Source organism: Cetorhinus maximus, chromosome 2 (genome assembly GCF_964194155.1).
Source record: "Cetorhinus maximus chromosome 2, sCetMax3.hap1.1, whole genome shotgun sequence".
NCBI lineage: Eukaryota > Metazoa > Chordata > Chondrichthyes > Lamniformes > Cetorhinidae > Cetorhinus > Cetorhinus maximus.
This window is the reverse complement of record NC_135880.1, coordinates 35449737-35700657: the sequence shown is the minus strand read 5'-3', so window position 1 is coordinate 35700657 and position 250921 is coordinate 35449737. Positions and strand designations below refer to the sequence as shown.

Genomic DNA, 250921 nt, shown 5'->3' with positions numbered 1-250921 from the left:
TTCAAAACAAAAAGCCCATTGGCAGTAAAGCTTTCTTAAATCTTTCATGAATGTGGTAAACTGTCCCCTTTTCTTTGTTTAAAAATAGGCTAGCATTTATGTGTTCCAAAGTGCCTTACAGACAATGAGGTACTTTTGAAGTGTAGTTACTGTTGTGATGTAGGAAGTGCAGTAACCAATATATACACAGCAAGCTCCCACAAACAGCAATGTGATAATGATCAGATAATCTGTTTCTGTAGTGCTGATTGAGGGAAAACTATCAGCCAGAACCCCAGGACTAACCCCTCTGGGCCCCGTATCTCAGGAAGTATGTGCTGGCCCTGGGGAGGGTCCAGAGGAGGTTCACAAGAATGATCCCAGAAATGAAAGGCTTAACATATGAGGAACGTTTGAGGACCCTGGGTCTATACTCGATGGAGTTTAGAAGGATGAGGGGGGGATCTGATTGAAACTTACAGAATACTGAAAGGCCTGGATAGAGTGGACGTGGGGAAGATGTTTCCATTAGTAGGAGAGATTAGGACCCGAGGGCACAGCCTCAGAGTAAAGGGAAGACTTTTTAGAACAGAGATGAGGAGAAACTTCTTTAGCCAGAGAGTGGTGAATCTATGGAATTCATTGCCATAGAAGGCTGTGGAGGCCAGGTCATTGAGTGTATTTAAGACCGAGATACATAGGTTCTTGATTGGTAAGGGGATCAAAGGTTACAGGGAGAAGGCGGGAGAATGGGGTTGAGAAACTTATCAGCCATGATTGAATGGCGGAGCAGACTCGATGGGCTGAATGGCCTAATTTCTGCTCCTATGTCTTATGGGCTCTGTATGTGTTCAAAATAATGCCACCAAAGAGGGCAGTTGTGGCTTCAGTTTACTATCTCATCCAAAAGACAGCAACGCCAACAGTGCGGCACTGCCATGTCAGCCTAGATTTTCATTTTCAAGTCCTGGAGTGGGACTTAAACCCACAGCCTTGTGGCTCAGAGGCTAAACCTGAATTAACATTGTAAACAGTCCCAGAGTGTGATTGAACATAGACTGCTAGAAACGAGGCCTCAAGGGACTTTCAAACTTTTATTACCTAAATACAATTATGTACAGGGATAAATAAGCATGAGGCTCTTTCCAGAACCATCTCTCTCTGAGTCCAGGTCACACATGATCTGACTTCACTGAAGATATATGTTAGCTACTATTAACCCTTTATACTACATCTCCTCCCAAGTCTTTCATTCTACACATTAAATATTGACACATCCCACTTATCCCCACCCAAGTGACTGTCAGCATCACTGAGTCATAGAGAAAGGCATTGCAGTGGCCTGACCAGTCTGCCGGATCATGTTCTTGTTTCCTTCGGAGGAAGCCTAAGATCACAGTCTTCCTGTGGAGGTTCATGTGAACCGTTTAGTAGATTGTTCGGGTTGTCTTCTCGATTGTCTGGTCAACCCAGTCCTCTAAAGGCAGTCTGCTGATGGTCACTGGTCATCTGTTTTGTCTGAGGACCGCCATGGTCAGTGCACATAAGATAGAGGCATGGGTAAATGGACTGACTCAACACCTGGCCAGGCAGGTTCTGGTCTCGGACCCAGACAGACTCCCCTGGCCGGAGTGCTAGTAGATCCTGTGCTTTGTGGCAATGGTTGGATGTAACAGTCTGGTTCAGGTAGTAGTGGTCCTCTTTATATACCGCATCACTTCACCTTTACCTTTCTCATAATATAAATCTTTTTAGTTGCCACTATATATTGTCAGTAACCCTTGAGAAAAATAATCACATTCCTTAGCTTGCTTGTCTGACTACTTGTAAACAGACTGAGATCCCTTTGAAAACCAAAGCCCCCTTCATCTATCTAAAAGTGAAAATTCCCATTACGGCTTACAAGCTAAGGCCCCAACCATGTTTACTCATTAGCATATTAAAGGCACTGCTTCGCCTTACTTCTTTTGATAACTTTAACTTGCAGTCTGCTTGGCTACAAAATATAACTAAATCACACACAAAGACAGAAAATCACAAACCCCCATAAACCTACTTTACAATAAACAAAAAATTATTATACTCTCCTGACATGCTCCAAAGTGGTGGATCCATGAATGAGAGTATCATCCATATGACAGATGACTCCTTCCTATTCTCCCAAGTCATGGTACATTGAAAATTCTCAGGCACTGAGGCAATTCCAAATGGTAAGCGATTGAAACAATACCGACTGAAGGGCGTAATGAATGTTGTCAGCAGTTTGGTGGTAGGGAAACTATTGGAGAAATTTCTGAAGGAGAGAATCTATCTCTACTTGGAGAGGCAAGATTTGATCAGGGATAGTCAGCATGGCTTTATCAGAGGGAGGTCATGCCTAACAAATTTGATTGCATTTTTTGAGGAGGTGACCAGGTGTGTAGATGAGGGTAGTGCAGTTGATGTAATTTATATGAATTTCAGCAAAGCCTTTGACAAGGTCCCACATGGGAGACTTATAAAGAAGGCAAAGGCACATGGGATACAGGGATTCAAAATTGGCTTAGTTGTAGGAGGCAGAGGGTGATAACAGAAGGATGCTTTAGTGACTGGAAGCCAGTGTCCAGTGGCGTACCACAGGGACCTGTGCTGGGTCCCCTATTATTTGTCATTTATATAAACCACATAAATGACTATGTGGGGGGTAGGATTAGTAAGTTTGCGGATGACACAAAGATTGGCTGGGTGGTTAACTGTGAGGTTGAGTGTCTTGGGCTACAGGAAGATATAGACGGGACGGTCAAATGGGCAGATAAGTGGCAGATGGAATTTAACCCTGAAAAGTCTGAGGTGATACACTTTGGAAGGAGTAATTTGACAAGGAAGTATTCAATGAACGGCATGGCACCAGGAAGTTCTGAGGAACAAATGGACATTGGCGTGTGTGTCCATAGATCTCTGAAGGCGGAGGGGCATGCGAGTGGGGTGGTGAAAAAGGCATATGAGACACTTGTCTTTATCAATCGAGGCATAGATTACAAAAGTAGGGAGGTCATGTTGGAGTTGTATAGAACCTTGGTGAGGCCACAGCTGGAGTACTGTGTGCAGTTCTGGTCGCCACATTATAGGAAGGATGTGATTGCACTGGAGGGGGTGCAGAGGAGATTCACCAGGATGTTGCCTGGGATGAAACATTTAAGTTATGAAGAGAGGTTGGATAGACTTGGGTTGTTTTTGTTGGAGCAGAGAAGACTGAGGGGTGACCTGATCGAGGTGTACAAGATTATGAGGGGCATGGACATGGTGGATAGGGAGCAGCTGTTCCCCTTAGTTGAAGGGTCAGTCACAAGGGGGCATAAGTTCAAGGTGAGGGGCAGGAGGTTTAGGGGGGATGTGGGGAAAAACTTTTTTACCCAGAGGGTGGTGACAGTCTGGAATGCACTGCCTGGGAGGGTGGTGGAGGTGGGTTGCCTCACATCCTTTAAAAAGTACCTGGATGAGCACTTGGCATGTCATAATATTCAAGGTTATGGGCCAAGTGCTGGTAAATGCGATTAGGTCGGTAGGTCAGGTGTTTCTCACATGTCGGTGCAGACTCAATGGGCCAAAGGGCCTCTTCTGCACTGTGATTCTGTGATTCCTTGTCTAACCTGAGCTGCCAGAAGCCACTATTTGCATCCAGTTTCGTGAAAACCGAGTTCCTCGCGAGCTTCGCCAAGCTTCCGTTGACAGATGCCAGATGGTGGACCTCCCCCTCAACTGCCTTGTTCAACTATGTGAGGTCCACACAAATGCACGGTGAGCCATTAGGCTTGGGTACAGGCGCTAACAAGTGGGTCGTATCACTAGAGATATCATCCCCTGAAGTAGCGTGGATTCAATCTCCCATCTCACCTTTTCCAAGAGTGGCTTTGAACCTTTCTTGGGGTAAACAAACACACCAGCTTGGCATTTGGCTTGAAGGTAATATGGTGAGTCATTTGGAGCTTCCCCAGACCTGTGAATAGCTTTAGAAATTCACTCTTGAATTTATCCAGTTTTCACCATTTGTTCAGCTCCTTCACACTGTAAATAAGTTGTAAATCTGAATAGGCTCTCCGGTCCAATAATGAGCACTCCTGGCTTTCTGTAATTTCTTTTCTCTTATAACAGAGTGCGGCAGTCATCTGCCCCTGCTCCTTCAGTGAGATGCCCCCCGGACTGTGGAGCCAAATGGTGGATGGCTGGAGAAACTCAGAGTTCAGCCTCAAATGTTCTGTTGAATCTGTGATGCCAGTTTCACCAGCATGCTGCTTGGTTGGGCCCTTCCACATGGTCAAAGGATTCGGGTAGAGGTAGGATTTTCTTCATGATTGTCTGTTACTTTTGGTCGACTATCTTGGGACTCTGGTGACAGTTTTCCCTCTGATTCTCAGCCATAGTCATTCCCTGAGTGTCTTGTATTTGATGGCTTTCACTCGCCGTGAGTTTTGTCGAGGATTCGTACTATTCGGTAGGTTTGATGCTGCCACCATGAAGTGGTCCCACATAGTTGAACATAGACTGCTGGAAATGAGGCCTCTAGGAACTTGCAAACATTTATTAACTATATACAACAGTGTTCAGGGGTAGATGAGCATGAGGCTTCTTTCAGAATCATCTCTCTCTCAGCTCTGGTCACATGTGTTCACTGATGATGTATGTTCGCTATTAGCATTATAGCTATTAACCCTTTATACAACAAAAGCTACAAACATAGAAGGAAAGACTTCCATTTATATAGTACCTGTTATGGTCTCAGGAAACCCTAAAGTGCTTTATAGCCAATGAAGTACTTTTAAAGTTCAGTGCCTGTTGTAACATAGGAAACGCAGCAGCTAATTTGTGCACAGCCATGTGCCACAAACAACAATATGATGACGGCCAGATCATTTGTCTTTGGGTGTTGGCTGAGGGATAGGCCAGGATGACAGGGAGGACTCCTCGCTCTTCTTCATAAGAGTGCCACGGGATTTTTCCACATGCACCTAAGAGGGCAGATGGTGTCTTGGTTTAACGCCTCATCTGAAAACATAGTTGTGATTATACTACTTCAATGTACCATTTTATAACAAAAATCAAATGTTCTGTTTGGGTGCTCCATCATCCCCCAAAAATAGATGCTTTGTCATTTTACTTGTGCAATCGCTGCCTCATTAAGTAGACTTGTAGTCATTGTTTAATTCCCCTCATAAAATCTAATGCTCTTGGCAACCACTTTAGATATTGTCTGAAAACATGTTTTACTGATCTTCCCAAATCAGTGCAAGCAGGCAGTAATCATTAGCTGGCAACCTTAGGTTGCCAACCTAGGTATGTTCCAGGAGTGGAATTTTATGAGTACAAAGTTTAGGAACAAAAAATAATTTCTAAGAACAGGAATAATCCATTAGGGTTCATACCTTTTTTTAATTCATCACAATCCCACCTTCCAGTTGTCCTTTGAACCTATTTATACCAGATGTCTTACCACTTAAACATGTTTCTTTTTCACATCTAGTGACTTGTTATTATCAACAATTCCATAATTCTTTCCTTTATATAATAATTAACAAAGAGGAACCTTGATATAAATTTTCTGATAATCCAAGTAGATAATATCAAACTGGAGGAACAGCACCTCATCTTCCGACTAGGCACTTTACAGCTTTCAGGACTGAATATTGAGTTCAACAATTTTAGATCATGAACTCTCTCCTCCATCCCCACCCACTTTCCAATCCCGCCCTTTTTTTCCCCCAATATCCCACCTATTTCCATTATTTTTAAAAGTATTTCCATCCATTGTTTTATCTCTGCCTTTTAACCTATTTCGATTCCTTCACCCCACCCCACCCCCACTAGGGCTATCTGTACCTTGCTTGTCCTGCTTGCTACCCTTAATTAGCACATTCCTTAGATAATATCATCACCTTCAACGCCTCTTTGTCCTTTTGCCTGTGACATCTTTTGGTTATCTCCGCCTATCACTGGCCCTCTATCCAGCTATACCTGTCCCCCCCCCCCCACCTTTTAAACTAGCTTATATTTCACCTCTCTTCTATTTTTACTTAGTTCTGTTGAAGAGTCATACGGACTCGAAACGTTAACTGTGTTCCTCTCCGCAGATGCTGCCAGACCTGCTGAGTGTTTCCAGGTATTTTTATTTTTGTTTTAGATAATATCAACTGTTATTACTTTTTCCCATCACATTAGTAATATGTTCAATGACACTAACAACGTTCAGAGTTTAATTCTCCCATTTACTTTTGGTTGCTCCTTTTTCCAATTTGAAAAGAATCTCTGACTCCTTCTGTCTTTCCAATCTCTGTAACTTGCTGCAGCACAAGTGTTGCTGAACACACTGCCTGGAACTTAAATAACTTTTACACTGACAAAGCTCTCTCCTTATTAATGTGCTGTGTAGGGCTATGCTTTGAGAAACCTTATGCAAGCCTGCCTTTCAGTTTGTGTCCCCTCGGTCAATAGCTGAACACTAGATGCTGGAGCCTAACATTGGGATCCAACTTCCTTACAGTGAGTGCGGCTTTGCACCTGGAACCAGCCCCTGGCGGAAAGTTGGGAATACAGCAGAGCATATTCCTGAGTTGTTTCTGTCTCTGTCCACTCCAGATCCTCCACCTTCACAGATGGGATATAAATGGTATTCCACAGTTACCAATTTAGTTATTTCTCTTATTCCAATTATCTCTGCTCTCCATTTTTGGCCTCATGTGTTTCTTCAATTTACTTTACCCCACCATTGGTGGCAGAGATTGGTAATGGTGAGACCCAGGCAACAATGAATTAATTTGTTTATGGGCTGAATATTTTTATTTTATTATCTTAGAGCACATTTTGTAGTAGTTAAAATTTTAGTGTATGTCCAAAGGCAGTGCAGAACTGTGCTTTTTTCTGCAAAAAATGGTGTATCTGCTGAAATAGACTATCTGTGAGGTTCTTTCTCTCTCTCTTAATAACAGTAACCACATGAACTTATGTAATCTTTGTTTTGGGTATAACGTCACAATGAGAGAATTGGACTACATGCAGAAATGGGGAGATGAATTAATTAACGATCAAAAAATTAAGTCATGAGGAAACTTTCAACAGGAGGGAGATACAGCAAGGCATTTAGTGCAATTGATCGCAACTGCCTGTTCATCCCAGGCCACCTGCTAACATCATCTATTCTGTGACCCTTGGCTGACCCTTTTTCAGATGCCTATAGTTGTTTGCGCTCTTTTAATAACCACAGCGTCAAGCATCTATAAGCATAGAAAAAAGGTGTACTTAACTATTTTTCCTTCTCCTTGGTGTTAATTTTATTTGCCTTTCAAACTTCTCAGCCACTCCAGAGTCATTGTTAGAGGCGCACCTTTGTAAATTATCTGCGTAGTTTTTGTTAATCTGTTTGAAATTTATCCCTTTCTCCTGAATATTTCGTTTTCCCTTATAGTTTGATGTTACTGCATCATAGACATTACATTTTTACCTTAATTGTGATTTCTTATTCAAACTCTAAATTCATCCACAGGTCCCAGGTTTATCTCTGGGACACATTGCTGATCATAGCCATGGTATGAGAACTACGACTATTGGTGAGTACCCTTCGGTTCCCCATCTACCCTAAAAGCATTCACTATAGGCACAAGCCCCTCAATTTCTTTACTAACATTTGGAATTGACTTCCAGCATATTGATGGAGGTGAAAATCATGAAATAATTTAAGAAGCAATGTTTTTGATTGGGATGAATATAGGGTTGTTCCGGGATGGATGAATTAAAACAAGGAAATGGCCTCACCTGTAAAATATCTTTGTGATTTTCCTTATTCTCAAGATAACCTCTGATTTACTATCTTTTTTCACTAATCCTTCTATATTCTTACTGAATTTTAATGAATTTCTCAGACATAACTTGTCAGTCAGAAACCCATACTGACTTTGAATTTTTTTAAAATTCATTCACGGGATGTGGGCTTCGCTGGCTGGGCCAGCATTTATTGCTCATCCCTAGTTGCCCTTGAGAAAGTGGTGATGAGTTGCCTTCTTGAACCACTGCAGGCTATGTGGTGTAGGTACACCCACAGTGCTGTTAGGAAGGGAGTTCCAGAATTTTGACCCAGCAGCAGTGAAGGAATGGCGATATATTTCCAAGTCAGGATGGTGAGTGACTTGGAAGGGAGCTTCCAGGTGGTGGTGTTCCTATCCATCTGCTGCCCTTATCCTTCTAGATGGCAGTGGTCATAGGTTTGGAAGGTGCTGTCGAAGAAGCCTTGGTGAATTCCTGCAGTGCATCTTGTAGATGGTACACATTGCTGCTGCTGTGCGTCAGTGGTGGAGGGAGTGAATGTTTGTGGATGGGATGCCAATCAAGTGGGCTGCTTTGTCCTGGATGGTGTCAAGCTTCTTGAGTGTTGTGGGAGCTGCACTCATCCAGGCAAGTGGGGAGTATTCCATCACACTCCTGACTTGTGCCTTTTAGATGGTGGACAGGCTTTGGGGAGTCAGAACAATGTCAAATTTGTCAAACAGCTACCCGTAGCTACCTCTGTTGCTCTGCTGTGAAAGTCTGGTTTTAGAACATTTTGACCTGCAAAAATGAGTGAAAAGCACAGAGCTGTATTCCAGATTTCTCCAACAAATGAAGTTAAGGGAGCACCAACAGGTCATTTGTGTATTCAGAGTAATTTAGCAGCATGCAAGATATTTCACTCTTTTATGAATAGACAGACAACCATCTTCCCATTAGGTATTATTACAAAGTCACCGGTATTTTTTTGATGTGGAGCCAATTGTTTCTGTATGGAATGTAAATGCCCTGGTGAGCATTTGCCGAATGTCATAAACAGACATACTTAGTTCAGACCTTTTTGGCATGATATAAGGATTGATTTTCTGAGATTGGAGTTGATTAATAGGTTATCGTCACACATACAATAGCAAAGTAAGATAGGTGTGTGGCATGCATGATGCAGGCCTCCTGGATTCACAAGATATTAAGAGAACACATATATAAAGTGTTGGAAGCTTGTGTTGATCAAGCAGTAAAAATGCTGAACTTGAGCACTATAGTTGACCATAGAGGTTGACCATTCTCCATACTGTATAGAAGGAAAGTTTGTGTGACATAAGTCACCCTGCAGGCAGAGGGGAGACAGGAGCAAGAGTGTCTGTCCACTGGTAGGACAAGGTGGAAAAGTGGGGGGGACCAGGAAAACCCTATGCATCTGAAACGGCCCACACTTTACTCAATGCTGTGATGAGGAGATGGCCGTTATGGGAGAGGGGAATCCATAATCTCATGGTACTCTGGAGCATGTGGTTACATTAAAAGGGCAGACTTCACCTGTATTTGGAGGGATACCAATGAGCTTGCAGAAAGGGTATATAAGGCAACAAACCTGGAATGAACCAAATATAGCAGGGGGGAGGAGAAAGCAGAACAGCCTCTAGGTCACAAATAATTAAGAAAAGTGAAATAAGGACACCAATAACTTTTTAAAAGATACAAATTTCCTAGTGCCCAACCCAAAGGATTGCAAGAGTTAACATTTTAAGATTTTTACTAAAATTAACATTGACTAAACATTACTTAGTAGGCAATTAACAGACTAAACTTCAGAACAGATATCCACCCTTTAACTTCAATGGAAAACCCCACACCATGTTTATACATTATGCCACACTCTCCATAGACATGTAGTCTTAAGTTTAAAGTCCAACTCCTCCCAGCATTAACAGGAGCCTTTGCCCCTCTTCACCAAGATGAATCTTCCAGAGTCCTTTTAAACAAAGTCCTCTTCACTCAACTTTGTGGATAATTGAATGGATTCCCCATCACAAGGTTCCTCCCTGGTGTCTAACTTTTCACAATCCTTGTTTCCTCAAACATGAGATCTGCCCGCAACAGCCCCTGGCTTGCTGATCAACCCAAAAGCAGTCCATTTCTTCTGCTTGACATAGCAGCACCTATGGTGGGTCTACTTACCCCAAATCCTTCAGTCTGACTCACTCAGAGATTCTGTCAGTCTGTAGCAGTAAGGCCAGCTGCCTTTTTTCTTTGTGTCCAGGTGATAAAACTCGCACCTGGCATTGGACAAATTTTGACCTGAGCCCCCTGTTCCCATGGAAACCAAGTCATGGGTTCATCACCAGACTGAGTTTGGCACAATTTCATACCATCCCCCATTCCAAGCCATTGGGCAGAATCATCCCAGATTTGCACTAAGTGCTGTAGGAGGTGGGAAAAAAGATGTTTTACCCGCCGGCCACAATGGCGGATTTTCGCGCCATATCGTCCCGTTCCCTCCTCATTAATTATGCAGCTACAGGAAACATGTTGCCTCCGACTTGCCCGCCATGCTGTTACCTCACCCTTCCTCACCCTGGGCACCATATTTAAACTGCAGCCGTGCACATACTTCTCAATGCTTGCAGCCCAGGACAGCTCCGGTGAAGACGTGGCCCCAAAAGCCAAGAAGAGCGCAGCCCCCCGATTCAGTGACGCATCCCTGGGACACTTTCTGAAAGCCATTGAGGCCCACTACGATGTCCTCTACCCTCGCTCTGGCCGCAGGAGGCCCATCAATCTTACCACTCCAGCTTGGGGGGTGGTGGCAGAGGTGGCCGGTACCAATGCTGCATACAAGAGATCTGCCATCCAGTGCAGAAAGAGGATGAATGATCTCATCTGTGCTGCCAGGGTAAGGCAACCATCTCATCACTCTAAACTCACACACTCACAAGCCCATCACACATTCACTGGCATCTCACTCACTGCCAGCTCAAGGGACATCACCACTCACTCTCTCACACACACCCTCACACCTCCATCTGGCCTCATCTCCTCTGGAGGCTGCTTCCTCAGCTCTCACCACCTTAAGGCCATTTGCACAGATCAACATGTGTCCCCACACTCAACCTGGGATACACCCCTTCCCCAGTATAGCCCTTGCCCTGCATCCTCTTCCCTTGCCTGAGGCCACTTCTCCCCCTTCCCCAAGCAAGCCCTAGCCCTGCAGCTGCTGAAAAGCCCCCACTCCCACATTACGGCTGGTCTCGTAAGTAGAGACCTGCCCATGAGCCCCCCCTAAAAATGATGTGGTGCTGCCTGCGAAGCCTGGCATCAATGACTGTGAGTGCTACCTGAAGCAAGATAGACAAAGAGGCCTCAAAGTCCCGAGCAAAGTGCAGCTCGCCAGGTGCATGTCGCTTATGTACAGTTGTGAAACACGCTGACGTGCCCGGACAATCCAGTGTTGGGGGGGATGATTCTAGCGAGTGGGGCTTATAATTATATGCAGATGTATTAAAATTACATTTCCAACGTCCAGGGGCAGGAAATGCTGCCTGCCATTGATGGGTGGAGTGGATGATGACAACCTGGCTTCACGATGGCGTGAAACTGATATTTAGCCTTCCCGCCATTTTTGTCCGCTCGCACTCGCCATGACGACCGCCTTCAACGGGAACGGAAAATTCCGGCCACTCTTTTTTACCTTAACTTAAAGAAGACAGTTTAAAATAAAATAAAAAGGTACATCGATCATAACAATACAGGATTTTGAAATCTTTAGGAAAGGAACAGGATAGGGAGACTTATAAAGTTGAGGAATGCCAAAAACTGATCAGAGCAAATTCCCAGAGGATTGTAAAATAGCAACTGTGATTGTCATCTTTAAAAATAGGATTTAGGGCTAAACCATAAAGTTATAGGCCTGTGAGACTTACTTCCATAGTGGGAAAAAGTTTGGAAGTATTATGAGGGATGATATAAAGGAACATTTTGAGGAGCATTAGCTAATCAAAGACTACCAGTATGTTTTTAGGAGTGGGCGGTTACGCTTGACAAATTGGATCTTGACAGATGCTGCCTGACCTTACATATTTCCATGATTTTCTGTTTGTATTTCAGATTTCTATCGCCTGCAATATTTTGCAAATGAAAATAGGAAATAGGCATCTGAAAAACAGGTGCAATGCACGTCAATTTCTACCTCATGAACTTAATAAGAACATTAAACCATAAGAACCATTAAACCATAAGAACATAAGAAATAGAAGCAGGAGTTGATCACACAGCCCCAAGCCTGCTCTGCCATTCAATACGATCATGGGTGACCTTGGGCTGCAACTCCACTTTCCCGCTTGCTCCCCAAATCCCTTGATCCACTGTGAGACTAAAAATCTGTCTATCCCAGCCTTAAATGTATTCAATGATGGAACATCTGCCCTTTGGGGTGGAGAACTCTAAAGATTCAGAGCCCTGTGAGTGAAAAGATTTCTCTTCATCGCAGCCCCTAAGTGATCGTCCTCTTATCCTGAGACTATGCCCCTACGTTCTAGATTCCCCAGCCAGGGGAAACAACCTCATAGCATCTACAGAAAATGCTGGAAAAACTCAGCAGGTCTAATAGCAGGTCTAACAGCATCTGTGGAGAGAAAAGCAGAGTTAACATTTCAAGTCCGTATGATTCTTCTTCAGAGCTCTGAAGAAGAGTCATACGGACTCGAAACGTTAACCCTGTTTTTCTCTCCACAGATGCTGTTAGACCTGCTGAGTTTTTCCAGCATTTTCTGTTCTTGTTTCAGATTTCCAGCATCCGCAGTATTTTGCTTTTTTCTCATAGTATCTACCCTGTCAACCCAACCTGAATCTTGTATGTTTCAATGAGAACACCTCCCATTCTTCTAAGCTCCAGAGAATATACACCTAATTTACTCAGCTTCTCATCATAGGACAACCCTCTCATCCCAAGGACCATTTAGTGAACCTTCACTGTACTGCCTCCAATGAAAGTATATTCTTCCCTAAATATGGGGGCCAAAAGTGCACAGAGTATTCTAGGTCTGGTCTCACCAAAGCCCCGTACAATTGTAGCAAGGCTTCTTTATTCAACGCAAACGCAAACTGGAGGAACAACACCTCATCTTCCGACTAGGCACTTTACAGCCTTCTGGACTTAACATTGAGTTCAACAACTTCAGACCATGAACCCTCTCCTCCATCCTTTTTGATCCCCTGTTTTCTAATAATTATTATATATTTTTTATATATATATTTTTCTTTTCCCACCTATTCCTATTACTATTTTAAAAATTTATTTCCATCCATTGTTTTATCTCCACCTTTTAGCCTACTTTGATCCCTTGCCCCCCACCCCAACCCCACAAGGGCTATCTGTCACTTGCTCGTCCTGCTTTCTACCCTTAATGTCACCATTAGCACATTCTTTAGCTAATATCACCACCGTCAACACCTCTTTGTCCTTTTGTTTACGACATCTTTGGCAATCTCTCCTTTGCCTCCACCTATCACTGGCCCTCTATCCAGTTCCACCTGTCCCACCCCCCCTTAAACCAGCTTATATTTCATCATATTTCTTATTCCTCTTTTGTTCTGATGAAGAGTCATATGGACTCAAAACGTTAACTCTGTCTTCCTTTCCACAGATGCTGTCAGACCTGCTGAGTTTTTCCAGCAATTTTTGTTTTTGTTTTAGATTTCCAGCATCCGCAGTATTTTGCTTTTTTCTTTATTCCTGTGCTCAAATCCCCTTGCAATAAAGACAAAATGTCAATTGATTTCTTAATTGCTTTCTCTGCCTTTTTTTAATTCATTCATGAGACGTGGGCACCGCTGGCTAGGCCAGCATTTATTGCCCATCCCTAATTGCCCTTGAGAAACTAAGTGTTTTCCTAAACCATTTAAGAGCCAACCACATTGCTGTGGATCTAGAATCACATGTAGGCCTGACCAGGTGAGGACAGCAGAGTTCCTTCCCTAAAGGACATTAGTGAACAAGATGGGTTTTTATGATAATCGACAATGGTTCCATGGTCATTATTAGACTGCTCATTTATGTTCCTTCTATGACTACACCCAAGTCTCTCTGAACATCAACATCTGCAAGTTTCACACGTTTTAAAAGATATTCTGCCTTTCTATTCTTATGGCTGTCATGAAGCTATTAATGTATATGATATTACTGGAAAATATTTTTCTTTTAAAATAGAGGTTTAGTCTGTGGGTGTGTCTTAATTGGATTAAAGCCAGCTAGTCTGGGTGCTTCGATGTGTACTAGTTTTGATATGTAAAAGGATAGAATGTATTTGCATTTTTTGAATACAGCATTCATAAAGTGAGGTAAAAACTGACACCTATCTAGCAGATACCAAGCAATATGCTTATATTGCTAATAAAATTGGTAATATGAAAGGGGTTTTATTGTTAGAAGAAGCTGGTGATACAATGAGAATTTACATTCAATGGTCAGTGGCAGGTATAACTTCAGCAGTGTTGTGTGTGCAGGGCAGAGGCAATGTGAGATCAAAAGGCAGCTGTAAACCTCCAACTGTCTCCACAGGAACCAAAGTGATAAGAACCTCATTTTGAATTCGTACGGTGAGAATGCTTTGCCTGGTGTTTGGTTAAGTCTATGGGTTTCTGTTGCCTTAATGGAGATTAGTTTGGGAATTTGTTAAAAGTTATGATAGTAGTAATTTGGAGCCATGTGTATATATATTTTAACCTGTCTAAATTAATAAAATGTTTCATTTAGTTTAATGTAAAACCTCAAGAACTGGTGGTCTGATTCAAACATGACACTTAAAATTATAGGTTATGACAGTTGTTTAAAATTTCTTTTTTTTTGGCAAAAATATACTTTATTCATAAAATATCTTCAACCACATTCCAAACCATTTCAAAATCACCATCACAAAGGTACAATCAGGTTCAACTTTTACAATATGTATCACAAGGTGCATCAGTACAAACAATGAATATTACAATCATTTTCAGACATTTATTTAGAACCCGAGGGGTTCTACACAGTTCCCAGCCCCTCGGTGCACTGTGGCAGAAAGGTCTGAGACAGCGACCCTTCCCCATTGCGCCTTTGCGGCAGCTGCCCCAAGCTTTAGTGCGTCCCTCAGCATGTAGTCCTGGACTTTGGAATGTGCCAGTCTGCAACACCCGGTCGGGGACAACTCTTTGCGCTGGAAGACCAACAAGTTTCGGGCAGACCAAAGAGCGTCTTTCACCGAGTTGATGATCCTCCAGCTGCAGATGATGTTTGTCTTGGTGTGTGTCCCTGGGAACAGCTCGTAGAGCACAGAGTCCTGTGTCACAGAACTGCTCGGGATGAACCTCGACAGAAACCACTGCATCTTTCTCCAGACCTTCTTTGCAAAGGCACAATCTACAAGGAGGTGAACAACGGTCTCATCCCCACCACAGCCACCTCGAGGGCAACGTGCCGAGGGGGTGAGACTCCTGGCGTGTAGGAAGGATCTGACAGGGAGGGCCTTTCTCACCACCAGCCAACCTACGTCTTGGTGCTTGTTGGAAAGTTCTGGCGATGAGGCATTCTGCCAAATGACTTTGACAGTCTGCTCGGGGAACCATCCCACAGGATCCACCCTCTCCTTTTTCCGCAGGGCCTCTAAGACGTTACGTGCCGACCACTGCCTGATGGACTCGTGGTCAAAGGTGTTTCTCTGCATAAATTTTTCCACGAGGGACAGGTGGTACGGCACGGTCCAACTACTTGGAGCATTCGGTGGCAGCGTGTTCAGGCCCATCCTTCGCAACACCGGGGACAGGTAGAACCTCAGCACAATTTCCCTCTGGGATTTTTAAATAACTCAGCTTTACCAATTGCACCTGTCATAACAACGGCCAAAGTGAATAACCTCATACCTAGCCACATTATACCCCATCTGCCATCTTGGTGCCCCCTCACTTAAACAGTCTATATCTCTTTGCAGACTCTTTATGTCCTCTTCACAGCTTGCATTCCAGCTAGTTTTGTATCACTAGCAAATTTAGATACATTACTCTCTGTCTCTTGTCTAAGTCAATAATTTGCATTGTTTCTGCTGTTATCATTGGACATCAAGCAGGAATATGAAAATCAATTGATCTTTCCTGTTCTTCAATAAGGTGCTGGGTTAACTTGCAAAGATTTGCTTGCTGTCCTAATGGACAATAGTTAGCTCTGCACCAGCGAATGGGATGATCCTGATCTGTAAGGTTCAATACTGCATCAAGTGGCATAGTTACCCATTGTGACAGAAAAGACTCCTCTCCGCATTATTTTCTATGTGAGTAATTACATTCTCAATAAGTATTGCCACAAAAGCTTTTTCATGCAGCAAGTAGTTAGGATCTGGAATTCACTGCTAGAGAAGTGTGGTGGAGGCAGGTTCAATTGAAGCATTCAAACATAAATTAGATAGTTATCTCAAAAGGAAGAATGTGCAGGGTTAAGGGGAGATTAAGGTGGGAGAATGGAAGAGATGAATTGCTCATTCCGAGAGATGGTGCAGACACAGGAGCTGAATGGCTTCCTTCTATTCTGTAACAATTCTGTGATTCTGTGATTAACGTAGGAACATAGGACTTAGGAGCAGGAGTAGGCCATTCAGCCCTTCGAGCCTGCTGTGCTGGCTGATCTGGTTGTGGTCTCAACTCCACTTTGCCATCTGCCCCCACAACCCTTGACTTCCTTGTCTATCAAAAATCTGTCTAAGTCTCCCTCGAATAAATTCAATGATCCAGCCTCCACTACTTTCTGGGGAAGAGAATTTCACATACTAATGACTCTTTTGAGAGAAAAATTTCTCCGCTTCTCTGTATTAAATGGAAGACCTTTGATTCTTAAACTGTGCCCCCTGGTTCCAGCCTCTCCCACAAATTGAAATATCCTCCCGGTATCTGCTCTATCTAATCTCCTCAGGATCTTATACTTTTTGGTAAGAATAGTAGCTTCTATGCCTGGAACAAAGATATTTGACCAGCAATCAAACCACATATATGTCTTTCATCTGACAGCATATTAATTAACCAATGCTTTATTGCTAGGGAGACCTGCAACCACTTGTCATTTAATATCAGGATTGCATCTATGTATTTTACTGAGAAAAATCTCGTTTGATTTCAGTAATAGTTGATGGCAGATCTTTCAGAAATAATTAAAAATCAAAAATCATGGAGCAAAGATGGAGTGGTAGAAAATCCCTTTAATCCTTGATTACATTCACAGTTTGTTGATAAAATAGGAATAAGAAGACATCTGGAAGCTATTGTGTAACTTGTCATTTTGAAATGAAATTGAGATTTTCTCAGCCATCTGCAGAATGAATCTTCACGCTCATTGTAAATGAAGATCAAACACTGTGTAGGGCTTAGGTCAAGAGCTGGTATTTTTATTTTACAGATGAAAGGAAGTCAGGTCTAAAGATTGATAGCGACTAAATCCAGCAGCAAACAACTTTTTTCACGGCCAGGGTTTTCAGGATAGCCCCCGCCATCTGAAGAATCGGAGGGAAACACATGCATGCCCACAGACTCCAGCAGCCTCAGTGCCATTGCACGCTCTAAATCGGATTGACTGGCAGCTCTCCAGTCATTCCAGGAACAGCGTTGCAGTGGTCGGAAGAGGCACTGCAGCTAGCTTCCTGGAACTAAGTGTCGGGAACCGGAGGAGAGGAAAGTGGCAGGGGTCAAGTGGGGGAGGGGAAGACCTGGGAAATGCCGTTGTGAATGGGCCGATCGGCGTCTTGGAGGATAAGTTGGAGGGGACGGAGGTCCAGATGCCACTGGGCCCTAAGACGAGGGCACCCCCAGTCAGAAGGGGGGTCCTGAAAGAGGCATTCCACCACCGCCCCGCACCCCCCTTCCTGCCTGAGATGGCACTTTGTTCAATTTCGTGTTTCCCCCCACGATCTATCATCTGCCTGCCAGCCTAAAAATTAAGGCTGGACAGGAAAAAGCCCTTAAATGGCCATTAAGTGGCCACCTAAGGGCCTTGGTTGGGGCAAGGGCGGGCTTCCTGTCAGAGGCCCTGCCCGCCCCAGTGTAAAATTGTGACTAGGTCGGGACAGGCGGGATCCCGGAATGAATCCTGTCCATGCAATTTCACGCTCCCTCCCGCCTCAGAACCCGCCGGGGGTGGTGAGCGTAAAATTCTGGCCTATATCTTGATCCTAGAATCAGTAATTTATTTGTTCAATTTTACGACCTGTTACATATATGAAATATAAACTGATCTGAGTTAGTCATTCATGAAAAATAAAACTTGGGGTGATATCATGACTGCATATATAGTCCAAAAGTCATGGGAAAAAATTTTCAATAGGCTTCCCCTCCATACACACACAAGCACACACACACCTCAAAATCAATTTTTCTTTTTCAACCTTCAGGTTAATCCCGACTAAAAAAATTCTGATACTTACAGCCTCAGAAAATTGTGGTTAACAGTAAATTATGGCAAGCACATAAAGTTGTAACACTTAAATAAAGGACACTGGAGTTTTATTATTCTCACTCCATACAGACATACCATTGATAAATAAGTGGTCGTTAAAAAAAGGTTATTTTTTTCCCCAGGTGTAATTCCTTCCTTTAAGCTAGTTTTCCCTTGTGATATTTATCACTGACCGAGACGCCTCCACTAATATAGCTCTAAAAGCAGTTGCTAGAATTCATGAGGATGTTACTGGGGATTTTTTATTACCTGCTATCCTGATATGGGTAACATTAGTGGGCATTTTAAAAGGCAAAACTTCTTTTTTATTCATTCATGTGGGCATCGCTGGAGAGGCCAGAATTTAGTGCCCATTCCTAATTGCCCTTGAGAAGGTGGTGGTGAACTGCCTTCTTAAACATTGCAGTCCATGTGGTGTAGGTATGCCTGCAGTGCTGCTAGGGAGGGAGCTCCAGGATTATGACCCAGCGACATTGAAGGAACGGCGATATATTTCCAAGTCAGGATGGTGAGTGACTTGGAGGGGAACTTCCAGGTGGTGGTGTTCCCATGTATCTGTTGCCCTTGTCCTTCTAGATGGTAGTGATTGTGGGTTTGGAAGGCGTTGTCTAAGGAGCCTTGTTCAGTTCCTGCAGTGCATCTTGTAGATGGTGCACACTGCTGTCACTGTGCGTCAGTGTTGGAGGGAGTGAATATTTGTGAATGGGGTGCCAATCAAGTGGGCTGCTTTGTCCTGGATGGTGTCAAGCTTCTTGAGTGTTGTTGGAGGTGCACTCCACCAGGCAAGTGGAGAGTATTCCATCACACTCACCACAGGATTCCCAGCCTCTGACCTGATCTTATAGCCACAATATTTATATGGTTAGTCCAGTTCAGTTTCTGGTCAATAGGAGAAACATAGGAACATAGAAAATAGAAGCAGGAGTAGGTCATTTGGCCCTTTGAGCCTGCTCCGCCATTCAATATGATCATGGCTGATCCTCTATCTCAATGCTATATTCCCACTCTTTCCCCATACCCCATGACACCTTTAGAGTTTAAAAATCTATCTATTTCCTTCTTAAATATATTCAGTGACTTGGCCTCCACAGCCTTCTGTGGTAGAGAATTCCATGGGTTCACCACCCTCTGAATGAAGAAGTTTCTCCTCATCTTATTCCTAAATGGTCTACCCTGTATCCTGAGATTGTGTGCCCTTGTTCTAGACCCCTCAGCCAGAGGAAACATCATCCCTGCATCCAGTCTGTCCAGCTCTGTCAGAATTTTATACGTTTCAATGAGATCCCCTCTCATTCTCCTAAACTCCAGTGAATACAGGGCTAGTCGAACCAATCTTTCCTCATACGACAATCTTGCCATCACAGGAATCAGTCTGGTAAACCTTCGCATCACTCCCTCTATGGCAAGAATATCCTTTCCAAGATAAGGACACCAAAACTGCACACAATACTCTAGTGTAGACTGATGGGGCAGCAATTGGCTGGGTTGGATCCATCCTGCTTTTTGTGTACAGGACATACCTGGGAAAGTTTCTTGATATCACATGGAGTGAATCGAATTGGCCAAAGATGGGCACCTGTGATATTGGGGACCTCTGGAGAGCCCGAGATGGATCACCCACTCAACACTTCTGGCTGAAGATTGTTGCAAATGCTCAGCCTTATGTTTTGCATTATCTTTTTATTGTGTTAACTGTTTTAACGTGGGACTGGAGTTGCATGGAGAGTGAACGTGGTAGGTTTTATGACAATCTGCTGGGCACATTACCAAAATCTTACCAAGATTTCAAAGTGTGAATCAATATTTTTGACAGTATGTGGTGGTGCAGGGGAGGTGCAGTGCTTGAGATTTAATTGCACAGCCCTTGTACTTTGGGTGAAATTTGGGTGTTGCAGGGCCAACTCTGATTTGTGAGCACTGAGCTGGAACTAGAAGTATGCTGCACGGCATATTGGTTAGGGCAGCCTATAGTGCAGGATGTCCATCTTAACCTGACATTAGGTTCATTGCTTATGCAAATCACGGGCCTAACGTCTCTTTCTGATTCATTTGCGAAATCTGTTCACTGCAGACGGCAGCATGCTTTTGAGGCAATGGCCGTGGCTGCATTAACTCAGGGTTACAGACAAATGAGTCCAGTGGGCTAATTTTCCCTTTGTCTTGCTGCTGGCCTCTATAGGTGAATGCAGTACACGCTGCAGCAGATCATAACCCACTTCAGGCATGATCCAATTTCTAGGCCAGGTAGTTGAGGCTCACTCATGAGGATGATTTATCAAACAGAAACAGAAATAATCTGGGGTGGGAAGGTTGGAAAATAATTAAGAACTTAATAATGGGTTTAGAGAAATTAAGATGTGTTTCATTTATTTGACTAATTACTGGTTTACTTATATGTCATAGCTTTATTCAACTTAACTTTACTGCTCTTTAGTCTCTCTAAGCAAGATCAAAAATATGCTATAGCCAAGGGGTGGAATTTTCCGTGCCCGTTGGTGTCGGGTGTCTTGGCGGGCGTGAACGGGCAATATGGCAGGAAGGCCAAAAATCGGCTTCACTCTCGCAACAACATTTCTAAGTGTGCACCTGGTGAGCTGCACTTTAAAGGGAATTCGGAGGTGAGCTCACAGTAATTTTGCGCAGCGCTCGCAAGGGATAGAAGCTGGCTGAGGAGGAGATGGAGGATCTTCACGTCTCCTCCGATGAGGAGGGTGTCGATGGTGGCCACACCTCAAAGGTGCTGGGAGCACACAGAGACAATGACGGAAATGACATTCTGGCAGCAATGCTAAGCCCCGTCAAGGTGCAGACATGACTGACGTGTCCAGTGACTGTGAAGACACACCATCAGTGTGCTGGGAAGGTTGCACAAAGTACAGGGAAGAGGCCCTGGACTGAGGGACCTGCCTTTATCTTGTGCAGGGACCAAGGTTTCAATCTGAATGTCACGAACACAGCTCACCAGAACAAGGAGCCATAGGCAGGGAGACATTCTTGGGAGTCTCTTAACAGAGTGAACATTATGTAGATGTGATTAACACTCATGTCCAGGCTGTGCAACTACATCTTCTTAACCTTCCTAACCCTGCCGCTACACCTTGGTGCTCCACAGCAGACATGCACAGTGGAGGTGGAGGCAGCCTGCTGACTGCTACATCATTTCTGTGAAGACCTTGACGGGCGTCCTGTGGAGGGCCGAGACCTCAAAGGCCCCGCCTGGTTTTGGGGTCCTGCTGTGTGGCAGGGGCACCCTACTCGACCTGTGGAGCTGGAGCTGCTGAGGTCACAGGAAGAGGGAATTTGGATGGGCCGGACGCTCCTGGAGTCACCTGGGTGGATGGCTCCGGAGTGTGCACCTGCTGATCCTCCTACCTATTGGTGCCTGACTCTTTGAGGAGAAGGGGAAGCTGGAGTGAGGTTGAGCTGCCCCGCACCCATCTCGTGTACATACTGTTGGAGGCCAACTATGGTATCAGTGATGGAGTTCAGTTCATGAAGCAGTGCAGGACCAATGTCCTGGACCAAGGTCCCCATGGCGGCCGCCATCCTACCAGTGTTGACCTCAGTGTGTTGGCATGTTTGGAGCTATCACCTCAGACTGAAGGCAACAGACTCCTCCATTGTGCTTTGCAATCTGAGGAGTGCAGCGGATATCCCTTCCTGATGTTCCTGAGCTTGCCTTTGCAGCTCCAGCGACTGACGTATGAAGGAGCCAGAGGCTCGTCATTTGACTTGGACACAGAAGATTTCTGATCTCCAGCAGTCCTCTGAGTGCCGGACACCTGGGAAGTCCCTGCTGCCGCCTGCTGTGCATCAGACAGTGCGATTTGCTCACCAGATTGTGATTGCGAGGTTACTTTAAAGCTTGGTCCCACCGAGGTGGTGTCTCTGCGCTGGTGGAGGGTGTGGCTAGTGCTGTGATGGGTCTTCAATGAGGGCTCCAGCAGATTCCTCTTTTGAGGTGTCTTTGGGGCTTGAGTCGAAGACTCCCTTGGCTGTTTTCCAGACATGCCTGCGAAAGCAGGGAGAAATAATCAGTGCATGGCAGTGGCCTGTGAAACAGGACACATCACTGTCCGATGGATGTTGCACTGCTGGACCCTCACTTGGTAGAGCACCGCCGGCCTCACCGTCAGCACAGGAGTGGTCCAGATCCTCGCCGGCCAGCTGGATGACTCGATTTTCAAAATCCATGAGGACTTTGATTTCAGGCCTTCTTCCACCAGTTTGCAAATTCTCCCTTTTAGCATGTGCCAGTTTGACCTGCATGAAGACGGATGGAGAAAGTGTAAGCAGGACACCTCCCAGGCCAGATGATTAGATGCCCGGCATGTGTGGGTGGTGACTAGTCTCATGGGTGGGATGAGGACAATGAAGGTGTGTGTGAGAGATTGAATGGTGATGTTACTTGAACTGGCAGTGAGTGAGGGCCCTATGGAGGTGTGATGGGTTTGTGAGTTGAGAGTGATGAATAGAGTGACTTACTCTGGCGGAACGGAGGAGATCATTCATCCTCTTGCAGCACTGGGTGGCTGTCCTCTTTTGCAGGGCATTGGCACTGACCACCTCTGCCACTGTCTCCCAAGCCAGATTGGTGATGTTGCTGCCCATCCTGCAGCCAGAGCAGGGGTAGAGGACAACATGATGGGCCTCCACTGCATCCAAAAGGCATTCCGGGGACATGTCAGTGAATCAGGGGGCTGTAGTATTCTTGCCTTTTGGGGCCATGTCTTCTGTACAGCAGTCCTGAGCTGGAAGCACTGAGGTGTGCGCACGGCTGCACTTAAAACATGGCCCCCAGTGTGAGGAAGCTGCAAGGTGACGGTGTGGCGGACGAATCGGAGGCCACCTGCCAGAGAAACGGTGTTCCCCGGGAATGCATAATTAATGAGGCAGGATTGGGACGATATGGCTTGAAAAGCCGCCATTGCGGCCAACGGCTAATAAGTTCCTTTTCCTGCCCGCTACCACACTTAGTACAAATCTGGAGTGATTCCGCCCAAGGTGTGATATGAGTTCAGTGAAGAGTCTGAATGATGAGCGGTTTTCTGAAAATTGAGGTAGGGGTGGCACAGAATGTTTAAGATATTTCAGTTATGTGACTGTGACCTAGAATATATTTGAATAAATCTTTACGTGAAAAACTTGCAGCTGTATAAGGTGTGACATCAGTGGTGGCTACTTCCACAGATGATGCAATGTTCATTGTACGTTGAACACTAAAAATAAAATTCAAATACAGAATATGAAAAATAAAGCTGTCACATCTGTATTACCCAGTATAATCATTATGTGTAGGTAGCACAAAATGCACACTATATCCTATGCACTGTCATGATAAACATACTTCTACTTCAGAAGTATGAGTCATCATGCTGGTTAGTAGAGTGTACTGCCATACCTATAACTATTAAGCCGAAGGTTAACTCTTAGTTCTTACTTCTACAAACAGTTATGAGAATGCCATTATCGTGACAAGGCTTAACTTAGATCTAGTCAGGGAGAGAAATGAAGACAAAGGGACATCCCCAAAAAAAACATCAGTTACTCAAACTAAAAAGAATACTTTGGTATTTCACAGTGAAAAAGATTCACTTTAATCAACTGTTAATGTTAAATTTGTCACTCTATGAAGATTTGGATTTAGAGGGATGTTTATCATCTTAATCGTGGTGCTTTACTCTGAACCAAGAGCTTTGGTGAGAAAAAAAGAATAGATTCACATTTAGTAATTTATGCTATAGAATGTTATGAAGCAGTTGTAGTCAGCTCACTAGAAGTACCTTGATCAAGTTACCCTCTTCATTAAACCTAAAGCTTGAAATGTGTTTTTTTTTAATTCATTGGATGTGGGTGTCATTAATTGCCCATCTCTAATTACCCTTACCAGAGGGCATCTGAGAGTCAACCACATTTCTGTGGGTCTGGAGTTGCATGTAGGCCAGACAGGTAAGGATGGCAGATTTCCTTCCCTAAAAGGCATTAGTGAACCAGATGGGTTTTTATGGCAATCAGCAATGGTTTCATGGTCATCATTAGACTTTTAATTCCTGATTTTTATTGAATTCAAATCCCACCATCTGCCATGGTGGGATTAGAACCCAGGTCCCCAGCATTACTCTGGGTTACCAGTCCAGTGGCAATACCACTGTGCCACTACCTCCCATTACCAGCAGTGGAGCTGATTTCTACATTAAGATGAATGTCTTTCATTTATTACAGGCGGATCTTCTGTAGACTTAATCATAGATAAACCCTGTACACTGATCACTCTACCTTTCACCAGCTCCCTCAACTACATGGCCATTTCCATACTGTCAGGCTGTCTGTCCGACATTAATTCATAATCAAGTAGCCGCTTGATTGTATAGAAATGAGTACTACTGAGAAAAGAGACATGCTGTCGAAGCTTTTCATTTTACACTCATCAGGACAGAATTGCGAGAATACCAAATTTCAAAGGGAACAACAATTTATACTGCATGATATAAGAGTGCTGACTGGTTGGAAAGGGGACTCTGATTGGTGGAGGCATTGCCATGGAAAATGTACCAGTGAACAGTTATTCCCCAAGCTTTTGATTAAATTCAAACCAGACAAGTTCACTTCTGATTGGTCAAGACGGTACCAGTGAGAATGCACAAGAGACCAGTTGTTCCATGATTTTTAGTTTAGTTGAAAAAGGTGCAATGCCTGGGCATGTTTTTTCTGTTTGCAAAGAACAGTGCCCTACATATGAATATATGTAGCTTCTAGAAAGCGTAAGTGAGCCACATTGAGAACCCGACTGCTAATCTTAAATTAGATGTTAGTGTAATTCATATCACACTTGGGTTTGTTTAGGTAGTGTTGTCCAATCTTCTGAGTTTCCTGTGCATGGCCTGGTTGAGTACAGTCAGTATTCTACCTGTTGCAAAAAGCCTGATGCATGCAAGATGAAAAGCTTTGACAGCATGTCTCTTATCTCAGCAATACTCAACTTCATGGATCATTGATGACTTCCTCCAATTTAATATACAGAACATCAAAATTTAACTCAGTCATAATCTCTGCTCTCGTGCCACAAACTCTGTTCCCCAGCTACTGACTCCATCCCTCTCTCTGGCATCTGTCTGAGGTTGAACCAGACAATTCACAACATTGATGTTGTATTTTGCTGAAAAAAGAAACATTTTTTGTTGAAGCTTTTCAGTAAGATTGTCCGTCGGGCTGGCAGTGTGATGCATTTGCATGTACAGGAAGCTACATATATCAATACACAGATATATACACTTTGTAGACAGAAAAAACATATGCACACATTAGGCAGGATTTTCCCGTCAGCGAACGGGGGGCAGGGGGGGGGGCGCTGGGGGTGGGTGGAGGGGCCCACTCACCAACGTGTAAAATGACGTGCGGTGACATCGGGGGGAACTCCCAATGTCATCCCGCCCCATTTAAATTTTCAGGTAGGCAGGGGGTGCAGCAAAATCAGCTGCGCACCTGCCGACCTGTCAATGGCCAATTGAGGCCATTGACAGAGTCATTGAAGCAATTAATGGACCTGCCCGTCCAACCTTAAGGCTGGCGGGCAGGCCAGGAGCCCTGGCAGGCTTTAGAAAAAGAATGAAACCTCATCCCACGGGCGGGATGAGGTTTCATTTAGGTTTTAAAAAATTTAATTAAAGCTTTTGAAAAAGTTATGGACATGTCCCAACTCATGTGACAGTGTCACATGAGGGGACATGTCAGGGAATTTTTTTTTCTATTTTTAATATTTTTTACTGTAGAGATGATCTCCCTGAGGCAGCACTTAGCCTCAGGGAGATGAGTACGCTCTTGTGTGCATGCGTGAAAGAGTGCACTCTCAGGTTTAGGGAATCCCCCCTGCCCACACAGTGAACACATAGCGCTTCCGTGTGGACGTCACGCTTGGTGGACCTTAATTGGCCTGCCCACGTAAAATGGCGGCGTGCCCCCAATCAGGGGTGCCAAACGGAGGCTCACCTCCGCACGCCTGCACTTCAACTTCGCCCCCAATTTGGGGAAAATCCTGCCCACTCTGTCTGTTTCAGCTAAACAAAAAAAGTGACAGCCATTCGCTGGTTCATTCCTCAGGGCAATGCCTTGACCAATCAGAGTTAAGCTGTTTGGTTTAAATTTTCAAACAATGCTGGCAGTTAACTGTTAGTCACCATCAGGGTGAATTCTCCATGGCAACGCCTCTACCAATCAGAGCCCACTTGCCAACCAATCAGCACTCTCTTTTCATATAGTATAAATTGTTGTTCCCTTTACATTTGGAATTCTTGTGAATTGTCCTGATGATTGCAAGACAAAAAGCTTCGACAAAAAATGTCTCTTTTTTCAGCAACACTGAAGTCCTGTACTACCAAATAACTATGTTGTACTTTACATAGAGATGAGTTTCCAACCCACATATCTGGTCCGTTATCAAGACCACCTATTTCCGCCTTCATAACATCACCTACTCTGCTGAAGGCCAACGTGCCTCGAGTGTTCTTGGACACTAGGGTTACTACTGAGATGCATTGGAGAAAAGTAGACTGCACAGGTTGGATTGGTTCAGTCGAAATCTAATTTATTGTTCTTTATTATACAGTACAATTACACCAACTTCCCCAATATCTGTACAGTCAGTGTCCCGGCAATGGAGTAGGTCCATGACAGTGGGTGACCCGCATACTATCACTTTCTGCTGGTCTACAGATCTGATGTCATCTTCTATACATGCTATCAGCCACTCAGTTGGTCTTCCAGCAAGGGAGTAGGCCTGTGAAATTGGTGACCAGCCTGCTGTCACTTCCTAGTGTCTTCTTCGCCTCCTTGGTTTCTTCTCCAAGGGCTGAATTTTATGGCCCCCCTCATTGGCCACAAAATGCAGTGAGCTGTTCAAATGTCCATTGACTTCGGCGGGACCATAAAACCCCGCAGGCATAAAATTCCACCCCAAGTGTTCTTCTTGTGGGGAGGTCATCTTATATGGGGTCTTTATTGCATTATCACATTAAGCTCTTTAACCTTGCCTTTTTGCCATCTCAGCAGTTTCTACACATGGGCAGGGGCTTCTCAAGACCGTAGTGACACAATCAACTGTCGCAGACCCAATAACACAAGTAACCATCTCAGTACTCAGTAACACAATCAATTGTCCAGCCCATCTCCCGTGCATCCACCCTCACACCTTCTCCTCCCTCCCAGAAACATGATAGGGTCCCCCTTGTCCTCACTTATCACCCCACCAGCCTCCGCATTTAAAGGATCATCCTCCGCCATTTCCGCCAACTCCAGCATGATGCTACCACCAAACACATCTTCCCTTCCCCCCCTTGCAGCATTCCGTAGGGATCGTTCCCTCCGTGACACCCTGATCCACTCCTCCATCACCCCCTACTCCTCAACCCCCTCCCACGGCACCTCCCCATGCGAACGCAAGATATGCAACACCTGCCCCTTCACTTCCTCTCTCCTCACCATCCAAGGGCCCAAACACTCCTTTCAAGTGAAGCAGCATTTCACTCGCATTTCCTTCAACTTAGTCTACTGCATTCGTTGCTCCCAATGCAGTTTCCTCTACATTGGAAAGGCCAAACGCAGACTGGGTGACCGCTTTGCAAAACACCTTCGGTCTGTCCGCAAGCATCACCCAGACCTCCCTGTCGCTTGCCATTTTAACACTCCACCCTGCTCTCTTGCCCACATGTCTGTCCTTGGCTTGCTGCATTGTTCCAGTGAAGCTCAACGCAAACTGGAGGAACAGCACCTCATCTTCCGACTAGGCACTTTACAGCCTTCCAGACTGAATATTGAGTTCAACAAGTTTAGATCTTAAACTCCCTCCTCCATCCCCACCCCCTTTCCGTTTCTTCCCCCTCCTCCTTGTTTTTTCCAATAATTTATATAGATTTTTCTTTTCCCACCTATTTCCATTATTTTTAATGTATTCCACCGATCATTTATCTATACCTTTTATGCCCTTTTAGTCTTATTTCACCCCACCCCCACTAGAGCTACCTTGCTTGTCCTGCTCTCTACTCTTAATTAGCACATTCTTTTAGATAATATCACCACCTTCAACACCTCTTTGTTCTTTTGTCTGTGACATCTTTTGGTTATCTCCTTCTATCACTGCTTGCTTGTCCCAACAACACCCCCCCCCCCCACCCCCGCCCTTCTGTCTCCCCCCCACCCCTTAAACCAGCTTATATTTCACCCCTCTCCTATGTTTACTTAGTTCTGTTGAAGGGTCATGAGGACTCGAAACATCAACTGTACTCTTCTCCGCCGATGCTGACAGAGCTGCTGAGTTTTTCCAGGTATTTTTTATTTTTTATTTTTTGTTTTGGATTTCCAGCATCCGCAGTTTTTTTGTTTTTATATATATATAATTGTCTGCCATTGTTTGGCCAAGCCCAGCAATTTAGTAATGTCCTTCTGTTGTATATCAGAGCCCCACCTACAATCTGCTGAGGGCGGTTGACTTATGATCAGTTTTGAATCCATAATTTTTCTGAATTCAATGGCCTCCTACACTGCCCCACCTCATTTCATTTGCTATTGAAACACTCATCCATGCTCTTGTTACACCTAAATTCGACTGTTCCAGTGCCCTGTTAACTGACCTCCCATCTTGCATGCTACATAAATTTGACTTCACCCAAAACACTGCTGCTTGCATCCTAATTCACACCAGGTCTCGCTCATGTATCACCTCTGTGCTCACTAACCTACATTGGCTCCCAGTCCAGCAATGCCTTAATCTTAAAATTCCCATCCTTGTTTTCAAAACACTCTCTGGCCTCCCCCACCCAGGGCTGAATTTTCATTCCATGTCCTAAGTCCACACACTCATGCCGGCACTGAGATCCAGAGGACTATTTTCAAGGATGTGGCCAATTAAATGCCCACCTCCAGGACCCTAGTCCAATTAAGGAACGGAGGGTTGGAGCTCCTGAGGCTGGAGGGCAAACAACAAGCCCTCCAACACTGAAAGATCAGGAGCCCCTCTGTCAGAGGTAGGAGCTGCAGATGTAGGTAGGAGAGTGAGAGGACCTCTCAAGATGGAGGCCATAGCTGTGGTCCTGTGGAAATCTCAGTGGGGGTAAAATTCACTGTGGCATTTATTGCAACCCTTAGGCCACTTCAAATCATCAGCTGGTCTTCAGCCTCAGCAGCGTCCCACCTGTCATCTGGGAAATTTTAGATGTCTTCTTTGTCACGAACACTTTAATCACAGAAATTGGCTCATCTTCAAGGACTAAGGACATTCTGGAAGAACTTGTGTTTCAAAAGATACTGTCCCTTAAAGGGTTAATGCAGGACTCTGATTGCTATTCATGGAAAAAGCATCCTTTTACAAGAAAGGGTAATTAAGCAGTTGTAAAAAAAATCTGTAAGCTTCTTGACCCTGGTGCATTGTATACAAAGGAGGTCACGTGAGTTTTAGGGCTCTGAAAAAAAAACATGCCTGGAACTGTGTTTTAAAAAGTGGGTTTTGGTTTTGGTTTGAAAAGAGAAGGACCAACTGCTTGAGAAGGAAGACAGCAGCCTTTTTGTAGTCCAGAGCCAGTCCACAGCCGGAAGTGAATATAAGCTGCTCCTGAGTTGCTCTACATGCTGGAAGAGTACTCACGAGTATTCCTTGAGTCCGCTTGAAAAGCAGTGCCAGAGTCATTGATTGTTTAGCAAATCAATGCTGAGAGACCAACCATATAATCTGGAGGCCATTTCAAGGACTCCACCATCTATCCTTTGCCTTTGAATCACTGACTTTTAACCTTTGGCAGAATTTCTCCATTTCTATTTTTATTTCCTCTGTGTGTGTGTGTGTGTGTGTGTGTGGTGTGTGTGTGTGTGTGTGTGTATAAGTCTATCTTGAAAATATAATCCATATAATTTCATATTTCATACTACATGTTGATAAGCTTTGCCTCTCTATTCGGCAAGACTGGTTTCATAATAAAGTAATAAGTTTGTTGCTTATTGAAAGAAGCCTGCTTAAAGTCTCTTTTATTCTGAATAACAGGAGTGAAGGTAAATAATTGGCCATTTTAGTGAGTGAATTGAACATTTAAACTAATGTTGTGGCCTGTGGAGTAGTGGGGCTAGATCAACTGTGCATTCCTCCCATCCCGGTCATAACACCTTACAACTGCCCTCAATGGACAAATTAATTGGCCTACAAAAGCAAAATACTGTTGATGCTGGAAATCTGAATTAAAAACAGAAAATGCTGGAAGTGCTCAGTAGGTCAGGCAGACAAGACAGGGAGCCTTCACTACCCCACCCCTCCCATCTGCAGAAATCTATGAAAATTGCCTGGAGGTGGGACCATGGTAGCAGACTGGCATGCCAGCCAGTTATGGGAAATTGCAGGCTTACCTGCCTTTGGTCACACCTCTACTACCCTTCAGGAATTTCGGTCCCATCTCTATCTACCCTATCTCTGCAACCGCCTCCAGTTGTCGAATCCTTTGGGATCTCTGCACTTCTCTATTCTGGCCTCTTGCGCCTCCCCAATTTTAACAGTTCCACCCTTGGTGGCCATGCCTTCAGCTACCTAGGCCGTAACCTCTGGAATTCCCTCCTAAACCATGCCGCTTCTTTACTTCTGCCCTCCTTTAAGACACTCTTAAAACCTATCTCTTTGATGCTCTGCCAAATATCTCTTTATGTGGCTCAATGTCACATTTTGTTTGATAACACTCCTGTGAACATGCATATGAACATACAATTTAGGATCAGGAGTGGACCATCTGCCCCCTCGAGCCTGCTCTGCCATTCAATAAGATCATGGCTGATCTGATTGTGGCCCCAACTTGACTTTCCTTCCTATCCCTATACCCTTTGACTCCCTTGTCAATCAAGAATCAATCTAGTTCAGCCTTAAAAATATCCAATGACCCTGTCTCCACTATTCTCTGTGGAAGAGAATTCCTAAGACTCCTGGTCCTCTGAGAGAAAAAAATTCTCCTCATCTTCATCGTAAATAGTTGACCCCTTATTTTTAAACTGTGTCCCCTAGATTTAGTCTCTCCCACAAAGGGAAACATCCTTTCAGCATCCACCCTGTCAAGTCCCCTCAGGATCTTATATCATTCAATAAGATCGTCTCTCATTCTTCTCAACTCCAATGGATACAGGCCCAACCTGTCCAACCTTTCCTCATAGGATAACCCCAATATCCCAGGAATCAACCTAGTGCACCTCCTCTGAACCGCTTCAGATACAATTATGTCCTTTCTTAAATAAGGAGACCAAAACTATATATGTGGTCTCACCAATGCTATATACAACTCTAGCAAAACATCCCTACTTTTATATTCCTTTCCCCTTGTAATAAACGACAACATTTGATTTACCTTCCTAATCACTTCTGTATCTGCATACTAACCTTTTGTGATTCATGCACCAGAACACCCAGATCCCTCTTTACCTCAGAGTTCTGCAATGTCTCTCTACTTAAATAATAAGCTGATTTTTTATTCTTCCTGCCAAAGTGGACAAGTTCACATTTTCCCACATTATACTGCATCTGCCAAATTTTTGCCCACTCACTTAACCTATCTATATCCCTTTGCAGACTCCTTATGTCCTCTTTACTGCTTATTTTCCTACCTATCTTTGTGTCATCAGCAAATTTAGCAGCCATACATATGACCCCATCATCCAAGTCATCAATGTAGATTGTAAATAATTGAGGCTCCAGCACTGATCCCTGTGGCACTCCATTAGTTACAATCTGTCAACCCATAAATGACCCATTTATGCCTACTCTGTTTCCTGTTGGCAAACAAATCCTCCATCCATGCTAATATGTTAGCCCCTACATCAAGAGCTCTTATTTCGTGTAATAACCTTTGATGTGGCACCTTATCAAATGCCTTCTGGAAATCTAAGTACACCACATCCACAGGTTCCCCTTTATCTATGTTGCTTGTTACTTCCTCAAAGCACTCTAATAAATTAGTCAAACATGATTTCCCTTTCAGAAAACCATTGCATTGAGATTTTCTAAGTGCCTTGCCATGATCTCCTTAAAAATAGATTCTAGCATTTTCCCTACAACTGATGTTAAGCTAATTGGCCTGCAGTTTCCTGCTTTCTGTCTCCTTTAAGGGTGCCTTTAATATGATGTCATCAATTAATCACATCGCATTGCATATTACCAGATCCAGAATAGCCTTCTCTCTGGTTGGCTCTAGCACGTGCTCTAAGAAATTGTCTCGAAAACACTCTATGAACTCATCTTCCAGGCTACCTTTGTCAATTGATTCACCCAATACATATGTAGATTAAAATCACCCATGATTATCATCATATCTTTCCCACAAGCCCCCATTATTTATTCCTGCACACTTAATCTACATCTTGATCTTTAGAACCAAGGTCATATCTCTCTATCGTACTAATGTCATCCTTAATTAACAGAGCTATGCCTCCACCTTTTCCTAGCTTCCTGTCCTTCTGAAATGTCATGTACCCTTGAATATTCAGGTCCCAACCTTTGTCATCCTGCAGCCATGTCTCTGTAATGCCTATCAGACCATATATATTTATTTTTATTTGAGCTGTCAACTCCTCTGTTTTGTTGCAAGTGCTACATGCATTCAGATACAGAGCCTTTAACGCTGTCCTTTTATCAGTTTGGCAGTCTCTCGTCTTATCTGCTGGCACACTCTTAAGCTTATATGCTCTGTCCCTTCCCGCCACGCTCTGATTATCACTTCTATTATTGCCACCTTGCTCTCTTGCCTTGCCTCCTCTCTTTAATTAATCACATCTTCCCACACTTGATCTCTTGCCCCCACTATTTAGTTTGAAGCCCTCTCTACTGCCCTAGCTATATGACTCACCAGAACACTGGTCCAAGCAAGGTTCAGGTGAAGGCTGTCCTAATGGTACAGCTCCCACTTTACCCAGTACTGATGCCAGTGCCCCATCAATCGAAACCCACTTCTCCCACACCAATCTTTGAGCCACGCATTCAACTCTCTAATCTTATTTATCCTATGCCAATTTGCTCATGGCTGTAGTAATAATCCAGAGTGAAGTACCTTGGGATGCTTTGCTACACTAACGGATATATAAATGCAAGTTGTTGTTGCTTCTCCTCCCTGGTCTCTCACTCAGGCTGACCCAGTCTTGATGCCTTCAAACCTTGCAACAAATCCATCGTTAATTATTGTTTCCATTTATTTCCACTTCTGTCCATACCACCCTTCTTTACCACTGAAACCGTTCAAGAAAGAAAAGAGAGGTATTTGCATTTATATTGCATTTAGCAATTAGCTATTGCTCAGTACGTAGCAGCACTCTCATCCCTGGGTTAAAAATTTGTATGTTCAAGTCCCACTCCAGTGACTTGGCCACAAAAATCTAATCTGATATTTCAGTGCAGCAATGAGGGAGTGCTACACTTCTGGAAGAGATGCTAAACCAAGGTCTGGCCTACCTTCTCAGGCGAATGTAAAAGATCCCACTGTGCTGAGGAAGAGCAGAACAAATTCTCCCAAGGAGACTGGCCAATATTTATCTCTTAACTAACCTCACTAAAATGGATGATCTTATTAAGGTTTATAGGAACTTGCTGTGGGCAAATTGTTTCCTACAATAGTGACTACACTTTTAAAGTATTTCATTTTATAAACCACTTTGAGCACCTTCTCAAGGGCAACTAGGGATGGGCAATAAATGCTGCCCATACCCCAAGAAGAATAAAAAAATAAGCACTCTGAGATGTCTCGAGGTTGTGAAAGGTGCTATATAAATGCAAGTTTTTCCTTTTTTTAACTTTCAGTTTTTCATGCAAACAGAGGGGTGAAATTGGCCTTCAGCAGGGCAAAACGGATGATGTGGCTGTTTTTTTGTCTATGCCACTTTACCAACTTGCGACACAGCTTCAAGTCTAGTCAGAGCAGTGCATCTGATCTCTTTTTAAACTAACTTTTCATCGCTGGTCTTGTGCAATCGGTCCTGTGAGATAAACATCAGCCTTCTTGTAATTCACTGAGTATTTCTTTTTGCACTTTCCTCCACTGCAGGATGGTCAGCATCGTGCCTAATCGGTTTTCCGCTGCGTTTTTCAAACTCACGTCAATCTGTAAGATTGAGGTAAGCTTCTGTTCATTATCCCAAGGGTGGGAGAAGCCAGGCAAATCCTCACACATATGGAGCAACTTTTTTTTTGTCGTCACACTCTCCTAGTGTGAGGCGAGCGTGTGAGGGGGGACTTAAAAAGGAAAGTCATTCAGAAGCTCTCCATCACAGCACAGCTGGACAGGGGGCAGTAGCAAAGTGTCAGCAATGCCCCGGTGTTGGTGCTAATCATTTCTCCAGCCAGACTCCCAGCGAAACCCTCCTGTTCTGATATTACTTTAGCAGCAATAGTTCCGCAGCTTCTTGAAATACTGGCTTCCCAGACCCTGAAGAGATGAAGTGGACCAGTCTGATGCTGATTTTCCGACTTCTCCTCCAGGCGGCTCCAGGTTTTTCAGCCGATTCGGAACCAGAAAGTGAGTATCTGAGGCAAACTGAGGCAGAAGGCTTTTTGATTTTGATTTCGGTGGCGAATGATCCCGCATCGTTGAATTAGGGAATCCTTTCACTAATGGCCATAAAATGTAAAACAACACATTTCGATGCACCTCGTTAACGATCCACGTTTTGAAAGGAGGGGAAAATCCGGACTGAATGAATGACCCAGGAAAAGAAGAAAAAAATAGTTTCCAGCGTGACTTGGGTACCGTGCAGACCCACTTAACGTTACCTCCAAGGCGTTAAATGTTGCACTGGGATGATGAATCCAGCACCTGAAGGGGGAGATGGGGGAAACTTTAATGTTAAACAAAATGTTGCAAAGCTTCGAAATTGACTCGTTGTTTTAGAAGTTACAGCCCCCGGTAGAAGGTTGAAATCTAAGCTGTTACCAGACGGAATCTCTGCGGTGAGGGGCTTACAATGGTCAGACATGGACCTGCGCCCATTAAAATGCGTTCCAGTCTATAGGGCAGTTTAAATTAGATGCTTTGCCCCACTGATGGTAAAAGTGCAAAATTAGTATGTTGTGAGACACAATGACAACCATCTGCTAGTTTCCTCATTAGATCGTCATCTGTTTAATGTTAAACTGTTATATTCATTAGTTTTGATTACTCGGGCGATGCTTTGAGGTACAGCAATCCTGAATCCATGGTCCATATATATATATATATATACACCCAGACTACAGGAAAGCGAGAGCGAGTTAAGTGTCAAGTTAGGAACACAATAAGAGCACCTCTGTTTGCCACCGTGTTCCCCCCTTTTCTTCCCAAATTCGAAAAAGTAATTATTGCAACTCCGGGAAATTTTAAATATTTTAGAATGAGATTAGGCTCAATTCGCTTTGGAATTCCGCCCACGGTGCAAGATAGCAGACCCAGCCATCGACTGGCAAACTAGTGCCCAAGCAAAATTACTTCTACCATTTAAATATAACCAAACATGTTATAATTAAATAAGAAAACGTTAAACAGCTACTAAAATCTGAAACGAAAACAAAAATTGCTGAAAAAACTCAGCAGGTTCCGACATCTGTGGAGAGAAAGACAGAGTTAACGTTTGGAGCCCAGATTACTCTCCTCCAGAACTGAAGGAGAGTCATACGGATTTGAAACGTTAACTCAGTCTCTCTCTCCACAGATGCTGTCAGAACCTGCTGAGCTTTTCCAGCAATTTTTGTTTTTGTTTCAGATTTCCAGCATCCGCAGTATTTTGCTTTTATACTAAAATCTGATCACGGAGAAGTAGTTTTAAGTATTTATGAAAATACCGAATTGTAAATCATACTAGTTTGAATATAATACTGTTCCGGCACTATTTTCTCTGCAACTATGTAACCTCTCTTTAATAACGTGGGTTATTTATGCAGATTAATGGCGGCATGGGTTATGGATCGTATATTAACAAATGTGCAGTCTTTAATTTGAAAAAGGGTTGAAAGTCCTTTTGGAAGGATCAGGAGGTCTGTGTTATTTAACATCCGATGTCGGACATTCTGAATCCTCTGCCTTGTCCTTTACCATTAACTTCTTGGTGCTTTTATCAGTAAGATTCAAGAGTTCTATCACATATTACTGTGACCATCTGTTCCTCAGTAATTGTTTCTGTAGGGGTCACGTTGTCTGCCAACATCAAAACAATTGTGGCCACATCTGGGGTCATTGGGGATTTGGAAAGACAAAAATATAGCAGAAGATGAAAGTAATGGTTGGATCTCCAAGAGGGTAAGAATTCAACTCAAAGGAGTAAGGAATGGCCAGGGTTCTTAAATACTGATCATATAAAAGCCGTACTCTTGTAAACAAGCAAGTTTTACATTGGATTGTTTTATTTGTTCTTGGGATGTCCATGTCGCTGGTAAGGCTAAAATTTATTGCTCATCCCTAATTGCCCTTGAGAAGGTGGTGGTGAGCCGCCTTCTTGAACTGCTGCTGTCCATGTGGTATAGGTACATCCACAGTGTTGTTAGCGTGGGAGTTCCAGGATTTTGATCCAGTGGCAGTGAAGGAACGGTGATATAATTCCAAGACAGGATAGTGTGTGGCTTGGAGGGGAACTTCCAGTTGGTGGTATTCGAATACACCTGCTGCCCTTGTCCTTCTAGGTGGTAGAGGTCACGGGTTTGGAAGGTGCTGTTGAAGGAGCCTTGGTGAGTTGCTACAGTGCATCTTGTAGATGGTACACACTGCTGCCACAGTGGGTCAGTGGTGGAGGGATTATATGTTGAAGGTGGTGGAAGGGATGCCAATCAAGTGGGCTCTTTTGTCCTCGATGGTGTCAAGCTTCTTGAGTGCTGTTGGAGCTGCATTCATCCAGGCAAGTGGAGAGTATTCCATCACACTCCTGACTTGTGCCTTGTAGATGATGGACAGGCTTTGGGGAGTCAGAAGGTGAGTTACTCCCTGCAGAATTCCCAGCCTCTGACCTGCTCTTGTAGCCACAGTATTTAGATGGCTAGTTTATTTGTGTTTCTGGTCAATGGTAACCCCTAGCGTATTGATGGTGGGGATACAACAATGGTAATGCCATTGAATGTCAAGGGGAAATGGTTGTATTCTCTCCTGATGGAAATGGTCATTGCCTGGTACTTGTGTGGTATGAATGTTACTTGCCACCTATCAGCCCAAGCCCAAATGTTGTCCAGGCCTTTCTGTGTTTAAATCATTTGTTTAATATGTCATAAATCATATGTTTAAATCATTCTTAATACTGGAGGCAACAAAATAAGTGAGGATCACTTGAGCTCTGAATGAATGCAAAATCCGCCTGCTCTCCTGTACTGAAGGAAACTAAAGTAGAAGCAGAGTGTTGATGTGAAACAGAAAGATAGCTGTTAGGTGTTCCACCAGGAAGCAAGTCATCTAGACAATAACATTTCAAACTAAGTGCCATTATATTTAGCTTAATTTGGCACTTAATTGTATTATCTTTGTAACCTTTATTGTGTTAGAAACTGGGGAAGTTAATCCTGTGTGTGATGGAGAAGAGCTTTGAAAGCATTTCATGGAAATCAACCAAAGATGAATAATGTAAAACATAAGAGTAAACCTAATTAGCTTGGGGTGGAGAAATGGGAAGACATTTTGCTGAACTTTCAGGAGATGAAATAAGTGAAATAAAATCCGTATTAGGGCAGCTTATTGAACAAAATTACATGATTCTACCCCTCCATTACCTCCACTGTCACTAAAGCATTCGTCACCTCTAGATTTGACTTTTCTCATACTTGCTGGCATCCTATCCTCCACCTTCTAGAAACTTAAAATAAATCTTAGCTTTACTGTCCATATAAACTGTCCTTCATCAGTTTCTGCTTGCTCATCACCCTTGTCATCTTTAACCTACAATGGCTTCCCTTTCTACAAGAGATTGATTTTGAGACTCTCATTCCTAGCTATAAACCCTTTTCAGGCCTTACTCCACCATCTCTCTGCAACCATCTTCATCCCATACCCACTCATTCAATCTTCAGTTCTCTAAATTCAACCTCCTCAATGCTCCACTCACCATGCCAATATGTAACACAAAAACAGAATTACCTGGAAAAACTCAGCAGGTCTGGCAGCATCGGCGGAGAAGAAATCAGTTAACGTTTCGAGTCTTCATGGCCCTTCGGCAGAACTGAAGCATAGTTATAAGAAGGGAGATATATAAATTGGTTTAAGGTGTGGGGGGGGGGTGGGAGAGAGAGAGACATTGAGGGTGTGGTGATTGTGGAGATGAGCAGATAATCAAAAGATGTCACAGACAAAAGGGTCAAAGAGGTGTAGTTGGTTGCACATTACTCAGCTACATCAGCTACTTCAACCCTAGCCTTTGCAGAATGCCCCGACTCTTCTGTCTCTTTAGTGCCTTTTCCCAATTATTGGGAGAGGAGTGGACATATAGCTAAATGGGCTTTTATTATTGTAGCTTTCTTATGTTCCTATTAGTTGTACAATCGTAATAATTATTATTACATTGCGTTGAAACTAGGAAACTCAATCCTCTGAGTTATGGAAGAGAGCTTTGAAAGCTACCTCTACCCTTTATAATGCATTTTCCTGTTGGTACTTTGCATGCCACTGTTTTAGCAAAATTTTGTAACATTCTGTGCCTAAAAAGCTTTTTCTCTTCAATTCCTTTGCAGTTCTTGACCTTCTTTCTTTGTCAGAGTACAGAGGTCATGTGAACCTGCTACAACAAGCTCTCACTGATACTCCTGCTGTGAATGAATTCTATATTGTGTCAACGTTTAAACTGCAACCAAAGTCCCTTGCTGCCATTTTTGGACTTTATTCCACCAGAAGCAATATTAAGTACTTTGAATTTTCAGTGCTGGGCCGATTAAATAAAGGTAAGGAGGCATGTTTTAGTCATTTTCTAAAAATTTATTCTTAGGACGTGGGCATCACAAGCAATGTTGGCATTTATTTCCCATTTCTATTTGCTCTTAAAAAGGTATTGGTGGGCCTTGCCTGAACCATTCAGTATCAGCCATGATGCAGCTCTTTCACCTCTGAGTCAAAAGGTTGTGGGTTCAAGTCCCACTTCAGGATTTGAGCACAAAAATCTAGGCTGGCACTCCAGTTTTTGGATTAGACTTTAAGCTGAGGCCCTGTCCACTCTCTCAAGGCAGACGCAAAAGATCCCATGGCACAATTTCAAAGAAGAGCAAGGGAATTATCCCTGGGGCCTTGGTCAATATTTATCCCTCAATCAACATCACAAAATCAGATTATCAAGTCATTATCACATTGCTGTTTTGGGACCTTGCTGTATGCAAATTGGTGGATGCATTTCTTAGATTATAACTGACTACCCTACACTTCAAAAGTACTTCCTTTTGGGATGTCCTGAGGTTGTGAAGGATGCTATATGCATGCAAGTCTTTCAAGATTTTTTTACATGATGCAAGTTCTCCTACTATGCTATTAGGAGAGAGTGTTAGGATTTTGATCCAGCGACAATAAAAGAACAGCGATATATGTCCAAGTCAGAATGGTGTGTGACCTAGAGGGGAACTTGCAGGTGATGTTTCCATGCACCTGTTGACCATGTCTTCCTGGGTGATAGAGGCTGTGGGTTTTGGAGGCGCTGCTGAGGAAGCCTTGGTGAGTGGTTGCAATGCACCTTGTAGATAGTATACACTGCAGCCATGATATGCTGGTGTTGCAGGTTTGGCCGTTTAGGCTACTGAATGAAGCACCTATCCAGTGGATTGCCCTGTCTTGAATAATATTGAGTTACTTGGCTGTTTTTGCAGCTGCACTCATTTGGGTAACTGGAGAGCATTCTATCACACTCCTGACATGTGCCTTGTAGGTTTGTGGGAGTCAGGGATTGGGTCACTTGCTGACTCCTGAATCCAAAGTGTCTCTCGTACTCATAAGCTTAAGGTTCACCAATTCCTAACTAATCGAGGAATTAGAAATATAATTTATCCTGGACGAGCCCCCAATTGTTATGACCGATGCAGGTGGTAAAGCGAAGTTATTTTATAAATCCCAGATGGAAACTTTAAACAACTGTCATAACCTATAATTTTAAGTCTTGTGCTTGAGATGCGACTCTAAATTCAGGAATCAGACCATCAGTTCTTGAGGTTTTACATTAAACTAATTGAAATATTTAATTAATTTACACAGGTTGAAAATATATATACACATGGCTACAAATTACTACTATCATAACTTTTAACTAATCTCCATTAAGGCAACAGCAACCCATAGACTTAACCAAACACCAGGCAAAGCATTTTCACCTTATGAATGCAAAATGAGGTTCTTTTCACTGTGGAGCCAGTTGGAGGCTTGGAGCTGCCTTTTGATCTCACATTGCCTCTGCTCTGCACACCCGAAAACTATTGAAGTTATACCTACCACCACTGATTGAATTCAAATTGTCATTGTCTCACCAGTCTCTTTGAACTTCACCTTTTAACAATGAAACCCCATTCATTGTACCAAATTTTATTAGTAATATAAACATATTGTTTGGTAGCTGCTAGAAAGGCATCAAGTTTTCACCCCACTTCTTGAATGCTCTATTGAAAAAATGCAAATGCACACTATCTCTCTTACATATCAAAACTAGTACATATCAAAACACCAGACTAGCTGTCTTTAATCCAATTAAGACATACCCACAGACTAAACCTCTATTTTAAAAGAAAATATTTTCCAAAATATTATATACATTAATAGCTTCATGACAGTGGGAATTGCTGATGGTAAAGCCATTGAATGTCAAGGGGATGCTGTTGATTCTCTCTTGTTATAAATGGTCATTGTCTGTGTGATATGAATATTTCTTGACACTAACCAGCCCAAGTCTGGATGTTGTTTAGATCCTACTGCTCTATAATCTGAGAAATTGTAAATGGAGCTGAACACCACAATCATCAGTGAGCAACTCTATTTCTGATCTTATGGTGAAAGATGAAGCAGCTGAAGATAGTCAGAACAGGATTCTGCAGTTATTAATTCTTAAATGATGTACTGGGGCTGAGACAATTGGTTGTTTTACTAGGTAGTCTTGATATCACACTTGTTGAATGTTGCCTCAATGTCAAGGGCAGTCACTCTCACCTCACTACTGGAATTCTCCCTGGTACTCATGTTTGATACAAAGCTGTAATGAGGTCTGGAGTGGAATCAAGTGATTTTAAGGAGGTGGAAGTAGGTGACCTTGGTGATGGAGTAGATGTGTGGCCAGAAGCTCACCTTGGGGTCAAATGGGATGATAAAGCTGTAAAGAGTATCTACTTCACACAAACACTGTAGCTGCACTTTAAATACACCTTTAGAAATGCCTCTATACTGCATCACTTGCAATATAACTGAGGCACAAAAGTCTGTTGATGCTTTGGTGTTAAGGAGAATTTTCTAGATCAGTATGTTCCTGGGCCATTGAGAAAGGAGGCACTGCTGGTTCTGGTTCTGGGGAATGAGATGGCTCAAGTGGATCAGGTGTCAGTAGGGGACAATAGGACCTAGGAGACAATAATCACAGTATCATAAGGCTTAGGTTAGCCACAGAAAAGGACAAGGAGTAATCAAAAGTAAAAATAATTAAACGTGAGGACAGATAAATTGGAATCAAAGTTTGGCTGGTATAATGGTAGGGGAACAATTAGCTGCCTTCAAAGGGGGGAATCAGTCAAGGTACATTCCCACGATGGGGAGAAGTAGGGCAAATAAATTCACTTGAGGGCTAACGATGTACCCCTAATGATGACAGTGATAGACAGTACAATAAAATGGAAAACGTGTGCATATGATAACAGATGGCAGGTGGATAATACAATTGAAAACCCGGCTGAATATAGAAGAATCAGAGGGCAAGTGATACAAAAATAAGAAAAGCAAAGAGGGTGTATGGACAGGATTTTTTGGTTGGTGGTGTTTCCAACACTCCATCGAGTGTTAATTGGCTGGAGATGGACTTTCTGTCCCTCAATCTGTTTGGCTGGCAGCTTTGTAGTCCCAACAGCACCAGTAGCAACAGTACCAGGAGTAGAATTACAAGCAGTCCCTTTCAAAGTCCCGGATTCAGGGCCAGGTAAGTACGGGTGGAGACCTGGCAGGGAGGGGAGGTGAGCTTTGAGTGGGGGGAATGGGCAAAGAGGAGTGGGAGGCTGAGGGGGTGGAGGGAGAACCCATGGGGGGCAGACCTTGGCGGGGGGGGTACCTGATGTGGAAAGGGGGCCGTTGAGGGCGACGCCCTCTCTTTGCACCTGAGGCCAGAGCAGGTTGACTTGCCTGGCTTCCCCCAACCCACCCCTGCACTCCACCCGCCAGCCTCAAACTTGATGTTGGGCAGGAAACAGCCCTCAAGTGGCCATTAAAAGCCCACCTAAGGGTCTCATTTGGGACAAGGGCAGGTGGGCCGGCCTAGGCCTCAGCCATCCCACCTTAAAATTACAGATAGGTTGGAGCAGGTGGGAGGGCCGTGGAAAGGCCATCCGGGGAATTTTAGGGCCTGCCTGCCAATCCACCATGGAGGACCACAAAATTCTGCCCTGTGGGAAGATATTGGCAGCTAACATTAAAGGGAATTGAATAGTCTTCTAAAGGCATATAAATATTAAAGGGTGGTAAAAGGAGAAGTGGGGCTGATTAAGGTCCAAAATGGCAATTTATGCATGGAGGCAAGGGGCATAGCAGAGACACTAAATTAGTACTTTACATTTGTCTTTACCAAGGAAAAAGATGCTACCCAAGTCATAGTGAATGAGGAGGTAGTTGAGACACTGGGGTTGGGCTCTAAGTTGATAAAGAGGAGGTATTGGGTAGGTTGGCTGTGCTTAAAGTTGATTTATTCTCTGCAGTTTAGAAAAATGAGAGGTGATCTCATTGAAACATTCAAGATTATTGAGGGGCTTGATGGTCGATACTGAGATGTTGTTCCTCCTGTCTGAGGAATCTAGAATAAAGGGGCACAGTTTCAGGGTAAGGGGCTGATCATTTAGGACTGAGATGAGGAGAAATCTCTTCAGTCAAGGGGCAGAATTTTCCTCCCGTTGGCGGGGGGGGAAGTTTAGGAGCGGGCATGTGGAGGTGCGCTTCCGATCGGCGCCCCCAATTGGGGGCGTGCCGTCATTTTACCTGGGCGGGCCAACTATGGCCCGCCCAGCGTGCCGTTCTACATAAACTTGAGCTCATTCAAAATTCTGCTGCCCCCTTCCCTAACTTGCACCAAAGTTCACTCAGCCACCAAGGCTGTGTATACTAATCTACTTTGGCTCCCGTGTCCAGCAGTGCCTCTGATTTAAAATTCTCATCCTTCCTTTCAAATCCCTCCATGGTCTTCCCCCATATCTCTTTAACCTCCTTCAGTCCTACAACTCTTCAAAATCCCTGTGCTCCTTCAATTTTGGTCACTTGCAAATCCCCAATTTTAATTGCTTCAGTATTGGCGACCTTGCCTTCAGCTCCCTAGGCCCTGAGCTCTGAAATTCCCTCTCTAAACTCCTCTGCTATGTCTCTACCTCTCTTTGTTCCTTTAAGATGCCGCTTAAAACTTACCTCTTTCACAAGCTTTTGATCATCTATCCTGATATTGCCTTAAATGGCTTGTGTTAGGTAACTGTTACGGACAGGAGAGAGAAAGGCAAACTGCACTTATTTTCTCTCACCAACTGCCGGTAAGCAGAAGGTGTTTTGAATTATTTTTAAAATATGTGGTGGCAACTCAATTTGGGTGATCCAATTTATTAATAACCAGCAGAAAACTCGTGTTATGATTAATTTAGAAGGTTGGTTCATTCCACATTCGATACTCGGGGGAGGAGTGTTTGCAACTTCCAACTCCACTATACACTACACACAGTAAAGTGGGGGGAATAGAAAAAAGAGTTTTACAACTATGGGTAGTAACAGTGCAAGAACCACAGAAATAGATATTAGTTCATGTGAGTCAGAGTCCAATGAGGAATTCTTTCACTTGGGAGCTCGGGTTCAACTGGCTGAAGACCAGAGTTGTAGAGTTCACTTTACAGTTGGTGCTGATACTGCAAGATGAAGACGGTACACAGAGACTGGGACAGTTCTGCATGTGATGGTAGGAAATCTTCTACAGAAACAGGCTTCAAGGACCAGGCTGTTGTTCTGCCTGGAGTTCTGCTTCTTGGTGGTTCCCTGGTTGGTTGTTAAGCAGAAGATTGCCTGTGAGGTCAAAGATATGATGTTAAAGCGGTCCAAAAGTCCAGAGTTTTGGGTCATGTGACATGCCCATTAATAGTTAATTGCAGCTTAACAGTCAGTTTCTGTGCTTCTGGCCAGAACTCCATTGAACCTCCTTGGGAGAGAGAGAGAGAGATGAGGTGGTTATTAGCATCTCTTCTGGTATAATGAGTTTTTTGTAATGGTTCAGATTGGGGAGTCAGTTCGTTTGCACATTCTCTGCTTTCTTTGATTACAAAGGGTTTGTACATGAGGGGTGAGATTCCACAGGCTGAATGAAGAATTCTTTTGCCCCTGAAACTCCTGGGGATAGCTCCCAGAACAAGCCTATGGTCATGTGACTTGTAGAGGCCATCTTTTTTAGTTCAGCAGAAAGTCCATTTTTTAAACATGGCAAAAGAAATAAAGTTTTGGATTTCTTTTTATATCATATGGACCCAACATAACATTCATGTGAAGCACATAAGGATCTTTTACTACATTAAAGATGCATTAAAGAATGCATAAATGCAATTTGTTGTAGTTGTAGTGGTACACCAATGCTGTATGTCATAATGCAAATGCAGCTTGAATCCCGAGTCAGAGTCTGATTGCAGACTACAATGGAATGATACTCCCTGGAGGCAGAATTCTCACTCTGCTTCAACTCCGAGTCATTTTGGGCCTTAACAAAATTATCCAAGATTAGCATTGGTGTGAAATGGATACTACTTCACACTGATGCTAATCCTCTGCTACAAATGCACCCTATCCATAATTTGAGCATGTAGCCATGGTTAATGTCACTATTTACATCAATCTCAGAGTTCCAAGCACATGGACTTAAGCATATGCATAAAGCTCTGATAACGTTGGAAAGCAGTTGCTATGATTAGTCTTGGTTAGCATTAGAAGCTTAAAACATAACAGGCTACTTGAGTCCTTTTAAATTTTAAGATGGTCTTAGTACTGACTCCTTAGATAAGCTAGACAAAGAAAAGTTTGTTGATGGTACAAGGACTAGGGTCCACAGGTTAAACATTTTGGGCAAGAGATGGAGGGGAGATGTAAGGAAGAACTTTCTTACCAGCGAGGATGACCTGGAAGTCACTGCCTATGAGTGGTGAAAGCAGAAATGTTGAATGGCTTCAAAAGGAAATTGGATGGGCACTTGAGGGAAATAAAGTTGCAGGGTTACGGGCATAGAGTGGGGGAATGGGACTGAATGCATTGCTCTACAGAGGGCTGGCATGGACTCTATGGGCTGAATGACCTCCTTCTGTGATGTAATGACTCTGTGACTCCTACAGTTAGTGTTATATCACACATTCAGAGTTGGTATAGTGCAAAAGATCACAATGGGTCATTAGTCTGTAATACTAACCCAAACAGCAGAATGAATCATGGTTTGTTGCATTAAAAAGATGAAAAATAATCCTGAAATATGTGCTAACTGAGCTGAATGGAGTCAGTAACCTTTTTTCATTTTAACATTCTGTGCCCTTCTGACATGGAATCCACCTTGAGATCAGTACCAGAAGGGGGTTTGGACAAAAACGTAGTTAATCTATTCACTATATTCTTTCTATTTAATAATCTTCCAATGTTTTCAGTTAGTTGTTGATGCTTTATATTGGTTGGAATTGATTTATCCTCTGCAACCACTCCAATGTGTTGCTATTCAGTCTTTGGACTTTCCACCATAATTCAGAAAGATCCCACAAACAACAAAGAGGTGAGCGATCACTTAATCTGTTTGGTGATGTTGGTTCGTTGGTCAAGCCAGCTGTGAGAATTTTCTAGTTTTCTTTAAATATTGCCTTGGGATCTTTCATACCCACCTGTACCACATAGATAGGTAGATGGGACCTTGGTTTATTGCCTCCTCTGAGAGATTACATCTGCAACAATGTAGCACTTTCTCCATATGACTTTTAAGTGTTAACCTAGCTCATATGCTCAAATCTGAAATGGAATCTGTGACAATTTGTGTGTACATTTTGGCTGCATATTTGGTCCTGAATTCTCTTTTTGTTCTCTTGATGTCTCTCAAGCCCTTCACTCCCTAACTTGTCATCCAGTTGTCACTTTTCATTTCTTCTCTCTAGGGTATTTTGCTCTCCTAACCTCTACTCCAATTCATCATTACTCATCTGCCTTCCAACTCGCCTCCCATTGTTCCAAGTTCAATCCCTTTGATAAGCCTACGGATACCCAATGTGCATCTCTTGACATTCTCCAAAAGGTCCATCAGAGCAGCTAGCACATTATACTTTAGAGCAGCAAATCCATTGTCTCTGTTCTCTTCTCTTCTCTGGCTGATCTTCCAACCTAGTTTGCCAATAGTGGGGACTAAATTTGCCAATCCATTTCCCTTCTCACTCACCGCATCCATATCATTGGCCTCTACAAACCCTGCCAATGAATCAACAATCACTGACCCTCTCCTCATCTCCCACCACAATATTTATTCACTTGTGAATAAAACTGTTGCCATCCTTGCCCCTATTGGGAGCCATTACATTGACTTTATCTTTGACAAAAATTCAGCTCATGGGTAGCAATAATTTGTGCATAACTGAAGCCTCTTACCTGAATATATTTTCTATCACACCATCTCCCAAATTCATATGCTTGCACTATGGTTCTTCTTCACCAATTACACTTTAATCTCTTTCCCTACTCTTCTGCTTAAAGCACCTCACCTTGTTCCACCCCTCTAACATCTCCTTTATTATGCTTCTTTTCTGTCACCCCAAGCTCCATCCTGGGTTTTTCTACAAGATATCCTCCTCCCCATCCTTTCCTCACCTTTGAATTGAGGAAATCCTCATCCATGGTGATTTCAATCTTCATCTGAATTAACCTTGCTGGTACTCCTCCAATTTCACTGCCCTCCCTTAACCACCCCCCACCTTCAAACAAACGCTCATCCTCATATTCCCGGCCACCCATTCGGCTATGCCATGTGACATGGCTTCTCTATTTTCTAGATCTCATCTCCGATTACTTTCTTGTATCCCTCACCACCCATGTCCTTCTAACCCTTTCCAACTCCACCTGTATCTGGCATTGGAAAGAACTTATTTACAAATCCCAGTGGCTTAGTCTTTGGCCTGCCATTCACCATGGCACTGATGATTTTCTCAATGGCTCCTTCACCACCAGCTTTGATGCCCTCTCCTCCAGTAAAACCTTTACTTTCTTCCATCATGTTCACTGATCCTAGTATTGCCCCTGTCTTTTGTTCCTTAAAATAAGTGGGTGCAGGTTTTAGTCTAAATGGTGCACAACTGGTTTAGCCACCCATCACTATGTCTGCCTGGACCCCATCAAGACCTCACCTACTACAACTGCCCGCTACTGCAAGGTGGTTCTGGAGAGCAATGCTAACCCTGTCAATGAATACTCTCCTTACCTCCGCTGAACTACTCTTAAACCCCCTGGCTTCTATCTTCTGGCACCTAACATCTCCTCTAACCTCTTTCCCATGCCTCCTCTTCCACCTTCACCTCCAACAACAACTGCTATAATTGGTTTAAATGGAGTTTCCAAATGGGTTCCCTGTATCTTACATCCTACACCTGTAATAAAATGTAACACAGCCTTTATTGAATTACTGTTATCATTTGTTATCCCAAGGTGTATTATGAATTGTGAAGCTGGGTATATTTTGTATTGTCGAGTCCAACCAGGGATCTGAGGAATTAGTCCCTCTAGTCCCTGTCAGGGTAAAGGGATGGCCTCATGTGTGTGGGTCTTCAAATATTCTGTGTTTCTGTTCACAGCCAGCCTTCGTTATTTGAAAAGTGATGGGAAGCCGCATGTGACCACATTTCACAATGTCCAGCTAGCAGATGGGAAGCGCCATGCTGTTATACTGCAGATAAAGGGGCTGCAACATGGGCCTAGTACAGCTGAGCTCTATGTAGACTGTACACAAGTAGGTGCAGCTCACAACTTACCAGCCTTGTTCACAAGCATGCCACAGACTGCAGATTCCGTCGAAATTCGAACTGTCCAGAGAAGAGCACAGGTGTGTATAGAAAAATCTTTTCAATTATAAATGATACATGTTACAGTCACATGAGGAGAAGTGAGATGACTCCCCTGTTCTCCCACTCCAGCTCGGACCTTAACAAGGTTTTATGTGAACTTAGAGAGGATGTGCTTTGCCAATTCTGTAAGAGTCCCTCTATTTACACTTTTGGGTTGTAAAGAATTAGTCAGATAGGTTTCCTTAGGTTAAACAAAGCACAAGCTAAGTTTATTGAAACTATTTCCTGAACTAAAAAAATAACTAGGTAAATTGCAACCACTATTCATCAGTCACGCGCTTTCGTCTGGGCCCATACACGTACCAGTACGGACGGCAGTGTAAGAGGTTAGGCTTATAGGATTTTTATAGTTCATGATACAATAAAACAGAAGAGTATACAGTTAGCTGTTCCTTGGCTGGTCTTGATGCAGTGACCTCACGTTGCGGCCGTTTTGTTCAGTTGTCTTCCTGGGTGTAGTTGAATGGAGCAGATTTCCACGTTTCTTTCCTGAAAGGTCTCGGTTCGCAAGAGATTTCTCTTCTCAGGGTGGTTACTTTGCAAAACCGGGAAAAATACTTCCAAGGGAGAAAGATACAGAGAGGCACATAGCTTCCAACAGCCTGTGTTCAGTACAGATTTGTCTTTTGTTCTATCTTTCCTGCTTGGTAAGCAGTCCTTAAAGCACCTCGCTGGTTGTCTGCTGCAGTTCTTGTTTCAGGACAGGTAATTGTATTTTGATGTCTCATCTGAGAAACATTTGAAAAGTCTCAGGATGCTGTGAAGCTAACAGGGGATGGGGTCTTTCACACTCCCCTGGGGGTTAAGTGTCTGGTTTTTCATCCCATTTGGTAGAATGGGAAATTGTGTGTATTGCCTGAGCAACTTTCCATTGTCTGTAGAGAGTGTCCCAGTGTTTTTTTAAAAATCCAGCCAGAAAAGGAAAAAAATAGAAATTGTATCTTTAAAAGGCACATCCTTGTAATTACAAACTATTTCCATAGATGGGGGGAGGGAACGGAAGTGATGATATTTATTAAACCCAGTAAAGTGTTCCATTCAAATGGATTTTTTTTTTATCATAAGGCAATGGGTTGGTGACAGCAATTATCAAAAACATTCTCAACAATGGTTAAATTATTTTCAGGATATCTTTCAATTGTCCCTAACGTTTACGATACCCATGCAAAACCATAATAGTTTAAAAGATAACCACTTTTAGAATCTGTTACATTGGACAGGATGACTGAGAAATTTGATTACAGATATCAGCCTCGATTCTATACAAAGGGAGGCACCTCTGCACACTCTGCACCACCCACCATATTGGGTTGGGCTCCTCTGTAGGCATCCAGGGCACTGCCAAAGGTATTAAAAACCATCACTTTAATATTTAAATAAGAGTGCTGCACTTTTTGTAGGACACTTTTGTGAAATTAGTCTGCCCCAACACCTGACTCACTACATGATAAAATCATCTCACAATTCATGGTGCTAACAGGCAGAGGGGGCCCTGTAGCAGAGTTTATTAAAGGGCTCATCCACTCCTTACCGGTTAATTGCTGGTTTGTCCTTTTAGACTGCTGGTTAAATCTGGATGTGTTTTTGCCTATTTTCTGCATTCAACAACTGCATATTGAATTCTGCTAACCACCTTTTACTGGTGTTGGATTGCTTTTTCCTGCCATCAAAACAGTTTTATTCCAGTCGGGTGACCTGGTAGGGCTGAAGGATGAGGGATAGTAGTCATGAAGACATGAGGGAGGAGGAGTGGCTGGGAGAAAGAGGCAGATGACACAAAGCAGGAGGCCACACCCACAACAGGTTTTCGGAGAGTACATCTCCAATTACAATGAGAAGCAATGCTTTAAGCCAGTGCTTCCCAAAATTCCTTCCCGATGTGATCTCATTTTAATCGCTAAGACTGTGTGATTGATCCCAGAGTGAAAATTTGGGGGGGAGAAGGTGGTTATTTAGGGTTGTTGAGTGGGATGAGAGAGTGGAATGGCTGACTGATTTGGGATGAGAGTTTTTTTTGAGGGGGTGTGGGGGGCTGCATGAGGTCTTGGCCAGGATTAGAGAAAAGGGGAAGGGCTGGTTGACCGGAGTGGTGGGGGGTGGGGGATGGTTGAGAATTGTTCAGTGGGGGGGAGGGTGATTATTTGTTGACAGGAGGGGTTTATAACTGATGAAAAAAAGAATGCCCACCTTTTTACAGGCTGGGCCTTAGGGAAGTTATTTTAGATTGGGCTTGTCTCACCTTTTTGCACGAGGGGCCACATTTCAATGTTTTTCCCACTCAAGGAGCCAATGAGCAAATTTCAGACAGATAGGGTTTGGCACAACGTTAAGCATGAATTTCAAACAAAAAGGTTGAGGTATGAAGATGTGAAACAACATGCTGACCAAAAAAGCAAAGCAATGTCACAGCAATAAATTGATAATTTTTTTTTTTAAGTGAGTAATTAATAAAAAATGAGTGTGAGAGGGTGAGATTGTGTGTGTCTGGCTCACTCCCAGTCTCACAGTGCTCAGTCACTCACCCTCACCCACACCCACTGTGTGAATGGGTGTGAGTATGTGTTGGGGCTGAGGGTGAACTAGAACCCTGAGACTGGGAGTGAGCCAGCCATACACTCATATTCACGCAATATCTCTTTCAAACACACACACATTCTCTTTCTCTGTCTCTCTCTCTCCTTCACAAACTCATTCGTGACCCACAGTTGGGAACACCTGCTTAAAGCAATCGCATTTCACTAAGGAGGAGGCCGTCACTGAGGGCTGTCACCTGCTGTGGTTATAAATGGAGCGTTCAGCCAGGGAATGGAGAGCATTGCCTGTGGTTGTCAAGGTCACCTTGGCCCCTAACTTTCATGCAACAAATTCCTTCCAGGCAGCAGCAGGTGACAGCAGTGACAATTCTCAATTTACTGTACTGCACTGTATCTGGGAAGTGACAGTGGTTTTCCAGGCCAGCACTTGCATCATTTTCTCAAGTGGACAGAGCAAAGCAAGAGATCGGAGCACTAAGACTCATCCACATTGCTGGCAGGCTTCCCCAGTTTCCAAGGTGCCTGGGAATCAGCAGCCTGGCATCTTTCTGAATAGAAACGGATTCCACTCCCTTAATGTTCACTTTGTTTGCAATCACTGGCAGTGCAGCTTGCAAACCTGTGCCCAGTTTCTTGGCAGCTGCCATTTATCCTGCGCCAGCCCTCTATGCCATCTTTATCCCAACCAAACCACTGGGCTGGCCACAGGGCAACAAAGGCTTTCCTCTTCACACAAGGCTCAGGACCCAAGACCTTGGCACAGTCGCAGAGATGGCCAACAAGGAGAGTCATGTTGGCACCAGAAACCTGTCAGTGTGCACGATCAAAGGTCCCGCTACCTGACCTGGTCAGGAGGAGCTTTGCAATACAGCCCTCACCTGTGTCTCTGGAGTTCTGACCGTGAGCTGCACTTTGCCTAACTTTATGATAATACCACCACCTGGGAAGCAGTGGTGAAAGAGGAGGAGGAGGAAGAGCAGCAGCAGCATTGACCACCAGTGCCTCTAGCTGCCAGAGCTCTTAGCAAGCAATTCATCCAGTCGTGTTCACATGGACTAGCCTCCCATCTCCAATACACCTAAAATCATTATCCTCACTCTCCTTGTTGTAGTATTAGGGTGAGCATGGTTGAAAGGGTTAACGTGTGGGGGCTGGAAAAACAATACCACCCACATGATGATGTAAGAGAGACACATGATTAAGCGTCAAGAAGGAGAAAGCTCATGGCTTGGACTGAGTAGCATCCCCTCTTGCAAATCTGTATATAGTTATGTTCATCCAATAAGCCAGTTATTGTTCACACCTATCTATGCCTCTGCAATCGTTCCTTAGCCAGTCACATACAACACTTATTACTGCCAGCCAGCTGGCCTGGCTGGCTCTGTGCCACTGTCAAAGGCACTGGCAGAGTTGTTGATGAGTGAGCGGGCATCCTGTCATCCTGATAAAAGGCAGTAGGCGCTTTGCCCGTGGAACCAAGGCCACTCTCCTGTGCCCCAGTACTCCACATCTGTGCGAGTATAGAATCATTACCTGAACCACTTAATTTTACCCACCAACTAATAGCTTTTACATGAAGGGATAAGATTGCTATGGAAACAGGAATTTATTAAGATGTTGAAGGTTAGGCACCCTGTGATTTTTGCACACATTACGGAGTGAGTTTGTGCATATGGGCTGCTGGCAGAGAGCCTTGCACGCATTTTTAAAAATTAGCCTTATTCATTTGTGTGTATGTGAATTTATCTTATTATAAATCTTATATAGGGCGAGCATTTCATGTATGTTTTGAGCTCCAGTTTCCACAGCGAAGCTTAAATTAGCAACCTGGAAATATCTTTTCCCGACAAGGAGCAGACACCCCTGAGACTTTTGTACTAATGGTATAATCCCAGGATTACAGGAGCACTCTGATGCCTGGCAATGGTGATTCTCGGGCTCTGATCTTAAAGCATCCACTGTTAGCAAGTGCAGGTGCTGAGGGTTGGAGTGCGGTGGTCTGTGCTCATCTTATCTCTGAGTGAGTGAGACAAAGCTTCGTGACCTGGATCACGTTTGCCAGAGGGCCGGATGGGATCAGAAGGGCTGGGATCAAAGCACCACTACACAATGCCTGAGGACAACATAAGAGGTGCTCAGTTCAGCTCAGTTCTATGCAGTTCCTTTGAACAGCACAGAAGCTGAGTACCTTATCCGGCAATGTGCAATTTCATACCTGCAGCTGAGAAACAGCCACTCTCCCAACCCTCATGTGCACTGTTTAAATAAGATCAGAAAAAGCCGATGTCCAAGTATAAAGTGGATAGTTGACTGTTATGTGTGAAGTAGTGGTCTTGGCTATTCGTTCCTGGCTGTTTTTCAGTTGTGCTTTCTTTCTTTAAATTGTATGTAAATGTAAGTTGTTGCTTTTGTGGGGGCCCTGTCAGCTTTTCTGAAGTTGTTTGTTCGCTCTTTAGGTGTCTGGCTTGACTCAGTAGTAGTCCTCTCACCTCTGATTCAGGCAGCGGTAAGTTCTTGCCCCACTCCAGGATTTCAGCACATAACCCAGTCCAGTGCCGAGAGAGGTTTCATTGTCGGAGGTGCTGCCTTTCAAATGTGATGATAAATCAAGACCCGTTAGCTGAATGTAAAGGACCCCATAGCAGTATTCATAGTCGAGTAGGGGAGTTTGTATGCAGGAGTTCTCCCAATACCCTGATCAATCTTTAATCTTCATCCAACGGAACTAAAATGAAAGGCTGTCTAGTCAGGATAAGAACTGTAATTTTGAAGCATTGGTGAACTGGTAGTCAAGGTAGGTCAGTGAGGGCACAAGTGATGGATGAGTCAGACTTGGTCTGGGAAAGATACTGTAGCAGGATTTTAGACATGTTGGAGTGTATGGATAGTGGAGGGTAGGAAGCTAGCTTGGAGAACGTTGGGGAAATCAGGTCTGGAAGTGACAATGGCATGAATTAGGGTTTCATCAGCAGAAGGACTGAGGTAGGACGTGGAAACAGCAATGTTACGGAGGTGGAAATCAACAAACTTTATGATGGGGAGGGGATGGGATCAGAAGCTCAGCTCAGAGTTAAACAAGATATTGAAGTCACAAACAGTCTTGTTCCATGTGAGATTGTGGACAGAGAAGGGGATGGAGTCAGAGGTGCCTATGGAGTTTGTGGCAGGAGCTAAATCAATGGCTTTGATTTTCATAATGTTTAACTGGAACAAGCTCATTCTTATTCAAGCCTGAATGTTAGACGTCTGACAGAATGCAATGGAGGAGTCGAGACGAGTGACAGAAAGGTGGAGCTGGGTGTCATTAGAGTGTGAAATTTGACCCCATGTCTATGGATGATATCACCAAGGGGTAACTTGTAAATGAAGAAGAGACGGACCAAGGATGGATCCATAGGCGACTCTGGGAGTAATGGTGTGGAGATGAGAGGAAAAACCATTGTTAGAGATGCATCAGCAATGATCAGATTTATGGAACTGGAAACAAATGAGAAAAGTCCCACTGCGTGTAGGAAGAGGATGATGTGGGCAACCATGTAAAGTGCTGCAGAGAGATTGAGGAGGAATAATATAACGTGGTCTCAGTCACAGTGACTAGACTGATATCACTCTTGTAGAACGTGTCAGCATTCACCATGAAATTGTTTGGAGATTAGTCCCCTGCTGGACACAACCACTGTCAATTGCATGGGTACAGCTGTCCCTCTGTGCCTAACTGAAGATAGTTGATGAGAAGAAACCAGCTCCCAGGAAGGGAGCCCAGGAAGCCTCAAAGAAGCCGAAGTTCCTGATATAATGACAGTTCAATGGAAGCTACCAAGACAAATGTGTTTTTGCTCAAAAAGAACTAACATAGTCAAATTGAAGAAGTCGCTCATCAGTCATGTTACACAGTTTACTAACAACATTCTGCACATCCTGATGATGTCTTAGTATTTCTTGAGGATTGGGCTATTGTCTGTGATACCCAGCTATATCTCTGTTAGTGCCTCTGCCTTACAGCACCTTTGACCGTGCATTGACTTCTTCAGTTTGGCATCCGCCAGTGATAATGTTTCCATATGTGGGGAGGGTGCATCCTAGGAGCCTGAATCTCTGTGTATTGGTGTATATCCGTAATAGTGCAATGCAGGAGTCCAGTGGTCCCTGATTGATCTATAAAAAGGAGAGGAACTATATTAATATTGAGCACTTTTGTGAAAATATCATTAGTAATTGTATCATGCCTGATATCAGCATTGCTATGACTGCACAATTAGCCACCTCTTCAATCATTTCCAGAGAATAGGGATTGATAAGTTTTGTGTCAGAATCTCTTAAAGGTCTTAACTGTTGCAATTTCCTGATAAGCCATTCTTTCTAGCCTGCCCATCAAACACCTTGTTTTGTCTTTTGTAGCTTTTTGACATCATTAAGTCATTTGCAGATTGCTTGCTAAGGGCTCCTGGTGGTTCAGGTGTTGATAGTTTTATCTCCTAGCTTTCCTGCTCTTTGTAGGTGGATTCCAGAGACCACTCCCGGTTGGAAAAGCTGATTCCTTTTGCACTCACTCATCCACTAATTTGTATTGGCTCAGACTCCATAAAGTGTGCTTTTCACAATTGGGGCCTTGGAGTTTCTGATCAGTAAGACTGGATGAATTACCCTGTTATCTTATACAGGCTAAGTGCCTCATTTCCTGCTTGTTAAATTAGACTGCTTACTATGTATGTAATATGATTGGGTGCCTTAATTTACAGTTGGCAGTAAATTCAGCTGCTATTCATTTTAACATGGTGACATTCTACGTGGGCAGTAATCAGGAGTAATTACTGCTGGAAACATGTGTACAGGGTCTGAATGCCTGGAAGTTAGAAACAGATTCCTAGTGTTGTTCTTTATTTTTAATGGGTCGTAAATAATGATATGAGACATGAATAGTAATTCAGCGACTACCATTTCCAGATGATAGATCGAAATTGGAAACACATGAAATGACAATGCAAAATGCTACAAGGCTGTAGCACAGGCAGGCTGTTCAGATGGATTAAAGCATGTTAGCAAAGCTTAAGTGATTTATTAACATCATCCGACACCTGAGATCAGGCACAATGTTCATACTTCAGCTCAGCTATTGACAGTGTCAGGGCGGTGTTACACTTTCAGTGGATTTTCATTTCTGTTTTGTGTTGCTGGAGTGGTGCCAAAATGTATTTGCTTTATTATATTGAATTGCAATTTCAGTAAACACAAATGGCACCATATATTGTTGTAAATACAAAGGGGTGAATTTTACAGCTTCTGAAGACGGGGGAACACGTAAAATAAAGGATGTGGCCAGCCCACCACCTTCCCACCCACTCCCAACGTGTTCCCCCATGGGTAAGGCAGGCAGCCTGCCCATAGGCCTATTGAGGCCCTTTAGTGGACAATTAACTGCCACTTAAGGGCTTCATTACATCTTTGCTGCAATTTTTTGGTCTGCAGAGAAAGGCAGGCATGGAAAACAGCTCGGCAGCTTTCACTGCATGGGCTGCTGGTGGGCGGGAAGGGGGATACCTCCTTTAGGGGTCCCCTGTGCCTATTGGGGGCACCTCCCCTCCCCCCCCCAACCAAGATATTACCCCATCTTTGTCCTTCCCCCTCCCCCACCACCACCCCCGGTCCCTCTAACCCAACTCCCCACACCCCCTCCCCACACCACCCCTCACCGTGTCCACCCAAAATCCACGGACTTGCCTGAAGTCTGGTGTCCATCTTCAGTTCTTCCTCAGAACTGCTTGTAGCCCCAGGAGTGGCCACCACTCACTTCTGGTGCTGCTGAGACGACAGAGCTTCAGGGCCAATTGAATTGGCTGGCAGCTCTCTAGGTCGGGACCCCCTGTCCCTGAGGGAACAGAAGTCCCACTCTGATCCAATTAATGCTGCCCCCAGTGGTTTATGCCCCAGCAGAGCAGCAGACTTTACGTCGCCAAGTGCTGATTGACGTTTAGCTGGGGGGAGGGGGTAATACGTCCCCCCATAAAATCCACCCCAAAGAAAGTTCTGGATCTCAAATCTCTCCATTGTGAGAACCTAGGATCTCCTAAGGTTATGAAAGGCACTATATAAATTCTTTCCTGGCAATTATTGCAGAGAATTGTTGTGCTGGGCCCTCTTTGTTTCATCTCTCCTCACTTATCCCACAGGGTCAACCAGCCCAGCTCAGAAATGCTATTAATCCTACGGCTGTGGCTGGCATGCTGCATTGGGAAACCCAATTGACGCCTGTAGCTCACTGGTTTCATACAGATGAGGCCTAAGGCCCAATTTCAACCAGGCCAATATCTTCAGATGTTCATCAGGTTACGGTCGGTGATGCCCATTTTGTGCTGGAAACCAGTGCCGAGCTGAATTCCTCCTCCCCAGGGTGCATTTATGTGCCAGGGAACAAGAGAGAGGCTGGAGAGCGATGTGGTTGGGAACGGTTACAGCAACTAACCCTTAATTCTAATTGTTCTCTGGGTGCACCCTGACAGGATCTGTAACATGCATGAAGATCCAAAATGGCACTAACGTGCACTTCAGAAGGGCAAGCTTGAAAGAAAATACCGTTTCTCTTAAGTAACACATTTGAATTATTTTCTCACAAACTGGCCTTTTGCTATATGAGCTATATTAATCGTCACTTTATTGAGAATCTCCAACATAACTTTGCACTGTTATTAGTTACCACCAGGGGATGTCATTGCTTCACTTTCCTGTAGCACTTACTGGGAAGAATGACATCAATGTAAACAACTCATACCCTAATATACCCAGACCTCAGGCTCCTATCTGTTTTAGATCTAGTCCTTTGAAAGGGAGCAACATTCAGTGGACATCCATTGAGAAAAGTTAAATCAAAAGAAATGTAATAATGGGCTATTTGTAAAGAAGGGATAATTTGGACACGGTCAGGGTTTATTCCCATGAAGGGGAAAGGTAGAACAAACAAATCCAGGTCTCGTTATAACAAGAAGCAATAGAGATGAAGATGAAGAAGAAAAAGTGCGCTTATGACAGATGTCAAGTAGATAATACAACTTAGAACCAGGCTGGATATAGAAGGCCAGAAATTGCTGGAAAAACTCAGCAGGTCTGACAGCATCTGTGGAGAGAGAAACAGAGTTAATGTTTCAAGTCCGTATGACCCTTTTTCAGAGCTACAAAGAAGTAGAAATGTGATGAAATTTATACTGTTTAAGGAGGGTGGAGCAGGTGACGCTGGATAGAAGGCCAGCGATAGGTGGGGCTAAAGTAGACATTGACAAAGATGTCATGAACTAAAGGACAAAACGAGTGATAATGGCAGTGGTAAGGGCTAAAAAAGGTGCTAATAGTGACATTAAGGTAAGAAAGCAGAATGTGATAATAGCAGGACAAGGGTAAGTACTCTGAAAAGAACAACATGAACAAGTGACAGATGGCCCTTGTGGAGGTGGGATGGAGGGAGGGGGTGGTGGTGGGGGAGAAAAGGGATTGAAAATGGGATAAAAGGGGGGGATAAAAAAGGGGATAAAACAATGAATAAATGAATGAAAATGAATAAAAATAAAAATAAGTGGATAAAAAAATAAAAACGAGTTTTGAAAAAAGGGATAAAAAAGGGGTCAGGATGGAGGAGAGAGCTCAAGGTCTGAAGTTGTTGAACTCAACGTTAAGTCTGGAAGGCTGTAAAGTGCTTAATCGGGAAGATGAGGTGCTGTTCCTCCAGTTTGCGTTGGGTTTCATTGGAACTTTGCAGCAGGCCAAGGATGCAAGTGTGGGCATGAGAGCAGGATGGTGTGTTGAAATGGCAAGCGACAGGAAGGTCTGCATCATGCTTGCGGACAGACCGAAGGTGTTCCGCAAAGCGGTCACCCTGACTGCATTTGGTCTTCCCAATGTAGAGGAGATCGCATTGGGAGCAGCGAATACAGTAGACCAAATTGAAGGTTCAGAGGGGAGTTGAAAAAGTAAATAAGAGAAGCAAAGAGAGAGTATGAGAAGAGACCAGGAGCTAACATAAAAGGGGATCTAAAAGTCTTCTATAGGCATATAAATAGTAAAAGATTGGTAAAAGGAAGAATGGGGTCAATTAGGACTAAAAAGAGATTTACACATACAGCAGGGAGCATGGCTGAGGTACTAAATGAATACTTTGCATCTGTCTTTACCAAGACACTTGATGGGTTTAAAATTGATAAGGAGGAAGTATTGGATAGGATGTCTGTACTTAAAGTTAATAAAGTACCAGGACGGGATGAGATGCACCCAAGGATACTGAGGGAAATGAGAGTGGAAACTGTTGAAGGACTGGCCATAATTTTCAGTTTTCCTTAGGCTTAAAGGTGGTGCCAGAGGATGGAGAATTGCAAATGTCTCACCCTTGTTCAAAAAATGGTGTAAAGGTATGCTCAGCAATTACCGGCCGGTCAGTTTAACCTTAGTGGTGGGGAAGCTTCTGGAAATGGTAAATTTGGAAAAAGTAATAGGCACATGGGTAAATGCAGGTTAAGGAAAGAAAGCCAGCACAAATTTGTTAAGGGAAAACTGCGTTTAACTAACTTGCTTGAGTTTTTTTGATGAGGATGCAGATAGGGTTGATGAGGGTAGTGTGGTGTACAAGGTTTTTTTTATTCTTCGTGAGATGTGGGCATCACTGTCAAGGCCAGCATTTGATGCCCATCCCTAATTCCCCTTTAACTGAGTGGCTTGCTCAGCCATTTCAGAGAGTAGTTAAGAGTCACCCACTTCGCTGGAGTCACATGTAGGCCAGATCAGGTAAGGGTGGCAGATTTCCTTCCCTAAAGGACATTGACATTAAAGATATTTGATAACGTGCTGCACAAGAGACTTGTGAGCAAAGTTAGAGCTCATGGAATAAGAGGGACAGTAGTAACGCGGACACAGAATTTGCTGAGTGACAGGAAACAAAGCAGTGGTTGATGGATGTTTTTCGGACTGGAGGAAGGTTTATACTGGGGTTCCCCAGGAGGCAGTGTTAGGACCCTTCTCTTTCTGATATCTATTAATCACTTGATCTTGTTATACAGAGCACAATTTCAAAATTTGCAGATGATACAAACCATGGAAATATTGTGAACTGTGAGGAGGATAGTGTAGAACTTCAAAAGGACATAGACAAGTTGATGGTATGGGCAGGCAAATGGCTGGTGAAATTTAATGCAGAGAAGTGTCAATGACTCATTTTCATAGAAAGAATGCGGAGAGACAAAGTAAAATAAAGGGTACAATTCTAAATGTGGTGCAGGAGCAGAGGGACTTGGGTGTATAAATCATTAAGGGTGGCAACAAGATTGAGAGAGTGGTTAATAAACCATTCAGCATCCCGGGCTTTATAAATAGGGTCATAGGTACAAAAACAAGGTAGTTATGTTAAACCTATATAAAACACTGGTTTGGCCTCAACTGGAGTACTGCATCCATTTCTGGGCACCACACTTTAGGAAGGAGGTGAAGACATTAGAAAGAGTGCAGGAAAGATTCATGAGAATGATTCCAGGGATGAGGAACTTCAGTTACATAGAAATATTGGAGTAGATGGGGCTGTTCTCCTTGGGGAAGATAAAGTTGACAGGGTATTTGATAGAGGTATTCAAAATAATGAGGGGTCTGAACAGAGAGGACAAGGAAAACCATCTGCATTGGTGGAAGGATCGAAAGCCAGAGGACGCTGATTTAAGGTAATTGGCGAAAGAAACAATGGCGACATGAGGAAAAACTTCTTCATGCAGTGAGTGGTTAGGGGATCTGGAATACACTGCCTGACAGCATGCTGAAGGCAGGTTCAATCGAGGCATTCTGGAGGGAATTGGATTATTATCTGAAAAGGAAGAATTGCAGGGTTACAGGGAGAGGCAGAGAAATGGCACTAGGTGAGTTGCTCCTTCAGTGAAGCAGCAATGATACGATGGGCCAAATGGCCTTTTTATGTGCTGTAATCATTCTGTGATTCTGTGATTTTGCTCCACTTTTGTCAGTTCCCTCTTTCTCTAAGCTACATGGCTACCTTCATGTAGTGACAATTTTGGCAGGTTGTAAAATGGGATGATGCATCTTTTATAAATACACTGATACAAAATACCCTAATATTTCACAACAACTAGAAAATGGTGAATCTTATTTTAATTGTGCATATCACATTGGAATCAAGTACAGAACTGGACCTATTACATTCTCCTCTCTACAAGTTGAAACACGATGGCCCAGATCTTGCAGTAATATTGCCGATGAAATGTTAATGTTTGCCTCCATTGGTTGCCTTCTGCCCATCACTGTTCATTCAGTGACTTTGGTTCTGCTCTCTGGAAACTCCCTGCAGAGTTACCTATACTTCGTCACCTCCCTCCTTACTATCACACACCTACTGAAAACTATTTTTGTCCAAAGTGCCTTCATTGCGCATCTCCCCACCAATTCCACCTCCATCATACCCTCTCTTCATTTCTACCCTCTCTGACTTGGCATTCACTGTTTTGTCTTCAATATAAAGATACTTTGAGTTCTCACTCTGCAAGCACGAAATAGTACAGAGATGAAAGTTGTTATGGTTGTCATGACTCTTGGACCAACAAAGCGCTTCTTTTATCCACTGCGCTGATCACTAGGCCAACTTAATTCATAGTGTCATACAGCACAGAAGGAGGCCATTCAGCCCAGCTTGCCTATGCCACTACAATTAGTCCGACTGCAGCCCCTTGCTCTTTGTTTGTAGCCCTCCAAACCTTTCCCTTTACAATTCCTATTGCCTTGTGTCACACCATGAACATATTGAGGAGATGCAGCCATCACTTGAAAAGATAGAATTCTAGATTTTATTAAAAATACACTATTTTTGTTCTTTGTAGGATGCTGTTCAGGAGATGAAACTTGTTCTTGGAGGGCCTGTCTCTAAAGCGGCAGCGCTGCAGCATTGCATGTTGCAGCAAAGTGACTCTGCTGGAATTGCGGGTAAGTTAGCAAACAGCATGACATTCACAGGCAGCAGGAAGAACATGTCACCTAGGGAAACATTGAAACGTAGCCCATTGTGTGCCTGGTGGCTGAGAAAGAGCTAAACACCCTAATGCCACCTTCCAGCTCTTGGTCTGTAACCCTGTAGTTTACAGCCCCTCAAATGCACATCCGAGTGCTTTTTTAATGTGATGAGGGTTTCTGTCTCTACCACCCTTTCAAGCAGCGAGTCCCAGACCCCACCAACCTCTGGATGAAAAATTACTCAACTCCCCTCTAATCCTTACCCTACTAACTTTAAATCCACGACCCGCGGTTCTAGACCTCCACTGACAGAAATAAGTCCTTCCCATCCATTCTATCTAGGTCTCTCATAATTTTATACACACAATGAAATCCCTCTTCAGCCTCCTGTGTTCCAAATGAAACAACCCAGCCCATTCAATCTTTCTGCATAGCTAACCTTCTCTAGTCCTGGAACCAACTTCATAAATCTCCTCGGAACCCTCCCTAGTTTTGGTGGATTATAATCCTAGCACCTTTTTGGGACTCTCACAGGTCAGGAGTATCTCTCAAATGATACCTCAAGCATGCAAAGACTGTGGTGGTCAGTTTCCATTAGTCAGGAGTCTGCGTCTTAACATTGCAACATGGTTCTAGTTTGTAAAATTTCAGTTGACAGTGGTTTAGGATTATCAGTATGAACACATTTTATCAAATCCCTCATTGCATTCTCTTTCTTGACAATGTGCAGAAAAATGTGCTGATGTGCAGTTATTGGGAGCGTGTCTTTCTTATCAGGGATTCTCTTATTGCTGTAATAGACACAAGTCTGTGCATGTCAGGATGTGGAGTTAGGCACTATCCTTTAAAAAAGATGAAGCTTTTTAAATTCTTTAAATTCTTATTATTAGGAATTTAGCTCTTTTAACTCTTCAGTATGGCCATATTTCTTTACACGGATTCCTTCATAGCCCTATCACGCCCTTTCTGTAAAGCAGAGACTAGAATTATACTCAGTGCTCGAGCTGCGGTCTAACTAGGGTTTTATACAGTTCTAGCATAATTTTTTTTATTCATTCACAGGACGTGTGCTTCGCTGGCTGGGCCAGCATTTATTGCCCATCCCTAATTGCCCTTAAGAAGGTGGTGGTGAGCTGCCTTCTTGAACCGCTGCAGTCCATGTGGTGTAGGTACACCCACAGTGCTGTTAGGAAGTGAGTTCCAGGATTTTGACCCAGCGACAGTGAAGGAACGGCGATATATTTCCAAGGGCAGAATATTGCTGTTGGCGTGTAGGGGTGGGCCCGACAAGCCGATGCGTAAAATGACGCGAGATGACGTCGGGCGCGTGCTAGAGGCGGCTGCACGCCTGCCGAACTGTCAATGGCCCTTTAAGGCCATTAAGAAAGCAATTTACCTTATTAACAGCACTTGAAGAACCTAAGCGGCCTTCGTGTTTTCCAGGAAACCTCATCCACGGGCGGGATGAAGCTTCCTGAAGATTTTGTAAAATTAATAAATAAATTTTGTCAACTTCACGAACATGTCCCAGCTTACGTGACACTGTCACATGAGGGGACATGTTTAAATAATTTTTTACTTTATTTTTAAAAAACTTTCATGATCTGCTTAATCTCCCTGAGCAGCTCCGTGCCTCAGGAAGGTTGCTGTGCTGTTTCGTGTGTATGCGCAAAAGAGCGCAGGCCCTGACTCTCCCTCCTCCCCCCGCCCGCACAGGTAGTGCTGGGCGCTACCGGCCGCACGTTACGCTGAGCAGGCCTTAGTTGGCCCACCCGCGTAAAATGGCGGCGCACCGCCGATCACGAGCGGAGATCGACTCCGCCCCCGCCTGTGTCCAGCCCGTCCGCCGTAGATAAGATCCTACCCCAAATCAGGATGGTGAGTGACTTGGAAGGAAACTTCCAGGTGATGGTGTTCCCTTATCCTTCTAGATGGTAGTGGTCGTGGGTTTGGAAGGTGTTGAAGGAACCTTGGTGAATTCCTGCAGTGCGTCTTGTAGATGGTACACACTGCTGTTGCTGTGTGTCGGTGGTGAAGGGAGTGAATGTTTGTGTATGTGGGGCCAAGCAAGTGGGCTGCTTTCTCTAGGATGGTGTCAAGCTTCTTGAGTGTTGTGGGAGCTGCACTCATCCAGGCAAGTGGGGAGTATTCCATCACACTCCTGACTTGTGCCTTGTAAATAGTGGACAGGCTTTGGGGAGTCAGGAAATGGGTTACTTATCACAGGATTCTTAGTTTCTGATGTGCTCTTGTAGCCTCAGTATTTATATGGTTAGTCCAGTTCAGTTCAATAGTAACACAATGTTGATATTGGGGGATTCAGTGATGGTAATGCCATTGAACGTCAAGGGGCGATGGTTAGATTCTCTCTTGTTGGAGATGGTAATTGCCTGGCACTTGTGAGGTGTGAATGTTACTTGCCACTTGTCAGCCCAAGCCTGGATATTGTCCAGGTCTTGCTGTATTTGGACATGGACTGCTTCAGGTGTCTGAGGGGTCGCGAATGGTGCTGAACATTGTGCAATCATCAGTGAACATATTTGGACCAAGGCTGTAATGAGGTCAGGAGCTGAGTGGCTCTGGCGGAATCCAAATTAAGTGCCAGTGAGCAGATAGCCTATTAAGTTCTGAGTCAGTGACTGAAATTTTCCAGTCACTGGTGGTGACCAAATCCTGGTCATGTATGGAGGCAGCATCCCAGCAGCAGACCAGCATCATCTTAACCACCCCTGCCCCCACAGTCAACATACCAAGATGGCCACAACAGTTCCTACAGGCTGCCCTGTAGAAGGCATCCCCCACCATAATGTTGGTCACACAGCTGCGGCCACATTTTGCTTTGAAAAATGATGAAGTTGGGTCCGAGGGCACCTCCATCTTGAAGTGCACCCTCTCTCCCTCTGCCTACATCGGCAGTACCCACATTTAACAGCTGCTCTGTCGGTGCTGGAGGGCTCCCCATTATAGGGTCAGGAGCATGCCCGCTGATCTTAATTGCATGGTGAGCGTGCCCCGTGGCCATATTCTTCAAGATTGCGTTCCGTGTCAGATGCTGAAGCTGTGCGGTGTCAAGACTCAGAAATGGTTATGTGTTGGGGTCCCGAAATGAAAATTCAGCCCTTTGTTTCAACTAAAAATGACCATGTGGATAATGGTCAGCTTATTGGGAAAAGAAATGATGCTGGGAACGCTTTGATCTGCTTGGAGGAAATTGGATGCTATGATGGAGGTGGCTGCAGGTTTCTATCAAAGGCTGGTCTCCATCATATGAACTTGTCTTTGTGATCTCTAGCCACATCTACCCCAAATAGGAACCCGAGATAACCAACTCTCTTTACATTGCAGGTGATACGGGAAAACTTTTGGTTACCCAGATGACACAACTCAATTCGCTGCTTGCAGAAATGAAACAGCTTCTCAGACAGCAGGTAACATAAATTTCCTACTCTGCAACTTGTTTGTCTTTAAGACATGTCTTTAAGCACCTCGGGTCCAAAAACATGTAGACGGACCACATCCCGCTGTAAATGCCGGGTTGTGGCCACCGCCAACCTCCATCTCTGACCTTGGTAGATTGAACAGCGTTAGGACGAGTTAGGTTCCCTACTGTGACTGCCATGCCATGCATCTGTGCAACCAGAGATGCATGTTCACCTGCTGAAGAGGTTGTGAATCCGATGGACTGTACGAGGTCTGAGGTTGTACAAATTTACAATTTACAAATCTTTGAGGGTCTGGACACAAACTATAGCTGCTTGATATGCCGACCCTCACGGCTGAAGAAGCCAGCTAATGGGAGGCTGGTGACATGGAAACCCCTGGTGTTGGGAGTCCTCCAAATTGACCCCATCCAGTCCTCTGCCACTGGCCTTTTATGGGATGGGTGAAGATTCCGCCCCCTTACAAAACTCACGGAATCCCAGACTCAACCAGCTCCCGTTGCTTACGCTGGCAACGTTGCAGTATGATGACAGATGTTAATTTTAAGCTTCAACATCAAGTTTTGAGATCTTGGGCTGAATTTTCCTCACGGAGATAGGAAACAGGAGTCAGGACTCTTTCCGGGTTCCGAGCCTGCCTCTGGAGGAAAACCGATTAAAGTCAAGTTTGGATGGAGAAAGGTTCCCTGTCCAACAAAGGGTGGCTTTTGAGGTTCGAGGACTAACCAAAGGCCTCTCAGCCACGTTTAAAAACTTCAGCAAAAAAAATCCAAAAAAACAGCCAGGTCACAATGGGGAGTGGGCAGTGGGGAGCCCCTCTATTGGGTGGCCTTTGGCTGCACCTCCACCCAGGCCAGCAGCGAGGACCTGTAGGCCTGTAAGGAGTCTTGGCACCCCAGCCCGCTGCTGGGTGTCTGCTTCCAGACAGCTGAAGTGACATCTCAGTAAACTGGAGGCCAACTGGAAAATCCCAGTCGGCCTCCTCAATTTACTCTAACAATACTCTTAACAAGCTTAATTGACTACCTGACTGGTGGAGCAGGTCACCTCCCCGAGATCCAAATATGCATCAGCCAAAGTGTTGGGAATGGGGTCAGCAGCTGCCACAGCTGTCTGGCCTTCAATTTTCAGGCTCCGTCTGCCTCTGTTCTGACCCCGGCAGGGCTCGAAAATTCAACCCCTTGAATCAGGATGGCAGTGTGCTACTCTCTCAGTTCACACTGCAAGTTAGGAGCTGGTCTTTGTCACTGCGCCGGGCGCTACCTCATAATGCAGAGACCCAGAGTGCAAACACACGGGAACATGCTCTTTGCTTCCTTCTTAGAATCTAGTAGATGCTTTTTTTTGACCATCCAGGCCTTGGCTCTTTTACACAAAGGAGTGAAGCTGATGGAGGGCGAAGCAATAAGTTTTTAGGAGACAGGTTCAATCGTGGCTTTCAAAAGAGAATTGGAAAGTGCCTGAAGGGAAAAATAATTGCAGGGCTATGGGGAAACAGTGGGGGAATGGGAACATCTGAGTCGCTCTTGCAGAGAGCCAACATGGGCACGACAGGCTGAATGGCCTCCTTCTGTGCTATAACTGATATGAGGGGCATGGACAGGGTGGATAGGGAACAGCTGTTCCCCTTAGTTGAAGGGTCAGTCACAAGGGGACATAAGTTCAAGGTGAGCGGCAGGAGGTTTAGGGGAGATGTGGGGAAAAACTTTTTTACCCAGAGGCTGGTGACAGTCTGGAATGTGCTGCCTGGGAGGGTGGTGGAGGCAGGTTGCCTCACATCCTTTAAAAAGTACTTGGATGAGCACTTGGCACGTCATAACATTCAAGGCTATGGGCCAAGTGCTGGTAAATGGGATTAGGTAGGTAGGTCAGCTGTTTCTCACGTGTCGGTGCAGACTCGATGGGCCAAAGGGCCTCTTCTGCACTGTGTGATTCTGATTCTGTGATTAGTGCTCAATAACAGGAAGGGTGTAATCAAGATTACACACATTCTGCTGAAAATTATCCCATGTGTTACTTTTAACACTGATGAAGTGAGGCATCAAATCTGACATGATTTCATTTCCTGAGTGTATTCCCACAACGTCTTTCTTCAGGAAATCTAACCAGCACCTAAGTCTCTATTTTGGGAGGTGCTACTAACTGAAAGCTGAGCTGAATTATGCAATATACCAAGCTGTTACAAATATACAGATCAGAACCGCTTAAAGCCAAGCTACCTGCTGCCATACCAGGGCTAACCGAAAGGCTGAAACTCCTGCCTTGGTTAATTTCAGCGCAAAAAGGACAGGGGTAAAAAGTATATTTAAGGTGATCATTTCATTAAGCAGCATCATTCTGGGTAAATCTGATACAGGCTAAGAGGTCTGAGAGGGGACGAATATCATATTTATTCACAACTTTACCAACACTGGCAAAGATAAGAATTTTGACCTTTAGCTAGTGAGAAACCTTTCAGCAAATTATTTCTAATCTGCATTAGCCTAGGAATTGCATGCCATTTTCTGGGGTGAAGGTAGGGTAGTGCAGATTGCTGCCTTTTTCAGGTAGCATTGAATAATTCTCCATCCTCCATTTCCATCCCGACCTCCCCCATGGTAACGTGAGACACCCCCAAAATATGGATAGTTCCACCAGCCACACTGCTAGAGGTAAGTAAACCTGCAAGCACTGGTTGTACATGATCCATCATGGGCCTCCAACGCTCTATTCAAATGGCAATTGATCTCAAAGCACAGCCCTGATATTTGGGATTTTAATATGCACTGAACTGCGTAAGCTCCAACTCTCAACAGCAAGCTGCCTGAGGGGGCACATCTGATGGAATTTTAAAAGGCTTCACACAGCCATTTCCAGGGCTGCATTCTCACCTGCTGGGGATGGCACTTATAGCTTCCAAGTCTGTGCTCCACACGTGTTTCCTGCTGCCGCGCGGCCATGCGGCAACACAGCAGTCCCTGTGCAGGCCATACACAAGTGGGGACCTTTAAGCTACTGTGCCTGTGCAGCTGTGCAAAAAAAAAATTAAAGAGGCCGTGCACTTAAACAAATCACCCATGCAGTACAAAAAGAATGAGGAAGCACATTGCTCACTGGACCTGGCTACATTTGCAGAAGCAAGTGGTGGCCTCTTAGGAAAGCTCCCAACGCAAGTATTGTTAGATTGTCGATCCAGAGGTTCACTGTCATTCCTTTCTCTGGTTTGAGAGCTTCGATGTTTCAGTTTACACCCATTGGTCTGCTGAAGTCAGGCTTTATGTTGAAAGTGTAGCTCCCATTCCATAATTAATTTACAAAACATTTATTACATAAGAAATTCTACAAAACGTATTATTTGCTTCAAATAAAATTCACGAAATGAGACAGAAGCCCTTCATTCAACAATCTGGACAGGCTGATGGGGGGGCGGAATCTTAACAAGCACCTCATGATGGACGGGAGAGGGTTGGGGAGGAGGGGGTTAAATATATTTTTTAAAAATCACTAAACAAGACCCCAGTCCGCCACACACCTGCCTGCTACATTTAAACACTGGTGGGTTGCATGTTATGTCTGTGTCCTGCTAATGGAGAGGCGGGACACCTTAATATTTAAATCAGGCACACACAGTGCTCTTGGGAGACTGATTTAAATTCAAACCATGGCTGGTTGGGAAGTCCAGGGCTCCAACCCCTCCACCTTGATATTCCTGCCCTGTGATCTCTCCCAATTCCCCTCCATCCCCGTTGCTGGGTGGTTTCCAACTGTCTGCAGCTGCAGCCTGCCAGTTAGCTTTCCCACTCGGGGGTCAGGTAGTCTGTCAATCTGGCTGGCTACCGTGTGGGGAATAGATTAAAAAAACGATTATGAGCTCCTGCCATTAAATTGCACCGCACCTGAAATCCCCCTCCAACCAACCACCCCCCACCACCCTCCTCCCCACCCCCGCCACTACAATCATGCTCCCTTTCTTCCTCCCCTTAAAATTGGTGCCATCATTATCAAGTCTGGGAGGCACCAGAGGGTGTTCCACTTTGCCTGTAGTTGCCAGTTTTCTTGTCCCAAGTGCACACACTCAACTAGGATGTTGACTGTCCTTCAGCTTAAGGCCTGAAACTACAGCCTGTTTGGCTCTTGCCATATCGCTAAGCAAATCATGATACTAGTCAAAAGTTACAGAAGACAATCTCACAGAGTAAAACAAATGGGTTTCCAAAGGCCTTCTATCTAACTAAAGGAGTGTTTCCTTTCCAGTCTCCTTGGAGGCGTGGGTTCGGATCTCACCGCTGCCAACGTGCTATGTGTCCTTCTTGTCTTTTGGTCCCCAGGGGCAGAATTTTCTGCCTGTTGGGCAGGCGGAGCGGGAGCGGGTGGGCCAATTAAGGCCGGCCCGGTGTGAATCGTGGCTCCCGAGGACAGCGGGAGTGGGTGGGTGGCGGTGGGACTGCAATGAGCGCCGGGTCCAATGGCGACCCGGCCGGCCTGTTTTAAAAAGCTGCTGCAGCCTTTCAAAGGCTGTGAATCACGGGCCAGTGGAAGGGCTCCCCAGAGCGTTGCTGCTGGTGTGCAGGCCAGACAGGAGGGTAGGACAGGGGGACACTGTGCCGCTTGTTTTTCTGATGATTGCCTTGCTGCCCTCCTCGAGGAGTTGGCAGAAGGCGGGAGGTCCTGTCACCCCAGGATGGGAGGAGGAGGCCCCCCCCCCAACATGGCCAAATGTGCCTGGGAGGAGGTGGCGGAGGTGGTGAGCTCCCGGGACGTGGTGCGGCGCTCCTGGATCCAGTGAAAGTGCTTCAACGACCTGTTACGCTCAGGAAGGGTGAATGTCATGTTGGCATTGGTCACTTAACCTAGCAAGTCGGCTTTTCCCCCCGGAATCCCACCCCCCGCCCCCCACCCCCTAACCCCAGCCCAAGTCTGAATGCAGTGACTGCATTAAATCATTGACGGCATGTGTCCTTCGCTGGGTGGGCCAGCAGATATTGCCCATGCCGAGGTCACCCTGAGAGGGTGGTGACGAGATGGGTTCTGCTCTGAGACCCGCATGACTGTTTTGGGGGCAACCTGGAGGAGCTGCACCTTGGCGCTGTGTTTGAACTCCAGGACATGTCCAAGTCAGGGTGTTGAGATGCTGGGAGGGGAGCTTCAAGGTGACGTGGCAATGAACCATCTGCTGCCCTTTGCGCTTCATGTGCTTGCGCCTCCTTACTATGGAAGGTTAGACCGTGTGGTGCCTGATGTGATGTAGGCAGCATGTGTCCAAGGGGGTGGAGGCAGGAAAGGCCTGGCATCTTTGTGTGAGTGTTCGGCAGCAGTGGGGTGAGGAGGCTCTGGAGCCCTGATATGTCCCACTCTGGTTGGGATGGGCCGTCCACGAAGAGAGTCCAGGTACAAGTAGCACTAATCAATGCTGTTCTCTCCTTTTCAGGAGAAGAATGCACATAATGCCACCGAGCGGGTGAGGACTGGCGGCGGCCCGGCACAGTTGACAATTCTCAGCCACTTCGAGCACAAGGCCCTAGATTTGGAGAGGTGCCATGCATCCAGGTCCAGCGATGAGGCTGGGGTGCCACGGGCAGGCATATTTGCCCAACAGTGAGGTCACCATTGTTCTCCCAGCAGCCATGGGAGTGCTGAATGTTGAGTGATTGAAGTTTGCAATGTGGCTTGACCATTTCTTATGGAAGGATGAGCGCATAATGATCCGGGGGACAGGAATGCACATTGACATTGTCTCCACGATAACTGATCTAATGTCCTTGTTCTTCCTTTCAGCATCAGCGGAGCAGGGCCGGGAGGAGGAGCAGCAGAGGCCCCCCTCTCACACCTGAGGGGCCTGAAGTCTCACCAGTGTCTCACCATCTCTGCCAGGCAGGCACCAGCGCAGATACTAGAACCTCGGTGGGAATTAGAACATCGGCTAGTGTCCCAGGGCACAGCGGTGAGGGCACCTCACAGTCGCTGGAGTAGCTGGCAGAGACAGAGAATGCCCATGGTGCCAGCAGTCGGAGGACTGCAGGGGACCAGGCACACGCTCAGACAGTGCCTGATGATGTGCCTCAGGAGTCGTCCGTGAAGCAGCAGGGGCAGGAAATGCGGCCGGGTGTGCAGGACCATCTGGGGGAGATACATGAGGCTATGCTTGGCTTGGTGTCCGTGGTGGAGGAGTCTACGCGGACTATCGCCGAAGCAATGAGCCACATGTCCGAGCGCCATGCGTCCTTCATGGAGAGAGTGGTGACTCTCGTGGAGAGGCTCCTCCAGGAGACCAGTCAGGGCTTCCTGGGGATGCACTCGGACCAGCAAGCCCTCACATCGGCATTGACCTCAGCCGGTCATTGCCAATGTGGGAGATGGTCTGGGCACTAAGTTTTCCAGCTCGGTGCCCATCCATTCATGGTGAGCAGGGAGGTCCGAAGTGACCTCATGTTGGCACAGCAGCTGCCTGTCATCTCTGCGGGCTCCTCTCAGGGCGCTCTGGATGATGGCAGCAGCTCCTCCGCTCCTCTCCCAGTGACTGTAGCATCCAGTGAGGCTGGGATGACTGGGGAGATGCCAGCTGTGGAACTGGCAGCTCCCTCCCAGGCGGGGCCAGCACAGGCTCCACGGGCCAGAGGACGACCGCCAAGGTCATCGAGGCCAACAGGACAGCAGAGTCAGCAGGCTGTCTCAGATGCCACTCCCAGCGAGGGGTCAGCACCAAGATGCAGCACCCGAAAACGTAAACATAATGCACCTTAGGCACACCACGGGTTTATCTCTGGTGCTTTTGTGTTGGCCCGCAATGAGGTTTTTATGAGTTGGTATGATTTTCAGCACCTTTTTCATTTTGTTTCATTAAGATCCTTTGGTTGTAATATTAAATTCAGACATGTCACCATGGCTGAGGGTGCCTCTTTTCTTCTGAAGGTGGATGGTTTCCAAAAATGTAATGAGTGTTTTATGGGACATTCAGCTTTATTAATAAGGCCTTTAGTTAATGTTCCTAACCTGGCAGATTTGGCACTTAGGTATCGAGTATGGAGCCTGCAGCCCAGGCTTGTCCTGGAGGTCCATATGTGGTGTGCTAGATGAAGGATCATTGAGTTAAAGCCTCCTGGATGTCCCTGTCTCCCTGGAGTATGCCCAGGTCAGCGTCTACCCCCTCAACATTTCCCTGTGCGTGCTCATCCTCGGACTCACTGCTAGACTCATCGTGTGCAGCTGCAGCCACTGCGTCTACGTCTTCATCATCCACAGCGTCCCCCCTTTCCAGCGCAAGATTGTGGAGAGTGCAGCATGCAACCACTATCAGTGACACACGATCTGGGGGGTACTGGAGTGCGCCCCCTGAATGGTCCAGGCATCGGAAGCGCATCTTGAGAAGACCGATGGTTCTCTCCACCACAGCCCTTGTGGAGACGTGGCTCCTATTGTACCGCTGCTCAGCTTCTGTTCTTGGATGACGGAAAGGCGTCATGAGCCACCTTCTGAGGGGATAGCCCTTGTCACCCAGCAGCCAACCATCCAGCTGGGCTGGAGCACTGAAGAGCCCCGGCACCTGGGAGTGTCTGAGGATGTAGGTGTCGTGGGAGCTGCCTGGGTACCTTGCACAAATTTGCAGAATCAGCATCCTGTGATCACACACTATCTGCACATTCATGGAGTGGAAGCTCTTCATGTTGACGAAGGCACTGGGCTCAACTGCTGGCGCCTTGATAGCCACATGTGTGCAGTCTATTGCACCCTGGACGCGGGGGAAGTCAGGCCGCGAAACCTCTGGCTCGCTGTGTCTGGCTTGCCTGGTCCCAACGGAAGTGGATGAAGGTCAATGCACGCCTGAACAGAGCGTGTGTAACCTGCTTGACACAAGTGTGGACAGCTGATTGGGAGACACGGCAAAGATCACCACCGAGCCCTGGAAGAAGCCAGAGGCATAGAAGTTGGGGCAGCTGTGACCTTTAGAGCCACTGGCATGGGATGTCCACCCACACAGTTTGTGGAGATCTCAGGCCAAATCACTTGACAGATATAGTTGTCTGTTTCCCTTGAGAGACGAACCCTCCTTTGGCACATATTGAGGTAGCTGCTTCGCCACCTGTATACCCTGGCAGCAGGATAGTGGCGTCTTCTGCGGCCCCTTCGGCCTTGGACTACCTCTTGGCCCTGCGCCCCCTTGTGCAGATATTTACAGATAATACAACAATATATAACTGTCCTCTTATCTCTTACTGAATTCCTTTTGGCACTTGTGGCCTTGAGGATTTGTTTGGGAACTAACAGTTCTTCATTGTGCTTTTTTCCCACAATCACATGATGCGCTTTGAGAAACTAATTGAAACTACTGTATAAAATTTCTTAAACAGATAGCTGAACTTTCTGGCTTGCCAATTGATTAGGCAGTAAGGTAATGTTTACATCTAACCACAAACATTCCTTCCTGTACAGAGAATGTCAGCTTGTTACTCCACTGACTTGTGATGACACCTCGCTTTATAAAGATGTCACACATTTCTTACACCCTTGTGCGGCTGGAAAGATGGATGGGCTGGCAGGCAGTTATACTGTGTAGCACACACTCCTCAGGCCTTGGTGTGTTTGGCAGAACTGTTAACACCAAAAAAAAAGGAATTAAACTACTGGTGCTGTAAGATCAATTCACTTCACTTTATTATTAATATCTATCTGGAAATTTGTTTCGGGTACATTGCTCATTTATTAAAAAAATAGATAAATGAACAATAACAATAAAAGAAAGGAAGCTACCCTATCACAAAGATCAAACTTTAATGAAATATGTATTAAAAACTATTCCAATGCATTAACTGCAATTGAAAAGTTTTGGTAGTTTCTGTGATATTTTCACTAATAGTCGAATAGGGAGGCTAATACGTAATGCATGCAGATTGGTCCTGTTACTAAAATTTTACTTCCAAAACTAAGATTTCACTTCAAAATCTCACTACTAACAGACTATTGAACAGTTTCCTATATCAGGAAGCCGTCCTATGCATGTACCCTACAAAGTAAACTATTATTCTTTTACCGCTGCCCCATCCAAAACATGTTTTCAATCTCAAAGCCCTTTGAATCCTTACCATGCACCATGACCATATTGGAGATGGGGATAAATAAGAGGGACAATTTTCAATTATCACTCTTAATCTTAAAGAGGTTTCGCACAACAAACTTTTCTAAGACAGCGAGGCTACCTGCTAAGAACATAAGTAAACCCATGGCAAGAAAATGTCTTTTGATCTCAGTGGTGAACTTCCCTCTCACACCATCTCCTGATTCCCTACTTTAGGGAACAAAACTTTATTTTTTTAAATCATTTACAGGAAGTGAGTGTCTCTGGCTATTCCAGCATTTATTGCCCATCCCTAATTGCCCTTGAGAAGGTGGTGGTGAGCTGCCTTCTTGAACTGCTGTAGTCCATGTGGTGTAGGTACACCCACAGTTGCTGTTAGGTGAGGGGGGGGAGTTACAGGATTTTGACCCAGCGACAGTGAAGGAACAGCGATAAACTTCCAAGTCAGGATGGTGAGCGGCTTGGAGGGGAACTTCCAGGTGGTGACGTTCCTATCTATCCGCTGCCCTTATCCTTCTAAATGGTAATGGTCATGGGTTTGGAATGTACTGTCATAGGAGTCTTGGTGAATTCCTGCAGTGCATCTTGTAGATAGTACACACTGCTACTACTGTTCGTCGGTGGTGGGGCGAGTGAATGTTTGTGGATGTGTGCCAATCAAATAGGCTGTTTTACCCTGGATGGTGTCAAGCTTCTTGAGTGTTGTTGGAGCTCCACTCATACAGGCAAGTGGGGAGTGTTCCATCACATTCCTGACTTGTGTCTTGTAGATGGTGGACAGGCTTTGGGGAGTCAGGAGGTGAGTTACTCACCGCAGGATTCCCAGCCTCTGATCTGCTTTTGTAGGCACAATATTTATTTGGCTAGTCCAATTCAGTTTCTGGTCAACGGTAACACCAAGAATGTTGATAGTGGGGGATTCAGTGATGGTAATTCCATTGAATGTCAAGGGGCGATGGTTGGATTCTCTCTTCTTGGAGATGGTCATTGCTTGGCACTTGTGTGGTGCAAATGTTACTTGCCACTTGTCAGCCCAAGACTGGATATTGTCCAGGTCTCACTGCATTTGTACATGGATTCCTTCAGTTTCTGTGGAATTGCGAATGGTGCTGAACATTGTGCAATCATCAGTGAACACCCCCACTTCTGATCTTATGATGAAGGGAACATCATTGATGAAGCAGCTGAAGATGGTTTGGCCTAGGACACTACCCTGAGGAACTCCTGCAGTGATTTCCTGGAGCTAAGACAATTGACCTCCAACAACCACAACCATCTTCCTTTGTGCTAAGTATGGCTCCATTCAGCAGAGAGTTTTTTCTCTGATTCCTATTGACTTCAGTTTTGCCAGGGCTCCCTGATGCCACACTCAGTCAAATGCTGCCTTGATGTCAAGGGCAATCACTCTCACCTCACCTCTTGAGTTCAGCTCTTTTATCCATGTTTGAACCAAGGTTGTAATCAGGTCAGGAGCTGAGTGACCCTGGCAGAACCCAAAATGAGCATCAATGAGCAGGTTAATGCTAAGCAAGTGCCTCTTGACAGCACTGTTGATGACCCCTTCCATCACTTTACTGGTGATCGAGAGTAGACTGATGGGGCAGTAATTGGCCGGGTTGGATTTGTCCTGCTTTTTGTGTACAGGACATACCTGGGCAATTTTATGCATTGCTGGGTAGATGTCAGTGTTGGACCTGTGTTATGACGTGGCAGATGATGTGTGCCAGGCAGACCAAATCCACAAGGGAAACTTGGTCGCGCTATCACAACTATTTTGCAATTTGTGTTTATTATGAGATGTGTACACTGAATTCAGAAGTAATTAGTCCACCAAGACTTTTAGACATTTTTTTTTAAATAAATTAAAATATTTATTAACAAAATAAAAGATTTCAAGCACATACATAAGATTACAATTAATTACTACTATAACAAATCCTAACATTCCTAACAGACCTGATTCCCAGTTACACCCCCCCCCCCTTTAAGGCAACAGGCCAAAATAGATTTAAAATTTAAAACAGAACCAGCAAGTTAACACAGTACCCACTTGACAGTGGAATTCCAAATGGCTTTTCCCCAGCTTCAGTTTCGTTACATAGCAGACTTATGCACAAATGGCTGGAGGCTTCTTGAAGGCTGTTTCACACACTCCTGTTAGATCTTACATCGCCTTCTCCCACATAGCCTTTCATTCTCCTTTATATATGTTTCTCTGTTTTTAATATTTAAAGTCTATTGTTCCATATGTCTTTGAAATTATATCTTCCTCATAATATGAAAATTTCATGTTGCCAATATTGTCAGTAACCTTTAGCAAAAGTAAGCACACTCCTTAGCCTTGTTTATCTGGCTAGTTGTAAACAGACTAACATCCCCTCGAAATCTAACAATTCATTCATTTACTAAAAATGCAAATCCCCTTCACACCTTACATGATAAGCCAGCATCCATGTTTACTCATTAGCATGCCAAGCACATTTATATACCTAGCTTCTTTTGATGATTTCAAGCTTTCAGTCTACTTGACACCAAATGTAATTAAACCACACAGACAGAACCACCTATACTTACCCCTATAAACCTACTTCACAATAAACCAGAAAAATATTATGAAAATTATTATACTTTCATCACAAGCTGTACTGGATCAATTTGATGAGGGGCATGGCAAGTTCTGGAGCCCAAGTCTTCAGTACTATTGCCGGAATATTGTCAGGGCCCAATACCTTTGAAGTATCCAGTGCCTTCAGCCATTTCTTGATGTCACATGGAGTGAATCGAATTGTCTGAAGGCTGGCATCTGTGATGCTGGGGACCTCCGGAGCAGGCTGAGATGGATCATCCACTTGGCACTTCTGGCTCAAAATTGTTGCAAATGCTTCAGCCTTGTCTTTTGCACTGATATTGGGCTCCTCCATTATTGAGGATAGGGTTATTTGTGGAGCCTCCTCATCCAGTGAGTTGTTTAATTATCCACCACCATTCACAACTGGATGTGGCAGGACTGCAGAGCTTAGATTTGATCTGTTGGTTGTCGAATCGCTTAGTTCTATGACTTGCTGCTAATTCTGTTTGGCATGCAAGTAGTCCTGTGTTGTAGCTTCACCAGGTTGACAACTCATGTTTAGGTATGCCTGGTGCTGCTCCTGGCATGCCCTCCTGCACTCTTCATTGAACCAGGGCTGATCCCCTGGCTTGATGGTAATGGTAGAGTGGGGGATAGGCTGGGCCATGGGGTTACAGATTGTGGTTGAGTACAATTCGGCTGCTGCTGATGGCCCACAGTGCCTCATGGTTGCCCAGTCTTGAGTTGCTAGATCTGTTTGAAATCTATCCCATTTAGCATGGTGGTGGTGCCACACAACACGATGGAGGGTATCCTCACTGTGAAAACGGGATTTTGTCTCCAACAGGACTGTGCGGTGGTCAATCCTACCGATACTGTCATGGACAGATGCATCTGGGGCAGGCAGGTTGGTGAGGATGAGGTCAAATATGTGTTTCCTTCTGGTTGTTTCCCTCGCCACCTGCTGCAGACCCAGTCAAGTAGCTATGTCATTTAGGACTCAGCCAGCTCGGTCGGTAGTGGTACTACCGAGCTACTATTGGTGATGGACATTGAAATCCCCCACCCAGAATACATTCTGTGCCCTTGCCACCCTCAGTGCTTCCTCCAAGTGGTGTTCAACATGAAGTGATACTGATTCATCAACTGAGGGGGAACAGTATGTGGTAATCAGCAGGAAGTTTCCTTGCCATCACTTCATGGGGTCCGGAGTCAATGTTGGGGACTCCCAGGGCAACTCCCTCCCAACTGTATACCACTGTACTGCCATCTCTGCTGGGTCTGTCCTGCCGTTGGGAAGGACATACCCAGGGTTGGTGATGGTGGTGTTTAGGACATTGCCTATAACGTATGATTGCGTGAATATGACTATGTCAGGCTGTTGCTTGACTCGTCTGTGGCACAGCTCTTCCAATTTTGGCACAAGCCCCCAGATGTTAGTAAGGAGGACTTTGCAGGGCTGACAGGTCTGAGTTTGCGATTGTTGTTTCCGGTGCCAAGGTCGATGCCGAGGGGTCCATCCGGTTTCATTCTTCTTAGACTTCCTCAAATTCCTTTGGACAAAAAAGCCAAACAGTGTTGTGAATGATCTCTCCAACACTCCAGCATCTGAACAAATTTAATTGAAGTTTCTATTTAGCGGTGTTGATTGTCCATGAATCAATCTCCTTCCCTGAAATTTTCAGTTTTCTCTCCTTCCACCTGACTGCCCATGCCAACCGTATTATGGTGTGAGCAACATATTATCAGGGTCAATTGGCTTGTTAACAACTCAATTGATTGATTACTAATTTAAATATGGCAGGTGGGCTGCCGATTTTGGCACCCACCCACCTGCTGTTATGGGGGTGAGCTTGGGGGTGGGTGGGAAGGTGGTGGAGTTGGCACCCGCCCTACCTACCTCCCCCCACCAAAAATACACTCAGCTGAGGCCCGCAAAATCCAGCCCTAGACAGCTTAGTGGAATGGGCAAACAAGTGGCAGATGAAATTTCATGCAGGGAAATGTGAAATGGTTCATTTTGGTGGTAAGAACGCAGTGAGACAATATAAAATAAAGAGTACATTCTAAAGGAGATACAGGAGAAGAGGGACCTGGGTGTATATATGCATAAATCATTGAAGGTGGCAGGACAGGTTGAGAGCACAGTTAATAAAGCATACAGCATCTTAGGCTTTATTAAGAGTACAAAAGCGAGGAGGTTATGTTAAACTTGTATAGAACACTGGTTCAGCCTCAACTGAAATATTGTATCCAGTTCCAGGCACCACACTTTAGGAAAGATGTGAAGGCATTGAAGAGGATGCAGAAAAGGTTCATGAAAATAGTTCCAGGGATGAGGAACTTCAGTTATATAGATGGTTCGGAGAGGTTGGAACTGTTTACCCTGGAGAAGAGAAAGTTGAGAGGAGATTTGATAGAGGTATACAAAATCATGGGGGGTCTGGACAGATTTGATGGGGAAAAACTGTCCCATGGTGGAAGGATCGAGAACAAGACGGCACAGATTTAAGGTAATTGGCAAAAGAAGCAACGGCGACATGAGGAAAAACATTTTCACACAGTGAATGGTTGGAACCAGGGATACGTTGCCTATGAGTATGGTGGAGGCAGGTTCAATCAAGGCATTTAAGAGGGAATTGGATTATTATCTGAAAGGGAAGAATGTGCAGGGTTACAGGGAGGAGACTGGGGAGTGGCACCAGGTAAACTGCTCCTTTGGGGAGTCAGCACAGACATGATGAGCTGAATGGCCTCCTTCTGTGCTGTAACCATTCTGTGATTCTGTGGTTCTGTGATATGCATCGATTTCCTGTCTGTGCTATTTTTTAAAAAGCCTTTAAGTAAATGGGTTAATGACTTTGTTGAATACAATGACAGGAATTTGGTGCATTAGCAGGTGTACCAAGCTAGTACAGTTCCTGTAATTATTTCCCACACGTTATGGAATTCCCATATCTCCCATACATCTCTCACACCTTACGTGGTGAGAAGATAGTGAGCCTAGCCCAGTTTTAAGCCTATGGTGATCTTCAGTTGGCCTCCGACAGGCATGTTACAGATGCCCTATGATTTGCCTCTAAATTTCCTTCACCTATGACACGAAGCTCAGCAGAGCAGGAGATTGAAGCCTTGTTTCTTGCTCCTCGTTAACCTCCACTAACAAATTGTGCCACAGAACAACCTCCATCTTATTATTACTTGATCTCCAGGGCTGTTAAAACTCTATTTTGTTTCTACAGGTTGAAGAAACCACTTTGTTGCGTCATACCATTGCAGAGTGTCAAGCGTGTGGTGAGCATTTTAATGCTTTTTCTATTTTTAACTGTTATCTTGAAATGTAATGATAACATTTAATATGAAGATCAATGGATTTTCACCTCTTCAGGTACTTGTACACCAGCTTCTCTTACACTTCCTCTCCCACACACCTCTGATATAGGCCGGAATTTTCATCCTCGGGGTGTGTAGCAGGAATCAGGAAAATTCTTGGCTTGGCTAGCCTGCCTCAGGAGAAAGTGCCCACAAAGGCGGGATCTTCGTTGCTGGGGCAAAGACGGGCTTCAGTTGAATGACCCGACCCGGGAAGAAGCTCAGAGGCAGACCCAGGGGATGCCATGTGCTGAGGCGGACAGGTGCTATTGCATTTTGTCCCAGTTAAAACAAAAACACAAAGACCCTGCAGCCTTCAACCCCCACACACTCCCCATGCCGCATTCATGTCACCTCATGCCCCCATGCCAGGCTATGCCCTGCAACCCATCCGCCATGGTTCCTCATGCCCACAAGCCAAGGTATGCCCTTCCAACTTGTCGCCATGGCCTCATACCCTTTATGGCAAACTATGGCACTTCATCCACACCCCATGGCCCCTCATGCCCATTATGCCAATTCCTATTGACCCACTATATACTGAATAGAACCAATTAACCTTATCATGACAGTTGGATTTATTAACAAAAACTTTTGAAAATGTCATTCATTTATTCCACTATGTTAAAAAGAGTCATTTCACAGAATCACAGAATCTTAATGGCACAGAAGGAGGCCATTTGGCCCATCTTGTCTGCACCTGCTCTCCAAATGAGCACTATGACCTAATGCCATTGCCCTGCCTTTTCCCCGTACCCCTGCACATTGTTTCAATTCAAATAATCTTCTAATGCCCTCTTGAATACCTTGATTGAAACTGCCTTCACCGCACTTCCAGGCAGTGCATTCCAGACCCGAACCATTTGTTATGTGAAAAAGTTTTTTTCATGTCATAATTGCTTCTTTTGCAAATCACTTTAAATCTGTGCCCTCTCGTTCTTGATCTTTCTACGAGCAGGAAAGCTTCTCCCTATCTATTCTATCCAGCCCCCTCATGAGTTTGAACATCTCAATCAAATCTCCTCTCGGCCGCCTTCTCTCGAGGGAGAACAGTCCCGACCTCTTCAATCTATCCTCATAGTTGAAATTTCTCATCCCTGGAACCATTCTTGTAAACCTCTTCTGCACTCTCTCCAATGTGTTCACATTCTTCCTATGGTGTGCCACCCAGGACTGTACACAATACTCCAGCTGAGGTCTAACAGGTGTCTTATATAAATTCAGCATAACCTCCCTGCTCTTGTACTCTATGCCCCTATTAATAAAGCCCAGGGTACTATGTGCTTTATTAACTGCTCTCAACCTGTACTACCATCTTCAATGATCTATGCACATATACACCCAGGTCTTTCTGCTCCTGCACCCCCTTCAAAATTTTACCCCTTATTTTGTATTGTCTGTCCATGTTCTTCCTACCAAAATGCATCACCTCACACTTCTCCGCATTGCACTTCATCTACCACCTATCTGCCCACTCCACCAATTTGTCTATGTCCTCTCGAAGTTCCACACCATCCTCCTCGCAGTTTACAACACTCCCAAGTTTCGTATCATCTGCAAACTTTGAAATAGTCCCCTGTGCACCAAGATCTACATCATTAATATATATCAGGAAAAGCAAGGTTCCTAATACCGGCCCTTGGGGAACTCCACTACAAACCTTCCTCCAGCCAGAAAATTATCCATTGACCATTACTCTCTGCTTCCTATTTTTCAGCCAATTTTATGTCCACTTTGCTACTGTCATTTTTATTCCATGAGCAATAACTTTTCTCACAAGTCTGTTGTGTGGCACTATATTAAATGCCTTTTGAAAATTCAAGTACACCACATCAACAGCATTACCCTCATCGACTTTTTCTGTTACCTCTTCAAAAAACTCCAGCAAGCTAGTTAAACATAATTTCTCCTTTAGAAATCCATGCTGGCTCTTTCTTATCAACCCATATTTTTCCATGTGAAATTTCACTATAAGGCACTAAAAGTGTCAATCATACATACCATTTAAAGTATCAATAACAGTTTTGAACCTTGAAACCACTTAACCTTGTGTAAATAAAGCTTGATCTCTTTGGTCAATTTCACAGAGAGCCAGAGCTGTCAATCAAGTAATATTTTCTTTGGGGCACAGCTGTTTCAGCAAGAGTAATGATTGTCTGGGCTGTCAGCCAAGCCTCATTATGTATGCTCAAGGCCCACACCAAGTGCTCAGCCTGGCAGCTTTCCCTTCATCTGCTTCTGGCGGGAAGAGGGGGGGAATCCCTCCTTAAAGTGTCCCCTGGGCCCATCAGAGGGCTCTCCCAGGTGTAACTCCCCCCCAGGTTCCCCTCTCCCCTATCTACTCCAGCCCCAATCCCCCGTTCCCCCCTCCCCCGCATCTTACCATGGTGTGCCAGCTTGGTACCAGTGAAACCCCACACTTACCTCAAACTCCAGTTGCAGCACAGCATTTCTCCTGTCAGCCTCACTGCAGTACCAACCATGGCCACTGCTCCTGGGGACACAGCTGGTACTGAAACCTGCTGACCTTTGATTGGCCGGCAGCTCTCTGATGTTGGATTTCCTGTTTCTGAGGGATAGAAGTCCCACCTCAACAGATAACAGCCAATCAGCCCTTTGATGGCTACAGGGCAGCTATTTGAAGTGGGGAAGCAGGCTCCCCCTGACTTTCCAGCTGGTGCCCTGTTAAATCCAGCCCTATGTCAACACTCAGGGCGGAGTCGAGATGACAGGGGTCTCAGCTGTCACCTCTTTTCAAGAAGGCCCGCCGCTCAGGCACTGAACAGGCCAGCGGCGGGACTTTCCCCAGGATCAAGGACCCGTGGGGATGAAAGTCCCGCCCACTGAATGCTGCTAGCCAACCAGAGGCCAGCAGCTCTTCTCCACTCAGCAGAGCCATCTGGGGAGGCGGTGGCTGCTGCTGGTACTACACCCATTCAAGATCTCAGATTGAGGAGACACCCAGGCACAGGTGTGTCATGACGGGTGAGAGTCAAGGGGGCGCGGGATTGAGGGGGTCGGCAGCAAGGGCAGCGGGGTAGCTTTCAGCAGGTCTGCCCACCTCCCTTCTGCATAACTGATGCTGAATTCTTTAACCAGGCACTGAGTGCCTTTGAATGAAGGACCACCCCCAGCTGGGAGCCCGCAAGCAAACATGCCAGGGTTTGCTTGTTGTGCTGCTTGCATGGCGAGCACATCCCCCACCACTCCCCCCCCCACCAACCTGCCATTGGGCTAATACCAACGGTTCCGGGATGAGGTGGGAATTAATTGCCCACTTAAGGCCCTCAATTGGTGATGGGCTGTCCACCACCACCTTCTCAGGGGTGAGCAACAAATGCTGGTCTTGCCAGCAATGCCCACATCCCATGAAAGAATAAAAGAAAAGTTGCTGCCTAGAGGGGTTGGCATGAGACCAGCCTAATGGCTTTTTGCATTGGGCCCTCATTACAATACAGTTGTCGAGCTGCCAGCACGAAACATGCTCCCTAATAAGCAGGGCTCCGTTTGGAGGTGTGAAATTGGGTGAGGCAGCTCCTTGTGAACAGCCTTCTGCAGCAGCTTAAAGGGGAGGCATATTGTAGGTGGGGTTAAAAAAAAGCAGTACTGTGCAGTAGCTGGCGAAATGTGTGCAGTACCTACCGTAGCGTTACAAAAGTGTTAGGATGCAAAGTCCACGAGCTGCCAGGAAAACTCTCTCCTAAAGCACCGTCCTGCTTTACCTGACCACAGTTTAAATTTTTTTAAGTATTTTTAGAAATGGCCATCTACCAACTTGTCTGCCCATGACTAATGGACAGGAGCTGCAACTGGTGCTAGTCAGACGGACAGAGCCAAAAATGGAATTGGGGTTTTAAATCTGTCATTTGGCCTCTACTTGCATATTTGTGAGGTTCCCACCTATATCCAATGGGAGTTCCAGCCATCAGGGTACAACACAGCAGTAGGTCACCATGGCTGCCCACCGCTTGATTTTAATTCTGTTATTGGTAGATGCAGGGGGAACTAAAGAGGCAGTAATGGCCCCCGTAGTGCTTATGAATGTGACTGTGCTTTTGTAGCCTTAGCATTCCTTCTCAAATCTGTGGATTTCAATCCTCTTCTTTGTGTATAATCCTAGAAGTGTTGAAGAAGCTAGTGTTTGTGAAAGGTCCCTATCTGTTTAAGGAGAAGGCATGCGTTATCAGCCTTTGGCCACATGCAATCTTGATGCATTAACTTTGCTGAGGTGACAATGACGTATGCGCGCACATGGGATTGCAGGACTTTATTCCCAGAGAGATCTTGCAGTTCATAAACTTAGCTGGGCAAGCATCATCGGGCTGCGAGGTCTTCCTTTGGAATGCTCTTCTCCTGGTGCCACATCTGTAAATCAACAAGGCCTGAAAAAATGAATTTGAATAAATGCACCAAGTACTTTTACATTTTTTTAAATTCATTTACGGGATGTGGGCATCGCTGGCTAGGCCAGCATTTATTGTCTATCCCTAATTGCCCTTGAGAAGGTGGTGGTGAGCTGCCTTCTTGAACCGCTGCAGTCCCTGTAGTGTAGGTACACCCACAGTGCTGTTAGGGAGGGAGTTCCAGAATCTTGACTCAGCGACAGTAAAGGAGCGGACATATATTTCCAAGTCAGGATGGTGAGTAGCTTGGAGAGGAACTTCCAGGTTGTGGTGTTCCCATCTATCTGCTGCCCTTGTCCTGCGAGATGGTAGCAGTCGTGGGTTTGGAAGGTGCTGCCTAAGGATCCTTGGTAAGTTCCTGCAGTGCATCTTGTAGATGGTACAGACTGCTGCCACTATGCGTCGGTTGTGGAGAGAGTGAATGTTTGTGGATGTGGTGCCAATCAAGCGGGCTGCTTTGTCCTGGACAGTGTCAAGCTTCTTGAGTGTTGTTGGAGCTGCACTCATCCAGGCAAGTGGAGGGTATTCCATCACACTCCTGACTTGTGCCTTGTAGATGGTGGACAGGCTTTGGGGAGTCAGGAGATGAGTTACTTGCCATAGGATTCCTAGCCTCTGACCTGTTCTTGTAGCCACAGTATTTATATGGCTAGTCTAGTTCAGTTTCTGGTCAATGGTAACCCCCAAGATGTTGATAGTGGGGGATTCAGTGATGGTAATACCATTGAATGTCAAGGGGCAATGGTTAGATTCTCTCTTGTTGGAGATAGTCATTGCCTGACACTTGTGTGGCACAAATGTTACTTGTCGCTTTTCAGCCCAAGCCTGGATATTGTCTAAGTCTTGCTGCATTTGGACATGGACTGCTTCAGTATCTGAGCAGTCGCGAATGGTGCTGAACATTGTGCAATCATCAGTGAACATCCCCACTTCTGACCTTATGATGGAAGGAAGGTCATTGATGAAGCCGCTGAAGATGGTTTGGCCTAGGACACTACCCTGAGGAACTCCTGCAGTGATGTCCTGGAACTGAGATGATTAAAAATGAGAAACCTCACTGAGTTATAATAAGAAGTAATTTTAAGTTATAATTTTCTTTGTTACAGTTTTAGTTCTTCTGTATTATCATGCACAATGATGATTAGAGAGTCAGTGACTAAAACAGCAAATGGCTGCTACTGCAAATTGCCCACATCATCTTAGTTGACAGTAAGGTACCAGAGTTTAGCAGGCTTTGTTGCCCTTTCTTTGGAGTTATAATAAATTGACCTATCTGGATTACAATAGTCTGGTCTCGCTAGGGTTGCCAATTCTGGTTAGACATATTTCTGGAGGTTTGCTCAGATAATCTCAGACCTCCAATCGCTGTGCCCAGTCAAATTGGACTATAACAGTGACAACATGTGAAGAATATAGCACCTTTCACAATTTCAGGACATCCCGAAACATTGTACAGCCCATAAAATACTTTTGAAGCATATTCACTGTTGTGATGTAGGGAAGAAGGCAACTAATTTGCACACAAGGTCCCACAAGTAGCAATGAAATAAATGACCAGATCATCTGCATTTGGTGTCAGCAAAGGGATAAATATTGGCCATGCAACTGGGAGAACTCACCCTCAAAAAGTGGATCTTGCACATCCACCTGAGAGGTTAGAAGGGGCCTCAGTTTAATGCCTCCCCTGAAGGACGGGACCCCCGGCAGTACAATATTTCCTCACTACTGCACTGGAGCATCAGCCTATATTATATGCTTATGTCTGTCAACTGCAGGTTGAACTGATGACTGTCTGACTCCCACCTGATGCCAATGTTATCACTGAGCCAAGGTTGACACTTGTCAGGACGAAAGATGGTAGTCTTGCTCTTCTAAAGTCCACTCTTGTTGTCTCCCTTCTCCTTAGAATAACCTTTGCGCAGACGAATGAATTATTACTAAGGCACCATGACCACCATTTGGGTAGTGTGCAGCGACCTGTATGATCCTATATTGAAGCTCATTGGAGCTTTATGGAGTGGAATCCCTTCTGCTATTTGATGATCTGTGCAGGGGCCCAGGTTGTCAATGAGAGCCATCAATCATTCTGGGAACTTTGGGGAATTCTGTGATGCAGAAAAATTGCAAGTCCTTTCATCCTGCACTTGGGATTCCAGGAGCAGGAGATTGCTGTGCCTAGCAACTACAACACATCTCTGTGCTGTGAACTGGTGTTGCTGATGCCCCCAGTGGTAGCTTGGAACTGAGATATAAAATGTTAGTGCTGCAGTGACCCTGACTGCAGCTGGCAGTACTGTTCCTGTGGTGGAGGTTAGCCACAGGTCAAATTCCAGGAGTTTTCTCGCACATTCCCAGGTTTGCTTGGCCTCGTGTCTAAAGATTCCCTTCACCTTCTCATTCTTCACCTTCCAAATAAGAGAGGATTCTTCAGTAGACTATTCCCATATGCAGATTTAAATGGGTCACCTTGGTAAACTCTGCAGCTAAAAATCTCAGACAAAAATACCTCCTGGCAAACAGCTGCCCAGTGAAAGCAAACAGCGATGCATTCAGTTTGTAAAGTTAATCTCCGTGCCCTCCCCTCCAACGCCACCCCCCTCCCCCTCCCCCTCCCCCCTCCCCCACCCCCGGCTACTCTCAGTGTTTCACTGTAACTTCAAAGGAGAGACTGGCTATTTCAGCATTACCCTGAAAATTCCATCAGTCTGTCACCAAGGTACTGGGAGAATATCCTGTGCAATTTCAGGGCCAAAATCCTTTTTCATATCTAATTCCAATTACTGCTGATGCCACCCTCAGCTGCTGACTTCACATCTGTCCAAAACACTGAGCTCTCACTTGTCTTGGGATGTATGGGGGTGAGGCTGTATTTACTGTCCATCCCTGAATGCTCCGTGAAGGTGACAGTAGTCTTCTAGGTGGTCTTCTTCACCCACTACGCCCTTGTGCGAATTTATTTCCATAATGGTATTAGATTGGGAATTCGGAGATATTGATCTAGACACATTGAAAGAACAGAAATATATAACCAAAACAGGATAATCTGTAACTCTGAAGGCGACTTGGAGATATTCCCATGACATTTCTGCTTTGTCCTTCCCTGTGGTGAATATTGTGGGGCTAGTAGACAGTATGAACAAAAATGTGAAGAGTGCAATCCCAGCACGAGCACCCTGTTGAAAGGGATCAGACAACAGATCTAAAGCATTAAAAATTCAGTTTTAAGTGTTACATTTTCACACTCCAAATACATTAGATTAAATAATGCTTTTGGCAATTATAACAGCCAAATAGTTAACACATATGACACTCCTCCAGCCACCATTTTATCTGATAATTTGACAATTTGATTTAAATGGTTAAAGATCGCCACTTAAACAATAGGAAGGGGAATGCTATATGAGCATGCTACATATTCTTTCACTATTCTCAGCAAGTGTTCAGCACTGTTGTCCATAAGTGGTACCATCGCTATATAGAATTCCTTACATACACATGTGTATTGAATTTGCTATTTCATGCTCAAACTAATTTTCCTGTAAATTTGCAAGTAACAACATCAGGCCAACGTAGTCAATGGGTGTTAGTCCTACATGGCAATAGTCAGCGCCCTTTAAAAAATAATGCATTGCATGAATCATTTTGAGATACTTCAATATGAGGAGTGTAGCATAAATCCAAATATTCTCAGATAATGAAGCAGTCCTTGTCCAAATACAGCAAGACCTGGACAATATCCAGGCTTGGGCTGACAAGTGGCAAGTAACATTCGCACCACACAAATGACAGGCAATGACCATTCCAATGAGAGAGAATCCAACCATTGCCCCTTGATGTTCAATGGCATTACCGTCACTGAATCCCCCACTATCAACATCCTGGGGGTTACCATTGACCAGAAATTGAACTGAACTAGCCATATAAATACTGTGGCTACAAGAGCAGGTCAGAGGTTAGGAATCATGCGATGAGTAACCCACCTCCTGACTCCCCAAAGCCTGTCCACTATCTACAAGGCACAAGTCAGGAGTGTGATGGAATACCCCGCACTTGCCTGGATGAGTGCAGCTCCCACAACACTCAAGAAGCTTGACAACATCCAGGACAAAACAGCCCGCTTGATTGGCAGCACATACACAAACGGGAGGTGGTGGCATAGTGGTATTGTCACTGGACTGGTATTCCAGAGACCTAGGGTAATGCTCTTGGGACCAGGGTTTGAATTCAATAAAAAAAAAATCCGGAATTAAAAGTCTGATGATGACCATGAAACCATTGCCAATTGTTGTAAAAACCCAACTGGTTCACTAATGTCCTTTAGGGAAGGAAATCTGCTGTCCTTACCTGGTCTTGCCTACATGTGACTTCAGACCCACAGGAATGTGGTTGACAAGGTAATAAATTACTAGCCAATGACGCCCATATGCCATGAATAAAGAAAAAAAACATTCACTCCCTCCACTACCAACGCACAGTAGCAGCAGTGTGTACCATCTACAAGATGCACTGCAGGAATTCAACAAGGCTCCTTCGACAGCACCTCCCAAACCCACGACCACTACCATCTAGAGGGTCAAGGGCAGCAGATAGATGGGAACACCACCACCTGGAAGTTCCCTGTCCTGACTTGGAAATATATTGCCGTTCCTTCCTTCACTGTTACTGGGTCAAAATCCTGGAACTCCCTTCCTAACAGCACTGTGGTTGTATCTACGCCACATGGACTGCAGCGGTTCAAGAAGGCAGCTCACCAGCACCTTCTCAATGGCAACCAGGGATGGGCAATAAATGCTGGCCCAGCCAGCGAAGACCACATCCCGTGAATGTATTAAAAAAAACCATTCAGAATCACCGTGTTACACTTAAACTTTGACAAAAATGGGGGCAAGTCTAACTGCAATTATATACAAACTTGCTTTACAATATCAATGTAAATGACATGGCTTACTCAGGCAGACCTATTACTAACTTCCATGTATTAATTACTGTATTTCCAAATCTTCTATTTTAGGCATTGGATTGATTGTGTCAGAGGCAGAAATGGAACCCCCTGTGATCCCTACCATTTCTAAACCCAGATGTACTACTCATTCTTGTTTCCGAGGTGTGCAATGTATTGAGACTCAGGATGGTTTCCACTGTGGTCCCTGCCCCGCAGGATTTATAGGTGATGGAATTCGGTGTACAGATGTAGATGAGGTAGAGTACAAAGGCAAAAGCTGTGATGGACTCCTATTCATTTTATTTTGTAATCGTATCGTTTTTTATTACAGTTAAACAAGATAAAAGGTTTTTTTGTAAATCTTTGCATGTAGTTATCTTAGAACTGGCTAACCTTGATTTCCATGTGTTGATCCTAATGCCCAATTTTCCCATGTAGTGCCAGGTGAACCCATGTGCTTCTGGAGTTCGCTGTGTGAACACTTTCCCTGGCTTCATGTGTGAGAATTGCCCAGCAGGTTATACCGGACGGAGAGTCCAAGGGATAGGATTGGAATATGCAACACTAAATAAACAGGTAAGCACTGGGTGCAGCATGAAAGCCTTACTTAGAAATACAATAGTTAGGGAATGGGATTGAGCAGAAAGTGGGAGTGAGAGTCAAAAAAGGGTTTGGAATTGGAAGTCAAGAGAATGTCAATGAAAGTCAGAATGAGATTGGAATGAGAGTCAAGGACAGGTGGGAGTGAGAGTCACGAGACCATAGACAATGGATGACAGAAAAAGATGGAAGTCAGGAAATGATAGGGAATGGGATTCGAGGGAATGGGATTCAAGGGAAGGTAAGAACTTAGATCAAGAGAAGTGGGGAATGAGACTGAAAAGAGGGGAATGAGCCAGGAGAGGGTGTAGAATGGGCATGAAGAAAGGATGAAGAATTGGAGTGAGCTAAGCAATGAGAGAAGAGCACCAGGGTGGGTATAGCCTTGCAGATTGAGGTATGAATGAATAACATAGACTAAGTTCAGGAACAAACTAGAAATCAAAATTAAGTGAAGAGTGCTGTTCTGCTGTCATTCCAGTACTCCAATATTTTTAGTTATTTGCCTATAAGTTCTTACTTCAGGTTTTACTTATTTATTTGTTCACCAGGCATGGGCAAAGCTGAAAATATTGCACTTACTGCTGAGTGATTAGGTCACTTCAGAAGGCGATAAGAGTCAATCACATTGGCTAGTTAGCCTGGAGGCAAATTCTGTATGTAGTGTGTTAAATGGATCCAAGCCAGATGGTGAAGTACAATAAAGCAAGACAGATCATTTCCTTGATAGTAACTTTAGTTACAGTATTATGGCTCTCTGCCTCCTAACTACTAACCCAGTGACCCATGTATATTTGCTCTTAGCCCTTATTCAAACAATGCCCATCACCTGTATACCTTTAACAACCAACCATTAACAGTGGGGGTGGGAGGGGGCAGTGTGGGGTAACAGGGCGTGTATTGTAAGGTTAGAAAATGCAGAAGAATGGGTCTCCTGATTGCCATGCAGAATTTAACCGCAGGGCTGCTTTAAAATTTTTGCTGTGGAGTTCCCACCCACAAGTGGCCTGATTGACAGGGTAGGAGCCTTTGGGTAGGGTATGTAGACAAAGCCTATCAGAGCTGGTATATGCAACCGGGATATCCAAATTGCGGGGCTGGGGGAGGTTCAATAGTTGAGGAAGAGGTGTGGAGTGAGAAGACAGGAGCAGATCACTGGGTAACTTGTTGGGCCTAGAGGAAATTCCTGCTCCACCTGGCCCACAAGCAGTGCTGGAAAAGCACTCACCTTGATGAATTCAGCCCTCCTAATCTCTTTTTAAGCTGCTGGGTTTCCGGAGGCATGAGAAATCCAGCCGCCTGTGGTTAAAAATCAGAGGACTGTTAAAATGAAGGCAAATAGAATATTTAAAAGGCCAATCCTCTTCCCGCAAGTAGATTTTTTGCCCATCACTTGTCCCACCTCCATTAAAACTGCAAGTGGGTGGGTTTGGTTCCTGTTCCAGATTTGTTTTGCATTTAACCTCTGACACCACCCCAATCCACCCATTTTTGGGAGTTAAGTTTCAGTCTATAATGTGGGACTCGAGTCACATGTAGGTGAAACTGGGTAGGGGTGGAAGTCAACCTTCCTGGAGCATATAGGTGAACCAATTTTTTACAATTTTGTTAACCATTGGGGTTTAATTTCCACTTGGTGCGACATTTAGTGTTGGATATCTATTCTGTGCTATATTAATCTGCTAATCTATTTAAAATAACTTAAATGGCTGCATATTGCTGAAAAAAGACATGTTGTCAAAGCTTTTCATCTTGTATTTATCAGGACGTTCACAAGAATACCAAATTGTAAAAGGAACAGCAATTTATACTGCTTGAAAACATAAAAATATAAGAAATAGGAGCAGGAGTAGGCCATTCGACCCCTCAAGCCTGTCCTGCCATTCAATAATTTCATGGTTGATCTGCCCCAGGCTTTAACTCCTCTTTTGTGCCAGCTCCTCATAGCCCTCAACTCCTCAATATTTCAAAAATCCATCTAAATACCCTTTAAATACTTTCCGCGATCTAGTCTCCACAACTCTCTAGGGTAGAGAATTCCAGACATTTACTACAATCTGAGAGAAGAAATTCCCTCGCATCTCAGTTTTAAATGAGTGCCCCCTTATTCTGTAACTATGTCCCCTAGTTTAAGATTCCCCCAATAGTGGAAATATCTTCCCAACATCTATCTGTCAAGCCCCCTCAGAATCTTGCACATTTCAATATGATCACCCCTCATTCTTCTAAACTCTAATGAATAAAGGCCTAACCTGTTTAGCCGTTCTTGATAAGTCAACCCCTTCATCCCAAGAATCAGCCTAGTGAATCTCTTTTGAACTGCCTCCAATGCCAGTATATATTTTCTTAAATATGGGGACCAAAACTGTACACAGTACTCCAGGTGCAGCCTCACCAACACCCTGTTCAGCTGTAACAAGATTTCCCTATTTTTAAACACCAACCCCCTAGCAATACAAGCCAAAATTCCATTTGCATTCTTAATTCCTTGCTGCACCTGCATGTTAACTTATTGTGTTTCATGCACAAGAACACCCAGATCCCTCTGTGCTGCACTTTTTTGCAGTCTCTAGCCATTTAAATAATAATCTGCCTTTTGATTTTTCCTACCAAAGTGCAAGACCTCACACTTTCCTACATTAAACTCCATCTGCCGAGATTTTTGCCCACTCACTCAACCTGTCTATGTCCCTTTGCAGATTCTTTATGTCCTCCTGACAACATGCCCTCCCATCTATTTTTGTATCATCAGCAAATCTGGATACATTACACTCTGTCCCCTCCTCCAAGTCATTAATATAAATAGTAAATAATTGAGGCCCTAAGACTGATCCTTGTGGCACTCCACTTGTTACATCCTTCCAAGCTGAAAAAGATCCATTTATCCCGACTCTCTTCTGTGTGTTAACCAATCCTCAATCCATGCTAATACATTACTCCCAATATTATGAGCTCCTATCTTGTGCAATAACCTTTTATGTGGCACCTTATCAAATGCCTTCTGGAAATCCAACTACACTATATCTACCGGTTTCCCTTTATCAACTCTGCTTGTTATATCCTCAAAGAACTCTCGCAAATTTGTCAAACATTATTTCCCTTTCACAAAACCATGTTGACTCTGTTTGATTGCATTAAGCTTTTCTAAATGTCCTGCTAGTTCTTCCTTAATAACGGATTCTAGCAGTTTCCCAATGACAGATGTTAGGCTGACAGGCCTATAGTTTCCTGCTTTTTGTCTCCCTCTCTTCTTGAACAGGGACATCACATTAGCGGTTTTCCAGTCTGCTGGGACCCTCCTGGAATCCAGTGAGTTCTGGAATATTTCGACCAATGCTGCCACTATCCCTGCAGCCACTTCCTTTAAAACCCTTGGATGCAGGCCATCAAGTCCTGGCGACTTGTCTGCCTTTAGTCCCATTAGTTTGTCAAATACTTTGTTCCTCGTGATAGAGACTGTTACAAAATCTTTCCTCCCATTAGCTCCTTGCTTGTCTGATATCTTTGGAATATCTTCCACTGTGAAGACCGATGCAAAATATTGGTTTAAATTATCTGCCATTTCCCTGTTCCCCGTTAACAATTCTCCTCCAAGAGTCCCAAGCTCACTTTAGCTACTTTCTTTTTATATACCCATTGAAGCTCTTGCTGTTTGTTTTTATATTTCTTGCCAATTTACTTTCATATTCAATTCATCCGCTGCTAGTTCCTAAAAAAATTCCCAATCCGTTGACCTACCACTAGTTTTCACCGCTTTGTATGGCTTAGTTTTTGATTGGATTCTCTCCCTGACCAGCTTTGTTCGCCACAGGTGGTTCATTCTTCTCATCCAGTCCTTCTTTTTGACCCTGGATAAATTTTTGCTGAGTGTTATGAAATATCTGCTTAAATGTCTGCCACTGCTCATCCACTGACCTTCCCCTTAGTCTATTTTCCCAGCCCACTTTAGACATCTCTTTCTTCATATCTCTGAAATTTCCCTTATTTAAGTTGAGGACATTGGTTTGAGATCCGAGTTGCTCACCCTCAAACTGAATTTGAAATTCTACCATGTTGTGATCACTACCCCCTAGAGGATCCTAAACTACAAGATCTCTTATTAATCCTACTTCATTTTACATTACTAGATCTAAAATAACCTGTTCCTGGGTAGATTCTGCAATGTATTGCTCTAAGAAACAATCCCTGATGCACCCTACAAATTCGTGTTCCATATTACCCTGCCAATCTGGTTTGTCCAGCAAATATGCAGATTAAAATCACCCATGACAATTGTAGTGCCCTTCTTACATGCCTCCATTATTTCCCGATTTATATTTTGTCCTACAGTGAGGCAACTCTTCAGGGTCCTATAGACAACTCCTGCCCGTGACTTCTTTCCCTTGCTATTCCTTATTTCTACCTAAACTGATTCCATATCATGATCTATTGCACCTATATCACTACTCACCATCGCACTGATACCTTCCTTTATTAACAAAGCTACCCCGCCTTCTTTTCCTTTTTGTCTATTTTCCTGGAATGTCAAATACCCTTGAATATTGAGTTCCCAGTCTTGGTCAACCTGCAACCACATCTCTGTAATAGCTGTCAAGTCATATCCATTTATTTCTATTTGTGCCATCAACTCATCTATCTTGTTACAAATGCTGCGTACATTCAGATAAAGAGCCTTAAGCTTTGACTTTTTACCATTATTACTCATTCTGGTTCTAATTTCAGCTGCACTCTTCTGCTTATATTTTCTGCCCCTTCCTGTCGCACTTTGATTATCGTTCGCATCTTCACTACCCTGCACCTACGCTCTCTTGTTTCTTCTTCATTTTTTAAGCTTCCCTTCAATTGAACCCTCCCCCACAATAATTAGTTTATAGTCTTATCTACAACCTTAGTTAAACGATTCGCCAGGACACTGGTCCCAGCATGGTTCAAATGAAGCCCATCTCTCCTTCCTCAGCACTGGTGCTAGTGCCCCATGAATTGGAACCCATTTCTCCCACACCAATCTTTGAGCCACACATTTACCTCTTTAATCTTATTTATCCTACACCAATTTGCACATGACTCAGGTAGTAATCTGGAGATTATTACCTTTGCAGTTCTGCTTTCTAATTTAGCCCCGAGCTTTTCATAGTCCCTCAGCAGAACCTCTTTCCTAGTCCTACCTATGTCATTGGTACCTACATGGACCACGACAATTGGGTCCTTCCCTTCCCATTCCAACTTCCTCTCCAGCCCAGAAGAGGATGTCCTTAACCTTGTCACCAGGTAGGCAAAGCAGCCTTCAGGACTCTCTGTCTTTGCTGTAGAGAACAGTATCTATTCCCCTAACTATGCTATCCCCTATTACAACTACATTTCTCTTTTCTCCCCCCACTGAATGGCGCTCTGTACCATGGTGCTGTGGTCAGTTCGTTCACCCTCCCTGCAGTCTATGCCCTTGTCCACACCGGGAGAAAGAACCTTATATCTATTGTACAAGAGCACTGGCTGAGGCTCCTCCAAAGCTAAATTCTGGATCCCCCATACCTGCCTCACTCGCAGTCACACTATCCTGTCCCTGACCACGGACCAAATCTGATGTAATTAATCTAAGGGGTGTGAGTGCCTCCTGAAACACAGTGTCCAGGTAACTCTCCCCCTCCTTGATGTGTCGCAGTGTCTGCAGCTCAGACTCCAGCTCATCAACTCTGAGCCGAAGTTCCTCAAGCAGCAGATGCTGCAGATGTGACCACCATGGATTGCACCGGCGTCCACCAGTCCCCACATATTACAGCTGCAACACATCGTCTGCCCAGTCATCTCTATTCTATTCAATTAATTAATTTAGATGTTAAGTATTTTAAAAGTGAAATTCTTAACTGTACTCTTCAGCTGTAATAACGTCTCCTGATTTAAACCACTTGGCCAATCAAAAGAGACACGGAAGAAATACCCACCAATCACCTACCTGTTTTCCTGTGACTTCACATTTGGCCCTGACAGGTAGAAACAGGTTGAAGGGGCTCTCTTCCACCGGTTTTTATCTCCCACCGCCGCCGCACTTCTCACACAGGTCCGCTCTCCACATGCTGGGACTCCCTCTCTGCTGCCAGCTTTTATCTCCCACCGCCGCTGCATTTCTCACACAGGTCCGCTCTCCATATCCGAACTCCCAGCTCACCTCACTGTTTTAAACTGTAAAAATCCCGGTTCTCCTCTTGCTGTTTTAAACTTTATAAATCCCAGCTCTCCTCTCGCTGTTTTAAACTTTATAAATCCCAGCTCTCCTCTCGCTGTTTTTAACTGTAAAAAGTGAAGAGTGTGCTGATTGGTTGGCAAGTGGACTCTGATTGATAGGTGCATTGCCATGGAGAATGCACCAGTTAACTGCTAGCTGACAGTTAACTGCTATGCTTTGTTTAAATTCAAACCAGGCAGCTTGATTCTGATTGGTCAAGGCAGTGCCCTGGGGAATGAACCAGGGAATGGCTGTGTCCTATTTTGTTTAGTTGAAAAAGGTGCAATATTCTTTCTGTCTGCAAAGCACAAGGCCCTTTGTATTAATATATTTAGCTTCTAGCATGTGTAAGTGAGTCACATGTGAGCCTGACTGATAATCTTAAATTGGTTGTCAATGTAATTCTTAGCACACTCAGGATTGTTTAGCAAATGTTGTCCAGTAGTAGCTACATTTAATGTTGGACACTATGTTTTGAGTTTTGCAAGCATGGGCTTGTTGGAAGTGGTCAGTACTTTGCCTATTGTGAACATCCCCGAAGGGACATGCTGTTTGATACAATCTGCCAGTCTTTCAGTTGCAAAACTCAAAAAAATAGAGTGGGATTTTCCGGCCCCACCTGCCGCCGGGATTGTCCGGTCCTGCCATAAATCAGTGGAATTTTGGCAGGGCTGCTGAATCTCCCAAGGCACGTCCCACCATGATGACGCCAGAAAATCCTGGCCATAGTGTCCAACAATAAATGTGATTCCACAATTGGATGACATTTGCTAAATAACCATGAGCATGCTAAGAATTAAACTGATAACCGATTTAAAATTATTAGTTGGACTTGCAGTGTGGCTCACTTACACGTGCTAGAAGCTACATATATTAATAGACAGGGTCCTTGCTTTGCAGACAGAAAGAAAATGTACATACATTGCACATTTTTCAACTCAACAAAATTGGTGACAACCATTCCCCAGGGAAATGCCTTGACCAGAGTCAACACACCTGGTTTAAATTTGAACAAAGCCTAGCAGTTAACTGTCAGCTGCCAATTAACTGGTGCATTCTCCATGGCAACGTCTCTATTAATCAGAGTCCACATGTCAACCAATCAGCACTCTCTTCTGATGCAACGTACATTATTGTTCCCTTTACAGTTTGGTATTCTTGCGAATGTCCGATGAGTGCAAGATGAAAAGCTTCGACAACATGTCTTTTTTCAGCAACATTCAAATTCTGTACCACCAAATGATTATTAAATGGTTACCTGAAAATATCACCAATATTACAACAATCCAGCAGATTTTTAGTACCCTTTTCTTCTGTTTCTAGCCAACAACTAACTAGATTTGGAATCGGACTAGTCTCCATGGAAAGCAACTTGTGCCTGCTTTAAAACTTTGAGATATTTGTAAAAGTTTGCTCTCTTCCCCTAGCTCATTAGTTTCTAATTACACGATGAACATACTAAATCACATTGAAACACGTTATTGTATCCCCTTTTTATCATGTGAAAAATGAAAAAAATATTAATTTTTGTGAGCACAGTTTATAGTGGCAGAAAGTCTCAGAGTGGCAAGAAATATGTCTGCAAAGTTTGTTACTGGTTTGTACCAGTCTTCACCTGTTTACTCACATCTACTTTGTGTTAACATTAATACAATGAGGAAGTGGCTAATGCGTTTGTGTTAAATTCTTATTGGTGGTATTTCCAAGAAGCCATTTAAGTTATTTTAAATAGATTGGCAGATTGATATAGCACAGAATGGTTATCCAATGCTAAAAATTGCATTGAGTCAAAATTAAACCCCAAATCGGTAACAAAATTACTGAATGGTTGAATTTGTGCAAGAATTTCTCCACTTGTCCACCAGAACAGCAGCAGAAGAACTGCAGAAATTGTGACCAACAGCTCAGTCTAACTAGGTGAGGATTTACTGATTACATACAAGAATGCCAGAAGGCAAGGAAATAAAGTTTATGGAGGACTGTGAAGCATGATTAACCATAATGAAATGTACCTGCAACAGGTCTGCATTGATACAGATGAATGCAATGATGGAAGAAATGGAGGCTGTGCTGAAAATTCCCAGTGCATTAACACCATGGTAAGGATCCTGACAAACGGTCGATGGAATTTAATACAGAGAAATGTGATACATTTTGGCAGAAGGAGAGGCACATTTCTGAAGAGCAGGGACAGAGGCATCTCAAGGTTCCTGCGCAACAATCTTTGAAGGTGGCAGGACATTTTGAGAGTTATTAGCAAAGCATTTGGGATCTTGGTATTCCTAAATAGAGGTATTGAGTACAGAATCGGAGAACTTATGTTGAACTTTTAGAAAACTTGTGGTTAGAGTATTGCATTCAATCCTGGTCACCACGGTCTAGGAAGCATCCTTGAGATGGTCCAGAGAAGATTGATGTTGGTTCCAGGGATGGGGTATTTTAGCTACAAGGTTTGGTTGGAGAAGCTGGGGTTGTTCTTCTTGGAACAAAGGAAATTGAAGGGAGATTTATAGAGGTGTACAAGATGATGACAGATTTGGATAAGGTAAAGAAAAGCTGCTCCCATTAGCTGATGGTTGTTGATACAAGGACTCGGGGGACACAGGGTTAAAGTTTTGGACAAGTGATATAGGGGGCTGTGAGGAAGAACCTTTTTAGCGATTGGTAATGACCTAAAACACTCCGCTTATGAGATGGTGGAAACAGAGATGATCAATGATTTCAAAAGAAAATTGGATGGGCAGTTGAGGCAAAATAAACTTGCAGGGCTACGGGGGTAGAGTGGGACTGACTGGATTGCTCTATAGTGAGCCGGCATGGCCTTGATGGGCCAAATGGCCCCCTTCTGTATTGCTATGACTTTATCATCTTTACTAAAGGAAAAAATGTTTAATTTATTCATTGGATGTGGGCGTCACTGGCTAGGCCAGCATTTATTGCCCATCCCTAATTGCCCTTGTTCAGAGGGCATCTAAGAGTCAACCACATTGCTGTGGCTCTGGAGTCACATGTAGGCCAGACCAGATAGGGATGGCAAATTTCCTTCCCTAAAGGACATTAGTGAACCAGATGGGTTTTTACAACAATCGGCAGTGGTTTTGTGGTCATCATCAGACTTTTAATTCCAGATTTTTATTGAATTCAAATTTCACCATCTGCCGTGATGGGATTCGAACCTGAGACCCCACTGAATTACCCTGGGTCTCTGGAATACTAGTCCAGTGAGAATATCACTATGCCACCACTATGCCAGTAAGAATTGGACAATATGGCCCTGATAATAACTCAGATGCAGGAAGAAATAAGATTTGGAGGAGACAAACCAGGAAGTACAGGTTTCCCACAGATTCTGCCGTATCTAATGGCAGGAACCACTTCTTAAATTTTTTCAACAGGTGTCCCACATGAGATCTAGTCAGATTGACAGGCTGGCTGCCTATCAGGCAGAAAAGCAGCAGAGATGATCAAGACCTTCAGGGTTGAGATTGTTTGGTTCAAGCATTTGAGATCTTTGCTGTTCAGATTGGGGGATCGGGGAGAGATCGGGATTTTCGGGGTTTGGGACGGTGAGAGATCAGAATCTTTGGGGTTTGTGTTGGGGAGAGATCGGAATCTTTGGGATGAGTGTTAGGGAGAGATTGGGATCCTCCAGGTTTTTGCCACTTAGGACCAAGATGAGGAGGAATTTCTTTACTCAAAGGGTTGTGAATCTTTGGAATTCACTAGCCCAGAGTTCCATAGAAGCTCAGTCATTGAGTATGTTTAAGGTAGAGATTGATAGATTTCTGATTAACAATAGCGTAAAGGATTATGGGGTTAGTGTGGGTAAAAGGCATTGAAGTGTTCGATCAGCCATGATCGTATTGAATGACAGAGCAGGCTCGACAGGCTGAATGGCCTCCTCCTGTTCCTATGTTCCATTGGGTTGAGAGAGATTGGGATCTTTGGGGTCTGGTTCAGGGGGCAATGTCTGGTGACACCAGTAAAATATGTCTCTCCTGAATATGCACTGAATTCCGTACTGTGCTGTGTCTCTCACTATCTCTCCTGCCCTCCTGTGAGATATTGCGTCATCTCCCCTCTGTATTTTGTCAGTCTCTCTAGCTCCTGCATTTGATTTCTCACTCTCTCCATATGGTAATTCTCTCGTACAATTTGTCCTGCATGATACCTGTCACTGTTCCCTGTGCTGTAAACCTGATAATGTTTCTCTTGTGCTATACCCCCTTCCCATCCATACTGTGTTCCTTACTCTTCCCTTTCTGTAATCCTGTTTCTCTGTAGATTATATTGCTTCTAATCTTCCTTGCATATGGTATTTCTCTCACACTCTTTGTCCTGTTTTGTATCTCTCCATCTCTCCTGTGCTATACTTCCTATGCTGTTTCTCCTGCACTATAACATTCACTCTCTTCCTAGTGTACTTTAACTCTCTGCCTCTTTCGCCATCTGCTAACCAAAGTGGGGGAGAAAGATGAACCCTGATTGAATGCACAACTGATCCGTTCATAGTAAATGAGACATGTTAATGTTTTGTCTTTCAGTAAATTGCCATTCTGCTCATTGTCATAATTGGAAAATAAAATATCTAGCACAGTAGGCAGTGATTCAGTTTGTGTGCCTATTAGATTTCTAATTTATTTGCTGATTGCCTTATAGGGATCGTTCAGATGTGGAGCCTGTCAGACTGGATATGTTGGAGATCAACAGAGGGGTTGCAAGCAACAGAAGAGCTGCAGCAACAGCCTCCTGAACCCCTGCCACACAAACGCACAGTGCTTTATGGAAAGGGATGGCATCATTTTATGTACTGTGAGTTTACAGCACTATGTGAATGAGTGGCTGATAAAAGCAGTGCAGTGACAGAAAGCACTCTGTGACTCAGTCAGATCTAATGCCATCTGTTTCTTTTTCAATTGAAACTGGATGCTTCAGTGCACTGGGAAATTAGAGACGATGGAGAATGTTTCAAGGCCTTGGGAAATTAAATGGCTAGGGTAGAACCAACAAAAGGGCAGATTCTACCTGCTGTGTGAATGAAGCGGCCTTAATAAAGTGAATGTTGCATGGCCTCTAGTGAGTTCACCCAGTCTTTCTGACATTCTGAATTAATTTAAAGTGTGGGCAGCAATTAACAGTATCCAGTAGTGGCTTTTTACAAGCAACTCTTTGTGATTAAGAGTATTTGGGTCAGGGGAAATTTTCCACTGCCTAATTCCAGCATCTTCTGTGATAATTGTGGAATAGGCATTTTGTCCCAAGTTCAGTTTCAGTGACGGAATACAGTGTTTTGAAATTAACCTTCCCACAACTAGCGTAACCTGGTATACGGGGTACAGTGCATTTCGTTTTCTTCAGTTTAGTTGTGGGGGTGTGTGCAATACAAACGTACACTTACTGTAATTAATGTGTTAATTATCATTTAACAATATACAACTTGTTTAAGTGTACTTGGACAAGTACCACTCGCTGTGTTAATTTGTATGTATCTTTCCAGATTTGTTTCTTCTATCCCCCCTCCCCTCTCCTGAAATGTTGATTCCCTGATGAGGTTTGGTTTCATGAGCACCAGTTGTCCTCCAGCATCTTGTCAATGTTTGTCATGTGACCCACAATCATGCATGGCATGCTATTTGACTGAGGGGAGCATCAGAATTCAGTTCCATCCCGCCCTCAGCCACTGCCTATAAATGTTCTCTTCCAGCAGGGGTCACGGGTTGGTAATTCTGGACAGGAACTCTGGCTGATCTTCCCCGCCCTAGCCTAGGGGCTATGAAAATCAATGGTGGTCCCATTTCAGGATTTTAGTCTGAGATTGTCTGACAAATGGTTCAACAGTAGTTTAGCATTCGTAGGCATGGATTAGCACTAGAATTTCGACAGTAGCTGTGTGTACGTAAACATGCATGCTTTAATCTTTGAGACAGCATATACTGGCATATACTGCTTGTTCTAGTAGCCCTTTTGAAATGGAGTAAAATTGGAATCTTTAACGATAAAGAAGCAAAACTGTAGTTGCTGGAAATCTACAAATAAAACATGGTTGAAAATATGCAACAGGTGAGACAGTATCTGAAACAAAAGGAAAGCCTAAAGTTTCAGATTGTGGTCAGTTTTGATGAAGAGTTTTACCTTTTTGTTCATCATCCCTTTTGCAGATGTTGATCGATTGGCTGTGTATTTTTAACATTATTTCTGTTCATTTTCTACAGTTGAAAGTTAACTGTTTACTTTATCAATCATATTAAAATGTTTGTGTTTCTCGAGCTGAAAGATGTCAGTATAGAGGTTCCACTTTGGTGCCCCAAACTGCAGAATCTGCGGCTCTCACAGGACTTTGGGTATTACTTTGTGCAGCCTTCAGCACATGCATGACAGACTGTTCACGGCTACCTTGTTTCTTTCTGTAGTGTGGAATCGGCTGGGCTGGAAATGGTTACATATGTGGCAAAGATACCGACATCGATGGCTATCCTGACCAGGATCTCAGGTGCCCAGATAAGAGCTGCAGAAAGGTTAGCAAAATATACAAATTCACGTTGGCCGGGTTCAGTTGCAGTAAAAAGGTGGGATTCATTAACAGCAGGACACAAGTACAAATATGCACTGAGTATACACTACTGTATGCTTAAAGGATTCATGGCAATAAGGAAAGAAAGGAGTCAGTAGGTTGGCTTCAGAGCTTGGAAGGGTAAATTTCTGATTTATATTTAGCATCAGATTGCAGGTATGGAGGCCTGGATTTTCACTGAGCTGGGTTGACTCAGGAGCCCTTTAAAAATGGTGGCCAGGTCCCAAATCCGGAATTCTCAACCCAATTCCCAGTCTGTCTGGATGAGGCTTGGCTGAGAGCCCAGACAGCCAATGTAATAATAGAACATCTTCTCCCTGAAGGAAACATTGTTTGATTGACAGCCCAGGCTCTCTCATATTTACCGTCAATGTTTGTTTACCCAAGTTAAGTGTTTTCAACGGTTTGTTATTTGTGGTTTTTGAGACTTCAAAGGATGATTGAAAACTTTGCTAGATCCTAGTGCAGACTTGTTTTTCAAACATAGAAGAAAGTTATCGATGAATTATTTTTTTAAAAGCTTTTTTAAATACATACCACTGCACACTATGGAGTTCGTAGGTTCGAGAAGTGTACAATGGGCATGGAAGTGCCATAACTTGGCATGGGGTTAAGAGGGGTCATAGGGGGTGTGTAGATGGGCATACAGGTCATGAGGAGCCATGGGGGTGGGTAGGGGGCATGAAGTGGTAAGAATGGGGCATGGGGAGTGTTTGGATGGTAAAGGGGAGGTTGGAGGGCCTTTGTGTTTTTAATTTTAACCGGGACAAAGTCCCACAGCACCAAGGTGGGCCTTTCAAACAGCCCACCTCTGTATCCGGCAACCCCTGTGGCCGCCTCTGCACTTCTTCCTGGGTCAGCTGGCTTGACTGCAGCCCAGGCCCGCACTTGCCCCCCAGCATTGAAGATCCCGCCTTTGCGGGCACTTTCTTCCAAGTGGGAATTTTCCCGATTCCCCCTACCTGTCTGGAGGATGAAAATCCAGGCCATTGTAACTGTATAATGAAACTTTTCCTATTAACCCCATCTTGCATGTTGCCTGCATTTCTCTGGTATTTTTCCAGTATCTTTTCATGCGTACATCTGTGGCAGCATGCCAGAAATGGAAACAATTCAACTGCAATGTTATTTTCATCCAAGCTGTTTTTAAATAGAAATAAATGACCATGAGGTTCATAGGAAATGTGTTGTGAGTGAGTTACATACACAAGGGAAAAGACCTTGAGCTTGAAAATTGAAGAACCTCACTCTGCCAGCTGAATATGCCCTCCCATGCCCAAAGCTGGAACCCCCATCCTCAATCCTGGGTTAGGGTTATTAGCATAGTTAGGACAGCTCCTCAGAGAGCAATCTCCTACAGAGACTCAAATAGACTGAGGTTGAAAAAGAAAATGAACTGTCAACTGCTGCGACTGGAGCTATTCCAACCAGAGAAGGTAATCAATCCCAGCCAGATCGCAAACTGGCAGGAGTCCACTAAAGCCTGCTTAAAAATACGAGATCTGGGATTTAATGGTGTGTTCCAAATAGGATGGAATTCTGGCAGATCCAGGGTCTAGCCCAAGTTCTGGCTCCCAAGGCAAAAATGGAAGTTCTGTCTTCTCCAGGCCTGGGAGTTTTGGGCTTTTGCAGTTTAGTTCCCGGTGCTAAGGCAAAGATTGATTTGTTGATGCTAATTTATTCCATGCCCTACTTCATGCTCTCGACTTTTTCATTTTTGTGAATATGCTACCGAGTGTAACAGAAGACAAAAATAAACCCTTTGTGTTTCACCCTCTAGCCAATTCTGTTACTTTGATTTCCTCTCCTCCAATCTGACCCCATTCTCTTTCTGATTCACCATCTTGTTTGCATTCCTATTCATTTCCTTATTCCGCATTTCCTTCCTTCTTTCCGCCATTAGATTCTCCCATTTCTTTAATTATTTATTTTTCTGTCTCTTGATTCCTTCACTTTTTCTCTGTGATTTTTTTTGACCTGGCTGTTACTGTGGAGATGGTCAGGGTGCTGGGGAGCCTGGTAGAGGGTGAAGAACACAGCAAGGCTGGGCTCATGGAGGCCCCTTTGATCTTGACAGCAGGGCCTCAATTGGACAATTTTGGGTTGACTCCCACCTTATCGACTGCCTGGACAGAATGCAGGTAAACAATGCCAGGCCGCAGCCAGGGGCCAGTGGGATCGGTCCGCAGCACTCCAGAGGGAGGCAGAAGCACTGAGCTGCGCTCCTCCTGCCCCACACGGATTGCTGAAAGGAGCAGATCATGTACATACCTTAGTCAATCGGCACCTCCCGCCTTTGCCTTTGCTACCGAGCATCTGACAGCATGGGCCTCTTCCTGCTGATATGAGCTTTAAGTAGCAGCGCCAATTATGCATTGGGCTGTGAATGTTAAATGTTGATTAGGCCCCTGCCTGCATTTTGCAGGAGCCTCATCGATGGTCTGGTTTTATTTGTTTTTTAAGCGACTGGGAATGGAGTTGGGTTGCTTGATCCCAAAATTTGAACCCAGCCCCCTTCTGCAACCCTTTCCCGACCTTCCCGTGTAAGTTCTGGAGATGCAACGCCTGCTGCTTCACCTCCTCCCTTCCCACCACCCAGGGCCTGAAACCCTCCTTCCAGGTGAAACAGCAATTTACTTACACTTTGTCCAACTTAATATAATGAATTCACTGCAGCCTCCTCTACACTGGGGAGACAAAAGGCAGATTGGGTGATTGCTTTGCTCAACACCTTCGTTCATTTCACAAGCGATACCCTGAGCTTCTGCTCACTTGCCATTTTAATTCTCTGTCCCGCTCCCGCTTTGATTTCTCCGTCCTTGGCCTCAGACACTGGGCTGGATTTATCCGAGGAGCTTGAAACCCTGTCGCTGGGGCCGAAAGCAGGAGCCAACCCTGCTCTGGCAAGCAGTGGGACACTGGAACATCGTTTTGCCACCCCCCACCCACCCCCAGAGCTGCCAGCCCACTCAGAGGGACCAGCTGCTCAGCAGCCTTGGCAGTGCCTCCAGCCATTGCTGAGGCTGCAATAGCAGAGAGAGGGCGCCTCAATGCTGAGGCCCCCTCGGAGCCATGTAAGTTTTTTAGGGGAAGCCATGGCCTTGACCATCATGGGTGGGGGCAGTGAGGGCGGTGGTTGTTACTGCAGTGGCATCTTAGACGCGGGGCGGCCAATGCCAGCAGGAGGCTGCCCCTGGAAACCCATTAAGAGCAACCGGAGTTTATCTTGCAGCCTCCCCAATCAGCAGTGGGCCCTCCTGACACAGACCCATAGGTCGGGAAGTGGCCCTTAATTGGCCTCTTCAGAGGTACAATTGGCTGCCCGGTGGGTGGTCACACCACTAAGGTTCCTGCCAATGGCAATATTCCATGACGGGAGGAAGACATCGGGTTCCTCTCCTGTCACCACCCCCCCTGCCAGTCTCCAGTGGGCCAGTAAAATTCAGCACATTGTTCCAATAAAACTCAATGGAAACTCGAGGAACAGCACCTCATCTTTCAGTTAGGCATTTTACAGTCTTCCCGACATGGCACTGAGCTCAGCAACTTCAGATCATAACCACTGCTCCCATTTGTTCAGACAGTGGCTGCTGGTAATGATTCTTGTTATGTCCAGCTTCTCTAGACCCATCTTTCATTTCTTTAATGTGTCCCATTGCCGTTCCTTTTTTCCCTTGCACCACTATCCCTTTCATCATTTAGATCAACCTGAAATGTTGGCCAGGATTTTCAATCACCCGTGGAGGCCAGAGAACAAGAGTGTAGTGCTTTGAAAATAGCGTTCCTGTTTGGTGTTTCCGTGTCCTGACGCCTCCGGCTTGCACTGGAATTTTCAAAGCGTGAGTGAGGTAGAAGAGTCAGGAACTTGCTCGCCTCCAATTAATGGCCCATTAAGCTCCTTGAGGAGCTTGTTAACGAGCCAGAAGGCGACTTTCAAAATGCTAATCTCCAAACTGAACATCCTGGTGCACCTTAGCTGTCATCTTCAATGTGGGCAACATATATAATGATGAAGAACTTTTATCGTGAGGGTTTTTTGTTCTGGCACAGTAATGTCTGGTTGGCAGTTTGGCCATGTTTAGTGAGGTGAGGCTGCTGGCCCTCTGAGATTCCACCTCTCTTCTGCAAGGCAGTGGCAGGCCCCGTCATGGCTGCCGTCTGCCTTTGCCACTTGTGCTCTGCAGGCAGCTCCCGCCTCCTTGTAACACTCAATGTCACTAACTGAACATTGAACGCTCCTTTGCCCCAATTAGGGCATTTACATTTGAAGATTGCACCACGTGAGCGATGCAGATGCAGTACAGGGTCGGGACCCGGAAATAATCTGGGTTCCCGATCCTGGATTGTAAAGCAAACCCATTAACTTTGTTTCCCTCTTCACAGTAACTGTCTGACCTGCAAAGTATTTCCAGCATTTATACACCATATCAAATGTTTGCTTGGGGAGGGGGTGAAATAGCTGAGAGAAGGGAACACTAACCTATTTTCACCAGGCCTCTTTTTATTTGGAATTGGGAATGTCACAGCCTCATGACATGGAATTTGATATTACAAATTCAGTTTCACTTCATCATTTTAATTCATTTGCTTGTTACCCAATGCAGCCACTTATAACACTGCTAGATGGCAAGCAAGGATGATTTCAAATCAGATGTACTCTGTGTTCAAGTAAATGGGAAAAAGATTAAAGAAAATTAAGTAGGAGTTTGCAATCAAAAACAGTTGCTTTTCTCTTCAAAAATAACCCAGTGTTGTATTTGGCAATATAGTACTGAGTATTGCAAGGCTGACTTTCCCCCAACTGTGCACCTAGGTAGATCCCACCTAAATGTGCCATTTCTGACCTGATTGGACCCCCCTGTGTGTATTTACCCCGGGCACAAGCTGTAGCAGGACTCTGTGGCTGGAAATGGGTGCAGAAGCTCATCCATTGCTGCAGGTCTGCAGCGGGGCTATTGGCTATGAGCTGCAAAGCCTTCTAGCCACTGAGCAAAAGCAGCAGCCAGATGGCCTCCAGCCCTGAAGACCTACAGGGGAACCTGATAATAAAAGTTGCCTGTCCCTTTCAGCTCCTCCGATCTGAGTGAGGTACACAGAAAGCCTTCTCGGACACTCTTCCTAACAGTTCTCGCCTGACATTCAGGGAAGAAAAAATGGGACAGGGTTCAAATGTTATGGGTCAGTGGCCTTTCGTTCATCTGCTTTGCAACCAGATGCTTGACACACACAATTAATGGTATTCTCTTGAAACACCCAGTCATGCACGTGATTAGGAGTTTCTCTAACATCCAATTGTGGATTAGGTGCTTTTCTAGCATGTCTAATTGAGGATAGCAGTATTAGACAGCCTATCATACCAAATCAACTGTACTAGCACGCATTTGAGGGTATTTGTATGAAACACTCTGAGAAACACAATCGAGGAGAGCTATAACCCTGATTAAATCTCCTGACTGAGATATTCAAGGGTTGAAATTGTGAATCTTTGGTGCTGGCTGCATGTCTCACTGGATGCAAGTACGGATTAAAGAATTTGAGTTCCGTTATTCTCGCCATTTCTGAAACGCATGTTTGCATCAAGCGAAAGCTCCACACTAGCAGTGGGACTTTATAATTTCAATCTTTATAATGTTCTTGATTTTGGAATCTAATAGGAAACAATGTAGAATCAATAATCTAGTCCAGTGCGGCGCCAGCTGGGGAGATCCCGTGCTACTCTTTGAGCCCAAGCAGTGACTTTTTAGAGTCCGAAAAACAATGCAGCAGAAACAGGGTTTGGATGGTAATTTATAGACTCGGTACTGTACCGGGAACTGTGGACGAACTAGAAAACTTTTTAGTCTTCAGTCCTATTGTTTGGATCAATCTATTTGTCCTTTCTCCTCGATGCTGAAATTAATTTCAAGTGATTTATAAATGCATAATTACACTGAATTTAATTTCTTTAATCTTTTTGCTCTGCAGGATAACTGCATGTTTGTTCCCAATTCCGGACAAGAAGATGCTGATGGTGATGGGGCAGGTGATGCTTGTGATGATGATGCAGATGGAGATGGTATTTTCAATGGACAGGCATGTGTTTAAAATATAACACCAACATTTCTTTCTTTGGTTTGTAACAGTTTAGTTGAGGCACTGATAGCAATGTGCAGCTTTGGAGTCTTGTCAAAGGAGTTATAACAATAGAATATTTTAACCAATAGGGTTTTAGGTGAACAAATCAACCCGTTTTTTGTAAATCTGAACTGTTCCTTAATTCCTACTAAGTTAATTCCCGTTCCTGGCCTTTGCGTCCTCTCCAGCCATACTTTAAGCCTTTTGCACCACCACCAAGTGGAGGGCTTGTGGTACAGTGATAGTCTCCCTGCCTCTATGCAGGAAGCTCTGGGTTGAAGCCCCATTCCAGGGGTGGAAACGTCCCAGACTTGCACAAAGTGAGGTAGTGGGTGGGAAAAAAGTCATTTTACCCACTGCCCGCAATGGCGGGTTTTCATGCCATATCGTCCCACCTCATTGGTTATTGTAGTCACAGGAAACACGCTGTCTCACTGGCAGGCAGCCTTCTATTTGCCCGCCACATTGTTACCTCACTGCTTCCTCATGCAGGGCGCCATAATTAAACCACAGCCACGTACACTTCTCAATGTTTGCAGCCCAGGACGGCTCCGGTGAAGATATGGCTCCAAAAGCCAAGAGGAGTGCAGGCCCCCCAATTCAGTGGTGCATCCCAGGGATGCCTTCTGGATGCTGTGGAGGCCCACCGTGATGTCCTCTATCCCTGTTCTGGCTGCAGGAGGCCCATCAGTGTCACCACTCTGGCTTGGGAGCAGGTGACAGAAGTGGTCAGTGTCAATGCTTGGCAATCCAGTGCAGAAGACGGATGAATGATCTCATCCATGCCACCAGGGTAAGGCAACCATCTCATCACTCTAAACTTACACACTCACAATGCCATCACACATTCACTGGCATCCCACTCACTGTCAACTCAAGGGACATCACCATTCACACTCTCAGACACACCCTCACATCTCCATCTAGCCTCACCTCCTCTGGAGACTGCCTCCTCGGCTCTCACCATCTTGAGGCCACTTGCACAGATCAACATGTGCCCCCCACACACACACTGGGATACCCCCATTCCCCAGTACAGCCCTCGTCCTGCAGCCTCTCCCCTTGCCTGAGGCTGCTTCTCTGCCTTCCCCAAGCAAGCCCTAGCCCTGTTGAAAAGCCACCTCCGCCTTACAGCTGGTCTGGTAGGTAGAGACCTGCCCCCTAAAAGTGATGTGCTGCTGCCTGCGAAGTCATTCATCCAAGTCATTTATATAAATTGTAAAAAATTGAGGCCCCAGCACTGGTATCTGTGGCACACCACTTGTTATATCTTGCCAACCAGAAAAAGACCCATTTATGCCTACTCTCTATTTCCTGTTAGCTAGCCAATCTTCTAGCCATGCAATATGTTACCCCCTGCACCATGAGCTTTTATTTTCCACAATAACCTTTGATGTGAATATCCTTATTAAAAGCCTTCTGGAATTCTAAATACATTACATCCACAGGTTCCCTTTTATCCACAGCATATGTTACTTCTTCAAAGAACTCCAATAAATTGGTTAAACATGATTTCCTTTTCACAAAACCATGTTGACTCTGCCTGTTTACCCTGAGTTTTCCCGAGCGCCCAGCCATAACATCTTTAATAATAGTTTCTAACATTTCCCCCATGACAGATGTTGAGCTAACTGGCCTGCAGTTTCTTGGTTTCTGTCTCCCTCCCTTTTTGAATAAAGGAGTTACATTTGCTATTTTCCAATCTAATGGAACCTAACCCGGATCTAGGGAATTTTGAAAAATTAAAACCAAAGCATCAACTATCTCACTAGTCACTTCTTTTAAGACCCTAGGTTGAAATCCATCAGGACCCAGGGACTTGTCAGCCCACAGCTCCAACAACTTTCTCAGTACCACTCCCCTGGTGATCATAATTTTCCTGGGTTCTCCTTCTCATCCATTTCCTGATTTACAGCAATTTCTGGGATGTAACTTGTATCCTCTATAGTGAAGACCAATGCAAAAATACAGGTTCCTTTCACCTGCCATCTCCTTATATTCCATTATTGATTCCCTAGACTCACTTTCCATAGGACCAAAGTTCACTCTGTTAGCTCTTTTCTTTTTAAATATCTATAGAAATTCCTACTATCTGTCTTTATATTTCTAGTTAACTTTCTCGTGTACTCTCATTTTTCCTTCTTTATCAATCTTTTGGTCATTCTTTGCTGTTTTTTATATTCTGTCCAATCTTCTGACCTGACACCCGTTCTTGCACAATTATATGCTTTTTCTTTGGGCGGAATATTACACTTGGTGTGCGGGTGTGTGCCTGACACGCCCAAGCGTCAAATGACGTGCGATGATGTTGGGCATGAGCCAGAGTTTGCTGCGCGCCCGCTGATAATTAAAAGGCCTATTAAGGTCATTAACAATCTAATTAAATTAAAATTTACACTGCCTGTCCAACCTAATGTTGGCGGGCAGGTGAAAAGGCCAAGCGGCCTTTACATTTTTTAGAAAACCTCATCCACAAGCGGGATGAGGTTTCCTAAAGCAAATAAACATTAAATAAAAACTTTATTTTTGAATTAAAAACATGTCCCAGCTCAAGTGACAGAGTCACATGAGGGGACATGTTTTATTAACTTTTTATTCTCTTCATTATTTTTTTAAACAGCGCTTCAAAGTCCCTGAGGTAGCTCCGTGCCTCAGGGAGATTGAAGCGCTCTTTCTCGCGCATGTGCAAAGTGCACGCCAGGCCCAGCTCTCCCTCCTCCCCACACCCGCACAGGCAGTGCTCAGCGCTGCCGCTCGCGATCCACGGAGAGTGGGCCTTAATTGGCCTATCCGTGTGAAATCGTGGAGCCAATTGCGGCAGTGGGCGGCTTCCCAGCCGTCCCCACCCGCCCCCGCCGAGCGCCCCCAACAAGGGCAAAATCCTGCCCTTTAAGTTTGATACTATCTTTAATTTTATTTAATTAACCATACTTGGTCGGTCCTCCCCTTGGAATTTTACTTTCTCGTTGAATGTACCTGCTCTGTTTATTCTGAAACATCCCCTTAAATATCCATCACTATTGACCTATTCCCTTAACCTAATTTGTCAGTTCACTTTAGCTAGCTATGTTTTCATACCCTCATAAATGCCCTTATTTAAGTTCAAAATTCTAGTCTTAGACCCACTCTTTTCTCCCTCAAATTGAATATAAATTTCAGTCATATTATGATTGCTGCTACCTATGCCTTCACTATGAGGTAATTTTTAAAATTCATTTATGGGATGTCAGCTTCAATGGCTGGGCCAGCATCTATTGCCCATCCCTAATTGCTCTTGAGAAGATGGTGGTTAACTGCCTTCTTAAACCACTGCAGCTCCTGTGGTGTAGGTACACCCGCAGTACTTTTAGGGAGGGAGTTCCAGGATTCTGACCCAGCGACAGAGAAACAACAGTGATATATTTCCATGTCAGGATGGTGAGTGGCTTAGAGGGGAACTTCCAAATGGTGATGTTCCCATGTATCTGTTGCCCTGTCCTTCTAGATGATAATAGTCATGGATTTGGAAGGTGCTACCTAAGAAGCCTTGGGAGCTTCTCCTGTGCATCCTATAGATGGTGAACACTGCTGATACTGTGCGTCGGTGGTGGAGGGAGTGAATGTTTGTGGAAGGGGTGCCAATCAAGTGGGCTGCATTGCCCTGGATAGTGTCAAGCTTCTTGAGTTTGTTGGAGCTGCACTAATCCAGGCAAGCGGAGAGTATTCCATCACACTCCTGACTTGTGCCTTGTAGATGGTGGACAGGCTTTGGGGAGTCAGGAGGCGAGTTACTCGCCACAGGATTCCTAGCCTCTGACCTGCTCTTGTAGCCACAGTATTTACATGGCTAACCCAGTTCAGTTTCTGATCAATGATAATGGGGGATTCAGTGGTGGCAGTGCCATTGAATGTTAAGGGGCGATGGTTAGATTCTCCCTTGCTGGAGATGGCCATTGCTTGACACTTGTGTGGCGTGAATGCTATTTGCCACTTGTCAGCCTAAGCCTGGATATTGTCCAGGTCTTGCTGCATTTGGACATGGACTGCTACAATACTTGAGGGGTCGCGACTAGTACTGAACATTGTGCAATCATCAGCGAACAACACCACTTTTGACCTTATGATGGAAGGAAGGTCATTGGTGAAGCAGCTGAAGATGGCTGGGCCTAGGACAACTACCAATTAATTAATTAATGCTATCTTAATCAAATCTCGTTGCACAATACATATTTTTATATATATATTTTTTTTAATACCCCATTGCAGGATATATTAACTTCCACAGTCAAATTCCCAATATGCGTTTCAATCATGTGACGCTTTGCGCATGACCCCCCCCCAACCAAGTGAAAATTTGTGAAATTTTAGTGTTCCCTCTGCAGCCTGATGTTTCTAGAATGGTTAGGATGTTTACTTCACTTTCGAGTAAACGTTGCACATTTTTATCACAGTCTTCTCTGTCAGAGCCTGTGAAGTCCTATTTTAATAAATGGACGTGGATTATAAGCATCTGGATAGGAACAACAGAGGAAGTAAAAGCTTTATTTATGGCATTGGCTGATATAAAAGAATGGGTGTGAATTGGAGAATTGCAGAAAACAGAATGCATTCGTGCGATCGTGCTGCCTGAACGGAATCAATCTGTTGGGCATTCACATCATGCAATGATAGCTACTGGAACAAATTTCGTCAAGTTCAACCTTCGGTCATGTGAATCTCAGCCAGTAGTTTGCCAACCTGAAAGTGCTCCACGTAGCCTAGGCTGTGTAGTTTCTGGGTTTGCTGGTGGACAGGGTATATGGATAGTCAAGTCAGTCTGAAACATGTCGATGGGAAAACTAGCCTGAAGCTTATGAGCGAGAAGCTCAAATCAGATATATGACCCCAGGGTGAAATTGATAGAATTTGTCCAGTAGCTCTAAGGCTGTACAGTTGATTTAAAGAGGACTATTATAAAGAATAATCAGTAATTTACTCCCAATCTTTCCTATTAGATGGCGCATTAATCCAATAATTAATGCTTCTATTTTATTGGACATTTTATCTAAACTGGGTTTTTCTTTAAATAAATTAAATTAAATCATAAATTATGTGCAGACAGAGCTCGACTAAAAGCCTGTTACACTCTGCCTTTACCCATTGCCTATTTTCATACAGTTTCCCATTTACCAATGTGTTGCCATAGAAACGGCAATAGCTTAACCTTACTCTGGCTTTTTTACAGAAACCAGAGTGCGGGGGGACGGTGGGGAGGGGGTGAAGGGGGGTGCTCAGCTATTCACACCTGCTCGTAATTCAACAACTGCAACGTGCACTTATATAATGCAGTAAAACGTCCAAAAGGAGAGCTAGCAAACAAAATTTGACGCTGAGCCTGGTAAAGAGACATGAGGACAGGTGGCCAAATGACAATTCAAAGAGGCAGGTTTTTAAGATCAGGAAGAGAGAAAGGTGGAGAAATTTAAGGACGGAATTTCAGATCTTAAAGCCTAGGCAACTGTGGCAGAGAAATGAAACTTGGATTCGTACAATAGTCAAGAGTTGGAGGAGCACAAGAGATCTTGCGGGACTGTAGGGTTGGAAGCGATTGCAGAAATAGGGAGGAGCAAGGCCGTGGAGGGATTTGAAAACATGAATGTGGATTGAGGAGCAGTGCTGAGAACACCTGGAAGGTACTCTGGACACAATTCAACATCTTAATTTATATACTTTTTAGCAAATACACTGCCCATAAGGAATGAACTGGTCATTTTCAAATAATTGCAAGAGAGGTTTTTGTTTCTTGCAGCTCATGTTTTCCAACTGGGCTATTCATTCCTCCTTTGTCATTGTGCTGGCAAAATGTATATTTTCAGCCATTAAGCATCTCCAAATCACTGTCAATAGACTAAAGAATTTAAATGAAAACCTTACTCTCTTAACCAGACTATGCCCAGACATGTATTCAGATTTAATTCTGCAAGTACTACAGCCTATACCTATCTACATAAACATAGCTACCTATAATCTTAAACCTACCATCGTTAAAACGTGGGTTTTATTAGCTATTCCTATCCATGAACATACTAACGTACGAACTAGGAGCACTCAGCCCTACAAGCCTGTCCCGCCTTTCAATAAGATCATGGCTGATCTGATTGTAACCTCCCGCCTACCCCTGACAACCTTTCACCCCCTCTTAATCAAGAATCTATCTAGCTCTGCCCTAAAGATTTTCAAAGACCTTAGCCAGGATTTTCTGTGCCCGCTGACGTCAGGCGCGTTCGGTGGCGTGAGCAGACAATATGGCAAGAAGGCCAAAAATCGGTTTCACGACGTCGTGACACCAGCTTGCGATCATTTGCTCAGCCCATTGATGGTGGGCCCCGTTTCTCGCCATCAGGAACCTCACTGTAATATATCAGCATATCGTTATGAGGCCAGCCCGCTGGGCTCATTCCACCCGCTGGATTGTCCACCCATGTCAACAGAAAAACATGCCGATGTGTTTCACAACAGCACAAAGGCGACGTGCACCTGGTGGGCTGCATTTCGCTCGGGACTTGAAGGTTTGTTTGCGAACCTTGCTTTAGGCAGCACTCGCAGTCATCAGCACCAGGATTTTCACAGACAGCACCACATCACTTTTAGGGGAAATCACGGGTAGGTCTCTACCTACCACATCAGCCATATGTAGGTGGCTTTTCAATGACTGCAGGGTGAGGTCTTGCTTGGGGAAGCGGGAGAAGTGGCCTCAGGCAAGGGAAGAGGCTACAGGACCAGGGCCATACTGGGGAAGGAGGGTATCCCAGGGTGTGTGTGGGGGGGCACATGTTGATTTGTGCAAGTGGCCTCAAAATGGTGATGCCTGAGGAGGCAGTTTCCACAGGAGATGAAGCCAGATAGATATGTGAGGGTATGTGTGTGAGAATGGGTGGTGATGTCCCTTGAGCTGGCAGTGAGTGAGATGCCAGTGAATGTGTGATGGGCTTGTGAGTGTGAGTTTAGAGTGATGAGATTGTTGCCATATCCTGGCTGCATGGATGAGATCATTCATCCTCTATCTGCATTGGATGACCAATCTCTTCTTTGCAACATTGGCACTGCCCACTACTGCCACCGCCTACCAAGCCAGAGTGGTGATGTAGCTGCCCCTCCTGAAGCCAGAGTGGGGGTGTGGATATTACAGCAGGCCTCCATGGTGTCCAAAAGGTGCTTGAGGGCTGCAGCCTTCTTGTCTTTCGGGGCCATATCTTATTTGCTGCAGTCCTGGGCTGGAAACAGTGAGTGCGGCTATACTTTAAACGTGGTGCCTGGCATGATGAAGCGGCGAGGCGACAGTGTGGGAGGTGAATCAGAGCCTGCTCACCATGGAAATGGATTGTATCCCGGGAATGCATTGGGACAATACGGCGTGAAAAGCCGCCATTGCAGCTGGCGGGTAAAACATCGGTTTCCCACCCGCTACCGCACTTAATGCAAATCTGGGAAGATTCTGCCCCATGTTTCCACTGCCTTTTGACGAAAAGAGTTCCAAAGATTCACAACCCTCTGAGAGAAAAAAATTCTCCTCATCACTGTCTTAAAAGAGTGACCCCTTATTTTTAGAAAGGAACCCCTAGTTCTAGATTTTCCCACAAGAGGAAACATCCTCTCCACAACCACTCTGTCAAGACGCCTCAGGATCTTAAAGGTCAAGTCACCTCTTACTCTTCTAAACTTTAGTGAATACAAGACTAACCTGTCCAACCTTCCCTCATCAGGCAACCTGCCCATTCCTGGTATTAGTCTACTAAGCCTTCTTAGAATTGCTTCTAATGCATTTACACCCTTCCATAAATAAGGAGATCAATACCGTACGCAGTACCCAGATGTGGTCTCACCTGTGCCCTGTACAACTGAAGCATAATCTCCTTACTTTTGTAATCAATTCCCCTCACAATAAATGATAACATTCTATTAGCTTTCCTAATTACTTGCTGTACCTGCATACTAGCCTTTTCTGATTCACGCACTAGGACACCCAGATCCCTCTGAATCTCAGAGCTCTGCAATCCCTCACCATTTAGATAATAAGCTTCTTTTTTATTCTTCCTGCCAAAATGGACAATTTCACATTTGCCCACATTATACTCCATTTGCCAGAACTTTGCCCACTCACTTAACCTACCTATGTCACTTTGTAGTCTCCTTAAGTCCTCTTCACAATGTACTTTCCTTCCCACCTTTGTAGCAACCGTACTACCTGTCCCTTCATACAAGTCATTTATATAAATTATAAAAGCACCGATCCCTGTGGCACACCACTCATCACATCCTACCAGCCAAAAAAGACCCATTTATGGCTACTCTCTGTTTCCTGTTAGCTAGCCAATCCTCTATCCACACCAATATGTTAAGCCCTACACCCTCACTCACTTTTTCAGAACTACTTCATCCAAAGTAGGGTTGTGGGGAGTTGGAGCCTGTCTTATCAGGCAATGGGTGCTAGGTGGGGTAGACCCAGGATGGGATGCCAGTCCATCACAGGGCACACACTCAAAGGGACAATTTACTCTAGCCAATCCACCTAACCAGCACATCTTTGGATGGTGGGAGGAAACTGGAGCACCTGGCAGAAACCCACACAGACATGGGGAGAATGTGCAAACTCTAGTCAGACAGACACCTGAGGTCAGGATTGAACCTGGGTTGCTGGAGCTGTGAGGCAGCAGTGCTAACCACTGTGCTGCCCACCCCCAAGCCATGAGCTTTCATTTTCCCAATGACTAATTCACAATTAGATGTTATAATTGATGGAACTTTGAAAGGTAAATAAGATATACAATTATTTAAGGTTTGTTTTTTTTAAAATAATGTGCAATGTTAATCATAGAATCACAGAATAATACAACATAGGAGTAAGCCTTTTGGCCCATCCATTCAATTGCCCCTTATTCTTCTTTGGTCTAAGGAGAACAATCCCAGCTTCTTAGCCTCTTCACATAGCTGAAGCTCCTCATCCCGGGTATCATTCCAGCCACCTCCTCTGCTGTGTCTCCAAGGCTTTGGCATTCTTCTTAATGTTATATGGCCAGAATCGGGCACAATACTCCACCTGCATCCTAGCCAGTGATTTATAAAAGTTTGGCATGATAACCTTATTTTTGTACTCTAAGGCTCGGATCTTGAAGAAGTAGGTTACGCAGGCGGGACAGGAAACAGACAGGAAACTGTAATGTCTGAGCTTGCTTCTGGCCCACAAGAAGTGCTGTAAAGGCACTTACATTCTCCTAGAAACTGTCCTCGACTCCCCTGCGGTGCCAGCTATCCTGGGGCCTGGGAAACCGGCTGGCCTTGATTAAACGTGCAAAGCAGATTCAATCAGAGGCCACCAGTCTTATCAAAATGTTTAAATGCAAGCCTGCCCCCTGGGAGCAGATTGGCCCCTTGTCCTGCTTCTATTAAAACTGGATGTGGGAGGGTTGGACGCAGATTGGGGTCCTGTTGGAACCTTTTTCAAATTTTAATATCTGCCCCCAACCCCAACCCACCCATTTTTGGGAGTTTAAATTCATCCCATACCACAATTTATAAAGCCAGTGACCTCATAAGCTATTTAACAACATTTATCAACTTACCTGCCACCCAGTCAAAGATTTATGTACCTAACCCACCAGGTCACTATTTCTGCGCTCCCTTTAAAATTGTACCCTTTATTTTTTATTGCCTTTTCTCAATCTTCCTCCCAAAAGGCATAACCTCACACTTCAGTGCATTCAATTTCATCTTCCATGTGTCTTCCCATTTCACCGATCTGTCTGTGCTGTCCTGAAGTCTGTTAGTTTGCTGCATTTTGTGTCACCTGCAGCCTTTGGAATTTTGCCCTGGATACCCAAATCCAGGTCATATTAAAAAGAGCTGTGGTTCTAATACCAACCTCTTCCAGTATACTTCATGTACACTTCCCTTCACTCAAAAACAACCATGCACCACTATTGTCTGATTTCCGTCTCTAATTGGCCAATTTCAAATCTATGCTGCAACTGCCAATTATTTCCCATAGACTCCCTTTATTAAAAATAGGGGCATAATAATTGCAAGCCATCAGTCCTTTAGCATCACTCCCATTTCCAGGAAGCATTGGAATTTAGTGACCAAGGCCACTGCTTACTCTACCCATACTTCCCTCAACAACCTGGGATGCATCCCATCCAGTCTGGGTAACATTATTACTCTTAGCGCTGCCAAACTTTTACCTCCTCTTTATTTTTTTATTGTATCCAATTTCTCTACCCTCTAAGTACTCCTAAAATATTTTATTTTTTGAAATTCATGGAGTGAAGTGAGCTGAAAAAACTTATATACAGCCAGCTTTGAGACAGTTATATCTTGCTGTCCATTGCAAACAGATTCCAACCAGGCCGTTTTAATTGTCCAATTGTCTGTGGCTGGTTGATTTTCCTTGCATCTGCATTTACAAATATTTGAAGATGAGACATGAACTGAAGTCTGCACAAGTTCAGCCGCAGGTTATGAGGAAGGTTAAGAGAGGCGGACTGTAACATTTCTGTGTCATAACGTTTTGTGATTCCACAACAGCACAAACTTTCTCTTTTCAGGATAACTGTGTGCTGGTTCGAAATGTCAATCAGCTGAATACTGATGAAGATAACTATGGAGACGCCTGTGACAACTGTCGAATATCAATTAACAACGACCAGAGTGACACAGATAGTGATGGGAAAGGTGATGCCTGTGATGATGATATGGATGGAGATGGTAAGTATTAATCTCGAGCAGAAAGCTCTAACACATCACAGCTGTGCAACTTGTTCAAATGTCTGCTTGTTTATCCATTCTCCTGACATTGAAGCTCCTTAGGTTAAACCCTAATTGTTCAATTTCCTACCAAACAAAAACTTAGGTGCTCTCGGTTTCCCTATCACAAGACCATGGAGATCACTGTGTCTAATGAAAGAGCCAGTGAGGAATTAGGAGGAGGAATTAACTTCATCCCACCTGAGATCTCCTATTGACACACACGTTTCTTTCTTGAAGAACTTCAGGGAGGTGAATTTTAATCCTGTCTGTGTTTCAAGCAGCTTGGAGTAGAGTGAGTGCAAAACGCACTCACTGGCCCAGATTTTAGGCCCAGGGTCTTTTAACTCTCGGGCCTTATCTGCATGTCGACAGTCAGCTGCCTGACTGAAACAGGTGGAAAGCAACAGCTGGCTGGCTGCCAGGAGCAGATGTTTTGGACAGCTGGAGGCTTGCCGTGCGGTAACCAAGGATAACTTGCTGTCAGGCAGCAAGCTCGTGTGGAGAGCTTTTCAAGACGGGCTCGTTGAGGGAAATGGAGGGGGAATTGGGCCAGAGGATTGGCTGCAATCTTACTCCTCCTGGTCATAGAAAGGAACAATTTTAACTTAGCTTGGAGGGTCACTTCATCCTCACAACAGCTTCTGACTTGCTTCATTCTGGCAGAAAAGTCATGACAACATCTCTGCTCTGGCCCAAGTTAAAATCTGATAAGCGTCTCATTGATGTAACAGGCCCTTGACTGTTTTTTAACTTGGGACTGTGCAGTGACCAGGATTCCACAGAAAACAAGGCACTTAAAGACCCATGCCCCATTCCTGATGCTTGGTGCATGGAGTTAGAATTATCCCCACCCCCTCTCCTGCCCACATCACTCTCCCGGGAAGCCCATTTGCATTAAGAATTTCCTCATCTCAGCCCTAAATTTGTCTTTCACTAGTTTAAACCTGCATCCCCTTGTCCAATTCTTGAAACTTAGTTTGAAGTAATTTTCCTCATTGATCTGTTCTGTAAAATTGCTGTTTAATACACCTCAATAAGATCACCTCTCTGTCATCTCCATCACAAGACTGAAAAGCTTATGGTTTTCAGACTATCCTCCTAGCTCTGACATAGGGAACCGACTCATTGGCTCTTCTCTGAGCTGCATCTTGTGTTCGAATGCCTCTCTTTTGTCTGGACACAATAGCCAGGATTTTTAGGATGGCGAATTTCCCTTCCAGCCATCCGAGGAATTGGGGGCAAACATATCCCCGCCGATACTACCTGCCCCACTGTCATTTAATGTTCCAACCAGTGTTAATTGGCTGGAGGCGGGGCTTTCACCCCTCACTCGGAAGGAAGCCCCGCCTCAGAGAGCTGCCCATCAATCTGATTGGTGGCAGCTCTCTAGTGCCTGCAGCGCCAGAAGCTGCAGTGGACAGGACAGGGACTACAAGCAGTCTCCAGAGAATAAAGTCCCAGGAATACAGGACCAGATAACTATGGGAGTCTCAGGATGGGAAGGAGAGGGGAGGTGAGGTGAGGTGAGGCCCGGGGGGCAGGGTTGGGGTGTTGGTGGAAAAGCTAATGGGGGGAGGGAGCACCTGCAGGGCCAGACATTTTGTGAGGGGGTGTCTGATGTTAAAAGGAGGCTGCTGATGGAGGCCCCGCCGCACCCCCCCACCACCCCCGGTTCCCCCCCCACCCCCCACCGGCCCCCCCGCCCCCCCACCCCCCCACATCCCCCCATCCCTCCCAACCCCCCCACCCCTCCTAGGCCTCACCTGTCTGCACTGCAGAGAGGTTGAGCAGGTGGGAGCCTGGTGGGAGGGCCACCTGAAAAGTTTTACAGCCACCCCCTCCACCCACCCACCACCACCCAGATTTACAGCAGGCGAGGAATAATTTTTTTTTAGGACAAACTTGTCTGGGCGGGTTTTAAAACAGCTACAGTTTAAACTCAATTAACTGCCGGGACAACACATTTGAGTAGACAGAGGAACCTTTTGGATATTTTTCACGAGGAGAACTCTCCCCTGATTCAGAGGGTTCTTCTGATGATTTATTTTCCTGCCCATTGCCCAGGGGTGAGGGGTGAAACGTGTTTGAGACAGATGGGGATTGGTGTCTCAGTTTGAAACACAACCTCCAGCGAGGAGGAGAGAGGGATTAGAAGAAGGAGAAGGGTGAGAGGAAGAAGATAACACAGGGAGGCTCCGGATGCTGTGATTCCTCAGGAAGGGGACAGAGCAGCGCCAGACCTCGAGGGTCAGGAGGAACCCAGGAACCCTCAGCGGAGCGGCAGACAAACTTATGCCAGCCCAAGGGCCTACAGGCAGAGATCTAGCCTCCTGCAAGTGGCCTCATGAGGTCATTGAGTCTTTTGTGGCGCTGGGACTAAGCCCTCCCCCACCACCTCAACACTGTTAACCTCGTTGGCCACCTCCTCCCACACAGCATGAGTCAGCCTGGGCTTCCTCCGCTTCCCAGTGCGCGGCATGAGCTGGTGACGTCAACATGAATTGCATGCAGGAGGGCAGCAAGGGTGGCTTTACTGAATCTGGAGGCAGCTTTGCCCCTTCTACAACACTTCTCCCCTCCCTCTGATGATACAGACATCTAATCACGGCAATATATAATGAATGTACAATTCCTCAATGCCAAAATGTGGGAGACTTGCAGGATTTTAAAACTTTTGCCACCTATGAAGTTTGACACGGTTGGCAGAGATTAGCTAAAATTTAAAATAAAAACAGAAAATGCTGGGAAATACAAAGCAAGCCTGGCAGCATCTGTGGACAGAGAAACAGAGCTGTAGAGAGGCAGAAATATGATGGGTTTTATATTGTTGAGGAGAGGGAATGGAGCATGTGGAGCAGGATAGAAGGTCAGGGATAGGTGGGAGCTCAGGAGAGATTTGACAAAGGTGTCATGGACACAAGGCAAAGGGAGTGGTAATGATAGACTTCTATTCTGCTCCGCCTGCTCCACCCCCTCTTAAAAAGTATAAAACCCACCACATTTATGCAGCTCTGAAGAAGACTCATACGGATTCGAAACATTAACCCTGTTTTTCTCCCCACGGATGCCGCCAGACCTGCTGAGTTTTTCCAACATTTTCTGTTTCTATTTCAGATTTGCAGCGTCTGCAGTATTTTCATTTTATTTTAGCTAAAATGTAAATTGACTTAACTGTCCAGACTGGAAGATGCACAAATCTTCATGAGGGACAGGATTTTCTGACACAACCGAGCATGAAATAGCGCGCGAAATTTCGGTTGGCGGGCAAGCGTGAGAGTTGGCGGCGCGCCCACCGACAATTAAAAGGTCTGTTAAGGCCATTAATCAATTAATCAATTAATTAACCGCTATTTTTCGCTGCCTGTCCAATGTTACGGTTGGCGGGCAAGTGAATCAGCCAGGCGGCCTTTGGATTTTTGAGGAACCCTCATCCAAGGGTGGGATGAGGTTTCCGATATTAATTTTTAAAAATAAAAATGTTTGGGCAAAATTTTTATCAACAACATGTTTGGGTGAGTGATTCTTATGGGTGGAAATTTCTTCCGGGATTTTAAAGTCTTTATTTAAGGGTTTAAAATTCTTCAGCTCCCTGAGGCAGTTCCCAGTCTTCAGGGAGCTTTCATTGCGTGCTCCCCTGTGCCCGCGCTGACTTCAGCGCTCGCCCTCCTCCCACCCCCACCCCGGCAGCACTGAGACTTTCAGCACGCGTTTCATACTGGCTGGCTGTTAATTGGCCAACCAGCATGAAATTGCGGCCAGGGGCCAATTGCGGGCCATTGCCCAGCCGCTCCCGGGCCTGCCCACCACACCCACCCGACCACCTCAAAATCCTGCCCTATGTATGGCAGATGCACTCGATTGATTATCTGATGTGTCACCTGACACTGTCAAGTGCCAGGGAGCCCTTTAAAATGCTGGCCATTACCTTGTTCCAGGTGCCTGCAGCTTCCAAGACTGGACATCATGCCCTCCAGCACTCTTTGGGCGGGATGGCGGTCTGTAAGCCGCTTGCCGTTAGTTCTCGGCAATTAGCGTATTATTGGGCGTGCAGTGGCGGCGGGCCCAGAAGTCAGAATGCCGCCAACCTCTGGGTCCGGAACCCGCCATTGGTGAGCGACCATATTATTCAGCCCCATATCTCTGCTTCGAAACGACTCTACACTAACAAGATTTTCCACTGTGGTCTCACCAGGACACTAGACATCTTTGAGCATCACTTCCTCTGAGTTGCACTGTAGTAGTTTCTGGCTGCATAGTTTAACGCTGTATTTGTTTATTTGATTGTTGCAGTGACTGGTTGATGATTGACTCTAATAGGGCTCGTACGTCATTAGCTATTTCAATAGCTTTGCCAGAATATGTGTATAGACCATTTTTCTCCCTATATGCATTGCTGTCAATATTACATTTTTTCTCGATGCTTATTTCTGTTTCTTTAACAGTCTTTACATTTTATTTTCCATTTTTATCCAGTGCTGTCATCTTCCGAAATATGTAACCTATTCTGCACTAAGTTTTTGTTATCCAACCTAAACATTCAGGTTAAACAGTTTAGTTGACGTATGCTTTCTGCGTCTCTCTGCAGGGATCAAAAATTTCTTGGACAACTGTCAAAGAGTTCCCAATGTTGACCAGAAGGACAGAGATAGTGACGGTGTCGGTGATGCTTGTGATAGCTGTCCTGATGTCATCAACCCTAACCAGGTCTGAGCAAGCAGGCTTGTCATTATCCTGTGTGAAGGATAACATTTTTTTACATGCTGAATTACACCTTTAGCAGATTGTACCCTGTAGCAGTGTTCAGAGTAGGCGTGCTGCAACAGTTTCTATTTTTATTTTGCATGCTTCATTAATTAAATTGCCAGCACATTCTGCTGAAACAAATTGTACTCAACAAAAGTGAAGGGTGTTAGCACAGAGGAATGGAATGCTTCTCATTTCAGGTTCCAGGTTCAACATTAAGCACTGTCAACTCAGCTCAAGGCAAAACAAACTCCCTCTACTCTGCTGCTAAACATGTCACATCACTTCCAGCCTTGATTATTCCAATGGTCTTCTGGTCACCCCACCAAAACCTACCCCCTTCGTAAACTTCAGCTCATCCAAAACTCTGCTGCCTTTGTCGTATTCTACACCAAGCCTCACTCAACTGTGACCCCTGTGCCATACTGACCTACATTGGTACCCCAATTTTTCAAGTTGGAAATTCTCACCTTCACGTTCAAATCGCTTCATGGTCTTGTCCCTTCCTGACTCGGTAACCTTCTCCAGCCTTACAACCCTCTAAGACCGCTCTGTTGTTCCTTCGGCCCACTGGGGTGGCTGTACCTTCAGCCATCTAGGCCTTCTTAGAATTGTATTACGTAATTTATCTTGACAATGACATCTCCTCATCTATATGATTGAGCCATGACATCGATGAGTTCAAATTCCAGCTATCTTTTTCACCTGGAAGTAAAGGGGGCTGCTGGGTAGGGCCTGTTAAAATATTGTCATCTTATCATATTTGCTCTGCATTTCTCTGTCACGCAATGCTTCATCCTTTTTAGGGCAGTAGAAATCAGTGAAATACTACCAAAAAATACTTTTAATCATAAACTCCTGGTAGCACTGGTCTTAACTGCATCCTGACAATGGTGAATTCAGTAAAAGCAAGTCCTTCGTCATTTCTTTTCTGATGAAATCTCTTTTTGAAGACTATACAGCATCTTAACTCACCCATTAAGCAGGACAATTTGCTCCATCATATCAATTTGCCTCCAAAGGGCGCTTTTTTCATTCATTCACAGGATGTTGGCATCGCTGGCTAGGCCAGCAGTTATTGCCCACCCCTAATTGCCCTGAGAAGGTGGTGGTGAGCTGCCACCTTGAAACTGCTGGAGTCCATGTTGTGTAGACAGACCCATAATGCCATTAGGATGAGAGCTCTAGGATTTTGACCCAGCGACAGTGGAGGAACGGCGATATAGTTCCAAGTCAGGATGGTGTGTAGCTTGGAGGAGAACTTCCAGGTGGTGGTGTACCCATCTATCTGCTGCCCCTGTCCTTCTAGATGGTAGTGGTCATGGGTTTGTAAGGTGCAGTCCAAGGAGCCTTGGTGAATTCCTGCAGTGCATCTTGTAAATGGTACACACTGCTGCTACTGTGCATCAGTGGTGGAGGGAGTGAATGTTTGTGGATGTGGTGCCAATCAAGCAGGCTGCTTTGTCCTGGATGGTGTCAAGCTTCTTGAGTGTTGTTAGAGCTGCACCCATCCAGGCAAGTGGAGAGTATTCCATCAAACTCCTGACTTGTGTCTTGTAGATGGTGGACAGGCTTCAGGGAGTCAGGTGGTGAGTTACTCACCACAGAATTCCCAGCCTCTGACTTGTTCTTGTTGCCATGGTATTTATATGGCTAGTCCAGTTCAGTTTCTGGTCAATGGTAACCCCCAGGACGTTGATAGTGGGTGATTCAGCGATGGTAATGCCATTGAATGTCAAGGGGAGATGGTTAGATTCTCTTTTGTTGGAGATGGTCATTGCCTGACACTTGTGTGGCACGAATGTTAGTTGCCACTTATCAAACCAAGCCTGAATGTTGCCCAGACCTGGTTGATAATATATACAGAATAGAATGGTCTTTTGGTGTCCCTCTACTAGAACTCAATTTATGAAGTAAATGGTTTTTCCCTGTCCCGTACCTGAGGTAAAAATGCTTGATGCTGAGTGGGTGAAATAAGGAAGTACCAACAAGCTATTTGGCTTGATAATCCCAAAAAATTATCGAAAAATTGCTCTGAAAAAATTCTCTGTAAATACAATGTTCAAACATAATCTCTGTCAATGATTATTAAAATTATTTCTAAATAAATAACAGATTTAGGGATCTGAAACTCAAGTCACCCAGTTGTAAAGACTGCAATACAACATAATAAAATGTATAACTTGTCTAGCTATTGGTTCTCTTTCCGACAATAATATAAGCATGTTTTGACTAGTAGGGAATAATTCCCTCAGTGCAAGTGACATGTCTCAACATCTGTAGATCATTATCAGTAAATCTTATTTTGGTAAATGTGTTTCCTGTTGACTTACATTAAAGAGAGAAGTTTGTTTTTATTCATTTACGGGATGTGGGCTTCACTGGCTGGGCCAACATTTATTGCCCATGCCTAGTTGCCCTTGAGAAGGTGGTGGAAATATTTTGGTGAAAATCTGGTTACTTTTATTTTAAGATTCTTGTTCCCAATGACAGAGCAAAATGATCCTCTTGCTATGCTGGCAGAATCCTGAAATTTCTTGCTCAGTCCCTACAAAAAAAATGTCTTTATTCTTCTAAGTGTGATTTGCACCTGTGAATCACTTTTTCGAACTGCAATCTATATCGATTTGTGCAGGGTGCTACATGTATTTCTGTGCAGGCCAATCTTGTTTATTTGTGCAGTGTTTTGTGACCTGTTTCCTTTTCCCATAACACTCAATGTTTCTTTCTGTTTATAGTCAGACATCGATAATGATCTTGTTGGAGATTCCTGTGACACAAATCAAGACAGGTAACTTGTTACAATGGTCAGATATCTCTGAAGTGTACTGTCTCTCCTTGGTAAGAAAAGGGACAGTCTTCCCTGTGCTATTTAAAAGGAGGCATTAACTTATAGCTGAGGAGGGGTTAAGGAACCATTAAATGTTTGCTAAAACACTGTAACATACATGCAAGCTGCACTCGCAATTCTTTCAATGCAATAATCTCTAAAAGACACTTAGCAATTACAATAAAAAAGATGTCAATTACATCTAATTCCAAACTTCAATGTTTAAACTTTAATGTTGAATTTTTAAAGAAAAAGAGGTTAAGATCAGACGCATTGGAGGGTCCTAATGTCCTTTAGTGTAGGAAATCTGCCACCACTACCTGGTCTGGTGTAGAATCTTTCAATATTTTTAAGGCAGTGCTAGATAGATTCCTGAAAGCAAGGGGGTGAAAGGTTATTGGGGGCAGGCAGGAATGTGGAGTTGAGGTTAAAGTCAGATCAACCATGATCTTATTGAATGGCAGAGCAGGCTCGAGGGGCTGAGTGGCCTATTCCTGCTCCTAATTCATATGTTCATATGTAATGTGGTTGACTCTTAACTGCCCTCTAAAATGGCCTAGCAAGCTACTCATTTCAGGGGCAATTAGGGATGGGCAACAAATGCTGACCTTGCCAGCGATGTCCACACCTCATGAAAGAATTAACTTTAAAAAAAAGATCAATGCGGTAAGTTCCACGGGCCATGTTAACTGCCTGCCTGCCTAGCTTCTATCGGCCTTACCTCCCTTTGGTTAGTTAGCCCTTTTTTTTTCAATCTGCTGTGTCACACACTGTACTCTTTTTGAGTGAGAATAATGAGTCTATAAGCTTCTGGCAGCGAAGGTCTCTAACCATCCATTAGAATATGCTTCAGAGTCATCTAATTAGCGTATCATTAGCTATTTCCTGCTTTCTAACAAAGATAACGTAATAATTACTGGAGGTGCAGTATTTTTGATCAAAGTCTGAGCCAATCCCTAATGGCCCTTGCTGAAATCTGAATGCGTGAGCAGTAAGAGCTTACATCCTAACATTGTGTGCTGCACTATAGGTACCTCAGTAAACTGCATTAACAACCCACTTTGTTTGGGTTTAAACAGCCTGACAGCGTTTAAACCCGCTTCAGCGTAAGGCATTGCCTCACTTCCAAGTGGCATTTAATGAGGGGTGACTACTACAAGCACGCAAGTACTTTATCAAAATGCTAGAAGGCTGTGCTGACTCAGATAAACATCCGAAGAATGTCTCATTCTTTCTGGAGATTATTTTCACTATTTGAATGTCAAGATCACCAACAGGGAGCTATTTGCAGCCTTTACACGCTTTTGAGATGTTTTCTGACTAGGTGTTGGTTATTCACTACCTGTTCCATTTATGGAAATGTCGGAAATTTAAACCCAATTTTCTGCCACGACATCAACTGCTACTGAAGCACATTTGCCTGGGAAATGATTGCAAGAAAAGGCATGCAGTCCTGGAATACATTGGGATTGCCTCAACATCCTGCCGTCACTTCAGCAGGTGGAGCCTCTAAACAGTGCAGTTGGGTGGAAATGACAGTTTACATCATTTCCCTAGGAGTTCCGCTGCTCTTCCAAAGTTACGGAAGGAGGTTGGGAAATACCCATGGATAGTCACGGCCTAAGCAACTGCTAAGCTGCTGTCCAGTTGGTGATTTTTGTGAGCATCCTTTTTGTCAGGCTGTCTTTAGAAGTCGATGCAGAGGCTTGACCCCATTCGTACTGACTTCAGAATCTGGATATAGCCTCTTAAACCTTTCTTCCTTGGTTTGAAACAGGCACTTAGTCAGCTGTTAGAAGAATATCCTCTTGGGTCCATTTTGACCTAATTCCATTGACGTTTGAGGGCACCTTACTTCGCAGGAATCTTTTTTGGACTGAGCTCTTGGTTGGGGTGGTTCTGCTACCAAGGCTGCACATTGGAAATCTGGCTACAGGAAAATCACATACGGTGCACACCCAAATTTGAGATACGGACTTGTAGTGGGCAATTCTTCCCATCAGGAGGTGGAAAATTATTCCTGTGAAGTACACTCAAATATCAATGGGTTTGATTAACGATCAGCCCATGCAAATATTTTGTCTGACTTACCCATGGTCAAAGCACACATGGGTCAATGAGCATGAGATAACCTTTAAAACCACAGCGGCAGCAGTAATATATTGCATTCCTCATATAATTTCCTTAAAGGAAGTGGAAAGTTTGACATTTGTTGACAAATCTTGCTTAACATTTCAACACATGTAAACTTACAAATGGGGGAAAGTTGAATTTTCACATGTGTGGACACTTCCATTGATATCTGGTGATGTTCTGTACATAACCTAATAACCCAAGGCCTTCACTAGGTGTGCATGAATAAGTATGTGTGCACCTGTGTGTGTGTGAGTTTGAGAGCTGGACCTATAGTTTACATTCAGTAATATAAATGTAACTGCTAATAAAGTGTCCAAAAGTGACAATAGCTTGTGGAATATTTATAACAGCTACTTGAAGCACAGCTCTTGTCATGTACTAAAATGTGGAGGAAAGGAGATTAAAAGAGAGAAAAAAGTAGCTAAAATGCTATTGTGTTTCAATACACTGTTTTGCTTTGACAGTGATGGAGATGGGCACCAAGACAGCAATGACAACTGCCCCACCGTCATTAACAGCTCCCAATTGGACACAGATAAGGATGGACTTGGAGATGAATGCGACGATGATGATGACAATGATGGAATTCCGGATGTTTTTCCACCTGGTCCAGATAATTGCAGGCTGGTAGCAAATCCAGGACAGGAGGATGATAACTGTGAGTATGGGTGCTACTCATGTCCAAAAACGTAAGTTTGGAACAAGAAAGGCTAATTGGCACATCAAGTCTGTCATTTTCAAAAGGTCATGTAGAATTTACACTGTTGGGGATTCTGCCCAATCTAACCACAAGTAACAACTTCCAAATAGATTATACACTACAAACTTTCTTACTGAGCCTTGAAGCTAATTGAACAAAGCTCTAGAATATGAATTAAATGTTGCTTTCTATATTATTTAACCTTGAATTGATCTCATAGATAATGTTTGTCATGATCCTAACAGGGGGTTCCATTTTCATCCATATAGAACATTCGATTACCTACACTTAGCCTTACAATTTCCATCTTCCAACTTTATTCAACATAGCATTTATGAAAAGTTTATTCCACGTATTTGCTCATTTCCTCTAATTTTTCAGTGTTGCTAAGCATTGTTTTTTTTTTCACTTGCGGTCTTTGATCAAGTTGAAGTGAAATAACCTGTTTTCGATAGGCAGGGTGGAATTTAATGCCCTCCCCTGTGGTGAGTTTGGTGGAGGGGGGCATTTAATTGGACAGGAGGGTGTCAGGCAGGGTCCCTGCCACCTTCCTGCCTCTGCTCCGATTAAGTTGTGACAACTAATGCCCGCCTAAGGGCCTCATCTTGGCACCATTGGTACTCATCTCGGCACCATTGGTACTCATCTTGGCACCATTGGTACTCACTGAGTGTCAGATGGAAGACTTGCCTTGTGGAAAGCTTGAACAGCAAACCCTGTCGGGGTTGCTTGCGGGCTGCTGGAGTGGGGGGGTTGGTGGGGGGCTATTCCTCATTCTAAGGCATTCAGTGCCTGATTGCGGACTCAGCATCGGGAATTCGGGAAGCTGGGGGAGGAGGAGGTGTGGGGCCGCTGGGAGCCAAGTCCTGCACTTACTGCCAATTCCCCTTTCCCCTTTCCCGTGATCCCAACCCCGGGACCTCTAACTGGCAGGCAAGACCCCCGTCGCCTACATTAAATTCTGCCTGTTATCTGTGTTCTTACGTATCTTAAGACCTGTAGCATCACCCACAATCTTTTACTTTTGTGACAAGTTTAATACTGTGAACCATTAATTGCATTCTAAGCTGAAGTCACAGAATTGTCATTGTTGTTTTTCTCTGTACTCTCATGGGGCTAAGAATCCAAGAATCTGTTCACCCCTCTCTGATTTCCCAGAGGGGACTTGGCTGGAGGGTGTGAGCAGAAGGGGTTCCGAAGCTGGAAATGTCCCCATCCCCTGGGAGAACAGAAACAACCAGGTGCACCCAGTGAACAGAGTGCTGCAGGGGCCTAGTTGAACTCCATACCTGGCTGTGACTTAGATACCCAAAGACTTTGAAGGTTATTGATTTACATGGATTATGACCTTTTCCCTCACTTTGGTCGATTATAATGTGATGGTGACAACACTTGAAACTCAGAACTGCTCTTTGGTTACAGCTATTGTTTTATTGTTCGAAGCTGAGTTTGGAAATTTCGTGTAATATGAGCAAGGTCTATTCAACGTTAAAATGCAACATTAAAAACATTTCATTGAATGCAGGGAATGTGTAATACAATACATTGTAATAAAGAATTATGTTCAGTGCATGTAATTGGTTGTAAAGACCAACCTAATTCAATGTTACAAACAGCAATTCAACTTAAAAGTGTCTCCTAATCTTGGTTCTTCGTCCGTGGCCTGTTGCTATGACATTTTAATATTTATTGATTTAAAAAATACAGATTATTAACAGCAACTATCATCCCATCTGAAACATGATATAAGTGTATTTTATACTTACTGTGCTTTCATTGTTTTATTCAGTTGATGGAGTGGGAGATATTTGTGAAGGTGATTTCGATCATGATACAATCATTGACAGAATAGATGTTTGTCCTGAGAATGCAGAGGTGACTCTAACTGATTTCAGAGCTTACCAAACTGTTGTTCTCGACCCTGAAGGAGATGCACAAATTGATCCAAACTGGGTTGTACTTAACCAGGTGAGAATAGCTTTTATTATTTTACAGTAATAATTTTTAAACTGTACCTGGAAAACATCAGTGTTTTGAGATTATGTATTTGATTGGCAGCTGTCTATCCCTGAAGCTCTGTCTGTATTAGGCACTGCAATTTCCTCTCTACTCCTTTATGTGATTAAAATCTTGACCAAACTCTTTGACCAAATTTTCAGTCAAATTTTGTCTGATAATGCTCCTGTGAGGTGCCTTTGGACATCTTACTATGTTAAAGGTGTTATAAATGTAAGATGAAACTGTCATCAATTCCTTTGTTACCTCTACATTCAACCAATCCAATGCTCTCCTGGCTGGCCTCCTTCCTTGCACCTTCAATAATCTTTAATTTATCCAAAACTCTGCTGCCTGCATCCTAGCTCGCGTCCTAGCTCGCATCGAGTCCTGTTCATCCCTGTGCTCACTGATCAACATTGGCTCCTGGTCTGATACCGTATTGATTTTAAAAGTCTCATTCTTGTTTTCAAGTCCTTCCATGGCCTTGCCCCTCCCTATCTCTGTAACCTCCTACACTCCTAGAGCCTGCTGAAATCTTGCAATGCATATCCCCAATTTTCATTGCCCCGCCACTGGCAGCCATGCCTTTAATTACTGAGCCCTAAGCTCTAGAACTCCCTTCCTAAACCTCTAGGCCTCTCTATCTCTCTCTCTTGCTCTAAGGCACTGGGTAAAACCTACTTTGACCAAACATTTGGTCACTTAAGTGCCTCAGTGTCAAACTTTGTTTGCTAATCACTCCTGTGAAATGCATTAAATGTGCTATATAAATGCAAGTTGTCGTTACTGTTGTCGTTTTCCGTAACCAATTGATTCGTTACAGGGTATGGAAATTGTGCAGACGATGAACAGTGATCCTGGCCTGGCAGTTGGTATGTGAAATCACACAGCACGTTTCAGTTTATAGGTGTCCTTGTTTTAGCTTTAGAATATTGGTAGTCAATAACAGTCATAAAACCTGATAGAAAGCTCAAATCAATTAGATACAGAGGAGGTTTCATCTCTTTTGGAAGTGGTAAACTATATGGAATGAACACTAGTAAATTTATTCCTCTATTCTGCTATAGCTCTTCTCTGTAGATTTATCCTTGACCTTCGACAATCCCTGTTCTTCACTTTTCTTGGTTCCTGTGTTTCACTCCCACTCGTCACCTCTCTTCTGCTGCTTTAGCTGGTTCACGCTGCTAATGCTGGAGGCTTTTACACCACTCTGCTGAACTCCAAAATGAATGTCTCCTGGTTCACGGTTGACTCCTGCTTGGCCTGTGATTTCACTCTCGGCATTGCCCGCACCCCATAAAATTAGAGGGCAGGTGGGAAGGCGGCAGGAAGGCCAGTCAGGGAATTTTACAGGCCGCCCCCATCTGCAAGCCTGCCAGCTGGAGACCGTGAAATCCTGCCCCATGTCCCAAAACATAATAAATCACTATCAGCTATTAAGCTCCATGTATCCCTAGAGAAAGTTCAGTTCTTTGAAATGGAAGTTATAAATCAGTTCATAATAAACATAAGATAGTCACTGATAAATCCAACAAGGAATTCAGGAGCAACCTCGAGAATGGTTAGAATGTGGAATTTGCTACCACACGGAGTATTTGAGGCGAATTGCACAGATGATTTAATAGGAATTAATTTAATACACATTTAATAGGAAGCTAAATGAGCACACGGGGTGAAAGGAAGAAGGATATGCTGATAAAGTGAAATAAGGTGGGTGGAGGCTTGGATGCATTAAAGACACCAGCATAGATCTGTTGGGCTGAATGGCCTGTTTCTGTCCTTGCAATTACTGTGTAATTCTATGTAATTCCATATAGTTTAATGTCTGCTGCATTTTAGTTTTATCATTTTTAGAGCATTTACACTATTTGATGACTAGTCTTCATTATGAATGAACAATGGTCAGCAGGACTGACAGCTGATTTTTGTGACCTTACAGGTTATACTGCTTTTAATGGGGTTGATTTTGAAGGCACTTTCCATGTAAACACCATGACAGACGACGACTATGCTGGGTTTATATTTGGATATCAGGACAGTTCTAGCTTCTATGTGGTGATGTGGAAACAGACTGAGCAGACCTACTGGCAAGCTACCCCATTCCGTGCAGTGGCTGAGCCTGGTATTCAGCTAAAGGTACACTGAGCACCAGAGTCGATTGTTTAAATTCTCCCAGGGACAATCAAGTGGCTTTGAGGGAGTTTGAGTGGTGTTCCAAATTAAAAACTGGAATAGCCCATGCTGATGAGTATGCTAGCAAGTGCGGTATATGCCCACCGTGCTAATGACAAATCCTGAAATCAGGTCACCGTGCATTTCCCCCAGTGCCATAAGCCTGGATGTTGGGAATCTTTATATGGGCGCAAACTCTTTTATAGGTACAAATTAGCCACCATTTCACCTATTACTTATGCACAAGCACAGGCTGGAAACTTCCCTGGGGCCTCTCCCACTCCATCGCCACAACAGCTGTGGTGTTAATGGGATTCCTTCTGATCATTTGTTTAAGTTACAGCTGCCGAGTGCAAGAACCCACATGGAACTTCTCAGCTTTGTTACTCTGTGACTTCATAATATTTTCTTTCACGTTTTTGGCCTTAATGGCCGGGATGGAGAGAGAGGACAAGATATCGGGGCTTGGTGGGGGAGATCAGTGATCAAGGTGGAAGAAAAAGAAAGACTGTGATCGGCAGAGTGGAGGTCATGGCTTCCTTGAGCGGCCGTGTCGGGGGGGGTGCGTGGGGGTGAGCAATCCCACTCCTCCTGACCCACAAGGAGAACTGCAAAAGACACTTGCCTTCTTGAGATGGCTGCTGCCACCTCCCATCCGCTGCCCAGTTTCCTGAGCAATGGGAAACCCGCCCAGCAAGTGTTAAATTTAAATTGGGCTCCCAATTACACTGTGAGAGCCTGATTTACATTTGTTAATGAGCTGCCTCACCTTCTGATGGTGGGACATTCTCACAACACAAAATCCACTGCCATAAAAATGCCAACCAGAAAGGTTGCAGTAGATTGATGCCACACCCCCAGTTTTTAGTTCTAAACCTCTCTCATTCCTAATCCTTGTATGTTCAGTTGGTCTGCCAAAGAGGTTCTGAATTTTGTTTGGTTGAACATTAACTGTTTCTTGATAACACGTAACTATGTACATATATACAGGGTATAACCCAAGCTATAAACTAACTCCATGCTTGTTTCTACACAGGCCTCTGTACATGCCACCACTGACTCTGGTCTCAGGTCATGTGTCTCATTACATCACACTGTGGGCAGTACTGTTTCCCAGCCCCACATTAACCCTTGCTATGCCAGATACCCTAATACTACAACCCTCTCCCACTCATTGTGAGTGGATTGACATCAAGACCAGTATTTCTCATATATGTCACTACCTCTGCTTAAGATGTATTTTTTCACATTGTTTTAACTTTGAACTGTTTTCTTGCAACCCCCATTCGTCCAGCTGTTGTTTCGAGGTCAATGTTATTGAAATAAGTTGACCATGCAAAGTCACATGCAGTCAATATACTTCCAACTAGCTTTACACAAGCTCTTAAATATCCAACGTCACTGCCAAGTTGGGGCTATGATGATTTAATATTCATATAATTGGTTTTTCCTGATTAGCTGATTTTGGTTGATTTTTTTTTTGTGTTTCCCTCGCACCTTACCATCACACTTTTTCAATACTGAATACAAACTACCTTGTGGCTGTTCTCCCTGTGTGCTTCTGGGATAGTTTTCACCTCAACGTACTGAGTTTTCCAAGTCTTCTTGGGTATGTCCAATTCCCATGAGTTTTGCAGAAAGAGCAGCCTTCACATGCTCTCAAGAATTCTCAGTAAGAGGACTCTAGTGTGCACTTCTGGCACAGGATGAAAGCTGACAGCATTGTAACTTCCTCCCACAATGGTGTCCCAAAGAAGGCCATTGAATGTAAGTGTTAATTGAAGTTATTACTTGCTTTAATTTGGCTCCATTGCCCTCAATTGTTAGGTCTAATCCCTCATATTTGCAAAAATGAAACAGACAATTTGATAGGAAACGTATTTGCGTATGGCAACTAAAGGGATTTTCAAAGTTGACATTTTACCTTTTTAATTGCTTATTGAGATTGATGCTATACCTGTAATAGCTTTAATTTCCTGTCATACTTGGTCCTTTAGGCAGTCAAGTCAAACACCGGACCAGGTGAGCATCTACGAAATGCACTCTGGCACACAGGAGACACCACAGACCAGGTCCGACTACTATGGAAAGACCCCAGAGACGTGGGTTGGGAAGACAAGGTCTCTTACCGCTGGTTTTTGCAGCATAGACCCCAAGTTGGATATATCAGGTAGAGTGAAAATCTATTGCTATATATGAATCGGATCCAGCTAGTTCTTTTCTTTCTATTATGTAAAACATCTTGATAAAACTAGACCTATTAACCACATCCACGTTCATACCTAGAGTGAAACCATTTATAATGTACCCCAGATACCAAAAATAAATCAATTCAAAAGATAGCTATGGATAAGGAAAAAACCGTTCAGTTTATCCTATCTCACCATCCCAGAAGATGGTCTTTGCCTCCACTTCTGTAGCTGCAAATTAATTTCATATGTTGATCACTCTTCTATGAAGAAGAACTTCTTGATATCAGTCCCAAATTGTGGAACACATCTGAGGGGCTGAATGGCCTCTTTCTGTACCTATGTTCGAAATTTGTGATTTATTGGCTTGAGTTTCTCAGCCTGTGCTTTAATTTTACTATTTGTTTAGAAATAATAGTCCAGATTAACCTTTTCTATACCATTTGCCATTTTATATACCAGAATTAAATCACCCCGGGCATCTCTTTTCACGGCTGAAAACTCCCAGGGAGCTCAAATCTTTCCTCATACCTCTGACACTGGGGGTGGAACTTAATGCCCTCCCCCATAGTGAGTTTGGTGGTTGGGGGGGCATTTAGTCAGACAGGAGGGTGGAAGATCAGAACCCTGTCACCTTCCCCTCCACACCACAATTAAGTCCGTGATGGGAAGGCCCACGGATGGCCTTCCAGCCCCACCACCAATTGAGGCCCTTAAGTGGGCAATTAATGCCAACTTAAGGGCCTCGTCCTGCCCTTGCTGGCATTAACCCAATGGCAGGTGAAGGGGCTTGCCATGTGAGGAGCACGAGAAGCAAACCTGTGTGGCAATCTCTCGCTCAAAGGCACCCAGTGCCTGATCGAGGCATCCAGCATCGGGAAAGGGAGGGCCCGTAAAAGCCAACCCTACCCTTACTGTTGACCCCCCCGACTCAACTCACCTGTTGCCTGGGATCCAGTGACGCTCCTAAACCTCAAGCAGGTGTCATACTGGCAGCAACCACCAGCTTCCTGGCAGCACTGCCTCTGATTGGCTGACAGTTCTCAGTAGACAGGACATTCGTACAGTTATGTACTTGAGTGGCACTTAATTTTGTGAGTCTTTCCTAAAAGAGGCGATGAGGGCTCTCCAGTTGGTAGGCAAGACCTCCATTGCATCCATTAAATACCGCCCTAGGAATCCCCAATTCCTGATTCTTCCTTGAAACTCAGTGACTAGAATTGGACAAGGTGTTCAAAATGTAGTTTCAACATAAATTCTTTTGACATTGAACAGCATTTTTTGACATTAATGGTTTTTTGCTCTGCGTTGATTGGGTTCTTTGGTCATTGAGTCTATTAAGACCCTTTACTCTCTTTCAGGTTCATCCTTATCCATTTCAATATAACTTACTGAGGTTGTGGCTGAAATCCTCTGCCCTCCCCTGTGGCGGGTTTGTTGGTGGGTGGGGGGGATAATTTAATCAGGTGGAGGACCAGCGAGTTGGGACCCTACCACCTTCCCACCTTCACCCCGGTTAAGTCCTTGGCGGGAAGGCCTGTGTTCCCACACCGCCGCCAGTTGAGGCCTTTAATTTGCCAAATTTTGCCCAGTAAGAGCCATCCGTTGCCCCTGCTGCTGACCACCCGCCAACCTTCAACCCCACCCTCCTCTGCGATCTACGACCCCCTTCCTGACATCCGATTCCCACCATCACTTACCTGTGGCCTGGGTCCCTCTTCGACCTGAGGCCTCCCCGGTGGCACTGCAAACTACAGAAGAACCGATTGGCTTTCGGTGCGCAGGACCTCCACTCCCTGGATCCTTGTTCCAAGGGAAAGGCCCGCCATTGGCCTGTTAAGTACCTGAGTGGCAAAAGATTCAGTGGGCCTTCTTGAAAAGAGGCGACCCAGGATGCTTGCTCTGCAGCTGGTGGCCGAGACCCCCCGTTGCCTCTACAAGATTCTGCCCATGGAACCAAAGGACAGGAAAAGGTCAGTTGGTTCAAGCCTGCCCCACATGAATGATTGTTAGACCCCCCTCCACCACCGTAGTCATGTAATCTCCTGAGGGAGGCAACATAAAACTGAGAGGAAAACAGGACCAATAAGGAACATTTCTCTCCGCCACCCTCTAGCAACCAAAACCAGCCCAGGCGATCACGGACCAGAGTTATTTAGATCTGCGTGATGGATTCTCTATCCAGTCAGGAATTATCAGGCCCTATTTTAAAGGCACAGAGAGTCAGGACCCAGCATACCAGGCAGTATTTGTAAGAGGCTCGTTACTCTCACGGAAAAGAAGAACCATCCGACATCCACCCTACTCTCACATCTCTTAAACTCATATCCCTTGGATTTCCATGCTATCCCTTTCATTGGTGTCAAAACACAGCCCACTGTCATCAGTCACAAAGCTTTGGACCTTTGGCTCCTTGATGGATCATTAATCTGACCATTATGTTGTTAAAAGTTCCAAATACATGATGAACTCCTTTGTTGAGCTTTGGCATCCTAAATGGAAGGCATGTTATTGTTTACCACAAAGGGAAAGTAAATCGAACGAGGTGTCAAACAGGCTGCTGATTTGCTATCGCCCATGTTCGGTCCAGGAATGATGTTTATAATTAGCCCTCGTGAGCTTGCATTGATGGAGAACCGCAACAGTGGTTGCTGTCACATTAATAACTCAGGGTTAAAGATTCACAGGTTTCACCGCTGAATCCTGTTGGTAAAACAAAAAGGCCGTCAACCTCACCCCTCCAACTGCACTGTGCTCATTGCCCTGACCCGTGCTTATCCTATAATTTACATTGAATCACAGCACAAATGCAATACCCTATGCCTACAAGCAGAATGCTTCAAATGTATTGCATAATTAAAACTTAAACTGCTGAAGCTCCCTGATGGCCCAGAGGCCTGCTATATTAATAAGATGTTCTGACCATATGGGCACAAGTTCAGTGCCTAATTTGTGTTGGGCTACCTTGTCTCAGCTGGGAGAACAATAGATTATGTAATTGGCATCAGTCATGCTGAGCTATTAAAGATAATAATCAGCCAGGATAGTGGCTCCTGATTATTATCCAGAAACCTCCGCTGGGAATTGTGCTAGTGGGTAATATGCTACACAGCCAACTATCCCGCTCATACTCAGCAGCTAAAAATATTACTTTGATGACTGAATTTCCCCAGCTAGACCCTTTGGGAAAGAGCCAAGTTAAGTAAAGGGCAAAGAATATTTTATTGTGGTAGGAACAGGGGAAAGGAAAAAGGTTGGCCTAGCAATTTGTTTAACAGTTGGGTTTAGGGAGTAATCCCTGCTGCGCCTGAGGGGTAGGCCCCAGATGTACCCAGTATTGGGCCTAAGACATCACTTAAATAAGAAGCCCGATTGAAAGGCTTGGCTTCCAGTCTGCCAGGCAGCCACAGCCTCGGATAGGGAGCCTGCAGCTGCTGCTGTGCTATTGGAAGTGTGAAGTCCTTTCCACAAACTTTAGGGGGTGGGTTCAGATCATCTGAACCCTGGCGTGGGGGAGGGGGGAAGTGGTGGGTGATGGGGTGTGGGGTGGGGGTTGGGGGGCGGTGGAGGTGGGGGGGGGGTCTTCATTTCCAGGGGTGGGAAAGGAGTTTAATCCTGGGGAAGGGTCTTTGTATGCGGGTAGGGAATTCCGATTCAAGTCAAGAGGGTAAACTTGGGATGGGACTGGCCGGGGTGGGTTGCGAGGGGAAGAGGTTCTCCGGATGTACTTTCACCTTCCTCAAGCAACCGGGATTCCTGAGGCCTTGCAAATCTGGCTGACGAGGGTTAAACCTGCGAAACAGATGAAATCAGGGGCTGCGATCTCATTAAAATATTTCAATAGCAAACCCACCTGCTGGGAAAGGGTTGGCTGAGCGGCCCTTTTTCTGCCTCTGTTAAACCCGGAAGTAGGCGGGTTGGGGTCTGATTTGACCTTTTAAAAGCTGTAACAAATCACCCAACTCCAAAACATCTGCTTTCAGGGGAGTTGAGGGGGCGGCATGGGGTTAAAATTCAACCTGAGAAGTCTGAGGGTGGTTTGCAGTCAGGTGGGATGTTAACATTTTCAAAATCTCAAACCTGACCCCAAGGCGACTCCAAACCCTCCCATTTCGGGGTTTACCAGGAACAGGATGGGGGAGCAGGTTAACTCTTAGGAGTCTGGTTAACCATTTAAATATCTTATAGAGGCTGCGTGCTTCATATTTATCCTGTTTTGCCTAGTTAACCCTGTCAGCTGGGATTCCCAGTCCTCAGGATACCGGGCAGCTGAAGGGAAGGGCTGTTTCCTGAAAAAGCCTTTACAGCAGTGGTTGGGAGTCACGGGTGCTTCCCCCCCAGCCCACAGAGCTTATTTCCTTCCTTGGGATCCTCAACCTCCCGACCACTGGACATCCCCACAATTGGGGATCAGAACCCCACCCCAAGATGAGGGCCTGCACCCACCTCCCCCGCAACCAATCCCCAAAGGACCCCAACAGGACTACTCTCGAAACTCTAGCCTGTCAACTAGACTGGCTTTAGGGCAATGTTCCCTCAGATTTCTGTTTACTTTGTCTAGCTGGCTTGTTGTCCTATGCGGTCCCTTTAAGATTTTCACATAAGGTGCATCTTAAAGGGGACTTTGCTCATACATGGCATATTTTCTCCATGTGTGGCACATTCCTGCACACCCATGCTCCCAGGCCGGGAACCAGCTCACAAAACCTGCCTTAGCCAATATCTGGGCCTATGTTTCCACTTGTGGGGCACCCCAGAACTATGGGTAGTAAATATAATATTGTAATTAATAAATCCAATCAGGAATTCAGGGGAAGCTTCTTTTCCCAAAGAATAGGTTGAACATGGAACTTGCTACCATATTGAGAAGTTGAAGCAAATAGCATAGGTGCCTTTAAGGAGAAACTAGAAAGAAAGAAATGAAAGGATATGCTGACTGGGTCAGATGAAGTAAGGTGGGAGGAGGTCCATGTGGAACATAAGACCAGCACAAGACTGGTTTCTGTGCTTTAAAGTCTATGTGGTCTCATGTAGTGCCCCTACATCATACAGCTTTAAAGAGCCACCACTAGTGTCGCCAGAGTAAAGACCATATTATTGGCCCAGGATTTCTAATCAGTACTCAAAAAAGATTTTCAACTTTTTAGTAGACTAAGAGTGTTAATTCTCTTTACTTTTGGATCCTCCTGAAAAGCCCCCACCTCTTTGTTTAAGCTTTTGGTTGCCTCCCCATTCTCTCCTCCCTGAAGTGCCTTAGGACATTTATCAATGTTGACAGAACTGAAAGAACTGAAGTAAGGTAAATGTATGCAAAGGGTAAGATGTTGTTGTTCATGATAGCTGGTGTGCTTTTTACAGGGCGAGGTTTTATGAAGGTTCTGATCTGGTGGCTGATTCTGGAGTTACAATAGACACCACCATGCGAGGCGGACGACTGGGGGTCTTCTGTTTTTCCCAGGAAAACATTATCTGGTCCAATCTCAAATACCGTTGCAATGGTAAGGAGCTGTTGTCCCTCGCTGTTTGTGTGGAAATGGTATCAGCATTAGCAACTAACAACAAAGTGGAATCTGAAAATGCACAGCAGGTCCAGCGACATCTGAAAAGACAGACTGAGCAACCATCCATCAGAACTGGAAGCTCAGTAAAACCCTTTGTAGAATTGAGCAATGCAGAGGGAGGAGATCAACTGCTACAGGTCTGGGTCAGGAATGTTACCTCCTTTCAAGGAGGGGTTGTTAGAGGGGTTGATAATATAATGGAGAGATTATTTCACATTAGGATCACATTTGCGAATACGACATGTGAACGTACGAATTAAGAGCAGGAGTAGGCCACTTGGGCCCTCGAGCCTGCTCTGCCATTCAACAAGATCATGGCTGGTCTGATTATAACCTCAACCCCACATTCCCACCTACCCCCGATAACCTTTCACCCCCTTGCTTATCAAGAATCTGTCTAGCTCTGCTTTAAAAATATTCTAAGATTCTGCTTCCACCGCCTTTTGAGGAAGAGAGTTCCAAAGACTTACGACCCACTGAGAGAAAAAAATTCTCCTCATCTCTGTCTTAAATAGGCGATCCCTTATTTTTTAAACTGTGACCCCTCATTCTAATTCTCCCACAAGAGGAAACATCCTCTCCACATAGACCCATCTATCTTTAGTCTCTTCAGTATATATATGGTAACCTAGTAGCTGCAGTACTGGACTAACAATTAAATCTCACTATGGTAAACTGGGAAATTGAATTCAGTGAATCTGGTAATTTGTGCACTAGTATCAGGTAAAATAATGAAAGTTGCTGAGATTGTTGTAAAAACACAGCTCACTCACTAATGTCCTTCAGCGAGGGGAACCCAGCCACATCTTCACAGTCTGACTTACATGTGGCTCTTGTCACGCACTCTATGTGGTTCTTAATGGCTCTGGGCAACTGGCCAATAAATGTGGCCCCCTGCCAGTGGCGCCCACATTCTGAGAACAAATTAAAAGAAAAGAGGCCACAATGTGAGCGACAGCTTAGGGGATGCACCTGTGAATTATTGCCAACTCTCACAGAAAGTATGTTTGTGGCCCTGTGGAAAGAGATAAAACGAACAGGTCTTGCATGTGCTCCAGTTGCACGGGGAGGAGTTGCTATCAGCCTGGGTGATGGAAGAATGAAATAAAGACAGAAAATGTTGGAGCTACTCAGCAGGTCTGGCAGCCTCTGTGGGGAGAGAAACAGAGTTAACGTTTCAGGTCATGACCTTTCATCAGAAGCCATGATGATGGAAGAATGAGCAGGGTACCCCATAAATCAAAGAGGAAAACATGTGTTTGCTGATAGGATTGTGTTGTAGGTGGCAAAATGCTGGATGGTTGTCTGATAATTTTGGAGCCTAGTGGAGTGGAGCATGAGGACATAGAGACCCTGCTATTATTATGAGAACAGGAATACAAGATGATTGCAGTAAATCTGAAATACATTTACTAGGGCTGAGGGAAAACCTGTTTACTATCCATTAAGCCCATTAAACTGCTTCTCTGTGACATGTGTCATTATTCCTGACTCTTGCTCATACTCTGCCATTAATCCCTCTACCTCTTGTTCAGCCCAGTAAAGGGGATCCTCTATGATCGACCAGTTTCCAGTTTTGATAAAGGCAGTACTCCCAAAAAGTTAATCTCTCTTTCTCCAATTTAGATGCTGGTAGACTTCCAACTTTTTACATTTTTATTTCAAATTCCCAGCATTTGTTTAGAAGAGGAGTAATTTATTTAGGATGAAGGTATATATAATTTGAGAAATCAGCATGTTCAAACCTGATACAACTGATCTTTGGTTAGATCAGCATCAATATTTAGCTGGTCCTGTAGCAAATCTCAATTTTAATTAACACAGCCGACATTGGTTGGGATAATATGGGGGGTGGGGTGGACAACATGCCCCCCACCCCCTGGAAACAACGCCAACATCCTCTACACTAACCCCCCCCCCCACAGCAATAAAGCGCTACGGGGCGGTTTAATGAGGGCCGAGACACTTTAGAGCCATTCACAATTGCTATTTGGCGTAAGATTATTTTATTCTGGATGGTTTGACCTTTTTAGTACAGTGTTTGGGGCCCTGAATTTGATTTCTTTTTATTGTTATTCATTCATTCAGAAGGCCAGCATTTATTGCCCATCCTTTGTTGCCCTTGAGAAGGTGGTGCGGAGCCTTCTTCAATAATGATTTGAACTCATATTCACAACACCCCTTTCCAGATGCAGTTACCTTCGAAAGGAGAGAGGTATCTGGGAAGATCAGCACAAATAACCTGAGGGACATCAAACTGAAATAGTGTGTATTTAGATGAATCCAACTCCACCAAGCCAAGTCAATTAAACCATTTTCCTAATGTCCTGCCCAACATTTATCCCTCAGCTAATGCCACCGAAAAGCAGATTAATTGACCATTCATTGACCTTTTGGCTTTTGATGAGATTTTGCTATGTGTAAGACAGTTACTGCACTGCACTGAGTTTGTTTTCCCTTTCGCTGTTGCCTCACATTTTAATGGGAGCTAAAGCAGCTTACTCATCGTAACATAGAATTGTCTTGGAGAGATCCAGGCACAGAAACAAACCCAAAAAATCTGTGGGTCCCCTTCACCAAAGACAGAACTGGACTTCTGCTCATTGACTATTTGTATCCCAGGCCCTGCTCGAATTCCTGGAGTCATTGGGTGGGCGTCCCCATCATTGGTAGTATAGCTAGGGTGCCGACTTAGGGGATATTAGATGAGGGAAACTGCTTATGGAGCCAGTACACAGCACTAAACAACTGAGATGCATCCAACCAGAAACTTTGAACATTTTTTTTAAATGACTGGTTCCTGATTATGCAATCTGCTTCCTGCTCAGCTACCACAGCAAACCTCTTAGGTTACTTGTTGGCTTCACTTCTGCCAAGATGAGGTGCTGGCAAAAATGCCCCATGTAGCCATATACTATGTCGGAGGCAGGAATTCGGGCAGAAGACATCATCCTACCAATCCTGTCTGCTCGGGTGGAGTGCATGAAGTACCTGCCCCTACTTTTGGCAGGAACTTCCACACCGTATTAAGCTGGGGCACAGACTCAATGTAACTGGATCCCAGCCAACATTCTGACCCCAGCCACAGAAAGTTCCTCAGGAGCACCAGAAAATGCGTGGCTATTCGAAACCTTTGCATTTTTACATCACCGGTGGAAGCCTGGTTGCTTTCTGCTTCTTGCAATGGTTCTTAAAGGTTTGTACTGTGATATTCCCTCTCCACTCCTGACATCACTGCTATGTCTCACAGTGAATTATATGGGACACCGTGCCTGATTTATAGCTATTATTAACCATACAACATTTTGGTTTATTAAAAAAGGAATCTGTTGCCATTTCAAAGCCAACAATGTGGAGTTTGTAGTGTGACTGGGGAGCTCCAGCCAGACGCAGAGATTACTCTCAATAATGTGTTGCGGGGAAATAAATTAATCATGTCACAGGCAATGGGCTGTGTTTCCCCGCCACACAACTTTGTGTGAATCAGAACATGATAAAAAGATTGACATTTAGAATTTCAGTTTCCACTTATTAAACAGATAATCTCTAGATTAAATGATAGTTCGACATCCATGTCATAAAAATCTATGAGGATATTCAGGGGCTTTTATGAAAGAGTTTCTTCCCTCATTGTTAACGAACTAGGAAATTTAATGGGGCTGAATTTTATGTGCCCCCAGCTGGGTGCCCACCCCACCACCTTCCCACCCAACCTCGAGCTCAGCCTCATAATACGAAGGTTGGGCGGGCGCCAAAACCGGCAGCCCGCCCGCCATATTTAAATAAGTACTTAAAGGTCAATTAGGCTTGTTATCAAGCCAACTGACCCTGATAATACGCTGACCGCACCATTAAACGGTTGGCGTGGGCAGCCAGGCAGGAGTGGGCAGCCCGATTTTTTTCTCCCTGAGATGGTTATAGGGCGGGTAGGAGGGGGGGTGGGGTGGGGGTGGGGGTGGGGGGTGTCGCCCTTCAGGGGCTGCCCTTGCCGATCGTGGAGCGGCCTCCCTAATGTCGAGCACCCACTTCCTTCCTACCCATTCCCGCTATTAAACACACCCCTCACCCCAACCGCCACCCCCCAACCCCCCCTACCCCTCTCCCTAACCTACCCAAACCATCCCAACCCAAGACCCCAAACTTAGGGGTCCAAGCTCTAGGTATCCTTTGGCTGCTGTCTGCAGTCCCGGCAGCGACCACTGACACGAGTCTTGGAGGGTGTCAACATGGCCACCACGATATATACTGCTCAGATTTTGCCTATGAGAAAACTGATGACATTTATGTTTTTATGAAAGAATGTAGGGTTGCCCCTTATGATTATTATTACAGATCATTTGAGTTAAAGAATTTATATTATTATTTACATCTATTTGCTGTTCATATTCATTGCCTAAAGCACATAACTGGTGTCGGAATAATCAGGGCACACCACATGTGCCAAGTCTCTGGCACCTCTGCCAACAGAATCACAGCATCACAACATCAATTTCCAAAACCACTGGGGGAATATCAAATACCCAGCCCCTGCTTCTGAAGAGACCCTCAGTGTCCAGAGTATAGCTTCTTTTGTGAAGATTTGAGTTAACAATCAGCAACTTTCTTTTCAGATACAGTTCCTGAAGATTTCCAGGAGTTTCGGGCACAGCAGTTGTAGCCACTTCTTGAAGAGGCTGTAGCAGAGAGGTCCACGAGGAGCTAGTCCTGACTATCTGGTGGATAAAACAGCTGGGAAAGGAAGAAATGTGCTTAACAAGTAATGTAAACAAAGTTTGTGTTGCAGAGCTGTCTCTGTAACTTATACGAGACATTCCAATAAAATATTTTAAGAAGCCATGTTTAACCACATTGCTCTGATTGTGTCTTTTAGTTTAACCCTATAGCGGAAATTGTATGACTTTCAAAATGTTAATTAAATCAACTATTAATGGCATACTTATTTAATCTAAAGCAGATTTTGCTCCATAATATATCACACTGTATAAAATGTCCATTTTCTTTTTTTAATTTGATCTTGGATGTGGGTGACGCTGACGAGTTTGGTTATACCGCCCATCCCTATCCTATCTGCAGTTTAGGAAATGGCGTTGGTTTGCTGGTGGCTGAAGCAAAATAAAGCACTGCTACCATAAATCTGAAGAAAATTGCACAGAACTGCAATTGTCCAGTTCAAGCCCATGTCCTACTAATTTATTTTTTATTCAATCATGGGATGTGGGCTTCGCTGGCTGGGCCAACATTTATTGTCTATCCCTAGTTGCCTTTGAGAAGGTGGTGGTGAGCTGCCTTCTTGAACCGCTGCAGTCTATGTGGTGTAGGTACACCCACAATGCTGTTAGGAAGGGAGTTCCAGGATTTTGACCCAGCGACAGTGAAGGAATAGCGATATATTTCCAAGCCAGGATGGTGAGTGACTTGGAGAGGAACTTCCAGGTGGTGGTGCTCCCATCTATCTGCTGTCCTTGTCCTTCTAGATGGTAGTGATCGTGGGTTTGGAAGGTGCTGTCCTAAGATGCTGTTCAATAATGTCCTTTAGGATAGGAAAACTGCTGACCTTACCAGGTCCAGCCCATATGTGGCCTCAGTTCAACACTAATGTGGATAACTCTTTAACTGCCCTCTAATTGGCCTAGCAAGCCTTTCAATTATATCAAACTGCTCAAGAAGAAAACCTGACACCATAGCATAATACGGTTAGCATGGGCAGATGGGTGGGATTGGACAAGCCCTTTTTTTGTGACCTAGATCAGAAAAAGGCAGGAAGGAGGGGGAGCACCTCATTGAGGAGATGCTCTGTATGCATTAGGGGCACCTCCCCCAAGGTGACACCCCTCCCCCTACCTTCCACGCAATCACCGCTCCAATGGCGAGCAGTCTGCCTCCCCATAAAATGCAGCCCAAAGTACAACACTATGCCCTCAAAGGGCAGAACATCTCCGAGCATTGTACAGGATTGTTATGTTTAAGCAACCCAAAACACAACACTTTAAGTACCATGGCAAGTGGATGGTTTTAAAGTGATTTTATGTCATTATTATAAATGTGCAGCAAACCTTGATAGTCAGCCTTCAATAAAAAAACTAAAATGAAATAGTCATTTGACAGTGATTTTGCCTTGATTGGCCAATTAGTGGTCAGAGGGTTGGCTCAACATCCAATTAAGGTTGGTGGACGGGCTGTTGAAGCTGGAGGGCCAATAGGAGGTCAACCAGAGCTCAGACGAGCTGCAGCCTGCCTTTTCAGGTAAGAGAGAGTGCATCCATCATAAGGCACCCTCTAAGTACCCTCCACAGGACGGCCTCCGGCCACAGATTTGACCGGGTAGGTGGGGTGGGCCTCAAAGCCTTCCTGAAGTACTGGTCCCACCCCTCCCCCACTCTCCGATCTCTCACTGGAAGGCTACCTCCAGGCAACTGGCCCAGTTCGCAAACTCTTGCGAGAAGCTAGTCCTTCCGCCTTGATCCGGCCTCCAGGAAAAGGATGGTGATGGCAAAATGACACACTGGCAAGCAGCACGAGTTTTCATGTCCATCTGCCTCTGCACTCACCCCCAAATGGGAGTGAAAATTCTGCCCTTGAAAATTCTGCTGTGTGTTTGGTTTGTGGGTAATTATGAGGTATAGGGGGTATACTAAAGAGCTCAATAATGAAAACAAACTCTCCTTACCTAAGAAAGATATACTTGCCTTGGCAGAGGTGCAACAAATGTTCTCTGGACTGATTTCTGGGATGAGGCGGATATCTTATGAGGTGAGATCGAGTAGAATGGGCCTGAGCTCTCTGGAGTTTTGATCAATGAGAGGTGATCTCAATGAAACGTACAAAATTCTTACAGACCTTTGCAGGGATGGCACAGAGAGGTTGTTTCCCCTCGCTGGAGTCTAGAAGTTGGAGTCATAGTCTCAGGTAAGGGGGTCAATCATTTAGAACTGAGGTGAGGAGGAATTTCTTTACTCAAAGGGTTGTGCATATTTGGAATTACAGGTTGAAATTGTGGCTTCAATGTTGAGGCCTGAAGGCTGTAAAGTGTCTAATCGAAAGATCGAGGTGCTGTTCCTCAAGCTTACGTTGAGCTTCACTGGAACAGTGCAGCAGGTGAAGGACAGAGAAGTCAGTGTGAGAGCAAGGTAGAGGAAAAAAATGTCAGGCCTCGGAAACTCAGGGTCATGCTTGTGGACTGAACGGAGGTGTTCCGCAAAGTGGTCACCCAATCTGAGTTTGGTCTCCCCAGTGTAGAGGAGACCGCAGTATGAGCAGCAAATACAGTAGACTAAATTGAAAGAGGGACCCATAAATCACTGCTATGCCTGCAAGGAGTGTTTGGGGCCTTGGGTAGTGAGGGGATAAAAGAGCAGCTGTTACATCTCCTGCATTGTCATGGAAAGGTGCCATCTCTTTCCTCCCCATTTTGTTTCCTTTTCTTTGCATGTTTCATTTTTTCTCTTATTTTTGCCTTTTGTTTCTTTTCTTGCCTCATCACCATTCCCTTTGACCCTAGAAGACTAACTCTTCTGTATTTCAATCTCTCCTGTCTTGTACCCTATCACAGACTTTCCTTTGTCCTTGTCCCCGCCCCCCTTGTTCAAAGCCTATTACATCTCTAACCTTCCCAATTCTGATATACGATCAGAACTGGGAAGGTTAAAAGACCAACCTGAAATGTTAACTCTGTTTCTTTCTTCACAGATGCTGCCAGACCTGCTGAGTATTTCCTGCTCTTAAAGCAATTAGACAGCTATGTCTTTATGACAATCCCACTTCATTCATGGGATGTGGGTGTCACTGGAAGGCCAGCATTTATTACCCATCCCCATTTGCCCTTGTTCAGAGGGGCAGTTAAGAGTCAACCACATTTCTGTGGATCTAGAGTCATGTGCAGGCCAGATTTCCTTCCCTAAAGGATATTAGCAAACCAGATGGGTTTTTCCTAACATTGTCAGACTTTTAATTCCAGATTTTTATTGATTGTGGTGGGATTTGAACCCAGGTCCTCAGAGCATTACCCTGGGTTGCTGCAATGCTAATCCAGAGACAATACCACTATGCCACCACCTCCATATTCCCTATTCAGTATTTTATTTCCATATTTTCAGTACTGAATTTAAGTTTACAAACTATCATGCTGGGATTTGAACTCACATTGTTTGGATTAGTTCAGTAACAATAACCACTTTACTAAATGGTTATGTCTATTTTGAACTGGCCTAATTCATAGGTATTGAAGTCAGAGAGGCGTATTGTATTTCTTAACCTGCATCTATCAAAAATAAAAACTTCAAATCAATTGGTTCTAGTGTGCAGAGAACTCGGTGTAACATCACTGAGCATTTCCAACTGTAGGCCTGTGAATAGACAGCGAATTCTGGGAAATAGCTTTTCCAATAATTTACCTGTAAAGACAAATATAATCCAATGCCTGGACGTTCTAGGACAAGACAGCTTTGACTCTCAGGGATTTCGCCTGTTTTTTTTTAAATTTTATTATTCTTCACACTAAGCTTTTCTGCATAAATGGCACTGTGACTAATAACAAATCTCTTGTAAATCCCTGATGAATTCTCATGAATTTCCCAGACAGGAAACTTATACATGCATTTTTACAGGCTATCCCTATTTAAAACTGATTCTTTTAGTCATGCCCAAATGGTGAGAGACACTGCTGTGGCCACCAAAACCAGAAATAATGGGAAGAGGGAAGGGTGAGGGAGGAATCTGCTCAGGGACGTGCACTTCAGGGACAGAAGTGAGAGAGGACACATTCCTCACAAAGACAAGCATCAACAGTACCTTTTCCCCAAATTCTATGCTATGAGGCCATGCAGAAACCAAAGGAAACAGCAATGCCTATGTGTCTTGGGAATGTTTTCCACAGATCATTTTCCCTCCTCTCCTGAAAGCCTCAGTCTCTGATGCCAAGCCTATTTTTCATACTTAAGTAAAGACATCAGGCTTTTCAATCATCCGAGAGATTCATGGCCTTGTCCCATCCTTTTCTCACTTACGTAGGCGTACTTGAAAGTTAGTCGGTGGAATCGTCCCAGATTTGCACTAAGTGCAAACGACGCTTTACCCATCGGCCGCAATGGCGGCTTTTCACGCTGTAACGTCCCAAACCCGCCATGTTAATTATGCATTCCCGGGATGCAAGCCATTTCCATGGCAGGCGGGCTCCAATTTGCCTGCTATGCTGTCACCTCGCCATTTCACCATGACAGGCATGACACCTAAGTACACCTTGGACAATGCTACCAGCTCAGGGCTCCTACAAAGGAGACATGGCCCCGAAAAACAAGAAGACTGCAGACCTCGAGTGCCTTTTGGATGCCGTGGAGGCCCACTGTGATGTCCTCTACCCTCGCTCTAGCCACAGGAGGGGCAGCTACAATACCACTCTGGCTTGGTAGGCAATGGCAGTGGGGATCAGTGACAATGCTGCACAGAAGAGGTTGGCCATCCAATGCAGATAGAGGATGAATGATCTCATCCATGCAGCCAGGGTATGGCAAACATCTCATCACTCTAAACTCACACACTCAAGCTCATCACGCATTCACTGGCATCTCACTCACTGTCAGCTCAAGGGACATCACCACCCATTCTCACACACACACCCTCACAGGTCCACCTAGCCTCACCTCCTCTGGAGACTGCCTCCTCAGCCCTCACCATCTTGAGGCCACTTGCACAGATCAACATGTGCCCCCCACACACACCCTGGGATACCCTCCTTCCCCAGTACAGCTCTCGTCCTGCAGCCTCTTCCCTTGCCTGAGGCCACTTCTTCCCCTTTCCCCAAGCAAGCTCTAGCCCTGCAGCTGTTGAAAAGCCACCCACATATGGCTGATCTGGTAGGTAGAGACCTACTGTGAGCCCCCCTAAAAGTGATGTGGTGCTGCCTATGAAGCCTGGCGCTGATTACTGCGAGTGCTGACTGAAACAAGTCCTGAGCGAAATGCAGCCTGCCAAGTGCACACCTTATATATGATGTGGTGAAACACGTTGGCATGTTTTCCCACTGACGTGGCCAGATGATCCAGCAGGGGGAGTCCAATGGGCTGGCCTTATAATGATATGCTGATGAGGTTCCCAGCATCCAATGGCGGGGAATCCAGCCCACTAACGACGGGCTGAGCGGACGATCACAAACTAGTTTCACGATGTCGTGAAACCTATTTTTGGCCTTCTCGCTATATTGTCTGCTCACATCTGACACATCTGACGCCAGCAGACAGGGAAAATCCCGGCCAATGATGACAAACTGAGGAAATCATGGATTAAAGAAATGTAATGCGTGTTGCATATATAGGTTTTCATTTGCTAAGAGTTCAGTTATAAGTAGTAAGGCTGGCAGCATCAAAGAGTATAGAGTGATGGCTAAGCGGCAGGATTTATGCTTTTCATAATGGCAAGATATGGTTTGTGGTATAACCCACCTCTTAGCTTCCATTTATATAAATGATTTGTCATAGGAAGTATTGATATTGAGAACAAATTAGGGCATGTGTCAGATAGGTTAGAAGATTAAGTAGATGCAAATTAACATAGTGAAATGTAATAAGTGTACTTGAGGAAAAAGTAGTGAAAAAGGATGTGCTAAACAGTAGTTGTGTGGAGCAACAGAGATGAAGGGAGGTGGATGAAGGTGGCAGGGTGGATAGGACAGGGCAGATAAATATCTAGAATTCTGAGTTTTATACATAGAAGTAAAGAAATGATGCTGAATTGTTGCAGGACATTAGTTAGACCACAGCTGGAACATTGTATGCCGTTTTGGACGCTTATTTAGAAGGATAATGAAGACATGGATAGGGTAAAATGAGCTTCTGTTAGAAAGATTTTGTTCGATAATGCTTCTGTGAAAAGCCTTGGGGCGTTGTACCATGTTAAAGGTGATACGTTTAAGACGCTTTTTTGGACACCAAGGGGATCCAGGGATATGGGGATCAGGTGGGAAAGTGGGGTTGCCGTCAAAGATTCTGCTATGATCTTTTTGAATGGCAGGGCAAGCTCAATGGGACATATGGCCTCTGCCTGGTCCTACTCCTTACGTTCTTCCATAAATACAAAGTTGTTGTTGTTGATATCAAGAATGAGGAGCTAAGGTAGCATAGACTCAAAAAAATTGAGACTGGAACAGAGAAAGATCATTGTTGTTGACGGCTGTTCCTCGATTCGAGGATGATGTCTGTTCAGGGTCGTGAGTTTCTAACATGAATCTTCATGTGACTGAGCAGGACGATTTTCAACCCAGAGATCTTGGGCATAAGGGGCAGAACATCCCACAGATAGTGGGATCCGGAATGCAGGATTTACTTCTTTTTCTTTCCACCTCTGCTGTTGCTCTGCTTCTTCATTAAGACATTGTCTCAAAGCGTGATGCAGTTTGATGGACAGTTTGTCGCCATTTTGAACGATTGGTAGCAAGCTTCTCCCAGTCATTGATGTCAATGCTGCTGCACTTCAAGGAACTAAAAAACAAGAACAAACTAAACACTAATGAGTCACCATGGATGATTAAAGACATAAGAAAAAATTGAGGTTAAGGAAAGAGGCATACACTAAGTACATCGACAGCAGGTGAGACCGCGGCAATGGGGAATATGATAAGATAAGAAGAGAAGTAAAATAAAATTAGGAGGGCAAAGAGAAACTATGAATTTAATCAAGGAACATAAAACAAAATAGTAATATTACAGCCACCTAAGTACAAAAAGGAAATGGGAATAGGGTCATTAATGATGGACAGGATAATATAGGCAATTGTAGAGAAATATTCAATTATTACTTTGCTTCAATATTAACCAGGGAGATGGATCTTGTGCACGTTATCAGATGATGGATTAAAATTCAGATAACCACTCTAAAAATAAAAAATGACATATTAAATAAACTAATCAAACTTAAAGAGGATAAACCCCCTGGACCAGACAGCCATTATTGCACATTTTAAAAGAATCTAGGAATAGCAGGTTAAACTTAATGTGGAGAAGCAAGAACTAATACAATCTAGGAGTTAAAACAAGGAATGGAAACATATGGATGAATGGATAGACCTAGTGTTTCAATTGTATAATTCCATGAAAGTACCAGTGCAGGTAGATAAAGCTGTAAAGGGAAGCCAATAGCATTTTGAGATTTAGAAATAGAGGCATGGCTTACAAGAATAAAGAGGCAATGATAAATTTGTACAAAATATTGGTTGGGCCACAGTCGGAGTACAGTGTGCTGGTCTGGGTATCGCTTTATGGAAGGGACATTAAAACCATTGAAAACATATGGTGGAAATTCACCAGAATGCCCAGGATGGGAGATAATGATATGAGATTTAATATTCTAGGATTTCTCTCACTGGAGCAGAGAGGCTAAGAGGAGATTTAATTTTTTTTTTCAAAAATATGTTATGAGGCTTTATGAGGTGAATAAGGAAAGACAATTTCCTTTGATTGGTGGAGTCACTATAAGGGGTTGTAAATTTAAATTGGTAAACATGTGGGAGAGGGTTTTGGGGAAATTCCTTTTCAGTTATTGGAAAATGGAATGCATTGTGCAGGGAATAGTTGAAGCAGAGACCATTGCATCTTCTAAGGGAAAAACAGATAAATATTTGAAGCAGAATCGGTTACAGGGAAAGATCAGGGCAATTTTAGATTACTCTACCAAAAGTGCTGTGACAGGAACAAATGGCAAAATCACAGAATCACAGAGCACAGAAAACCCTTCGGCCCATCGAGTCTGCACCGACACGTGAGAAACACTTGATCTACCTACCTAATCCCATTTACCAGCACATGGCCCATAGCCTTGAATGTTACGATGTGCCAAGTGCTAATCCAGGTACTTTTTAAAGGATGTGAGGCAACTTGCATCCACCACCCTCCCAGGCAGTGCATTCCAGACCGTTACCACCCTCTGGGTAAAAAAGTTTTTCCTCACATCCCCCCTAAACCTCCTGCCCCTCACCTTGAACTTATGTCCCCTCATGACTGGCCCTTCAACTAAGGGGAACAGCTGCTCCCTATCCACCCTGTCCATGCCCCTCATAATCTTGTACACCTCGATCAGGTTGCCCCTCAGTCTTCTCTGCTCCAACCAAAACAACCCAAGTCTACCCAACCTCTCTTCATAACTTAAATGTTTCATCCCAGGCAACATCCTGGTGAATCTCCTCTGCACCCCCTCCAGTGCAATCACATCCTTCCTATAATGTGGAGACCAGAACTGCACACAGTACTCCAGCTGTGGCCTCACCAAGGTTCTATACAACTCTGTGCTGTAAATCTCTTTGGTTTTGGAAGTCTTTTATGCAACTAAATATCTCTTTGTAACAATTTATAATGAAAGTGAGTTGGGAGTAAATTCTATGGGAGTTAATTACATTAATTTACAACATATACCCAAAACGTTTTAAAATATAAGCAAATTGAATTACACTTTATTTACAAATTGGCTGAAATTGCTATCCTCATTACATTCTGCAAAGCCTACAAAAACATAAGAAAATCTAGAGCAAAGAAAGGCCATTTGGCCCATCAAACCTGCTCCCCGCAGAGCCCATTTGGGGATTCTCCCTCATCACCTTCCTGCTGATATCCTAATTTATGAATCTTGCTGAAAAAAAGACATACTGTCAAAGCTCTTCATCTTGCAACTCATCAGGATAGATGCAAGAATGTCAAATTTCAAAGGGAGTGACAATTTATACTGCATGACAAAAGGGTACTGATTGGTTGGCAAGTCAACTCTGATTGGTCGAGGTGTTGCTATGGAGAACGCACCAGAGAACTAATCCCACCCCACCCCCCCCACCCCAACTTTTGTTTAATTCAAAAAAAAGCGTAATGCCTGGACATGTTGCTTTTTCCTGCAAAGGTCAGATCCTTGCGTATGAATATATGTAGCTTTTAGCAAGTGTAAGAGAGCCACATTGTGAGCCTGACTAATTCATGCAGTGTAAGTTCCAGACAAAACTCAGGTTGGTTGTGTGCTGCTGTCAGCTGGGAAATCAGACAAGCTCCTGGAGGGATCAGAGCTGAAATTCTTCATGAGGGTGACAGAAATTGAAGGACTTTGTGACAGTGTGATCACCAAAATCTGAGTGGACTGCTGAGTCACTTCGTAAGTTCTGTTTTAGTTGTATCTGCCATGTTTAATTCATGTAAATTCTGGATGTTGGAGTATAGGATAGATAGTATTTAGTGTTTGCTTTGTTGACTCTTGTGAAGTAAAAATTCTTGTTTTAAACTGTGGAATCTTGTGGCTTCATTCTTTTAGTAAATAACTCTTGGTTTCAAATTTCATCTACCGAAATCATAACAGACTGCTCAAACGCATTTCACTTTGGATCATTAGAAATCTGAGGAGTAGGCCATTCAGCCCTTCGAACTTTCTCCACCGTCCAATAAGACCAGGGCTGATCTTCTACCTCAGCTACAACCTCCTGCATTATCACTAAATTCCTTAGTATCCAAAAAGCCATATCTCTTTGTCTTGAATATATTCACAGGTTTCTGGGGTAGAGAATTTCAAAGCTTCACAACACCAAAAAAATTCCTCATCTTGGTCCAACACTTATACGGAGACTGTTCTGGTTCTAGTCCCCACCCAAGGGAATTACCCTCCCAAGTCCCTTAAGAAATGTATGTTTCAATAAGATCCCCTCTAGTTCCACAAACTCTAGGGAATATAGGCCTAATTACTCAGTTTCTTTTCAGAACAATCCCCTCATCTCAGGAACCAGTCTAGTAAACCAAGGGCAAGTAAAGAGTACGGAATGGAAGTAAATCCAGATGTCAGAGAAAAGTGGGCAGTGTACTACCCTAATACTGAGTTTTTTTTTAAGCAGGGCACACAGCAGTCATGCCTCAGATAGTACTCATGCCTCTGGGTTAGAAGGATGTGAGCTCATTTCCCACTCCAGAGACTTCAGCATGTTATCTAGTTCGACAGTTTAAAGTAGTAGTGAGAGGATGTTGCGCTGTCAAAGGGCAGTCTTTCAGACGAGACATTAGGCAGGCTTCGCCTGCCTTCTGGAGTGGATGTTAAAGATTCCAAGGAACTATTTGAAGTAGATTAAGGGTCTTGACTATCATTTATTCCTCTATGAATCTGGTCATTTGTTTCATTGCTGTTTGTGGGAGCTTGCTGTACACAAATTCGCTGCCACATTTCCTACAATGGCGACTGCACATTTAAACGTACTTCATCGCTTGTAAGGTGCTTTGGAAAGTCCTGAGGTCATGATATGTGCTGTATAAAAGCAAGTTTATTTTTTTCTTTCCGGCAAAATCATGCAATTTTATTAAAATAAGATCAAGGAAAACATCACCAGCTTAGTGTAACATTTTGTAAGATTTTAATTAAACACAATTCAAAGAGTTCAGAAAAAAATGAACTCCAATTTATTAGGAATTTTAATAAAAACAATGTGCACTTGTAAGGTAGAAAGTCAGGAAAGCAATATTACATTGGAAATTAAACAAAAAAATTAACTTTACGTTGTACACCCAAGATAACGTGTGAAAAATTTGAAGAATTTAATGAGGGCATTTAGTGAAAATTACTTAAGATTATAAACCACGGCTGAGAAAATCAATTCCCCCCACCCCCGATGGGCAATACATTTAAGTATCAGCAAATCAGGAACTGGATAAATAAAACTTTCACCTTAAATTAGCTTAGGCAATTTTAAGGATGACCGACAATAAGCAATTCATATTAAAACAATGACTAGCTCAAATTACAAAAAAGGTGCTACAACATAGTCATATCAAAAGATTACAATGATGTGAAATACTCATGCTAAAAACAACCTTGAATGTATCAACAAACTTTTTCCACAGCTTTAAAAAAAATACCAGTTGTCCTTAACAAAACTTGCACATTAAGGTTCAGGATTTTTGTCTTTGTTTGATGCAGGCAAATACTTGGAGATACTGTTGCCTCAGACAAGAGTCCGTGGTCCATGCGTAAGAAGTTATTTAAATCTTGGACACAGTGCCATCGAACCATTGTAAAATGAGGCATCTTGCATAAAATCTGAGGCAAGGAGATATGGCCACAGGTAGAAGCAAAATATCCCACCGTGTGAGACTTGCAAGCTCCAATTGGACAGGCAGGCCCATCATTAGCACCAGTATAGAAATAAAAACTCACAGGAAACAAATCCTGCACCTGCTGTAAATCACATTCCAATAGCAATAACATTCGTACCAAATGAGGGGAGAAAAATATCAAAATCACACATTTAACTTGTGACTTGAAGCCAATGGCGATACCCAAGTAATCTTACATAGGCTGCATCTCAACACGCCCAGTTTTAAAGCAAAGCTTTTATACACGTTTGTCGTTCCAGAATACAATTTCAGGTACCAAAAAAAAAAATCAGATTATAAACTTGTGACCAGATAAAAGCTGCTTGCCCATCCAGGGGCTATTAAAGCAGGAAGTCTTTAAATTGCAGTTTTGAATCAAACTCATTCACCCTCCCCATAATTAACAGAAACAAAAATGTCCACATGGGCACAACCTCTAAACCAAACTTCAATGCAATCAATTCTTCTTGAAATATACTGCTGATGTGCCTCAGAAGGTGAATGAGTCAGATATTTTTGCTATCTCTGCATGGAACATTGCAGGAAGGCTGCAGTATGCCGAAATACTATTTGCTTTGTTTTTCAATGTACTCTCAAACATTTCACATGCAGCAGCAAAGTTGCAGCACCTTTCACAAATTTGCCATATAGTTTTGAACTCTTAACATACATGAAGCAGAAAATCTTAAATCACCAACTTAGAGCTTGCTGCGTTAACAGGGCATTTGAGCGGGTAAATGACGTGATACTCGATTGTCAGTGTATTTTAGCAACAGCTGCATTCAACTTATTCATTTCAAGTGTACTATTGCTGGAATTGAGGAAAGAGTGCCAGAGAACCAAGTTGCCACCAGCCATTAATGCTACTGTAAAGCTGGCATGAGTTTCTGAGGTAAGTAAAGCCACTCAGCTTTATTCTGGGAACAGCAGAAGACATTTTAATCCCCACTCTCCCGCAGGACTGGGGGGAAAGAGCAGGATCCAGCCATCAACTACATGCTCATTTTCAGTTCTTGTCAGCGCCAGTGAGATACTGTATATTCTTCCTCTATTGGATAGATTGATTGTGCAGGTTTCTGTATAAAATGGGTTCCAGGAAATATAGCTCTGCATAGTACAAGTTCTCATATGAAGCAGTTTCAGAAAGTCCCAACCTCATGTGCTATTCCACAAAATTAAATCAGCTTTCCTTCACTTCCTCAGGCCAACAAATGGCACAATCATGTTCTGAACTGTTCACTTTGCTTTAGAGTCTTTCACTTCAAAAGATTTTTAGAAAGTAAAAAGTACTGAACTATTCCTGCCCCTCTTCAAAACCTATTTTCCTTCAAGTTATCAATTCTCCATTTGGGTTTATTCAGGAAGACCACCAACAGTAGTTATTAAAGCTTTCCTCCACCATTTAACAGCGACTATATTCATTCAAAGGGGGATTCACTGCAACAATTTGGAAAGGCAGCAAGTACAAGCATTGTCAATGCCAATCTGGCTTATGCCATATGGGGTTTAAGCTGGACAGCAGAGACTCTTCTTTGTTTGGCCTGTTAGAGATCGACAAGTTTAACCACACAAAAAATTAGAATAGATTCTTATGCGAATGCAACATGCCACTTGGCTAAAATGGAAGGAAACAGTTGGCTAAACTATGATAAGCATTTGGTAAAAGGCAGCATGAACTGAGTTGTTCCAATAAGTTTACTTAATTTACAGCCTCACATCTGACCTTGTGAACAGTTTTCTGGACTAACTTGTTTGCTGTAACATTAATTTACTTTGATCCACATCATGATGTACTAGAAATTTTTGCATCAAATACTATATTTTTTTAAAAAACCTACAAGTTAAATAAATACACACGAATACCCGCATCAAAACACTCCATTCAATCAACTCTTTTCTATTTCTTCATATATTAACATATCACAGGAGGTGCAATTCTTTTGATTTGACCCAAGCACCTTTAAACTTTTCCACACACATCTTCTTTCCAGTTCACTCTCGGCAGTTTGTGATACATCGAGCCACAATATTTTGGTCCCGAGTGTTGCACAAGTGTAACGTAATCACATGGTTCGGATGCAATTGCCTTAAACTGGTGGCATTTCTTGTTGATCAACTAACAGGAATTAGCATGCGAGGTGGGTGCGTGAGTGGGTGGAGAGGTAGACAATGAAATTCAAATAGGGGAGACGCTTACATTAAATTTAAATTGATTATTTGAATAACAATCTCACTTTCCCCATATATATTCCAAGTAACCACACACCCCCATTTGCATAAATCCCTAAACCTTACTTCTGACTGCATTACAACTACTTAATTTTAATAGAAAGGTTTGATATTTTACATTTTTGTTTATTACTAAACACAGAAGCTTTCAGTTTTTCTTTTCAGTCTAGAAGTTGTCCAGGAGCAGAAACTCATCTCTCTACATGCATTAGACAAGGCAGACAAAACAAGCCATTCTTACCCAGATTTATATATAGATTACGATACCAGTGTAGACTGGGTCAGGCACAAATTAGGATCCACTGGTAACTTGCTGGACTGTAATTCACCAGATCTACTAAGGCCCAATTACTTCTTGACAACCTTTAGTTTACTTAACATGTCAAAGTACATAATATTTCTATCTATATATAATCTGGTACTATGCTGTATATATGAATGATATTGTTAAATTCAAATTGCTGATTTTCCTAATGCAGCCTCAATGTAAACCAACAATTCAACATCATTCCTGTGAACTTCTAGACTTCCCCTTCCCTTCCAAGTAATGTTCCTAACCCACCCACCCCTACCTCCCTCCCCTCAAATCCCCCTGATCCTGCCACTTAAACTGCTGGACCAATCAATAGTATTTTGTTTCCCAATCACACACAAGAATTACTGATGAGGGTATCTAACCCTACCCTGAAATATTATCTCTATAGAAACTTGTAGAAATGTCATTAAACATATAAAAGATTATTGATGGCGGCTATAACCATATATAAAAGAAGCCCATAGCGAGAGTACAATACAATAAGATGGGTCAAACTGTTGCAATAGACAACAGGGCAGGTATTTAACATGATAAGTTAAGATGAATGAGCAATGTGGGAAACTGGAGCTCTGGGGAGGTTAAATAAACAATTACACTAAAAATTCACGGTTTGGACAACACATGGGAGCAATAAGGGTCCATAAAAACAGCAAGATACATAGCCAACAGGAAGCCATCTTAATCCAGAGAGTGGACACGTTCCGAGGTACAAACAAATTTTCTAAGTTAACCTCGTCATACCTGCGAACAGAGAAACATGGTTGAATTTAATTTTAGAACAAGAACCATCTTTGAGGAAGGTTAGAGAGAAAATAAATTTGCTATTGATTACTTCTGTCTGTTAGGCAATATGGTACACTCGCGAATATTTTATGCCTTTCAAACAGTAAAAACCACTGGATGAAAAATGGTTCATCAGCGCTCATTATTTCAAATTGAACCGCAGTCCCTTTAGATCATTCACCTGCTGTTTATTAATTCCTTTCATGATGTATTAGCCTGAAACAGTTGCTATCTAATCTTACAAGTCATGGTCAAAATTAAACACCAATATCCCTACTTCCCCAAAATTTCATGCATCACAAAATTATACAACTTAGCCACAAAGGAGAAGCTTTCAATACAGACTCTGGCTGATTTTACACTAGCTCAATAATGACAATTCCAGCCACTAGCAGCACCATGATGTTGTGCATGGTGTAGAAGGAAGGCATGGGTTCATACCTGCAATCTCCACTAGGTCAATAAGGTAATTCTGAGCAAGTGACTGAAAAAGCAGGAAGCCACTTACATATCTCTACTAGCAACAGGTTATACACTGACTTTGGCAAAGCCTGGAATTGGGTTGCCTCCTGCTTCTTGGCCATAGTAACATAGAATCATAGCATGATTACAGCACAAAAGGAGGCCATTCTGTGTCTATGCCAGCTCTCTACATCAGCAATTCATCTAGTGCTATTCCCCCACCTTTTCCACTGCAAATTTAGCCTTACAAATATTTCCTCTTCGGATAATGATCCAATTTTGAAGGCCATGATTGAATCTCCCTCCACTACACTCCCAAGCAGTGCATCCAGATCCTCACCGTTCACTATGTAAAAAAGCTTTTCCTCATGTCGCCATTGCTTCTTTTGCCAATCACCTTACATCTGAGCCCTCTAATTCTCAATCCTTCCACCGATGCAAGAAGTTTCTCCGCATCAACTCTGTCCAGACCCCTCATGATTTTGAATATCTCCATCAAATCTCCACTCATCTTTCTCTTCTCCAAGGTGATCAGTCCTAGCTTCTTCAACTTATCTACAGAACTGAAGTTCCTTATCGCTGGAACCATTCTTGTGAACCTTTTCAGAATCCTATCTAATGCCTTCACATCCTTCCTAAAGTTTGGTGCCCAGAACTGGATGCAATACTCCTGTTGAGGCCAAACCAGCAATCAATACAGGTTCATCATAACTTGCTTGCTTTTGTATCCTAGTCACCTATTTATGAAGCCCAAGGACCCCAGGCACTTTTTTAACCCTCTCAGAAACTGCCCTACCACCTTTGATAATTTGTGCTTACATATCCCCTAGGTCCCTTTGCCCCTGCAACCCCTTTCATAAGATCATAAGAAAGAGGAATAGTCCATTTGGCCAGTTGAGCCTGCTCTGCCATTTAATAAGATATTGGTTGATCTGATTTTTAAAAATTCATTCATGGGTTGTGGGAGTCACTGGCTGGGCCAGCATTTATTGCCCATCCTTAACTGCCCTTGAGAAGGTGATGGTGAGCTGCCTTCTTGAGCTGCTGCAGTCCATGTGGTGCAGGTACACCCACAGTGCTGTTCGGGAGGGAGTTCCATGATTTTGACCCAGCAAAAGTGAAGGAACAGCGATATATTTCCAAGTCAGGATGGTGAATGGCTTGAAGGAGAACTTCCAGATGGTGGTGTTCCCATGTGTCTGCTGCCCCTGTCCTTCTAAATGATAGCGGTCGTGGCTTTGGAAGGTGCTGTCTAAGGAGCCTTGGTGAGTTGCTGCAATGCATCTTGTAGATGGTACACACTGCTGCTACTGTGCATCGATGGTGGAGGGAGTGAATGTTTGTGGATGGGGTGCCTATCAAGTGGGCTGTTTTATCATGGATAGTCGAGCTTCTTGAGTATTGTGGGAGCTGCACTCATCAAGGCAAGTGGAGAGTATTCCATCACACTCCTGACTTGTGCCTTGTAGATGGTGCGCAGGCTTTGGGGAGTCAGAGGGTTAGTTACATCAAGGATGAGCAATAAATGCTGGTCCAGCCAGTGAAGCCCACATCCCGTGAATTAAAAAAAACTCTCATTTTTATTAAATTTGTGACTGTTGTCTATATTGTGGCAGTTTTTTTTCTTGCTCATTAAAGTCTTTGTTTTCCTCATTTTTAATTGGATAATAAAAGAAAAAATCTGCAGGGTTTTTGGAAAGAGCAGGGGTGAGGAACAAATTGGTAGCTCAGAAAGTCAGCATGGACACAGTGGGCTGAATGGCCTCCCATGTGCTACGTGATTCTGTTTGTTATTCATCAATCCTATTACGCTAAACCTTTCACTCCAATTTCCATTTTTCCCTTCAAATCACATTCTATCAAAAATACATCATGTGATACACATAATAACATTTCTAATATACTGGACAAATGATAATCCAGAAAATGCAAATTCCCACCCTGCTACATGGCCTAATGTGCTCCAACCTGATGAACAATTTGGTCATACATGATCTGTGATTCTTTACCACAGCCCAAGCCCAAGCCCTTATGTCAGAAATTGCATGCAGAAACCTCAGAGTTCCTTTTTTTTTGGCTAGCTACCAATATTGTAAGAATAAACAACATGCAACCAGAGTGCTCCCAGGCTCCAATATATTTAGATTCATAATACAGTTAGACAAAATATTCCTGATGCTCATCTATTTCTTTTCTAGTTATATAAATTGGAGTGGTTTCATTGATCAGCGGGTTTATTTATACACATAGGCCAGCTGAAGCGAGACAAATTTATTTAGACACTCAATTGTTCTTTTTTAAATGTGTTATCCATGACAAGCACCACAGGAAATCCAATAGTGCATGTATTTATCATCATTGTGGTTCCTACATTCAAACACTTCAAAAGTATTTCATTGCCTGTAAAGCACTTTGAGACATATAAATTTAAATGCAGGTATTTCCTTTCATTTTTCCAATAGTTAATTAAACAGAAATTGCCAGAAGTTTACTTACTGAAACCAGTTTGTTAACATCATCATCACGTACAGGGAACCAAGAAAAAAGACAAAGTGGAAGAAGGAGTAACTGTACAAGACTCCATTGTTTTCATTGTGGATCACCTTCTGGATTCCGTTTTCAGGTCCATCTATTTTATAGTTACCTGGTGCATGGAGGTCAACAGAGTTATCAAATTTATTATGCACAGCAAATGACGAGAGTCCCACCAGCACATACGTTATCACACGTTAATATTCAACCCACAAGCCAGCTCAGGTGAACTTGGTACCATGCAAGAGTGTTCACAAAAGAAAGGGCTGAGATGTGTGGTACAGGTAGAGTACCTCAAATCCAGCGGTGTCTGAAAACTGGACTTCTCCCCCCTGCACTCCAGCGAACGTTGACCTCAGCTGAACCAGCTCAGAAAAGTTTGGGGACTTGCCGAGTACAGATCAGCTTTGCCGGCTTGACATTGCCCCGCACACATGTGCACTAGGTCAGGTGGGATCGAGACAGTTGAACTCACCCAGGAAGAACAAAAGGTTCTTGCAGGAAGAATGAGGTAGAATATTTAGCTATGTATTGTACTTGGGATCAGGACATATGCCTGTTCTTGCTACAGTACAGGACTGTAGCGAGTTTTGATGCCACTAAGGCCATCTAAACAAGCTTAAATTAAAACACTGCCCTTGATTCCCAAATGGGCACTGTTTGCCTTCTTGCCTGCTGGCCCAAGTCAGGTTAAAGAGAGTTATTAAAGAATACTGTACCATCTTGCATGAATTAAAAAAAAAATAGTTTTCAGTTACAATTGCAGGGTATTTGTAACATCATTTCAGTTTGATTGATCTGTTCTCATTTCAAACAGGGTGTGCTAATATAGGGAAGTGGGGGAAGGCATGAAAGAATTATTAAATCTAATGCGTGAAAAGTGAATTATCACCAGGTCATTATTCTAAAGTGCTTTGCAATCATATCAGTTAGTTTTCTTGCATCCCCTATTCGCTGAATTGAGGCGTTCCAATTTGAATGAAGAAATTCCTGTTTTTTTATCCGAAAACCAACAAGTTCTGGAATCCGCCATGGACTCGGTCCCGAAGTTGCTGGATTTGAGGTGCTCTACCTGTACAAGCTCCTGTCTACTAACAACTAAAGATTAAGGGGTAACATGGCAACTCCAATGTGATGCAAGGTAGATGTCTGGCTGCAATCTTTCACTCACTGGGGTTACTGAAGGAGTTGCTAAGGGGAAAGTGCCAAATGGAGGTCAGGCACTTCCTCATCTTGGGGTGAGAGACTGGAGAGAGAAATTGAATTAAAAACTGAGGAGAAAATTATCACCAGACCATTATCCCATTATCCCTCTTGATTGGCTCAAAATTATCATTGGCAAAGTCCTGCACTGGCTCAAGTGCCATTTGGGGAATATAGGTAATAGGGCAATGATCAAGGGCAGTTAGGGATGGGCAATAAGTGCTGGCCTAGCCAGTGATGCCCACATTCGATGAATGAATAAAAAAGGGGTAAGGTAGTAAATGGCGCAGTGTCACCAGCTTTGGGGAGGTAGGAAAAGGAGTTTTAAAAAGGACACAATCATTATTTTTTCTTTTTGTTAAATACATTTGAAAAAATACAGAGAAAGAACAGATTATTTTCAGTTTTTATATATTCTATGCTTATTTCTGCCCAATGTGATCATTATTGCTCAATGTCAAAGGAACTTCAATTCAGCTGAGAAAAAACAGAAGTGATAATCTGCCAGTTTCAGGAGGAAATCAGCAGCTAAACATGGTACAGTTTGCGGTGTCTACTGTAAGCTGGCACTGAAATACAACTAGGTTTTCTTCTGAAAAAAAAATATAGTCAATAGCAAAAGCAAAAGGGCTTCAATTTGAATGCTTGTTCTGTAGAAAAGCCTGATGTGGCACATCAAGACTTTGCATTTGGTTAAGTTTCACAGTGCTGTCCCTGACAACAGAAAATGGGATAGAATACTTTTCCACCATAGTATCCTGAATGGCATGACTTCAGACTTTCCCAACATAAAAATGCTGATCTTAAACAACATCCCCTCCTTGCTCCTGCAACACTCTCAAAATTGCCATTGCTTGGGGAGCAGCCAACATGACAAAAATTGAAACAACAAACGAGAATAATGGACTAAAGAAGAGGCTGTCTTCCTGCAACTCAGTGTAACATTTCACAAGTATAAGTTATGTTGTTCTGTAGAACAACGCCTAGATCCACATACTTAAATGAATGAGGATGACAAGAGTCCTATTTTGCCCTCCTTACATCACTGGAAATGTGTTTTTAAAATCTGATATCCTTGGTCAGTAACCTGATATAATCTGCGCATTTTAGTTGGATAAAAAAAAGTCTTGACAGATTACAGATAACTTTCCACTGCTCTACAAAACTTGGAAGTCTGTCTTCATCGTAACTATAACTGTCTCTGTAAAGAGAGGAGGACTTGCATGTATCCTTAAGAAAAGGCTGTATTTAATATGAAATATTTTCTTGCTCTTGAAATGTCAAAATAAACACAAACTAATAATGACTGATTTGCTGGTCTGTGACTGGAGACAGTGGGAGTGAAATTGGACATGGGTGGGAGACAAAGCAGCTGGTTTTGCATTTGTTGGCCCCTATACAATCTGCATGATATTCAGACAACCAGTGTGATTCTGCCTGTTTTGTGTCCCCAGCCCACGCCCAATTTCACGCCCAGTTTGTTTGTGTCTAAACTCTAATAATGGAGGGTTGGAGCTTACCTTCCTCATCTGGTGTAAAGCAGAAGCAGCAGCGAGCTTCCTGTAAGATAATGAGGTGATACTTTAAAACGCTGCTATTATATTGAACAGGGCTTTGGGCAGCATTGTACCATTCTAACACATTCCATTAATGTTGAAAGATTAACAATACTATCAGCTTTATCCCTTTGCAGAGCAAGTGTGCAAATAGGAATGTAAATGACAACCCGACGTTAAACTTCAAATTTTCATTTTGTGTGACATATAGAAAGTGGTCTTTCTTCCTTATTTTGATGCTTTTCATTTATCCTCCTGATCAGGTCACAATTCCACACAAGGTGCACAACCTTAGGCCTCTACTTGGCACTCAGTTATGGTAACCACTATGAAAAACATGTAAGCAGCTTTAAGAACACTGCACTGCGCCACCATTCCCCCAGCCAAGACATCGCCCATCCTCCCCATCCTTAATGTTCCCATTCTGGAATGGGAGCGGATGAGAGAGTAGCTTGTTGCTTAGGGACAAACACATGTAAATCCATATCCTCCCACACCACAGTATATCCTGACTCATTCTTTACATTAATCTCTATGTTCGTTGTAGGATCACCTTCACCTCACAAACTGCAAACAGCTCAAGAAAAGTTGCTCAAGAGCAACTAAGGATGTTTAGTCTCTGTCAGGTAGCTGAAAATGAGTTTAATTACCAGACTGCAACCACACCCAAAGCGAAGACAATGATGATAATAATTACATAGTGTATTGAAGAAGTTTACTCAACACTTTATTCAAGCATAATTTCAAGCAAGTGCAATGCCAAGATTTTTTTATTTCAACACGCTAATGAAAGCACATTGCAAGGCAGGCTGTGGGTGGATTGGATCTCAAGTGCATAAAATGTAGGTGAAAATATGCAGAAGCTCTGGGTACTTAGGCACTGGTCATGGTATGAGAGCACAGCTACAGCTAACAGGCTGCTGCAAACTCACACCAGTTCAGCCTATTTGAATGTCTGCATAGACTGGAATTTTGCACTAACACACTATGCATACATATATCATTAAACATTCTCCACCCACCAAACCCCAGTATAAATGTTTTTCAGGGAGTAGACCAATAAATACTACTGGAAATAACATCAACATTTTTTTAATACACTTCTGAAACAGAAACACTACATTATGGCCATAAACTTTGTTCAGAATATTTCTTTGGAAATATAACCTTTACTGCAAATAGTGGGAGGGGATATCAGGTTGTAAAGTCAAACAAGAGACGCATCCAAGATCCGCAATATCACTCCAACTTGAACCCATCCATTTTCGATGATATGCATTTGGCAGGAAATTAAATGAAACCCCTGTCGGACCCACTTTCTAAAAGTGGATTTAAAGCTGGAAAATCTCTTCCCAAAAGCAAGACAGATTTTTAAAAGTTAATAAAAAAACTAGCCACTAATTTAGCTTTATTTAATAGCTTTCAGTCAGCTAGTGATTATAGAGTCATCGAGTCAGAACTATACAGCACAGAAACAGGCCCTTCCGCCCATCCTGTCCGTGCACAACAAATATTCTGAGGGTTCCTGCCTCTACCACCTGCTCAAGCAGTGTCTTCCAGCTTCCAACCACCCTCTGGGTGAAAAGTTTTTTCCTCAAATCCCCTCTAAGCCTCCTGCCCCTTATCTTAAATCCATACCCCCTGGTTATTTACACCTCCGCTAAGGGGAAAAGTTTCTTCCATTCTACCCTATCTATGCCCCTCATAATTTTGTATACCTCTATCAAGTCCCCCCTCAGCCTTCACTGCTCTAAGGAAACCAACCCTAGCTTAACCAGTCTCCCTTCATAGCTGAAACGCTCGAGCCTAGGCAACATCCTTGTGAATCTCCTCTGCACACTCTCCAGTGCAATCACATCCTTCCTATAGTGTGGTGACCAGAACTGCACGCAGTACTCCAGCTGTGGTCTAACTAGCCTTTTATACAGCTCCAACATAACCTCCCTGCTCTTATATTCTATGTCTCGACTAGGCAAGTATTCCATATGCCTTCTTAACCACCTTATTTACCTGTGCTGCTGCCTTCAGGGATCTATGGACATGTACATCAAGATTCCTCTGATCCTCTGTACTTCCTAGGGTCCTACCATTCATTGTGTATTCCCTTGCTGTGTTAGTCCTCCCAAAATGCAGCACCTCACACTTCTCAGGATTAAATTCCATTTGCCACCCGATCTGCCCATCTGACCAGCCCGAGTATATTGTCGTGTAATCTAAGGCTTTCCTCCTCACTTCAGTAAATAAAATATAATTTCAATTAAGGAAATGCTTCCTTTTAAAACATCAAGATCATTTCGTAAAATATTTTATCACAAGCTCACGAAATGTTCCACTGGTTAAAACCTTTCAAAGATCCAAGTGAGCAATGTATTTTTCTTGAATTAATAATAAATTATACCCCCCAACACCCCCTCCAGGGCACTTTGCACAAAAATGCCACTCAGCCAGCATTTGAATGGGACAAAAGTCAGTGAACCAGCATTGGCACATGTAAGAAGCAACAGTACAACAGCTTGAAACCAATCTTAGGTCCAGGCATAGGCTTCAGTTTCTTCCACTTTGGCAACTCAGATATATACTCACAGTTGGTTCCGAGGGTGGGATTTTGCTCACTCCCAGTGTTGCTGAGCTGGAACGTGTCGTAGAGGTTAGACTAAAAACAGAAACAACAAATAAATAATTTTAAATCAGATTGGGGTTTCTTGAAGGCCTCCTGCTGTCGCTCTACCACTTGAGAGTCCATTAATCACAAAATGGCAACACCACCAAAGTATGCCTTACTTCTCCACTCCCATGATTGTCCAGATTGTAGCAGCATTGATCATCTCAGCAGAGACCAAATGTTTCCCCAAGCCTTGTGGGTCAATTGTCTGGCGGAACTTTAAAAAAAATACTATCATTAAAACGCTTAACACACATAACCCGCCTCCTCCTGGAGCTGCTGTACATCTGATGCATCTTCCAACATCCTACATAGTCATTTTGTTCCCACTTGTCCTTTAGTTCCATGAATGTATTTTTAGAGCAGCCCTTGACAGGCCACTTCAGGTCATAATTAGAGTTTGAAAACTGACCCTGATTTGACTCAACTCGACTCTGCTTAATAAGGCCACTTATTAGTAATCTTACAGACATAATTGGACGTAAACCTCCCCCATACCCCTCACAAGTACAGCTTCGCCTGCGCATCAGTAAACGCCAACAGCAACCTTTCTCCCTCCACCCGCCCCACCCCTGCCTCCCCACCCCGTCCTGTGCTGGAGGAATCTGCCACATGCCACTGCACAGGACATTATAAAAAAATTAGTTTCTGGTTTTACAATTAACAAAACCATAATCTGTAACCATTCAACAGTGTTAAATAGCTGCTTTCAGAGTTTAGGTTCTGCGTTCCAATCTCATTTTAAAAAAATTTTCACATTTGAAATAAAAATAAGAAATAAAATCTGGGAGGAACAAATGAGTCAGAACTCCAAATGATTGATTATTAGTGTTCAGAATGCAGCTTTCAGTGATTATAATGGCAATTGGCATCCATATCTGGAAGTGTTCTCTTCACTCAATAACTCGTTGCATTCCACCCGAGACGGGCTGTACAATTGCAAACTTTAACAGCTTCCAAATTACATAGCAACATTTGTATTAATTTTAAATGATGGATGAGAACTAGTCCTTGCCCACATTTATTTTTCACACACACAAGCTTTCAGTGTGCTGCCTCCACTTCAGCATCTCAAATTCTATAATTAGAATGTGCTGAAAGCAAGATTGCAGTCCAGGGAGTATTGGACTAGCAGGGCTTTCTCATTCTGTGAAATGATACTGTTTGAGATCCAAGCTAATTCAAAGGTTCGATCCCTGTTACTACACCCAGATATTGGCTTTTGTGTCTTGAACAGCAAAGCAAGAGATTAACCTACCAGGCATAAAGCACGCAGCCATACATGATAATAGCTCCCAGCACAGAAACAAGCTTGTCATCTGTTTGAAGACCATTGCCCAATAATTGAGGAATGCATATTGTGGTATTCACTTTCTCCTTCATAACTGAAGAGCAATTAAAAACAGTGAGTTCTACTAAATCTTTAGAGACATAATAATTCTATTTTAAAAAGTAAAATAAATAATTCATCACAAAAAACATGTATTTAAATTTTTTGTTATGGTTTTCTAAAATATGTATGTACCGTATTCTGGAGGTGCATTGGCCAGTGCAGAGAAAGTGAGGTACATCACATAACAGCTGATTACTCCCGACTGTAGGAGGCCTGAGTTAGGTTGATCTAAGACAGAAAGCAAACAGAAAATCATTTAAAAGAATTCTGCAAGGCAAATAGCTAATGATTACTTTTAGTTTAGCTAATGTGAAATACACTGAGCAAGGAAATAATATCCTCCCTTTAATTAAATAGAATGGGAGCCAGTTAGCACAGATGGCTAGACCGTGGGTCAGGTTAGTGCCAACAGGATTCAATCAAAGGACACTTAACTGTGTACCCTTTGTACCCTTTTAATGTCCTTTACTGGAATTCTAAGTTCCCTTAACTCTGATACCTGTGTGTGTATGTGTATGTGTGAGATTGGGGGGGGGGGAAGAGGAGGGGTAAGGAGGGTGGGGGGGAGAGGGGGGAGAGGGGAGGAGGGGGAAGGATGGGAGGGGGTGAGAGGGGAGGAGGGGGAAGGGTGGGAGGAAGGGGGAGGGGGGAGGGAAGGGTGGGGGGAAGGGTGGGAGGGGGAGGGCGGGGGGAGCCCTAATGATTGCATGAGAGCCGAGAACTTGATGGTGCATTTTTTATTACTTTTTTCTTGGGTTTCATGGTTAATAAATTTGCTCTTCCTTTAACTCAAGAAAACCTTGTTTGATTGGCTCTTTATTGCTCACTGCCTAAATAGTTAAATACATTCCGATTTGGAAAAGGCATATCCTCACGAAAAAGAAATGTAAACCTTTGTTGTGACCAACTGAGGAAGTTGAAAAGAGGGGAGATAGTTCACTCCTTCTCACCTGGTCATAAAATTGGGGGCTCATATCCTAAATTTATTCCCATGAATTGATGAGAAAATTTGAGTGGGGAAAGTAAATTGTTCCTTCAAAAATCATTTTAAAACTGTTAAAAGGTTTTCTTAGGTCTATGATACTAAAGTGCTAAAATATCCACATTCGACATCAATGCTTTCATCGTACAGGATGAGATAACTTGCGAGAAGTTGAGGGCACTGTCTTTGGGAAAATTAAAAGGTATAGCTCAGCACTTAGAGGTGAAGTTCCGCCCGAAAGCCAGAAAAACAGAAATTTTAAAACGGGTGGCCAAACATCGAGAGGTGGAAGTTGAGGACACGGAAACAGATAAAATAGCGGCAGAGAAATTAGGATTGGTCCAAAATATTCCAGGAAGTCATGGGTAACCTTAAATCCTCAGCGTATCACCCACAGTCTCAGGGGACTCTAGAACGGTACCACCAGACCCTAAAAACAATGATCGGGGCAGACTGCCATGAGTACCCCCATGACTGGTATAAAGGGCTAGGTTTTCTTCTGTTCACTACCAGAGACTCACTCAATGAGTCCACAGGTTTTACTCTGTTTGAATTAGTTTACAGAAACCAAGTGAGAGGTCCTCCGAAAGTAATCAAGGAGGGATTTTTAGAACAGAAGGAGGAAGTCTCTATGTTAGAAAACGTAACAGTGTTCCGACTCATGAGAGCCCGAGAAAACTTAAAAATCTCCCAAACATCTATGAAAAAGCAGGACAAATGTGCCAGGGCCTGAACCTTTCAGCCAGGAGGCTATGTGCTAGTGCTCCTACCAATACTGGGCAAACTTCTAAAGGCTTGGTTCAGTGGCCTGTACAAAGTAGCAAAGAAGCTTGTGGAGATGAAGAAGCTTCTGGAGGTAAACTATCTAATTGGCACCCTAGACCACAGGAAAAAGCAAAGGCCGTGTTGTGTCAACATGTTAAACAATATCATAGCCAAGAAGGGCACAAGCAGGTAATGGTCTGTCCAATAACAACAGACCTGGGGGACAAAAAGAATAGTGAGGATGAATTGGAGGGAGATGTGGGTGAGGCCCACACTGAACCCCCTACTGTCCAGCTAGCAAGCACAGAAATTCTAGTGAAATTGCCACCATAATCACCACCTAAACGCAGGACAGCGAGGGGACCTGACAAGGCTGCTCACTGCAGTTAAAAACATCTGCAGAGGCAAGCCAGACCACTTTAGCTCTACATGATGTGGATGTGGGAGAGGCCCCTCCCATTAGGCAACATCTTTAACATCTAAGCCCAGAGAAGCTGGTTCAGGTTTGAAAGGAGATTACCTACCTGCTGGAGCACCAACTAATAGAGCCTCACAGCAGTAGACGGAGCTCCCTAGTTCTGCTCGAGCCCAAGCTGGACGGCTCCGCAAGGCTCTGCATTCACTACTGAAAGGTCAATGCAGTGACCAGAGCCGGCTACTACCCGATTCCCAGCCTGAAAGACTCCATAGATAGGGTAGGTAATGCAGCCTACATTAGAAAGATAGATTTACTGAAGGGTTACTGGCAGGTTCCCTTGACATCCCATGTGAAGGAAATCTCCGCCGTCGTAACTCCGGATGGGTCATACCAGTGCCAAGCCATGCCATTTGGACTCCGAGATTGAAAGGTGGCTGGGGCAAAGGCTGATGAACCAGGTAGTGGTGGGTTTAGCCAATTGTGAAATGTACCTAGACAACCTGCGAATGCACAGTGACACCTGTGAAACTCACTTAGAGCAACTGGAAGCCCTTTCCCAGAAATTACATGCAGCTGACCTCGTGGTCAATTTTGCAAAGAGCAAGTTCCTAGCAATAGTATAATTTCCCATTCCTGCAATAAAACAGGAAATCATGAGATTTTTGGGGGCTCTACGCCCAAACTTCAGTACTGTAGCTGCCCCACTTTGTAGAGAAATTCAAAATCAGAATGCAAGGTTATTCCATTGGAGTTCGTTTCTCCAACCAGATCACCTAAAAATCACCCACATCACAGGGAAATCAAATGTGATTGCGGACGCCCTGTCCAGAATGTAAAGAGACCCAGTTAGAGCTGATGGGACAATCCAGACCAAAGCTAAGAGAGGGAATGGGAGTGAACGCGCTTTCTGATGCTTTGTATTTTTTTTTAGATACCTTTTCTTGTGGTGTGGAGGTGTCATGAGGCTATGTCCCTTTATTTTTGAAAATATGACTTTTCAACTTTCAAGTGGCTGAAAATTTTGTAATTTGAAATGAGACAGAACAAACTAGTTAAAATGCAAGGCCACCTCCTAAGGTGAAGGTGGAAAAGCAAACCAGACACCCTCAGGGGAGTGTGAAGAGAAGACATTTCCTATAATTCAGAGACCCATCGAAACTTGTCACTGGCTAAGGAGACATTAAAATGCAAACACCGGGTGGAATTTTACACTGGCGACATTTGATGGTGCCACTGAAGTCAATGGAGTTTTGAATGGTTTGACGCATTTTACATCCCCGCCCCTGCGTCGACGGGGCTGTAAAATCCTGCCCAGTGGGTGAAGTATATTAGGCCAGGCTGCAGTCACTGCAAAGAGATTTGCAAGAAAGCAGACGAGACAGGCTGAAAGCGCTCCTGCTCTCGGAACAAGTATTAGCCGGTTCAGAAGGCAACCTTACTAAAAATCTACTAGTGAACCGAGATTTTGTAATAACTGCAACACCTTCTACATCTGACCACCTCCACCAAACCAGTTAATCCAAATTGGCGCAAGGTTTAAAAATCTATGCCTCAAAGGCAATCAAAGGGCACTTAACCATTATATTCATTAATGTTTTTTTATTGGACTCTTGGTTGGCGGTGGGGGGGGGGGGGGCTGTGTGTGCGCGCGCAGTGTGTTTGGCGTGCGGTTTGTGTGTGTGGCCGTGCGGTTTGTGTGTGGGGCCGTGCGGTTTGTGTGTGTGCTCGTGCGGTTTGTGTGTGTGCTCGTGCGCATGTGCGTGCCTGTGAGCGTGTGTTTTTGTGCGTGCCTGTGAGCGTGTGTTTTTGTGCGCGCGTGTGAGCATGTGTTTTTGTGCGCGTGTTTGAGCGCACGTGTGAGACTGAATGGTCATGAGGGCCGAATGCTTGATGTCATGTTTTTATTTTTTTCCCCTCTCGTTTAGTGGTTAATACATTTGCTCTTTCTTTGACTCAAGAAAACCCCATTTGATTGGCTCTTTATTGCTCACTGCTTAAATAGCTAAATATATTCCAATTTGGAAAAGGCATATTCTCATGAAAAAGAAACTTTACCTTTTGTTGTAACCAACTGAGGTGTGTGTGTGGCGTGCGGTTTGTGTGTGTGGCGTGTGGTTTGTGTGTGTGGCGTGCGGTTTGTGTGTGTGGCGTGCGGTTTGTGTGTGTGCTCGTGCGCATGTGCGTGCCTGTGCGCGCGTGTTTTTGTGCGCGTGTGTTTTTGTGTGAGCGTGTGTTTTTGTGTGAGCGTGTGTTTTTGTGTGAGCGTGTGTTTTTGTGCGTGTGTCTGAGCGCATGCGTGAGACTGAATGGTCATGAGGGCCGAATGTTTGATGTCATGTTTTTATTTTTTTCCCCTCTGGTTTAGTGGTTAATACATTTGCTCTTTCTTTGACTCAAGAAAACCCCATTTGATTTGCTCTTTATTGCTCACTGCTTAAATAGCTAAATATATTCCAAATTGGAAAAGGCATATTCTCATGAAAAAGATACTTTACGTAACCAACTGAGGAGGTTGAATAGAGGGGAGACAGTTCACTCCCTCCCACCTGGTCCTAACAAGTCACTTAAAATTGGGCTACTCACAGGTGGTGGAATGACACTAATGATAAAAAAATGTGTATTTCTGTCTGATAAACCCCTTTGTAAAGTTACCACTCAAATATATCAATGATATATCAAAAGCAACATTGCTTCTAAAAGCAAAATATTCCTTTCAAAAGACATTTTAAAATGTTACCCGATCACTCTGGTTCACAGCAGATTTTGTGTGTGGCAAATGAGTTTGAGTGGAAACTCAAGAGAAAAAAATCTTTTCAAAAAACAGGAGTCATTGTGGGTGCAATTTGCCCCCGTTTTGCTGGTTGCGCCCGAAGTTGAAACTTTTACCTCTTGACATAAAGATATTAGTGAAAATAAGATTTATGTTGTCACTGGGTCCTATAAGGAATGAACATACGAACAACGAGCAGGAGTAGGCCATTCAGCCCCTCGAGCCTTCTCTGCCATTTAATAAGATCGTGGCTGATCTGATAGTAACCTGAAATCTAAATCCCACCTATCCCTGATAACCTATCACCTCCTTGCTTACCAAGAATCTATCCACCTCTGCCTTAAAAATGTTCACAGACTCTGCTTCCACCACCTTTTCAGGAAGAGAGTTCCAAAGACTCACGACCCTCCCAGAGAAAAAATTTTGCCTCCTCTCTGTTTTAAATGGGTGACCCCTTATTTTTAAACAATGACCCCAAGTTATAGATTTTTCCACAAGAGGAAACATCCTCTCCATTTCCACCCTGTCAAGGCCCCTCAGGGTCTCATATGTTTCATTACAAAATTCAAGAATTAAGAAATTATTGAAACATTCGATTGGTTTTTCAACTGAGAAGTGTTTAAGAACAGAAGTCCCAGCCAGTTACTTGCAATGTTAAACATTAGTTATCAAGTCACGGGCATCCCCTCCTGTTCTTCCCTCCAACACTCTGGTCATTCCAGCAATGATCCTTTGGGCTACATAGAGATAAAGTTAACCCAAATGAGACACAGATGCTGCTATCCAGTAAATTTGGTGAAATGTGCATTTGGAGACATCAGGTAAAGATCGAATTGGTTCAGAGTCAAACAGCTTGACAATCCAACAATCTTTTGATATTCACTGTCATAGGTCATTCACATTTAATGATCAATTGGAGACAAGACGACAGGGAACCTGTGAGCCATTTTCTAGCCAAGAGTCATTCTCTTTAGAGAGCTGAATGGAGAGGAATAGCAAAAAGAAAAGATTGCCAATTTTTAAAAGTTATTCAGGCTGGTTTGAGCAGATGTTTAGTATGTTATAGATTCATAAGTGTTCTTAAAATGGGAACACAACACAGATACCCGTAAAAACATTACTTTTAAAAATGAGCTTCACTTTGAGACTGGTACAGAAGACATGCACAAGATGGACTGAAGACCCATCTCATTGACAGTAGTTTCAGATTGACATGTCACACACTTGATGCAGAATCGCTGCAGCGACTGCATGGATGCCAAAACCCAACCGAGACACACAAAAGGGATCCTGGTTTTACAACTGTGATGCCGTATTAGTTTAGTTTCTGGCAAGGGTAGCAGAACATCAAGTACCGTGCCTTAAGGACAGCAGGCAAACATGTGTTGAAACAAAGCATGGTTTTAATAGAAAGATTTCTAACCCCTTGGTAAAAAGAGAATGCCTGATGTAGGTGAGAGTGCACACTTATCTTCACCAACCCTGCTTGCTAAACACACACAACTGTGTGGCTTTATCTGCAGGTTTTCCCTTCAGACAATGACATTTTTTTATTTTAACTTTCACATGACCTAATTCCGTTTCCAGTCAGATTGGATTTCTTTTGAGCAGTACACATGATGTTCATGGTCTGTTTTTCGATTAAGGAATTATATCACCTTTCCACAATGTCTCAAAATAGTTCCTCTTAAGCATCCAAACAGTTACAATCAGTTAATTCTGCATGAGATAGTGCTGCACAAAGTACCAAATCAGGCCCACCTTTGTCACAGTCCAATCATGTAATCACAGCCTTGTAACTTAATACAATGAATGCAAAGGCTTTTTACAAAGTAAACACTAGGAGCACATGGCTTTGTTTGGTGCGGGAAAGACAAGTCACAGGGTAATTGTGGATTGGGAAAGTAATGGAAATTTAGTTATGTAAAAATAATTGGGAGGCGGGTACCAGCCACTACTGCGAATGGTGAGGTCAACTCCAGAAGCAGCAGCCAGACAAGTTTAACTTGTTCCCTACACAAAGCCATGAAGCCCTGTCCTGCCCCCTCCACACACAACCCAGTAGGAAGGGTGACAAGTGCTGTCAATCACTAGCTAAAATAACAAAGTGAGGCTGAAACTGGAGATGGCCAAGTACAGAAACCGAAAATCATTCATCGTTATTGCTGATGATAATAAAACAGAGGTCTAACGAGCAGGAAAAAGGAGGAAGAGCCAAAAAAAAAGAGAAAGATGGAGTTAGGGGAAGAGGAACAGAGGAAGAGAGGGGAAGAAAGAGAAAATAGAGGCTTAATTGAGAGAAGAAAAATCCAGACAGAGAGTGCGTTTGTATCATCAGTGGGTATCAATCTAATTGATACATGGGGCCGAATCTCAACTGAACAGACCCGCACGCAGCGGGGAGGCTGGTAGCAAGTTGTAGGAAGGTCACTGCCGTAGGCCAAGAACACCAGATGCCAGAGACAGCATCATCGTGCTCGGAGATGGCGTCATCTCAGCCTGTCGGTTTCACTGAATTAGCACTGCTCTGCCGTATTCTCGCCTCGTTGACCCCAGCAAGTTGCAGACAGCTCAGGAGACCCATGCGCTGACAATTAAACTCAGAATCACAGAATTTTAGTAGCACAGAAGGAGGCCATTCGACCCATCGTGTCTGCACCTGCTCTCCAAATGAGCATTATGACCTAGTGCCATTGCCCTGCCTTTTCCCCGTACCCTTACACATTGTTTCTATTCAAAAAATCATCTAATACCCTCTTGAATGCCTCAGTTGAAACTGCCTCTATCACACTTCCAGGCAGTGCATTCCAGACCCAAACCATTCATTGCATGAAAAAACTTTTTCCCACATCACATTTGCTTCTTTTGCAAATCACTTTAAATCTGTCCCCTCTTGTTCTTGATCCTTTTACGAGGGGAACGGTTTCTCCCTATCTACTCTATCCAGCCCCCTCATGATTTTGAGCATCTCTATCAAATCTCCTCTTAGCTGCCTTTTTTCCAAGGAGAACAGTCCCAACTTCTCCAATCTATCCTCATAGCTGAAGTTTCTCATCCCTGGAACCATTCTTGTAAACCTCTTCTGCACTCTCTCCAATCTGTTCACATCCTTCCTATAATATGGTGCCCAGAACTGTAAACAATACTCCAGCTGAGGTCTAACGAGTGTCTTATATAACTGCAGCATAACCTCCCTGCTCTTGTACTCTATGCCCCTATTAATAAAGCCCAGGATACTATATGCTTTATTAACTGCTCTCTCCACCTGTCCTGCCACCTTCAATGATCTATGCACATATACACCAAAGTCCTTCTGCTCCTGAACCCCCTTCAAAATTTCACCCCTTATTTTATATTGCCTGTTCATGTTCTTTCTACCAAAATGCACCACCTCACACTTCTCCACATTGAACTTCATCTGCCACCTATCTGCCCACTCCACCTACTTGTCTATGTCCTTTTGAAGTACCACACCATCCTCCTTGCACTTTATAACACTCTCAAGCTTTATATCATTCACAATCTTTGAAATTGTCCCGTGCATACCAAAATCTAGATTATTAATATATATCAGGAGAAGCTAGGGTCCCAATACCGACCCCATAGGGAACTCACCTACAAACCTTCTTCCAGCCCGAAAAATATCCATTGACTGTTACTCTCTGCTTCCTATTTTTCAGCCAATTTTGTATCCAAATTGCTACTGTCCCTTTTGTTCCATGAGCTATAACTTTTCTCACAAGTCTGTTGTGTGACACTATCAAATGCCTTTTGAAAATCCATGTACACCATATCAACAGCATTACCCTCATCAACCTTTTCTGTTACCTCTTCAAAAAACTCCAGCAAGTTAGTTAAACACGATTTCCCCTTTAGAAACCCATGCTGGCTCTTCCTTATCAACTCATATTTTTCCATATGACTACCAATTCTATCCTGAATAATTGTTTCTAGAATCTTGCCCACCGCTGAAGTTAAACTGAGTGGTTTGTAATTGCTGGGCTTATCCTTACAACCTTTTTTGAACAAGGGCGTAATGTTTGCAATTCTCCAGTCCTCTGGCACCACCCCTGAATCTAGGGAAGACTGAAAGATTATGGCCAGTGCCCCTGCAACTTCTACTCTCACTTCCTTCAACATCCTTGGATGCTTCTCATCCGGTCCCGGTGCCTTGTCAAATTTAAGTACCGACAGTCTATTCAACACTTCCCCCTTGTCAATTTTTAACCCTTTTAGTGACAGTTTCCTCGTCAGTCACCATGGCCTGGGTAGCATATACATCCTAGGTAAACATAGAAATTAGGAGCAGGAGTAGGCCATTTGGCCCTTCGAGCCTGCTCCGCCATTCATTATGATCATGACTGATCATCCAACTCAATAGCCTGCTCCCGCTTTCTCCCCATACCCTTTGATCCCTTTCGCCCCAACAGCTAAATCTATAGATGCCTAAAGACAGATGCAAAGACAGTTCTAAAGACAGATGCAAAGTGTTCATTTGATACCTCAGCCATGGCCCTTTTGTCCATCTGCAAATTCCTTTTTAGGTCCCTCAGAATGCTGGGTTAAATTCAAAGTTAATTCCCTGCTTGCATATTGTAATGACTTATACCCAACAGCTGCCCAAGGGTTCCCTATTTGCCTGAAAACCCTGCGAAATCAAATCCAAAGTGGGCGGGATCATGTCCAGTTACCAACGCAGGGCCACTTTTGAGTGATTTAACACGCCCTTCCATCAACCACACCAGAACCCGCTTCCCCTTGGCAGTTAGAATTCTGCCCATGATGTCCACATAAAGAGTAGAAAGCTGATAGCATCAACAATTAACCACTTAAACTGCATCAAAATACAAGATATTTTAAATATTATTTTAATGCTTTGAAACTGTTTTCAACAGGGACAAACAAGTGAATCTCAAATCAGGTCTCAGTGACTTTCCTCATGCAGTTCAGCCAGTAACACAGGGATGAAAATAAAAGCACTGGGGAAGTGTTAGTTTAATGGTACGCGGGTCAGTATTCAAAGTTTATGAACTCACATTTTTGAACACAGGGTGTAATCGCCACCATGGAGACGACGAAGCAGAGGCCAGCATTGACACCCAGTAAAATCTTGTTTAGCGTACATCCATCAGGGTCGGTGTAAAAGATCACCATTAGAATAACAGCGCAAACAGCGACCGAGTAAAGAGTGAGTGTAACCAGGGCCAAGGCAGCATACCAGCATTTATTGTTTGCTGTTCCAGCCCACCTATTAGCAAGACAGACAGAACAGGAAACTGGTTAGTCATCATTTGGCTAGTGGATAGCAAAAGTCCGCATGTTATACCAGATATGAGATAACAGTGCCCAGAACCTTAGACGTTTATTAGAACACTGCACTGACAGGGCACATTTCCCAAAAAGAGTATAGTAACTTAAGATATGAGGAAAATAAACCTCTCTGGTTCTATTCAAATTAAAAACACAATTATATCCCTTGCCAGTTTTCCATCGTCCCCCTTCACATCAGGTTGATAAAGCCAGCCAGTACAGATTATAAACTTCTGGCAATGTCATTCTGTAATCACTTACTAGGAACAGTCCACAAACTAGCTTTGATGTCACTTCAAGCTTCTCCTTCAGACCTGCCGAAAAATGTATCCTTTACGCATCCCCTTCCTTTAGCCATCATGCTCAACACTGGAAGCCAGCCCAGGTGGAACTACTGCTCAAAGCCACACATCACCTTTACAGGATAGATGGGACACTCCAAGGTATTCATTGTACTTACACTAAAGAAAATGTTGATGCCCAAGATACATTCTGATGGGACTTGGAGAGAACAGGGGTATATTAAATATGTAGGCCTGCCTTTGACTGTTCTGTGGGCAATAGTTTTAAAAGCTGAAACAGCTCATTTATCCCTGGTCCTTGATGATCAATTGGCCTATGGGGTGTAAGGAAAAGAAGGATTGTTCCTAACTGGTCTTCCTGCTGACCAGGGGAGGGGGATCAGTATCTTTGCCTAAAATCAGGTAGCTTGCTATTGTTGGCTTATCTCCCTCCATTAATAGCTTACTCTCTCCTAGTGAGGCACTTGGGGTAAGTAAGTGCAAGGTTACTTTTATGCATAATATCACCCAAACACAAATAATAGTGGAATCTAGAATGAATCCAGCTTGATAAGCTGATTAAATGTTTACCAGCAGTGGAAGAAGCTACTTGTCCTCATCATCCACCCAAAATATGCACAACTATAGGAAGTTTTGCCTTCAATACAGCCAATTATTCAACGATTGTTAATCTGCTTTGTGAAGTCGATAAAAACGTTAACTCTGTCTTTCTCTCCACAGATGCTGTCAGGTCTGCTGAGTTTTTCCAGCACCTTTTGTTTTTGTTTCAGATTTCCAGCATCCGCAGTATTTTGCCTTTATAATTAAAATGATGTTGTGCCTTCACTGTATTGTTTTGAGAATAAGATTGGGCGCACAACTGCTTTATGCACTCTGGATCATTATGTCAACAAGAAGGTTAACGGTGACATTAAAATTCTGAGCACAAAGCACTACAAAAAGGAGTTTCAAGACAGTGGCTAACAGCCTCCATAGCTCTGTAACCAACAATGGATCCCAGTCTCGGAAACAAACCGTGCGGTATTACATACATCAGGGGCAGAACTTTCAGCTCGGCAAGTGGGCACGCGCCCAATACGCCTGAGCATGAAATAGCACGCGGTGACGTCTGGCCCACATGTCCCGACGTCAGCACGCACTCGCGCAATATTTCGGTCAGTGGGCACGCGGAAGAGTTGGCAGTGCGCCCGCCAACAATTAAGAGGGCTATTAAGCCCACTAATCAATTAATGAATTTGAATTTTTCACTGCCTGTCCATCCTTACGGTTGGCAGGAGAGCGAATAGGCCAGGCGGCCTTTGCGTTTTTTGTGAAACCTTATTCATGGGCAGGATGAGGTTTCCAACAGTGAATTTAAAAAAAAAGTAAAAAATGTTTTAAACTCATTTTAACATATCCCTGTTCACGTGGGGATATGTTTCCCTTATTTTTCAAATCTATGTTTTTAATTTTTAAATCCTTTAGCCCCCTGAAGCAGCTCTGTGCCTTCGGGGAACTTTCAATGATCGCAGCCCCGCACATGCGCAAACTGCAGCACTCGCGCTCCTCCCCCCAGCAGCGCTGAGGCCCTCAGCGTGCGTTTCATGCTGGCTGGCCATTAATTGGCCAACCAGCATGAAATTGCAGTTGGGGCCCCGATCGCAGGCGGCAGGCCATTTCGCGGCCGCTCCCAGGCTGCGCCTGCCCAACGAGGGGAAAATCCTCCCCCAAAGCTGCGGAGAGAAAAAAGGTTTTCTCGCTCTTTCTAAACGATCCAGGGTGAACAAAAGCACAAACTTATAAATTATTATTCTGCCCAACGATAAACCAATTGGTCGCCAGTCCGAAAACTTTGTCGCTTGTCTGTTCAAACTTCAAAGGGCTCACTACTTCTAAAAGCTTTTCAAGGGAAGTCACTCACCAAGTTTTGTTCCATTTGTGTGCAAACTCCACCAGCAGCATGAGCTGAATCAGGATGAAGAGAAAGGCCCCAGCTGCGCCAATGTACAACCATGCTGCTCTCAAAAAAGCAAAACAAATAATTAGCATGCATGACTGTCCAACCTAGATTATATTATCCAGAAATGCAGCGTTATTTCTTTACAAATATGTATGGTTTACCAAAAATCATAGTGAACAGGGCTTTTAATAGCACCTGCCATTAGTCAGACTTACTCGTGTGTGTTTAGGTTTTATAATAGCTTGCATCAGAAGTTGCTGGAAGTGTGAGCTAATAATAGCATGGCAAGGGAAACAGGGCAGCCAACCACACACCTCCTTATCCAATCAGATGGAAGAAGTGAGAAATAAAAAGAGGAAGGACATCGAAGAAGAAAGTGTAAATTAAAGTGGGAGAACTCATGTCTCAAATCAGGGACAGAACAAGAAATAAAAGAGAGGGAAATCAGGGAGAAGAGAGAGACAAAAAGAACAAGTGTTTCTAAAATTTAAGATTTGATTTTTTTTTCAATCTCCAAATCTAACAATTAATACCGCAAGGAATTAAACTCCACATTTAATAGTTAATTTTCAGGGACTGAGAGGTTGATTGGTAGTAATTAACTATTAGTACATGGTTAAAAGGGGAGACTTTGAATGGCAAAACTTAACTTTCAATTGCAGATTTACTTTATATCTACTGTTCAAATACAGAACTTCACACTATTCATTGCATTTGTTGCGAGGCAGACATGATGACTTTTGCACACAGTTAACAGTGGAGCTGTGCAACTTGGCAGAAACTTATGGATATTGGTATTTAACCGTGCATCAGCTCCACTCCTGAAGTTACTGTACCATTTATGCATAGATTAATGGACAGTGCCATTAGCCTGACCATTATTTTAACAACAACATTTGGTCCAATGTAACGTTCGGCTTTAATTTATTCATTTTTAGGAAGAGCAAATGGTCCTTCACTGATTGTTGCCAATTCCAAGAAACCAAGACTTTGGGGCAATAAAATAGTTGTGTGCCTCAGATTAGAACGCAGACCTTTTTTTCTCTTCAGTTTTGTTACAGCAGGAAACAAACTCTACAAAACACTCCAGGATAGAGGAAGCTTAGTCATCCCAGTTGTAGTAATTATAGTTTGGATAAACATAGGACTATAGCTTTAAGAATAATCCGGTGTTGTAAGATCACATGATCTGCCTAAACCAGATCAGTTAGCAGTGCGGGGAACCTCGGTGGGGGGGGTTCTTCTTCAGTTATGGAGTTTGACGCACACGTGTAGTTGCTGTTGCTGTCTTGTAAATAATGTTAATTGTGTCCACCAAGAAAAGTTGCCTGGAAAATCAATTCTTATAACACCAGTCTACTACCTACATTTTCCAATTCAATTCAGTGCAAAAAAAAAACAATAAAGCTACACTTGGGTGAATTCTAGAATTTAAGGCTTCATGGTTTGGTCTTCCCTGTTCTATATATTCAAATGTGTTCTTCAACACTTGGCTGCGCAAAGTTATGAAAATTTATTGATGTATATGACAGATCATTTCCATGGGAACAGTAGCCCTTTGCTATTTAATACTGTTGCAAGTCAGTCGCATGAAGTCGCATGAAGTCGCATTAAATCCAGGCAGCTTTGAAATGTCTGTGAGTCACAAAAGGCTGCTATGCAGGTACAGGAAGTAAATAGGAAAGCTAATAGAATTTTATCGTTTATTGTGAGGTGAAATGTATACAAAAGTAAGGAGGTTATGCTTCAGTTATACAGGGCATTAGTGAGACCACACCTGGAATTCTGTGTCTCCTTATTAAAGGAAGGATGTAAATGCATTGGAAGCAGATCAGAGAAGGTTTACTAAACTAATACCTGGAATGGGAGGGTTGTCTTATGAGGAGAGGTTGGTCAAGCTAGCCTTGTATCTGCTGGGGTTTAGAAGAGTAAGAGGTGACTTGATTGAAACCTTTAAGATCCTGAGGTGTCTTGACAGGGTAGCTGTGGAGAGGATGCTTCCTCTTGTGGGATAATCCAGAACTAGAGGTCACTGTTTAAAAATAAGAGGTCGCTCATTTAAGATAGGGATGAGGAGAATTTTTTTCCTCTCAGAGGGTCGTGAGTCTTTGGAACTCACTTCCTCAAAAGGTGGTGGAAGCAGAGTCTTTGAATATTTTTAAGGCAGAGCTAGATAGATTCTTGATAAGCATAGGGGTAAGAGGCTATTGGGGGTAGATGGGAGTGTAGAGTTGAGGTTACAATCAGATCAATCAGATTCAATTCATATTGAATGGCAGAGCAGGCTCAAAGAGCCGAGTGGCCTACTCCTGTTCCTAATTGAAGAGGTCATGCCTGCTCACTTAGGTAGATGTAAAATATCTTGGAACACTATTCAAAGAGCAGCAGGGGGGGGTCTGATCAACATTTATCCCTCATCCAACTGAGACGGTGTAATTGGTCACAGGTCCAATTGCTATTTATGGGATCTTGCTGTGTACAAAATGGATGCAGTATTTCCCTACATTACAGCATTGGCCACACTTCAGACATAATCGATAGACTGAAGTGCTCTGGGGTGTTCTGAAACGGTGAAAAGCTCCATATAAATGCAAGTTCTTTACAGCATTTTGAATATATTTAAGCAGCGTTCATTCGTGAAACAAATTCACTTCATGCTGATCTGCACCATCAAGGTTTTAAGATCTTATTACTTCCGCTAATGTACCCACAATTCTTATAAAGCATTACATTAAATCTGACTGAGTGAAGGACAACATTTCATAAAGTTAAAGGTTATTTCAAAGCTCTGTGATGCCTGAATCTATATGGGTATTTTTTTCCATTGTAATTCTTTGAATGGACAATATCAAATTACATTTTTATAGCATCTTTAATGTGGTAAAACATCCCAGGGCCCTTCATAGGAATATTATAAAACAAAATTTGACCTTGATCCAGGTAGTACAAGAAAATCCAGGTTTCAAAGAGCGATTTAAAGGAGAGGCAGAGGCAGAGAGGTGGGAAGGTTTAGGTAGGGACTTCCAGAGCTTAGGTCCTAGGCAGTTTTTAAAAAAATATATTCATTCATGGGATGCAGGCGTCGCTGGCTAAGCCAACATTTACTGTCCATCCTGAATTGCCCTTGGGAAAGTGGTGGTGAGCTTCTTTCTGGAACCGCTGCCATCCATGTGGTGTAAGTACACCCACTGTGATGTTAGGGAGGGAGTTCCAGGATTTTAACCCAGCAACAGTGAAGGAACAGCGATATATTTCCAAGTCAGGATGATGAGAGGCTTGAGGGGGAACTTCCAGGTGGTGACGTTCCCATCTATCTGCTGTCCTTGCCCTTCCATGTGGTAGAGGTTGTGGGTTTGGAAGGTGCTGTATATGGAGCCTTGGTGAGTTACTGCAGTGTATCCTGTAGATGGTACACACTGCTGCTATTGTGTGTCAGTGGTGGAGGGAGTGAATGTTTGTGGATGGGGTGCCAATTAAGCGGGCTACTTTGTCCTGGATGGTGTCAAGCTTCTTGAGTGTTGTTGAAGCTGCACTCATCCAGGCAAGTGGAGAATATTCCATCACACTCCCAACATGTGCCTTGTAGATGGTGGACAGGGTTTAGGGAGTCAGGAGATGAGTTACTCACACAGGATTCCTAGCCTCTGACCTGCTCTTGTAGCCACAGTGTTTATATGGCTAGTTCGGTTTCTGGTCAATGGTAACCACTCCCTCCCCAGGATGTTGATAGTGGGAGATTCAGCAATGGTAATGCCATTGAATGTCAAGGATGGTTAGATTCTCTCTTGTTGGAAATGGTCATTCGCATCACACATGTGCCAGGCAACATTACTTGTCACCTGTCAGCCCAAGCCTGGATATTATCCAGGTCTTGCTGCATTTGGACATGGACTGCTTCAGTATCTGAGTCATGAATGGTGTTGAACATTGTGCAATCATCAGTGAACATCCCCACTTCTGCCCTTATGATGGAAGGAAGATCATTTATGAAGCAGCTGATGATGGTTGGGCTGAGGACATTACCCTGAGGAACTCCTGCAGTGATGTCCTGGAGCTGAAATAACTGACCTCCAACAACCACAACCATGTTCCTTTGTGCTAGGTATGACTCCAACCAGCAGAGAGTTTTGCTAGGGCTCCTTGATGCCACACTCGGTCAAATGCTGCCTTGATGTCAAGGGCAGTCACTCTCACCTCAACTTGTGAGTTCATCTTTTTTTGTCCATGTTTGAACCAAGGCTGTAATGAGGTCAGGAGCTGAGTGGCCCTGGCGGAACCCAAACTAAGTGTCAGTGAGCAGGTTACTGCTAAGCAAGTGCAGATTGATAGCACTGTTGATGACCCCTTCCATCACTTTACTGATGCTCGAGTGTAGATCGATTGGGACGTAATTGACTGGGTTAGGTTTGTCCTGTTTTTTGTGTACAGGACATAACTGGGCAATTTTACGCATTGCCGGGTAGATGCCAGTATTGTCATTGTACTGGGGCAGCTTGGCTAGGGACATGGCAAGTTGTGGAGCACAAGTCTTCAGTACTATTGCCAGAATATTGTCAGGGCCCATAGCCTTTGCAATATCCAGTGCCTTCAGCCGTTTCTTGATATCACGTGGAGTGAATCAAATTGACTGAAGACTCACATCTGTAATGCTAAGGACCACTGGGGGAGGCCAAGGTGGGTCATCCACTCGGCACTTCTGGCTAAAGATTATTGCAAATGCTTCAGCCTTGTATTCTGCACTGATGTGCTGGGTTCTCTCATCATTGAAGATGGGGGTATTTATGCAGCCTCCTCCTCCAGTGAGTTGCTTAATGTCCATTCACAACTGGATGTGGCAGGACTGCAGAGCTTGGATCTAATCCATTGGTTGTGGAATTGCTTAGCTCTGTCTATCGCTAGCTGTTTATGCTGTTTGGCACACAAGTAGTCCTGTGTTGGTACCTCATTTTTAGGTATGCCTGGTGCTGCTCCTGGCCTAGCAGGATGACCATGTCAGGCTGTTGCTTGACTAGTCTGCGAGACAGCTCTCCCAATTTTGGCACAAGCCCCAAGATGTTAGTAAGGAGGACTTTGCAGGGTCGACAGGGCTGTTTCCGGTGTCTAGGTCGATGCCAGGTGGTCCGTCCTGTTCCATTCCTTTTAGACTTTTTAGTGGTTTGATACAACTGACTGGCTTGCTAGGCCGTTTCAAAGGGCATTGAAGAGTCAACCACATTGCTGCCCTCTGCATAGCCACCAATACTGGAGCGATTAAAATCACAAATGCACAAAAAACCAGAATTGGAGGAGTCCAGAGATTTGGGAAGGTTTTAGGCCTAGATGCGGTTACAGCAGTAGAAGAGAAAATTAGTATGGTGCCTCAAGGTCTCAGGATGTGCTAAGACGCTTTCCAGTCAATTAAGTACTTTTGAAGCACAGTCACTGTTGTAATGTAGGAAATGCTGCAGCCAATTTGCACTCAACCTCCCACACACAGCAATATAACGATCAAATAATCTCTTTTATTGTTGACTGAGGAATAAATACTTTCATTGTCCAGGAATCCCTGGATAACTCCCCTGTTCACTATAGAAATAGGGCCATGCAATTTTTGCTTCCAACAGATAGAGGAGGCAGTTTAATGTCCGATCCTAAAGACTGCACTTCTGATAGGCGGTGCTCTCTTAGTATTAGTGACAGTCCAGGTTTTCATCCTCGAGTCTGAGTTGGGACTTGAACCCACAGCCTTCTGGCTCAGAGGCGGATCTACTAAAATTGAGACATGGCTGAGAGCTCAAGCAGGGTGCAAGACCATAGAGAGATTTGAAAATAAGGAGGTTTAAAATCAAGGCAATGTAAGACCAGCAGTAAAGCAACTGAACGGATTGCTGCAATACAGCTATCCAAAATGTCAAGTTTCAAATGAGTTAAATGCAACTTTGAAATCGCAAAGTAAACACCAGCGCAATAAAATTCACAGTGGAAAAAAGTAACAAACTTGATCTTAAAAAAATACCATCCACAGATAAGAACAAGATTCTCATTGTTCCATTAGTATTTTTTTTTACTTAGCAGATAGTCACATGGAAATGTAAATACAAAGCACTTACTGTCCTTCAGAATCAATGGACTGAAGTCGCCAGTGCAGCTGAAATATAGAGCATAGCACCAAGAGACTCCTGTAAATGGTGGATGCTGCCCAAGCAACTGGCTCTTGCTCCTTTGTTGCTTCAAGTGCTTTCCATTCATTCAGAAACCTTAACCTGATTATTATTCCAGAAGGTTCTCATCAATGCTAGTGGGTAGTCTATCTACTGCAGTTGGATTTGAACCAGCAAAACAAAACAACCTCAATAAGTGCAAACTTGCTCAATCCTAAAACCCTGCTGTTGGTAAGATAAAACCTTTGTGATGACGCTGCATTGGAAGCCAGTCTTTTAACTTTACTAACTTTATCCTGCTCACTTACAGAGAACTGCAGTTAGCAAACCCATTAGTACAGCACTTATTATACTTCACTTACAATTCCAGCATTGTTTTCAAAACATTTTCCATCTCCGCGCCCAAAACAACAGAAGGATGGTTCAAACTGAGCTAAGTAGTGGAATGTTGGCCTTACAGAATGTTTAACCCTTCACCATCCACAAATTCTGAATTCCCAACAGAATTCCAATTCGAAACAGCTTCATGGTTGAACCATTACATTGCTTTGTGTATTCTTTAGGCCAACAACTAGTGGGAAAAATACAGAGGAAACAGTTAGAGGTGAGGCGAGAGTGACTGAGGCATCACTTGACTGAGTGTGGCATCAAGCAGCCCTAGCAAATCTGAAGTCAACGAAAATCAGGGGGAAAACTTTCTGCTGGTTGGAGTCATACCTAGCACAAAGGAAGATGGTTGCATTTGTTGGAGGCCAATCATCTTAGTTCCAGGACATCACTGCAGGAGTTCCTTAGGGTAGTTTTCTAGGCCAAACCATCATCCGCTGTTTCATCAATCACCTTCCCTCCATCATAAGGTTAGAAGTAGATGTTCGCTAATGATTGCACGATGTTCAATGCCATTCGTCACTCCTCAGATACTGAAGCAGTCCATGTTCAAATGCAGCTAGGACGGAACAACATCCAGGCTTGGGCTGATAAGTGGCAAGTAACATTCGCCCACACAAGTGTCAGGCAATGACCATCTCCAACAAGAGAGAATCTAATCAACTCCCTTGACATTCAATGGCATTACCAGTGCTGAAAATCCTACTAACAACATCCTGGGGGGTTACCACTGGCCAGAAGCTGAACTGGCCCAGCCATATAAATAGTGGCTACAATAGCAGATCAGAGGCTGGGAGTTGTGCAGCAAATAACTCACCTCCTGTCATCCCAAAGTCTGTCCTCCATGTACAGGGCACAAGTCAGGTGCGTTAGCTACTTACCTAGATAAGAGTGCCTCCAGCAACTCTCAAGAACTTTGATACCATCCAGGACAAGGTAGCCTGTTTGATCAGCACCTCATTCCCCCACCTTAAACATTCACTCCCTCCATCATGACACACAGTGGCAGCATTGTGTATCATCTACTAGATACACTGCAGCAACTCACCAAGGCTCCATAGACAGCACCTGCCTAACCTACAATCTATGCTAACTCAAAGGACAAGAGCAGCAGACACATGGGAACACCACCAGCTGCAAGTTCTCCTCCAAGTCACTCACCATCCTGACTTGGAAATATATCGCCATTCCTTCACTGTCGCTGGGTCAAAATCCTGGAACTCCCTTCCTAACAGCAGTGGGTGTACCTACACTACAGGGACTGCAGCGGATCAAGAAGGCAGCTCATCACCACCTTCTCAGGGGCAATTAGGGATGGGCAATAAATGCTGGCCTAGACCACATCCAATGAAAGAATAAAAAAAAAATTGCAAGGAAATTACAGAGAAGGGTAAGAATTATAGGCTTCTGCACCTCCCCCCACACCCCCACCCCTGGCCTCAACACCCGAATTGCACACTTTCCACGCCTTCAGCCCTTTCCTCTTCCCCCCTGCCCTGGGACCTTATAAACTTACCTTGCCGAGTGAGGGGCAGAAGTCTGCCTGCAGCCAACTGACACTCATTTGAGTGTGAAATGGCTGCAGGGCACTCGGAGTTGGCAGGGATGTGCTCTCTGCCAACTCTTCAGATGGCATCCAAAATATTCAGGCCATAGAGTAGTTATAGTGGGAGACTTTAGTTACCCTAATGTAGGCTGGGATAGCAGTAGCGTAAAGGGCAGAGAAGGGCAAGAGTTTCCAGGATGTGTTTAGGAGAATTTTCTACATCAGCATGTTCCCAGTCCAACGAGAATAGACCCAATTCTTGGGATTTAAAAAAAATTCATTCATGGAATGTGGGCGTCGCTGTCTAGGCCAGCATTTATTGCCAATCCCTAATTGCTCTCGAGAAGGGGGTGGTGAATTGCCTTCTTCAACTGCTGCAGTCCATGTGGTGTAGGTACATCCACAGTGCTGTTAGGGAGGGAGTTCCAGAGTTTTGACCCAGCAAGAGTGAAGGAACGGCGATATATTTCCAAGTCAGGATGGTGTTTGACTTGGAGGGGAACCTCCAGGCGGTAGTTTCCTTTTCCATCTAGATAGTAGTGGTTGTGGGTTTGGAAGGTGCTGCCTAAGGAGCTTCAGCGAGCTCCTGCAGTGCATCTTGTAGATGGAATGAGGTAGGCCAAGTGGATCAAGTGTCAGTAGGGGAACATTTAGGGGACAGTGATCATTGTATCATAAAGTTTAAGTTGGCTATGGAAAAAGGCAAGGAGTGATCCAAAGTAAGAATAATTAATTGGGGGGTGGGGGGGGGGGGGGGGGGGGGGGGGGCGGGGTGGGTGGTGAAGGGCAAACTCCAATGCAGTGAGAGTGAATCTGTCCCAGAAAAATTGGAATCAAGAGATGGCAGTTAAAATGGTAACTAGAACAATGGGTGTCATTGAGAAGGAGATTGTTCAGTTACAGTCAAGGTGCATTCCCACAAGGGGGAAAAGGTACGATGAAAGAGACAGAGAGTAAGATGAAGCAGAAAAAGGGTGCATATGACAGATGTCATATAGATAATACAATTGAAAATCAGTCTCAATATAGAAGGTTCAAAGGGGAATTGAAAAAACAAATAAGAGAAGCAAAGTGGGATTATGAGAAAAAACTGGCAGCTAACATAAAAGGGAATCCAAAAGTCTTCTATAGACATATAAAGAGTAAAAAGGTGGTAAAAAGAGGAGTGGGGCTGATTATGGGCATAAAAGGGGATTTACACATGGAGTCAGGGGGCAGAGCTGAGGTATTAAATTTATATTTTGCATCTGTCTTCACCAATGAAGATGGTGCCCATGTCATGGTGAAAGAGGAGGCAGTTGAGATGCTTGATTGATTTACGATTGATTGGGAGGAGGGTGACGTACAGAACCAGTCACAGGATCGGATGAGATGCATCCAGGGATACTGAAGCAAGTTAGGGTGGAAATTGCAGAGGGACTGACCATAATTTTCCAGTCTTCCTTTGGTACAGTGGTGGCACCAGACTACTGAGAGATTGCAAATGATACACTCTGTTCAAAAAAGGGTGTAAGGATAAGCCCAGCAACTATAGGCCAGTCGGTTTAACCTTGATTGTGGGGAAGTTTCTAGAAATGATAATTTAGGACAAAATTAACCATCATCAAGGAAAGGCAGCACACATTTGTTAAGGGTAAACCATGTTTAACTAACTTGCTTAAGCTTTTGATGAGGTAACAGAGAGGGCAAGGAGGGGAATGCAGTTGATTTGGTATACGTGGACTTCTAAAAGGCAGTTGATAAAATGCCACACAACATACTTGTGAGCAAAGTTAGAGCTCATGGAATAAAAGGCACAATAGTGACATGGATACAAAATTGGCCAAGGGACAGGAAACAATAGTGTTTAACAGTTGTTTTTTTTGGACTGGAGGAAAGTTTATAGTGGAATTCTCCAGCGGTCAGTGTTAGAACCCCTGCTCTACCTGATATATATTAATGACCTAGGCTTTGGTGTACAGGGCACAGTTTCAAAATTTGTGGATAACACAAATCCTACAAGAATTGCAAACTACGAGAAGTATGGTGTTAACCTTAAAAAGGACAAGGCAAGTGGCAGATGAAATTTAATGCAAAGGAGTGTGAAGTGAATCAATTTGTTGAGAGGTATGTGGAGAGACAATATAAAATAAAAGATACAATTCTAAAGTGGGTGCAGGAGCAGAGGGACCTGGGAGTATTTATGCACAAATTATCGTGGATGGCAGGGCAAGATGAGAGTGTGTTTAAAAATTCATATGGGATCCTGGGGCTTCATAAGGAGGGGCGTGGAGTACTAAAGCAAGGAAGGTGTACTGCTTCAGCCTCAGCTGGAGTATTACATCCAGTTCTGGGCACTTCAGGAAGGATGTGAAGGCATTAGAATGTGCAGAAAGGATTCACGAGAACGGTTCCTGGGATGAAGAACTTCAGTTACCTAGGTTGATTGAGGAAGCTGGGGCTGTTCTCCTTGGAGAAGAGAAGTATGAGAGGAAATTTGATAGAGGTGTTCACATTGGTGGAAGGATCAAGAACCAGAGGGCACAATTTAAAGTCATTGGCAAAAGAAGCAATGGCAACAGGCGGAAAACTTTTTTACTCAGTGAATGTTTAAGATCTGAAATGTACTGCCTGAGAGTGTGGTGGGGATAGGTTCAATTGTAGCTTTCAAAAGAGAGTTGGATCATTATCTGAAGAGGAAATATTTGTAGAGCTATGGGGAAAAAGGTGGGGAAGTGGCACTAGGCGAATTGCTTTTGTAGAGGGCCGGCACAGACAAGATAGGCTAAATGGCCTATATCTGTGCTGTAACCATTCTGTGATTCTGTGACTATCATAGAGCAGCTTTCAGCTTCAAAGAGATGGACAACTTCTGTTCAACACAAAATTCCACAATTTCCTGAATGAAACAGTATAAAACAGAATTACAGAATTGTGCAAAAGCAGGGAACATTAATTTATTGTTCAGAAAAGCATAAAGGATATCAAAAAACAATTGAACATACTAGATACAGCTGACAACATCCTGGCTGTAGTGTTGAACTAGCAGTGCCTCTATCCAAGCTGTTCCAGTACAGCTATAACACTGGTATCTACCCAATAATGCAGAAAATCGCCCAAATATGTGCTGTCCACAAAAAGCAGGACAAATTAATTTACAATCCTATCAGTCTATTCTCAATCATCAGCAAAGTGATAGAAGGTGTTGTCAACAGTGCTATCTACCGACTGTCCTTGACATCAAGGTTGCATTTGACTGAGTGTGACATTAAGGAGCCAAAGTAAAATTGAAGCCAATGGGAATCAGGGGGAAAATTCTCCACTCATTGGAGTCATACCAAACACAAAAGAAGATGATTATAATTGTTGAAGACCAATCATCTCAGCCCCAGGACAATGCCGCATGAGTTTCACAGGGTAGTGACCTAGCCCCAACCATCATCAGCTCCTTCATCAATGATGTTAACTCTATCATTAGGTCAGACTTGGCAATGTTCACTGATAATTGCACAGTATTGAAAACCATTAATAATTCCTCAGGTAATGAAGCAGTCCGTGTCCGCGTGCAGCCAGATCTGCACAGCACTCATGCTTGGGCTGATAAATGGTTAAGTAACATTTGTGCCACACAAGTGCCGTGCATTGACTACCTCCAATAAGAGAGAATCTAATCATCTCCCCTTGACAATGGCATTATCATTGCTGAATCCACCACCATAACATGCAGGGGTGACCCTGACCAGAAAATTAACTGGACCAGTGTCAAGGGGCTAAGATCTCATTCTATATTTTGATATTAATTTATACAATTTTAAAAACTGAACAAAGGCTTTAAAATGACTAAAGCCATGACTGGCTATGACTCAAACAAAAGGAACTTCCTGGCATTCAGAACAGTTGCTACCTTGTTATCTCTGAAGGGATGCTAATGACCCCTGTGACTGAAGAGATCAAATCCAAGGGAATTGTACAAAGGCCATTTACATGTCTAAGGCCAGTCCCAGCCAATGAAGATGACCTGTCTGCGAAGACAAAGGACCCCGAAACCTCTTTTGAAATCCTTAATGGTTGAAACATTACCAATCTCAAGAATCCAGATTTAGGAGCATACATCTTTGTCCAAACCAAAGTAGAGAAGTGGAATTCATATAAAATGGCCTCCTCCCCACCTCACCCACAGCTGGGGGAACCAGTCACCCTGACTTGTGGAGCTGCAAAGCAGACTGCCATCTTCCATTTAGAAAGCAGCAGCTCAGAACAAGGGTTTGGTCCAAGTAAATGCCTGACCCCCACCTACACTGCTTCTACTGGAACTTCTGTACCATCGCCTACAAGGCTAATTCATCTCTGCATGCCAATCTCATTGTGAAAGTCACCTCTACTGGAAAAGTGAATTATCCAGCATCAGTTTCAGCCTGCCGACCACTGAGAAGAAATACACCATTGGACTTTTTCATTCTGGACTCTGGACTCACTTGAAACAATAATTCTTATTTTCTCAGTGGCCTTTGCCCTGTACCTCTTTCTTTCACTATGCCTGCTTTATTGTATGAATGTACCGGGGGCTACATGGCAATATCCTCCTCCCGCGTTTGAGAGCGTGAAAATAAACTAACCCTATCTTGAGTTCGCTGTGAGGTTATAAATAGAAATTGGATCACGCCAAAACTGAGGGGTTGGGAAAATATGCCATCACTTATAAAGAGGTAAATCAAAATAAAAACACATAATTTACATTATATAAAAACACCTTTCTGTTTACTGATGAGGAGAAATCAGGGCTGTTTAAATTAAACCCTCTCCTATCCATAGCATCAGCCATATAAATACTGGGGCTACAAGAGCAGGTGGGAATTTTGTGGTGAGTAACTCACCTCCTGACTCCTCAAAGCCTGTTGACTATCTACACGGCTCAAATCAGGAGTGTGATGGAATACTCCAGTTGCCTAGATGAGTGCAGCTCCCACAACACTCAAGAGTTTCAACACCATCCAGGACAAAGCAGCCCGCTTGATTGGCATCACATTCAACATTCACTCCCTCCACCAGTGGCGCAAAATGACCACCTTAAACATTCACTCCTTCCACCATTGGTGCACAGAGGCAGCTGTGTGCACCACGTGCATTAAATGCAGCAACTTGACAAGACTCCTTAGACAGCACCTTCCAATCATGTGACTTCTACCACCTAGAAGGACAAGGGCAGCAGATAGATGGGAACACCACCACCTGCAACTTCCCCTCCAAGTCACTCACCATCCTGACTTGGAGCAATATCACCATTTATTCACTGTCGCTGGGTCAAAATCCTGGAACTTCCTTCCTAACAGCGCTGTGGGTGTGCACAGAAACATAGAAAATAGGGGGAGTAGGTCATTCAGTCCTTCGAACCCGCTCCGCCATTCAATATGATCATGGCTGATCCTCTATCTCAATACCATACTCCCACGCTCTCCCCATACCCCTTGACACTGAGAGCCCAGAAATTTATTTCCTTCTTAAATATATTCAGTGACCTTGTCCCCACAGCCCTCTGTGGTAAAGAATTCTACAGGTTCACCACCCTCTGAGTGAAGAAATTTCTCTTCATCTTAGGCCTAAACAGTCTACCCCATATCCTGAAACTGTGACCCCTTGTTCTAGACCTCCTCCCACCCCACCCAGAGGAAACATCATCCCTGCATTCAGTCTGTCCAGCCCTGTCACAATTTTATACATTTCAGTGAGATCCTCTCTCATTCTTCTAACCTCCAGTGAATACAAGCTTAGTCAGCCCAATCTCCCCTCGTACAATAATCCTGCCATCCCAGGAATCAGTCTAGTGAACTTTTGCTGCATTCCTTCTGTGGAAAGTATACCCTTTCTTAGGTAAGGAGACCAAAATTGCACACAATACTCCAGGTGTGGTCTCACCAAGGCCCTGTACAGCTGCGGTAAGACATCCTTGCTCCTGTACTCCAGCCTTCTCGCAATGAAGACCAACAATCCATTTGCCTTCTTAACTGCTTGCTGCACCTGCATGCTTGCTTTCAGTGATTGGTGTACAAGAACACCCAGGTCCCTTTGTACATCAACATTTCCCAATTTATCACCATTTAAATAATACTCTGCCATTCTGTTTTTCCTACCGAAGTGGATAACTTCACACTTACCTACGTTATGCTGCATCTGCCATGTATTTGCCCACCCATTCAACCTGTCTAAATCGCCTTGAAGCTGCTTAACATCCTACTCACCATTCACAATCCCACCAAGTTTCGTGTCATCAGCAAACTTGGAAATGCTACATTTGGTTGTCTCATCCAAATTATTGATATATATTGTAAATAGCTGGGGCCCAAAAACTGATCCCTGCACTAGTCACCGCCTGCCAATCCGAAAAAGACCCATTTATTCCTATTCTCTGTTTCCTGTCTGCTAATCAATTCTCAGTCCGTGCCAATATTTTACCCCCAATCCCATGTCCAAATATACCACATCCACTGGTTCTTCTTTATCTATTCTGCTATTACATCCTCAAAAAACTCCAGTAGGTTTGTCAAACGTGATTTCCCTACACCACATAGACTGCAGCAGTTCAAGAAGCTGACTCATGACCACCTATTCAAGTCAGTGAGGGATGAGTTTAAGTGCTGGCCTTGCCAGCGATATCCACATCCCATGAACGAAAAGGGAAATAAAGTTTTAAAAGTTATGCATCGCTGGCTACAGAATTCATTTTGAAACAAAAGGCTGAAAAGGTAAAACAAAAAAGTCAAAGGAAAGAGAAACAGTAACAGTCAACATTTAACTGCTCTATGGCCAACCCCTTCTGCAGTAACAAAGCCAAAGCCTACAGAAAATGGTGTCATCAACCTTCCGTCACTACCTAGATAACCAGGCATCAGATCACAAAGCCTTGAGGCATTATCCTGGTAAGAAGCTACAAATAATCTGACACCACTAAAGTCCATCTTCACATTTAATAACCAAATTGTCCCCGAACCGGATTTGCATAAATTTCTTGCAATGTCTGGTGGAATTCAGATTAAGCAGGAATCAGTTTGGCTGCATCAAAGTTTGGCCTATGACCCTCCACCTCACACTACCCCACCTCCCCCACCCCACCCCCACCCCACCATTGTATACTGGAACCTCTGAACACGTATATGATTGGAGAAATAAAGGAGTCAAAACCAAAATGAAGCCCCTGCAGCCTTTGTAGCTCTTTCCTGGATGAGTGCAGCTCCAACACCCATACTGCAGCTAAATCTATTACTACTGCAGCAGAAATATGAGAATGGGCAACTGTGGAAATCTTGCTAAGGAACAACCTTGTTATTCATTCCAAAGATGGACTTATCTTTCATAGTATTTGTCAGTCTGCAACTGAAGTTTACAGAGATAATTGCTTTGGGTTTTTATTAGCTTGTTGGTTCCTAGGTGTTGTTAATCAGGCGCTAAGATTTCAGTTGATTTTTTTTTAAAATGGCTTTTCTCCTTTTTATGTCTACCTTTTCAAAGAATTCTGTAATTATCAGTTTATAGCCTATTTTTTTGGTATCTGTTTTCAAGAAACATTTAAGAATAATGAACTCACTGTACTTACAAGGTGCACTACTGAACTAAACTAGAAACTTATCCAAACGATATTACTTAGGAAAGAATCTGGCTGAGAAATGATGCTGAAGTCTCCAAAATACAATATGAAACAATCAACTGGTTTCATTGTTAAAAAGCTTTACCTTTGTGAAAGGTGTCCTGGTCAGGTATAAAGAAAGCTCCTGCGCACATTCCAGCCAATACCACAAGCTTCACAAACCAGAACCTAGGCACAAAATACAGGCATTAACACACTGACAAAGAAAAGTGTCATGGGCAAAATTTGTGTGTTCCTTTTTATTGCCTGTGATCAATGCGTTTGTATGTAAAGGGTGTGTGCTTTCTTCCCTCAGAGGGATCTGGGTGCCCTCGTGCATGAATTGCTGAAAGTTAGTATGCAGGTACAACAGGTAATAAAGGAAGGCAAATGGAATTTTGGCATTTATTGCTAAAGGAATAGAGTATAAAAATAGGGAAGTGTTGTTGCAACTGCACAAGGCATTGGTGAGGCCGCACCTGGAGTACTGTGCACAGTTTTGGTCCCCTTACTTGAGGAAGGATGTAGTTGCACTGGAGGCGGTTCAGGGGAGGTTCACTAGATTGATTCCAGAGATGTGGAGCTTGTCTTATGAGGAGAGATTAAGCAGTTTAGGCTTATACTCGCTAGAGTTTAGAAGGATGAGAGGAGATCTAATTGAGGTATATAAGATGCTAAAGGGGATAGACAAAGTAGACGTGGAGCGGATGTTTCCCCTTCTGGGGCATTCTAGAACGAGAGGCCATAGTTTTAGGCTAAGGGGTGGTAGATTTAAATCAGAGATGAGGGGGAATTACTTTTCTCAAAAGGTCGTGAATCTGTGGAATTCACTACCTCAGAGTGCAGTGGATTCCGGGACGCTGAATAAATTTGAGGAGGAGATAGACAAATTTTTAATTAGTAACCGGTTGAAAGGTTATGGGGAGAGGGCGGGAAATTAGAGTTGAGGCCGAAATGAGATCAGCCATGATTGTAATGAATGGCGGGGCAGGCTCGAGGGGCTGAATTGCCTACTCCTGCTCCTAGTTCTTATGTTCTCAGAACAATTGTCCTATTTAAATAACCCCAGTAGCAAACTTTTTTGTGAGGTTTTTTTTTTTAAGAGAGAGGTTCCTTATTATTACACACTCGCCCTGGAAGTTTAAAACACAACGTCTGCTGGTTTGGGAACCTTCTCTGTCCCTACTTAAATCCTGATAGGTGTCTGCTAACCAGACCTCTGGTTCAGGCCCCGCAATTCCCTTTAATTTTGGTAGGGCCTTGCCTTGACTTCTTTAAACTCCACTGGCCTGGTTTTGGTTTCTTTAGCATTTATGGGCTCTATCCTGACCCCTTTTACCGTTGAAAGATCTCTCCTGACCTCTGGAAAGTCCTCTGGTTTTCCTTCAATGTCCCTTATCCTTACTGGTTCTATTGCCCTCTGTAGGACATTAGGGATTTCTTCAGCTCTCTGCAGCCAAATAGAAGTTTTCTGGCTCCCCAGTCTCCATGGACTGTATTTGACCCTCTGGGCATAGTACCCGGTGCCCCACCAAGTCATTTCCCAACAATAGGTCCATTCCCTTTATGAATAACCCCGACCATCACTATACCAATGACCCACTTGCTCTGCCGGTGAATTTTTATTAGGGGAACCTTTAAACAGGTGCCAGTAAGCCCTTTTACTAGCACTGTGGTATCTGTCCTGCTTTTGGGTGGCAAAACCGCAACCTTTGCTATAAGCAGTGTTTAAAAACACTCTATGCCTCTGAAAACGGTTATTTATTTTCTTGGAGCTTGTGATGCAAAAGGAGTCATTTCCCTTTTATGAAAGGAGGCTTGTTAGGTATTTTGTCTTATCCTTGTCCCATTGAATCTAGGCTTAGTAATTTCAAGGCTACAGACACGGTTCTGACAGCAGCTCCTCCTATTGGTTTCTTGATGAACTAACAGATTTCCCAGGCTTGCCGCACTGGAAGTGAGCAAAGCGTGCTCCTGCTGATTTACTTTCCATGTTCTTTCTTTTTAAAGTTGGGGATTGATCTGTGCTGTCTACCCTACTCTCCTTTCCTCTGAAGTCTATTTCTGTTCCATCTGTCTCCTCCTTATCTCTCCCTTGTTGGTAATAGTTACTACATTCAAATTTGTTTTGGCTTAGGTGGTCTGTGGGTTAAATTGTAGTCATCAGCCACGATAGCCACATCTTTGACTTTGCAAACCCTTTGTTCCCTTATGTGAGTTTTGAAGCTGTATGGGAGACAGTTTTTAACTCCTCTGGCAATACTATTTCTCTTAACCCTTCGCAGGTGCTGTGAATTTTTAGAGCTCAGACCCACCAGAGAAATGCTAGCCATTTAATTCTCTCAAATTCTGGAAAAGTCTGCGGGGGCTTTTTATGGGAGTTCTGGAATTGTTGGTGGTATGCCTCCAGTATGAGTTCATAGACATTGAGAAGAGCAGCCCATGTCTGATCATAATTGGCAGAGCTCTGAGCAGCCAGCATGGAATAAACCTCAAAGGCCATTCCTACTAGCTGACGTTGTATCAGGGGTGTCCAAAACTCTGCTGGCCATTGTAACTGAGCTGCCAAGTCTCTCGAAGGCTGTCCAGCAAATCTCCACATCCTCCTCATCAAACTTAGAAACAAATCGGGAATTCGTTAGGAAATCAAAATTTGCCTCTGGGCTAAGGGTATTCAAATTACCACTAGGTAAAGTCAGATTCTCCCTAGCTATTGCAATCTGTCTCAGTTCCCGATCTTTCCATGCTTGTTCTATGTTTAAGGACACTATTTTTGGCCACATTAAGTCCTCCTCTTGCATAAATGTTTTCACATCGAAAGTAGCTATCTTATTTTCTATTGTCAGTACTCACAGAGCTTAATGCTGTAATCCCTTCTGTTTTGTTTCAACATTTTTGGCTTTATGTTACTTTTCCCTTCTGTTTCCAATTCCTTTTAAGTCACATTTGCTTGTTTTCAATGGATTTTATCCTGGACTGCAACACCCAATTTTGTCACGGACAAAATTTATGCGACAAAAGCCTTATTCTAAAATGGAGAAGTTACAAATGACACCTACCCATTGTGGAGGTAAGCTCGACAATCTTTACTGGTTTTCACATTGATCATCAGGATGAAGAAAATGAAGAAGAATATGGCCATTCCGAAGCAAACCTTATAAACAGCAGAGTAGCCAACAAGCCTTTCACAATCAGCACCCGCCTGAATAGTTTTACAAAACTCTCCATAAAAGGTAACCTGGAAAAAGAGTCAAAATACATTGTCTGATCAACCACCCCTATAATTCACGTTATTTATTCAGTTTTTAAATTATTTCAGAGAATGTGGGTGTCATTGGCAAAGTCAGAATTTATTGCCCATTTCTAATTGCCCTTGAGAAGATGATGGTGAGCCGCCTTCTTGGTGCAGTCCGTACGCTGTAGATACGCCCACAGTGCAGTTAGGAAGAGAGTCCCGGGATTTTGAGGGAATGGGAATATGGTTCCAGGTCAGGGTGATGTGTGGCTTGGAGGGAAACTTTCAGGTTGTGGTGTTCCCATGGGTCTGTTGCCCTTGTCCTTCTAGGTGGGTAGAGGTCACAGGTTTGGAAGGTGCTGTCGAAGGAGGCTTGATAAGTTGCTGCAGTGCATCTTGTAGATGGTACACACTGCTGCCACAGTGGTGGTGGAGGGGGTGAATGTTTAAGGTGGTAGATTGGGTGCCAATCAAATGAGCTGCTTTGTCCTGGATGGTACCGAGCTTCTTGAGTGCTATTGCAGCTGCAGTCATCCAGGCGAACTGTGCTTTCCATCACACTCCTGACTTGTGCCGTGTAGATGGTGGACAGGCTTTGGAGTGTCAGGTAGAGAGTTGCTCATCGCAGGATTCCCAGCCTCTAACCTGCTCTTGTAGTCACAGTATTTATATGGCTGGTCGAGTTCAATCTTTGATCAATGGTAACCCCCAGGATGTTGATAGTGGGGGATTCAGCAATGGTGATACCATTGAATTCAAGGGGAGATGGTTAGATTCTCTCTTATTGAAGATGGTCATTGTGTGGTGAAAATTTTACTTATCAGCTCAAGCTTGAATATTGCCCAGGTCAGGCTGCATTTGGACATGGACTGCTTCAGTATTTGAGGTGTCGCGAATGGTGAACATTGTGCAATCATCAGAGAACGTGCCCAGTTCTGATCTTATGATGGGAGGAAGGTCATTGATGAAGGAGCTGAAGATGGTTGGCCCAGGACACTACCAGGACACTAGGTGTCAATGGCACCTCCATCACTTTGCTGATGATTCAGAGTAGACGGATAGGGAAGTAATAGGCTATATTGAAATTGTCCTGCTTTTAGTGGACAGCACATACCTGGGCTAGTTTCTGGCTATTGCTGGATAGATTTCAGTATTGTAGCTTAACTGGAACAGCTTGACTAGGAGCCTGGCTAGTTCTGGAGCACAAGTCTTCAGTACTGTTGCCAGATTATTGTCAGGGCCCATAGCCTTTGCAGTATCCAGTGCCTTCAGCCATTTCTTGACATCACATGGAGTGAATCGAATTAGCTGAAGGCTGGCATCTGTGATGCTGGGGACCTCCGGAGGAGGCTGAGATGAATCATCCACTCGGCACTTCTGGTTGAAAATGACTGTAAATGCTTTAGCCTTATCTTTTGCACTGATGTATTGGGCTCCTTCATCATTGAGGATGGGGATATTTGTGGAGCCTCCTCCTCCAGTTGGTTGTTTAATTGTCCACCACCATTCACGACTGAATGTGGCAGGACTGCAGAGATTAGATCTGCTCTGTTGGCTGTCTTAACTCTGGCTAGTACATGCTGGTTCCTGTGTTTGGCATGCAAGTAGTCCTGTTTTGTAGCTTCATTAGGTCGACACCTCATTTTTTAGGTATCCCTAGTGCTACTCATGGTATGCCCTGCTGCACTCTTCATTGAACCAGGGTTGATCCCGGGCTTGGTGGTAATGGTAGAGTGGGGGATATGCCAGGCCATGAGGTTACTGATTATGGTTGAGTACAATTCTGCTGATGCTGATGGCCTACAGTGCCAGTTTTGAGTTGCCAGGTCTGTTTCAAGCCTATACCATTTAAGCACAGTACCATACAACATGATGGGAGGGGTATCCTCAATGTGAAGATGGGACTTCATCTCCACAAGGACTGTGCGGTGGTCACTCCTACCAATACGGTCTTGGACAGTTGCATCTGTGACAGGTAGGTTGGTTAGAACAATGTCAAGTATGTTTTTTCCTCTTGTTGGTTCCCACATCATCAGCCATAAGCCCAAGTCTAGTAGCTATGTCACTCAAGACTAGCCTGCTTGGTCCGTAGTGGTGCTACCGAGCCAATCTTGGTAACAGACACTGATGTCCTTCACCCAGAGTACATTCTGTTTCCTTCCCATCTTCAGTGCTTCTTTCAATTGGTGTTCAACATGGAGGATTACTGGTTCATCAGCTGAGGGGGCGGGTGGGATTGGTGGTTGGTGGTAAACATCAAGTGGTTTCCACAGTCAATGCTGAGGACTCCCAGGGCAACTCCCTCCCAACTGTATATCACTGTGCCGCCACCTGCACCATGTTGGTCCATCACACAGCACTATGTCTATGGCCAGGGAAGATTCCATCCAAACCATCATGGCCAGGACCTAAAGGATATGCACGGAACAATAAACAGCTCCAACAAGGGAATCAAATGATAAGAACATGCAACAGGGTTATAGTATGATGGGGTGCTAATATTGTCATGTTTGCTCCCCAGGGTTAATAAAAAGCTATCACCTAGGGAACAAACAATAAACTGTAGCAAATGCTACAAATGCTAAAACGTCATTGTTCATTTACAATGGGGAGCTGCAGTTTGCACACCCATTATTTGACAGTGTGCTAATCCTTGCTTACAAGCTCTGTAATGTTCTCAAGACATTTACCAGCTCACATTCCAAAAAATAAGTGGGAGGTTCAAGCTGAATTTTGAAGCATTAATGCAGCTTTGGTCTTGAACTGACTGTGTTGAATGTAGACAGTGCTGAATAATTAATCCTTTATCATCCCGAAACTATGAATTCCCAATAGATGAACACTTCCAAATTGGAATGGGATAGCCCTTAGAATACTGAGAGTGCCTTGTGGTTCCAAACAGGTGTGCAAGTTCTTTTTCATATAAAGATGAACAATTCTCTGAGGGAGCCACATTAAACAGGACACTCTCCACACACAAATTTTACTGCTATGTTATGCCCTCTCACTCTAGTTAGTAGGTAAACAAATTCAGGATTTTCTAAAATGAAACACAGTTCAGTAAGAGTCTAAAATGAGGTTTAAACTCCATTGAACAAAATCCAAAACAGTGGTCACGAGTACAGTGTGGCGGTGCAGTGGCTGCATCGCTGGACCAGTAACCTGGGGAACACAAGCTCAAGTTCCACCTTGGCAGATTGACAATGCGATTTCAGTTTAGAATTTTTTAAAAAATCGAAAAATGAGAAAAAAATCTGGCATTAGTGAAAGTGGCCATGAAGCTGCTGGACTGTCCTTAGAAAAGCAAATTGGTTCATTAATATCCTTCAGGGAAGGAATAAATCCTGAGACTTCAGTGAACCACTTCAAACATTATGTGATCAATTTGGATTCTATAGAATGTATTCAAGTTGTACAACTTCCATATTTTCGATCTGAGTCAGTATGTATGTTTATAAATAAAAAATCAAATCTACAGAGGTGTGTATAAAAAACAATAATTCTAACTGATGCTAAATCTACTATCTTGCAATTCAGCATTTATTGGAGGTGAATGTGGTTACAGACGGTGCAGGTAAACGTCAGCACAGCAAGTGGCAATTTATTGCGGAGTTAGTCTTAAAGACACACTGGCATGATTGGTTACTTACATGCGTCTTCAACGCTTCACCCACGGTTGGCGACAACATGAGGAAGCAGACAATGGTTCCCAGAATGTGGTAGAGAGTATACATGACTCGGGTACTCGTGGAGGTTTTAATATTGGGGCAGCAGCTGCAGCAGAGAGAGCAATCGTTGGAGCCACAACAGCAGGCCAGCTGTGGGTAGAAAGAAGAAGAAAGTTTTTAATAACTTATTGAACAATTGATTACATCAGTTGCAAACCTGAATCAGTTCTTCACAAGATCAATTCTGATGAAGTCAGCCATTTGGCCCATTGATGTTCTGATTTATCACCTAATGTATTTGCAGGGGGTGTATTGCTTTGTCACAAGTTTCACTCACTGGTACAACACTTTCTGGAAAAATGCACAACATCTTAGCTTTTAATTTCCATCAATCTGCTTTAACATGCCCTGTCTCATGGCAAAGTTAACACGCCGGTAGCCTCGAACAAAGCTTATCTCCCACACTGTCTTTTTCCAAGCCTGAGAAGCATCTGTCTTTTCATTTCTGTTCTCCCCTTCAGGGTAATTAGTGTTCTGCTCACTATCACTTCTCTTACCTCTCCAGCTTCTCGGTGGGTTTGCAAACAAAGGTTTGCTATCATCTTTGTGCTTGTGGGATAGTTCATAACCATCAGCCATTAGAGCAGCCTCTCTTATTTTAGAGATTCTACAGTCGTCTAGGTGGGATGCGACTTTTAAATTCTTCCATTAACATGCCTCTAAGGTTTTCAAAATCTTGCTGAAGTTTCACAGTTCTATACCAATGTGTCCAGCCTTTTCACTTGAGGGGCCACGTTTCAGTCTTTTTTGTCAGTCACCGGCATGGTGAACAGATCTGGGGGGAAAAATTAAAGCCACTTTGCGTTGTGGGGGACAGGAGTGTGCAGACGAGACAAGACTGTAGAAGTAGAGGTATGGGGAAGGCCGGGCCTTAAGACGGTGGGATGGGGGTGGGGGTGGGGGTGGGGGTAGGGGAAGGGCCATAAGACCAGGGAGCTGGAAGGTAGGGGTGTGGTGATGAGACTGTAAGGGGTGAGGTGAGGTGAGGACAGGACAAGACTGCAAGGGGAGGCAGGGGGTTGCAGAAGATATCGTATGAGTTGAGGGTGACTCTCCCCACTTCCTCTTGCCCCTGCCTCTCTGTCCTCTCCCTCCCTCCGCTGCCTCTCTCTCCTCCCTCCCCTGCCTCTCTCTCCCCTCCCTCCCCCCAATCTCCCTCTCTCCCCCCACTCCTTCACTCCTTCCTCTCTCTCTCTCCCCTCCCTCCCTCCTTCCTCTCTCTCTCTCTCCCCCTTCCCTCCCTCCTTCCTTCCTCTCTCCTCTCCTTCCCTCTCTCCCCCCCACCCTCCCCTCTCTCTCCCCCCACCCCTCCCCTCTCTCTCTTATTCCTCTCTCTCCTCATCCTCCTTTCCCCTCCCCTCCCTCCCCCCATTCTCCCTCCCCCCACCTCTCTCCCTCTCCCTGTCCTCCCTCCCTCTCTCTCTCTGCCCTCCCTCCCCCCCTCTCTCTCTCTCTCTCTCTCTCTCCCCCTCCCCCTCCACCCCCACCCCCCCCCCACCCCCCCTCTGGTCTCCCTCCTGCTCTCTCTCTCTATCCCCTCACTGCTTTCTTCATGGCCATTTTCTGGACTGTTCCACCCCTTATTCACAATCCCTATCCCACTCACTAACCTGGTCCCAGCAGCATGGACCTGGCCCCTGTGCCCCCCCTCCATCTTAAAATATCGGAGTCAGGAGAAGCTGGTGGGAAGATCCACGAATATTTGAAGAAATTCAAATTTTAAAAAGGTAACTCATTGCATGGTTCCTTCCATTTTTTAAGTGGATCATCACGGTGGTTGGTGGGCTGGATACAAACCATTGGGGGGGGGGGCGCAGTATGGTGGACAACCTACTTTATACTATTTACCAAATAACATTTCTTTTATTCGAGCAAACTTCACAAAAGTCGGATTGTGTCTCTTCCTCAGATTTCTAAACTTTTGTCTGCAACTAACTCATACCCAGAGACTTGGGGGGTGAGCCCAAAGTCAGCTTGGCTGGAAGTGGATGCAAAACCCACTCTCGGCCGAGTTTGCCTTGCCAACGTGATCTTACGCTGGGTGGCCAATTAAGGGCCGCCCAGCGTGAAGCACGGGTGCCGAGTGTGTGGGGGTGGGAACAATGGGGACCCAGCAGCTCCCTAAAGGCCACCAGGAGTTTTGGGGGAGGCCAAGGGAGCTGTCTGGAAGCAATCCAACAAATGTCCCGGTGTCCAGACATGGCCTCGGCGCCTGGTGGTCATGGAAGGCGGGAGGGCAAGTCAGATGGGCACCCTGCCCCCTGTTTCTCAGAGGAGTGCCTGGGAGTGCTGGTCATGGAGGTCAGTGCCAGCCAGCATATCTTAATGCCCAGGGACAGCAAGAGAAGGCCGCCCCCCACCCCCCCGACCAAGAAGGCCTGGGCAGGGGATGCTGCCCAGGTCAGTGGGCACGAAATAGTGCGCTGCACGCGGCTTTAGTGCTGCAGAAGGTTCAATGATTCGCTGCAGTCAGCAAGGGTAAGTGCAGAGTTGGCATGGACCTGTGTGGAAAACTAGTCCAGTGCCCGTTGCTCAGAGCGTTAGGAGTCTAAGAGTGTGTATGTCAACTGGCACTGAAACCTGCCCTGCCAAGGCTGGGATGTCAGCACAAGTCACCTCAGTGTATTGCAGGGTGAGATCTGCTACAGTGATGTGGCCCGCCTAATGCCCGGGTAGGTGGTTGGTGGTGGGGGGGGGACCAGGAAAGGACCTTCCGGGAGGCAGGGTAATAATGAGGCTATTTTTTCCCCATCAGGAGAAGAGCAGTCATAATTCTGTGGAGCGCCGCAGAACGGGTGGAGGAGTGCCAAATCTGTGTATCCTCACCAAGCATGAAAGCGATGCACTGGAGCTGGAATGCCATGGCCAGCTCATTGCTCCGGTCGCAATGAGGTGGGGGTCTCGGATGAAGGTAAGAGTGCAGTTGACAGATGTGTTTACGGTGGGTACTGGAAACATAATGGGCTCCTCTCATCAGAACTGAACTGTCGTAGCCAGAGAGCCCATTGAAGCTCCAATGCAGATGGCACCATGCAGCAGGACTCCACTGTCTCCTCAGTCACTATGCATGCTAGGTGGGCTTTGATGATTGAATGTACTGACCTTTTTCTTCCTCCCACCGATGCGCCATCCGCAGGAGCCGCCTGCGACCCCGAGGAACCCGCATTGAGCTCTGAGGAAGACATCACGCCTACCCCAGCGTCTCACCGTCTCTCTGAACCAGGCACCAGCGCAGATACTCACACATCGGTGGGCATTAGTTCTTCGGCTCCGCGAGTAATGCACAGTGGTGAGGTCACATTACATTTGCATGAGGAGCTGACAAGAGGCAGCGAGGTCCCAGGGAGCCAACAGTGGGAACACAGCTGGAGACCAGGGCTATGCTGCTTCCGAGGCAGATGATGAGCCTCTGGTGGCAGATGCTGGACGTCCAGCAGGATGCACAGGGAGAACTGGTGGAGGCCCAAGAGGATCTGCATGCCATGGTCTCCATCATGGAGGAGTCCATGCAGAGCATGAGTTCTGCGTTGACTCTTAACACTGAGCGCACAGCCTCCTCCACGGAGACAGTGGCGACTCTCATGGAGAGGCAGCTTCAGGAGCAGACTCAGGGATTCCTGGAGTTGCACACGGACCTGCAACCCCTCGCACAGGCAATGACTTCAGGTGGTCACTGCCAGTATGAGAGGTGGATGAGGCACCTAGTCTCTCTGCTGGGTGCCTATCCATCAATAGCGAGCAGGGAGGTGCAAACGCACCTCACACTTGCAGACAAGCTGCCTGTTGTCACTGTGGGGCCCCTCTCAGGGCACCCTGGGCAAGGGCACCAGCTCCTCTACCCTTCTGCCAGTGATTGCTGCATCTAATATTGCTGTGACGACTGAGGTGTGCCCAGCCATGGGCTGGATGCACCCTCCCAGGCAGAGCCTACTCAGGCTCTGGCAGCCAGAGGATAACCGCCAAGGTAATCAGGGCCACCAGAGTCAGCAGGCTGCCTCCAACACCACTGTCAGTGAGGGGGGGCACCAGGATGCAGCATCCGCAGACATAAGTTGAAGGCACCTTGAGCACAGTAGGAGCGTGTCACGGGTGACACTTTTTGCATTAATTATTTTGACTCGTGTTAGGGATGGACACTTCTTGTTCTTTGTTTATTCATGTGAAGTAACATTAACATTTGTTGACTGGATGGTATGAATAGTGCCAGATGCAGCACAGGCTTGTAAAAGTATGGCATTGCGCAGTGCTGGCATACTGGGTTGGGTTCTCATTTAGTGATTGTTAGTAAAGGAGACAGTGCCACTGGCTTGACGAGGCATCGATGCCTTGGATGCCTAGCAGAAAGTTCACTGGAGCAAAGCATCCCTGGTATCCCTGCCTCCATGAGGGTTCCTGTCCTCTGCCTCAAGGTCCTCACCCCGCGCCTCCCCAGGCTCTTCCTCTGAGCCATCACTCGAGTCATCTTCCGTCGCCTGTGGCATTTCCTCGCATTGCTCAGCCTCAAGTGGGTCCCCTCTTGCCAGAGCCAGGTTCTGCAGGGCGCAGCATGCGATGACTATGAGGGAGAGACACTCTGAAGGATACTGCACTGCTCCCCCTGACCGGTCCAGGTATCTGAAGCGCATCTTCAGCTACCTGATGGTCCTCTCCACCACCACCCTTGTAGAGGCATGACTCCTGTCGTATCTCTCCTCGGCCTCAGTTCTTGGGTGACGGAGTGGGGTCATCAGCCACCTCTTCAAGGGATAGCCCCTGTCACCCAGGAGCCATCCATCCACTTGTGCAGGAGCCACGAGCAGCCTTGGTACCTGTGAGAGCTGCAAGATGTAAGCGTCTTGTGAGCTCCCAGGGTAACGGGCACAAACCTGGGGAACCTGTGTCCTGTGGTCACAGACGATCTGAACATTCGTTGAGTGGAACCGCTTTCTGTTTACAAAAGTTCCCAGCTCACCTGATGGCCACCTGAGTGCAATCTAATTCACCCTGGATGCAGGGGAACCCAGCCCTCGCAGTGAAGCCTCATGCTGTCTCCACCTGGTCCATCCAGAACTGGATGAACGTGCGGGTGTGTTGAAAGATAGCATCAGTCATGAGCTTGACGCAACTGTGTGCAGCCAATTGAGAAACGCCGCACAGGTTCCTCACTGAGCCCTGAAAAGAAGCGGAGGCAGAGAGGTTGAGGGCCACCGTGACCTTCAAAGCCACCGGCATGGAGTGTCTGTCCACGCAGTTGGATGTGATTTCTGGACCTATCATATGACATATTGCTGTCTCTGTGTCCCTAGAGAGGCAGAGTCTCCTGCCGCACCAGACCCCAGACATCTGGAGGTAGTTGGGGCGCTGCCTGGACACTCTAGATGCCGGGTAGTGGTGTCTTCAGCATGCCCTCCTGCCTTGGCCTCCCTGCTGGTCCTGCACCAACTGAGCCTGTGCCCCTCCTCTTAAAGGTCTGTCCCTGGGACACTGCCTGGGCCCACCTGGTCTCCTCTCCCTCCCTTCCTCTTCAGAGGAGGTTCCACCAGCACAATACACTATCTCCTTAAGATGGGATGCAGTGGAGCAATGCCTTGAAAATGAAGGAGTGTTGTGCTGCAATACTTAGGGGAACCTTCCAGGGAAGATGAGGACTTGAGATGCTGAAATGCAGGCTTGATAATCAAACGAGATGCCAAGAAACTCTGGGACAACTCTGTACTCACACAGCAAAGAACTGGCAATGACAGAGAAAGTGCTGCTTCTCCGGGGGGTTTTTATATCACCTGTGGATGAGGAAATGATTAAAACTTTAATTCCGCTCACCTAAAAATCACACGGGCGACATAAAATCGGAGTTAATAGGCTTTTTAATGACCTTTATTGGCCCTTTAATAGGCGGCAGGCACTGCTCCAACTCCCACGCGCGTCCACCAACCTCAATATTGCATGCATGTACAATGAAGTCGGGATGCACTTCCAATGTCTTTTCGCACAATTTTATGTGCGTTCGGGTCGGGCACGCGGCCAACCTTGGAACACAAGATTCAGGTCATAATCTGTGGACCGTTCATCCAAAGAAGTGTCAAAAAAACCTCCAACACTTTCCCTACCAAAACACTTTGTAATAAAATTGTCCAAAGTTCTCTAGGCCATTGTAGCTTTGTAGCAATTTTATCAACTGTTACAAAATACATTTCAACTCCGACCTCACTGAATTTAGGTACTAAGCAAATATTCCTTGCCAAATCAAAACCAGGAGTTAAAGCTGACTGATTGCCAAGTCTCCACGCTACCCCTTTCACATAATCAAAACCTTTTTCGCTCCAGTTCAAATTTTCTGTCTTCCCTCTCTCTTTGTACTTAAAGGCTTTCCTTTGCTCATGCTTCTTGGAATTCTGATTCAAGTTTACACGTCTCACTTCCTTTCTCCTGTTCTTTTTCCTTTATTTCCAGTTCACGTTTTTCATTTCCCTTTCTTTCTTTTACCTTTGAAATTCTAATTCAAGTTGTTTCATTTGCAATTGAATCCTGGCTAACTCAGCCTGCATTTTATCTGGAATTTTTCCTTCCCCCAAGGTTCAGATGTTGTGCCAAAGCATCAACAATTTCTGCCTTTTTGGTGTCTACTTTCAAATCTATTTCCAACTTCTCTGCTATCGCCTTCAAATTAACCATTGTCAACTGCTGCAAAGCATTCAAAGATATGCCTTCTCTTTCGAGGAACACTTCTGTAACAGACCTAGCTATGTTAACCTTTCAACGAATGCAGCAAAAGTCACCACAAAAGAAACTGTGTTTGTTTAAATTCTAGCAAAACCCAGTATATTCATCTCAGTCTGTGGATTCAAAATCCTGTAAGAGCCCCCACTTTGTTAGATCCACGTAGAGACTAATAACTTTTAAAAGGATATTTGAATTTTCAGTTTCTGACTGGAAGGATGACACAACAAGGATTTTAAGTTGAAAGATTTTTACTGTAACAAACAGACTCAAAATAACATTGGCTAAACACTATTGTAGTAGGCAACTTAAACTCTAGACTTCAGAAAAGTATCCCCTATTTAACTTTTAAAACAACCAAAAATCCCCCTCCCCGGGTGATATTTTACTCTGTCCCTTAAGTGAACACTTCCTTCTCCAGGAACCAGGCCAAAGCTATTCCCAGCTCCCAATCGATGGCTTACTACCATTTTCCTTTGCCAGCCAGATAACTTCTAATCCTCAAACTAACTTTCACAGTGAGGGTTACCCTGGAGATTCTTCCCTTTAGCCAAAGTTAGACGAACCTTCCAGCCTTGGTTAAATCCTCACGAACTTGGTCTCTTCAATCTGAGCCCAAGCTGTCTACCTCTCTCTCTCAGGTTCTAGCAGACTGACCTGAGGGGTTCAGGGATATCTTAAGAAAGGCCTGTAAGCTGATACTACAATGACTTTCTATGGTCTGCTCCCTTCTCAAAGCCCATCTCCAAGGCAAGATGAATCAAATGGGCCTTGTATCCAAGTAGATATGCTGATTATCTTCTAAATCCCAACTCCATTCTATCTTGGAATTAAAATTGACATTCCTAACACCTCCCTGTGAGATTAGGAAAATTACAGTCAGTGCAAATGCTCTTCGCATTGTCTACAGGTGTGAACATCATCTTTTTCCTGCTTCAGTACCTTCTTCCTAGTAAAACAACCTGGGCCTCACTGTACTCCAGCATCCTGGCCACCCAAACTTGTTATCATGCAGGATTCAAAGCAGGTCATATGACCTCCCCTTCACTGCTCCATTTTTCCTTAAATTAAACAGACAATCCCAAAACATAACAAATTTATAAACTTCATAATTGTAACATCTCATCTAGAAGAACATGTTATGTATTGATTATGCTTCATCTGAACACGAACTTCTTGACATCAGTCCCTTACTTGCTATTTAATGGTGTGAACCCATGCCCCCTTAGACTAGCCTGAAGTTAATATTGCAAATTGTGACACTAGAGCACTTTTGCAGACCAATAAGTTTAAATCCATCAAAAAGTACAGCAGGCTGAGAAGTTGTGAACCTTAGCTGGTCTTGTTAAATAAAAACAATGTCTGATGCTGTATTTGGAGTCTGAGTTTAAATTCAGTTTGTCTGGTAAGCCCAATTGCCCGTGACTGTGGATTCTGCCTCTTGACCAATATTTGTTCCCCAGTCCAACATCAGGGAAAAAAACAAATCCATAGAACCATAGAAAAGTTACAGCACAGAAGTGGGCCATTCGGCCCATCTTGTCCATGCCAGCCCAAGGACACCCAGGTGCCCTTTCTAATCCCACCATCCTGCACCTGGCCCATAGCCCTGCAGCTTACAGCACTTTAGGTGCAGATCCAGGTACTTTTTAAAAGAGTTTAAAGTTTCTGCCTCTACCACCAACTTGGGCAGCGAATTCCAGACACCTACTACCCTCTGCGTAAAAAAGTTCTTCCTCATGTCCCCCCTACACCTTCTGCCACTTATTGGTCATTCAAAACTCATTAGTGTTTGAAGGATCTTGCAGTGTGCAAAATGAGTCCCGCATTTACTTGCATAACAAGAAGCATCCCACCTCAAAGCAGGCAATCATACAGAAAGCGCTTTGGGACAACCATGAGAAACGTGATACATTTTTATAACACAGTAAGCATTTCTTCAAAGCAAAGCTATGATTCGGTGTCAGAGTTCTGGGGACATCGGCAGAACCATTTTACTGAATCATAGCCTACTGCTGGGAGTCGGAGTTAAACAAAGCTCCAACAGGAAATGGAGAGACAGTTAGAAAAAAACTTACCACTTATTATAGAAGTTTCATCAAAATATAATACTGTCTGTATTTTGATTTTGATTGCAAGAATTATAACTATCACTGTTTAATCAAAGCTATTGGGGAGAAGGCAGTGCACCAGGATTGGATTGACCTAGCAGAACTGCAGACACTGCATTGCAAACTATTATGGCCCAATTGTCTCCTCTCACATTACTCTCTAAGTCATGCAGCTGGTATATAATTTTTGAAACAATAGTAAGAGTTGCTTGTACATACTTTAGACTCTAATGTTGGGAAAATCTGTACTTGTATTTCAGAAAGCCCCAAGCCCCAGTACGTAGATACATGCAATCCTCTCCTCCCTTCTCCTGAGACATTCGCATTAGGCTGTTCTTGCTTAGCTGCCAACATCTTATCACACAGCAGCATCAGTAGAGATCTGGGCACGGGGCACCTGATGCCATGAAATGCAAGCCATTTTTAGATCATAGCCAGTACATGGTCCTGCAGAACTAGAAGGACACATGACATCTTCATTTCAGCTGTGCAGCACCAGGAAAGTTCCATGCTGAGTCTTCACATATAAATAAGCTAATACTAGTATAGACAAATAAAAACATTTCAGAAAGCCACAAATTAAAAACATTTTTGGTGCTTTGCATCCATAGAACAGCAATGAGGGGCGGGGAGACCATTTATTTTCAATTTCTGGTTATTTTTATTTCCATCTTTCTCCACATTATATGCTCACATCAAATATTTGTTTTTGTAATAATTTGTGCATGTAAGAAACACTCTTTCCTTTGAAATAACTTGTATATGTGGATGTTTATTTAAGCATCCGGTTGCATTAATTAAACCTTCCGCTTCCCCTCCCAGCCTTTGCACAAGCTGCCCTGAAGTATGCCAGTGTCCAGTCACATACCAGAGTGGCGGGGTGACCAAGGAATGGGCTTGGAGTTGATGCATCTGTACAGCAGCAAAGGATTCCTCAATAGTTTGTATTTAAGTTTCCACTTGCCTTCCTCACGTTTTCATATTAAATATATTGTGGGGTAAGATGGGGAAAAAAGGGAGTCTTTTTTGGGTTGTTTTGGTGAACTTCTGATAAATATCACATTAGTGGCTTTTATATAGAAGTGAATGGAAGAGGATAAAAATGCAATGGGAGTTAATTAAACTGGCCTATCTAGGTAAAGGCATCATTACTCAACACAATGAGGGGAGGGAGGCATGACATAATAGTGATTTACATAGATCCCTATTTAGAACATAGGAAAGTACAGAACAATCACCAACCATTTAGCTGGAGCCTTCCATGGCCTACATGCAATTTACCCTATAATGGACTCCAACACGCTCATTTAACTCTCACAAGAACAACTTGCATTTATACAGTGTGTGTTTATAGTGGTAAAATGTCCCAAGGTGATTCACAGCAGCTGTATCAAATAATATTTGACATTGAGCCACATAGGGAGATATTAGGGCAGATGACCAAAAGCTTATTCAGGAGGTAAGTTTTAAGGAATTTGAGAGAGGTAGAGAGGCGGACAGGTGTAGGGAGGGAATTCCAGAGCTTCCAGCTAGGCAGCTGGAAGGCTGAAAATTGGGGATGCGCCAGACTTCAGACTCAGAGAAACACAGAGATCTTGGAGGGTTTCAGAGACCAAGCTTTTGCTTATCAACCTAATACCTTTTTATGTGGCTCGGTGTCAAAACTTTTTTATAACGCTCTTATGAAGTGCCTTGGAACATTTCACTACATTAAATGGTACTGTATAAATGCAAGTTATTGTTGATGTTGGTTGTAGGACTGGAAGAGGTTACAGAGATAGGGCGGAAGGAGCACTTGTACACATCCTCCCTGCTCCATCAAGGTAATCACAGATGATGGTCTAGCCCCCATTCCATCTTGTATTCTACTGTTGTGTTAGACAAGGTGGATGGGTTAGCAATGATTCAAAGTTTGAAACAGGAAAACAAAATGACTTTAAACCAGTTCTTTCTTTGTGGCGACTGTCAATACGGAGATATTTTTCCATGTCAAGAACTCACTGTTTATATCTAAATCCAGGTATTTCAGTCAATTATTGCTGAAAAAATAATTTACTTAAAATATGATTTGACATAATAAATGCTGCAATAAATTCTCTTCAGGTTCATTTTCTTTCCCTCGTTCATTTGCAGCAACTAGATTTCCAAGCCCCAAGATGGTCAAATATCTAATAGCAACTCTCGTATGCTAGGTAGAGTGTAGGGAGAGCATCCCAAAGACCCACCCTGCTGAATTTGTTTCTGAACCATGACAATGTTCACCCTGCAAACCAAAGGCAAAGGGAAATTGCACCTGCAAGTGGTCATTTGTACCTATGCACCAGTTTTTAGTAATTTGTGTACGTGGTCTAGTGAAATTGCATTGTAGGTACAGGAGTGAGACAAATGGCCCCTTGAGCCCAACCTACCATTCAGTTAGATCATGGCTCATCCGTATTTATTTACCCACCTTTGTTCCATTTGCCTTGGACTTCTTGCCTGACAAATGCCTATCAATTTCAGGCATCCACATCCTTTTGGGAGAACGAGTTCCGGATTTCCACTACTGTGTGTATAAAAAATGTGTTTCCTGGTTCATTCCTAAATAGCCTAGTTCTAGCTTTACGTTTCTGCTCATTTGTTCTGGATTCCTCCACCAAAGAAAACAGTTTATCTGTATTACCCCATCACATCCTTACAATAACATTAAACGTCTTGATTAGATCACTCTTCAACTGTCTGAACTCAAGGGAAAACAAGCCATCATGTTCATGTAACTTGTCTCCATAATTAACCTTTTAATCTCTGATATCATTTTGTTGATTCGACACTGTATTGCTTCCAAGGTCAACATATCTTTCCCGAGGTTCAGTGCTAAAACTGAGTGCAGTGGGCGGATGTTAAAGATACCGTGGCACTATTTCGAAGAAGAGTTCTTCCCAGTGTCCTGGCCAATATTTATCCCTCAATCAGCATCACAAAAAACAGATTATCTGATCATTATCACATCACTGTTTGGGGGAGCTTACTGTGTGCAATTGGCTGCTGCATTTCATACATTACTACAGTGAATTCACTTCAAAAGTGCTTTTTTATCTGTAGAGTACTTTGGGATGTCTGCTGGTCATGATAGGTGCTATATAAACGTATGTCTTTCCCTTTTACTCCAAATGGAGTCTGACTAGGGTTTTGAATTTCAATCCCTACAAGATAAAGGCCAATATTTCATTAGCCTTTTTGATTACATCTTGTACTTGTGCACCAGTTTTTGGTAATTTGTGTACATGGATACTTAAACCCAAGTGGTGCTCCACAGCACCCAGTCTCTCCCCATTAAGACAATATGTTGATTTGACTTTCTCAGATCTGAAGTGGATCAGCTCACATTCCCCCACATTGAGCTTCATCTTGCATAGTTTTGTCCACTCACTTAGTTGCCTGTGTCCCTTTGTATCTTTCTGTTCCCATTCACGTGACTTATTGTGCCTCCTATCTTAGTGTCATCTGCTAGTTAGAAATATAACTCTCTATTTCTTCAGCCTTCACTGGTATACATCCTGAAAAGCTGACACCCCAGTACAGCTCCTCAGGAAACATCAGCTCCTCAGGGAACACAGATTGCCACATCCTGCCAATTAAGAGAATGAATCCTTTATCCTGACTCTCGCAAACAATTACCAGCTCCTCACAATGTTACCAACTGCCCTCCCCACTCCCAGTTTGAGTAATAATTTGTGCAGAACCTTATCAAATGGTTATAGAGTCCACAGACATTCCCCTGCCCACCATGCCAATGGCCTCCTCAAAACAATTCAACTAGTCAAACATAACCAACTAGTCAAACATAACCAACTCTTCAATCATAGCCTAACCTTCACATATCAGTGCCGATAAAAGCAAAAAACTGTGGATGCTGGAAATCCAAAACAAAAATAAAAATACCTGGAAAAACTCAGCAGGTCTGGCAGCATCTGTGGAGAGGAACACAGTTAACGTTTCGAGTCCGTATGAACCTTCAACATAACTAAGTAAAAATAGAAAAGAGGTGAAATATAAATTGGTTTAAGAGGGTGGGGGAGGGGGGGTGGGACAAGAAGAGCTGGATAGAGGGCCAGTGATAGTTGGAGATAACCAAAAGATGTCACAGACAAAAGGAATAAGAGGTGTTGAAGGTGGTGATATTATCAAAGGAATGTGCTAATTAAGGGTAGAAAGCAGGATGAGCAAGGTACAGATAGCCCTAGTGGGGGTGGGGTGGGGGGAAGGGATCGAAATAGGCTAAAAGGTAGAGATAAAACAATGGATGGAAATACACTTAAAAATAATAGAAGTAGGTGGGAAAAGAAAAATCTATATAAATTATTGGAAAAAACAAAGAGGGGGAGAATCAGAAAGGGGGTGGGGATGGAGGAGAGTTCATGATCTAAAATTGTTGAACTCAATATTCAGTCCAGAAGGCTGTAAAGTGCCTAGTCGGAAGATGAGGTACTGTTCCTCCAGTTTGCATTGAACTTTACTGGAACAATGCAGCAGGCCAAGGACGGACATGTGGGCATGAGAGCAGGGTGAAGTGTTGAAATGGCAAGCGACAGGGAGGTCTGGGTAATGCTTGCAGACAGACCGAAGGTGTTCTGCAAAGCGGTCACCTAGTCTGCGTTAGGTCTCTCCAATGTAGAGGAAACCGCATTGGGAGCAACGAATGCAGTAGACTAAGTTAAGGGAAGTGCAAGTGAAATGCTGCTTCACTTGAAAGGAGTGTTTGGGCTCTTGGACGGTGAGGAGAGGGGAAGTAAAGGGGCAGGTGTTGCACCTTCTGTGGTTGCATGGGAAGGTGCCGTGGGAGGGGGTTGATGGAGGAGTGGACCAGGGTGTCCCGGAGGGAACGATCGATCCCTGCGGAATACCGCCGGGTGGGGGGGGGGTGAAGGGAAGATGTGTTTGGTGGTGGCATCATGCTGGAGTTGGCGGAAATGGTGGAGGATGATCCTTTGAATGCGGAGGCTGGTGGGATGATAAGTGAGGACAAGGGGGACCCTATCATGTTTCTGGGAGGGAGAAGAAGGTGTGAGGGCGGATGCATGAGAAATGGGCCGGACACGGTTGAGGGCCCTGTCAACCACCATGGGTGGAAAACCTCGGTTAAGGAAGAAGGAGGCCACGTCAGAGGAACTGTTTTTGAAAGTGGCATCATCAGAACAGATGCGACGGAGGTGAAGGAACTGAGAGAATGGGATGGAGTCCTTACAGGAAGCGGGGTGTGAAGAGCTGTAGTCGAGGTAGCTGTGGGAGTCGGTAGGCTTGTAATGGATATTGGTGGACAGTCTATCACCAGAAATTGAGACAGAGAGGTCAAGGAAGGGAAAGGAAGTGCCAGAGATGGACCATGTGAAAATGATGGAGGGGTGGAAATTGGAAGCAAAATTAATAAATTTTTCCAGGTCCAAACGAGAGCATGAAGCAGCACCGAAGTAATCATCGATGTAGCGGAGAAAGAGTTGTGGGAGGGGGCCAGAGTAGGACTGGAACAAGGAATGTTCCACATACCCCATAAAGAGACAGGCATAGCTGGGGCCTATGCGGGTACCCATAGCCACACCTTTTATTTGGAGGAAGTGAGAGGAGTTAAAGGAGAAATTGTTCAGTGTGAGAACAAGTTCAGCCAGACGAAGGAGAGTAGTGGTGGATGGGGATTGTTTGGGCCTCTGTTCGATGAAGAAGCGGAGAGCCATCAGACCATCCCGGTGGGGGGTGGAGGTGTAGCGGGATTGGACGTCCATGGTGAAGAGGGCGGTTGGGGCCAGGGAACTGGAAATTGTTGATATGATGTAGGGTGTCAGAGGAATCACGGATGTAGGTGGGAAGGGACTGGACAAGGGAAGAGAGAATGGAGTCAAGATAGCAGGAAATGAGTTCCGTGAGGCAGGAACAGGCTGACACGATCGGTCTGCCGGGGCAGTCCTGTTTGTGGATTTTGGATAGGAGGTAGAAGTGGGCCATCCGAGGTTGGGAGACTATGAGACTGGAAGCTGTGGAAGGAAGATCTCCAGAGGAGATGAGGTCAGTAACAGTCCTGGAAACAATGGCTTGATGTTCAGTGGTGGGGTCATGGTCCAGGGAGGAGAGGTAGGAGGAAGTGTCTGCGAGTTGACGCTCAGCCTCTGCAAGGTAGAGGTCAGTGCGCCAGACAACAACAGCAGCACCCTTGTCAGCGGGTTGGATGACAATGTCAGGGTTGGAATGTCAGTGCCGACTCTGATAAGCTCTCATTCATTCAAGTGCCCAATCGCTCAGATCTCTGATATCAGGTTCCAGTAACTTCCACACAATTGGTGTTCAATTGATGGGTCTGTAGTTACCTGGTTTCTCCCCCAATTCTTAAAAAAAAAAGTTCATGATGCCATAAACCAGTAAGGTCAGGATAACAATACACATTATAATATGGATATGTATTGCAGAATACAGAGATATACTGTCGAAAAAAGCTTCCACGGGGTCTCTTTTTTCAACAATACTCAAGTTCTGCCCTGCCAAACGAATATCGTTACGCTGCACTTTTACAAGAGGCAGTTTGAGCAACCGCAGGTATTCGGACATGAGCCAGCAGACAAAGAAAGGGCGTGGTTTTTGTTTTAGACACAGAAAGCCTTGGGTGGGAGGAAGCAGCAGCAGCAGGGTGACAGCAGCTTTGCCGGGTTATAGATCTCCCCGTGTGGTAAAGAACGGACGGTGGGTGTTAGCGAGCATGCAATTTACACACATGGAGGAATAGGCTTCGCCGGAAATCTCCCTGTCCGCACTTAATTCATGATCCCAGACTGGATGCGAGGAGAAACTGTCTCTCAACCTCATCGTTGTAGGTGAAGAAAGTTTATGAGCCATCACAGCCACTCCGTCCTTTAGTTGTAATAGCAAACCCAATCGGCAGCTGAACCCCAAAACAGTTCCAGTCATTTTACAATGAGTTGAACTAAATTTCCTTTGTACATTAAAACAACAATGTTAAAACTGCCACTGAAAGGAGTGAGAAAGAATCCACATAGAACAGCCTTTGTGTGTCTGTGTGTGTGTGTCTTCACTGAGTTAAATCAAAGCTCTCTTCTGACCGAGTCACAGAGTAGTTTTACAATTGCATAATCAAATGGATGTTTTGTTATTAATTAACTAATTGGGGAAAAAAAACTCCAACTGCTTTTGATCTGTGACTTTCAGGCATCGTGAGAGATTAATGCAGATTACAAAATTATAACTAATTCTATTCCACTGATTAAACCAATATTGATCGACATCGATAATTACATTACTAATATTTCACAGAAATGCATCAGTCCGCAAATGTAAATAATATTTCCACTCCGGGAAAACACACACAAATCGACTTCCCGTCTCTGCTCTGATTCATTGTAGGGTCCCTTTGTGTCAGCAAATGTCAGTAAAAGCAAATAATTCCAACTCCCACTCACAAATAGATTTGCTCCCAAGACACCTCAGCAATTGCCCCAAAAACAAGGGATTTTTTTCAGAAAAGAAAACCCCCCACAGATGATTCAACTGGGATGTATTCCCAACCAGAAAGTAAAATTGAATGTTATGGAGCTACTTGGCTTCAGTTACAATATGTTGTACACCCATTAGGGTCATTATTTTCTCAGTCGTGGCTGACAGTTCTTTGCAAATCTCCACAGTCCTGTCACGTCCAGTTGAGAATGTAGTGGACAACCAGGTAACCAACAACAGCAGATGGCTCCATTTGCATCTCCACCCTCCATCATGACAGAACCCTGTACATGAATGCAGGGGACAAGGGTAAGCATCAAGCATCTTCGGCTAAAACATGCCAAGTGGACAACTCTATTTGATCTCACCCTGAGGTCCATACAATCTAGGATGTCAGTGTCAAATCAACTTGGTTCATTCGAAGGAACAGTAAGAAGTTACTGTGTGCCCTGACAACATTTCAGCTCTAGTGATGAAGACTTGGGCAACAATGCTAAGCACAGCCCTAACAAAGTTATTCCAGTACAGCTACAACGCTGATATCTATCAATCAATGTGAAAAACTGCCCAAGGATGCCATCTCCATAAAAGACAGAAAAAAAAATCTAACCTGGTCAATTACTTCTGTACTCCATAGTCAGCCCCGCCATCAGTTGTGCAGAATGCCTGATTCATATAGGGTTGCCAACTGTGATTAAATGTAATCCTGGACGTTTTATCACACAACTTGCGCTCATGCTCCAGCCAATAGTTGGCCAACACATCCATCCTTGTAATGTACTGTCTTCCTACGCCGCCTAATTGGTTGATGCTTGACTGTCAGACAAACAGCCTTCCCCCCCAACCCAATTTTCAATATTTTTATATCTCGTAAAGAGGAATGTTCAAAGAAAATGACAAAAACACAATTTTTTTTTAATATCCCGATGATTTTTCTCTGGGGTTGCACAGAGTTGTGTTCTGGAGATTGATCTTTAAAGTCCTGGCAATTCCAGGACAAGCCTAGAGGTTTGGCAACCCTACATTCACAGGCTGCACTGAAGCAACTTACCAAATCACTTCAACAGAACTTCCCAGTCCTTTTGGCTCCTTCATCAGAAACACAAAATCAACACTGTCATGGGAGCAATATTACGAGGGGGTTTTTTTATACGAACATATGAAATAGGTACAGAAGTAGGCCATTCAGCCCCTCGAGCCTGCTCCACCATTCATTAAGACCATGGCTGATTTGTTTGTGTTTCAAATTCCACATTTCCATCTACCCCTGGTAACCTTTGCTTCCCTTTTGTCCTTGGTTTGTGAGCAATGCTGGCAGGCAATATTTATGGTCCATCCCTAGTTGCCTTAAGGCCATTGATAATCAATCATAGCGTGAGATTGGAGTCAAATGTAGGCCAGACCTGGTGCCTCCTTCATTGTAGGACTGCAGTGAACCACAGTAGCTATCCCTGTTATTTTCTAATACCAGTTTACAAATTTACTTCATTTTCACAACTTGCCATCGTGGAACTTGAATGCACAACCACAAGCACTAGACTACTGTTCCAAAGTCACACACCATCCTAGCTTGGATGTTGCTATTCCATCATCACTGGGTCAAAATACTGGAATTCCTGTACCTAACACCAACGCGGGAGCAGGGGTTGAAAGAGAAGGCCCATTGCCACTCTCTCTCAGGGTAACTAAGGAACGGCCATACATGCAAACTGGTCAACACTGCCCACATTCCAAGAACTAAAGGGAAATGCCTAAGCTCACATACGAAGTATAATTTGCTTCAAAACAAAGACTTTCCTCTCCACCCCCAACCCTCCCACACCTACAGCATGGAGCCAAGACGACTCCTCGTGTGACTGTCATCTCAGAAGCCACAAGTGATTGTGGAAAGCCCTATGGGCGAGCAACACTTCAGGTAACAGCAGTGAACACCAATTAACTGGCTTAGTCATATCACTGATGCATCTGAATTGGCAATGAGTCAGCTGGACCCTGACCACATACAGCTCATGTATATAGTGTTACCCCCTCATAGCTTCTCCCACACATCCAGGTATGTTTCAAAAACATTCCAGATTATAGAGTTTGAACTGTTCTGAAATAGTACAGCAAACAAACTAATTTCATGACTGTTAATCTACACGTCAGAAGTTTTCCGTTTCTTATTGTGGCTCCACAGGTCTTATTTTGAATGGAAATTAAATCACAGAGGCCATAAGGACATGACAACAGATTTGTGCGCGCTGTGGCTTTTTATTCGTGCAGCTGGGCTGAATGTGAGAGTTTAGTTAATCTTAGTAACTTCTAATTTCCTCAATAGTAGCATTTCATAATGAGTTTCTATGAGGCAGCTGCAGATCACAGCACTGTCTACTGTAAAAGCTGTCGGTGTTCACTACACATTTCTGTAACAATAGTCTAACAAATCTTTAATCAAGGCAAACCTCTACTTTTCATATTTTTTGCTTCTTTGAGAAAGTCTTAAATTTCAAATCAGTTTGGAGTTGTCAAATCCACAGATGTGCCAATACAGGAAGAGAACTCCTGAAGACTTTCAAACACCCTGATGTACAGCACATGGTAGGACTTCACTAGATCTATTCTGATCTTTACAATACTATAAATAGCGCAGGTTTAATTTTTCTTTGGTTTACTAGTTACTACCATCTTTTGGTCAACCAAGAGTCTGACATACATCTGAATGCATCTCCATACTAAAGAGTCTCCAAACCAAGCTGCTGTACTATGGCAGAATTTCTATTTGCCCGGACGCACTACACTTAACTCAAACCAGAGAGTTTACATACAGATTACTAACAGCCAAAGCTTAGAAAGCTTTGTATGTGTGCAAGAGTACTGGTGAATTTAGCCAGCTCATAATGTGCAGCTTACTAGAATTATAGAGCCACAAGGAGGCCATTTGGTCCATCATGTCATGCCAGCTCTTTGAAAGAGCTACACAAGTAGGACTTCTTCCTTGTAACCCTACAATTTTTTTCCTTTTCAAGTATACTGTATATCCAATTCACTCTAGAAATTTATTGAATCTGCTTCCACCATCTTTCCAAATCACAATACCTTGTTTTGTAAAAAAAATTCATCTTCCCTCTGGTTCTTTTGCGAATGATCTTAAACCTGTCTCATTTGATTATTGACGCATCTGCCATGGAAATAGTTTCCCCTCATCTACTCCACGCAAGCATCTCATCATTTTGAACACCTTTACTAAACCTCCCCATAGCTGTCTCAGCGCTGAGGAAAGTGTGTGTTAAAAAAAAACAAACAACAATTTACAAGAGAGGGCATCTGCCCTTGACTTTCACTGGCACCTCTGCCAATTCTGCTGAAATGCTTCACCCTCACTGTTTCTCCAGCAGGAAGCACTGATCCGCTGGTGTGTTAGAGCCGAGTGGGAGGAAACTCATGCCCAGTGAGGATCCTACCTGTCCAGGACTCATTAATGTGTCAGACCAGGTCAATCATCGAAGTGTTGTTAACTGGTGGGAGTGTGAAACATTTGTTTCATTACCAAAGAGGCAGTGCAGGTCACACAGCTCCACAAGCCTTAATATTTTCTTGCCCACAGTTACTCTGTTGGGAAGAAAAGCAGCCATTTTTTTCCCCCAAAAAGGTGGGTTAACTATTGTCCACTGCCTGAACTGGAAGTTGTACTTTATCACAGATGACGAAGGCTCAAAAGTTACTGAAAGCCTTTAAAATACTTGTGGCAAATTATTACGTGTTTAAAGGCATGTTATGCCCATCAAAACTTATAAATAGGTTATATTCTGGACAGAAAGAGGTCCCAACACAGTTTTTATATATACAAGAGCAAAATACTATGGATGCTGGAAATCTGAAATAAAAAAAGATGCTGGAAAAACTCAGCAGGTCTGGCAGCGTCGGTGGACGGAGAAACAAAGTTAACGTTCCGAGTCCATAGGACTCTTCTTCAGAGCTTTTATATAATCTATGAGGGAAGGTAGGCAGAGGTTCTCTTTTTTTCCTCTCATCTTTTGCCAATTACATTCATATTGAAACAGAAGGCAGAGTAAAGATAGTGCTCCCTCACAAATGCTAAACACCCACTGTGAAGGCAATAATGCTAAGCAACTTCCTGTGGGAGGGGCAGAGATATTTTGGCAAGTTTCCCCAGCATTTCAAAGTTCATTCCAGAACAAAAGGCATTGATTGCTATTTTAGAGCCATCACAACAAATTGCTCTGGTTACCTCAGTTACAGATTCGTTAAGTTTGACATGACACATTGCCTAATTGAACATCTTTGGCTGCCTAACGGATACTAATATCAGCTTTCAATGATTTTTTTAAAAATCGTTGTTTCCCGTTTCTTCAAGAATAAAATCTTCTGTAAATGCTTTGCATTACTACACGGCAGAGAAACCCTATTTGTGTTTTTCTACCCAAGGGGCGACTGTTGTGTCCCACTCATGCATTCCTACAGAAGGGCAGCACCACAGTAAGTGCCTTATGCTCCAACAACTGTACAGTAAAACTTTCCACAGAATTTGGCTCACAAAAATAAGAAAAATACAGTTTTGTTTATGAGTCAAACCACTGGAAAGTTTTACAGAAGATCTACAGAGTAGAAGGGAGCCACAAATGAAGTCACCCTGCCCAGAGGGAGTGCAATGCAGAAAATGAACTGCATCCCACTCCAGCACTCTTATTAAACACAATTTTCCCTAATACTTGACGTTAATATTTTTTCCTGCTGCATCCTACTTCATGAATCTGGAATAGCTCTGGTACAGAACATATTAAAAAGAGAGCTAAAACAGGCCAGTGGTGGAGTCGGGTCAGAACAGTGAAGAGGCAGATCGAAAACCAGAGCCACCACAAAAACACATCCAACTTTGTTGTTCCTAAACCAAGAATTTAAATGCAATTTTCTTTCTTTAAGTGCATACTTCCTGACAAAACTAGCTAGCTATCATTTAAATTATTCAGCATTTCCTGACTGATGGACGGCAAATTTTTTTTATTAAGCGAGGATGGCACTTTCACACAAATACATTTACGTGGGCAGGGTTTGGTACATTTTTACAAATACCCTTTCCTGTTTATTTGTGGGCTCACGGAAACATGTGCACAGCGACCACACTTAAGTAACAGAAACTCAGTACAACTGCCTCATGCGCTTCCAGTTTTCCAACTGAAGAAACTTACAGGCTGGCAACAGTTTCCTTTCTGCTCTCAACCATAGAATGGTTACAGCACAGGAGGAGCCATACGTCCCCATCACATCTGTGCTGCCCCTCTGAAGAAGCAATTCAGCTGGTACTACTCCTTCCTTTCCTCTGTAGTCCTGCAAATCTTTCCTTTTCAGATAATGATTCAATTCCCTTTCGAAAGCCTCAATTGACCCGTCTCCACCACACTCTCAGGCAGTGCATTCCAGATTCTAACTACTTGCTGTGTGAAAAAGATTTTCCCCATGTCCTCATTGCTTCTTCTGTCAATTAACTTAAATCTGTGCCCTCTGGTTCTTGATCCTTTCACCAATGGGAACAGTTTCACCCTATCTACTCTGTCCAAGCCCCTCATGATTTTGAATACTTCCATCAAATCTCCTCCTCATCAATTTTAAACCCTTCAAGTGTCTGAACTTTCTCCTCTTTCACCATGACCTGCAGCATCTCTTTTTTTGGTAAAAACTGATGTAAAGTATTCATTTACTACCTCAGCCATGCCCCCTGCATCAATGCACAAATCCCCAATTTTGTCCCTAATTGGCCCCATTCCTCCCCTTGCCATCTTTTACTATCTATATGCCTATAGAAGAGTTTTGGATTCTCTTTTATGTTAGCTGTCAGTCTCTTCTCATACTCTCTCTTTGCTTCTCTTATTTGCTTTTTCACTTCCGCTCTAAACCTTTTTTCAACCTAGCCCTCCATTGTATTATTCACCTAACATCTATCACAGGCATACTTCTTCTGCTTCATCTTAATCTCTGATCTCTTTCTTCATCCAGGGAGTTCTGGATTTGTTTGCCCTACCTTTTCCCCTTTGTGGAACCTCGACTGTACTTGAATTCTCTCTTCTATAGACAGTCCATTGTTAAGTTACAGTTTTGCCTGCTATTTTTTGATTCCAATTGATCTAGGCCAAATCCATTCTTACCCCATTGAAGTTACCTTTCCCCTGGTTAATTATTCTTACTCTGGATCGCTCCTCGTCCTTTTCCATAGCCAACCTAAACATTATGATACAACGATCACTGTCCTCTAAATATTCCCCTACTGACTTGATCCACTTGGCCTACCTCATTCCAAAGAAGCTGGGCCTCCTTTCTTGTTGGACTGGAAACATAATGATGTAAAAGATTTTCCTGAACGCACTCAAGGAACTCTTGCCTCGAGCTGCCCTTTACACTAATTATCCAAATATAGACTGGGATAGTAATAAAGTGCTCCATTATCACTATTCTATAATTCTTTCACTTGTCTAATTTCCTTGCCAATTTGTCCTCCTACATCTTTCCCACTAGTTGGTGGCCTATGACCACACCAAGCAATGTAATTGCACCTTTTTTGTTCCTTAACTCTAGCCAAATAGATTCTGTTGTTGACCCGTCTAGGGCACCCTTGATCTCCAGCACTGCAACATTCTCCTTAATCAATACTGCCACCCATCCTCCTTTCCTATCTTTCCTGAACACCTTGTATCCTGGAATATTTAATACACAGGCTTGCCCTTCTTTGAGCCAGGTCTCTGTATCGCTAAAACATCATATTTTTGCATGGCTATCTGCAACTCACAGTCTTATTTACCACACTGTGCATTCACATACATGTACTGTAACCCCGATTTAGACGTTATCACTTTTCCTCTGACTCTGAACCCACCCTGTACCTTACTATTTCCCACTCTAGTACTATCCATCTCTCCCAATATTCTTTGCACCTTGGTATCCATCTCTAGTATTACCTCCTGGTTCCCACACCTCTGCCAAGTTAGTTTAAACCCTCCAGAGGAGCACTAGCAAATCACCCCACAAGGAAACTGACCCCGGCTCTGTTTAGGTGCAACCCAACCGGCCTGTACAGATCCCATCTCCCAAAAATCTAAAGCCCTTGCTCCTGCACCATCTCTCAAACCACATTAATCAACTTTATTCTCCTATTTCTATACTCACTTGCACATGGCACCGGGAGTAATCCAGAGATTATTTCTTTTGAGGTCCTGCTTGCTAATTTCTTACCTAGCTCCCAAATTCTGACTGCATCCTCACCAACTGAGGTTCACTAATCATGGATTATGCCATAATGTCACTATGGGGCAAAGTAGGAAGAGTGGCCCCAAGACCAACCTCAGCCGGTGCCGGGATTGGCATCATTATACACCACACACTATCCATCTAGCCAACTGAGCTAACCAACCCTCTGGCACTAGTTTCAGGGAATTTAAAACAATAATTAAAAAAGCTTTAGTTGCAAATACATTAAACTTCACTGTTTATTTGATTAAAGCAATGATTCATAAAACATTTCCATCCTTTTCAAAAGAAGTATTCTGGCTGAATAAATATGAAACTTCCTGCTTTGATTAGTCACTAGGGTGGACATTCATGTGAAAAAAAATGAAGATTAATTTATTTACGGAATCAAAAGAATTATTTACTTCTTATTACAACCGAACAACTCGATTCACACACCGCAGTGAGGTGTGTCAGCCGTCACACTAGTTTTCATCAACATAGAAACATTGACTGTTTTGGCCAAGTTACTCAGTAACAAAACATCTTGCTGATAGGGCATATTTCAAAAATAGACTATGCCCCAGGATAGTGTGCTTTTTTTTCTACTAGGCTTCCTATTGCTGTGAGGGGGCAGGGAAAGTTAATGGCAGAGCTAAGCGTGAGAAAGTAAAGTTCACAGTACAATGTTTTCTTCTTAGGCAGTCCCTTGGGACAGCTGTGCTGGATTTTAGGGATTAGTGCCTCGATGCTGGGTGTGTTGTCTTGAGAGAGGACGCTGCTGTTGGGCCACCTTTCTTGCCACTGGATTTGGAGGATCTTGCGAAGGCACCACTGGTGACACTTCTCCCGTGCTTTGAGGTGCTTGCTGCAGGTTGTCCAAGTCTCCAAAGCATATAGGAGCGTTTGGGATCACTACTGCCTGGTAAACCACGATCTTAGTCTCAGGTTGGAGCTCGTGGTTCTCAAATGCTCTTTTCCTCAGTTGGCTAAAGGCTGTGCTGGCATATTGCAGGTGATGAATTTCATTGTCTATGTTTGCCTTCATCAAGAGGAAGCTCCCAAGATACAGAAAATGGTCCGCATTTTCCCAGGAACTATCTCACCCTTGATCCTAAATTGACAGGGGGATGTGTTGTGCTGTGGAAGCTGGTTGGGAGAGGGCCTTAGGTTTTTCCAGGTGTGCAGTGAAAGGTCCATTTTCTCATATGCTTCAGAGGAGGAGTAGACAATGACTTGGTGCTCAGTTTCTGAGTGAGCGCACACACCAGCATCATTTGCACATTGAAGCACAATGACTGAAGTTGCAGTGATTTTGGTTTTGGATTGAAGGTGGTGTTTGAACAGTTTCTCATCTCTTCTCCATGCCTGTGGGTAATTTGCTGGAAGTGAGGTGCCATATTGCAATAAGGAAAATGGAGAAGAGGGTTAGGTGCGACAGTCTTGTTTGACCCCAACCTCTGGTGGTGCCATTGATGTGAATCGCAGCTTGCATGTTATCATGGAGTTGGCGGAGGATGGTGACAGATTTCTGAGGACATCAAATTTGGCGAGTAAACTTCATAAGCCTTTGTGGTTGACAAGAGTCAAAGGTTTTTGTGAGGTTGAAAAAGGCTATGTACAGCAGTTGGTGCTGCTCCATACATTTTTCTTGAATTTGTCGCACAGTGATGATCATGTCTGTGGTATCTCTTGGTGGGTGAAAAACCGCACAGTAACTCTGGATGGAGCTTTTTGGCCACTGAAAGGCGGCGATTGAGAGTATCCTGGCAACGATCTTCCCTGTGGCAGACAGCAGGTAGTCCCCTCTGTAGTTGCTGCAATTGGGATCGTCTCCCTTCTTCAATACAGTCACAATCACAGCACTCCTTTTCCCAGATAGGGGACATGAGGTTGTGCAGCCGAGCCAGGAATGTTTCTTCTCCGTGTTTCAGAATTACGACAGGGATGTCATCCACTCTCGAGGCTTTGTTGTTTATCAGCTGTCGAATGGCTTTTTCAGCTTCACCCTGGACCGAAGTAACACTGAGACTGAGCCAGATGAGGTATTGAGGAATGGAGCTGAGGACGTTATAGTTCTTCAAAATATTCTCTCCAGCGAACACTGGCCACCTCCCTGTCCTTGATCAGCTCCTCTCCACGCTGGGCTCTCAGCGCGGTGGGCCCTCGTGCTTGGGCCATAGATTGCCTTGATAGCAGTGAAGGAACTGCGTATGGATCAGTGCCCAAGAGTTGTTTGATCTCCCGCACTCCTTCTACCCACTATTCTTTATGTCACAGGTTTTAAGCTGTACCATTGCCTTCAGATGCCTATAGGTCTGCTGCTATTTGAGGTGTTGTGAAGTTTCCAGACGGCGAAAGCTTTGAACTTAAACTCAATTAGGTCCTCTGTCTCTTGGTCGTTTCCTGGTAGAGAGACCAAGGACCTCCTCGCAGGTTCTTGCTATGGTGGATTTTAGGATTGGCCAGGCAATATGGGCACACCCTAGCTCCTGGTGGCTGGAGGTTGAGAGGTTGGCAGTGAGGCACTGATGGGAAGGGCAGCCTTGGTGGTATCTTTGAGGCCTTCGAAGTAAATTTTCTGGCAGCATTGCTTTTGTTGCCTCTATTGTTTGGGGGCCAGGCTGATGGAGATGGTAGATCAGATAAGGCGGTGATCAGTCCAGCAGTCATCAGTACCTGTCATGGCACAGGTGATATGAACATCTCTGCGGTCCCTTGTTCGAATGATGGTGTAGTGGAGTAAGTGCCAAAGTTTGGACAGTGGATGTTGCTACGAAGGCTTGTGCTTGTCTCGCTGGTGAAATGGGGTGTTGGTTATGACATGGTCATGTCCTAGACATTTCATCAGGTGGAGAATTCCATTGGAGTTTACTTTCCCTACTCCTTTCTTCAATCGCACCCATCCAGAGATTTGCGCCCTTCCCAACTCTGGGAAATCTCTGAGGAGGATCAAGTTATCACCTACTGGGTCTCAGGCTAGAGATTGCTGAAGATCGGTGTAGAATCCCTCCTTGGTACCGTCTGTTGCCTCAAGTGTAAGAGCGTGCGTGCTGATGGTAGTGACATGCTCATTCCTCATTAGTGTGAGCCAGGCAGTCATGAGGCACTTGCTTATCCCACAAGGAGAGTCACTGAAGAACCAGACAAGCTCATTTTTGATGGTGGAACCCACCTCGTCGAGGCTTTGTTCTTCTTCTGGAAGGCCCTTTTTCTCTCTCTTGCTGACCCTTTGCAACATTTAATGTATCTCGGGTCAGCCTACTGCCCTTTCCACACCACTGCAAGTGATCAAGGCTTCAGTCTCCTGCTGAGTCTGTGTTTGTCTATTGGCTCGACTGAGTTTTCAGCTTCAGTCTGTTCCTGGCCACAGGTTATATACACGCCTGAATATGATCATACATAGTCTGTGCCTGGCCTCCATTCGTTTTGGAACTCCACCTCACCATTGAGCCAATTAAGGCCCCGCTCTGCCGAGACCATGTGGTAGTTAGAACGCAATGACCACCCAATGTTAAAAAAAAAACGCAGGCATCTTCCACTCATCAAAATGAAGTTTGGGACCTGAAACATCTGGACCCTCATGGACAACTCCAACATTGACAGACCTGAGCACCGTATCGCCATCATAGCTCGGGAACTCAGGCACCTCGACACTGCCATCCTAAATGAGACACAATGTGCAGGAGAAGGCCAAGTGAAGGGACCAGGCGGAGTGTACAATTCTATGTGCACACCCAAAGGCTGGTCTTGACATAGTTTAGGTCTAGGCCAAATAATCAAAAACTCTTCAATCTCCAGGTGGGGTGATGTCACAAGTTTTGATCAAAAAGAGCAAGTATGCTAATAATTAAAAATCTTCTACTGGTTTAACATGCCAGGATATGAACTCAGTTGGTAGGCCCTTGATTTGTGTTTCCATGGTTATGATTGGATATGTTCAAGTTTTAAAACTGGTTGTAGGAGACACTGTTCAATGTTTTGAATATGTATTGAGAATAAAATTGTAGAAAGGTTACAGCCCAGAAGAAGTCCATTCGGCCCATCAAGCTATATGCATTGGTCATACTTGCAAAAAGATAAAAACACAATAAACTTCCTCAGTGAGAAAAACAATATTTTGATAATACTCAATCTAGTAGTGCAAATCTGGGACTCTCTTCCTCCCCCCCACAAAAAGCTGTTAATGTTAGGTCAACTGATAATTTCAAAATTGAGACAGATATTTTTGTTAGACATGGGTAATAATGGCTACGGATTTAATGCAGGTAGAGGAGTTAAGACACAGATCAGCCATAATCCAACTGAATGGCAGAACATCGTCAAGGGGTGAAATGGCCTACTCCTGTTCCTATACTAATAAAACATCCAAACTGAGGGGGAAAAAGTAAAATAATTCAAAACATACACACATACTTTGGTGTTAAATTTTCAATAATAGGTTCGAATTTACTCTAACAGTAACAGTGAGGTTAATGGTGATCAAAGCAGGCAGCAATGTTATGCGAGTGCAGATGCACTGTTAAAATGTGTAAACCTGGAATTTGCTGTCCAAGATGCACCGCTCCACCATAAGCTACATTAAAGTAGCATCATGCTGTATGGCACCCCATTTAACTGTCCTGAACAGAGCAAAATTCCTGTACAGAAAGCACAGATACAGACTAAGCTCAACAAAAATTTAGGGCTTGCCTATTCCATCTAAGTACTCAAAGTGCATGATAAATATTAATTACAGCCAATCAATTCAAAAGTTATCTTTTACAAGTGTGGAGTCTTATCCCTTTAGCTCTCAATTGTAATTGGGGTGTTCACAAAATAATTAGTGTTTATTATTTTTTTCTTTCTGCCTCTTTTTTCCTTTCTCTGTTAATCCAATCTTTCTTCCCCCCCACCCCTTTGACCATGTTCTCTGCCTGATTTGACAGTGAATTCAATATTCCAACTTACACCTCATGGTTCAGGAACAACTCTTCAATCTGATTGTTTAAGAAGATACAAAGTTGTTTCTCCTGTTAACACAGGTCTCATATGTCTTTTACAGAGCACTGCACTTTTTGGATCCCTAACTTACAGAATTTTCAGAGCAAAAACCTCAAGGAAATTCAACAGGTGAGAACAAGTCTTAACAAATAGCAGGTGGTGTTCAATCACCAGTTACAGTAAATTCTGGACCAACAATTCTCAAAAGCACATTACTCTTCTTACTTCAATCTGCCAAAACAACATAGGTCAGGCCGAGATGAAACAATATTGATCCACCTTGTGGTTTCTGTGCCCAATTTTACCAATTACTTTTTTAAATAAAGGAAAATCAGAAACAGAGCAAGATAAATTCACAATTCGTGCCTGTCAGTGATTTGGGAAAAACTTTCATCTCAGTTTAAAAAAAAACTCCTAGCCAAAATGATGTATGAAACACTTTTACAGGTCACTGGAGACTTAGGCAACCCAAGACTTGATTGATAGTCAACCTCAGTAACTTTTAATGAGGTGAAGTTTGGTTGTTTTCAGTCAGGTCCGAGATAGGAATATAGTGAATTAACTATTAATACTAGTGAATACTAATTAACTACTAGTGAATTAACCACTATTTTGATGGAGAAGGAGGAAGAGAAAAGAAAGGAAAAACTGGGGCAACCACTACAGCCCTGGAGAAACACACTCTGTCAAATTATAATGGGGCAATGCTGAGAGCTGATGATGAAAATTCCCCATCCAATCGTTCAACTGATAGGAGGAAGGATCGCAGAAGTGACAGTAATATAGCTGGATGAGACACATTTCGTGTTTCAACTAATATCTTACAAAAATGGAAATGAAGCAAATTAAACATTCAATACTGTCTATTTCAATTTTCCAATTGCACAGAAACAGACGTTCAACCCAACTGGTCTAAGCCAGTGTTAATGTTCCACAGGAGTCTCCTGCCACCCTACTGTACTCCATCTAACCCTATCAGCATTTCCTTCTATTCCTTCTTCCCCTGCTTACTTACTTGGCTTCCCCTTATTATCATAGAGTCAGTGAGCTCAGAAGGCAGCCGTTCGGCCCATCAAATTAGTCTCCCGCTCTCTTTCTCCATAGTTCTGCAATTCCATTTTGAAAGTTATTATTGAATCTGCTTCCACCACCCTTTTAAAGATATCAGTGATATTTGCCTCAACTGCTCCATCAAGTTCCACATTCTAACAGTTTGAGGAAAGAATTTTCTTCTGAATTCCCATTTGGATCTACTACTGACAAATTAATTTGAATTAATAATAGGAATGTGGGAATTCAGTCCTAAGTATCAGATCACTTGAATTCGGAGACATTGTATTGAGAGACTGAACTGAGAATAAACCTTATCTTTTCAGGCACACTCCTTCGGTTTTGTAGGTATGTAGTTTTAGTATAAAGGTTTGAGTCATAATACACAATGATGGAGATTAATGCTTCTTTGTCAGATGGTTACTAAACAGGTTTTATTGTCACTTTAATGGCTAAGGACAACTCAGTATTTTATAGCTACAATTGCAAATAGAGCATAAATAAGGAAGGCCATCTGACAGTTAAACTCACCTTAGTAAGGGAGCTCCATAGCTTTCCAATCACAGCCTCTAACTCAGCTTCCAAAACTCAGTGTAGGAGTCGTTTTTTCCTGCTTCTGTTCATTTTTCTTCCTCCCCTTTCCCATATAAGGTGTTGACACCTTACAGAGCTGCACAGATGTTAAACACCCTCCAGCATTGTCCAAGCAGTCACAGTTTACATGCAAGCCTAGTCATTGACTGAGTTAGCAGGTGAAATTGAAAAGAAATGCATTCATTCCCAGGGCACAGGCATTTTCCTATCGAAGCCAACAAAACGTGGAAACAATTTACCAAGACCGAGGTAGGCCTGGATCCACTGATGGCGCAGAGGTCCCAATAGTAACTAAACATTATGTAAAATATATCCTTTTGAGATTTTACAATTGAATGACTACAGAATGCCACCCCTCTGTCTAGAGTCAGGATATTTATTGCATGCTTACAGTAGCCAGATGCAAAAGTCACTGACTTCCACTTTTATAGCTTTTTGATAGCAGTGGTGTCTCATTGCCATTCCTGCAGCAGGAGATGGTAGTGGAGTTGGTGAGAAAAATAGCTTGAAGGGTCTGCTGTAAACTGAAGAAAGTCTTGGTGCATCAAGGAGCAAGAACTGAACTCTAGAGTCTGAAGACAGCGAGCGTTTCCTTGATCAATAGAGCAGAGCGCTACAGAAATAGATTCACAAGTAATACACATAGGCCACAAGTCCTGGCTGAGGGGAACCTGAGATCAGGATGGTTGGGTCTTTAACCACAATTATCTGAGCACTTCACTTACTCATGGCATCGCTGGCAAGGCCAACATTTATTGCCCATCAGAAGGTTGTGGTGAACATCCTTCTTCTGCAATCCACATTTGAAGATATTCCCGAGTGCTATTAGGTAGGGGGTTGAAGGGATCCAATGGCACTGAAGGAACGGCAAATTGTTTCCAAGTCAGGTGATGTAAGACACGGAGGGGAACTTGCAGCTAGTGGTGTTCCCAAGTGTCTGCTGCCCTTGTCCTTCCAGGTGGTAGAGGCAGTGTTTGGAAGGTGTTTTCGAAAGAGCATTCATGAGTTGCTGCAGTGCATCTTGTAGATAGTACACAATGCTGCCACTGTGCATCAGTGGTGGAGGGAGTGAATGTTTAAAGGTGGCAGATGAAGAAACAATCAAGTGGTTGTTTTGTCCTGGATGGTGTTGAGCTTCTCGAGTGTTGTTGGAGCCACACTCATCGAGGGAAGTGGAGAGTATTCCATCGCACTCCTGACTTGTGCCTTGTAGATGGTGGACAGGTTTTGAAGTGTCAGGAAGTGAGTTACTCTCCACAGGATTTCCAGCCTCTGATCTGCACTCTAGTCACAGTAGTTATGTGGCCATTCCAGTTCAGTTTCTAGTCAAAGATAACCCCCCAGGATGTTGATAGTGGAGGATTCAGGTGATAGTAATGCCATTGAATGTTAAGGAGAGGTGTGAAGACTCTACCACCTAGAAGGACAAGGGCAGCAGATGCATGGGAATACCATCACTTGCAAGGTCCCATCCAAGCCACACACCATTCTGACTTGGAAATATATCACCATTCCTTCACTGTTGCTGGATCAAAAAAATGTAACTCCCTCACTAACAGCACTGTGGGTTAATCTACACCACATGAACTGCAGTGGTTCAAGAAGCCGACTCACCACCACATTCTCAAGGGCAATTAGGGATTGGCAGCAAATGCTGGTGTTGCCAGCAACACTCACATCCATGAAAGAATGAAAAAAAGATGCAACTTTGACAGACAGGTGAGGGAGAACAAGGTCTCTCACCACCTGTGCAGGCCAGCTCAGTCAGCAGTCACGCCACTTTTGGTGTTTGACTTTGAAGTTCCCCACCTAGAGTATATTCTGTGCCTTTGCTACCCCCAGAGCTTCTTCCAAGTGGTGTCCAACACAGAGGAGCACTCATTCATCACATGAAGGAGGGTTGTAGGTGGTAATAGCAGCAGGTTTCCTTTCCCATGCTTGATCTGCTGCCACGAGACTTCACGGAATCTAGACTCAATGTTGAGGGCTCCCCGGGTCAATTCCTCCAAACCGTATACCACTGAGCCATGATCTATGGTGCACCTGTCCTGCTGGTGGCCCAGGACACACGAGGGATGGTAATTGTGAGTCTGGGGCATTGGCTGAAAGGTGTGATTCTGTACAACTTTGTCAGCCTGCCAACTAGTCTGAGACAGCTCTCCCAATTTTGACACAGATTGTTACAGCACAGAAGGAGTCCATTTGGCCCATTGTGTCTGCATGAGCTGTCTGAATGAGAAATTCTTCTATGCCATTCTCCTGCCTTTGCCCTCATAACCCTGAACAGTATTATTTGAAAAGGAACAATCTAATTCCCTTTGGATTGCATCGATTGAACCTGTATCTACCATCAGGCAGTGCATTCCAGACCCTAAGCACCTGCATGAAAAAGTTCTTTCTCATATCTCTTTTACTTATTTTGCCAATTATCTTAAATCTGTGCCCTCTTGTTCTCGATCCTTTCGCAAATCCCTATTGAGGAGGAGTTTGCAGAGTTGACTGGGCTGGCTGTGCCTTTGTCACATCCAGTGCTTAGGTCAATGCGGGTGGTTTATTTGGTTTTATTCTCATTTTTCCTAGCAGCTTGATACAAAGTCAGTGGCTTGTTAGGTCATTTCAGAGGGCAGTTAAGAGTCATTGCTGTGCATCTGAAGTCACAAATGGGCCAGACCAGATAAGGATGGCAGATTTCCTTCCCTCAAGGACATTAGTGAACAAAATGGGATTTTAAAACAATATGGTATTTTCAGGATCAATGTTAATGATTCCAAATTGATTTAAATAAATGTAGTTAAACTCCCCAGGTGCCACAATGTTATTTAAACTTATGTATTCAGATCATTAGTCCAGGCCTCTGGACAACTGGCTCCATATCATAAGTACTGCCCTACCATACTCATGCAATTGATTGTAATTAAACACTTTTTAAAATGGGAATTCCCACAATAGTAATCCTCTAAAACAATTCCTTCTGGAAGCAGCTAACTACCTTGTCTCTATATCTAAATAACACAGACCCTACACTGCTGTATCACTTCCAAACACAATACATTTTCCCAGTTGCTCAGATGAATATTTAATACAAGATTTAGGTCTTTGGAAATTCACTGTAATCATTGCCAGCCTTTAGGCATGCGAAGAGAAACTAAATTACAAAGTGAAGCAGTAAATCTGTCAAAGAGGTACCTTCTAAGCTCCTTTGAAAGAAACAGCTGAGAAACTCTTGCAACTTCTGGTTTTCTTTGTAAAAACCTGTTGTTAGGTGGGCCTCAGCTAATTAAAATTCCTGGGACTTAAGGACTAAAAAAAGGTTGCTCCCCGAGTTGATTTCCCAATACCATGTCCTTTTCATCACAAAGACTCGGCTTCCCCCAACATAACATCGCCTTCACTCCAGCAGCTACCTCAGCCTGTCGGCTTTTGAAAACCTCAACCAAACCTTTGTTACGTATGAACTTGATTACTTCAACATGCACCATCACATCAACGTGTTGCTCATCTGTGGTCATTACAACAAGATCAACGTGTATCTATAGAGTGCCTTTACCATAATATAAATGAAAACCACATTGTCCCTCTCTATTGCTTTAAGATAACACATTATAGATGTTAACACTGCATATTCCCTCACTTTCATGCACACTTTCTCTTCTCCTATGCCTTTAACATAATAATAAAATCACAGGAGGGTTGTAAAGCAAAATATAACACCAACGAACACCTCCACCTGGAAGTTCCCCTCCAAGTCGCTCACTATCCTGACTTGGAAATATATCACTGTTTCTTCACTGTCGCTGGGTCAAAATCCTGGAACTCCTTTCCTAATGGCACTGTGGGTGTACCTACACTACATGGACTGCAGCGGTTCAAGAAGGCAGCTCACCACCGCCTTCTCAAGGGCAATTAGGGATGGGCAATAAATGTTGGCCTAGTCAGCAAAGCCCGCATCCCATGAATGAATTTTTTTTAAAGTCACATAAGGAGGTATTAGAGCAAATGATCAAAAGCTTGGTCAAAGTGGTAGATTTTAAGGAGTGTCTTAAAAGAGGAAAGAGGTAGACAGGTACAAAAGTTTAGATAAGAAACTCCGGAGTTTAGTGCCTTGGCAGCTGAGGGCACAGCCACCACAACGGAATGATTAAAATTGGGGATGCTCAAGCCAGAGTTAGAGGAATGTAGATAACTCAGAGAGTTGTGGGGCTGGAGAGATTACAAAAAGAGAGAGAGGCAAAGCCATGGAGGTACACGAAAACAGAGATGAGAATTTTAAAGTCAACACGTTGCTTAACCAGGAAGTAATGTAGGTCAGCAAGCACAGAGGTGACAGGGGAGCAGAACTTAGTGCAAGGTAGGGCACAGGCAGTTGAGTTTGAGATGGTGTGAAGTTTCCAGAGGTTAGAATGTGGGAGGCCAGTCAAGACTGCACTGTAATAGTCAAGTCCAGGATGACAAAGGCATGGGGGAGGGTTTCAACAGGAGACAGGCCAACTTTGTGCCTACCTCAGCTAATGTATAAAATGAGTTAATTAAATCAATTAATTAAAAAAATAATCTATATTTTGCCTTAAAAGGCTAAAAGATAAATTAGTCATAAGTTTATGATTCTCATTCAATCTCATGTTTCCACTGATATGCATTAAGATTCAAGAAATTGAGACAAAAGAAAGACTAACCCATCAATTTTGGATTGAATTACCGTCTTTTCATTTGCTGGACACTTATTGCCTTATTTTTCACTGAATATTATTGCCACACGTACTCAATAATAAATGAATAGCATTCAATTCCCTGTATATTCAGGACAACATAGCCCTCATGGGAGTTATATACACTACATGATTCACTCTTTAATCTTTGAGATAACCCAATGGGTTTTCACTTTTGTTTCTTAACTATGACTTCTAAGAGCCATGGAAGCTCAACCAGTAAAATAAGCAGAATTAAACCAGTGGATGCTGACAGTAAACAGTTACTGCACCAGATGCAACTACTTTTTGCACCCAATTGAGTGCACCAGGCAGTGGATGAACTCACGAAAAACACATTTCTTTTTTAACAAAACAGCACTGCCCGCTGTCCTTAGTACAAGCCACGGGGAGTAAAGTGGTCAGTGCATCAGCATGGTTTAAACTTAAGAGTTTCAAGCTTCAGAAAGCAGAGCAATGTGCACGTTGACTGGAAAAGCAGCTGCTATAGTAACTGCCTGGAAACTTCCTTCACTCTTAGATGGGCCAAGAAAATACTGCACTTCAAAACACAACATGCACAGGAATTGGGAGGGCAAGTTGTGTCTGACAGATATCACAGATTTGGCAAAGGATGTAGTGCTTTGACCATTTACCTACCCCCACATGTTTCCTTCCACATTCAGTTGTAGCGCTTTGATTTTAATGAGCAGCATACATTAATATATTGGTGGAGGGTGGAAACAGACTGGGACTACCAAAAAAAGCACTCCACGTAATTTCATTCATTTCTCTTAACTTTCAGAAGTTTTTGCCTCAAGAGAATTCACTTGTTGGAACAACCACCGCTAATGGCTCTTCTGCTTTTCCTCATTTTGTTTTTGTTTTGGCTGCACACAGGCTTCCTATAACATATTAGCCACTTGCAAATAACATTTTTTTAAATATAAATGAAAATCACATTGTCCTTCTCCATTGCTTTGAAATAACAATGCATCATGGATGATAACATTACATGTTGCCTCACTTTTAAACACACTTCCTTATCTCCTATGAAAAGTAAAAATCAACTGTTTGCAATTTCTTCTGTCTAGCCCGGTGTGAAAACAGGAAGTACTTCATCGGCTCTTTAGGTTATTCCACAGTCAGACTCAATGTCATCAATCAGCGGCAAATTAATATCAAATTGACGAGCACAGAAAGAGGTCATTGGGTCCATCATACCTGTGCCTACTTTTTGAAAGCGCTGACCAATAAGTTTCCCACTCTTTCCCCATAGCTCTGCAAATATTTCTTTTTCAAGTACACATACACACAATTCAGTTTTGAATGTTATTTTAGCAATGCTGCATTCAGCACTGTTCAGGCAGAGCATTCCAGATCTTAACTCAATCAAAAAAAGAAAAATTCTGCTCATTTCTCTGGTTCTTTTGCCGCGATTATATTAAATCTTTGTCATCTCATTACTAGTACATCTGCCAGTTTCTCCCCATCTACTTATCATAACCTCTCATAATTTTGAGCACCTCTGCCAAATCTCACTTTAACCTTCTCTAGTCTAAGAGCAATCTCAACTTCTCCATTATCTCCACTTAACTGAAACCCCTCATCCGTGGTATTTCTTTCATTCGTTCATGGGATCCGGGTGTCACTGGCTAGGCCAGCATTTATTGCCCATCCCTAATTGCCCTTGCTCAGAGGGCATTTAAGAGTCAACCACATTATTCTGGTAAATCTCATTACTCCAGCTGAGAGATGATGGACTTGAGGGGCTGAATGGCCTACCACAAGCAAACTGATCTCCAATGCACTTGCACTATTTATTAAAACCAGGCAACTATCTGGCTAGCCAAAGGTCTTCAACTATTAATTAAATAGCCTGCGAAGTCCCAGGGAATTATAGAGGCTGATCTGAAGGATGAAATTATAGAAATGTTCAAATGGCTAATTCTCAATTTCTCACTCGAGTACAAGATCATTCATTGCAGGAGGAATTGACTGAAGACCCTGAGAAACAAGCACCCAAAATGAGTTTACAAAAGAGATATAGAAAGGAAAATTGAGTGAGTGGGAAGAAGTGGCTGGTTGGTTACATCATCCTCGGTCACCTCAGCAAGGTGCTCCCAAAAGTAGAAGGCACTTAGATCACAGATTTTCAAGCGACGGGGCGGGGGAGTGGAAATCAATAACATGGAAACAGGAGAATATCATTCAGCCCCTTGAGTTTATTCCAGTGAGATAGATCATAGTTCATTCGTATCTTATCTGCAAGTAATTGTATTTCTTCAGTCATTGGATTTGTTTATTTATTAACTTAGTAACAGGTTATTTGTATCTGTATATTACCATTGCAGAAAATGTTTTACTATTATCCTTTGGGTAGCCAGCATGGTCTTTTGGAAATGTGGAGGGAGTCCTCAGTGGTATCAACATTTGCGACAGATCCCCAAGGGAGAGTTAAGGCTTACAGCATTCCCCAAAACAGACATTTAAAAACCACTGATATGGTGCATCATAACTCTATAATGAAATCCTCATTAACATTCTTCTCTTTGAAAATTACAAAAATGTCTGAAAGATGAGAGATGGGTAGGAGTGCTTTTCCTCCCTGCCCCCTCATGGTGACAAAACTTCAAAAGGCCAGGGCACCTGCCTGGTATATGGCTAAAGCACTGAACCCAGCTAACTTCCTTGGGTTGGGATCATTTCAATAATTCTGGCGAGCTCCCAAAGAACGAGAGAGGTTTACAGCACAAAAGGAGACAATTCAACTCCTCTTGGCGGTGCTCTTGGCTACAGCAATCCAAAGTCAATGAAAAATTGATAAGGAATAAAAATGGATGGGCCACCTGGCATCAAACTAGGCACCCAAAACAACAATACCCAGCACTGTCGATCCTGCAAAGTCTTCTTTACTAACACCTGGGGGCTTGTGCCAAAATTCGCAGAGCTATCCAACAGACTAGCCAAGCAGCAGCCTGACAGTCATACTCACCGAATCATACCTTACAGACAATGTCCCAGACACCACCATCCCTGGGTATGTCCTGTCCCATTGGCAGGGCAGGCCCACCAGAGGTGGCAGCACAGTGGTATGCAGTCAGAATTGATTCCGGACCCATGAAGTCTCATGGAATCAGGTCAAACGTGGGCAAGGTGCTGATTACCACCTCCTGCCCACCCCGAGCTGATGAATCAGTGCTCCACCAAGTTGAATACCACTTGGAAGAAGCACTGAGGGTGGCAAGGGCACAGGATGTACTCTGGGTGGGGGAGTTTAATATCCATCACCGAGAGCGGCTTGGTAGCACCACCACAAACCGAGCTGTCCAAGTCCTAAAGGACTTGGCTGCTGGGCTGGGTCTGAAACAATGTGAGGGAATCAACGGGAGGGAAAAACCTAGTTGATCTCATTCTCTGTCATAGATGCATCTGCCCATGAAATCCCATCTTCACATTGAGGATACCCTCCATCATGTTGTGTGGCACTACCACCATACTGGATTTCAAACAGATCTAGCAACTCAACGTACGACATCCATGAGGTGCTGTGGGCCATCAGCAGCAGCATTATACATGACCACAATCAGTAGCCTCATAGCCCGGCATATCCCCCACTCTACCATTACCATCAGGCTGGCAGATAAACCCTGGCTCAATGAAGAGTGCAAGAGGGCATGCGAGAGGGAACACCAGGCACACCTAAAAATGAGGTGTCAACCTGGTGAAGCTACATCACAGGACCACTTACATGCCAGACAGTGGAAGCAGCAAGTGATAGTCAGAGCTAAGCAATTCCACAACCAACAGATCAGACTTAAGCTCTGCAGTCCTGTCATCTTTAGTCGTGAATGGTTGCGGACAATTAAACAACTAACTAGAGGAGGAGGCTCCACAAATATTCTCATCCTCTATGATGGAGAGCCCAGCACATCAGTGCAAAAGACAAGGCTGAAACCTTGATCATAAGCCTTGATCTTATTGAATGGCGGAGCAGGCTCGAGGGGCTGAATGGCCTACTTCTGCTCCTATTTCGTATGTTTTGTGGTTGTTGGAGGTCAATCATCTCAGTCCCAGGACATCACTGCAGGAGTTCCTCACGGTAGTGTCCTAGGCCCAACCACCTTCAGCTGTTTCATCAGTGACCTTCCTTCCATCCTAAAGTCAGAATTGGCGATGTTCACTAATGATTGCACAATGTTCAGTTCCATTCGCAACTCCTAAGAAACTGAAGCAGTCCATGTCCATATGTAGTAAGACCTGGTTAATATTCAGGCTTGGGCTGATAAGTGGCAAGTAACATTTGTGCCACACAACCATCTCCCTTTCACATTCAATGACATTACCATCATTGAATCCCCCATCCTGGGGGTTACCATTCACCAGAAACTGAACTGGGCTAGCCATATAAATACTGTGGCTACAAGAGCAGGTCAGAGACTGGGAGTTCTGGGGAGAATAACTCACCTCCTGACTCCCCAAAGCCTGTCCACCATCTACAAGGCACAAGTCAGGAGTGTGATGGAATACTCCCCACTTGCCTGGATGAGTGGAGCTCCAACAACACTCAAGCTCAACACCATCCAGGACAAAGTAGCCCATTTGATTGGCACTACATCCACCACCTTCAACATTCAGGCCCTCCACCGCTGACGAATAGCGGCAGCAGTGTGTACCATCTACAAGGTGCACTGCAGCAACTCACCAAGGCTCTTTCAACAGCACCTTCCACAACCTTTACCATCTAGAAGGACAAGGGCAGCAGACACATGGTGACCTGCAAGTTCGCCTCCAAGTCACTCACCATCCTGACTTGGAAATATATCGCCATTCCTTCACTGTCACTGGGTCAAAATCCTGGAACTCCCTTCCTAACAGCACTGTGGGTGCACCTACACCACATGGACTGCAGCGGTTCAAGAAGGCAGCTCACCATCATCATGTCAAGCGCAATTAGGGGTGGGCAATAAATGCTGGCCCAGCCAGCGATACCCACATCCCACCAATGAATAAAAAACTAGCTCCATTCCCAAACTTTCCTCATAGCCATGTATCTTCCTCACCTTTAAATATTACTCCAGCCAGAGGCAGATTAGCACATAGGGCAAGTGCCCAGGAGACCTACACAGATGTTTTATTTGAGTGAAGTATACAGCAGTGTGGTTTACTTTATTCAAATACAATGTACTAATTTCTTCATCCATTTTACTACACACGTGTATTTTAATGGATAAAGGGGGTGAGGGAAGGCTGGTGTTGTCCAGGGCTCCAAAAATGCTCGTGATCTCTAATGCCGAGTAGGACAAGAAGAGCAGGTGCATGGGAAAACCAACACCTGTGAGTTCCCCTCCAAGTTACACAGCATGCTGACTTGGGGACTCTATTGCCGTTTCTTCGCTGTTGCTAATATAAAAACCTGGAGCTCCCGACCTATCAAGTACAGTGGGTATCACCTGCACCACACACAGTGCAGCCATTCAGGGCAGCTCACCACTACCGTCTCCAGGGCATTTAGGGATGGGCAGTAAATGCTGGCCTGGCCCTGCGACGGCCACATCGCACGAACGAATTTTTAAAAATTGTTAAATGAGGCTCTTGAGTCCAGAGGAAAAGCTGTGCCAAGATCTCCACCTCCCCCCCCAGTATCTGGATATAGCTGAATCAGCCATTTCTGACACATGTTTTAATTTGTCAACGTTGGGACGTGTACTATTTTACTCGAGCTATTTATTCCTTAGCTGCAGGTACGGACAAGTCGGTTCGGAATATAGTCGAATTGCTGGTTAGATTTGTAACACTGTCGGCATTTACAAAACCGAAAAATGATTATAATTTTTTTTTAGAAGCAGCACAGCCGGTCCGACTAAACCAACAACAACTCCCGAGTTTTGAAGAAGTGAAACATAGAGTAAGATGAATCCTGACTGTCTGCATGAGTCATCCTCTGGGGTTACCTCCGAGAGAATGAGAACACAACTTTGAACAAGTTCAGGCCTATATTAACTGTGCGGCTTGCAATAACCATTTTCCCTATTTACAGTTTCATGTACCAATACAGAACGACCTCAATGCTGTTCAGTGAAGACACTCGGGTGATAGCCAGAGCTGAAATGTTGTAAGACAGTTCCAGAGATACACACTGATCCGCCTGATAAACACACTCTCTCTCTCTCTCGCCTCCAGAACAACCTCCAACCATGTCCACTCTAGTGATATTACCCGGTCTACACAGGGTCAGCAATCGCTGATACGTGCTGCGAGCCTCGGGGTTAAATGACTCAAACATCAGCAGCAATAGATCGCTCGGTGTAGGTTAATATTCCTATTAATAAACCAAACTCAGCCCTCCCAGATTCACGCGTCCGGCTTGTCCCGATGGGTGAGACATGGAAAGCAGCAGCTAGGACCTTACCTGCGATACACAACAGGGCAGGGACATCTCGGCAAGAGGCGAAACCTTCAACACGGCCGACAGCACCGGGATCCACCGAACCAGAGAGATAGCTCGAAGCCAGAGGGGGTGGGGGGGGGGGTGGGGGGGGGAACCTCAGGGACGGGCCAGCTGGAGGATTTGGATGTCCGATTGCCCCCTGCCGACCATGGCCTGGGGAGGAGGTTAAATAGGAGCAGGGGAGGGTTTTTTTTTTGTTTGTGTGTGTGTGTGTGTGTGTGTGGAGAGGGGAGAAATGTGCCAAGAGGCCGGTCCAGCAATACAAGCAAAACAAGACAAAGCGGCAGCCCCCGAGACCAGCAGCCAAACACCAGAACCCCCGTCTACATACACCAAGCAGAGGCAGGCGGAGCCCTGCTCCCAATTCACTCTCTCTCTCTCTCTCTCTCTATTCTGTCCCCGATAACAATTCACTTCCGGAGACGTCAGTTTCTGTTGTGTAGTTTCAGTAGCTGTTAAAGGAAACTCCCTCCTCTGATTATTGAAAAAAATAAGGTTTGCAACATGTTTCTGACTGGGCCTTTATTTTTGATCTGTTTTAAGGTGGAAGTTTGCCTCTAGCCTCCTGTTTTCAAATTGACCGCAGATTTTTTTTCCCCTCTGATTTAGCTTGTGTATCTCTCTACGTATTTCGCAATTTCCTATGTTACACAACAGCGACAATAACGACACAAGTACCATGTGGACAAAATGCAAAAGTAAAATGACAAACTGCACCTGTAAAGCGCATTCGGACAGCCTAAAGTCGTGCGAGGCGCTATATAAATGCAAATCTTAAAGCAGATGGAAAGACAGGGTTAAAGCGAGGGAATGTAACTTGATTTATTCAGAATAGTGGACATGTCACTGAAAGAAAGGTAACCTGTGATAAAAAGCAAAGAATTGCGGATGCTGGAAATCCAAAACAAAAACAGAAACAGAAATACCTGGAAAAACTCAGCCTGAAGGGTCATGAGGACTCGAAACGTCAACTGTGCTCTTCTCCGCCGATGCTGCCAGACCTGCTGAGTTTTTCCAGGTATTTCTGTTTCTGTTTTTGTTGTGTTTAGGCTGTTCACCCGTCTGAGCAACTGGATTGCGGTAGAACTGTTGTCTTTTCTGTGTGGAGCTAGCCCGCTTCAGTTGCCTCTCTCCCTCCATTTTAACCCAAGGAAGGATTTTTTCAGTTCTCCCCTGCGCTACTGGATTAACCAAGCACTGTACCTGACAGAAACTAAACCACCCTGGGGACTGTGAGTGAATTAGTTGAGTAATACTGAGCTAACCCAATGCCACCAGGATAAAATGAAATCACTGTAGGTAACCTTTCCGAGAGTGGTGGAGGCAGATTTAATCATGGCATTGAAAACAGAATTGGCCCATTATCTGAAAAGGACAAATCTGCAGAGTTATGGGAAAATGACAGGTAAATTGTTCTTGAATAGAGCTGGCACAGGCATAATGGGCCCAATGGCCTCCTCCTGTGCTGTAACCATTCTAGGATGTACACATGGTCCATTCAAACTGATGTGTGCAAGATAGAATAAAAGCTAAATCATTATGTGGTTGTTTCATTAATAATATCATTAAGGTCCTGAAGTGAAGAGAGCATACTGGTGGATGCTGCATGATCCCTCTCCAGGTCCCCCTTTTTTAAATTCATTCATGGGATGTGGGCTTCATTGGCTGGGCCAGCATTTATTGCCCATCCCTAGCTGCTCTTGAAAAGGTGTTGGTGAGCTGCCTTCTTGAACAGCTGCAACTCATGTGGTGGAGATGCACCCACAGGGCTGTTAGGGAGTTCCAGGATTTTGACCCAGCAACAGTGAAGGAACGGCAATATATTGCTAAGTCAGGATGGTGAGTGACTTGGAGGGAAACTTCCAGGTGGCGGTGTTCCCGTCTATCTGCTGCCGTTGTCTGTCTAGATGGCAGTGGTCGTGGGTTTGGAAGGTACTGTCTAAGGGGCCTTGGTGAGTTCCTGCAGTGCATCTTGTAGATGGTACACACTGCTGCTACAGTGCATTGGTGGTGGAGGGGGTGAATGTTTGTGGATGTGGTGCCAATCAAGTGGGCTGCTTTGTCCTGGATGGTGTCAAGCATCTTGAGTGTTGTGGGAGCTGCACCCATCCAAGTAAGTGGGGAGTATTCCATCACACTCCTGACTTATGCCTTGTAGATGGCGGACAGGCTTTGGGGAGTCAGGAGATGATTTACTCATCACAGGATTCCTAGCCGCTGACCTGCTCTTGTAGCCACAGTATTTATATGGTTAGTCCAGTTCAATTCCTAATCAATGGTAACCCCCAGGATGTTGATAGTGGGGGATTCAGTGATGGTAATGCCATTGAACATCAAGGGGCAATGGTTGGATTCTCCCTCATTGGAATGGTCATTGCCTGTCATTTGTGTGGTGCGAATGTTACTTGCCACTTGTCCAGGTCAATGGTTCAGGTTCTTGGATATTGTCCAGGTCTTGCTGCATTTGGACATGGACTGCTTCAGTATCTGAGGAGTCGCAAATGTACAATCATCAGCGAACATCTCCACTTCTGACCTTATGATGGAAGGAAGGTCATTGATGAAGCAGCTGAAGATAGTTGGGCTGAGGACACTACCCTGAGGAACTCCTGCAGTGATGTCCTGGAGCTGAAATGATTGACCTCCAACAACCACAACCATCTTCCTTTGTGCTAGGTATGACTCTAACCAGTGGAGAGTTTTCCCCCTGATTCCCATTGACTCCAGTTTTGCTAGGGCTCCTTGATGCCACATTCAGTCAAATGTGACCTGGGTCCTGGGGATTGGGTAATGTAGTGCTTTAACTTGCTATCCTTTAACCTCTCAGACCAGGATATAAATCCAAACTAGACTGATGGGATATAGAACTCTGAGTGACATGAGACTAGTTCCTTTCATCAATTAATAACAAATAATAAGGTCATTCTACTCATATGCTGCTTGTGAGATAT

The 250921-nt window shown here is 44.0% G+C and overlaps 2 protein-coding genes across 3 annotated transcripts; one reads left to right on the top strand and one right to left on the bottom strand.

The window, feature by feature from the left end:
- Nucleotides 1-34475: 34475 nt before the first annotated feature.
- thbs4a (thrombospondin 4a) lies at nt 34476-147211 on the top strand. Of its 2 annotated transcripts, none has more exons than XM_078563238.1 (22): nt 34476-34749; nt 38907-39113; nt 48210-48457; nt 61864-61966; nt 65339-65421; nt 80294-80345; nt 89838-90025; nt 90207-90344; nt 98610-98687; nt 101248-101400; nt 102999-103103; nt 109124-109231; nt 119833-119992; nt 124620-124738; nt 127516-127568; nt 130208-130401; nt 132233-132411; nt 133265-133313; nt 134381-134577; nt 136611-136783; nt 142161-142300; nt 146974-147211. In XM_078563238.1, exons 1-22 carry the CDS (start codon nt 34668-34670, stop codon nt 147018-147020), a joined length of 2856 nt encoding a protein of 951 aa, XP_078419364.1. In that variant the 5' UTR covers nt 34476-34667; the 3' UTR covers nt 147021-147211. The 2 variants fall into 2 exon arrangements, with proteins under 2 accessions (XP_078419364.1, XP_078419372.1); XM_078563246.1 differs by lacking the exon at nt 34476-34749 and adding an exon at nt 34789-34976.
- Nucleotides 147212-157710: 10499 nt separating this feature from the next.
- On the bottom strand, nt 157711-248032 carry serinc5 (serine incorporator 5). The gene is made up of 12 exons (XM_078563259.1): nt 247932-248032; nt 206632-206799; nt 202806-202984; nt 199853-199935; nt 184038-184131; nt 181562-181773; nt 171723-171818; nt 171456-171582; nt 170119-170188; nt 167500-167539; nt 164741-164888; nt 157711-161740 (listed from the first exon to the last, which is right to left on the bottom strand). Exons 1-12 carry the CDS (start codon nt 247956-247958, stop codon nt 161590-161592), a joined length of 1395 nt encoding a protein of 464 aa, XP_078419385.1. The 5' UTR covers nt 247959-248032; the 3' UTR covers nt 157711-161589.
- Nucleotides 248033-250921: the final 2889 nt, after the last annotated feature.

Coding starts and splice junctions, on each gene's coding strand:
- thbs4a (XM_078563238.1), top strand. CDS start 34,668: ATGAAGTGGACCAGTCTGATGCTGATTTTCCGACTTCTCCTCCAGGCG. Junction 98,688..101,247: donor CCCAGTGCATTAACACCATG/GTAAGGATCCTG, acceptor ATTGCCTTATAG/GGATCGTTCAGATGTGGAGC. Junction 103,104..109,123: donor CAGATAAGAGCTGCAGAAAG/GTTAGCAAAATA, acceptor TTTGCTCTGCAG/GATAACTGCATGTTTGTTCC.
- serinc5 (XM_078563259.1), bottom strand. CDS start 247,958: ATGTCCCTGCCCTGTTGTGTATCGCAG. Junction 202,985..206,631: donor GTGAAGCGTTGAAGACGCAT/GTAAGTAACCAA, acceptor CTCTTTTTCCAG/GTTACCTTTTATGGAGAGTT. Junction 170,189..171,455: donor GGCTGCGTGCTTTATGCCTG/GTAGGTTAATCT, acceptor TTCTGTTTTTAG/TCTAACCTCTACGACACGTT.